Raw genomic sequence first — 271,115 nt, forward strand, 5'->3', positions numbered from 1 at the left:
ACAGAATCTCTTACACCGGTAAATCGTTAATGAGATCTGGATCGAATGGGGTTAAAGTGAAAGGGACAACAAAGAAAGAGAGAAAAGAATTTTTCTTTCTCGAGATGTAATTTCGTTTTCCAGAGACAGGACGAGAGCATGGCATGTGCTCTCGCTTGATACAAGCAACTGCCCAGTACGGGCCGTCTAGAGTAAGCTTCCCATAAGCCCTATGATATTTCCAGGGTGGTGCCGCCAATAAGATGATGTGTCTCGCTCGGTCTAGCTCGGCATGTTGTAGGTAAGACTACCTGAGGTCACAACTGGGGTTAGTAGTGGCCTCTAACGTTAAACTACTAGGGCAGCGGAAGCTGCCAACGCCGACGGACGGCAAGAAATAAAGGATGATGATGAATGCGGCTCTGTCTGTCTGTCTGTCTGTCTATCATATGTAGCATACACATGTCTATCTGCAGAGCATTTATTGTCACGAGGCGGCGTAGTAGGGCATTGAAGATCTATCTGATTCTGATTCTGATTCATTAAGAGGCAGTTTGTTGTCTCCTTAAGACTACATGGCATTGTAGAGTACCTCATACCTCGAGACCCCTGTTACTCTAGAGTCGGTACTAGACCTACTCTAGATCGATACAGTTACATGCATGAGTACATGTACCTACAAAGCTACTTGCTTGCTGGCCACCAAAGAGAGAAAGAGAGAGTCATACCTACATCGTTCTTTCCCTCGACTTCCCTTCTATGTATGCTGTCTAAGGTACATGTGGGCACTCTAGCTCCCTCTAGGCCCCCAAGATAATTAGCCGCGTTCTCTCAGTACACACCTCAGACTCGACCTCCCAACGTCCAGGCACCAACCTACATACATACATGTAGTGAGCACATGTACTTCTACCTAACACCCACTGAGCTGCCCTGTAATTTCCTCCCGATCCACGCAGCAAGTCGGTCTGCCGCAATGAACATACATCTCTAGATTCTTGGAATGTAACTAAGTACGCATAAGTACGCATAAGTACCGGTAGTTCAACCAAACCGAAGCTCCAGCTAACCGCGGTAGTTTTCACTACCCCCTTCCTTCCTTCCTCCACTCCTGATTCCCGCAGACGCCTCTCTCTATTCATTCCCCTATGTATCTGCTCTACATACGTAGCCGATCCCGTCCCATCGGAAAAAGTGATCTGTTGCCATATTTGCTTTTCAGGGCGCTTGCTAGCTAGCTAAGCCGGCACAACCGCGCCTGGAACGCATCCACATACATTGTATCTGTGCCGCACCTGAAACAGTGGATTGGGACCAGAAAAAAAATTAATATGTAGAGAGAGAAATCTGGCCCTTGCGCCAGAAGAAAGAGATCAGCAGTACATGGCGGGAAAATTTAAAGAGTCTAGACGTGCTCGAACTTCTCAGGCCGCCAAGATCCGATCTGCTCCATGAACCATCGCGGTTGTGGCTGCGGCGAGACCGCTCGGCCCGACGGACGGTGTATCGATGCGATCGCGGTTGTGTGTGTTATTTTCCTTCGGAGGTTATATGATGCCGTGGGGGAATGAGGGGGAAGATTAAATTAAAACAGGACTCTCGCTCCTCCTCCTATGCATGCATGTAAGTCAGCATGAATTTTGAGCTTAATCCAGAATATCACTTTTGTCGGAGAGGGGCCCGAGAGTTTTCTTTTTTTAAAAGCTGCTAGTATTTATCTAGATAGTGTTTGTCCCATTTCCATATACATGACAGTTGTAGAATTTGGAATAAACCAGCGTACAAATCTGCCTCCTCCAAAATTGAGATAGAACGCCCGCATAGTAAGAGAGAAAAAAAACAGATGACACAGATTCGCCCAGCTTAGCCAATAAGCGAGCGAGAAGTGAAGTGACAAAAAACCGACCCACCCGGCCCCCGTATCCTGATTTTTTTTCCAACAAAAAAAACTAGACAAAAGAAAAAACCAGATCTTGTAAGAAAGATAACTATAAACAAAAAAGATATTGTAAAAAAAGGTCTTTGCACCTACTTGTCAAGCAAGCAGGTTGGCAGATAGAAGAAGAAGTTAGTCGTAGAAGCGAACGTGTAAAAACAATGATGCCGGCCATATATAAACAAAATCAGATCCCAAACCCAGTTAAAGGAAACAAACACAAGAAAAATGCACCAGGCCCTCTATGATACGATACTCCCTGTAATCGCCCAGCAGAAAGAAAGACAAAAAACACCCAATGGTATATATAAAACAGTAAATGGAATCAAGCCAAAAACAAAAGAAATTAGACACTAAGAAAAGAAGGGAAAATGTGGAGAGCAGAAGCTCTGCATCACCACATGGTAGTTGCAGCTTTCTGAATAGGAACGATATCAGAAAGCGGCGGGAGGTGTGAAGACATGCCGTTGTCGTAGTGAGCTGTTCGCAACTGTGAGTCGTAGCCCATGTTGGAGAAGACGTCTTCCCGCTGCTGTTGCTGCATTGAGGTGTAGAAGCTGAGAGCTTGCGAGTTCCATACGATTGGCTTGTTCTTGTTTGCTCTGGACGCGATGTCGACTCTCTTTGGGCAGCCATCATCCTCGTGTCTAATAGGAAAATGTTAGAAAATTTAATTCTAGAGGCTATAGAGTTGCTGCGCGTTCTTACCTTCTGAGAGTGTCCTTGCGGGCAAACATGTTGTTGCAGAGCTCGCAGCGGAATTTCTTCTCCTTTGCGTGGACCTAAGAAATCACTATTAGCTGATGCAGCTCGACCTCAGACTAGTAATAGAGAAACTTACACAAGCCTGATGTCTAGTCAAGTCCGTCCTTCTTACGAATGCCTTCTTGCACTCCTCAACTCTGCAGACATGGGGTCTTGGCCTATCCGGGTCGTGGGTCTCCAAGTGCGCGTTGTAGTTCCATATCCTTGAAAAGTATTTTCCACACTTGTTGCAATGGAAGTTTGCCTCGCTGGGGTCCGTCAAGCGCCTCTTCTTCCTGTCCCTCGGCGCACCTGATGGAGCTGGAGAGCCCTCATAATGGCTGTGCATGTCCACTACTGACGAGATATCCGCGCTCCTGGCCCTCTTCATGGCGCGGATGCCCAAGCCATGGTCCTGAAACTCGTGGTCGTCCATAAACCCGCTTCCCATCACTGGCATGTTGTGGGGGTCCTCGGCGCGGAGAATATCCTCCAAAAAGAGCGGTGGAGGAGATGCAGCGCCGGCATGGCCTTGAAGCATGTTGGTGTCGTTTGACATCCAGATGCCGGGAAGGCTGGGGTCCATTGGAAGCTTGTCTTGCGGGTCCTGCTGGTACTGATGGTTCATGGGAGACATGAGGCCTTCTGAAGCTGGAGGTGATAGAGGAGAGTTTGAGCGGTGGTGATGGTGTTGGTGATGGGTGTGGTAGTTATCGGATTGCATGTGTGTGAAGGAGTGCTCCTGTTGGGGAGGAGATGGCAATGAGTGGTGAGGTCGGAGGTGGTCGTGTAGTGAGCGCTGGGGGAGAGATGGAGAAACTGAGTGCATGCTTCTAGGATGAGACTGGTCTCTTGTACCTCTTGACCAAGAGTCCTGAGACATTGGAGGAGTGTGGTATCCCAGTGGTGATGAATGCTGAGTCGGTGTGTATGAATGGGGTGAAAGGTGAGAAGCCATATGTAATGTATGATATTTGTTCCTTTTTTCTTTTCTTGAGGGGGGTGGAGGCTTGTTATGTAACTTTAGTTGGTTCCTTGGCTCGTACAGTTATATATTGCTTTTTGGTAGCCAAAAAAAATAAATGGATGTGGTAGGTTGTAACCAGCTGCTGCACTGTTCACCGGATATTGAGGAGGAAGAGGGAGGTTGTAGGTAGATATCTATACTGGAGAAAGCTCTGAATATATCCCTTATTGCAGGAATAGCTATTGAAGTGGGAAATATCGTCGAGTTTTAAAGTTCGAGGCTCAACGGGATGATTGTGCGTGTGCTTCTTGTCACTTGCTTGCGAAAAAAAAAGAATGCGGGGAGATTCCATGGAGTCATTTTGTAGTTGAGCACCTACATACTGCAGACCCATAAGGCAGAGGGCAGAGGGGGGGTGGTAGCTAGACATGGTGGGCTGGGTAGGTACCTTCACCGGAATTCCCATGATGGATGGGGTGGTATCGAGCCAGTCGGTAGTGAGTGGTCGTGCGGCGGGGTCCGCGAGCTAAGTTACCTTCCTTACCAACCCTACATACCTTCCCTGCCCTACCTGCTCTACTCAACCTACTCTACAAACCACCCCCCCCCCCCCCTTCCTCCCCTGCCATTACCCGTACACATCCACTAATTTTTCCCATAAGAACAGGATTAGAGACAAGTCCGGGTCAGGCACATTTTAGGAGCCAGTGCTGCGACCTGGACCTGGCCCCCAAAATTCCTGGAACCAGTGTGAGTGTGAGTGAATCTCAGTGAGTGCTTTGGACCAAACAGCGCGGTGAATGTTTCGCGCCGGGCGTCAATGCAACCCCCACCAGGCGAGACCCACATGCACGCGTTAGACTAAAATGCGGACGATTCAAACCCGCACACCCCCCACCCCCCAAAATCCATTTGTTAGAGTAGCGAAGTTCACTGCAACACTCTAATTCAAGTTTTCGCTCACTCACTCACTTCGACTCTAATTGTAGGTTATACATGCTCGATTCATAAGTCATAATATTCTGTTCTCTTGGTATTTCACTACAATCTTATGCCCTCCCACACACACACACACATACACACATACACACATACACACACGCACGCACGCACATCGCCCAAATCGTACACTATATACTTACATCCCTTTTAAAGCCAAAAGCTCATCTAACTTGCGGCTCATATCCTCAATCGCAACTCTCAGTTGCCGAATCTCGTCGTCCCTAGCGCTATAAATCCCGTCGTGACGATTATGCGCATATGGTGCCCTAGTCTCCCCCAAGGTCGACCCACCTTCATATTGATCTTCAAGTCTAAGACTGCTGGCAGAGCTCTTAAGCGCAGCCCCCGCTTGAAATCCGGCCCCGCCACCGAGCCCTAGACGTCCTCCCGCTAAGCGCCCAGACCACTCTGGGTATCGGTCTGGTCTCCGATTAAGCGGCCTCAGTCCATGACCGAATGGACTCTTCTTGGTGGGGCTAGGCCCCCATGCAGTGTGACGAGTCTCATTTTCTGGCCACAAGCTTTCATAAAGCATAATTGCCGCGACCTGCAAATCACTTGATTTAAGCAACTCATTCAAGGATCCCGTAAAAGGCTAGAAGAATAGATGGGGACATGGGGACATAAGACATCACATACAAACGGGAAATGCGAAAATTTCAAAAGCGCTATTCTGACCCTCCGCAGACGGCCAGCAGAGACAAACAGACGCAGTGGTCGTAAAAGGATTAGTGGCAGCAAGTTCTAAAAATAAGGTTATTATTAGTCTTTTAGCCGAACGAAACAACCACAACCACGCTACATCCTGTCGGCAGTCTTTAGTACTTACTAGCGGCGGGTAATAAACAACCAAACGATTGCTAGTTGAGGCTTCCATAACCATAATAGAAAACCTAACCGCCGAAACGTTAGCTGTTAGAGCAGGGCCAGAAAGTAAGGAGTCGCGGCAACGCGGCTACTCTACATACATGAACAAATATTCTTCCCTATCGAATCAAGTTAGTTCCGGAGATGAGCCTCGAATGGGGAACTGAAAAACAAGCGCGGTATCTACCTAGCATTATTCATCATCTACGAAAAGAGAAAAAATTGTAATTAGCCGCCAAGAATAATCGATATTACCAGGACTATGTAATTAACAGAGATTGACTGTATCTTACGTTTGTCAACCCATTTGATAGTATACTAATTAACGATGTGATCAGAAGTATATTCGTCAACGTAACGAAAATTAGCTTTTGGCACGGGTTAGCTCATGATCATTGCCAGCTAAACGAGTGAACACCCTAAATAATTTTTACTAGTACTCACCATGAGTGGTGGTCCCAAGACAGGTGAAATCTACCGCGACCGCGTCTAATGTGAGTTGTGACTAATTTAACCAAAGCAAACGCGGATCTATGCAACTGACCTCTCTCATTGCATCCTGGAACGTGCGTGTTAGTAGACCGAATCTGTATCCCTGTGCTACTTAGTAGTGAGGCTGAATGCACTTACAAAGCCAACAGTATTCTACAAGGTACCAGATATGATCAGCAACAGCGCATTAATTACGGATGCTGGCCCTGTCGGGGCAGCGCTTACCGAACCAAAGAAAACTACCCCAAAACCAAACCGGTCAGCACATAAAATTCTATTTTTATTTCCATCCAGTCTTGCTTAGACCAGCGGGTCCAAACCTTTAATGAGCATCCATGACATTTGCGATAGGGTAAACGTTTCGCGTGCAAGCAGCGAAAATGTTGTCAAAAATCCTACCCACCCCCCCATATTTAGCGAGGCGATCACAGGTGGGCGAAGTCGCTGCCTGTAAATTATAACCTACCAAGATAAAGAATCACGATCTATACCTATTAGCATGTGTAATTAAACCCGGAGGCCTTCTACCTAGGGAATAGGGTTTTCCCCAAGCGACTGCATCTACCCGATCTGATACTGGAAGGCGAAGCAAGAGCCGCAATAACTCACCAGGATTAGAAACTTCAAAAAGTCTTTTGTCATTTGTTTCAAACAAGGTATCAAGACTCCTGGATCACGGCCGTCAACGTCAGATGCAGTGTTCACGCAGATGTTTCATCATTAAGACCAGTACCAAAATAAGGGTTTAAAGATAGCAAAGAGCAGACACTAAAATCCAGTTGTTATCAGTATCCGTAACGGGTCTAATAAAGTCAAGGCGTTCTCGTTGTATCGTTACCGTGGTATCAATAATAACGCCTCGAGCGATAGTATATCAAAGGCGATATCAACGATTGCATCACTATCCTTAACCAAGCCAATTATTCCTGCAGGGATTGGTGAGCGCAGGCTTAAGATTTCCTTGGCCCGGTAATACATACTAACAACCAAAAATCCAACTGCTATCAAAATAATACACAGGTCCCATATACTCCAAAAATCGGCGGTATAGAAAGCCGTCCCTGCATCTCTGAGGGATGATATTTCGTCAACGGCAAATGCGATGAAGAAAACTATCAATGCGCCTTCCATGTATGTAAAATGGAATGGGTCTCTTTCAATCAGGACACCGTAATACAATGCAAGCAAGCTTGCGAAGAAAAATGCTTCAAAAGCCTTCTGATATTTTGGGACCCTCAGCCGGCAGAATGGATCCGCTTTTCTGGGAAGTCATGTATGTAAGCCAGGATTCATTGCAGCCTTCTAGAATATCGAACAGGACTCCTTGCCTTTTGTTGTAGAAGTGGGGCTTCTTAGACCCATCCACATCTAGCGATTTCCAAAAAGAGATTCTTCCGTCCCAGCTACAATTCTTCATTAGTATCTAAAAGCCTCATCGAGTGATAAAAAGCCTTGGCACATACATAGCATTAATCATACGTTGTACCTGCGTTAGCTCTTGTCAGCTTTTAATCTTGGCTAATATAATGTATGTCTGTAAGACTTACTGGTCGATGCGATAGAAACTTCTTTGCGTCTGCGAGGATCGCAATTTCTAGAGTATTGAGGCCGGCAAATGTCCCTATACTAACACACTCCATCTCATTTGAGCAATTCCTTCTTGTTTGGGTACCTCCCTCCAAAAGCCCTGTCGATTCTGTCGCTTCCTCTTCTGACTCGTCATGGGGTTCCAATGGAGGTAGCTCATAGCAGAGATACTCCAGTGCATCATTAGCAGAAAGGTACGACATCAGATCTAATGCTACAAACTCGGCAGCTAGAGCTCTGCTTGCCCCTAATCCGTGGCCATCATCTGCAAGCTCTTCAGCAGAGAAATGTGCTTTGCACCAACTATTGTCATGGTGCACAGCATCAGTCTCAATCAATCATTGATATCTCAGATAACTAATATATTAATGTCCAAAAGGGGAAAGAGTTTATGTAATAGAATCAATTTGTGGAACTTACAGTAAAGCCGCGACCGTAGCTGGGTTATGGCCTGCAAGAATAGTCATTTACCCGTAAGTATATAAACTACTAAAATAACTGGCAGGAAATTTAAATGTGTAAGCAAGCTGCTCTTTCCCTTACCCTTGTCTGTAAGTTGGCTGCAGAGCCGCGTCGTCACAGGGGAAATCTTGATGGTGTTGAGGTTCTGTGGTGTGTCGATGTTTTCGATAACTGCAGTTGTGTAACACCTCAGTCAGCGGTTGCACCGCTCCTCCGCTTAGAGAAACAACAAGAAGCGAGAAGAAAAAAAAACGGCCCTACAATAGTCTTTTAGGTTTTCACAAAGCTCGGCAAAGTTCATATCGTCTTTCACGACTGTTGGCGACATCAACGCTGGGGTGGACTCTCCTTCCTCTCCCATATGTTGCATGGAAAGAAATGAAAGCGGTCTTTTGGACGGCATGAAGCAACGCTGGACGGAATAGTTTCTGGGCGTGGAGGATTCTGCAGGGAAATTTGGGAGATGGTGGTTGCTTGATGACGATGATGATGCCGACTGGAGATATGAGGTTGAGTGAGCACACACAAATCAGGATAACGGCGAGGGGGTCAGTCCACATCTGGGAGGAAAGCCGTTTGTTGAGTGAGCTGTCGCAGTGCTGCGCGTATGTCTAGGATGTTTGTCTGAGGGGGTTTGCACGGTCATGTTATTGGCCTGATAGAGAAGCTTTATCAGCGCGTCAACCCCAAACAGGCGCATCAGTAAGCCCTAATCATACATATGCGTCTACGTTGGAACACTTCCTAAGATCTTGAAATTACTGGTCTATTGAGGCTCTAGTGTAACCCATGTATGATCATCGGCAAATAATTCCCCAGGGCCCAGGCAATGGAGAAAGAAGTTGAAGCTGCAACTGAGTAGAGATAAAGTGAAGTTGTCCGGAACGAAGAACCCGAGCTTATTTCTGGGCCCTGAGGCTCAACCAATCAGGGTTCATGTGCATTTACATGTACATACCACTAATGCTGTGCTAGGATCGGTTGATAACTAGCCCACAGAAAGCCAAGACTTCGATTTACAGTAAGCACATCTACATGTAGTGCAGTCTATCGGGTGAGATCGCATGACACCAAAGTCTTTTCTTTTGTGAAGAATTACATACTTACACACTTTGGAATTCCGCAGGAATCAGAAACAATGAATCAAATCCACCAGGGAATTATTTTCCTAACGAAATCTCGGGCTAGAGCATACAACTTGTGGGTTCAGAAACATATGAGGTGGATCGCTTAAATCTGGCCAATATATTACGCATCTGTAAAGTACACTTCAAGAATCCCATCCACTCACAATGTGCATCAGAAGAAAGCGCGATTAAAAGGCCCCACAAGCGCGAGCAGAAGACTACTCTATGCGTTCATCAAAGACAAGGTGGTGTGCCGCGAACGCACTGCATGCATTTAACCACATGCGTAAAGTAGACGCCAGCTAGGCTGGGTCACAGGCCGATCTACAATCACCACGCCCAATGTTTACACATTGTACCCATATGTGCATGTAGGTACATGTAGTTTACTCTGGAGCATGTGTAGGTACTCTAATTCAAGGCGGTGTTGTATTATGACTACATGTACTTATGACATGTAGCTTGTAATAAACACATGTAGAAGACACGACAGAGTAGATAACATAGTTAAACTCAAAGTAAAGGCACGACCTCTAGAATTGTGACTGACGTATGACTTCCCGCTATTCTTTTCACAATTCTGCATTTATGCGTGTGAAAAGGGCTGGGGAATTTGAAAGCGTGGCTCTCCCCTGTTAAAAGTGACATAAGAATAAAAATATCTCGAGTGATCGGCTGTGACCAGATCTCGCTTCAGCTTAGTAGAATTAAGCGTGCCAAGACAATCTGTTAATTACATCTACCCCCACTGCCGAAAGTAGCCCGAAAGTCCCTCCTCCCTCCCCTTCGCCAGGACCACATTTGGGCCAGAGCCAAAAGCATTGCCCCTGTCCCGAGCGATTTTTCCGTTCGGCTATTTGAGGACAAGCTCTGAGCCTCTGAGCCTCACTCTGACTCAACGGCTGTGCTCTAGTTTGAGAGTCACATCACAGCTGCCTGCCAGGAAGCACTACGTCGGGCACAACTAGGAACCGTTAGATGGACAGTTGACCCACTTCCTACTCCGACTCACCAAGAGTATAACTGTAAATAGTGATTCTTCTTTCGCCAACACACGAGCACGGGCGCTTAAGGGCGTATCTTTTCCTTGTACCGGCTCCTTTGCATTGAGAACCAAATTTTCGTGCTCTGAGACTTGAGGGACCGTTACTTCAAAGGGTAATGTTTCCAAAAACAATAATTAAAGCCAAAAGCAAATTGGTACGTACTCACGACCTTCCTCAATTGATACCTGGACTTGTTTAATCCCTTGTCTGACCTACACAATGTACCTACTCTAATACCTTATTTAATATTGCAGATAAATATCTACCACGATCAGATGCCGAGAAAAAGACCCGTAGGGCTATAACCATATTGGTACATTCTGCATACATGTACTCCAAGAACACATTAAACGCTATTTCCCGAGAGAGAAACATCTGCAAAAAAACACAATAATGTAGCACAAAGGCAAGAAGTTAAAAATGGTTCAATAATCATCTTGAATTGTTTATCCGAAACACATTGACCATATCGGTCTGTCTGTCGGTCACAGCCTTACGCGGTCTTCCCCGATTCTGCCGTCCCTACCTGGGCTTATGATCAGGTCAGATACGAATTGGGTAGCCATTGAATCTCACGGTTACATCCAAATTGGAATGATGAGCATGAGCATGAACCTCGTCAATCGGGGCACTGCGGCGAGTACGCATCGAAGGAAACAATATTCTTTCTAGAACGCTAGTTTGGAGGGCAGCAAGTGACAGCTTCTAACTGTTTGACACACAGCATCTTGGTAGTATAAAGCGGCACATGAACCCAATACCGACCGGAGGGAAACAGGAATCCTTAACCCTACCCGATCTTGCAGGTGCACACGCAATCGGAATGTCGATGTGAAAATAGATGGCACAAATACATATTCAAATGGACACACTAAAGAGGAAATATGTCGGAGGGTTTCCCAGACTGTCATTTCCATTAAGAGAAGAGATATAAGACCAATCCGGAATGTTCAATAATCAGATGCGGGGTAGTGTCTTATGCTGCTCTTATTGTTTCTCGCTAAGTTTAGTCGATGCCTCTCATAGGCTCTAGATCCACGAGAGACTTTTGTTGGTGTCTCAAAAAGAGATTTTGTTTAACTCCCGACTCCCCTTTGGGTAGCGCATGAACGCCACTGTTCCTCTTTGGTCCGTTCTTCCTTAAAATTATTACTATATCGATAATGACATATATGTACCCACTCTGGACCTACAGGGAAGTTCCCTTCTGGGTATTCGGTATGGCTAACTACATTGTGCTTCGTCATATCATTATGTGTTGGTAGATAATATCTTCTAGGGCGAGGCAGATATCACAGTACTCGCGGTCGCGCGACAAGAAGTTTCAAAAAAAAAGATAAGAATAGCGGTTTATTTTATTGAATTTGCACTTAATTTTTTTTCACAGCCTTCCATTAGGCAGATGTAACAAGACTCCTAGTAAATATCAGGAAAGTCGTGCGGCTCTAGTGTTTCGAAATTGACGATACCTCTATCTATATCTATTATCGTGGGAAGTATAGTTAGAGGTGGGGCCAGCCACGCGGCTCTTTTGGATTTCTGTTTAAAGAACAAACGACATATTCATGTCGTGCATCATATTAATGTGCGAACGATAGATTATAAGCGTGATGATGCATGCTGCATCTTGATTTGATATCTCCTTTCTTCCGAATCCTGGTGTTACCCCTCCCGATTGTTCCCCTCGCTGACCGGCGGGCGCGCGACGATAAAGCGATTAGATATGGTATGATCAGACGTTTTCCTCTATGAAACAGATATAGACTTTTTCTCATGCACGCATGTGCTCAGAGCACAGTTTCATGCGATAAAACCGGGGAATATCCACTTTCTGGAAAGAAGTTGAAGCCCAAAATAGTTGCACTTTACCCCTTGTTTCAGATTGTGTGGGGGAGGCTGAGTGTCAAGTGTCGGCAACCTCCAAATAGCATCTCTCAGTTGATTTTTGGCACCTAACCCTAACTTAAGCATCAACGAGGCGCAATGGGTTTCTTGGTGTGCTTTTCATAGCATCTAGTGCGTGCTGCTGTTGCATGACGTCGTAGATTTCACACACTAATTGGTAACCATTACTTCTGTGATTGAGCCCCACTCACTCAAGCCCTTGCAATTGTCTGAGAACTTTGGGCATTCTGTGAACGTACTACGGGGATGTGATCGATCGGCATTCGGCAGATATAATTTCCACAGTATGCTGCTAGCTGTGTCGGCCCCGGCCACTTGCCTTGTCAGGTTTTAAGCCGCTGTAATTTCCTTTTCCTCTCTCCCTCTAGCCTAACAACTATCTCCCGTATGTAGGCAAAAGTCAAGAAATGGGCCGAAATTGCATTCCTGTGCAGAATGGCTGGCGCATGGCCGACGTATTGGTAGTTTTCGTACCTCCCCGCGAACGCCCGACATGTAAAATACTCCACACCAGAGTATCTCTCGGCCCGGTACGTACCTACAGGGTCAAGGATCCAAAGTGAGACATTTTTGGCGAAGTCCATGCATAAAGGTTGTTCCTAATTTCTCCACACATGATCGATCTCACATTCGCGCAATAGGTTCTGAATCTGGAATGATGATTTGCAGCCCTCTCCGATTCCCGAATATATCCGGAGACAAAAAAGGGCTGTCCAGGCCGGCGACGCGCGCGTACAAGATCGGCCTTGCGGGTGAGAGCTAGACGAACGTTATGGCATAACGGCGAACCAAAACAGGCCACGGTGTAAGCACATCGGGTCACTTGATCTAATGTTCCAGGGGCCGAAGGAGGTGGGGAAGGGGACTTGGCTTCCGCTCTGGGTGCGGTAGCTGTTGCCTGGTATAGGATCTGCGCCGAGTGATACTTTGTGAGGATTTTTTTTTTGCCACCATGCGATTTTCACAAATTGGGTTTGCTAGGATGATCGGGTGTGAGATATGGTGGGGAGGCAGATCGATGTGTTGTCTGAGTCAGAAGTCGGGGAGGTTTAGGCAGGTCTAAAAATTGAGACCCGTGTAGGCTAGCCATTAATGGAGGTGGGTAGAAATTCTCCAGGAGTAGATGTGAAGACATCTACGCCTTTATACGCGCCTATGCACTTAGATTAAAAAAATCATGTTACTGGTAAACGTATTATACGGGCCGCAACAGAACGCACCGAACTTCTAGAGTCGAGACTCCATGAGCGCAGCGGAGAGGATAAGTTATGTGCCTTAATGCTACTATATGAACGAGTCTAGGCCTCGACATTTGGAGTAGTTGTTGAATACCGTTGTATCTAGCTACGTCCAATAGTGTCGCACTAGAAAAGTTGCTGCTCTGACAGAAGCTGCGGCCAAGCGCTTGTAAGGCGCAGAGACATTGATTGCCGCACGTGCCACCTTGATCTGCTTTTCTGCACCTAAATTTGCACAAGAACCGCACTGAGCTCTCCTGCGCCTTGCTATTGAGAACTCTTGTTCGACGTTTTTGTGTCTAGGTATCTATGTGTTTTAGATTTCACGGCCCTACTATCGCCACAACCGTAAGCGCGGTCGATCAAGGGGCGGTGTGTATAATAATCCAAACCGTGCTGGTCACGAAGATACTCAGACCGGCGGGTTCTGGGACCGGAAAACACGCCGAACGGGTAATTTACTACCTGAAAACTACAAAGTCATCACTCGGGTGGTGTGAGATATTTTACAAACTTAATTAAATTCCATGGGGTCCGAAATAAGCACGAATGGGTCAAGTGCTCCATATAGATCTAGAGAATTGGATACCCAGAAATATTTACTTTGCGATTATCAATTGAGCTTTCTCAACCTAGTACTCACGCGTTAATTAATTTCTGAGAATTCTTGGTAGCAACGACCTCACAAAATTTCTCAGGACTTAATTAACGCGCGAGTATACGGGGGTTGTAATAATCCCTGGACCGTATCATAATCTCGGGAAGCGGCGGATAATATTCTCAAGAGAGATTTGGCTAGTTAAAGAAGTTAGTTGATATTATCTTCCTATATGCAGGAACCATAACCATGTAGTAACTAAACGCGATTTCGAAAATGTCAACAATGCAAATAACTAATTAACAATTAGAAGTCAAACTCGAAAGGAATTCCTGATCTCAATATTCAAAGTCACAAGTAGTCAACCGATCCGACTCTCAACAGTTTGAATAAAGTTCCAGATCTCACCTGCAGTAACAAGGGCCCGTCAAGTTCCTCGCCGTGAATAATTCTTTATACTTAGATATCGATCTCGGGAAACGTGCTCGGTGTTACGATACACGTACACATGCATCGATCCGTGTAGACATGCCGCGATACACCCATGTGGCTCTACGGCCAGCGGAGTTTGGTAGGAGTTTCAGTATACCTCGACATCCTCACCGTCGCTGGCGGTACAGGTACATGTCGCCCCCTGGCCAGCTAGACAACCCACCACATCTAGATATTGAGGTCATATCATGGGTAATACCACTAGGATCAAAGTCCTCGCAATCCATCTCCTCTTGCTATGTTACAGACGGTCTGGAGTATACGCCGGGTCATCCGCCATGCCCTATGGCCTTCAGCGGCGAGATGGAAACATGCCTATATTAATTAAAAATAATACAGTACTAAATACGTAGAATGTGAATCCAAATTCAAGGCTTTCAACTTTTGACCCATGTCCCACCTAGCGAACCGAAGATATTTCTTCGACGTGTGACCTATGATACCTCAAAGCCGGCGGCGTGTTCTATTCTCGCGAATATGAAAAGCTTGTATTAGAAGGTTGAACAAAAAGAGTAGGTGAGTGATATTCCATGAGTCTTGGCAGACGATCATTGGCATCAGCTGAGATACAGTCAGCGATCTCAGCACCGGTCAAATACTTCATTGGTAGCGATACCAACGTCTCTTTTGGGGCTGAAAACAATTAAGAATCGGTTGCATGATCTTATCGAGTCCCAAAAGAGATAATGTCGTTTATTAATGATATTACGAGATACATCGACCCGGACGCCGAGCTTGAGACCGATGACCAAGACTTTCATTCCAAGATTCCGGAGCTAGGCAGCTATGTAGCTGTAGATTTGAAAGCAAAATCTAGATTATGTCAAGGATCCCATGCCCAGCTGGCTTTCTGTGAGTAATTTGGGTTGTACTTGATGCAGTGAATAAGCGGGCGAAGAGCTCCGACGCCCCGGTAATGTAGCTCATGACCACATCTAGCTCGAGATTTCATGATCTTATTGAGAGCGAGCCTTATCATTCATGCGGTGAGTCCGGGCCGGCTTGAACCTTCCTAAGGCTTGAGATAAACCATGAACCTTGACCTGGATTCAAGGAACTATGAGGAATATGAGGGCAATGAGGACGTCGTCTCAGCCGACAAAGACCTTTTAGTTTTACCCTTTCGAATTCTCATTCCAACTAGCATTGATTTCATCTGTCTATCTAATTTCCCCATGAAAATGCGCATATCATGTCATTTTACTACACTAGGCAGAAGTATATCTTGCTTCTTGGTCATTGACCACCGGCTCGAGTCATTTCACGAGCTTTTATCAAAGGTTCAAGCTTTATGAGCCTCGGCCTTGAAGAGCTTGAGCCAATTCGAGCTTATGAGCTAGCTTATGGGCCACATCGCATGAGAGACAAGCTAGGTCCGTCTTATCGGTATGGTATAGCACCATGGACCTGGTAGCTACATGTTAATAATTCCTGGGCCTGGTGTCTTATCATAACCCATGAATTGGCATTTGTCCTTGAAATATTTTTACTCCGTATGCGGATGTGCAGATGTAGATTAGTGTATCTAATTCAATTATCACTAAGCAAGTAACAACCTCCTTGTTATTTATTGGTGATTGATAATCCATTCGTGTATGAACCTCCTTGTTAGATAGTAGGCGATTTGATATGATAATACGTGTTTGATAGGTTACATACCAAACAAATGAGGGATCAGAGGTCGGGTAGTGAAAGTGGTCGTGAAGGTCAGAAAAACCAAGAAACCTCGAAAGCAAAGGGTAAAAAAACCCATCATGTGCGAGTCTCTAGACAGTGCGCGTTCTCACTAGCTATAGGCTGTGGAATCAATATTTCTTAAACACAGCTACTGTACTTCTCCGCTGGCCCGTTCCAAGGGCCATTTATGCCTCACTTTCCTCAGATGAAGAGAGGCAATGTTTCGAGAGGTGGTAGCTCGTTACCCACGCTACTTGTTGTCAAGCACGATTCATTATCACCCTGTGAGAGCATAATTGTAGTTGCTACAAATTGTGGTACTCAGGGCCGCTGTGAAGAGTAACGTCCACACCCTCCATGAGCCATTACTTATCGTGAGCAGGAACAGTTTCTGTCAGCTAACTCTAGCTCTAGCTCTAGCTTGGGATGGGTATTCACCAGTAGGTGGAGCGTTACCCTCCTGTTGAACCTGGTGGGAGGACACCAACGAGAAGCTGCCCGAATCCGACAGCGACGAGCATTGCATCTAGATTTCAGCATCAATTGAGCGCATTGATCTGCCACTAGTAGCGGATGATGCACAGAAGATGAAGCCTCACCTACTCGAGGTAGGCTTCCAGTGTGGTTTGACGCTTGGGGATTCGAGAGCCGGAGGCAGCAAGGCTGAGGCTGGTGAGAAGATTGAAGACTGCAAAAGTAAGGACCTCGCTAACTTTAACACTCACCATCTCAACCTTGCCCCTGGATAAATGCCAAAATCAGGATGGATGAAGAAGATGGAGGAAGAAGGAAAGCTCGAGGCGGGTGGTGTGGTGTGTGGTATGTGGTGGATAGAGGTTCGTGCTAAGGACCGGATGGGACTGTTTTTTTTTTAAATTTTTTTTTTTGGGGGAGCTTGGGCTGTGGTCGGGCGGGTTTAAGAGAAACGTTCTGGGTGGACTCGGCTAGCCGTTACCGTGAAACTCGAATAGATGTAGACTGCCCGTTAACTTCTGGTAGTCATTAATTCGCCAATTGTGAGGTCACGATTTTGTGCCCATATAAAGACGATGGAGAGGCGGCCGAAAGGGAAATGCATGAGATGTTGGGGATATCAGATCGGGGGGTGGGTCATTTTTCTTTCTTTTCTTCCTTTTGCATTCCCTTTTTTTCGGGATCTGGCTTTATCCCATCTTCCCCATCTACTAAAGATACCAGCACCACATCAGCTCGTCTCAATCTCCATGGAAATGACATTATACCACCAGCCCCTGTATCCAAGCTCCTCTAGAAATACATACATAAATCTAGCTCCCACGATACACCATCCCCAACCAGGCCGCCAAATGGCTGAAACAAGACCATAATTCCCCCAAATACACATCAGCAACCAGTCAGTAGGTTCTCAAAGGGTTGTGTTGGAGACCGCTTTCCACAGGCTGAGAGGAACGGTATTTAGAGATCCAGCTAGACAGATCTGAATGAGAAGTATTGAGGTATAGCGGCGGGGAAGGGGCAGCCGGAGGTCATCGTAATAAACCCCAACTATACTACTAAACACTAAACAACCCTTACAATCCGCGCAGAAGAGGGCTCATCTTGTGTCTCTCTTTTACCCAGAGCTGTGTTAGAGTCTATTTCTGGGCTGAGCTGTAATCATGATATATGTGGGAAAATTTTCGAAGCCCATAACATCAGCGAGTGATATTCCATGATTTACACACTGTCTACAAGCCAGAACTGTAGTCTTGACTACTGCGGCGGAATGCACACCACAGTACCAACCAGACATGCACCAAAAATCTTCTAATTACCAAAGAACAGCCTATCCTACACTACATCCGGTGCCGACTTTACTCCCCCATTTACTCGTTTGACATCGCCGCTGCGGGAATGCTTTGATGCTGTACAGCCGGAAGATAGGGCACTTTCCTACTATTATTTAAAAATTATATTTAAGATTTTGTTTTTTAGATTACATACAGACAGCTAGAACAAACCACATCGCACGTTTTGGGACAGTGAAATCTTCACAGATTATCACTCGTCCTAGTACACCCGGGAGAAAAAACAAGGGAAAAATGGATTGAAACGCCAACTATATTCAAGCCAGATATCCTGATCACCAAGCAAAACAAACCAACCACTATAACCGGCCTGCATAAATGGTGTTGCAAAAAACAAAAAACGAGAAAAAGACAGTGCCCACCAGAATAGCAAACAAAAATAGAAATAGTTTTTTAAAAAAGGGCTTAAATAAAGTCATTACCGCCCCCAAACCCTCCAAACCCGCCTCCAAACCCACCTCCAAACCCACCACCAAACGGCGGCCCGCCCCGACCAGGACCTCTCGGGCCCCTCAGCCCACCCATAGGCGCATCCCCCGGCCCAACCGGATCATACCTCGCTCCCGGCGGAAACCTCGGATCCGGGACCCCCTCACCACCCTGGCCCCCAAACATGGGGTGATCCCCCGTCGGGTGCATCCCGCCCATCGGTCCCATTCCGCCATCAAACCCACCTCCGCGCCCTTCGCCGAAGAACGGGCCTCGTAGCGGCGGGTTTGACCCTAGGCCAGGTGGGTTCAGGTCGTCGGCACCAATAGAGAGCGGATGGCGCCCACCGGCATTTCCATAGCCGCCACCGCCGCCGCGGGGCGGCTGTAGGATCTCGTACTCGTCGTCGAAGCCTGGCGGCCTCTCGCCACCGGCTGGAATGGGCGGGTTGGCCGGACGCGGGGGGTACCGCAGGGGGTCGGCCCTGTAGGGCGACTCGTCAAAGTCCTCTCTTGGCTGGTTGCGTGGTTGCTGCTGTTGCTGCTGTTGCTGCTGTCGTGATGCGGAGGCGGCGTTTTCTTCCGATTCCTGGAGGGCCTGCTTCCCGATGAGGTTCTGGACGATGTGGATCTTCACGAGGGCGGCGAGGTCGGAGATGTTTGATGCGCTGACGAAGGCGTTTTCGAGCGGCTGCGTGGGCTGCAGGGTGTACGGGAAGAAGTCGTCTTTGAGGTAGTCCTTGGTGGGGATGTCGAAGGTGGCTGTCTTATCATTGCCGTCGCCGAGGCCGAGGCCCATGATGATGGTCTTGTTGCCCAGACGGTTGACTTTGATTAGGTAGTTTAGTGGCGACTGGGCGTGGGCGTAGCGGAAGCCGTAGTTTCCGGGGCTGGCGTTCCAGGTCTCGGGGAGTGGCTGTGGGTTTGAGCCTTCGATTGCAGGTTCTGGGTATGGATGTTAGCGGGAGTGAATTGGTGAGTGGGAGAGGAGGAGAACGCTGTACGAACCAAGATGGTCGTCTTCGCTGAGACCAACGAGACGGAAGCCTACAGAGAGCATGCAGGCATGTACAAAGACCGCGATGGCATCGTGGGGGGTTTTGAGCTGTGGGGGGTTTGGCGGGAGCGAGGCATCGATGTTGCGAAGCACTATAGGAAGGCTGAACGGACGAGCTGCCATAGTGTGATAGTTTTTCTAGCTGTAGTTGTAGTGATTATATGTTGCTTATTGATTGTAGTTGTCCACAGGCAAGATGTGCTGATAGAGAGGTGCTGGTGGTAAATGACGATATGGTGTCTGGCAGGAAGCTTATAAAGCTACCAAAGCCTTGTGTGGGGTGAGTTTGTGAATTGTGGGGTTTGCGTCAGTGCCAAGACCGCACACCCGTGCAGGGGCCACAAGGCGACCCAGGCATCTACCCTACTAATTAATAAGACCCGAGTCTACTATCGGTGCGGGGCGAATAGAGTAGAGTAGAGCAGAGCAGGCAGCGTAGGATCGAACGTTATGCACAACGGACGCAGTCTACCATGGATCCAGCTGTACAGACTATCCTATGATTGGCTGCAGAGAACGTTGTTCACCTTATGTGAAACGCAGGCTGGGTCGTCTTCTGGAACGAACCAGGCGCGCATCCAGGCTGCATATATATATTATCCCCGAGGATTCCCCAGCTAACATTGCAAGGTGCTTTTTGACAGAAGTGCTACTACAACGTGTACATACATGTACGTACGTAAGTTCTGAGTCTATTTAAGCGATGACTCGACTGTGCTGCTGGGGCTGAGAGCTATGTCAATTTAGCCTCGAGACACCCGGCGGCCCCCAAGCTTTGTGGAAGCCTCGAGATATCCATAGCTTGATAGGAAGCTCTAACACAACTTCTGAAGCTTGAATACGCGCCCTGGATAATGTGGCTTTGCCCGGGCATATACGTATGAGCTGTGAGGCTGCATAAGCTTTTTGGGCGGTTGCTCTAGATCGAAGTACTTATTGACATTGTAGGCAACATAGGCTACGTGTATTCTCTCAACCTTGCTCAGAATATGAGGGCCACATGTAGTATTAGGAATCACTCTGCTAAATTTCAAGAGTACACGTATATTGTCTATCCCAACAGGAAAACAAAGTCCTTAGCGAAATAGTGGCCATATCCACGTCCTAGCTCTCAATAGCGTAAGAGGGCTAGGAGTCACTCTAAATTCCTTATCCACTTTCCCGTATCCAAATTGCAAAGTACAGTCTAGACCTTGTTCGTATTTCTACAGCCAAAGCCAAACTAACCACCTGTCCGCGAAAATCAAAGCTCTCCGGCGTGCTGCTCAGGTATGCAAGAAATCCGCCACCATCAACAGCTCCAGCGCCAGCTCCGGCGGGATCTCCATATCCGGCACGTCCTTCGCATCCCGATACTTCTCGTTGTAGTAAAAGTACTCGCAGATCTTCTCGAGAATCACGGCGCTACATGAACCCCCCATCAGTACCCGACACATCTCTCGATCCGCTCCTCTCACTCCTCTCGGAGACAAGAACATACCTCATGTTCTGGAAAACAATCTTGTTCTCCCTCGCCTCCGCAAAGTTACCTAACAGTCCACCCAGCAGCGCGTTAGCCAGCTACTTCTTCACTAGCAAGTAAAGTAGACAAGAGGATGTGGGGGGGGGGCAGGCATACTTCGCTTATCCAGCATGCTCTTAATCGCCGGGGACGCCATCGCCGCCGACTTCCTAACCACGAAGCGGAACCCGTCGTTGGAGATGAGGACAACGGAGTTTGTATCTTCCTCTGCCATCTCGCTTTTTCTTTTCTTTTTGGTTGTGGTTTTATGGTTGTTGATATTAGCGTACGTATCGTGTTGTTGGTTACACGCGAGAAGCTAAAGGTAAGATAAACGTTAAAGTGGGTTGGGTTGGTTATCGATAGCAACTGCTAAGCCCTTATCTGGAGCTAATCGGCATCCGCCCTGCAGCACGATGAGAGAGGGGGCGCGCACCAGGCCTAAGGAAAATAAAAAAAAACGTGTTTGAGGGGGACCCTAGTCGGTTTGGGGACGTTTATTTTTCGAAACTCGTGACGGCCAATCGGCCGTTTAGGAACCAATAGTTCGAATGATATATTGTAGTAGTTAATGATATTTCTTTCTTTCTTGATGGGTTCTCACGCCTACATCCAATATCGAGAAACCACTGCCACCACCACCATCACCACCACCACCACCACCATCACCACCACCACCACCAACTAACTGCCAATCATGGCTGTGCAATAACTTAGGAGAGCCACAATAAAAAGGAAACATACACGATCATAAAAAAAAGAAAAGGAAAGAAAAAGAAAGAAAGAACTCCTCAAGTTAGAAGCGGTAGTCTACGCATACTGCTGCTATTTCAGAAGTGATCCCAAAATCATGATTTGTGACCCGGCTCCCTCCCCTCCCAAATCAAACGCCCAAGAAAAAAAGAGAAAAGAAAAAAGGGGATAATAAGGACTGGGCCAAAAAATAGATACAGGGAAAAAAAGATCATCTCATATGATCAAAGGAAAGATAAAAAGGAAATAGAGGGGATAAATGATAGGGGATTGGTATATAACGGAGATGCACAAGTTAACTTCGCGATAATTCCCAGTGCCTGCCTCATTGCTACATCAATCAGAAAAAAAGGTTAGCTCATCCCGCAGCGCCCCCACTCTGACCACAGATTTTGAAAAAGTAAAAAATGAATAGAAAAATAAATAGTAAAAAAGTCCACAATAAATAGCGTTGTCATAAGTTATGACAAGAAAAAGGTACATAAAAGAAAATCCCACTGAAAGATATTATTCCCCAAATTATAAACTCCAGAGTAAAAACAAGTGGCCCCCAGGAAGAAATTAGATGAAAATCGGTTTCAAACTCTCTTTTCCTCGTCTTCAAGGCCATCGAAAATGTCGTAAATAGTAGGGAGAAGAAGAAAAAAAGCCGGCTTTATTGAATGATCAATTTGCGCTCATTCCCAACTTTCGTCATGTTTACACGTCTTAGCATTGCTGTATCACTAGGATATATAATAACCGGTGCAGGAAGCCGCGGCCCTTCTTGACCAATGCGGTACGCCACTTGTGCTGCTTCTTGAATTGCTGGCAGTTCGTCGTGGCAGGTTTTGTAGTCAAATGGAGAAACTACGATCTTTTGTCGTAGTGTGATATCCCTGCAGCTAGACATATGGGCCTACAATGATAGCAAGGTTAGTTGATTTAAGGTGTAGAGAAATGGGACTAATAAGTCTACCTTAACTGTCAGGAAATAATCAATTTTGTATAATGTTGCCGATGTAGTGAAACCGCTAACTTCATACAAAGGAAATGCCGGCTTCCCTGGTGGAAGGTACCCATCACTATCTCTCAACTCCTTTGCCGGAAATTTGATGTTAATCCTGGTTTCGTACCCAGATTCCGGTAGCTTTTGCCCCACAACCTCCTTCTTGCTGGTGAGCTGTTTAACTTTTGTCGATGGCTCGTCGCCCTGGGGATTATATGTGATGTGCTCCTCAATCGCTACCACAATTTTTGATATCGACACCTTCCTTGCCTTGACAATCCAATCCGGGTTTGGCGTCAGTCGTACCGAAACCTCCACAGGGTCATTCGGGCCAAAAGACCACCGCTCCAGAACCATACACAAAGTTACAAGGTGATCTGATACACGTTCTTGTGTTTCTGGCCTATTATACATCCCAAACGAAGATAAAGTGTCGTATCTCGTTATGGGCACCGGGAACGTATGTTTTGTCAACTCCGTATGGCCCTGCCTCACGCTGACCTCCAACTCATAATATGTCTCTGCAACTCGTGAAGGCAAAGTTAAGCTCGCCGGCGGCACATTTAATATATCTTCCGACCCACTTCCCGATACTGGTATCATCAACATAAACGGTAAATCCATAGCCATTACCATTTCGTAAGGCATTCCGGCTGGGCATTGGTATAGTCTTTGTTCTTTTGCAACTAGTTTCCGTAATTCTTTCCGCGGAGCAGCTAGGCGGCCGCTGATAACTCCATCTGCGTGGGGATGTATTGTTTCCTTTCGATAGAGACCAATGGAGACGAATGATATGGCGACCGGTGCTGTGTATCCCGAGCCAGGGCGGATTTCAACTTTGCCTTCTATACGAGGCTGGAAATAGAGCAGCAGAAACTCTGGTCAGCTCCCCTACGACTATAATCTCAACTTGCGTTCGCCCGGGAAGACCTGAGAGAACAAAAGGGCTATCTGGGGAGGGATCAGAGAACAGAAGAGGGGATGTGAGGGGAGGAGAGGTGTTTTTTACCATAGTGGCTGAAATCCCGGGGTATCCTACGAGAAAGTTACTGTTTGGCGGTCCACTTATACGGACGAATGCCGGAATCTTCTCTAATATCTCCATGATGGGTGATAGTAGCTGATGGAACCACCCCACTCCCGGCTATCGCAAAAAAGTAACCAGGACACCTTTCGCCAGTGGTAAACTAGGGGCCCAACGAGCCCTCCTGATTGGGGGGTAGTATTAGCGACAGTACTGGTGGTATTAATGGTAACGATAGTATTGGTTATTGTGGTAGTTGTTATGATAGCAAAGTGTAGTTCTGGTGATAGTTGTAGCGAAGGAGACTGTGTGGTGTCTTGATTTGTGGAAGTGGAATGTTGCAGGTTATTACTATTTGTTGCCTTTCCCCCCTTTGGCCTTTTCTTTTTCCGGGAGAGAATCCAGGGCTTCGTTTTTGACGCAAAGTGTCACCGGGGTTTTGGCGTGAGTGGGTGTGAGTGTGGGGGAGGGGGCAGCGACCGCAGCTGAGGAAGGATAAGTAACTCGAAATGGGTTTGGGTTGTATGTATGCGATGAGCGATGCTAAGTGTACCAGGGCTGAGAGCGTCGAGAACCGCAGTAGCAGAACCTCGTTTGATAGACTTGAACCACGTTTTTTTTTCTTTTCTCGGCTGCGTCTGCGGGGAGTGGCTCGCTGACCTTTGTTGGGCGGAAGAAAGGGGTCCTGTTGGTGAGACTCAAGGTGGTGGTGGTGGTGTTGTAATGGAAGAAGTTGTCTGAAGCGGCTCTTTCTGTGGTTTCTCGGGAATCGGAGCGCGAAACAAATTATGGTCAATCGGGCGTGGCGAGGCACTTTGCGGCGGAGTTTATGTACGGTATTTTAGGATCCCCAAACTAGCAACGATGAACAGGTGTAATGCATGGTGCGAGATGTGTGCCTGAGGCTAGGAAAGAGAACCACCGACAACAGGTGTCAACAGCAGAAACAGCAAATAACAGCAATAAGTAACAAAAATAAAATGGCATAAATCACATGTAGGGTATATCTATATCCTGTAGTGGTATATATGTATACCCTCCACGGTCATTGATGAGGTGGTAAAGATGGTAAAGAAAAATGAATGGCTAGAGATTGAAGGAAATGATGAGGCACACAGTTCCTCGAATGCAGTCTTTACCCCGAATTGTTATGTCAAAAATCTGCTTCTGGTATTGGTTAAAAGCTGTTGGGTTCAACGAAAAAGGTCGTAATATATTAAGAGCATGAATATTTACTGCAACTCGAGCTCTACAGTTCATAATACTATAGGAATAAAATATATGGGCAAATACTTAATACTATATGTCGTACCGGAGGGTTACAAATAATCGGTCATGGGTGAATACATGTACCCATCATGATCATAAGGTATAAGACGCACTACATGTAGTTTGCATTTACTACATGTGGTACATGTATGTACTTGTATCTGCTAGGCTTTATAGGCATGTTTCTTGCTGCCAGCCTAAAATGCAAGTACACGCATACCGGTGCTTTAGATACCTGCCTACCTAGAGTACGTGATATCGATATAGGTGAAACGATGTTGTGCATGTTTCTTTATGCAGTATCGCGCTAAACTTTGGGTGTAGCTTGTCTGCTGATATGAAAACGAGATACCTAGATCTAGGGTACCGAGGCAGTTACGCTTGTACCGTAGAGTGAGCGTACTCTATCCCCACACCACATGGAGGCATGAGTACATGGAGACAAGGCTCATAGTTGCAGAAATTTTAAACATTCTAGATCTGACAGGAGCGGAAGAAGGCTGATGGGATTTCTAGAAGCAATTGGTGGGGGAATTGCCCAAGTACATATGTACTGGTTTGCCCCGCCAAGCTACCTTAAAGCTCACTCCAATCTGATTACGTAAACCCTTGTCTGAACATTAGCAGTCGCAAGTTGCAACCGTTTTTTTCCACCTCGGTGCTTCAGTGGCATCCAGGTCACCCACCTTCATTCAACCGTGTATAATCCGTTCTCACATCTACTCGCGTTCTGCGCATCGTATCACCCCTTGGTTCCAGATTGCCCAACCTTCCCGTGAGCTAGACCAGAACCTCAGTTCCTCGACGACGTCCGCCTACCCCAAATCCCTTTCCTTTAGGTGCTGCAACTTACGAATATTGCCGCCATCAGCAGCTGTCACAACAATCTTGCTAGTAACACCCAATAGATCCCCCCCCACGGGCTTCCTCCCCTGTGGTCAGTAATCGCAAACAGAACACTTAGACTGCATTGGCAGCACGACTTCTACTTTCGCATGGCGTCTGCCGCCGCTCCCTGTCGCACTTGCTCTGCTTCTAGCTCGCCTTCATTCCACCCTTCACCTGCGCCCTCTTCCCCAACTCCATCGACGTCATCGGAATCGCGAAAGAGAAAACGCGACGAAGTTACCGCGAAACCAAGGCCATTTTTAATAACCCCCCCACATTCAGAAGACGGTGCTCCGGTAGGAGCTAGGCCTAGGCGCATGTTTACAATTCCGATGTTCACGAGCCTCTGGCAATCTTTGAAAAGCTTGGCCGGGGTTGGATCCGCACCTCCAGATTCATCGCCTGGCGGGGATGAAGATGTTGCTGGATCACCAAAACGTGTCCGCGTTGAGGGTACTGAGGACCCCTCAAAAGGCGATGGTAGGTGTTGTTTGTCACATATTATAAACTTAGATGTTGGCTCACTGTATCCCAGACTCAACGCCGAACGTTGACCCAAACAAAGAACCAATTGCTTCGACAGCACAACCCATACCATCCATACCACCCATACAATCGCAAAGTTCAAACAAAGAGTCTCCACCCCCCCAGACACAAAATAATCGCCCTAGTTTAAAAATCAAGGCCCCGGCCACTACAGACAAACAGACGCCACCAACTCAACTTCCCTCCCCTCTGGCTTCATCATCTGGAGATGAGCTAGCAACCGTCTTTAAGAAGACGACGACGGCCAGACCTGTACAATCATTACCACCGATAATGGCCGACCCCTTAGCCCCACCCTTTTTTACTAGACCTCTGCGCAAGAGGAGTAATCCGGAAGCGGTATTACTGAGGATCCTTGCGCGCAGAGCAGCATTCGGCCCAGCATATCCTCCAAGTAGGGAGGCTCGAGGAGGGTATCCACCGACTCAGATCCCTCGGCACCGTGCCCAAAAGATCATACCAGGGTTAAATGGGGAAATTAGGAGGGAGGGCCATCCATATTATCCTCTGCTGAGAAGACTTCCCACGGGAGCACCACCTGGCGTTCTCGATAAATTCAAGACCCATCTGAAATACCCGGATAATAAATCATCACTACCACTACCACGGCCAAATGAAAGACAGAGGTACACTGGGCGCGTGGAGAAGTATATGAGGAAAACGGTAATTTTGCTAATCTGATTTAAGCGGACTTTTTTTACTAACAAGTCATAGTATCAGAAAAATAGACATTTGGACCAGTTGAGCCAAATTGAACTAGCTGTAATACTTGAGCAGCTTAACAAGGAAAAGTATTCGGGTTTTCAAACCTTAGAACAAGTTGAGCAGGCGCGTAGAGAACGCAATATCGAGATAGCAAAATTAAGAGATGCAGCAAGAAAGGTAATTGCTGGACCCCCCCAAACCAATGCAAGCATAGTGAACCTGCTAATATTCTATCAAGGAATTAATACCCAATCTTGACCCCGAGTCGCTCGCAAGGTTCAACACAATAGTAAGGGACTTGCGCAATCCTGCGGTTCCCGGCGACAGGCTATATAACACCATGGATGGATTTTTAGCGAATAAGGCTGCTCTTGTTAGGATTCTTTGGCAAGAGGGTTCAATCAGTATGAACTGGCTTAACGATGAGGGCATGAACTTCTATGTCGCGATGATCGCAAAACGGGGCAATATCGAAGGCGAGCCTAAGAAGATATTGTCATTCAATAATGCTTTCTGGGTAAATCTAGTGAGGGGTGCAAGTGTGGCTAGATGGGCAACGAGGCAAAAGGTCGGGGGGCGTCTGATGTTTAATCTGGACTATATGATTTTCCCCTGCAATCATGGGGGCACACATTGGACTATGTGTGTGGTCAACTTCAAGAAGAAGAGGATTGAGAACTATGATTCAATGTACAGCAGGGCAACAGCGGATCAGGTATTCAGGGTATGCTTATCACTATTGGCTTTTTTCTTAAAAGTACAGGTCACTAACTTGTATTCAGCTCACGCGGGAATACCTTATTGCCGAAACCAAGTCGGATCTCGATGGATGGACAAATTACAACCATTGGAATACAGTGCAACAGGGGAACGCGGCAGATTGTGGAATGTTTTCGTTGAAGGCGGCAGAGGTGGCTACAAGGGGTGCGGTGTGCAACGTCACCCAGGAAGACATGCCAGTGTTGAGGCAGAGGATGATTGTGGAGATGGCAACAAGAACTCTTTTCCCCCCGCAATACGCACCATAATCAGTGTAATCGGCCGAATGGCAAGGGGGGGGATCATAGGATAGGACAGGTTAGGGGACAATCAATAATGGCTGAAAAAAGGAAAGCGGATTTCTACAGGGTGTTATTTCTTGCTCTTTTTTTTTTCTCTCTCTTTTTTCTGGGCGGGGTTTGTTTTTGACTGGTTATTTCCCCTTTACTTCCAGTGGAGTTTTACTTCTCTTTTTTTCGGTTTCATTTTAAAGAGATAACGGCACAGACTTTATCCATCTTTTTTTTTCTTTTTTCTTTTTTACTCTTGCAGCCTATTTATGCGGTGTTTTTTTCATGGGTTTTCTCCCTCCCTTCTCTCTCTCTCTACTTTAAAGTTGGCGTTCAAGTCTCGTACCCTCTTTTTGTCATGTTGGAGGTGTAGTTTTAGCATAGATATCTTGTGAGCGTTGGTGGTGTGGTGGGAAAGACAAAAAGAAAATTGAGGCGGTAGTTTAGTTATCGTTTTTTTCTTCTTCCTTTCTTTTCTTCATATTTCCCCCCTCCTTTCCTCTTTTTTTTTCTGTCGGGAGTCTGTTTTTGCGTGGACTGTAATATATTTATATTTTTCAAATATTTGGTATTTGATACGTAAGTTGCTTATTGTGGGCAATTCATACTGGAATGGAATAAATATGACACGACCAAACCTTTTATGGGTCTTTTATTAAGATTCCCTCGGCTGTTTTGTTCATTTTTGTTTTGCTATGAAAAGAGGACTGTAGTTTTGAAAGTGGCAATAGCAATCACAACCCCTCACTCGCAGCGGAACCCGGACCCTTGAACCGCCAAGACATGCATGACAGTACTCTACTAGTAGCTCGTCCCGTACCTGAACGCGCGATCATTGACATTCGCGCACACCGTCCCACACCAACCACCGCCGCCCGCTTTGTACAAATGTGTAGAGTTAGTCAGAACCCTGGGGGGCCACGGAATGTCACTTTCTCATGCATGTCCGCCGACATTCCGCGCCGGCCCGACTCGGACCCAGTTCACCGGACGGAGTAAGCTGAGTACCGCGCCGGGCAAGTCAACTACATGTACCCTCCGTGTGATCCCACTCACCCTCCGTGGCCACCACACCTAGCCAACCACCGACTTACACCGGAGGAGCCTCTTGGCTGCACCCGATGCAGCCGTATTAGTAGTAGCTAGCTGATATGATGCCGCGCGCACCCGGGTTATATAGAGGCGAGAGTGAGAAAGACTCGACGGGGCAAGTAAGTACATGTATTTGGGGGTACTTCTAGCTTGGAGAGGGAGGTGAGGGTGTGTGTTTGTATGGCGAGACTACATACATGTACCGAACCATCCTTACCCCACAGACCCTTCGTTACCCCTAGCCGGCTGGCCCGCTGTCGTCTCCCAGGCAAAATATAGAGACGATCCCAGCTACATAGCAGTGTGTACCACACCGCAACCTACTACAACAGAGCCTAGGTACATGTAGTGATAGCCCACTACTCGGCCCTCGCACGGTTAGTATGTACATACATCCAGGTTGTATGCATGTACAAAAATTTGTATGGGAGCACATACAAAATCAGAAACACCCAAACCATGGCTTTAAAAATTAGATCTCACACACCTGAGGAAATGGACTTGAAACTCTAGAATTCTTTGGGCTCCGTCTTCCAACTGTCCTGGAAGCTTTGAAATTTTTTGGGGTGGGGTTGGTTGCTTTGATCGGGTAAGTAGCCAAACACGGCTGCTTTGGCTGTAAAAAAAAAAAAAAAAGGGTATATCATAAAAAAACCTTCTGTCCTAGTATTATACAAGAGGATGCCCAGTGGGGTTCGTGGTAGATTATGATAGTAGGGCTTAGTAGGCGTCTCCCTAGCCCGCTCGGCCCTCACTCCCTCAAGTATTACTTCCCGGCCTTTGACAGGTGTGTGGGCGGGGTAGTCTAGTGGTAGACGCCTCGGTATATGACCACAGCATCACTTTTTGTAAAAAAAAAAATTATTTGCCAGCTTGATTTCACAGCTCGCCCATAATTTGGGTCTCCCTCTTCCCCCCATGGTTAGGGCTGGGTGGGATCTGCGTAGGATTCGGCTGGTTTAGCGCGCGGAACTTGTTAACGTTTAGACCATATTCTCTCGCAGTATAGTTAGATACCTACATGCAAGCAATAATGTACGTACATGTGCTCATCATCAAAGCTAGCTTAAGCAGTACGAAACCCAGACCACACCAATTAATCAATTACAAGCTCTGCTTTTTTTACAAAGAGATAGCTGTAGGCTTCGTTATCAATTAATGTGTCGATAAGCTACAATACATGTACGCAGCGCACAGTAGATGTACAGAGAGGGTCGTGGTTCGGTTTCAATTTGACAGAAAGATAGAGAGAGGTGGAATCTGCGAGCTCTCTAGTTAGCACCAACTTTGGCCTCGGTGGGTAACACCAGTTCCGTCTCTGAGACGCTCCTGTCCGTCCCCGCTAGCTCCAATCCTCATCATCATCATACAACCTCAACCACGGCAAGCCGTAGCTATCATAAGACACTACCCTATCACCATCCCAACACCCCAAATCACAGCGATAACGCAGCAGACCCACTACATATCTATAGTACCGCGCTGTTTCACCTACTGATTGTTTCACGATGTCACTTGTACTTGAATCACGAACCATCACTCGCCGCACCATTCTGTCCATCTAGCCAAGAAAAGTTCATTCTCTCTAGCTCTGCATGCTATCGATCTCTAGATTACTATTACGGCAATCCACTCCACCCCACTCCACTATCACCAGAAAAGAAAAAAGAAAGGAAAAAGAAAAGAAAAGGCAACATACAAGAAACCCTCATTCCACAGTTGGCATAGCACCATTATCTCACATAGCTCAAAAAAAAAGGAATAAAAAACAGAAATCAAAGGACCCCCCCTCTAGACAAAAGCCGCCATAACAGCTACAACCGCCGCCACCGCAAGCGCACCCGCGCCAACACTTCTGGAACTAGCCACACCCTCCGCATCATCCGCCGCAGCAGTCCCATTACCCGTGTTATTCCCCGCCCCCGAGGTGGTCTCGCCACTGGGCGTATTGCTCTGATCATCCGCCAGCGGCGTAATCGTCAGATTCGCAACCTCCGCGCCGCCCGACGTATACACCTTATGCGGGGTGGTGAACTCCGTCAACTCCACAATCTTGCCCTTATTCGCATTCTGCACCCCGTTCGTGAGCAGGTCCTCATCGGGGCACGCGGGGATGTCCATGCTGGTGTTAAACTTTGCGGCGTGGTCCTGGAGGATGAACTTGTCTGAGCACGTTGGTGGGGACGCCGAGGCTGACAGCGACGAGCGCGACGTGATGAGCGTGATGTCGATGCCGTTGTACTGCTTCTGCAGGTTGTCAAAGTCCTCGAGTAGGGTTGCGTCGCCGTCGCTCGAGATCTCGACGAGCCCGTAGTCGGACGGCTCCTGCGTGTACTCGTAGACGAGGCCGCCGGACCAAGAGTCGATCATGCGGTCGCCGTAGAGCGCCGCGATCTCGTTGAATGGGCGCGGACGCACGGTGTTGCAGCCGAACTCGCTGAAGAAGAGGGGCACGGAGGTGTTGGAGAAGGTGGTGACGAGGCCCTGGTAGCCGGACGTCTCCCAGGTGCTGTCGCCGCACCACTGGTAGCTGTTGAGTCCGTAGAAGTCGGCGCGTGAGTCGGCGTCGTCTCCGCAGGTGAGGTAGGCCCACATGGGGCGGCGGGTGTCGTCGTCGGCGGCGGAGTAGCCGACAGGGATGGTGCGGGAGGCGTGCGCGGCGATGTATTGCTTGAGGTCGCGCTGGATGGCGCGGATGTATTGGGGCACGGTTTGGGCGGATTTGACGCTGTTGACGACTTCGTTGCCGGCGAAGAAGCCGAGGAGGTTGGGGTAGTCCTTGAAGGCCTCGACGACGGAGAAGATGCGCGTGAGATAGCCGCTGTGGTAGCTGCTGGCTGGGTCATCGCGGTTGAGGGATTCGCCGCTGAGTGGCGAGTTGACGTCGAGGGCGAGGTAGATGCCGACGGCGTTGAAGATGGAGACGCATTCGTCGTGGTTGAGGGCTGGGTTGATGTTGTAGACGCGGATGGTGTTGACTCCGAGCTTCTGCATCACGGCGGCATCTGTGATATTACATGTCAGTACTTCCTGATGTATATTACACACACGCACACTGTATACATGTACTGGTAGCACAGAGAAAGGAGCAGCGGGAGGAGGTGAGACAAACCGCGAAGACATGCATCCGCATCACTGAGCGGGTCGACACCGGAGTTGGGGTCATAACCACTGGCTATTTCCCACACATTCCAATCAGCTTATATTCCATGATGCATAGAGTAGATAATAGCAGATAGCTAGGGAGGAAAAGAAAAAAGAAAGAAAACATACCCCCAGCAGGCTGATAGGCCAATCCCACCATGACGAAGCGATCCTCAGTGACGGAATTGACAAAGTCGCTGCCGTCGACGATCAGGGGGGATGCAGCAGATGCCAGATGAGCGGCTAGCACCGTGGTAAGAGCCGACTATCATTTTAAAATTTTGTTAGAGATGTGTTCTTTTTATTTTTCTTGTTTTATTTATTATCGATTGATTGGTTTGGTTTGGTTTGATTGATTGATGGCAGATAAAAATAAAATAAAAGGTAGATTAGAGGAGGATTCACTTACAAGTGCAATAGACTTCATGGTTACGTGAAGAACCGTAGTGTGTGTGGGTATGCAAACGAATGACAGAGAGCAGTGAACGAGAGTCTGAATGAACGAAGCGAGAGTGAGTGTTGTCTACTAGGTATTAAGATGATGATGGAAAGGAAAGAGAGAAAGGGAGAAAGGTGGAAGGAAGGAACGAAGGGCGGTAGTGGTAGCAAAGTCAAACAGGAAATGAGCAGGACCTCTTTAATCAACCTCCGTCGTCTACAGGAACCAAGGAACAGGCTGCATCATGTAATCCAATCACCCACTCCACTCCGTCATGCACGGACCAAGTTGGGGGGGGGAAAGGGGTTAGCTGATGAGAAACAGACGGATCGTGGACGGCCAGGGGTTAATTGGAGCGAGGGCTTTCCCGGGTTCCCTCTGTTCCCACACCACGAGAGGAAACACCGCACATCATCTCATAAATGGTAATATGTATACATGTAGGTATCTTCTCTGCAGTTCAATATGTAATAAGCAGGGCTCTACCTGTAGCAATCCCCAGCAATACCGTCAATTAAACATCTACCCAGCTGCAAATGAAAATACGCTGCCGCAGAGTAGCGCCAATACTCCGCGCAGAGGGTTAGGGTTACACACCCACCCCCAGCCGATCGCTAGCTCGGTCAAACTTTAATTTTCACCTAATTTCTGATCATTTCCCCCGCCAAACCTTAACGTCGTCACCAAACAAAAAGAGTCAGAGCCAACCTCAACCCAACCTCAACTCAACCTCAACCTCTCAACACCTCACCTCTCAACACAGCATCCACACAGCACACCAAAAAAAGCCCCAAATATCACGACATCTACAATAATAACTATCTAACCCCCAATGGCCGAGCCCGAAGCAGACAACCTGCGCATCCAGCACACAAACCCCCAAGATGTCGACCTCTCCGACGAGACCCAAGACTTCCGCTTCCTAAACCTCTTCAAAAAGTAACCCCCCCCCCCCCCCCCTCCATCTCCTCTCCCCTCTCCCCTTCCCCTCCACCCACAACTCACACCGCCCCACAACAGAGCAGACCCCGCCTCCCTCCCCCGCCGCGGCGAAAAGGACTTTGAACCCGACGGCACCACCCTGCAAGACACAATCCTGCACGAGTCGCGCCTCGCCATGCACGAAGCGCTCCTCGGCGAGCGCAAGCACTCCACAAAGGCGCACGTCGAGGCCACCTGGCGCCCCGCCAAAAGCCTCGCGCAGGTCAAGGTCGCCCGCGGCCCGCACTTCAAGACCGTCGGCCGCGCCGACAAGCACGGCGTGCTGTGGCTGCTGCCCGAGGAAACGATATACCTGGTTGAGCGCGGAAACCTCGAGTGCTGGTGGGAGGAGGGCATCCCCATGAGCCTGCAGGGCGCATATGCGAGCTGCCTGGACGGCTGCGGGGGGCTGGAGAGGTATCAGGTGTATGCGTACCTCAAGCGTGCGGGGTACATTGTTCAGCGCGCTGCCACGTTTGATGAGGAGCCGGAGGAGTCTGCATCGGCGGCAGTGGTAGCGGTGCAGACGGTGCAGCCGCGGAAGGGTACATCTGGCGGAGTGGGGCTGACGAGCATTGTGTCGCTGGCAAAGACGTTCTTTTCGCCGGCGCTGCCGGCCCACGGCCCCATCATCGGCCCGGGGACGTATCGGTCGTACGACGCAATCTACACGCGCCTGTCACTGATCCCGTCGCACCATCCGCCGCGGAGGCCCACGCACCCCGTGTCGGCAGCGGCGGGGCGGGCGCCGTTCCGCGTGGCGTATAATGTGTGGAAGCCGCGGCCGAGCTTCAAGAAGAGCGATCCGCCGGCGCCGGATTTCCGTGTTGCGGTTGTGTCGGCGCGCGAGACGAGCCTGCCGACGCTGCGGGAGCTGGCGGCGCTGTTTGATTCGGTGCCGGTGGATGCGGAGACGGCGGCGAAGGCGCAGTTTAGCAGGCTGAAGGATGGGTGGAGGAATGTGGTCCTGGCGGTGGTGGATAGTGGGGTCACGAGCTATTTGAAGATTGGGGATGTGGGTTTTGCGGGCGAGGAGATGTGGAAGTGGAAGCCGGGAGCGGGGCGTGGTGGGAAGAGGGGCGGAAGGGGTGGGAGAGGGGGCGCGAGGGGAGGTGCTCCTGGGAGAGGGAGGGGCAGATAGATATTGTAGGGGGGAAATTTTTCTTTTTTAATAGAGCCTTACATAGATCATTGATACCAGTTTAAGGGTGCCGAGTGATCGATGGTGATGCACCCGCTGGCCGAACGTGCAATTCCTACAAAGTGCAACAAATCCCTTTAGGCTCAAAGCAAGCGGCCAGTTCAGAACCTATACTCTCAACATATCTAAAAACCGCATGTTACGAACCCATACATAACTGCGCCCCAGCTGTAGCTACCCCAGGTCTTGTCTCTCTTAGGCCCCGCTATCTCCCCGCTCCAAACTGCTTCTTAAGCGTTAGCACCATTGGCGTGTAGTTAGACCCAAAGCCTCTCCGCCTCTAGCTCTCGCTCTGGTAATGATTCAGGGCTCGGGCCTTGCGGATGTAGTCATGGGCTAGCTAGGGTAAACATCCCCGTACTTCACCCCGCAACCTAGCTCACGCCCAGTGATGATTCTAGGCCCAAGCCTGTAGCGCACAGGCACTCGCTCGGGCCGGTTGGTTAGTCTCGGGGCATGTGGATCAAGTGGAGACTGGGTTAAGGTCTCATGGAGTGTGGCAAGATAGGTTAGCTAGTAGAGTGGTCGACCTGGGTCTAGCAGATGCTCAAGAGCGGGTTGGCTCGGGCGAGAGTGAAGAGGGCCGGTTGGTTGGTCTGGAGATCTGAGGAGGAGAAGGGAGTTGATCGATGGGCTCCGATAGGTAAACATATCGTTGATGGTTGTCCTGGCCTTCTCTTCTCTGCGCATCTCTGGTGTCGCAGGATCGAGTGGCCACTGTGACGTGCGTGTAGTAGCCAATCAGCGTTCGTGATTCAGTAGCACAACTGTTAGCGTTTGATATGGTGTAACTATTAGCTATTGGAGCAGATAGGAGTAAGAGTGCGAGTGGTGTTTGAGCTTGCCAAGCTAGATGATGAGCGGGCGTTTGTATATGCCAGAGTCCGTATGGACGACGTCACCGTAGCTGGTTGTAATCGAGAGGTTTCTGATTAGAGAGTTTGACCACGTCCTTATCTTGTTGCCCTTTCTGTTACAGCGAATCGTAGGAATACGGGAGGGATTCAGCTATCAATTCTTGTTCATAGATTCCTGTTTCTAGCTACCCTTCGCTGTCGTACTGTATGTGAGTCGATCCCTGTGGCTGAGATTGGTTCCGGAGTGTTGAAAGTAGGATTACAATACCACGTAGTCTAGAGCTTCAATTGATGTCATGTATAAACCCAATACAAGTTATGTATCTCATAGGAGCACTGGGCATGACACCATTTCTCTTGACAGAGAGCTCTTTATTATTCGCCACTGTGCGCGTGGCCTTGCTGCCTTGAACGACACATATGAAATTCGGAGCAGGTATAATTACAACGAGTGATAATTAGTGATTGAAAAGCACACATGGATGCGTCTAGAAGTCAGGCAAGATTAAGTGGGAATTTAGTTACTCTAGAGATTCCCCTTAGATTTTCTGCGCAATAGTATCGGAATTCTCTTAGCTTATTAAGCCTGGTGCTTTCAGTGCGCACTCCGATGAGAATCAGACATCCGGCTAGGATCACATTCTTTGTTCCCGGATCCCACCACACGACAAAACTTCAGCCTGGGACGTCGATACTATCATTGATACCAGATAAAAAGCAAGTTCTCCACGGGGCGCATCAGCTGACTGCGCGCGTGCCCCCGTGCCCCGTTGAACCCTGTCTCTCACAGAACACATCACACTCGGTCCGGGTAACGTAGCCCAGCCCAGCCTCTCCTCTGCATGGGGATATCTGATACCGGGAGCTATGAGACCCTTTATCAACAGCTACTAGAGCTATCTCCCCCCCCCAAACCAACAATAACAACAATAACAACCCACAGAAGCGTTTCACCATGGATTCAATCTTCACTACAGCCCGGGAGGCCGCGAGGGAGTGTACATCGCTCCTCAATCCCTCACTCGTCAACTTTGCCTTCTCGACATGCATCCTGCTGGGCATTCTCGGGTCCTACATCCCGCAGCATTACAAGATAATAGCGCGTGGCTCCAGTGAGGGAATCAGCCCTCTGTTTGTGCTCCTTGGGGCAACGGGTGGAACGTGTGGGTTTGTGAATATCCTCATCCTGTCGCAGGGAGTGTTGGGGTGCTGCCAGAAGGGTATTGGCGGGTTCAACTGCATCGCCGCCAGCCTGGGTGTCGTCCAGGTCGGGATGCAATGGACCTGTTTCGCTGTTATGTGAGTTCCCGCCCCCCCCCCCCCTACCTGCCCCCCAGGCAAAACTAACAGCAGTGCAACAGCCTGCTCCTGTTCCTGATCTACTTCCCGCGCGCCTCGCCTCTCGCCTCACCCGCCACCTCGCGCAACAGCCCCCCGAGCGCGCAGCGCTAACCGTCACCCTCCTCTCCGTCCTCCACTTTGTCATCGTCGTCGCGTGCACTTTCTACTTCTCCCTCCTGACCTCCGAGGACACCCCGCACACCCCCGAGACCATCCCGCAGCCGAGCCGGCAGCTCGTGGCATGGGCCAACTTCCTCGGCGTCCAGGCGATGGTGCTGGCGGGGCTGCAGTACATCCCGCAGCTGTACACGACGTGGACGTTGAAGCATGCGGGGAGCCTGAGTATTCCGATGATGTGCATTCAGACGCCCGGGTCGTTTGTGTGGGCGATTAGTTTGGCGACGAGGGAGGGGACGAAGTGGAGTAGTTGGGCGACGTTTGTGCTGACGGGGATGCTCCAGGGGGCGTTGTTGGTGATGTGTGTGGTCTGGGAAATGAAGAATAAGAATGAGGGCACGAAGGACTCTGCTACTGTCGATCAGGATGAGGCAGAGAGGAGGCCACTTATCGGGAATGAGACGTCGTAGTCGGGTTGGAAGAATTAGGGAATGTATTGTAGGATCTTTGATTATGGGTTTTAGCTTGGTTTTCTTTCCCTCTTTAATCTTGTTTTGACGTCGGTGTTTTAATGAGCGATGACAGTTGGCTCATACATATACATTTGCGGCGCGAAGTTTGGAAATGTAATTTAGGGCTGTATTATTACTACAGTATATATTTACTGTTTTTATCACTATAAATACCTTATTCCCATTCATCCATTCTCAAAGAAATATTTATGACTATTGATCTGAACCTACATGTACTAATCTAAAAACACATAAACCACCCATAAACCAGAAGCAGCACCAGGCCGCCCTACAACACCGCATCAACCCCCTCCCCAATCCCCTTCAACCTCCCTCTCCACCATCACCTCCCCAATCTCCCTCAACATGCCCCTCAGCCGTCCCTCCACCTCCTCGCGCCGCCGTACATTCTCGGCCACGGCCTCCACCTTGCGCTTCCACTCCTCCATGGCCTCCATCTCGGCCCACTTCTTCCGCCGCGCCTCCACGGCGGCAGCGCGCGATACGGCGTTGGGGTTCGACGGGTGCGCGAGCGGTTTGAGCGCTGCGAGGGTGCTGTTGGCGGAGGAAAAGTAGGCGGCGAGAAGGGAGAGCTCGGATTGCGTCTGTTTGTGCAGTGTGGTGAGCGATTGTGTGCTGTAGGTGATGTGGGTGAGGAGGGAGTGGAAGTGTGTTGTTGGGGCGTCCGGGGCGCGGGGGGTGGGAGCGGGAGTGGGGTTGCCCATGGTTTTTTTGGATGTTGGTGAGGATCTTTAATACTGGAGATATGTAAATGGTATTGTGAAAGTGGTTGTAGAAAAAAGATCTCTACTTAAGGATCTTCCTGGTAGGCAGGTCTAGAGTTGGTGATATTATGGAGGGTTGTAGACTCCGCAGAAGGTTATCCTACAATAAAGGGATTTAAACTCTGCTGGGAAACCTTATATTCTCCGCATTGCTACCGCCCCCCGAACCTCCCCCCGTATTGCTGTTGGGTTACTTGAAGCATACTCGAGACGTTTCGGTATTGCCTCGAATTGTGTTAAGACCCCCTGTTGGTGGCTACTGTCTTTTTGGGGCTAGCGCCGGTGGTACAAGGGGCGAGTGATGTTTTGTGAATGGGGCGTGGGGGGTGATTGGTGAGTGTGGATCTGTAGTAAGCGCGGCATTTGTTGCACTATGTTGGTGAAGTTTCTGGCGGTTTACGCAGGTACTTCTTACATGTGCTCATTCGGGAGTGGGTTAGCTACATGTAATATGTGCATGATACAAAATTGTCGATTAGTGGCCTACAACCAGATCTAAGGATAGATCTTGAGTGAGGCATAAGGCTAGGAGGGCCTTGAACTGTTTTCAGAGCTCTTGTGTAGATTCGCTCCTGCATTACCAGAAAAAAAATACAGATGAGGAAATGTCTCAATCATCTTACCCCGCCGATGAGATGCCATTACTCTACACATCGCACTATGCACTCTACATCTACTGCAGCGATGGTGATGCCTCCAGATCCGGGTGTCACCAGGACGGATAATACATATGCTTCTAGAAAGAAAGAAAAAAAAATCATTTCCACCCCTTTTCACGGCATGTGACACGTGTGACGTTCTGTTTCGATGTCTTGGCATAAGCTAAAGCAGGGATCAGAACAAGCTCCGCCGAACCCGATAGAAGGAATTTCTGAAATTTCGCCCCGTTGTCCTCCCCATCCAATTCATCTCTTCTTTTTGTTCTCTCTCTCTCCCCTTCTCATCCATTCCCTTCCGCTGTCATCCTATCTCCATCTTCTGTTATCACTGCCGCTGCAATCATGGACGACTCAACTGCTAGATCTGCCTTGGACTCGTTCGAGATCATTACTACCTCCGGCATCCTCCTTTGGTCAAAGAAGTATGCACCAGTCAACCCGAGCGTCGTCAACAGCTTTATCAGTGATGTCCTGATTGAGGAGCGCGTCCAGCCTGGCACGGACGGGAAATACTACAAGAAAGATTCGTATATGCTCAAGTGGACCACTGCGAACGATTTTGGCCTGATCTTCATTGTGCGCATATGCCCTCGTGACCTCTGTTTCTTATCGCAAAAAATAATACTAACATCTATTTTTTTCTTTTTTCAGGCTGTCTACCAATCGCTTTTGCAGCTCACCTGGATCGACGAGCTTCTGGACACTGTCAAGAAGTTGTTTACAACCCTTTACGGCGAACAGCTTAAGAAGCCGCATACAGCCACTATTGAATGTCACTTTGACGACTATTTCAATTCCAGGATCAGCGAGCTTGAGAGGAAAGCTGGAGGACCGCGACCTATCATTTCTGCCCCCGTCATTGAGCAAGCCAAGGATGACGGAAAGTGGGATGCACCACCGCCGCCCCCCATCCCGGGGATTCTCAAGGCGCCACCGAGACCAGGCTCTCCAGCCATTGCGAACAGCGCTCTTATGAGACCGGGAACTCCGGAATCTCGTTCAAAGTCACCTGCTCCGGCTAGTCATCTTCTTGCTGGGACTAGGCGCCCTGCCCGTGGTCGCCGGGGGGGAAACTCTGCGCATGCTTCGAGCGGCGAGGAGAAATCGCCTGCGCGTAATAGTAAGAAGGGGGGCAAGAAGTTGCGCAAGTGGGATGCGGACGGGAATGCAGATGAGGAGGATGGCGCCGTGTTGGATTACTCCGCTCCTGGTGTTTCTACAGACGAGGACACCGATCACGGGTCGCGAAAGATGGATTATATTGAGCAGAAGGAATGGGGTACCAAGACTTCAAAGGGAGAGTTCGTGTTGAAAGATCTAGATATGGAGGTAAACCAGATACTGAAAGAGGCGGAGGAAAAGGATCGGGCAAGCAACACTGCAAGCTCTGGTTATGGGGCTTTCGGCTTTTTCCGGAACATTGTGGGTGGTAAAACATTGACAAAAGCGGATCTCGAGAAGGCTATGACTGCCATGCAAGAACATCTTTCAAAGAAGAACGTTGCCCGAGAAGCTGCGGTCCAGGTTACTGAATCAGTAGAGAAATCCCTTATCGGCCAAAAGACTGGATCCTTCCAGTCGATTGAGGCAACTGTTAAGGCTGCTGTCGAGGCTTCACTCCGCAAGATTCTTACACCCACAAACTCACTCGATCTCCTTCGTGAGATCCAAACCAAACGCAGTGGGTCATCAAAGAGGCCATACGTTATCTCCATTGTCGGAGTAAATGGTGTCGGAAAGAGCACAAATCTCTCAAAGATTTGCTTTTTCCTCTTGCAGAACAAGTTCAAAGTTCTGATTGCCGCTTGTGATACCTTCCGTTCTGGCGCAGTTGAGCAACTCCGCGTCCATGCTAGAAACTTGAAGGAGCTGTCTGAGCGTGAGGGTGGTGTCGTAGAGCTCTATGAGAAGGGCTACGGAAAGGACGCCGCAAACATCGCGAAGGACGCCGTGGCCTTTGGTGAGGCTGAGGGCTTCGATGTTGTTCTCATCGACACTGCCGGAAGGAGGCACAACGACCAGAGGCTTATGAGCTCTTTGGAGAAGTTTGCGAAGTTTGCGGAGCCGGATAAGATTTTGATGGTTGGAGAGGCGCTTGTCGGGACCGATTCGGTGCAGCAGGCAAGGAACTTTAATGCTGCATTTGGGAATGCTAGGACGCTGGATGGGTTTATCATTAGTAAATGTGATACAGTTGGCGATATGGTAAGCCCCTCTCACCCACCATAAGTTCATATTTGGATATGTGTGCTAACAAAGAAAACAGATTGGGACACTCATCAGCATGGTCTTCGCTACAGGAATCCCGGTGGTGTTTTTGGGAACTGGTCAGAACTATCAAGATTTGAGGACGCTGAACATTGCCTGGGCCGTCAAGTTGCTCATGTCGTAAGGAGTCTGTGGGGGGTTTATGGAAATTTTGAATATTTTCGTTAGCATTATTAGTTAGGTTGGTTGGGGGACTGGGGCTAAGGTTGGGGGGAATATCAGATTGTTGCCAATTGGTTCTCAAAACTTGATCACAGTTTTTTTTTTTTTTTTGCGCGAAATAGTGATGCACCAGTAGCGGTATGGGGGGGATAATCGTAGTTACTGCGGCCTGAGAGCTAGCAGGTATCTAGCAAGTATCGCTATCGAGCGAAATTACTGAAGCCTCCCCTCTTTGGACGCCCGGATAGTCGCTCAACAGCACCCCCAGGTTAGGGTTACCACGTGGAGAGGCGGTGTCAAAACAGCTTCCTGGCAGGTGCTTGCATGGTGCACTGGAAAAGTGCAATGATGCAAGCAGGGGCACGGTTGACGCCCGGACACGCGAACCACGCGTCAAGGTCATACGGTACAGCCAGGCCTCAGTACTCCGCCCCACAATGTAGAAGGTTAACTAACCAGCCAGCTCACGCATTGAGGGGACTGGGACTGCTCCTCCGCCCCTTGGCGAAGCTTGTTAATGTTGTAAATGGGGGCCATTGTCGAACGACTAAGGCTGCGTAAAACTTTGGATGAGTCACGCATGCAAAGAACCATCTGATCAAGACCTATGTACACAGTCTGGTAGAATTATTGCTGAAGTCAGAACTAAAAGAGTGGGCTTCTTGGTCCGTGCTTACTGCAAAAATTCCTTGAAGGGCCAATAGGACTATCGGGTCACGGGAAAACCAACTTTCGCAATAATTCTACCGGCCATTGTACTGTCCAAGAGAGATTAAACGGGCAGCGGGGAATAGAATACCCCCTCCCATCCTTCCAAGGGATCTGTTAGAGGCCTTAGCATAAAAGCCTACTACCAACGAGCGTGTAAATTCTGCTCTGCTGACTACTGGCCGTGCTTAACGTTCCCGTCATGGGCTATCACTCGGTCGATTTACATCGGCGAAATTCGGGTCGGTAGGGCTGGTGTTCATGCTTGATCAGAGCTGAACCTCCCCGGAAGATGGACCGGGATTGGTGGGTACTGGAGGTCGGATATTGGGGTGCATAGCCACTGTGGAGTGGTGGTTATTGGGTTGGGGGGGGACGCGGGGAGCTAGGGGACGTATGGTAAACATGCCTTATAATTATAATCACCGTCTTTATACCGGTTTTGATACTTTGGTGCCTTTGATATCATTGTAAATCACTGCTCGCGTGATGGGAGGCCGGTTATTCGTAATAATTGGGAGTCTTGTTCCCTGTTTGGATAATCCTATGCAGCTTCATCACTAAGGGCTCCGCGGTAACGGGTCAGGCGAGATATGCCATCCTATGCTTGTGATGGTAGACTGTGCTATTGGTTTATATTGGGTAGATGCTAGACAGCGAGCTGCCTGCAGGGGGTGGGTATGAGACTCAGTTGGTAAACGCTCGCGTCCATGCATGATGCCAGCCTGATGAAAAAGCAGTCTGCATTGCCGTCGATGAATCCAGGAAGTAACTTTATTCAATTCGAGTTTCTCGCCTACTATCACGTTGGTGAACAGCCTCAGTAGGACAGGTTCTTAAGGTAAGTGACCAACTAAGGAACAGGACGAGCCGGTTGCTTTACGTACTTTATGGGTATTCCCGATTGAAACATGCTATGGTCTATATATATACAAGGCTAAAGCGATATTTTAAAGCGTACCAACAGCCAAGAGATAGAGGCAGAGAACACGTTAAAGAGCGGGGTCAAGTATATACGTGTAATGAAGTTAGAGGGCGGGTGTACTGGGGTAGCAACATTAACGAGCGACAGACCCGAGTATAGCAAAGGGGGATTTCAGCTATAGTACCAAGCAAGTGGATATTACCTCCACCAGCGTAGAATCTGAAGATGTGGGTAGCTATACCATGGCTGAAATATTTTGTTATTTCATTTTTGAGCATAAAATAGCCACATGGTTCAAATAAACCCCCTAATCATATTTCCATCCACGCAACCGTCATAATAAGCATTAACCTCTCATAATTTATCTCTCATGACCATGCCTCCTGAACTGCGCGAAAGCTTGATATACTCCGTATATCAATTTGGCTTTCAGCCGCAGAGCCTAGGTCTCTATCACCCTCCAATGCATTTGTCCATGAGCGTTTAGGCAGTGTGCCGACGTTCCCGCTTGGTAGCAAAGTCTTCGCCCTGCTCTTAAGTAATGGTGGTTTAAATCTCCTCCTTGTCGGGGTTGCAGTCTCAGCTCCAGCAGCCATAGTTACCCCACGTTTCAATTTCCCCACCGAACGCCGAACTTCCATTGTCTCTTTAGGCTCCAAGGGTCTCCCGAGCGGTGACACGTAGGGGCGGTGGACCTTGGTGCTTGTTCTTCTGCTTGCGTATACACTTAAAGGTCTTGATCCAATAGGAGAAGAAATTGGACTTGATGCTAATATCAAACCAGGGCCTGCTTTATGGCTCGATGGTAAACTGTCTGGATATGGGATGCATTTTTCAAATTGCTTAACGGAATCGACACCATTTTTGTGAAAAATTCCGGATATTGAAGTCCGCCGCCTCCCAGATCGATTGAGAAGCTCTTTGAGTGTTATTGGAGTTTTCGCTATGCTCCTTTGTCTTGAAAGCCCTACACGGGCTGGTGCAGGATTAGTATTTCTGATTATGATTTCCTCGACCTCGCCCTCGTCCTCCTCATCGTTGATCGATCGTTCATCTTCCTCATTGATGGCCTCGTTTACCGTTGCAAATTGAAGGGCTCTTCGTGTAGGACGGCGCAGATAGTCCAGTGAATTATAATCAATAGCACCACTAGAACTGTTTAAACACCGTTGGGCCATTGAAAAATAGCTACTCTCTGGTTTTTGAGTAAATAAACGTCGAGAAACTATAATTTATTTAGCTCCGAAAAGAAATATAGCAAGGGAGGATTGTTGAACCTGGAAGAGTGGGTTCCTCCTCTTCTGTGTCTTCTCCGTCAACGCTCCCCTGACTTAAAAAATCATTCCTCTTTGATCGTCCCCCTATATCGGAGTCAACTCGGCCGAGGCTAAAATGCGGCATCGGGGATGCCTCAGTCAGTTTTGGAACCCGATCTCCCGAGAATCCCCGTGGCTCGGGCCAGTGCAATTCAAGACAGGCACTGTGCATTTCTCAGAACTAGTGTTTATCTGGAGTTGCGGTAGTTCGTCTGAGTCCCGAAGTAGCAATCCCGCCTGTGCCAATCCACTTAGTTGTTCTTGATGAATACCCACAAGCCTTGTTGTCAAGGGCTTTTCATGGTAGGCTATGCTATCATTGGCCGCGTAATATTCAGCAGTAAATGTTGATTGAATGAGATTTAATGGAGGTTGGCTGTCAAGAGTTTCTACTTCTGATATCTCAATGCATAGTTGACCATATAAAGTTTCCGGTACTGACGGCAAGGGCACTGCCTACAAAAAAAAACATTATCAGAGTCTAGGTTACATAGATTTTCCATGCGGGTAGGTAATCACGCCTAAAGTAATACTGTGACAACTGGATAAGCGAAACATACCATATCTAACACCCCTCCTCCGGAGCTGCTGTCAATCTGTTCTGATCCTGCCAGCCAGTCAAAGCCACTGCCTGGCTTATTTCGCAACCTTCCTAAGGCAACATCCCTAGTAGGATTTATCTCCTCCTTCATAACCCTGCCAGGGACCGTCATTCTCGCTAACTTCGGTGTTTCTATCATGCCACCGAGAACACTTATTGGAAGGAGGGGTTTAGTACTGCGCGCACAAGCCTCTAAAACACACTTGTCACGTTCTTTATTACTATTTTCTTCTAGGATAGTAGATATCGGGTCAGCGTGCGGTCCACAGGGCTGTGCCTATAATTCCGCCTCAGAGTAACGTCAGCTAATAACGCCACTTCAAAGGGTAAAAGAGGAAATTATCTAGCCTTTTCATTAGAATCCTGAAACTCTTCAATATCAGTATCTCTTGAAAGAGGTAGAGAATTGTAGACCACATAATGTTTTCTTCGTTTCTGCTTCGTAATATCTACACCACCAATTAAAGTGTTCCACTCTATGTCATCAGTGTTCATTCTTTGTGTAGGTTTCTTTGTCTTAAAATTAGGCTTTTCTGTATGTTCTGCGTCCCTTTCAACAGCAGCAAGAGGATCAAGTAGAAATGTAGCCTCCCTCTGGTCTATGTCGGGCCAACTAGTTAACCCTGGGGTAACCAACGAAGCTTTTGAGGCTTTCCATGCAGAAGCATCCGCAATATGCCGGGGTCGTTTCCTGGAAGCCCTAGGGGCCCTGGGAGCTTTGGCCAACTGGGTAGTGAAGTTGCATTAGCCCTCATATGATTATTCTTTGGGATGATTCCGGAAGTTCTTACCACCCTTAGGAAATCGTCTACAGTCAATTCACGGCTTTCACTGCCAGTGTCAGCAGTGGGAGTGACTCGACTGCGGCGTCGGGACATGGCTATGTAGAGCAGCTAGGTAATCTATGCTGTTTAAACCGGGATAGGAGGGGGATCACACAGCGAATTTTACAAATAATTGCATGGATAGCTGCAAACTGTGATTAGTCGATGATTATGTTGTCCGGAAGAAGATTTCAATATGATTCGCGTTTTGCATACAAGGGAAGCTTTTTCACCACTAGCAGGGGTTAGACTTTAAATTTACGGCATAGCCCTGAAAGCTTGAGTCGAGTGCGGACGTATCGGCGGCCGGTTGTACGACACGAAATCGCAACTCGGGGGATTTTGGCCCCGGCTCCTGCAACTGGCCAACCACCAAGAAAACTCGCTACGGCCGAATGCCTCGTCGTTCCGTGATATCCGTTAGGTCCCCTTAAGCTTGGCACATGGGAGATATCTCGTACATAACTAGCCTGAACCCCAAGATTGATGGACCCTGAAGATTTCTGTCGATCAACAATTACTACTTTCGGTACTTATATATTACCCTCCCCGTCCTCTGCTCTTTAGTACGGACCAATATATCGAGGGAAGAGTAAAAACCTGAACCCCCAATTCAACCTAAATCGAACAAATATACCACCAGCAGAAAAAGCCCTCAATCTTGACTACACATGGATTCAAACTCAACAGCAATGGCAATGGCAATGGCGGTTGGTTTACCCTTATTTCCAGCGGAGATATAGACCGATATCCAAGTACTCGTCCTAATAATTTGTAGAGCAAAGGTCCGCCATACGCTCCAACAACAGCCGGTTTCGGGGGGCGTCCGGACACCAAAATTGATGTAGGCGTTTCGGCGCTCTTCATAGCTCTATTTGGACTTCTCGGGATCCTTCACATGAGAATATTCAGAATGAATAAAGCAGCTGGCCACTTCTTCATCTTCAATGGCGTGTGCTTCGGTTTCTGCATGTCTCGTATCACCACTTTTGTAATGCGGATTGGTAAGAAAACCCGACTGAGATCAATCATCGTTTTTTTCCTGTTTTGTTCTGTACTGATATTTTGTGGGTGTTTAGAATGGGCGCAGAATCCAACGAGCATCAGTATCGCAATCGCTGCCAACGTTTTCGTCTCCGCGGGTGTTATATTACTATATGTTATCAACATGAATTTCTGCCAGCGTACCGTACGAGGATATCACCCACGCTTTTATAACAGTAAACTATTCAAGAATGTTTTTCTTGCGTATTATATCTCGCTCATTGCAGTCCTCATAATGGGTAAGTTTGTTGTCTTAGGAGTAATGTGGTTGATGGCCGGTACTAACTTCTGCAGTGATTGTGACTACAGTGCAATCATTTTATACCCTCAACCCCTCGGTTTTGAAGGCAGATATGAGTACGTTATATCAGCATCATTATATTAATTTTAAGTTGCTGACAGACTCTGTATAGACGTCCGGAAATTCGGTGTCATGTGGTTCCTTATTTTTTGCTTTGCACCAATCCCGATAACTTTGACCGCAATTTTTATGCCCTCAACCACTGAACCGCAAAACTTCGGGAAGAAAGGAAGCTTGAAAACGAAAGCAATCATGGTTATAATCGTGTCGGCTGTTCTGAGTAGGCTCCCCTTGACATGTTTCGTTTCGTCGGATGTTTAAACTAATCCCATGATAGCTTTGAGTACCGGAGTTCGCGCTGCCGCAACATTAGGACCGTTACGTTCATCCAGCGACCCAGCTTGGTATAACAAGCGTGCAGCGTTCTATGTTTTTCTCGCTACACTCGAGATTTTGGTGGTTGGGTTTTTCGCTGTTATGAGGGTGGATCAGCGATTTTTTGTTCCTGGAAAGGCTGAAGCAGAACGTGAGACTGATGCCGAGTCGAAAACATCCGAGGGAACTGCGCGCCAAGTCTAAATTCCGTGGGGGCTCTCCTATGTTTCGGTTTATGGCGTATATTTTTGCCTTTTTATTCTTTTTAGCGTCATGTCGTTTATTTACCTACCCTAAGTTGATGTAAATTGATATATGTGATCTTATTTGTATGAAGTATATGTATTCGCAATAATTAGAAAATAGCATTTACTAGCTTTTTTGACCTTTACGAGTTTTGGTCAAGCCCGGTGCTTTTAGCTCGAAAATAAGCTTCCAGGGCTTGGATAGCGCCCTCTCGCTTGGACTTTCGCTGATCAAAGGTGGCGGTTATATACGATGAATGTTTAAAACGAACCAGGGTTGTGAGTCCTACTGGCTTGGGACGTCGTAGAGTATGTAATCTACATGTGGTATTCGATTCCCCGGCGCCAGAACGAGACACAAACTGATTGATCATGAAAATCTAGAACTACTAGCAATAGATCAGCAACAGAGAGGTAATTCGAACCAGACTCTCACGGTAATTGTCGTCTTGTAAAAGACGGTCACGTAGCCATGAAGCCTCCAAAAACCAATCTTATACTTGCGGTACTACCGATACTTTGTGTACCGATCATGAGCGTCTAATGTGCTGTTTTGATGTTGTTCTAATAAACTCGTCCCGATTGATTCAGAAACAATCGATTCTCGAATCGTTTTCGTCACGTCACAAGCAAAAGCGGCGTTAATGGATCACCAAAGCTAGGGAATTTAATCTAGAAAGGTGTGCCAAGGTGCAATTTGAGAGATTGGAAAAAGCAAAAAAATAACCGGTTGACATACAGGGGGCAGGTATTTTGTGTTTGCGATAGACCCACCCGCTTGACGCGTGCGGCGATTGCTTTCCGGATGCGATAAGAGAGATAGGTGCGGGTTGCTAGGGAAGACCAGACAACCGAAACACCACTGGCATGGTTGGCCAATGGTAAAGGAGATAAGGGCGATTTTCGCGTGGGACACGCAGGCTGAATATTTGGGAAGGGGGTGGCCAGCATTGGTTTGGTGGGTGGTGTAGGTGGTGGTGGGTATGGTTAGCGACGATAGAGAAGGTGGGTTGGTGGGAGTTGAGTGAAAGCAACAGACGGACAATCGCAATGGGGATTTGCTGGTGTGGGTGGGGACGTCAGGCAGGCAAGTCGGCATTCGCCCAGATGCACCACCAGTTTATCAATCAATGGAGACTCTTTCTGCCAGTGAGCACATACAAGACTCTATGTAGCAATACACACAATACATGTGCGTGTTCTAGAGTATCTGTTTTCTGGGTATAAAACGAGTTGCGTGTTCTAGATATAGAGCTCCATTAATTTGAATGCATAGCTACATGAGGTCTCAGGAACTTGACTTTATTTGAGTCAGCTCAGCAGCTTCTGGTCCAGACACAAGATTGTGTCGCAGTAGTACCTACGCAGCTCTGAAGTTGACCGTTTGACCTAATCCTAGTCCTTACAGCTAGTAAATACAGCCATACTTGTAGTGCCGCAGGCTGCGTTGCATCTCTGTGACTCTCAAACACACACCCGGTATCATTTGCTGTATATGTATGTAATGTATGTATTTTTACCTACCTGAAAGTATCTCCCGCCATGTATCTTACCCTATCCCTTGGACCACTGCCTTCTGTCTCTTAATCACTGTCCCCCTACCCTCCTTCCCCCCTCCTTCTCCAAACCGCTACATCATCTATCACTGAAGCTCCCTCTTCGCCCTACTATAATTAAATATCCTCGACTCTTTGTTGCAGTACACCCCACCGTCACCACTTCCTGTAATAATCTTATAACCGGTGCACCCCAATAGCCCGATATAGTGGTAACCCTCCGGCAGAGAAAGAGAGATCGCCGTGAAAACTTCAAGGTTTACACAATTAGCACACTTGGATTTCACAACTTTACTGATCTTCAGACTCTCATCACCAGTAGCAGCTACAATGGCTGCTGTGCTCATTCGACCACCAAGAGACACTCCCACCCCTCCACCGATGCCTTCAACCACTGCATCAACTCAGCCTCTCTCAGTGCCCGGGGTATCTTCAACTACCCCAATTTCAATCCCGAATAAACACATGCCAACCGTGGGACCAAACTATTCAAATCCTGTTACACCCCCGGCTTCTCCTCGTTCTGAGAACTCTGAAGAAGCGAATGGCTGCATGAGCTCATTGCTATACCCAGCAGACGACTACCCATCCGTTAATAGCTCTCCACCAGTTCGTGCTATTGATGCTGCTGGAGTTGCGGCCTCCCTGAACTTTACTTCAAGACAGCCGTTGCCCAACATCAATGATATATTTCCTTGGGCTCATGGACTTCATCAAGATAACAGCATACAATTAGCTTTCTTTTTTGCCCGGAAAAGGGCAATGCGAAGGGCCCCCACTTGCTACCGCGGTGTCGTTGTGGTAAAAGTTGGAGACCAGACACATTCAAGATTGAAGGGTTCAATTGCGCCAGAAGAGATACTTCACCCAAGCTTGACTGAGAATGCCTTTCTTAATATCGACCCAAAAGAAGGGTTCAGTGTTCGAAATTTCCATATACAGGTTGCAAAGTTCGCCTGTTTATCCGATATTATCGTCTATGGGGAAGAGGACGAGGCTGGTCAGGCGGAGGTTCTAAAAATTGCAAAGCGCATCTCAGCAGCTCAGCTCTATTACAGAGCACAGTTCCAAGGGAGCTCTAATCGCGAGTTCCCAATATACAGCACGTTCATTATCAAAAGTAAGACAATTGATGCCAGTCATTATTTTAAACAATCATATGTTGATATTATCAGGTCCATTCTCCATGTTTGAGAAATTCTTCCCAGAGATTGTTACTACCGATTCCAATGGTCGTTTGACAGGACAAGTTATCGATTTTTGTAAGCCAACCTTCTCTAAAGAACACAGTGAGCATATAATGACTTTTCAGGCCATTGGGAACGAGTGGAAATGTGCACGATGTCTAAAGCAACAGAGTTTTCCAAGAATGTTTGGCTAGGGCCAACAGCGGATGCTGGAGTGCCTTCTAGAGATGATACGCCCCGTTATAACCTTCTTATTGAGGCCAGTGATCAAGCAGCGATGCCTTCAGTAGAAACTCTCGGGGATTTGCATCAGGTTATGGAGAGCACAGAAACGACGCAGGTACTCGTATTTCCAGGATCTGGTACTATGCAATACGCACCGAGATATTCGACAGCTGAGATCGATGGTATAATTGACACCTGTCGCCTCATCCACTCTCTTGCAAACGGGAGTCAAGCAGATGAAGATCACGACGATGACGGTGACCATCCTATGACTACTCCACGAGAGCCTCGAAAAATACTTATTCATTGCACTGATGGATATACGGAGACCTCTCTATTAGCTTTGGCATATCTCATGTACGCTGAAGGACTTCCTGCGCACGCAGCATGGGTCACTATGCACACCACCAAAGGCCGCAACTTCTTTGCCTATGATAGGGATCTTCAATTTCTCAGACATATCGAGAACCGAATTCTTGAAGCTGCGGCCGAAACCAATGGGTACTGTCTGAACTATACAGCTTTGACACCCCCAGAATGGATTCATCGTCTAGATGGATCACTACCCAGCCGTGTTCTGCCCTACATGTACTTAGGAAACTTGCAACATGCCAATAACCCCCAGATGCTCGCTGCTCTGGGGATCAAGCGTGTCTTGAGTATTGGAGAGGAGCTCTCGTGGACTGACAAAGAGAGACATACCTTCAACAAAGAAAAAGCAATGGTTGTTAGGGACTTGCAGGATAACGGATGTGATCCTCTAGAATCACAATTTAGGAACTGTTTGGATTTTATTGGCAAGTCTATGCTGTTTGGCTTATTGGAGTGCTATGGCTAATATCTTATTCCAGACGAGGGGCGTCGTACGAATGAACCAATTCTTGTTCACTGCCGGGTCGGTGTTTCCCGCTCCGCAACTATCTGCATTGCTGAGGTTATGCGGGCACTTAAACTTTCACTTCCTCGGGCATAGTAAGTTCCTGTGGTTCTAAAGTACAGGATAATCACTAACATAATGGCAATAGTTGTTATGTACGGGCACGCCGTCTCAATGTTATCATCCAGCCACATCTACGTTTTATGTATGAGCTACTTAAATTCGAAGAGACGATGCCATTCAAAAACCGACACGGTTCTAAACGCGAGCTAGAATGGCACCATATTGCCCGAGAAGTTGCGACTATGAACCGACCATACACTCGACAAAACTGACTGCCGTTAGCGGATCCGGACTTGCCCTGCGTCTTAAATTTGGGCGATAAGACCGGGATTAACATAAATAATATAGTATCTTCCCTTTACTACCTTCTTCTTGTAATTCTTTTTTTCTTTTGTTTGATTCTATGACAGCTTGGCTTAGCTTCTGGGGGTTTCTTTCCTTTTCCCTTTTCTTCTCGGTTTCACGGCTTGGATTTGAAAATGGTCACACGATAGCATTTGTTTTTCTACGCAATCGTTTCTTTTTCTTCCTGTTTGTGCCTGTTTATTTCCTTTTATTTGCCCCGCACTTCCCTTTTTAAGGTATTTTTTTTTTACTGTCTGGACAATGGGCGTGGCGTCACTCGTTTCGGTTCTGAATAACGACGTGTATGGTCGAAGGAGTTTGTTTCTTTTTTTGTACTCTGATATTTTTTTTTCTTTTTTCCTGTTTCCCCCACCTTTATTTTTATGACACCATCTGCCTCGTGGCAGATATAGGTTGATATGGGACTTTCACTTGAGGCTTCGTACGAAATCTCCTTCCAATCTCAAGAAATACATTTTGATCAGTTTCGCAGGCATGCAATTTGGGCCTGAGTATTACTATATATCCTTGAACAAAGTGGGGATTTCTTTTCAGATGCTGAGCTCTCGATGTTATCTGCCGATTTTGAATTCAATATTTGCTTCTTCAATTGGTTGGCCCCGGTAGTTATGTAGTCCTTGTAAATTCTTTGTTTTTCGGAACAACAGGTTGTTCTACTTAATTTGTGATAAGTTCCCTACAATACTCACTTAGGTCCTTGCGGGAGAAAAACATCACTTGATTGATAGAACAGCTATTCATATCTATTGCCCCGCTGTGATGCGCCCGTCCGATGTTTCTACGATCAGTTCTCACAAAGCTCGGACACAATGCCAGTGTGCCCTTTGGTCCGATATTGTCCTACCAAACTAATTTCCAGTAACACGGTTCTTTACAGCGGCACCCCGGACACAAAAGAGAGGAACACAAGTCTTCTCCGGCACGCAGTCTCGTAGAGAATCCCCACAACTGACCCCTGTGTTTTGATCCAGTCACGATGGGACAAGGAAATCAGATCATAAACTAAGGAATATCATAACCAAGATCGGGGTAGATTGACGTCAAGTCCGTGCCCCAAAGGCATTGTACGCACTTTTACTGGCCAGGAAGGTGTGCGCAAGGAGGATTATTATGCACTGGAATCCTAGCCTCTGAACTATGCGGGTGTAGGGAAGATCGATATGTGGAGTTGATTAGTAGGAATGCTATGAATGCGGGTCCAATTGAAGTCGCGGGGGGTGTGTGACTCGCAGTTCTTTGCGCGCTTTTGCACGCACGGCCCTCGAGTCCTCCACAATATATCCGCATTCTTTGAGATCTACAGGTGATGTCGTACGTCGCGTCTTTTGGTGGGGTATGGTGGTGGGGGGACAAGTTCAGGGCATGGGAGTAGAGCAATAATAAGAAGGCTTGGTGCGAATTTTTATGTTTACTTGGACCTGTCTTGTCGCGTATATACGATCAGAATAGATTAATTTCAATCTCCATCGGTATTTCAATTTCGATGTTATTCGTGCAGGGTAGTGAAGTGCGAAGTGCGAAGTGCGCTGGGCCCAAGAATTTAGAGTAGTAGTAGTAGCAGCTAGAGTGAGGCGTTAATACCCGCTGCTCTAACAACATGCCGTTGATCCCACCGGGCGGATCCGAGATCGCTAGCGCCTTTAATTCTCAAAAGAACCGCCTCGATATTTCGATATTTTCCACAACTTCTGATCGTACCTCACGACATGAGGAGTTTCTAGTTGTTGGAGGTTTCACATCGATAAGGAAGCGCACGTACCACAAGTTATGTAACTATGTTTAGACCTGAGGGGTGCTTGGCATTTTAAGCTTAAACTACATGTAGTTGGAGAGGGCCGGGATTCTATGTATGTACCGAATAGGTTTATCCGAATGGATACCGGCATTTGTTTGGTTTTGAATTGATGGGCCCTTGATCTGTCGAACCGCTTTGGGGCCTGTCATTTGACTGCTTGGAATTGGAACTTAAGCATCATGCCGTCCTTCAGATTGCCCATTTAAGAGAGAGGGTCCGGGGTATTCAGAGACTGAGGGCCCGTATTCTTTCATGCCATTGAGTACATATTTAAAGCTCGTACTCCAAGAATATTCTAGACGCTTTTCAGGGCTCTGACCAGGTTTGAATCTGTGATTGCTGACATGATCTCAAGAGATCAAGCTTCGAGCTCAGCTGTTTTATTCCTGGGGTGGGATCGACTTATCTACATGTAGATCTCAAGTCTCACCAAATGTAAAATTTCTGTTAAGGCTACCTGCCTCTTACGCATGATGGGAACGCAATATAGATATCGAAGGCATATCAAAAATCGGTTTTTCCACGATCAAGTCCCTTGCCGGTGGCTTTACTGAATCAGGATCTTGATCCAATTACCACGTTGCTGCATGCGGCATAACGAATTAGCGAAGTGCAAACTCACGTCCCTTGCCTCTGAGGAAGGGGAAGCGTGTGCAGAAGATTCAACGTCATCGGATGAAATTATTCCACGAAAATGCAAAAGATATGGTACCTGAGGACTGTGGCACATACTTTTGGTACCATGCTTTTGGGCCCTAAGGAAGGTATGAATTGATTGTACAGGGTGCGTATCAAGTAATGGGAAGATAATGATTGTATCCTTATCGTGGCCTTATCTACCTCGTACATAACTGAGTGAGGAATCCAAGGTAGAGACCTTAGACATGTTGTGTATAGTCCTGAGCTGGACATTGTTGAAGTCTTGGTCCCGTGCCGGGCGGGGATTTCACAGTTACCAGCGGGATTAAATGCACCTAAAAGCGTTTTCTGGAGCACTAAGCTCGATATCCATGTTACTTTATTTTCGATTGGTGATGTCTGAATTTGTGGGGAAATGATATACTACGCCCAAAGGTCCTTGGAAAAGCGACGACGTTTGAGGTTGTGGCGCGTTCTGCGCTGCTCACTGCCACACCAGCAGGAGATCTCGCTTGCCCCTAGCTACATCTCCATCCGCCCTCACCCCCCAACGTCAACAATACCCCTCACCCCTCCACAGCTATCCTGCTTCCGATTACCTTTCCGTGCCCCCAACTACTACTGCTCCTATCCATAGTCTCTCACAAAAGTTCGTTCCTCCATTTTAAACCCCCCCCCTACTAAAAACACCCTGTTCCATAGAAAGTGTGGTGGGCTTCCTTTCATCGTTACAAGATCCTTGATTACCCCCCATTTACAACCACCAACCCCACGCGACCGACGAGACCTATCCTCCTCCATCAACTGCTCGTAAACAACGAACAGGACCAAACCTTCACAGCCCAACCCTTTGATACATACTCAAAATGGACACCAAAATGGAAGATGTCGGGAAATCCCCACCGGCCCCCGCCATACCTGTTGCCGAATCCTCCTCTTCGTTTGGACAGTTGGACGGATGGATCGAGACCTTGATGCAGTGTAAGCAACTGAGCGAGATGGATGTGCAAAGGCTTTGCGAAAAGGTACGTTATCAAAACTCGCTAAACGTTCGGTAGTGAATCAGAGTGGTGGGACCCTGGGGATGCACGTGGAAAAATGGGGAGGAGCTTATATTGCTGGTTGAGGCTCAGCTCGCTAACGTATTGAGCAGGCTAGAGAGATTCTTCAAGAGGAGTCGAACGTTCAGCCAGTGGTACGCTTTCTCTCCATACCCTGTAGGAACCCTTCTACATGCTAACCGAACCCATCAGAGGTGCCCTGTAACGGTGTGTGGTGATATCCACGGTCAATTCCATGACTTGATGGAGTTATTCCGGATCGGCGGGCCCAACCCCGACACCAACTACCTTTTCATGGGTGACTATGTTGATCGTGGATACTATTCAGTGGAGACAGTCACTCTACTTGTCGCCTTAAAGATTAGATACCCGCAGAGAATTACTATCTTGCGAGGTAATCACGAATCGAGGCAGATTACGCAGGTGTACGGTTTCTATGACGAGTGCTTGCGCAAATACGGAAACGCCAATGTCTGGAAGTAAGGCCCCTAAGCTTCCCGAGTTCTACATCCTACATCAAGCTTACATGAGGAACCAAGACTCTTCACAGATTTGTTTGATTTTCTCCCCCTGACCGCCTTGATTGATAATCAAATTTTCTGTCTCCACGGAGGTTTATCTCCTAGCATTGATACCCTTGACAATATTCGTGCGCTGGACCGCATTCAAGAAGTGCCCCACGAAGGGCCTATGTGCGACTTGCTTTGGTCTGACCCAGATGACCGCTGTGGTTGGGGAATATCCCCTAGAGGAGCTGGTTACACATTTGGGCAGGATATCTCTGAAGCGTTTAATCATAATAATGGCCTCACTTTGGTAGCGAGGGCGCATCAGTTGGTAATGGAGGGTTATAATTGGTCGCAAGATCGTAACGTTGTTACAATCTTCTCCGGTGAGACTGTTTTACCATAGCCCAAAGGTGATTTACTGACGGCATTACACTGTCTAGCGCCCAACTACTGTTATAGGTGTGGTAACCAGGCGGCGATCATGGAGATTGACGAGCATCTCAAATATACCTTGTTGGTTCCTCCTTGGCCAATCATCTTTGCAAAAAATTATGCTGACACTGGATATAGCCTACAGTTTGATCCTTGCCCAAGAGCAGGCGAACCAATGGTTTCGAGGCGTATGTCCCGAAATCCCTAAACAGAATGAACACAAGCTAATACCTAATGATACAGGCACACCGGATTATTTCCTTTAGACGCAGCCGACAGCCGAAAAACAAGGTGGAAAAGAAGAATATACAGCGCGGACGCAAAGAATTCCAAAAAATTAGCTCGAATAAAATCATGCTGTACATACCTTCTAATTGCCATTCGACGAACGACAAAGCAGCAACCCTTTTCAGCATAGCCCTTCATGTCTTTTTGTTTTTTGTTTCTTGCATCGGGAGTGCATCGTTTGAGAATGGTAATTTTGGTGGCTTTGATTCTGACGTCCTTATTTTACCCTGATTTGTGTCTAGATATATGTTGTGTGAGAGAGTCGCTGTACTTTTTTCCTGGCTTCTGCTTCTCATGTGTCGTGAATGTTCGTTGTATCCGTTCCCGTGATTGTTGTAGACGTAGAGGGGAAAGGCTCTTGATTACTATGGTTGAATCTGGTGTTTTCCGTAGAAGCTACAGTAGTCGACTCGTCGTAGGGATTGGCTTGGCTCGGGTGTTTTGTCCAGGTGACATAAGAGAAAAAAGATTGAATTGCTTTCTACAAGAAAAAACAAAAAAGGGACTCTACTGTGTTACCGCTTCTAGTATATCCCGCCGCAACCGCCCCAAACTAACCTACAGAAACCTCACAAACCGCATTGTTCTCGATTTACATCCGTCCGTTTTTCGTCCCTGACTCCCCGGTCGCCTTTTATCCGAATGGTATCCTTGGTACTAATTGTTTTAACCGATGACAAGCTTGCCCTCCTCAGGGAAGCTAATAAGAGAAAAAGAAATATTGATTAGCTTCGGTCCAGCATTGAAAGGGGTGAAAGAACATACTCGTATTCTGGAATCTCAAGGTTGAGTGGTGCAGGACCACGCCTTATACGGCCAGAGATATCGTAGTGGGAACCGTGGCAAGGGCAGAACCAACCACCAAAGTCACCAGCCTCACCAATGGGCACACAACCTACAAACCCGGATTATCAATAAACCGTCCATAGCTCACAGAGAGGTAAAGTGGGGAAGAAAAAGGCCGAGTGATAGGATAGATAAAACATACCCAAGTGGGTGCAGATTCCCAACATGACGAGCCACTCGGGCTGCTTGACACGTTCCGCATCGGTCTGGGGGTCTCGCAGAGACTCAATCTTGACGGCGTTGGCCTCCTCAATCTCGTCGGGTGTTCGGTGGCGGATAAAGATGGGCTTTCCTCGCCATTTAATAATGACCTGTAGTTTTTTTTTTTTTTTCATCGTTTAGCGCGGATTAACTCGAATTGAAATTAAGTGACATTGGTGGGGGTGAAAGTCGTACGTTCTTGCCCTCGGGAATAGCAGTGAGGTCAACTTCGACCTTAGCCATGGCCAAAACGTCGGCCGAGGCAGCCATGTTCACCAGGAAATCTACCGGTGCACAGCGTCAGTCAGTTATCAGACGATAATCATCAACATAGATACATCCTCCGGCAAATTGATCTCTTTTCCTTCCTTTCTTTCCTGGTCCCCAGTTTTCTTCCGCTTGCCGTTCCCCAATGCTTCTTTGCCGCCACACCAAACTTATCCCTCCCCAACTCGACAAGCTTAACTGGCAACCTACCTTGGATAGTAGCCTTCGCTCCCGCCGCCGACAACACTCCCATAGTACCAACCATGAAGTACCCAAACAACTTGTTGGAATTAGGGTTACCACCCTTGTATTTCGAGAAGTCGGGGATGCGGGTGGTGTCCTTCTTTCCGGAGGCCGCAAAGGGGGACTTGTAATCGCTGCTTTCGAAGGTTGAGATGCTCCTTGCCGACAGCGCCGCGGTGCGGGGCACAATTGAGCGCGTGGCTGCTCGCTGGGCGACGACCTTGAGGCAGTTCATTATGACTGGTTTTTCAGGTTTGGTGGTAGAGGGGGGGGGAGAGGTGAGTGGTGATGCTTGTGGTGTGCCGGAGAGGGGAGATTTTGCGTGAACTGGGTGTGAAAATGTTTGGAGGGGGAGAAAGCCGGGTTGACGTTCGGGTCGGTTTCGAGGCGTCTTAGTAATCCTGGGTTACGATTGGTTGGGGTCAGGGAGATCTTATCTTATCTGATGGGAATATATAGAGCTCATTCGGACGAAAGGCACCGGGGCGATAGTGGTACCTGACTCACTGTTTGTTTTGTAGGTACAATTAGAGGTGAGTTGAAAGATTCGGCTTGAAAATGGTATTGCGGAGTTTGCACGTCGTTAAAGATCATCGGGTACTTACCGGCGATACATGACGTTGTTCTGGGGGAAAGATCTGAATGCAAGCTGCAGATAGATACCGATTCAATCTTTCAAATGAAAATGATACTAGAAATAGATACTGTAGTGTAAAGTACCAGCTAATCGAATAATCTCTTCTCTGGGAAAACTCGAGAGAACAATTGTGCACAAAAATAGTCTCCTAAATGACCTAGCTATCCACTCGTAGTTTGGAGCCTCACCTACCCCAGAATTTTTGATCACAGATGCGACTAACTTTCTAGCCAAAAAAATTCTTGACGCATACGCCAACGGGTTAGTAATGTTGGTGTGAGTGATCATTCATGAGCCAAGCCCGCAGAGGTACGACAGGGCCCGAGAGAATCGAACCGACGGTGGGAAGTGCATCAGCTCCAGCATCCTGGACACGAAGAGTCGATTACATATGAAATTGCTTTTAAATGAGTTTTTAGTATCTAGATGTTTTCATAAAAATTTACACCGGAGCTCGGATGTAAAACAAGTGTAAGTACTGCACAAACAAAGAAACACCCACCCAACATCCACCGAAACCATAAAAAGGGCCTCTTCTCCCCAGTCCAAACCATTGATAAGAAGTACCTTTTGGCCAATTTTTTTTCCATAGTACTACTACAAGTTATGAACTTTCAAAAAAAACACAAACAAGAAAACAACCATGAAACTACTACCAGAAAAAAAGAAAAAAAGACAAGAACCAGCAGCAGCAGCAATGTCATAAATTCATCCCCGCCCCCGGCCTTCCCGCCCTTCCCATGCTGAAAACAAAAATGGATATGTTTTTTTTCTCTACCTCATGCTTCTATAGGAAGCATTGAGGAAAAAATCCTCGTCGCCAGTCATGTTCCCGCCCGCGGCGTCTCTTGTCTTTTTCTGTGCCTCCTGAATCTTCTCCGCCATGGTGGTCGTGTGACTGTCGATCCACTGCAGACTGCTGAGATGGTCGTTGAGGATCTTGACGATTTGCGACAACTATTTTTCACAATCTCGTTAGCTCCATTCATAATTCCAAAAGCAAAAGAGAAAACCTACTGGGTCGTCCGCATTCGTAGTCTTATTAATCGTTGTGCTAGCCTTATTAATATCCTTAATCATTCCCGAAAGCTCCTGGCCCATACTCTGTAGCTGGTCATCCAGCTTCTCCGCCAGATGGTATGCCTTCTCGCGCTCCTGGTCAGCCGGCTGCATGCCCTCAACACCACCCATCTGTGCTTCAAACAGATCCTTGATCTGCGCCTCGTAGTAATCGAGCGCCGTCCCCAGCTCCTCCTGGTCGCTCTCCAGCTGCTGCAGAACGGTGTCCATGCGACCCTGCGTCTTTTCCGCCTCTAGCGTCTCGGTGAAGAGCGTCATGATCTTATCACCATTCTCGATGAGAACACCATCCCACTTCTTGACTTCGGCGGCTTGAGTAGTGAATTCGGTTTTGTACTTTTCGAGGTCGGTGGTCCAGCGGGTTATTATCTCTTCCATGGACTTGTTCTTGAGGCGAGACTGTGGAGGTGGGGCGATGGAAGCGCTGAATGCGGCGGGGGCAGCAGCGGCCGGGGTCTGGGCGGCGCCGGCAGCAGCAGCTGGGGTCTGTGCAGCAGGAGTGGCAGCCTGAGTTGTGGCAGCGCTGGCGCCTCCAAAGAGGCCACCTGAGGGTGCACCAGAGGTTGTAGGAGTAGAAGCGGCGGGAGCTGGGGTGGAGGTAGTGGGCTTGGGACCAAAAAGTCCGCCTAGAGATGGAGCGGCAGAGGCAGCTGGCGTCTCAGCGGGCTTGTTGGCAGCAGTTCCACTGAAAAGACCACCGCCAGAAGGGGCAGCTGAGGCAGTTGTTCCACCGAAAAGACCACCGCTAGAAGGGGCAGCTGAGGCAGTTGTTCCACCGAAGAGACCGCCGCTGGCTGGTGCAGTAGACGCACCAGATGTGGCTGTAGGTGCGGAGCTGGCTGGTGCTGCGCTGCTAGTAGCGGTGTTGCCGAATAATCCACCTGAAGGGGCAGAAGTAGCTGGCGTCTCAGCGGGCTTGCTGGCAGCAGCTCCGCCAAAAAGAGCGCCCGCCGGCCTGGCTGCGGGGAACAAGGACGCGGTTTGGCCAGTTGTTGGCGCCGGAGCGGCAGGTGTGGTTGATGCGGCAGGAGTATTACCGAATAGACCACCGCCAGGGGGCTTGGTAGCTGGAGTCGTAGAGGCAGCTGCATTTCCAAAGAGTCCTCCGGAAGTGGTCTTCGTTTCTGTGGGCTTGGCGCCAAATAGACCTCCTGATGATGGGGGGGGTCCAGCAGGGGTAGAGCTCACATTGGATTGTGCATTGCCGAACAGTCCACCTGTGCTAGGAGCAGACGAAGTACCTCCAAAGAGACCTCCGGAAGCAGGAGCCGAAGTTGTAGCGGGGGCGCTTCCAAAGAGTCCACCTGAGGGCTTTGGAGCCGATTGCTGTTGACCGCCAAAAAGCCCACCTGAGCTGGGTGCCGCCGTCGTGTTAGACTGTGTAGCACCACCAAACAACCCCCCACCCCCACCCGCGGCAGTAGTAGGACCACCACCACCACCACCAAACAAGCCCGTTTTTACAGCTGTTGGTGGAGCACCGGCAGGCGTGGTGGAAGCCCCACCAAATAATCCACCACCAGAAGCAGGAGTCTGCGAGCCAAATGCGCCAGTACCCCCAAAGGAAGGCTTGGCCGCGCCCGCACCACCGCCAAATAATCCTCCAGATGGGGTAGCAGAGGCCCCTGAGGCGTTGTTTTGGGCGCCAAATAGACCGGAGCCGGTGCTCTGTGTACCACTAGCTGGTGTGGCTCCAAACAGACCGCCAGTAGCAGTCTTTGGGGGTGCGGGAGAACCGAAGGGGCTGTTGTTTGCCGCTCCCGCACCGGTGTTCGCGAACGAGAAACCGCCACTGCCACTGCCACCAGCACCGCTACTGTTGTTACTGCCGCCGCCGCCGAACATTCCTGTCATGGTGGAGTTGGGGTCGGGTTGCTTTTGTGTGGACCGGGCAATTCACGGGGTCGTCGTGCGACTGTTGGAGACCTAGAAATTTAACCCAAATGGTCAGAGAGCTGCTTATCGACGCCTTGAAAAGGATGATTTTTGTCTAGAGCTTACTCACGCGTCAGAAGAATATAGTGATAGGGGCTCTTGTGTAAGTGTAAAGCGACTCGGTATCTGATGTCTGTAGCTGAGTGGTGTCAATGTTTTCGTGATGGAAGACGTGTTGCAGTAACAAGGTCTTGGCGTGCACACTAGCCACTAGGTAGGGATAAATGTGAGCCGCGCGACAAACGCTTTCTCGCTTTCACACCCAGTTCAAAAAGTGGACTATCGAGATAATGGTTCTGGATACGATGGAATTTGCCAAATACGACACTCACGCAAATTGATGCATTGGTACTTTACAAAAGTCACATGTAGCCATTGACACTGAACCAAAATCAAGGTAAAAGGAAACCTTTTGCGTGCAGTTAAACGGTTGGGACGTGCTTTCGACGTCCACTATCGTATGGTAGCTACGCACACAGCTTTCTGCTCCTCTTTTCCGCTTTCATTTCCTTGGTCTTTTTATTCTAGTGCTTCCTATCAGTTTTCCAACGTAAGCTGAATAAACGACATTGATCCGCTAGCCTTGTCATGCAGCGGATTGTACTCGTAATTTCATATGTAGCGTTTGTGAACACAACTGGGTGCGCATACCCGCAAAATCCCGCATGAGGCTTCAGGTTTTGGCCTGTGTAGACCCAGCTGTTCACAAACGCTATGAAATTATGAGTACGCGTACGTCAAGGACCACCCCCCCCCCCCCCCCCGGATCTTACGAGAGCTGGGGTTATAAAAGCCCTGTACTCTAGTGGGATTCGAGAATTGCTAGCCCTCTCTCCTTCAGGTCAGGAGCGAGTAATATAATTACATGTATGGACTTTTATCGGGATTTATACACCATGATATCGAATGCTCAAGGCACAAGGCAACATGAAGTTACACGACAATCCAGCTTCCTAAAATGTGAGCTTTGAGTTCTCGCGGTGATCATCTCTTTTTGACCCGAATTCCCTCTGTGCCGTTCCAGGTCAACCTCCTTCCCATATATCTAAACGAGTCATTGACCGAAATCCATCAACCTCATATTTTATACCGATCACCTCACAGCCAGAGTCCCACAAGAGGCGGACCGCATCGAGTGATATATTGTGACTAAGAGTCTGTCCGAGCCTAAAGCTCCTGGAAAATTACAAACTCGAATCGCATCATGCCTTGGATTATTTTCTGAGTATTTTAGAGAAATAAGAAGTAAACCAACCTGGAATAAACTCAAACTGAGGATTTTCGCTGCAATAGTGAAACTATAGTTTAAGCACCTAATAGCGTTGGTGGTGATGATAAGACCTGAAATCTCTATATACGACCTGTAAACACATGTGAGGGAGTGATCCGATAGCCACACCACACACACCACAGCAACACACCACCACATCACCCTACATACCCGTCTCCCATCTCCCCGCGCCCCATCTCATATACGATTCCATCTCCACTTCTCGTCTCGAGCCATCAGCACCTCATGGATGCACCTATCCTGATGTGTGCGTATATCCTCTCCAGATCCAGTGTCTGCGGCGATTTAACCCATATCCGTCGCCATTAACTACATGAGTAGCACAAGACTGGCGCCTGGACTCCCGCGGAGCAAGGAATTAACGTGGATTTGGCTTGGTGAATTGGCCACGCTAAAGTCAATGACCCGGTCAGGATAGAGACTCATCCAACCCTCCCTTTTATATATATATAAAAAAAAAGGTGTCGATTGGTGGCCCCAGCAGTCTAGGCCCGTTCCCGTATCCGGCTAATCAAGTACTTGTGACTTGCCTCTAGAGACTGGACTGAATTGGCGCACTGATATTTGGGCGAACAGTGTGGCCCATAAAGCAGCTAAAGGTTTTGACTCGAGCCTTACAGACTTAGGTCACGGATCCAAGTTGACTCGAGTCCAATAGATGGACCTACAGCTATTTAGCACTTTCATATGGATTTTACCACCAAAGTTCTTCGAGAGCAACCCGGGCTGACTGCTCCCGAGCAACCGCTTTCGGCTGAGACCGACCGAGATTTCCCAGCTATTTAGCAGGTGAGCTTGTCTGATATGTGAAAAAATTGCCAGAAGATTCTAACGGAACAGATTACACAATTACCACTTACCTCTGCTCTTCATGACTCTTGGTTATATAAATGCACCGACGATTACATATATTCAATTTGGTCGATTCAGGTAACAACTCTTTCCAAAAGTCCTGCGAGTGATATTTCATGTTCCAAGCTAGTGCCCCCAAGAAGCGCACGCCGGTGTGCTTCTAGATTAATCCATACTATTCCTCCCGTTTAGATTACTTTAAAGTAAGTTGTTGTATGCATATAAACGTGCTTGCGGCGGTTTCATTGGTATTGTCTCCCTCCACCCGGGAGCTAAGTAGCGAGTGACGATCTGTGAGTATATGCTAACATAAGCTCACTACAATTCTTTTATTAATTGATATACCTAAGACGGGAAAGATATCGTTTGGGCCATCAGCCCGGATCCACATGAAGCTAATTTGTTGCATATGGTAGTTATGATACTATGAGAGATACGGGATTTATTACCAAATGTCGAGAACTTGAGGCAGGTCATGAGGAGCTCTTTGAATCTTCAATCAGATCATCTTTTGATATAGCGACTTTCTTATCTGGCTGTTTTACACCATTGGGATCCAAACTGATAGTCCAAGGGATAGTTCCGCGAAACTTTACGTGGCACGATGACGTGCCAAGAAGACACCCCAAAAGTTACCTGGGAAGGACATCGCGGAGCTAGTGGGTTGCCTTCATAAATAGCAGGAATACAAGTAAATCAATTATCCTCCTCCCCATATACCGCGATGGAGATATAAACTTGAATCACAAGTTCCCACCACCAAACCATCACTAGTATGATCGATTTCTCTTTCCACCAAATGCTATGCTTACAGTATAGTACTTTCGTATAATATACACGCCTAACTAGAGTGGGGTGTCAGCAGTACAGGAGAAGAAATTTATAAAGGAGAATTTTTGTGATATACACCCAGCCCGTAGGCCTACTCATCCAGGTCCTAGTCTCCGTTCTCCACCATGCAGAAAAACAATCCAACCAACCATGCCAACAAAACAAAACTCCCGTATTCCATCCCGCTCCGCCCGTACGTCCGTCCCTCATCAGACATTGATGCAAAGATTGAAGGTAGTAAAGAAACAAATAATAAAACAAAGTACAATTAGGAAAAAAGGAAACCTCTCTATCTCCTCAAAAATAGCCCCACTATAGCTGCCATGAAGGCCCCGAACGCCGTACTATCAAGAATCCTGCCCGTGAAATCAATCTGCCGCAACGAGATCGCTATAAACGCTCCAAATGCAGCACTCTCGAGCAGCGCAGTGGTAAACTCCACCTGTTTCAGTGCGATGGATTGGTCGCTAAACAGACCGTGCAGCTTTTCGTTCCAGTATTGCCATAGCTTTTTGACCTCAGTCATAAAGTCTCTCTCCCACAATGGTTTCTTCTCTTGCTCGTCCTGCAACAAGGCCGCAACCTCCTCTACTACTGCCTCACCCTCTCCCGTAGCTGTAGTAGAAGCGACAGCATCATGGACGATATCCTCCTCGAGTAGCACCGGCTCACCCTCTACCACGGCCGCTGTATCAGCTCCCATGGCCGTGTCAACCGCACCGACGCCACTCTCTCCGGCTATCTCCATGATTTGTTGCACAACCTCCTCGGGTTCAACATGTAGGTTCAACAATGCGTTTCTGAGCCCCTCCTCCTGGATCACATCCCTAACCTTATCCTCGAAGCTCCCAACCAACCGTTTTCTCTTCCACGGCTCCAACCATAGCTGAACAACCACAAATAATAACACGTTGAAGCCCATCAAACCCCATGTAACCCAGGTACTTGCCCGGCGGATCTTGTCGCTCCAGATTTGCTCCTCGTGGTACCGCGAGAGTATACTCCTGCTTAACTTCGCCTGCATATCGTCCACCACGCTCTCTGCTACAGCAAGCTGCTCCTGTGCTGCTACCTCAGCCTGTTCGTTCGCATGGTCGGAGCGGTATAGCTCGGTGAAGCGTTCGAGGTCCGACGGCGACCAGGCGTGCTTACGTTGGAGGAGCTCATTTACTTCACGTTGGCTGGCAGAACGGCGGGCGATGGCAGATTGGTATTCTTCCTTTGCATTGCGGACTGCTTGACGCGAAGATTTGACGGCTTCCTCTATTTGTGGGAAGAAAAAAGGGGGAGAGGAGGACGGGTTTAGCGAAGGAACTGTTTTTGGTGGCTTTTGGATGCGATGGGGGTGGTCTTTCTTGCGTGCCTAGTGTGGGAAGGGGAAGGGAGGAGGAGGGGGGAAGATACCTAGGGCTTCAATGGACTTTTTGAGAGCTTCGATTTCTGAGTAGCCGGTTAGGACATTGAGTTTTTGGCCGGCGGTGAAGACAGCGATTTGGAGGTCTTCCATGGCCTTTGTAAACTTCTTTGCCATCTCCGAGCGCCGAAGATCCTGCTGGGAGGGTAGGTTCTTGAACACCGGACTCAGCAGTGAGGATATTGGAGGCGTGTGTGGTTTTGAGGAAGGTGAAGGTGAAGGGGGAGAGCGATCATTGGCTCCACCTTCACTTCCAGCTGCCCCTCCTCCAGTAGCACTGCTGTTGCTGCTGTCGCCGGGGGTGTTTTTGTCGCCGGATGAGACCCATCTGATCTGCTGGCCCTTCAGTTGCAGTCGCCGAGGTTGTAGCAATGGGTTTCGCGTGCATGTCGGTTTTGTAAAAAGGCACGAATTGGAGTGCAATTGCCGGATGCTGCGGAGGTTGCACGGTGAGGCAGTTGGCCGGGCGAGTAGAATTGATCTCAAGAGCGGCCGCATGTCGCCGAGGCGGAGGTAAGAGATTGAGGGTGAGGGCGGGTTGACTGGCGGAGGGGGAGGCGGCGGTCTGCGGGGGGATCGGGGAGGTCCTCGTTCAATTGTTGGGCCGCACCGTATATCCGTTCGGTCAGTGTTGGGCAGAAGTGGGAACTGTCGGATGCGTTGCTTGGCAATCTAGCTGTTCCTGGGGGGTTGTGTGGTGGGGGAAAGTGAACCCCTCGTATGACGCACTCGGGAGAGGCAACTGCCTACGGGTGTAAACAGTAACAAAATAATAAGATTGTAACTGAAAATAGACACATTTATTAATTACTACTCTGCATCATTACGAGAAGAGTATCTACTGGCGACTGTATCACTTTAACATTTTTGCGTGAGAACAGAACTTGGAATATCCAAGATACCTGCCCGTGACGTTGCGGAAGAGAAGATATCATATCAGTGGCTGAAGTCAACGTCTTGGAACTCTCAACTTACCAGTAGAGAGGGTTTTCCCTGTAAATGATCGACAGATGCTGGACATCATGGATTATGCTTCTTCCCCTCTTGTACCGGTATTTATTCCGGGCCTGTTCCCCCTCTTCCTGGTTAGCATCCAGAAATCATACGGTGTCTGCTCATTTAGCCAGCTATCCTCATCATACTGCTATTAAAGAAAGCTATAGCCATCACTTCATCTCAGCACCATCATTACAGCCTCTTCTTCTACGATAACTATTAATTAGTTTAACCAACATTCAATCATTCAATATGGCACCTAAGCATAAGGCAATTGTCTTCTCCGACTTTGACGGTAGTCCTTCATCTCAGTACTCTCAGTAATGCATCAAAGATAGACCAACTAACTGACTTTATCGTACCTCCAGGAACCATCACTCTCAAAGACAGTACGTCCCACTTCGCCCCCCGTTTCAGGCCACCAACTAACATAATCACCCACAATCAGGCAATGACTACCTCGTAAGCAAACTCCCCTCCCCATACCCTCAACCCCAATCTCACCCACCTCCTAGACCGACAACGTCGGCTACGGGCACGAAAAGCGCCGCGCCGGTAATATCGAGATCCTCGAGCACCGCGTGACCTTCCGCGACGCCTTCCGCGAGATGCTCGAGTCTGTATCTGCCAACAAGCCCAACTTCCCGGAATGCATCGAGCTTCTCCGCGCCAACATCAAGCTCGACCCGGGCTTCAGTACCTTCTACGCGTGGTGTCTGTCGCAGGACATCCCCGTGATTGTGCTCTCGAGTGGGATGGAGCCCATCATCCGCGCGCTGCTGACGGACCTTGTCGGTCCTACGGCGGATAAGATCCCCATCATCAGCAACCAGGTCAAGATTCACGAGGACGGCAAGGGGTGGGAGATTGTCTACCATGATGATAGCGACTTTGGGCATGACAAGAGTTTGGCGATTAAGCCGTATAAGGATCTGCCAGATGAGGACCGGCCCGTGATGTTTTATTGTGGGGATGGAGTCAGTGATTTGAGTGCGGCCAGGGAGACGGATTTGTTGTTTGCGAAGGTTGGACATGGTTAGTCTGCATCCTCCCTCTCGCCACCCCCTCCTCCTTTCCTCTATATCTTTTTGTGGGTGGCTGATTTTGCGGGGATAGATTTGATCACATACTGCGAGCGGGAGAAGGTCCCATTCACGGTATTCCATGACTTCAAGGATATCCACGAGACTGTCCAGGAGATCATTGAGGGCAAGGCCACGGTCAAGGAAGTGGCCGAGAGACCGCAGAAGGAGAAGGACTTTGGGAAGAAGAAGGAAGTCTTGAACTAGATATAGTGCTTATTAAAGTAGAACCTAGACTAGAACTAAACTTGCTAGACTCAACTGCTAGACTAGAGGGCTAGATAAATAAATTATTTGCCAAAAACGTTTTATTTCTTCGTGGCTGCGATTTTTGTGAATAGTAGTAGTGAATTTGGGATTGGGATTGGTGGTGGATGGCTAGTAGATATTGGGGTATTGCCAAGGACGAGAACGGTAATGATAGTAGTAACAGCAACCCAGAATAGTCACAGCAATAGTAATAATAACAGCAAAGAACACTCAAAACCATAGGAATAGCTCAATAACTACATATCTACAAACCACAAACAAATAAACACACCCCCCCCAACCACTACCTCGTCCTCAACTCCACCTCCGCCTCCTCCCCCTCCCCTCCCACCCCCTCCACCAGCACCTCCCTATGCGCTCTCGCCCTCACTCTCGCCCTCCAAAAAAACACCCGCCTCTCAACCCACGCCGCAACCCGACACACAACCGCCCACAACCTCTCTTCCCGCTCCGCCTCCCCCGCATCATCCTTCGGATGCTCCCGATTCTCAACAGCGAACTGAAACCGCAACACATCCTTCCTCGTCACCACTCCGCACAACCTACCCCGGTGCTCAACCAGCACAACCCGCGGACCAACCTTCTTGAAGATCTCCATCACCGTCTCCAACGGCAGCCGCGGATGCACACACAGCGGCGTCGGGTCCACGAACTGCGAGAAGTCAAGCCCGCCTATTCCTCCCCCCGCTCCTCCACTCCCACCACCACCACCACCACCTCCACCGCCGCTGCTGGCAGAGCCAGTCGCATTCTCCGGCGGCGTAAACACGCACCTCCCCGCGCCGCTGCGCGGCGCGCGGTCCAGCGCGAACCGCAGCTCCGTGCGGTTGATGTAGCCCATCAGCAGCGGCTGCAGCGCGCCCTGCGGCGTGACGACGGGGAATCCCTGGAACTCTGTCGACGTCAGGATGGCCTCAACGTTTGCGCGCGTGAGGCCCGTGGCGGGGAGGGTTGTTAGGTCGGTGTTCATGACGTGTGAGACGGGGACGTTGAAGGTGTGTTCCTCCTTGTTGTCGAGGAAGGGGAAGCCGTTGAACCATATCATTCTGTCTGCGATTCCGCCTTTGCCGCAGCGGTCGGAGACGGCCTTGGTGATGCCGACGACGATCATGGTGGGGAGGATGTAGGTTAGGGCGCCCGTGAGCTCGAACATGATGACGACGACGGAGACGGTGATGTGCATTATCCCGCTGAGGGCGGCGGCGGCGCCGAGGAAGGCGTAGGTGCCGGGGGTTATGCACTGGGTAGGGTTAGAGAGCAATTCTGGAGGTTGGGGGGGGGGGGGTAGAGAGGCATACGGGAATGTCTGGTTGGCAGCTGGAGAAGAAGGCAGAGTTTGGCGCGGCCTCATGGAGCGCCTGGACGAGGATGCCGACGGTGCGGCCGAATGTGGCGCCGATGGCCATGGAGGGGACGAAGATGCCGGCGGGTACTTTGCACCCGTACGAGATGATGACCAGGAACACCCTGATGACCGTGGCGATCGTGAGCGAGACAATCATGTGCCATCTCCGGCCGCTCCTTCATTGCTATCAATCAGCACAAGAATCCCGGGATAACAAACACAGACAGACAGAGAGAGAGAATGAGGGGGGGGGGGGGGCGCAAGGACATACTCGCAAAGCCCGTTATAGTCGTGTCCGCCCTCACACTCACGAAACAATATCTCCATACTCTCCGTCATGTCGATGCGCAAGAACATATTCGCATAACAGATGACGGCCGTGACGCCAGCGAGGAACGTGACCTCGGCGATGGCATACTCCTTGAGGTATCTCTTGCGGAACGACTGCGCGCGCAGGTTCCACTTAATGACAAACTCGCCATAGAGCCCGCCAAACACGCCGATAATCACGAAAAAGACAACCTCGAAAAAGTGCCAGTCGCGGTCGTACGACACCTGGAACATGACCAGCTGGCCCGTCCGGAACGGGTTCATCGCCGCCAGCACCGCCGTCGCCACGAGCGCGCAAAAGTACGAGCGCCACATTGTCTTTAGCGGGAAGTTTGACGACATTTCCTACCCCCCCCCACATACATGTCAATGATCATTCTGCATGTTTTTCCACAACCTAGTGACGAACCTCAAGAGAGAACAGAACCCCGCCAATTGGCGACCCGAAAGCGACCGCGACGCCGGCGGCGGCACAGGCGGAGAGGATCTCGCGCATCTTTGCGGCGTTGCGGCGGTACTTTGCGAAGAACCTGCTGATGACGTTGCCAGTGCAGACGGCGTAGTGGACGCTGGGCCCTTCCTTGCCGACGCTGAGGCCCGAAGCGATGGCGAGCGGGAGGCCGATGGACTTTATGAGGAGCGTCCAGCCGCCGAGGAAGCCCTTCATGACGAAGCCGGCGAGGATGCACTTGATCTCGGAGATGCCGGAGCCGGCGGCGTAGGGCGCGAACGACTTTACGAGGATGGCGCTGGTGTAGGCGAAGAGGACCTGCGCGGGGGAAGTGGGGGGGTTAGTGGTGGTGCGGAGGTGGAGGTGGTGGAGGAGGAGGTGGGATAGCTACGGAGAAGAGAATGTAGAGGATGTGGTTGAAGGGCCATATCGTACTCCAGGGCTGCCATTCGGGGCATCCTGCACATCAGATCGCTGTCAGCTTCAGCTTCAAGAATCGGGAGGGGCAGCAATTCAAAGCGCCAGCAGCAAACCTTCGTCACTCCCCCAGCAGCAAAAGTTCTCGTTCAGATAGAAGGCCGTCGTGCACCTTCCCATGCGGATGTCCGACAGCCACTCGGTAATGATGTTCAAGAAGCTGGCGTTGAGGCCGATACAAACACCTATCCCCGCGCCCCGCGCGCACAATCAGCACACACACTTCCACTTCCACTTCCCCCCCCTCCTCCCAACCACGCAGTAAAACAGCAGCAGAAGCAGCACCACCCTACCAATCAGCGAGATGACAATCCACGCCTGCCCGGCCTCATAGCTCTGCCGCAGCTTCCACCGCCACCCCTCCGCACTCCCCCTCACAAAGAAGCCGCCGTCCTTCTGCCGCCGTCGGCGCAGTTGCGCCCGCGCTGCATCTTGCACCCAGTCTATCCAACAACAACCACCACCGCCGTCAGTCAGTCAGTCATTCAAAAACTACCCAGAGCGAGTAACCCAAATGCGCGCCAGCCAGCCAGCCAGCCTCAAGGCACTCTCCTACGTACCTATTGTCGTAAAATCCTACCCAGGCACACACACACCGTCCCGTCAGCTTTCCCCACTTTACCCACCACCGCCATTCCCACCACAAACAGCGCCTAACAAAAAAACTCACCTCATACCGGCGTATCTCGTCAATCTCCTCAAAGTGCTCCTGCTGCTGGTGGGGGTTTCTATGTGCGCCGCGCTCCTCGTCGGCAGAGCGGGTCGAGATGGCGATCGACAGGCGCGACGACAGCGAGGGCCGCAGCTGCGGGCGTAGGCGTGGTGATGGTGCGCTCATGGCATATGTGGTGGTGGTGGTGGTGGTGGTGTATGTGTGCTGCTGCTGTGTGCTATGTGTGTGTATGGGTGTTGGTTGGGAGCTATTCTAGGCACGACCCAGTTGAAACGAACGGGTTGAGGCTCTGGTAAGTAGCTGGTTGCCAAGTATTTCGGTGGAGGGGGGAGGGTGGGCAGGCACGTGATGAATGCGGTGTGATGTGATTACTCGACATGGCGGGTGGCTGATTTGGGGGGGGGGGGAGGTGGCTGATTGGGGGGGGAGGTGGATAATGTGCGGTGCGGCATGGGGCGTCACTCGGTCGGGCGTGGGGGTGAGGATGGGGGAGGTGGGGGAGGGAAGAGTGAATGGAGTGCAGTGTGGAGACCTCGGCGTGGAACTAGGTATCGTGGGCACACGGTATGTACCTGAGAGCTCTCAAGTAACTAACTACTAATTCCATTACCAGAGACTTGGGACAAAGTCACTACTTTACGTCCTACAGCTGCCAGTACGGGACCAATTTTCGTGTGGACCCCAACCCGAACAATTACTCGGGAAGACCCCACTACATATGTATGTACCGGCACCCAAAAGATGGGATATTCATCGCGTGATAATAGGCTTTCGCGGAAGGCTGCACATCATCTGCCTGTCCTACTCTACATACTGGCCAATCAGGGTGCTCCTGGTAGTAATATTTTCGGGGGTGTTACTGCAACAAGAGAGCGTCAGTCGGTGGTGACAGTTACGTTACGCTGCCTCACATTCGCAACGTCGGACGGGGGTGTCTCAGCTGCAGGGCCAGCTTCTCGCCAAGCATAGTTGGGGTAGTTATTCACATGAGGAATAGAGAATAGCAATTACTAGAGTAGTTATTCTTTAATTTAGAGAATCTCTACTGTGAAACTGATGAGAAAATATCGGTATCTGTTCTGAGTTCAATTGCAGCCAATTCCCCCTCACATTCGGTTCCTGCCTCGCTCGCCTTTAACCCAGCCAACCCAGGGAGCAGCCGCACGGGCCACACACTCTTTTTCTGCTGTGGTTTAGGCTTCTCACTTCTCACTGAACCCTGCACAACGCAACAGTGCAGACTTCCGTGCCTGCAGCGCCGAGTCGTCTCCCACTTTCCTTTCTCCCCAGCCAGCCCAGCACCCAACAGAACGAATCCCCGTTCACGTGAGTGAGGCGTCTACACTCACTCACTCACTCACTTACTCGCTCACCTCCTAATTTCCCTTTTATCACCAACTCCCTCTTCTCTTCTCTTCCTTCCTCTCCTCTCCCCTCTCCTTCCTTTCTACCTCACTATCTCCCTAACTACCTCCCTCCCCACTCACAATTCACCTATCACCAAACCCACCACAAGCAGCAATGTCCACCACCACCACAACCGCACCCCCGGCCATCACAGCCGAAAACATCCTCCGCCTCTTCCCCGACATCAACACCTCGCTCGCCACCGCCGCCCGCAACTCCTCCGAGCTCGACGGCTACGACGAGGAGCAGGTCCGCCTCATGGACGAGGTGTGCATCGTCCTCGACGAGAACGACGTGCCCATTGGCAGCGCCACAAAGAAAGTTTGTACGTACCTACCTACCTGCCCACCCCTCCTCCCACCCCCCCCCCCCCCAACCTCCCCGCCATGCACACAGACAGCTAACCCACAGACAGGCCACCTGATGAAAAACATCGAACAGGGCCTCCTCCACCGCGCCTTCAGCGTCTTCCTCTTCGACGACGAGAACCGCCTCCTCCTTCAGCAACGCGCCGACGAGAAGATCACCTTCCCTGGTACACTCCCCTCACCCCCCCCCCCCCCGGGGCCCCACCACCACCACCACCAGATGTGCAATTGAACTAACAGACTATGGGCTACTATGCTAGGCATGTGGACCAACACCTGCTGCTCCCACCCGCTCGGCATCCCCGGCGAGACCGGCGCCGACCTCGCCGCCGCAACAATGGGCGTCCGGCGCGCCGCGCAGCGCAAGCTCGGCCACGAGCTCGGCGTCCCCGCCGCGCAGGTCCTCCCGGAGCAGTTCCGCTTCCTCACCAGGATCCACTATATGGCGCCGAGTGATGGGCTGTGGGGGGAGCATGAGAGTGAGTTTCTTCTCCACTCTACGTAGAGGGGAAGGGTGTGCTAATGCAGATATGTGTGTGAAAAAAGTCGACTACATCCTCTTCATCAAAGCGCAGGTCTCGCTCGACATCAACCCGAACGAGGTGCAGGCGTACAAGTACGTGAGGGCCGACGAGCTCAAGGCCATGTTTAAGGACGAGAAGCTGAGCTTCACGCCGTGGTTTAAGCTCATCTGCAACACGATGCTGTTTGAGTGGTGGGAGAACATGGGCAGCTTGGAGAGGTATGAGAATGAGACGCAGATCAGGAGGATGTGAGGTCTGGTCTGGTCTGCTGCGCGGGGGAGGGGGGGGGGGGAGATGTTTTTTGTAGAGGTGCTGGTTTTTAGATAACTAATACAATAAATTGCTGCTTTGGGTTAGATGTATGTGGTGCTTTGGGTGTGTAGGGTGGGGTTGTGGGGTTGTGGGGGTTGCAGGATTCGTGATGGCGGATGTTGTGCTGTAGCGCAACTGTTTCCTTCTACCTTACGATTGGATTTTGGGGGTGGAGCTTATTCGGGCCCTCAATGTCCGCCTGCCAAATACCTTACGATCTAACACAACACTCCCCTCAATACATCCGATGAATCGAGCACATACATAACCACAACTAAACCCCCAAACAGGAATAACTACTTCCTCCCTCCCCTCTAGCTCCCAAATCCAGCTGCTAGTACACTTTACCTTGTATACTAGCTACCTTAACAGACCCTCCTCTCTCTTGGTGAAGACGCCAGCGGCTAATATATGCTACCTACTTCAACCCAGTACAATATCACTCACTCACGATATAGCGCACGGCAGGTGTCAGGTGTATCAGAGACATTTAGCCCCGTAGCCGTTGGACAAAACATATTATAGAGCACGAGAATACTTCACTATCGGAATGAGACATTATATACAGCAAGAAGGAAATTACTATATTACTTCACCTATCTACATCCCCCGTATGCAGAAAAAAAAAATCAAAAAATATTCCTTAGAAGAAATTCAACAGCGCCCCGGGGGGAGGGGGGGGGGGGTGTGATCGAACCCCCATCTCTTCCGGCAATTGTTTCTACGGCTACCCCGATGGAAGCGCATTATCCCCCTATGCTACCGGCCTGTTGCTCGTACAGTGGCTGGCTGCCAGAGCAGATTCTAAAGATCTCTCTCCCCGTCATTGATTGCAGATAAGATCTACTAAGAGAGATAAAGAGATTTTATGAGCCAAGGTGTAGTACTCCGTCTCATAGCTATGAGATTGATGCCTGCTGTATTCCACTCAATGGTGAGGGCGCCATTTAGTAGGTGCAGGGTTAGATTTTAACGAAACTTTTTTCAGTACATGTTCTTTTATAGTATAGTAGACGTCCGCACGCGCGGCAAGTGCTCTAGGAGGCCTACATGTACTGTTGGGTTTTTAGTGATAGGTACATGTAGGTACAGTAGCCGGACCATGGGCTTCGCTGTTAGGATATGGCTATTTTTTTTTTTTTTTGGGGGGGGGTTGCCAAGAACGAGTGATGGGCTATGATGGGCTATATTGGCTGCTCGGACCTAGGGGGGGTTGAGGTTTAGTGGAGCGGTTTATGCTAATGAGATGATGTGGTAGGGGCAGGGTGTATGCTGTAGCTTGGTACATGTAAGTTTGTAGCTGGCCCCGCCCGGGATAGCGGTCCCAGGGACAGAGGGTAAACCGTAAAGGGTAAAGGGTGTAGGTTGTTGGTGGCCGCTTGGAAAACGCAGAGCGGCTGTAGAATCTCGTCCAGTCTACAGGTAGGTACCTTTCGTTTCAAAGCCAGCTCCAAACGTACACTGCTAAGCTTCAGGTCCAACCAGCAATACCGATATTGATTCTACGCTTCTCAACTATTTTCCACTGTTATTGATAGTTGTGCATGTGCCAGAGGATGAAGGGTCTGGGTGCGGAGATATGGAGATAAATATGCTTCAATGGGAATAAACCACAGTGAGTCATATTCTTTTCCCAGCTTCTGAGTTTGGCTCAGAAACTACGAGTAGTAGTCTTTACCACTGGCACTGTTTAAAGGGGAGGGGGTTACACGATGTAATGTGGCTCAATTCACCAAACCAAAGATCCTTCAGGAGATTGGGGGTAGGGTATAAGTACTGGGCTTATGATTGGCTCTAAAGTGCTTATATAGCTATCACATCGGGGTTGAGGTGGTATCTCTACTATTATCGATGATGACAGTTTCTCAAAGAACAATGGCTAAGGTTATGACTTAGGTCTCGGTCACTATATTTATGTCTCGAGCTGACGAAAATTCAAGTAGCAGTCGGTGGCATATTCATTTATCTACAGTACGGTGGTGCTTCACTAGTGCTACAGCAACTACTAATCACCATCAATATACAGCACATGGTATTCTAGCTATCAATTGAATCAACCAAATTGGGCAAGGACGCATGGTGGTGAAAACTCCATTTCGCAAAAGCTAAAACCCTATTGTACAGAACGCCAAGAAGCAAAAGGAATCAATTAAACCCAGACGATGATGATGATGATGATGAGGAGGAGGAGGAGGAGGAGGAAAAATATGAAGAGATGATCAGGACGGAGGGGCAGCATATATAGCCTCAACACTCTCACCCCGAAAACGCAAACCTACCCAACCCACCACCGCCCCCACTACCACCGCCAGTGCCGCCACCACTACTCCCCGCCTCCTCCATCTCCACCTCCCTATCCACAATAGCCTCAATCTCCGGCGTCACCTTCTTGGACGCCGCCGTCGTCCCCGTCGTCTTCCTCCTGCCATTGGCGACGCCGCCAATAGGTAACACGGTCTGGCCCTTCTCCTTCTCCAAGGTCTTTGCCGCTTTCTTCTCCCGCACCTGCTTGTACGGCACTGTCTGCGGGATGGTATCGGAGAGGAACTCGAGGTTGTTGGTACGGGCCACTGCACTCGCTGTTCTAATTGTCAGTGACGGTAGCGCGGGGAGGTGATAGGACAGGAGGGGCTCATACCAAGGTCCTTATACTGCATCGTCTTCCTCTGCTTGCGGTCTCCTTGCGTCATCTTAAGCCCCTGCTCGGCTAGGTACTGCACGAACATCTCCTGTACATCCCCATCATTGTCAGTGCCTCTCCGTCGCATACACACAGGCACACAGGGACGAAAAATATACAGCAGCGATAGTGACCAGGAACGCGGCGCTGTTGGAGCACCCCGCGACATCGTCATCGAGGCGGATAATCTTCTTGACGCGCGAGACTGCGGCGGACACATGTCATGTTAGTTTAATTCCTGTGACCGACACTCTTAAGGGGGGTACAGTAGGCAGGCATAAGGGAGGGAGGGAGGGAGGGAAAGAAGCGGATTGCAGCATGCAATGAATACCTGGCAGAGCCGGATGACCTGTGATCTCCTCGGCGGGCGGAATGGCCGTGGTATTGTAAGGCATTTCTGCGGTTTCTGGGCACGTAGAGCTTTTGTATAGGGTGTGTAGGTATCCTCTGGCAAAGGCAATGTATGTAGGCAGCAGGTAAAGTAGAGTGAAGTAGGTAGATAGGTAGGTAGGGGTTCAATTGACCCTTGGGGAGCTCCGACTATAGATTTATGCCAGTTAGAGTAGCAGAGAAAAAAAGCGTGGAGGTCTATCAGTGGCTGCACGTGCTGTGCAGCTGTGGGTGGGGGGATTCTGCATACAGCGTCGGTGAAGGTTGGGTTAATGAAGAGCTCTCTCCTCTTCCACGCGGGTGTGGTGGTAGAGCTTGGTGGGCCCTATCTACTGGGTAATACACAGTCTCCGATTAGAAATTAGGCAAAGTATCTAACTCTCTATCTCGATACGGTAAGCTTTTTTTCTTTTTTCTGAAACATTTGTGGTAGGGTTAGGGTTTAGGCGTCAGCGATGCAGTTGAATGGGTGGATTACCCTGCCTATGGTGTAGTAGAACTTTGGATCACGTCACTGATTAGATCCAGAATCGATTCTAGGATATCGGTTTTCAGGATAGCCCACCTATAAGGATCCATAGACTAGATCATGAGGCATTTGATTGGAAAATTGGTATATACCTACCGTTAGAATCTAAAAAAAGTTTATATATGCAGGAATCCTACCGGGTACATTCTGGACATGAAATATCACTCACTTTTTCTATCACCGTAAGGTAGTCTCGTTCCCAGACTGTTTTGCTGTCGCCACTGCGTGCAGCTACAATCAAAGCAAACACAGGCTGGGCACAAGACTAGCCGTAAGGCTGAATTATGCCATTCGGCACGACTTGCAAACTGATTTTGGTATGTAACTTGAATTATTTGCTCACCTAATTGCAATCGTTCCTTATATAATTATATTAATGAGAAAAAAATACAAGATAAACGCCGTCATACTAGTACTAATACTGTTTGAATGTCTCTATATTTTTCTTAAGCTTCTTATAACGCCACTAGCTACAGTCGATGTGCTAAATTAGAAAACGATGTCCTTTTATGTCCGTATACTCAAGAATCTACAAAAGTCCTGGTTGGTTCTCCCTCGTAGTTCTGTGCCCGAGGAGGCAGTCAACGTACATTCTGTACCCGAACCTTAATTGTTAAATAACGTGATAGTTAGGGTGAAATCTCAAAAGCGTTGGCTGTGGTTATTCTGCTTCGCATGATTTGCAGCTACATGTGAAGTAGTGACATTATACAAGGAGTACAGTGCTATAAAAATATATACATAAAGTGGGTGGCTTTCTAAAGTCTTACTCTGAATATGTGTCTTATTCGGTTAAACTCACTATATGTATGTATACATGTATGTACATGTAGTCTCGAAGCACCGGTGCTATACATATGGAGCACGGGTTAACCCAGTCAGTACTTATATTACCTGGAGATCTAGGTAGCTGTTTTATGCTGCACTCCTCGTTGGGAGCATGCATATAGTGTCACACTAATTGCGTACTTCAAAATGGCACATTATACAGGAATTAGCTAACAAGCCATGAAATCTCGAATGAAACCTTTAATTGCATTAAGATCATGGACTTACATAAGCTTGCTGAAGTATGTATGACTTTGTGTATAGTAATGCATTACTTGAACACTCAGGTGCATATTCTCCCTTCCTAGCCAAGGTTCCACAAAAAAAAGTAAATATGATCATGAATGAAAACGTTATCTTGACTGCGTGTGAGTAACCCTGCCGAGTGATTTCCCGTGACCAAACAACAGAAGTCCACCATTACAATAAGATAGAAGCACAGCTACTCGGGCACGAAAGAAAAGAATATTCAGTAGCAAATGAGTCGCTAGATCGTATCTGTGACTCCATACTGAAATTTTACCCAGCCCTGATACTCATGAAAAAGAAAAATTAATACCCGTTACTAGCCACCTTTTTGTTCCTCCTCAACCCTAAGATATCTTCAATCCTGCTTTGTTTTGTTTGTTCGGCCATGTGTATCTTAGATAGCATGAATATGGCCTTGTTCCAGATCGACAGAACTCCTGAAGAGTTGTCCCAAATCAGACTCTGCAGTCATATCGTCCTGCATGGAGTGTCCTTCGCTTTCCTGACCGGTCTCAAGAGAATCGGGGTAATAGATACTTCCGTAGTCGATGGCAGTGTTAGGTGCTGAGCTCCCGCTACTATGCTGAGATGTTCCGTCGGCAGTACCAATTGATGTATCATCGGTGTCTTCAAAACTTTCTTCATTCCCAGTTTCGACTCCAGCACTGATAATGGTAACGCTTGTCAGGTCTTTAATGATATTGGCCTCAGTGATTGATGCGGTCTCTTCTTCGCTAGCGCTATCATTATACGGAAGACTGTGATCGGACAGCCTATGGTGACGACGGTAGGGAGACTCGAGGGTATTTGGGGGGGTTTGACCCATTTGATAAGGGTCGGCACTAGTGTGGGCGGCTTGAAAAAGCCTCCTCCGCGCAAAATCCTGTTTAAGCTGCTTTTTCCGTGATATATATTTGAATAGTGATGCAATCTGAGCTGATGTTAGTGATTTATAGGAAACAGGGCTGTGGGATAGGGGAAATACTCCAGGGGTGTTGACAATAACGAAAGCGCAGGTCGTTTCTGTGTTGATTTAATTTAATTAGAACTTGTGCAAATGTTTATCCTCACTTAACAACTTCTCATTCAAGGTGGTATTCAAACATACCAACAAGAGCCCAAAATGTGCTTGATCCAAGGCATCTCAACGACGTGACTTCCGCCATGCGGCCAAAGGCAGCACCAATCACAAGGAGTCCGAGCCCGAAGAGAAAGTACAATCCCGCTTTCCTGCGAATCGGAGCTCTCAGCTTCATGACGAATGGTATCGGGGTCACAAGCAGCGGAATATCTGATGCGATATTCAGAGAGCCAACGATCAACATCGTGCGGTATGTATCATGGCATTCGCCTTTTTTTTTAATAGTTAGTATATCTTCATGTGGAGAAAGGGATGGAAACGTACGAACAGCAGGCAGTGGATTGATCTGCCAATAATCCGTAAACGGAGTGCAAATAGCAGATATTGTGATCATGGCTGCGAGGAAGGTAACAAGAAGAAACCATCCAGCAAGGATGACGGCCAGACTTCTTTTACCATTTATGATAGCAAATTTCCTCATTACACACCACCAAGTGCACTTGCATCCCCAGATGCAGATGCAATATAGATACCATGAGGCCAAACTTGCCTTGCTGCCTATGACACGAAACCTTTCATCATGGTTGATCAACATGATAAAGTCTTCGGCAGTGTTCATCAGATTTGTCCCTTTCTCGAGGTAGACAGCCACACATAGCATGTAAGCAGTGTAGAAGAGCATGCAGCCTATCATTAGCACTTCCTCGAGATGAATCTTTCGATTGATGAAGCATCTTATTCCAACTCTGGCCAAGCCAGCAGTCATTGAGATGGCGTAAAAGATTCCCAGGTCTTTAACGAGATACTTTCCATAAGGAGATTCCTCTGGGAACCGCTGCACCTCAGTCCCCATTCTGGTTGACGAGAGATTGAGATTGGTTTTGAGAAGAGGTTCGATGTAAAGACAGTGTGTAGTAGTGAAAGAGGGTGTGGAGGTTACAGGACGAATTCAAAAGCATATTAATCTGGGCAAAGCCCCACGTACTTTCACCCAGCCCTTAAATCAAGTACCGGGCACCACATCTCAATTTTGCATAATTTATCCAACCTAAGGAAAAAAAAAAAAAAAAAAAAATCAGATAAGTAGAAAGTTGAAACTTACAGTCTAAGGATAAACATACTATTTTCTCTGCTTATTTTTGATCAGTTGAGTTTCCCGATTTTATTCATTCTACACGCCCAGCTGTATTGAGGAATTTTATCTTGATCATTACGGGGCAGAACATTAAGGTTCAAATACCCTTGCAATGAACGTTTAATGTACAATACGGGATATAATTCACACCGCTAGTGATGCGGCATTGTATTAGGATACCGGGTTAGCTCCATATAGCCTTGCGACTACATGATGTACATGTAGTCGTCTCAAGCGTGGCTCGAGCACCTCGAGCTGACGCTGCCCCTCTTTATACAAGCAAGAAAAGGCATGGACCATATGAGGTAGAAGCACCTGGAAGGAGTTGTCTTTGCTCGCCTTGAGCAGCCAGCTCGTGGACTACACTAGTCTTTTCTGAGCGATAGCAAACCTAGTTCGATGGTTGCGGATGGGACAACAAAACCAACAAGTATCAATAAAATCGTAGCGGCCTTTCGCCTTGATCGACTATTTATCAAATATATGGTTTGCTGAGAAGTTTCTATTTACTCCGACTACATGTAGGTTTCGCCATTGTCCCAAAAAAGACTGTACTATCAGAAACAAGAAGGTGGCCAGTGGGTAAGTTCGTGGTAGATTGTGATTACAGGGTTAGATTTCCCCTTAGCCTGCTTTACCCTCATGATCACCCCTTACCTGTAGCCCGTGAATGGACACAGCATTACCTTTTGTGTATTTACTGCCCGTTTTTTCTTTTCTTTTCTTTTCTTTTCTTTTCTTTTTTGAGGGGCCTAATGATATCGATTTGAGCTTTCTCTGGCCGGCCTACAATTGCGGGTTGAGCTATCTTAGCTTCTCGCGCATTATTTGGCTAATCGGTCTCGAGTAGGCCGGTTTACTTTCAGGCCATATTCTTTTATAGTATGATAGATACTGTAAAAGGGGAGGGGGGAGAAAGAAAAAGCCGAACCACTACCGTAAGACGAATCCCGCTGAATTTCACTTATCTTCCCAGCACTGTAGTATTCCTTACGAGGGTCTATCTTTCTAGAGTGAGCTCCATGTAGCTTAGCTCACTTTCGCACGAGTGATAAAACATGAAATAGGGTTAGGGTTAAATGTTACCCTACCTGTCATTCAATTCAGTCCACTAGAGATCTTCTGTTCTCGATAGATAGATATTGAAAGTCAAAACCCTTACGAGCTATTCCCTACGGCTGCAATGTTCGCACTCCGCTCTCTCCTCTATCGCCCGGTGGCGGCGCCCTTTCGTGCATTCTCCACAAGTGCTCCCGCCACTGCGACATTCAACCAAGTAATTCGAGGGGCGCGCAAGCCCCAGCCCGCGCGCAAACCGGTCTCCCCCGCCATGTCTACCACGGGGAATCCATGTATGAAGGGCGTATGTCTCAAGGTCACAGTCATGAACCCGAAAAAACCCAATTCGGCGGACCGGAAAGTCGCGAGGGTGAGGTTGAGTAATGATAAGGTGGTTACGGCATATATACCTGGTGAAGGTAGGTTTCTCTTGGATTTCCCCATTATTTATGGGAAGAGATATAGAAATGGCCAATTCTGAGAGAGGTTAGGTCACAATGTACAGCAGCACTCGGTGGTGCTGGTGCGCGGTGGAAGATCCCAGGATTGTCCAGGTGTGAAATACCACTTGATACGTGGAGCACTTGACTTGGTAAGTTCCTATTATATTCTCCTATAGTTGGCGATCAAGATATTGATGATGGGATAGGGAGGCGTGGGAAACCGCACAACATCAAGGTCAAAGTATGGTACAAAGAAGCCGAAGTCGGGTGCGGTATAGGTATAGCTTCCTACATAAAATAGATAAACCTCCATGACGGGCATGTACAGTACTTTTATCTAGTGAGAAGTGACACTACTATTAATCCAGTAGCTTTTCTCATTGAAGCTCCAACTATATGGTTAACTCATACTCAACTGTGGTTTCACTCTCCTATATAATGCCACTCCCGGCCAATTGCGCATAATACACATCCTTAAAAGGGAATTTGCTATTGATCAATATTTCATCAATGATGCTGCAAAATTGCTCTTACATTTGTGTGCTCCAGGCTATTCTCACGGATGTTCTAAGTAAAATTATGCTAATTGATCAGTCTATCAATAGGTAGAACCGTGAATTGAATGGAACCGGTTTTAGGGTTAATGTCCATGTGCAGAAAAGTAATAGATTTCATCCCACTAGTGTATATTTCCAAACGACCCCACCTCCAGTTAGCATAACCAGAAAAACCTAAACTCCCTTCTTTTTCATGTTTCATGCCTTGATAACTGCCCCACCTTGGCGGTCCCGCCTGCCTAAACAATTTTTTTTTTGCCTTGAGAACCAAATAAAAAAAACCCAGAAATTCGTTATAAAACCTAACACTGACTGCACTACTACCTCAAACGCGTCATATATTTAGTCCATTCCACCTTGGCGGTCCCGCCTGCCTAAACAATTTTTTTTTTGCCTTGAGAACCAAATAAAAAAAACCCAGAAATTCGTTATAAAACCTAACACTGACTGCACTACTACCTCAAACGCGTCATATATTTAGTCCATTTGGTTCTGATAGCCATCCGGCTTCTCCAAGCCCATGACATCAAAGTGACGGGATGTGCAGGAGTATCCTAGCATACAAGTCAGTATTGAAATTGGGCAAAATGAACAAACAGGATGATATACCCTTCCAGTCAAAGTTATCCTTCGGGTTGCAGGTGCATTTGAGTTTGATCCTGTCGCTCTCCGTGGTGGGGCAATGAGTAAACGGGACATGATAGTAACTACCCAGTTGTTAGTTTGACCTTATAGAACCACGCTTGATCTTTAAACATACGCAATATCGTTGAAAAAGTGGATTTCATCCTTCGACATCAACAACCCTGCCGCGATACTATGCACCGGGGCATCCCCCCATCTCTCATAAAAGAACCCTCCATCATGGTCCAATTTGTTAAAAAAATCCGTATATGCTTGCCCTCTCCAAAAGTCCAGCGATCCGACCTCAAAATTCGACCAGTAATGACAATGGTTGTACGTGTTGCCATCGTCGTCCGACAAGAAGGCCATTGCGTTGTCTTTGTGTATATGCTGAGGATACTCCTTCATAAAGGCTTTGACACTATCCCAGAGTGTGGGAATAGTCTCCACATACTCATACAGAGATAGCACAAACCCGTACTTTTTCTTGTTGTCGCGCATGAATCGGAATACATCGTAGTCAACATCACAGTAGAGCTCAATTGATGGCTCAACGCGCCAGTAGTATTCGTAGTCAAGCAGAAGGGGATGGTGAAAGAAGAAGCCGGATTCAAAACGGCACATGTGACGGTAACTGACACTATCACCATAGATGATTTTACGCTGCGCCTATTGATTCGAAAATGGTCAGCATTGTACCATCCCGCCCATAGGGATAATAACGTACCATATCCTCTCGGACTTTCTTCGCTTTGTCCTGGTCGATCCAATCGGGGAAGCTCCAGTGCTCCTTGGGAATCAATCCATACTTCGTATTGCCGGATACCAGGGCAGTAGTAATCTTTTTGAATTGAGCATCGAAGGGTTTGTCGTTCAGGAAGACCCAGTCGTAATTGAATTTTCGGTTGAAACGGTCCTCGACCTGCCGGATGGATTTGGCAATCTCCCAGATGTCGTTATTCCGCGCGAGAGTGATGAAAGTCGCATTTGCACGTTCGCCAGAATGTACTGCGGGAGGGAGAGAGTTGGATGTGTTGGGTGTCTGATCAGAGGAAACCGAGCCTGGGGAGGTTGCGCCATCGGCGGTGGAAGGCGAGCTAGGAGAGCCGTTTTGTTGTGAGATGATTTGCTCTACAGGAATAATAGAAGTTTTGGCGGTAGAGACATAGGTTGACGAGTAGACCTTGAAAAGTACGGCTATTGTCTATGTGGGAAGCGAGAGATTAGATCGGATGTTTGTTTGTGGATTGGAAATTCAAGATCAAACGGGACCTACGAAAAATGCCAGCAGAACGAACCGCAGGGTCCGTGTGTTGGATGCTGCCATGTTGTGGCCAGCTAAGGGTATGACCTGTTATCAAAAAGCCGTGACGTCTGAACTGTAGAGACGAAGGTATGCTAAGCTACGATGGCAAGTATCGCATCCAAATGGATTGAATGGAGGAAATAAAGATGGAGAACCAGGAGGAGAGCTGGCTTTATGTGAATGAAAGCAAGGGAGATGGGCAGTGGTTACGAAGCAGATGCGAATAGCTACAAGGATCTTCCACGAGTTTAGGGGGTGTTTGGGTCATTTGGAGACAGCGGCGAAATTGAAACAGCACAACTACATGTAGGGATAGAGCACTCCCCTGAGCTCAAGGGATTGGGATGGCAGATGAGTTGATGAGTACAAATGAGCCCTCGAGTAAGGTGCTCACAAAATTAGTTAGCCAATAGGTGTCCGATCTAGTTACTCCTTCTTAAACTTCTTTGGGGAAGTGTCTGGCTGGTGCTCGGGGCTGAGGATTCGACGATGGTGATAATAATGCCACAGGAGGATTTATATTCAGCCCTTCATAAAATTGGCGCCGGACCAGATCATCGTCTCGATTTGCCAAACTCACTGCTCCGACCGTTGTTGGTGCAGGTGGCGCCGTTCCACCATTCAATCTCAGGCGCACAACCTCAACCAACCCCACCCCACCTGCGATCCCCGCCTACGTATCAACTTAATTCTGCCCCACACTAACACTCTCATCACTTACAACCCACCATCCTTCATACCCTTTCCCCCTATTGTTTTAATACACCCCATACTCACCCTGCCGGTGCTCTACAATACCTTATATCAATCGACCTTCCCTCGGAATGTCGTTTTTTGGATTTGACACCGGTCCCCTACGGGATCGTGGGCAACATCCTGCGACAGCCCCAGGCTTTTCCCAGATCCCAGACCATTTTGCCTCTAGGCCGAACGACGACGACGATGACGACGGGTATGTTTATTCTGTAAAAGGTCGGCTAAGCTAAATGATAGATACTAACGTTATATTCTTTCAGAATTGACTTTGAAGACACATACGACGGTCTCGGCGACGCACTGGATGAGAAAGATGACGCTTTCAACGACGAAACCTTCGGTGGTGGGGATGATAAGATTGGTACATTCTAAATAGGTCATTCTGAGGCTTTGGCCATATATTAATCAGAATCATATATTCAGGCAAAGATTTCGACTTTCATGGCCAAACCGCAAAGGTCGCGGACGCAATGGACGAAGAACACGAAGTGTTTAATCGTTCCGCCCGGAAGCCATCGGTAGTTCACTCTGCTTCTACCCAGCAGCAGCAACCTTCCCGACAAGCCCTCCCACCCGCTCATGTCCCGGCTCTCCGCCCTGATATGTCCCTATGGGGCGGCACTACCATCTCCTCAACCCCCCCTCCACCTCCAGCGGCAGAAATCCACCGAGAGCAAACCCCCTCCGCCCGTGCTCCAACACAGAATGTCAAGAAATACATGTCCCTTGATGAAGTCGAGGCCGAGATTCTCATGAGTCAGAAACCCTTAGTTATGGCGCCGCAGCCAGTATTTCAGGGTCCTCCGCCACAGCAGGTACACCAGTATATTCACCAACAGCCCGATTTCCACCAAATCCCACAGCATGGAGGATTCAGTATGCAAATGCAGAATATGCTACGGGGGAGCCAGCAACAACAGCAACATATGCAGGCTCCTCAGATGATTCACCAGCAGCAACAGCATCCAGATCATTTGCGTGGAATTCCGACCCCTGTAGGTCCAGCGGGTGGGGCAAGATTGCCACCGCACGAACAATTACAGGAACCAAGGAATGTGTATGGCATGGCACCTCATGCCCCAGCTTCACAACTTCAAAATATGTCTGAAATCGAACGAACAAGGTTTCTGGAGGACGAGAGAAAGCGCTTAAAACGTAACCACAAGATCGCGCAGTTGGCTCGCTATAATGGACTGATGACACCGAATGATAAAAACTTCATTACAAGGATCCAGCTACAGCAACTTGTATCCATTAACAATGCCGATGACGCTGCAAACGAGGACTTTTATTATATCGTGCACAGTGCGATCCGTGCTAGAGCTAACCCTACCCAGCCATTAAATCAGTTTGCTCAAACATATCTATATCGACAGGGGAGAGGAAACCGGCGTCAGGATAATCATCTCCACCGTATGGAGCAGCAGGTTCAGCGTGCTGTTGCGGCAGCGAAGGCGAGGCCAAAGGCGTCTCAGTTAGTATTGGAAGGCAGCTTAGGGAAGATCAGCTTCAGCAATGTCAAGACGCCACGTCCAATGCTCAATATCAAGAAGAATGAAACTGGAGTGGGCGAACAGGTCCGGAAGGTATAACTGCTCCCTTTCCTACCCCACCGAGTGATAATCTATGCTAATAAAATATATTTAGACCCAACGCTCCACAATTTCTGGTGCAGGCAAAAAGACACTTCTTCTTACCATTGAAAATGTTTATAACGCCCTTCTCAACCTTGAATGCCACGAACGCGACCGCGGAAAGCTTCCACCACCCCCAGAGACAAATATCCACACTGAATGGGAAGCAAAGCGACAACTTCTCGTAAGCAAGCTCTGGCAAGAACTCAAGATTATGAGCCCTATCGATCCAAGCAGCAATCAAACACATCCTTTCATAGCAATTCTAAGCTACACAAAGATGAAGCGTGCGATTCAACGCATATTCAGACACCTGGACGAAGAACAACGAGTCACAGTGCTTACGATGATTGTGGTCCATCTTGACATCCTTGACGTTGTCAAAAACGGCGTGTATCAGCCTCATGAAACAACACTTCCGTCTGCAACACGCGAGGAAATCGATCTCTTTGCCTCGACAGTATTGCCATCCCTCATATCCTATGTGTACGAAGCGCCACTCAGAATCGTCATTGGCCTTCTTGGAATCCTTTTGGAGCGTGTTGATGTAGTTCTAGTCTCAAAGACAAAAATCGGGCTCGCATTTCTCACCATGTTTTCCTCCAGAGCCGAGATTGTCAAGCAATCTGGAAAGGCTAATGAGAACGAACTTGCTCAATGGCAAGCAATGTATGACCGCCTCTTTGAAACCTTACAAGGGCACTGGATGGGATGTTTCCCGCCAAATGGAATGGCCGTCGACGATGTGTATGTTTGGCAGTTTTTGGCAAGTGTGGCCGTAGGGGCCAGTATGCCACAGCAGCAGATGCTTGTGGGCGCTGTGAAGTAAGTTCTTTCTTCTCTTTCTTGCTTATTTGAATGTTGGGGGGCTAATGAGCGACTATAAATCACAGGGACCGTGTAATGGAAAACGTAATGGCGTCCAAAACACTTCCGGCGGAGATTGGGACGCAGAAGAGCGCCAATGTAAATTTGTTCATGAGAGCCATTGGTTTGGATGTTGAGTTACTTGGATAGTTGGAGGAACCAAGAAAAGTTCATTCGTCATTTTTTCCTTTTTTTTTTTTTTGGACTTGCCGTAGTTTCCCCCTTTTTTTTTGGCAGGGAGGGAGAGCACACACCAGTGAAATGGAGGGGCGGCATGTATCAGCGCGGTTTGTTTGAAGCGCTTAACTGACCATACTATGAAAACTGTGTTTGGGTTGTTGTTGGAGTTAGTTGTTTTCACTTTGGTTTTTTACGTTCAATATTGACGAGTTGAGATTAAGTAATAGATTCGGTGGTAGTGTGTGTGAGTAGGACCTCTTTTGTGTTTTCTCACATATTTTTCGGTGATATATGCATGCTCCTTAATCCATTGAGAATCTCACGATAGTAGAATCGTATGCTCACGGTTTCTGGCCTCGTGAAAAGGATGAGTGCGAGGGTAGATGATCTACCTACTCGCTGCTGTTACCTAAATTCAGGTTCCGGATCACGAAATATGACTCGATGTAACATAGGCACCTCTTGGACGTTCTTAATATTGATTACCCCCATCGATCTCCAGCTCCGTTGTGCTCCAACATGCCCGCCTGGGAGTGTAGAGCACACCCGAAGGTTTGTATCCCTAGTACTTTACTTTCGGGTACCATAACATGTGCCGCCCGCGGAATATCTTGTGTCATAGGCGCTCGTACGCCGTAAGCCGTGGGTGCGTATATAAGGGTCATTATGATAATCCAAGACCATAATCCTCTAATTGTAACCTCCTTGGTATATGCCTCGGAGGACAGTTTTTCCTATAACTATCTCATCATGTGGTCATAGTGGGAAGATTCAAGATTTTGGTTATCGATCTTCAAGATTGTTGATTATCGTTTTATGCGCCATGAATTATAGGAGACTTCTTCTCACGTTACAGCCAGCCCAGTCAAGCAACTACAAACGAACATGTATGGTCGAGTGATATTTCATGATTGAGCTAGATAGTCTAATATTGCTATTATCATGTTCGAACTGCAGGAGCCAGACCCTGGCCCATGAACCGTAACCATAAAATGCCACATCCACAGCTATCCAGCGCAAGTAAACAACCCAGTAGCTATTTCGCATCGCCCTCCTCATGCTCACTCTTTACACCCGCAATATCACCATCCTTCGCACCAGCACCCACAAACGCCGGCGACGTCGGCTCATCCACAGCCTTCAGCCACTCTTCATATCTCTCCACAAACCTCTGGCTCACTATCCACGTCAGCTCGGTGCTGCAGCACTTCTACTCACCCGCCGCCGCCGCTTCATTAGCCCACATGCGCCCTCACAACCCACCAGGGGGGTAATGTCACTGGTACTTACCGAAGACCACCGCAGCCGCACCTCACCCTCCTTCAGCGGGCGCTCATAGGGCTTCAGGGGCCACCAGCTGACGCCGTCCAGATTGCCACTAGTGTCGTGGTCAAACATGCTCCCGATTTTACCCTTGAGGTCGTTGAGGCAGCTCTCGGGGGTGGTGTACTCGACCTTGAGCGGGTGGGCGCGGGCGAAGAAGGAGGTGTAGTAGTTGTCCATTTTTGAGTCGGTGGTAGTGGGGGTGGGGGGATGGTCGGCAGTGGTCAGTGGTCGGTGAGTGGAGTTTTGGGGGGGGGGGGCGGGATAAGGTGAGACTACTTAGGGATAGTAAAGAATATTTTGTTATTGTAATGGGACGCTGGGGGTTGTGTGCGTAGTAGAACGCTGGGGAGTCTCTAGTGTGGCTGTATTATTAGTATGAGAACAGCTGTCAGTTTCTGTCAGTTGTAGTTGTTAGTTATACTTGTTGTTGTTTGTTACATCACCGCCGGATACCACAGCTATATAGCTAGCACAAGCACTAGAGAGGTAAGGGACGCACACTCTGTACACACCAACAAAACTACTTTCAATAATACTATTTTCAACAGCCAACTACAGCTCCAACCGCACAAATATCAAGAATCTTTTACCCCCTAGAATATACGATTTCAAGTGACAGCGCAACAATGGATGTGTCAACTGTTCTGAAAAGCCTAATCGTGCAAAAGCCAACCACGGCCGGCGCGGCCGCGTTGTGTAACAAAGAAGAAAGAGAACCAATAATGAATCGATGACAAAACGTGACTAGATATACACTCTAAAGCTACATGTACTCACGCATTAATGAAGTCCTGGGAATTCCTGGTAGCAGCGGCCTCACAAAATTCCTCACAGGACTTACATGCGAGTACCCCCTATGACAACGAACAGGCAATTAATTATACCGTGAAAATCTAATGTCCCAGAACCTATATGCACTATGCAGGGACATGTAGTATCGGAGAACCTTTTAAGTTCAAGGCCCGGGAATGAGATCAAGTTACACATTTCCCGCTATTCTTTGGTCACGACCTCTGTCTGGTATAGTAGAATAATAATAGTTGGTTGAATTTGAGTCCAAGGACAAAATGATTTTCAATGCTAGATAAACAATTAGGCAAGATATGGACAGCTCCATGAATTATCACTCGTCTCACCCCACCTATCCCCTCCACCCGCACGCAGCCTGGCAATCCCTCTCCCACAATAATACTGCAGTCAACTTAACCTTTCACACACAGACACCCTACGAACTACTGCATGCTCTCAAGAACAATCCATAACCCTCATCACAAAATATATTCCTGGTATCCCACAACTATTTCTACATTAACCCACCCCCGCCCCTCTACCTCCCCCCACTCCCCACCCCCCACTACCCCACCAAACTCGCCGTCGGCTCCGGAAAACTACTCACCACCAGCGGCTTCGGCGGCAGCCGTCCCGGCACCGGCGCCAGCACTTTCATATAATGCTTCTGATCGTCCACGCTCGCTCTATTTTCCCATTAGTTTAGTCCCCCATACCACCCCCAGTACCACACTATAGCCAGGGGGAACTTACATATACACAAACCCCATGACACTACTCTCAGCAAGCACCTCCACGGCATCCCCCATCTCCGCGTGCAGCACGGCCGCAACACTATGCTGCAGCAGCGACGTGGGCGTCGTCTTGACGAGCAGCGGCTGCGTGTCTTCGGTTCCGATGGGGAGCACGCCGGATATCAGTGGTGATGCTGTATACATTAGCTCACTTGTTGCTTCTCTTCTTAGATAACCAATTCGGGAGTAGGAACAGACCTTCGCCAACCCGCCATAGGTTCACTTCATTTAGCCCCACGGTAAGTGTGTAGGGACTCAGCGTCCGCTTCGGCTCGCCAAAGAAGTACTCGCGGATCGCGGTCTCACGCGCCTGTTTCAGGAACGCCTCTTCGCGGTCGACGCACCCGCCGGATTTAGCGAGCTTGACGACCGTGACGCCGCTGGCGGCCTCGCGGCCCTCGAAGCGTCTGACCATATCGCTGTAGAGTCGCTCGCTACCGACCACGACGAGCGTATCCACGCTGAACTCGGACACAGCATGGGAGATGACGTCGTAGCTTGCTATACCGGAGGTGTCAATGATGCATCCGCTAACCCTGCTACCGTCCTCCTCACTCAGCCGTGACGACACCGCCAGTGCCATCCGCGACACGAGCGCGCGGTACAGCGGCGCATTCGCCTCCGGCGACGCCAGCCCATAGTAGTACACGAGCGGCAGCTTCACCGGCACCGGCGACGGCCCCGACGTCGGCGAGCTCCCGAAATGCTCCTCCACGTCCATGATGGTCGAGAAGCTCGTGGCCGACAGTGTCCCCGGCAGCGACAGCATCCCCTCCTTCGGGTCGAGGTTGACCACGCACGGCATACGCCCCTGGCGCACTGCATACGCGGTCAGGATCTTGACGAGCGACGTCTTGCCGGCGTCCTCTGGGCCGATGATCATTACGCGGGGCCCTTGCTTGGACGGCAACTCGCTGGCGGCGCCGCGCAGTTTCTCGAGCGCGAAGTGCAGGTTGGTGTAGGAGGTCATGGGCGTCTCTTCAGAGGTGTATTCGACGGTGGGGGTGCCCGTGACGGAGAGCGTGCAGCCGGACCAGGTGTAGATTGCGGATTTGCAGCCTGTGAAGGTGAATTTGTGGCCGGTGGGGAGCTCGGTGCCGAAGATCTCGGCGGTGCCTTTGAGGAGCTGAGGTTGGCGGGTGTTAGCTTGCTAGGTGGGGGTTGTGGGGGGGTGTGGGGGGGTGTGGGGGGTGTGGGAGGGTGGTGGGCTACTTTGACTTCTACGGTGGTGTTGAAGGCCACCTCGAATCGCCATTCACGGCATTTGCCAATCTCGTGGATCTTTTCTGTGGGGGGCTCGGCAGACTGGGGATCTGTGGACTGTGAAGAGAAGTTTGGGAAGGATTGGCCGATGGAGAGATCTGCCAGCTGGAGGCCTGGGACTGCCATGGTGCTGCTGTGGATGCTGGGAATGCTGGGATGATGCAGACTGAGATGAAACTGGAGAGAAAGACTGAGTGGGGGGTGTTGGATGGGAGACACAGAATTGATGATGGTTGAATGGCGGAGAGGGAGGATGGCTGGATGGCAGAGACAGACTCTTCTTCTTCTTCTTCTTCGAGGTGTTGTTCTCCAATTCCGGGGAGACGCGACGTTGGTACAATCACGCTAGTCCTGAACGGGGCTGCGGCTTAAAACCTTAATTGGCCTTGGCAGCGACTGTGAGGGTTAGGGTTGTTCTCACCCCAACACACCACGCCGCAGATGTCATCATCATCAATTGCGGCCCTAGAAGTCTCGCTACATGCCCCCCTCCAGCGATGTAATATGCCCTGCGCCGTCTACACAGCGCCCTGTCCTCGTGAATAGTAAAAAAAAAAAAGGAGAAAAAACAGAAGAAAATGCTACGCAAAACTACAACATGCCCTCCTCCTCATGCCTACCCTCCTCCAGATCAAACTCATCGTCGTCGCTCTCCCGCTCGATGCGGTCCATCTCGACGTTCTCCCAGGCGCCGCTGGAGATGGAGTTGAGGTACGTGCGTCCGTATGACGGCCTCAAGAGCCCTCCACTTCTTCCACTACCACGCCGTAGAGGGTCGCCGAGGCAGGAGGAGAGTGCGAGGAAGACTGTTTCCGTAGAAGATCCGAGTAGTATTAGAGGGTGGTGGTGGAGAGGGTGTGGGGTGCAATGGGGAATGGAATACTCACAGGTGAGCAGGACGAGCGGTACTACGAATATGGGGATAAGGATCCAGATCATGGCTGCTTAATTGTTTGTGTGCCTAAGGCTCCTGTTGCTTGGGCAGTATCTCGCAGACGGTAACACTGTTGTAAGAGAGTTGAGGATGCTCCCTGAGTGCCCACATGTAATTGGGAGATAGCACCCGCATTGATTGGCTCACTCGAACCAGCTAGGTTCGCCATTGTCCCAGAAACGAGTGTAGCTGTTTAGGTTCCGTCTGAGATGACCATATGCAGGGGAGCATGAGCCTTGCCTGCACCCATTACCTGCACCCATTACCCCCAAATTTGATCCAAGGTTGGCATCTTATTCTCCTCCGTCCGGTATAAAGAGAGCGGTTCCTGAGATGTCTTTACGATGAATTAGCCATATCCTATTCTTTCCTCCAGGTTACTGATACGATCACTTATATAAAAAAAGCAAAAAGTCTCGTTGACGTTTCGCACCTAATTGGAAAGACAATTTCCTTTGATTGCTTTTTCTTACTACGCTATCTTCTTCTCGTTATAACCTTATCCACATCCTGATCTTTCAGAGAGCTAGCCCAACAAACCTCAACTTCATTCCACCACTCCCCTCCTTCTCCAAGCCTATTTATTTTATAATTACACATTTCCTACGCACCACACCATGCGTGCCAAAAGCACACAAAAAACTCAATCCTCACCATATATTTTCCTTATCTACCATTGATTGCTATAAACATTGACACTCGCACTCGCACTCCCTCTTTCCCTCATCATGAAATTATCATACTTCCAAACCACATTACCATTAACAGGATCCTTCTGAAGCTCACCTCCACTCTTTACCATGTAGTCAGCCACCAAATTCTCCTCCAGCCGTACATTCGGCAGATGCGGCGGGTAATAGAAAGTCTCCGACACAAACGCAGTATCGGCGCGGGTTTGCGGAATCGTTCGCTGTATCTTGTCGGTGCATAGGAGACTAAAAAAAAAATGAAAAATTAAAAAAAAAGAGGGGTAGCAATAATGTTGGTATACTGACAAAAAACAAAATCGATATTTACGCCGCGCGCGGGGGAGAGGGAGGGGGGGAAGGGGGACGGGGGAGGGGACGGGGACGGGGACTAGACATACATATCTCCACCGTTCAGAGTAACCATTTTGCGCTGCTGGCTGGCCGTATCGACGGTCAGATGGAACGTGACATGGCCGTTCTGCGGGCCGCCGAAGAGCGTCGCGACATATGCATTGTAGCTCCGCACCGCAGTGTCCTCGAACCGGGGGACCGGTATGAGCAGTTTTGAAGTCCCCATGTTATACTGGCCGTGGAGGAGGAAGAGGATTTTTGCAACGGCCTGCGCACGCCATGGGAAATGTTACTAGCTAGGTTAATTACGCTCCCCCAAGTACATACAGGGCGGGATATATGGGAGATTTTAAAAAAAAAAAAAAAAAAAAAAAGACATTACTAGGTGTTGTACCGTACCGAAGACATAAAGATCTCCTTATCCATGAACTCAAAGGTTGTGAATCCCAGATCCCCACGGGACTCCAGTGCCTGCACGCGGTTGAGTGAGTTCATGCGGACCGTGATGTTGGAGCGCTGGCAGATGATCACGACGCCGTCTTCGCCCATGACCCGCACCACTGCTTCGGGCTGCTCGTCGGCGTCGAGTATTCCGCCGTCAACAGTACGGATTTGCATTTTTTGGTGCGGGAGATAGCTGGTTGGCTGGCTGGCTGAAGAAAGGGATATATTAAAGGGGCGGAGGGAGAGAGAGGTCGCGCTGGGTTGGTAGGTCGTTGGAGAGCGACGGTAGGTATATATGTGCGTACTTGTAGCTATCGAGATATATGTAGGTACAGGTACGCTTCAATGCCGCCTGGCTGGGGCTCCCCGCTTCTGGTTCAGTAATAATATTATTATTGTGTTTACAATTAAGGCCCTCCCTTGTACTGGATAAAGGGATAAATTAAAGACAACAACCATCACACATCATCTAGTCGTTGGTAGAAACACCCTCGCGCTGCCAGATTAGAGCTATTTAGACCAAAAAACTAATTGATACAAAAACTGTACGCCTATTAGCTGCCATCCATAGTTCTTTGGCCGGCAGCTTCCAATTAACTAGCAGCTAGTGGTCTTCAAAGACCTAAATGAACCTCCGTTCTTTTCTATAGCTAGGTGATATATAGGATGCATATGATTCATAGTAAAAATATTTGTTTATCAATTATATAAACTAATCCATGTTAACTACATGTACTATACAGGCGCAAATATGTACCTACTCTAGTCAAGCGCATGAACAGGCTGTGCATAGGGATTAGCAATCAAGCCAGGAACATTGGCACAACGACCAAGAACATGGGCACAGAGCCAGTTAACCGGGCAAGGCCAGTAAAGCGGGCAGGGCCACTAAACCGGGCAAGACCACTAAACTGGCCCCAGAGCCAGGAAACTGGCCACAAAGACCAGGAATCTGGGCACAGAGAAATTACCCCTCACGATGCGTGAAGCCACACCGAGATGTAGTACAGGTGTCGAGGTACATTTGGAGTCTACATATGCTTAATTATGCCGATTCATTTCCCTCTTCGGGAAACCGCATATCATAGCTCTAATAAGCAACTGTTCCAAAGAATCGCCTAGGCCTCACATGTTACTTACCGTTCTACTCTTCACTGGCTGTTTTGCAAATGCCATTCAGGACATCAAAATGGCCTCGGCTCATATACACCTTTCTTGATCTTTGGCCTGGGTATATTATCATAATAGTTAATTGCAATCTGTGTCTTTGTTTAGTGGGGTTTTGTAGTACGCATTAAATTGGTTTGAGAGCGCTGGTACTGGCAGTGCTTTACTACATGTAGTATTATTTCAAACAAATGATTGAAAAGTAATATGATATGATATATTCAAACACACGAGCGAGCCCGCCCTCCCCCCCTCCCTCCCTCGGCGGTGGCCTCAAAATTCTGCTTCCACATATGTATATACGTAACTCTTGAGAGAGAAAGAAGGAAAGAACAAAAGAAAGAGCCTGCCTCGATCACAAATTACATAAGATCAGCTCTCGTAAAGTACGCCGCATAAGGCGACGGCGGCGCAAACATCATGATACGCGGAAGTTGAAGAGTAGCAGTAGTAGCAGCAGGGACAGGAGCAATAGGAGCAATAGGAGCAATAGGAGCAACAGCAATAGTAGTACCAGCCCGCCCCTCCTCCTCCCCTCCCTCCCCCTCCCCCTCCTCCATCTCCGTCCATGGCCTCTTCGTCCCCGCCAAAACCCCTCCCGCAGCCCTGCCTTATATCTCTCTGTTGGCTTTCACCCCACTCCTCAATTAAAAAACAACAAGAAAAAAACCACTCACCACAATTAGCCTCATGCTTCGTGACCTGCTCCCTCCTCGAGAACCGCCTGCCACAGCGCGCGCAGCACAGCGCCATGAGGGCATCCGCCAGCTCGCGATGGTAGCTGTCTGCCGCGCCCAGCACGTGCCGGCGCAGCCCCTTGGCGTCGCTGTACGCCTTTGCGCAGACGGAGCAGCAGTGGCCCTGGCGGCGCGCGTTGAGCTCGTCCAGCTTGTGCAGGAGGGTGCTCAGGCAGCTGCCCTCGCTGGTGGTGCTGCTGGCTCCGAGACTGTTGACGAGGTGACGGAGGAGCTGCTCGTGGACGAGGAGGTGCTCGCTGATGGTGGGGCTATCGAGGGCGGGCTTGGGGCCGGGGCGGGACATGGCTGGTCGGTGCGGTGATAGGTGGGTGGGTAGGTGCGGGGAGAGGAGGGGGAGTGAGATATTGGGGGGCAGGGAGGGAGCTTAATACTTATATCGGAGGGGAGGTGCTGGGGAGCTGCCTGAGCTGCAAGAATGGCTAGCCCAGCGCTAACCCTAACCTAACCACCCCATGCTCCATGGGCCACGCCAGGGTGTAGTAAGTCGGATGGCCGGCGATAGAAACGGTGATAGACTGAAGAGAGCGAGGTTTCTTATCTTGTAGTTGTAGATACATGAGATGAAGCATCTTAGACACTGGATGAACTTGGTCGCACCAAATTATTACTGCATGCATTGCGTGCACCCTTGGGGTGCAACCCGCGCGGGAACAACAACCGCACGGGAAGCTTGGTGTGCCAAGAGATGAAGAGCCTGTTCCATTCCTAACAAGGTAATAAACAGCTCTGATCACTTTCCTAATTAGATAATTGTTTAGGTCAGCGTTAACGGTGTATCACAGTGTTTGTTCCATCCAAATAATATAATTCAGATGAAGGACAGAACACGCAGATAGGGCCGTATTGCAGCGCAGTAACCGTCTCGGGCACGGTATTGGAGGAATAATGTCAATGAAATACCACTTGGGTATAGAGAGAAAAAGTATCGATACTACAGTGCAATCCCGATAATATGGTCCGGAATGGAAATTCCTATGCCACTATCGAGAATATGCTTGTATCGAGAGCAAATTTGCCTGTGCCGATCCGTTCAGGATTGGCCAACAACATGCTACTATCGAGAGTATGCTACTATCGGGGCTCCGCTGTATGTTGGTCCACCCGAATAACATTATTTAGGTGGACCATAATAGATACTCTATAAAACAATCGATATTCTGGGCCTCGCGCACTTCAAACCAAGAAATAATAGCCTCTCACCAAAAACCCAACTTTTGAAAATTATTATCCAACTCCACAACCACGACAGATATGTGAAATCAATTAATTGAGCTCTGTCTAGTAGAGCGTGAACAAGACTGGCCTTACATAAATTCAGTAGTCGCGCGCATGTCTATGCCCTAGCTTGCTACTTTTCTTTCCGGCCTCTGGTCTAAAACCTAACCCTTATTCCGCATGTCAATAGTGATAATCGATATCAGAATACCATTTTTCGGTCCAGACCGATCACTAGGCGACTGTATCTACAGAAATGTTGCAACTTATAAATCGAGCGGGATACATGTACGGTACATGTACGGTACATGTACTCACGGTACTACAAGTACTGTACTCAGTCAAACCCTCTTCCCTAAACTGTTACAGCAAGAGCTCCCCCGGCCAATGACGTAAGCCCCCACCAACGCCATCCCTGCATCCCCGCCCCGCACAAGCCACACCGCAACCCAGTTCCAGCCACTCCACCTCACAGAAGAAGACAGACAGAAGAAGACAGACAGACAGACAGACAGACAGACTTCCACTCCCACCTCCAACCCCCCCCACCAACCACAACCAACAATTCTCACGACACTCCTCCTCCACTTCCACACTCACTTGACTTCACCCCACTACTCCCCCCTCACTCACCACTCACTCCCCCCCCCCACCTAGAACCACACCATGGAATCCCTCTCCCGGATATCCACCCTCCTCGAGACCGCCCGCGACCTCACCCTCGAGGCCGCACAATCCGCCTCCATCTCCGCCTCCTCCCACCCGCCGCCCACGCCCTCCCCCACCGCGACCAAGAAACTGCTCAATTCCCGCATGGACCGCGAGGTCCTCGACGGGCTGCGGAAAGTCATCTCTGTACCTCTCCCTCTCCCCCATCTCATCCCCACCTCCCACACACACACACAGCTAACACACCCAGATGATGTCCCACGGCACCGACTGCAGCCCCTTCTTCGCCGACGTCGTCAAAAACGTCGCCTCCCCCAACCTCGAGATCAAAAAACTCGTCTACATCTACCTCCTCCGCTACGCCGAGTCCGAGCCCGACCTCGCCCTACTCTCCATCAACACCATCCAAAAGGCGCTCACCGACCAATCGCAGCTCGTGCGCTCCATGGCCATCCGCGTCATGGCCGGGATCCGCGTCCCCGTCATCTCCCAGATCGTCGCGCTGGGGATAAAGCGCTGCGCAGCCGACATGTCGCCCTACGTGCGCAAGGCCGCCGCCGTGGCGATTCCAAAGTGCTATCGCCTGGACACGGGCACGCTGCCGGCGCTGAAGGAGTGTCTGGGCGTGCTGCTGGGCGATCGTAGCTTTTATGTGGTCGGGGCGGCGGTGGTGGCGTGGGAGGGCGTGTGTCCGGGGAGGTGGGAGATGCTGCATGGGCATTATAGGGCGCTTGCCAGGATGCTGATTGATATGGATGAGTGGGGGCAGCTGGCGGTGCTGCGGGTGCTGACGGGGTATGCCAGGGCGAACTTTCCGGCGAGGGAGAAGAGGGTGAAGAAGGCCGCGGGGGTGGGAGCGGGGGCGAAGGCGGGGGGTGGGGATGGGGATGGGTTCTACTCGGATGAGAGTGGGGATGAGGATGTGCGTAGGGGGAGGAAGGGGAAGGTGTCGGCCGCAGCCACGGATGCGGACCTTGAGCTTCTCCTCCGCGGCTGCATCCCCTTGCTACAGAGTCGGAACAGTGCTGTATTTATCCCCCAATTGATCATTACCCCTACTCTACATACAATATCTCTAACACACCCCAGGTCATCGTCGCCGTCGCCCGCCTCTACACACACCTCGCCCCGGCCTCCTCCCTCCCCACCGTCGCCGGCCCGCTCATCTCCCTCCTCCGCGCCCCCACCGACATCCAGCACATCGCCCTCCTCAACATCGTCTCCATCGCGCTCAAATCCCCACACCCCTTCACCCCCTACGCCACCCACTTCCTCGTCCACGCCTCCGACCCCCCACACATCTGGAAACTCAAGCTCGAGCTCCTCACCCTAATCTTCCCACACACCCCCACCCGCACTAAAAACCTAATCCTCAGCGAACTCGAATACTTCGCGCACACCCACGACCCAGCCCTCGTCCGCGAGGCCGTCCGCGCTATTGGCCGCTGCGCGCAAAGCGAGACCCGCAACGCCGCACGCTGCCTCAAGCTGCTCATGCGCCAGGTCGAGAGCGGCACCGGCACGCTCGTCGCTGAGAGCCTCACCGTCATCCGCCACATCATCCTGCAGAACCCGGCCGCGCACGCGCGCACCGTTGTGCGCCTTGCAAAGGCGCTCGATACGGCCGTCAATCCCAGCGCCCGCGCGAGTATCATATGGCTCGTGGGCGAGTTTGCGGGCGTCAATGGCGGCGATAATGTCGCGGCGGATACGCTACGGCTGCTGGCGAAGACGTTTGTGCTCGAGGGGGAGGCGGCGAAGTTGCAGATTGTGTTGTTGGCCGCGAAGGTGTATGCGCATTACTTGGACCGTACGCAGTCGGGTGCCCCGGTGCAGGAGGGGACGGGGAGGGGGAGGGGAGGAGAAGCATCCGGTGGCGCTGCTGTTTGCGTATATCACGCTGCTAGCGCGCTACGATCTGAGCTACGACCTGCGCGACCGGGCACGGCTATACAAGTCCATCCTGTCGACGCCATCCTCAACACCGCTCGCAACACTACTGCTCCTGGCGCCAAAGCCGACGCCGCAGGCGCCGTCGCCGTCGACGGGGCGCGAAAAGTATATCGTGGGCTCGGCGGCGATGGTCGTGGGCGAGGGCGAGGACGTCAGCGGGTATGAGCCGCTCGAGGACTGGGTGAGCGAGAGCAGGGCGCCGAGTCCGAGTGTTAGGGACGTGGCGCCGGTGGAGGGCGAGGCGGAGAGGCGCGGGGTGGTCGCTATAAAGAAGAGTGCTGGCGGAGGCGTCAGTCCGGGGATGGCGGCGACGCCGGAGAAGAGTCCGGTGTGGAGGCCGGAGGGGGTGAAGGTGCAGGTTAAGGGGAAGCCGGAGACGTTGGAGGACTTTTTTAAGGAGAGTGAGGAGGAGGCGAGTGAGGAGGAGACTGAGGGGGGGAGGAGGAAAGCGAGGAGGAGGAAAGCGAGGAGGAGGATGAGGAGAGTGAGGAGGAAGAGGACGATGATGACGAAGAGGAGGAGGAGGAGGAAAGTGAGGACGAAGGCAATGAAGGGTCGAAATTACTGACTCAGGATAAATAAAATAGGACTATGTAGCTAATTAAGTAGGAGCGTCTCTTTCTTTTGTCTTTTTTCTGTTTTTAATCAGCGTACTTGATGGACAGTGGAGTTGGTAATGTGTATAGACCTGAACGTTGTGTTGTACATTTTTTTCTTCTTGTAGCTGGAGGGGGCTTTTATGGTAGTTATGGGCTTAGACTTTTATATATATATATATATATTCCTTTCTCAGAGCGCTGTAGTTTCCGCCCTTTTGGCTTTTGGTTTTTTATGTGTTCGAGTGTATTGTCAGAGTGGTGAGGGTTGGGCGTGGACGTGGATTTGGGGTGTTGGTATTGAAAAAGTAGTACGAGGTACATACATGTAGTTAAGTAATCTCGACAAAGAGTCCAACTACTTGCTATATAGTCACGGATCAGACAGGTGTCGACATGATAAGAACACCTCTCGATATGACAAGTTCGCACAGTTTACCTGTACGGGTTTTACATCATTTGAGAAGCTAAATGTATGCAATTAATGAATTAAACAAAAAGGAAAAAAAAAGAAAAGAAAAGCTAAATATCTAAAAAGAAAAAACGATTGGTGGTGCAGCGGGCCGAGTGATAGCCTGTGATTACTTCGATACCAGTCTCGGCGAGTCCCGAGAAAGGTACAGGGCTTGGCTTGATATGCTAAGATTTATAGATTCGAGAATTTTTTTTTTTTTTTAAATCATGTAACCCTTAACTTTAGGTACAAAATTGTGCATGCAGTCATAGATTCGAGCATGCAGGGTGCCTTCCGATATTACCAGGGGACTAAGGGATGCCCGATATTTGAGATCAACTACCCCACCGCCCTCCAACCCCGCCGCTTGACCTTCCATATATAAGATCTCTGAGCTATTAATACTATATAAAGATAACTATTGGCAAGTGTACTTTTCTTAAGGGTATATGTTTAGCTCGACTGCCTTGACGCTCCAGTCTATCCATCCAGCGATGAGCCCTTCCCCGGGGTCAAATATTTGAATTTGTAATGTTCTTCTCCCTTGACCTCCACGAGGCCTGAAGTAAGCTGACGCTTTTCCTCGCCACCCGGACCCCCCCCCCCCCCCTCACTCAGACGGTTAATGTAGGAAATTAGAGAAGATCAACGTTTTAAGTGGCTTTTTGTACCCCTCCCCCACCAGCCGCCACCGGCCGCCCAAGTGAGGGGGAGTCCGAGTGGTTATGGAAAGTCGTCTGGTGACATGTCTGTCGAGGAACATCTTTGTCATATTCTACCTCGTGATATATATAGTGGTATTGCATTGATGTGCTTTTCGAGATGTGCTTTTGGATCATAGGCAACATCCCGGCGAGGTCTTAAGTTCCACAAAAGAGCGTGCGAACCCCACCCCTGCAGGGATGTTGATTCTGGACTCCGTCCGATACTATCGTTATCTCGCGCTCATGCTTAATCAAGTCCAGGTGACACCGATAGAGTTCTCGGAGAACATACATACAGCCTCTCAACTGGCCATGACCGTAGCACTATCCAACATCGGGCGTCATGATCGTAATTAATCGCTTGGGATTTGATACCACTAGTTCGAAGACCTCACTATAAGGCAGCAATGCACCTCATCTCGTGGACCATACGAGGCCAGCCCTTGGACAAGTCAATCCCAGCTCTGACAGTTGGCGGGGTAAGTAAATCTGTAGGCCAAGATGTATTGTTGACCAAAATCATGTATAGTCCGTGATTCGGGGCACCCTACACCTTTGTAGCCAAGTACATGTAGATGCAGTGTGTTTGGAGACGAGGTGTGCTTCCCCTACTTGTCAAGCTAAAGAAAGCTTAAGCTCCGCGTGCTTGAATGATGACACGACACGGGGACATGGAGTCTTGGGCACAGTAAATGGAATCACGCTAGTAATAAGCTTTCTGAGATTCCAGATATAATAGCGATCTGGTCCTTTCTGGGGCTTGCTCCCAGAAAGCTATCTATAAGAAATAAATACAATACTAATCTTTCCTTCATCCCAAGAACAAATGCTACCAGCTTCATATAATCATAATCAATCACTCACAGTTGTGAGTAAGCAAAATCGACCCACGCCATCAATCGACGCAAGGTCTTTTAAGCAGCCAGTGAATCTACACAATTTACTAGGCCTGTTAAGAACATGTCGTCCGCCTACATTCTCTAGCAGGAAATATCCTCATATCACATCTGACGAATCAGGCTTCCCTAGGATGTCGATGGTGACATTATCCCGAAGATGCCCCTATCAGACTTCTTCGCTTATGCTCAAGTGTCCTCTCGGGTTAGCTGGCGGGATTGTCCGCTCTGTATGCAAGCACTCCAAGCTTATTTATTTTAGAGATTAAATCTTCGGAATCATTGGTGTGTACCTTGGCAACTGGGATAACTAATGTGTACCCATCTAAAAAAAAAAATTCTATCCGGAGATAGTTTGCTACTGATCCGGGGCCGGAGATCCGATCTTGCTGAGCTCAGGCTGAGTCCCCAAGTGGTCAGTTCGATCATGGTACCTCCATCGACAGATTAAAGCTTCCATACAATATCACGGGCCTTCGAGACCGTCATAACGTGCCAAGACATTTGTTCACTTAAGGGGCAGATGGTTACGACGTTTAGTTACCGTCCAGGCAGGCCAAGTTGCTCATCCCGGGCGGAAATTTGGCTTGAAGCCTTGGGTTTAGATGGTCCGGCGTTTGATCTCGACCTTGGCGGGCTCAACATGTATCCATGAGACAACTGGCGTCATCAAGGGGAGAAGTTAATTGAGTTTCTCCCTCGGTTCAGCTGAGCACCCCACCTGCTCCATTTATTGATGCTTGCTAGTGAGGTCGTTGTTTAATATTCTGGAAGAACCAGCTCCAGATGGATAAAAGCACGCAGAAAAGAACTGTCAGTGGTCCAAGTATGTGGTACCTAGTGAAACAGCAATTCGATGGTTTCCAATCCGTGGCTCCCCGACATCTTAACTCGTATCCCGCATCCCAGTTTGCCCAACAGCCAACTCGGTTGACTATGGAATTTTCGCATGGCCATACGGATTATTAAACTATATGTACCTACTCTACAACCGCAGCAGGCAGATTATGTGTTCATTAATTGGCATTGGCATTTGCACATACCCTTGCCCAGCAGTGTAACGAGACAGGAGTGGTACGTAATCCGGGACTCGGCAGTACCTCGTGAGTTTAACAATTGCAGGATTTAAAGCACTTATGCAGGTACTGGCGGAAGCATTGGGCTATCCCTGAATGGCCAAGCTCCACAAGCCCCCCTTGGCATTATCGCCGGCGGTAGGGTATCCTAAGTGGGTTTGCGAGATTCTTGATATCTACCAAGCTACCGCCTTAACCCACTTACCATCGAATTTTATGCAGCTATCACATTAGTGCTCTGTGCGTAAACTCAACTCTATTTCTAAGCCCCTTATCTTCTTTTAAATAACGAAGTTTCCCTCTCACCTACCTACACATCCATCAACTTACTTTCAGTTTACTTCTTTATCAGTCGATACTTGGTTATATTATTGCAGTCCGTCATGTATGTTCTCCCATCTTATGTTCTCCCATCTATCATTGCTTAATACTCTACATTATCTTGCGGGATAGCTAATCTCCAGCTAGTAGTTCTTTTCGCAAATCTCGTACATACTTATATATATCCTACTCGATTACTCAAATGAAGAACGCAGTCAATTATTCTGGGACTTCAACCTGTATTGGCAATACAGACGCTTCAATCGATACATCCAGAGGAAATTCCCCCTCAACTACTAGGACCTCTGAGGCTCTAGCAATTCCTCACATAAAAGTCAAAAAGATTTGCTGTATTGGTGCTGGATACGTAGGTAAGTGACCAAACTCGGCCGGGAATGCGAATGCTCCGAAAACTTGTACTTATTCGATTTCCGCATTAGGAGGTCCTACATGTACAATAATTGCAGCAAAAAATCCAGATATCATTGTCACGATTGTCGATATCAATCAAGCCCGTATCGATGCGTGGAATTCCGATAATCTTCCCATTTCTGAGCCAGGACTGGATGAGGTTGTGAAAAGCTGCCGTGGACGAAACCTGTTTTTTTCCACTGATGTCGACAAAGCGATTCACGATGCAGACCTAATCTTCGTATCGGTGAACACTCCAACTAAGACTAAAGGAATGGGAGCTGGATATGCCGCCGACCTTGGCTATGTAGAGAGTGCGACAAGACGCATTGCCCAGATCGCCCGGAGCGACAAGATCGTCGTTGAAAAGAGCACAGTGCCTTGCCGAACAGCGCAAAACATGCGGTACATCCTCGAGGCAAACTCCAAAGCCGGGATTCGATTTGATATTCTTTCCAATCCTGAGTTTCTCGCTGAAGGGACCGCTGTCTCGGATTTAATGAACCCTGACAGAGTGCTCATTGGATCCTTGAAAACAGAATCCGGACGCGCGGCTGCAGCTTCCTTGGCAGATGTCTATGCATCTTGGGTTGCACGCGATCAGATCATCACGATGAACCTCTGGTCCTCAGAACTCTCAAAGTTAGCGGCAAATGCTCTGCTCGCCCAGAGAATCTCGTCAATCAATGCGCTCTCGGCGATCTGCGAGGCTACCGGGGCAGACATTGAAGAAGTCAGTTATGCATGCGGACTAGATACCAGAATTGGACCAAAATTTCTCAAAGCTAGTGTCGGTTTCGGAGGAAGTTGCTTCCAGAAAGATATCCTTAACTTGGTGTATCTGAGTGAGAGCTTGCATCTTCCGGAGGTCGCTGCTTACTGGAAACAGGTATGCCTACTCATCCCTGTTACTACAGCAACATGGATTAGTAGTCTTGCATACTAACGACTGACTGGGATTATGATAGGTCGTTGATATGAACGAGTACCAGAAACGGCGATTCTCAAATCGAGTGATATCTAGTTTTTTCAACACCATCTACGGGAAGAAGATAGCGATCCTAGGGTTTGCATTCAAGAAAGATACCAGTGACACCCGCGAGTCTCCTGCAATCACACTAGTAAACCACTTCCGTACGGAGGGTGCTCAGATCGCCATTTACGACCCCAAAGTTCAGGAATCACAGATTTGGATTGACCTTACCGAACCAGGTGTCATGGACGACCTTACAGAAGTACAGAAGCAGGTCTCAATCGCCAAAGACGCCTATGCTGCCTGCGACGATGCCGATGCTGTCATTATTTGCACAGAATGGGATGAGTTTAGAGATACTGTGTTAGATTATAAGCTGATTTATGACCACATGAAGAAACCTGCGTTTGTGTTTGATGGAAGGTTAATTCTGAACAAGACAAGGCTTGAGGATATGGGATTTCAGGTGGGAACTATTGGAAGGGCGACGAGTGGCTTTACAGTTCCTAAAGATTGGGAGTAAGAGAGATTCCTTCGTCTTATTCAGGGCTCGTGGCTCACCACAAGAACTATGAGGCCAGTGAAAGCCGCCCACGGGCGGCGCAAAGTCAACCCACCTACCACACAAAACTATCCCGCGAAGCAGCGCTGAATTCCACTCTTTGTCGCCATGGCCTAATGTGTTGTGATGACGGGAACGGGTGGTGGGATATTTTGGGTTTGTATTTCGTTTATTTATTATTTATCTCTGCTTTTGTAGTAACGTTAAGGGCTTAATTTTCTATACAGGATGGGTTTTGGTGGGTAACGGCGGGTGTATTCTCTTGTTTCTTATTTCTATATATTCGTCTGGAAAGCTATGGTCCTGGAGTAACTTTGTTCAAATAAGTGCGGTCGTCAGTAAAAGCATCGTATTTGATATGTAGATTCGAATGACAAAATCTGAAACAAATTTATTCTCGGCGCTACTGATCCCCAACAATTTCGATATTCAAATCCGGACTTTTGACGTCCTGTTTATGTAATTGATAGGGCTCACCGTTAAATTTAGCTTATCTGCTTTAATCCGCAGTGCATTTTCCCGCCGGCAGCTCGTAATCACATCTAAGTCAATACGACTGACAGGCTCTAGGGACTCCTTCAGTCTGTGGAATATGTGCACTTATGATAACATGCAGCTGGGATCAGGTTTCGATTATAAACACGGCCGGCAGAAGGTGCAGGGTCTTTCAGCTGGAAAACTCAACTACCTACATATTATGTGACCATCGCAGTAGGCAAAATTGTAGCCAATCAAATACACAGACTACTATTTCGATAACCATTCGATGTAGAACGACGTGGGGCCGTGACTGGAGATAATATATTCTACTACCTCGTATCTATCGAAGACAGAACTTTATTCCTTTGATTCGTAGACTTACTAACATATTGATGTATTGGTGGGGGATATCACCAATAAACCGATCAACACTAGTTCCACCCAATATTCCCCGCAGCATGCACCTCTTCTAACCGGGAATCATAGAAAACTCGCCCAATTAGAGGCTATGGTCTTCAAATTCAAATTGTGCATGCAAGACTTAAATTCAACATCATAGCCTGAATGTCTAGCTCGACTTTCTACATATTTACCTCATGTATACTTAGTTAGAAGAAGAAAAGTTCCGGTAGTACAAAGTCGGTCATGAGGTCTTTGTCTAACCCGACGGGAAGGCAGTTCTGTCGAATATCACAATCTCAACCTCATACAATGTCAATAGCAACGTGCTTGGCTTTACTATCTGTACTAGCTGCATGTATCTTAAGCTGCCAAATTTTGTATCTCCATAGAGCTGTGTATTGTAATTTCATTAAGAGCGAGGACATCTTGCAGCATGCACTTAACAGCTTCAGGGATAGTTAGACAAAGTCTCGAAAGTTTGTGGCAAGTGATTCAGTTCAGTTTTTTCTGCAGGGAGCTTAAACAGATTGCTATGAGGGTTAGGGGAACGAGTGACAATGTCTCACAGGATCCAATGTTCCCCAAGGCGTATTTCTGAGTCTCTACGATAAGTGTGAGGTCGTTCGGCTAATGACGTAATGTCACTGATCATTATCCTAAGCTTCCGTCCTCATATAGAACCCAACCAAACACATCAACCATGTCGAACCCTCCCCAAAATAACCCCTCTGAAGAGACCCGGGCATTTCTCGCAAGACAGCCCCCGGGGGCCGTTTTTCAATGCATGCTAGACATCTTCAGATTTTACGACATCGGTGATAGGATGCCCCGAGGCAAACTCAATTTCTCAACATTAACGGATGAGGAATACGTGCATTTTACACGATTCACTTCCGGTAACATTCGTACCGTATGTTCCAACAGAATAAATAATATGTCTTTCTTGCAGCTGATAGCATCAAATAGATTACTATCCTTCTTGAAATGCCAGAGAAAATCATAGGCCCTACGGGTCTAGAATTTACAAGGGAGGAGGCGTTCTTCTTTCTCTGTGCTAGGCTTGCCTGGCCTACGAGAATGAAAACATTGGAGTTTACATTTGGTTATGATATCGTCCTTATCTCTGAGGCTATGAACTGGGCGTTGCAGCATATCGTGGACCATTGGGATTTTCTTCTTGATGACTTTGAATCTGGACACCTGAGCGAAGACCGCCTGGCTCTGTTCGCGAGTAAGATTCATGCCAAAGGCTCACCTCTCGACAAGTGCTGGGGCTTCATAGATTTCACCATACGAAGAGCTTGCCCACAGGCTGAATGGGAAAGGGAAGAGTATCGGAGGAACATGCATTTGAAAAACTACAAGTACCAAGCTGTAAAGTCTCCTGATGGCTTGATTTATCATCTATTTGGACCAGAGGATGGATCACCCCGCACGCTACTGCGTGAAAGTCATCTACTTGATCACTGCGAGGATAATGCACCAAGCTATTACATGTATGGAAACTCAGACTACTCGATAACTGAAAACCTCATCACGGCCTACGGCAGTCTAAACATCACTGAAGATCAAAAAATGTTCAATAGGGCCATGAGATCTTGCCATGAATGCGTTGAATGGGGATTTGCTGATGTTCTACGCTTATGGACGGCTTTGGACTTCAAGACGACTCAGCAGCTGTTTGGGGATGTCGATGTTGGGTCACACTACAGGGTAGCTGTTCTTCTCACAAATTTTCATATCTGCTTATATGGGTCAAGTACTTCCACATTTTTTGATTGTGATCCTCCAACATTAGAAGAATATTTGGGTTAAGCTGTAGCTCATGATTTTTCTGGGCTTTCGAGGAGGTATTTGTTGCGGTATGGGAAATTGTAGGTAATTGTGTTTGGGTTTGCTGGAAAGGAACTAGCTTTAGTCAAAGTAATATCTCAGTCCCGGCGTGCTAATAGCACGGGACGAATCGGCGTATAATTTCATTGCTCATATGAGTGTAATACCGACAATGTTACAGTAGAAGGGATCCACTGAAGAAAGGAAAGAGAAATAAATACTCAATAGTTCTAATCTTAGCATGAGGGTGAGGAAAATACATGCCACAACTAATTTAGCACCATTGAATCCAAACGCCTTGCAACTTTTGAAGAAAAGTAAAAAAGATACCGCCCGCACTCAAAGATTAAACCGATTGATGGACGCACCTATCAATCCTCCTCCATCTCGTCATCCTCAACCACAATATCCTCCACGTCAACTAGTGACCCACCCACTCTCTTCACCTCCTTCCTCGCTCTTCGTATTGCCTCTTGCTCCGCCTTCTTGATGGTGCCACTCACCCTCACTACCCTTATCACCACCGGGACGCCCTTGAGCTCGTTCATAAACGACAGCGCCGTCCACACGAGTCTATAGTGATCTCTGGACACCCTGACTATTCCTGTCGACGTCGCTGGCGAAAAGTACTTCACGCTAAGGTTCCCCGCCACACCCGCCCCATAGTCGCCAAATTGGTGAGCGAGACCATCGCGCAGCAGTCCCGATAGGTATGACGATGTTATAGAGGGGTCGCTGGGTGAGGAAAATTCGATATGTGTACTGGCAGCACCTAGAGTCTTTGGCGCATTCGGGTACAGAACGTCGAAGAGGATGTAGCGGGCTTTGTAGCGGACCATGGTGCGCGCGCGGTGGAGTGAGGTTGGATTTGTATGTGGTGGGATTTAGTTAGTAGGTGTGTAGATCAGGGTTCCACAGAGCCGCTGGAAGCTTGGCGGTGGGCGAGTGATAGGATGAGATCGAACTACCCCACTACGAATCTGTGGGTATCGACTTCAATCCCAATCTTGTGCACGGTCGTTGAAATAGATCCTTAGTATTTGAAGCTTATGGATGGTTGCTAGAATCAAAATAGGATTCATATGTATGTACCTCTACTAGTCGCACCAAACCACATCTGTTACTAAATATTTGGCAATCTCCTTGTAGTGCAAAGGCTGGAGATAAAGAGCTCCAAGAGGTCATTTGGAAGCTTCAAATGAGACAAAGATAAGTTTTTGCTACGCAGACCTGGCTGCACTCGCATTTCTGCTTCTTAGCTATAAACTGATTGGTTGAAATATGTAGAGAAAAACAACGAAGAATGGCAGTTTCATGGGCGATTCAAGCTACGAAATTATTCACTGACCAATTTTTCACGTGAGGCCCATATCCACTCTATGCTGTTAGGCCCCTAGATTTTCGCTATTCAGTCATATGTTATGACTCGGCTTTAACTGCACTTGGTTGGTCAGTGATATATATTCAATATTTCTTTGTTTACATATGAATAGAGGGAGAAAGGACACACATGCTAGTGTCCATCGTTATAGGAGGGACATTTATTCTGCTTCCAAAATTGCCCCCAGTTTTGTGTAGTTATCCGTGTTGTAGGACGAGCTTGAGTACCCAAAGCTCACCAAAAAACTATAACTTAAGTGTAACTCAGAACCAAGAAACAAGCGTACATAGTTACATCCATGACAATTCAAATCAAGCCATGACCAAAAACAAATCAATACCATGGTTTACACTTATCAGCACTTCAAGCTCCTAAAATAGAAATCGTTTCGATTGGTGGTTTGAATTTGAAATTTTATGTTCGGAGGTGCGTCGATCTAAATCAACAGATCTACTATTCATACATGTCCCTGTACTTATTACATTCAGTATATTGGTATCATTCCATGGGTTTGTAATGATCATCGATGGCTATGCAGCCTCCCGTATACTTGTTTGACTCCCTTTCAGTGAACATAATAGTCCTCCTTGTTCATGAGATCGTTAATCAAGATGAAGTGTCCTCTGTATACCCTAGCACTCGGCGCAGTTGATCATAAACAATCTTGGCAGAAACGCCTGCGTAGTCATCCAGCAGATCTATGATTGTCTCTGACTAAGACATTGACGCCCTTCATCTGCAATACATAATTCACCATCGATAGGTGTTCCTCATTTCTTGTAGTGTGATTATTTAATCATGGTCATGGCCAGCGGTATAGTGCTATCCCTATCACCTGCCCTGGTACACGGAAATATCTTCCACTCCAGTCAGCAGCATCAACAAATTTGAGTACCCATTGGGTGCTGTTGTTGGAAAGCCTTCGTTACACAATATGTGTATGAGATCGTCCCTATACTTCTGGATTTTTGTGATGTATTCGAAAATATTATTGGAAGAGTCTATAAAATCGCCACCAAGCTCCTTCAGTAAATCGCCGCATTTGATAATTGAGAATCCAAGGTTTTGTGGCCCCAGGAATTTGGGGTTGTCCTTTTTTATATTTTGTATGATTAAGAATAATTCCTTGAGCAGGTCAAGCTCGTCAAAGAGTAGTTCGATGACTTCTGAAACCCAAGGTGTCGAAATGGCCTGCTTGATCCAACTAATTTTATCGTGAATGATTTCGATCGTGGTGACAATCATCTTTATAGTCCAAGAGTCGTTCGTATCTACCTCACAGGTGGTCTTGGCCATATTAAGTACGGGGGTCTTGATGTGACCGGACAATGTTGCTGTGGATCCGACGAGAGTTTTTGGAGAGAACATCCCCGAGAGCCGGGGCAAGATAAACTTTGCAAAGGTGTTAAAAATATGCCAAGGCCTTTCTCTTGGCATTAACTTTACGTTCGACCACTCCAACCGCATATGCATACATGTATATGGAATAGACGTACAACTACATGTAATGATTAAGTCCATAAGACCACTTCAATTAATTTCACATTTTCAGACGCCACCCCTGTTCAGGCGCATCTCATCTCTGTCTTTCTCAAACCCCTTGCCCATACGAAATGTCATGGGATATCACTCACCACCCAACTCGAGTGATTTCTCGTGAGTCATTCTAAAGAAATATGGCTCGACCAGGAAATCTTAGCTTACTACCCTTATTTATGTAACGGATGTATAAACCCATAGACCATTTTTTATATTGAAAGATTGTGTCTTTATATTTAAGATGAATTATAAGTCCACTTTAGTTATGACCACAATAATGAAGAAAGAAAAAATAGCCTACTAAGTTTAGTGGGGACAGATTCGACTTGATAACACTAAAAGAAACGATTGCTACAGCGTGACGAAAAAATAAAGTAAGGATAAGTGGAAAGTGGATGGGGGGTGGGGGGGTCGGGGGGTGGGGGGAAACAAAATGTGAAATAGAGTTATACCAGAAACTAACAGGCGGATAGAAAAGGGGTTAAAAGAAAACAAGTGCCTGCCCGCACACCCACATACCCACACATCATTCATACCCTCCGTTGATCATGCTCCGTTACTTTCATCACACATGATCCTCATTCCCTCCCCTAGCACTTATACCGCCCAACTGCCCAATAATACAGCCCTACAGCAATATCCGAACTAGCGGCCCATGCAGAAGGTCTTTGCCCCGCGTAGCAAACAACGCCTTAAATGCGAAGAAAAAGAATCAAAAATCACATGCAAATGAACTCTCCCCTTGCTTTTAAAGAATATCGGGTTTGCAGTCCTATCCCCATTGACGCTTTTTACTCGCTATATTAAACAAAATCATGCACGTAAGAAAACCCGCGGAACTCCTCTTGCATAGCTTGAGTGAGAACTAAACAAATACGTTAGTAACATAACACCCCGCCAAAGAAGTTGAATGGCTTACCAGAATGCACAGGTGTCAAAACAGGGGTAACACTAGTAAACTCCTGGTCGAAATTGGATGTGTCGGTGGCAGAAGTGATCTGAGGTTTGAATGGTGGCGGTATTCTCTTATGGTAAATATCCTCCCAATTCACAGAGTTGAAGAATGCGTGAGACATAATTTCCTGTGCATCTGTGGGGCCAGAACCCAGACGCAACTCGGGTTCCCTTGTCAACAGTTTCTGCAGGATTGATACTGAGTCACGCGGCATGTGAATCGGATATAGCGGCTCATCAGCAAGAATGGCATCGTAGATCTCATCTTCATCCTCGCCTCGGAATGGCGATTGCTGGAGCAACATCTGGTAGATCAAAACCCCAAATGCCCACCAATCAACTGCACGACCGTAGCGCTTGTCCATAAGAATCTCGGGAGCCATAAACTCAGGAGTACCACAAAATGTGCTTGTGGTAGAACCGTACCACATATTCTCCTTGCATAGCCCATAATCTGCAATCTTGATGTGCCCATCAAGTGTAAGAAGAATATTATCGAGCTTCAAATCACGGTATATAACTCCGTTCTCATGGAAGTACTTCAACGCCAAGCAAACCTCAGCTGCGTAAAACCTGGAAAAGAAAAAAAATGTCAGTGACCCTAACATAGCATAAGGGAAAATACACGTACTGCGCCCTCTTTGCTCCAAATTGCTCTCTCTGGATATGCAGCATCAGATCTCCTCCACTGATATATTCCATGACGAAGTATACGCGTGTTTCGGTCTGAAAGCAGGCATGTAAATTGAGTAGAAAAGGATGGCGCTCCTTATTGGCCACCAAGAAAACCCGCTTTTCGGATCTCGTACTTTCGACTTCGTCATTTTCAATGATAAACTCCTTCTTCAAAACCTTGATGGCATACAGCTTCTTTGTTCCTTTGGTTTCCGCCAACATCACTTTACCGAAATTACCTTTCCCGAGAACAGCAAGGAAGTTGAAATGATCCAGCCCTATCTTTTGCGGCCGCGATGCAGCACTAGGAGGTGCACCTTTTGGTGGAAATGTAGCGATCTGCGTTTGTGGTGGCTGTTGTACCTGTTGTGGTTGTTGCGGCTGTTGTTGCTGTTGCTGTTGCTGTTGCTTCGGCTGTTGTTGCTGCTGCTGCTGCTGCTGCTGCTGCTGCTGCTGCTGGGCTGGTACGGGCTCGGGGTAGGATTGTTGATGCGGAATAGGAGGTTCCTGGTGCTCATACGGAGATTGTGATGGAGGCGGTGACGATTTTTGGGGCGCCTGTGGCTGCTGGGCCTGTTGGGCATAAGGATTTGGATAGTCTGAGCTTTGTCCATACGAGCCTTGCAATTCACTCATGGGTGGCTTTTGGGCAACCGGCGACGCTGGAGCCCCTGACATGCGAGACGCTTGTGGATTATAATAGTCTGCAGATTGCCTTCCATATGTACCAGGGGATGACGGAACTGACGGTGGGCGCTGGGCAGCCAGCGCTGCAGCTGCCGCAGTTGTAGAATCTGTCCTTTGTTGCGGGGGACGCTGTTGTTGCTGCTGCGGGTAAGCTTGCTGTTGCTGTGATAAACGGGTTGGTGATTGAGAAGCACCGTATGCAGCAGTTGCTGCTGATACGGCCGATGGTGAAGATGGCGCACCATATGCAGGTTGACTCTGACGCTGTGGTTCTTTCTGGATTGAATTTCTTGAGTCCAATCCAGCACCATATGGGTCGCTTTGTGGTCTCTGGGCCAATGGCGATGATGGGGGCTTGGTATTGTCCATCAAAGTTGACTTCTTTCTCATTTTTTTCATCTCATAGAGGATTTGATTCGCGACTTCCATGGACATACCACAGAAATCAGGAACCAGATGCGCACACTGAGCGTGACAAGTGAGAGCGCATTCTTTTCGGCATTAGCGTTTGATAAATTTATGGGATTGGAAAGTAGACTACCTGAGCATTTGCGCGAATTCTTTTTCCCAACAGGTAGCATGTAACCACAGTGACAGCACCAATTGGCGCCCATGTTAGTCATAGGCTCGAATCTGTGTGGGATACGATGATTGAGTTTCTCTTCCTCTGGGTCGGACTCGGTATTTGACTTTGATATGCACTTTGTGACGACCTTTGGATAGCACTTTTTGTGGCAAGTGTACTTGCAATCCGAACATTGCATACCTGTCGAATACTTGAGAAAATCGCTGCAAAGCGCACAACGCATGATGTTGTAGAACTGCTGTTGCACAAACTTATGGCCATACATTTCGTGAACCTCTTCTTTGCGCGCACGAACAGCACCTTTTCTTCCAAGTCCAAGATCCAGCGGACGCTTGTTCTGGTTAAATTTGGCTATGAAAGTTAGCAATTATAAAGAAAATCGATTACTTTAGGGTATTTTACCAAAGCTTAATGAGAGGTGAACTTGTCCAACAGGTTCCAATGCAAACCATGCATCAATACACACTTCTCCGGGTTGCTGAGTTGGTTGAGGACGCCCTGTAGTGTTGGCATATAATCCGGCTCCCCCAGCTCCTGCAGCTGCAGGGCCAGGAAGTCCTCCGGTGTTGGACGCGTATTGACTCTCGTTCGGCCTGGGTCCGCTGTTTTCCATCGTTTCCGCACTCACCCACCCAGAGCCGGAGATTTCTTGCTCTACTTTTTTTCTTCTCAAGTCCTCAGCAATATCGGATATCCGGATCCACAACAGACCAATCGGCATCGGATGATCTGCTGGCTTGTCGTAAATTGTCATCTCGACCTCATTGGCTTTGTCCACATCAATATCATGGTTTTCGTCAAGCCACTTGTCGTTCCTGGTCGACTTTGTTCTAACACGTACAACATCTTCAACTTTAATTATCACAAAGGTTTCAGGTCCTCTGGCGAATCGTGAAGTGGTCGCATGGTCAACGTCCTTCACAGCGAGAACACGGATTCTCAGGCGACCAGTAAGAGGGCGGCGGATATTAGGAGCATTTATACTGTCATCTGCACCAATCAGCATTCCGTTGTTCCGATATGCATCGGCATCGATACATACCATCTGCCTCGTCGCCAAAATCCATATCAACGTGAAGATCTTCGTATCGCTTCAACGCCTGTTTCAACAACTGGATTTTCTGGGCACTTTCTATCCGTTTGCTCTCGGCATCTTGTCTGCTTTTACGATCTCCTTCAAGCTGATAAAGCTTTACCATTTTTTCAATTCCTTCTTTATACTGTTTCTCCACGCTTAGTTTGAATTCTAATTGCGATAACATCAATTGAATGCGGGGCCCAAGATGTGGAGTATCATATTTGATGAGATCTGTCAAGAAAATCAGAAAATGATCTAGGTACATAGCTTCCAGTAAAGGTCATACCAAGTTTCGAGTAGTTTGTTTTAGTTCTCGGTTGTTGGCTAGCAAACGGTGGATTCGGGGGAGCCAGAGGTTGTTGGTACCCCCCATAATTTCCTTTTCAACATAAGTACTTGCCCTGTGCGAGAGAAAAAAGAATATTGCGCACCTCCATCATTCATACTCATCCCTTCCATACCCGTCTGCATAACCCGGTTCTGCAGCTCAGTATAACGATCCTCTAGATAACTCAAGTTCCTTTGTGATTCACGGATCTGACTATCGAGTCGCTGTTGAACGGCTGCATTGTCGGTAGAGCTACGCATAGCGCGAGCACCGTTCATCAGGACCTTCTCACGCTCTATCTTGCGATAGACATCCTGCAGAAGCTTATCCGCCATAGCTGTGATAAGACAAAACCAAATCTAGCAGAATTCGAACTTGACCTAACGATCGCTGTATCTGTCTTCTGACTGTTGTCGGGGGGTGGTGTGAAGTTCCCCTGTCAAAGGTTCAGGCTATGACGAGGTTCCCACTCCTTAGCTGAGCGCGTGTCGGGTTCCGCCTCAACGAAACAAAGAAAAAAGTAGCAGGGAAAAACACCACCAAAGGAGACCCGCCCTGAATAAGTTTACTAACAAACTGAGAGCTCGCGAGATGAGTAGACAAAATCACGGGTGAAACTATTCTGTTGAGGTCGGTAAAGGAGGGGTATCAACAGGCTGCGGCACTTCTGGTGGGGGGCCTCTCTGGGATTGGAGCAGGGTGGAGGTGGCTGATATGCCAGCTTCAGATGGCCAGCTTACTCATTTTCTCTGGTTCAGTTTTCTATCACGTGATGTGTTTGGTTTCACGTGATCGTCTCAAATATAACTGTTTTGAGATCTTCTAGATACATCACGACAAGTGAGAGTACACGCAATTTGTTGATAATTGAAAAAGATATCCCATGAACCACTCATTCCAAGTAAATTTCTACAGAGGACTATCAGGACATACTCCCTTCCAAATCAATATCTGGGGAAACCAAGAACAACACATGAGACCATACAAGCCTGCTGGCCTGGGATCTGGGGAGCTCCTACTTAGCGCCTCTTAATATTATCGTGCGTAGCAAGCAACTGTAAAAACTTAGGCTAAACTCTTCGTGAATTAGGCTCCCGAGGAGGAACGACCGTTACAAGGTGAGTTTTGTTCCTGATATTTGCGAGTCTACAGAACCTATAACCAATATCCCTTGATTAAGCGGTCAGGCTTGATCTCAATCATGTTACTCAATCTGATGAGGAAGTTCTGATATTAAAAAAAACTATAGGAACGTATAGTCCCTCACGATTTCACCCTACATGTACTTGCTATGGAATAGGTCTCCGCCATCTTGCAACCGCACCTTCACGTACAAGCTTGGCGGAAACTTATTCTCGCCGCAAGTCGTTCTTCTCTAATCCAATATATCACCTTGCCATTTCACTTCTCTACAATGTTTGTATCACAACTTCCCTATTAAGTTTAAGTAACACGATTGAGATCAGGTCTGACGGCTTAAGCCTTAAGGGATGGTATACCCTTTCCTAGTCTCGTACCCAGCCCATTACTTACCCTTTCCTAGCTGATAGCAAGATCAGTCAAAGCCATTACGCATGGCTAGCCCTAGAATGATCTTAGGAGTGCCATTAAGCTCGTCCCCAACCTCCTGCTTACATACTTCCAGCGGGAAGCTTACTGCTAAGTACAGTAGGGGATCGATACGAGAATAGAGCACCACAGATCTTTAAGGCACATGAGGTTCATAACGTTGGACATGATGTGTTTTTGCTCCCAGAACCGTAGAACATCCGAGTCCTAAACCAAGTGACAGTAGAATTGATGGACGTCTAACAGATTTGGGATTGGCGGAGCCACGTGTACTCTAATATTTACTTTTGCACTAAGATTTTTCGGGCCTGGCGTGGGGAAAAGCACAGCATCCTAGTTGTTGAATTCAACCAGTGGGTAATCCGTGGTATTCCACGACTTTCATTACTTACATGTACACAAATGTACATACAGCACTACAAGCACCGCACTCTATTACAATTCCAGCACCACTGGCTAGCTGATCACCTAATAAATGGTTATAGATTCTTGATCATGTGTGAATCATACGTTATCACTCGTAGATGGTCCACTCACGCCTTTGTTCTTGGGCTGTTTATCTGACAAGCATCCAGAATATACCAGCTCACGTCTGCGTATAGCCGTCATTTGGAGATGACGACCCGTATCTATTTGTAAGCACATGGAAGTACAGTAAGTGTACATGTAGTCTTTCCAGCCCCAAAGGGCCCCTAAACCCTCCCATATATAAGTACTAATATAAAAAATTAGAAGACCTTTAAATAATCGTCTTTACACTCGAACTACATCACAAAAGAAAAGTCCCCATCACATTTCATCATAGGTTATCACTCGGAATCACTCATCCCGGGCCATCCTATGACTGGGATCAGCGACAGCACACCACATCTGTAGATTGCAAATCAAGTCTATTCCTGATGTTAAACCTGAAATAATATAAAATAATTGCATGTACTTGGCATAGTATGTAAAAGCCTTATCAAAATGTTTAGGAGAGTCAAAGGCTCGATCACCAGACTGATCCTAAAACTTCAATGCCCCTAGATCGTGTTATGTCGATAAATTTTCAAGATATCACATAGAGCGAATCAAAAGCTTTTTTGCTTTTAAATCTCTGTTGCCAACGCGAGGGAGACGACGAGTAACATCATCACCAGAGCTATTCTCTTATCTATATCATGTATTGGATGAGACTGCTCGACTACCCACAGTTCAGACGATGCGGAAACAGCTTCCGACGTGATACTATTTCGAAGGTGGTTATCCCCGCGACCGGCGATTGTAGAAAGGCTGTCATAGACGCGTTTAAAACCCCTCGATATTGAGTCTGCGTCATGAGACATCACTCGGAGCCAGATGTCTTGTCAGCAAGTCCAAGTTAGAGTTTAAAAGAAGGCTACATTCACAAAGAATTTGCACCCCCGCTTATACGTACACGGATCATGTCAGAATCAAAGCTTTGGCACTCCATCTAGAGAACTATGCAATGCCTGCAAATTCATTAATCCACGGAAAACACATTGTCCGCTCGTTGGTCTGTGTTTTTGGGAGCACGGAGCCCCCTTAAACTGTGCGGCCTGACACCCAATTAATCATGGGGATGGGTAATCAACCAGGGAGCACTGCTATCTCTTGTCTCCTGCAAGATCTAGGCGTCTCCGAAATTTCTTATGTTAAACCCTGGTCTCCCGATCCACGGAACGAATATCTGTTCCGCGTGCTCTAGTGTCTTGGCGAGCACAAGCGCGGGTGGTCGCGTCTTCCCCTCCGGATCCCATCTGACATGAACTCCAACGGCGCTCTGGAACTCTTGAATATCTCGAAAAAAACAAAGAAAGGCTCGAAAAACACAAAAAAAGAAACCAACCCCCACGATGTCGCTGCAACAAGAAGATGGATCATCTACTTTCACCCGCAAAGAAAAAGAGTCACTGGCGACCTTTGAGAACTTCACTTATACGCTCTGCCATTTCCTCGAGGTCGCGATTCACCAGATCATTTACAACCGTGGAATATACCCAAAAGAGCTCTTCCACGTTACAAACAATTATAATATAGGAACTCATACTTGTAGGCATCCGCAAGTCATCAAATGGATACGCGATGCCATCATGGCACTTTCAGAAGAACTACTGAAGGTAATTACTATTACTCTGTGACTTTACTCGGTGCCATATCTTTCCCTTGGTGTGCAACCATGATTACAAACTGACTTAATTCTTAGAACTGCGTAAGACGAGTTGCACTAGTAATTCTCTCCCCAAACGACATATCGCTGGAAAGATTTATATTCGACATGTCTAGATTTCCCTTAACCTCCGATATTGATGTTAAATACAACGCACCTATGCTGCAACCCGGTGCCGAAGTGCCCCCTTCTAGGCAAGCGCTTGCAAATCTGGAGAGAGAATTTCAGACATGCCTGGTTAAATTGAAATACTCGAACATAAGCCTTGGGAAAATTCCCGAGGACTCAACCTTCGGCCTGGCAATTGAACTGAACGACGACCAGGCGGCCCCAAATAATGTAAATGTTATCCCAGTCTCTAAATATCAAAGAATTACTTTGCTGACTTTCAACATAGTATACGGATACTTGGATGCCTTGTGAAAGGCAGCCGGTCTCGAATAATTCCAAAAAGTCCGTAGTTTCCGCTCCCGATTGCGAGAAAATCACTGGAATACGAACTATCAGAGAAGGCGCTTTTACCTTCAATATTTGGATTGAAGAAAGTAAAGCAAAGTCAAAACTGGTAGTTTGACGATAGAAGCTCCCTTAGATGATCAATTCCATAGTTGAATATTCGTAAAATCAAAGAAATGAGAAAATTGTGTAAGGATTGCGCATGACAACTATGTCATAATCGTTCTGTGAAATGCCGTGTAGTAAAAGATAATCATCATAGTCTTCATATAGATCTAATGTATACGCTGAACACAAACAAAAAACAAGAGGTACATGCTTAAACGTCTCAGCTCAAGCCTAGCGCCGTTTTGGAGTTTTCATATACAAGGTATGACTGCGTACAAGGTTAGACGTGTTATTATGCAAGATATCATATGACGAAGAAATATGGAACTTACAATCGACACTGCCGGTATCACCTTCAGAAGATTCGGCGTCAAGCCCCTGAACATTCCCCGAAAGCCTTCGGCATTGTATGTTTTCATCCCAACATCCCACATACCAGTGTAAGTCTGGGGATGCTGCGCTGTTCCCTGTGCCTGCAGTCTCGTTCTCAACACATTGATTGGATATACACTCGTCGCCCCCACACTCCCGCTTGTGGCTCCGATTCCAAGAACCAACCAATTCGGTACCTCCACGTCCTTTTCATTGCATTTTAACTTTTTTGCCTTGCGCTTAATGTAGGTACGCTTCATGTACTCAAATGTACCGAGGTCGATGGCCGAGTATGGAAAAATCCCGACCAGAGCTAGAGTTAAACCTCTGTAGAAGGCACTGGGTCCGCCGGCTTTCCAGGTTTTTTGAAAGGTTTCTGCTATTAGCTTGTTGCCCATGGAGCCATTCTGCACAGTTTCACATTGCATGCGACTATACAGCATATACGTTAGTTTCATATTGTACGTCGCATATGTACGTCTGAGGCAAAGGAGAGCTAGACTTACAATTTCAATGTATCTATGGGGTATATAGAAAATCTGCACGATATATTAGAAATGATGCTTCCTATTCAAATGGGATGATGCTAACGCACTGAGAAACAACCCCTCCAATACCTCCAGCAAGAAATCGAGCCATTGGTGATATTTGACTGGCATCTTCTGCGCCCTCCAATCTCGCAAGAGTCCTTTTTGCTGCCTTTTTCTCTTGTCAGGATTTAGATATAAACCGGAGGAATTGATGGTCGTTCGCACCTCAAACGAGCCAAACTTGATTGCAGACTCAGGCAACACCTTTACAACATTTAATCCATTCCCTATTCCTATTGTTAGGATTTTGAATACCCGGGAACGTTTCAGATACTAACCTGCAAAGAATGATCTCACGCCACCGGCTCTCCACAATGTCCTGATAGATTCCCTGAGTGGTCCTGATACTTTTTTTGCCGCCTGTAATGGTTCACCGCCTTTCACTGCTTCAACTGCTGCATGCTTTACTTTAGGAGCGGTCTGGGCTATTAAGTATACTCTTATACGATCAAATGGCGCTGTTGCAGTTCTAGATATTACCCCAGCGACACCTCCGGCAAGAAAGTAACCTATTTGATCAATTGAGGTTAGAATACAGTTATCGATAACTCGTAACGAATATGGGACACGCAGGGATAACATGCAGAGCGGCGGGCTTGGATTTAATGATGAAACCGATTTACCTAAGCCTTTGAGATTGATCTCATCACTCAGATTGACATCACCCTCCGGATTAACGCTAACAGTTGAAAGATAATACGAATAGATCGTGTGCAATGTGGCTTCCTTCGGCATAAACATTAAGAAATCTCTTTTGATATGTCAGCGACCACCTCAGGTGCAAAACCCAAAGTGCACATCGGAGTTCCCCTTCCCCGGGCAGAGGTTTGAGGATGCCAGCGATCATACCTCCACTCTTCAAAAGATATTACGCCGTCGTTATTCCTATCCATTGACTCGAAAAATTCTTCCAGTCGATTAGGATCGACTGCAATTCCAGCGCGAATCAACGCGGCTTTTAGTTCTCCTTTGTCTATATTTCCATTCTTATCCACATCCACCGAATGAAATATTCTCCACAACTCTCTGTCGGCGCCTTCAAAGAAATGCTTGAATTCGGAATATTGAATGAGGCCATCCTTGGAGGTATCGACTGCTGCAAGAATATCGTGTAGTAAATGTTCGGCGTCTTTCAGAGCTGCAGAGAAAATGGGTTTAGAGGAACTTTCGCGATTGATTTACCTTCGTTGTTGTGATAATAGACCTTGGGAGTATCGGGAGGAACGCAGGGGGGAGGTGTTCGACATACGGTGATTGATTCTCTGCAGTCCTCGTCTCAGCCCCTCAAGATCCAGATGCCCCTCATTGCGTGTATCCAAGTTCTTGAAGAGTTGTAGCAATCGTTTGTCGCGAGCCTTTTGGCTCTCCCGCTCCTCCATCTGAGGAAGCCGTCTTCAAAAGTTGACAAAGGGGTTTGTTGGTATGTTTTTGCTGTCTATCATGACATAGATGTAACTAGGGAAAGGGCCGTGAATACAGAATCTGAAATCGCAATCAGGATAAAAGTTTGTGTCCAGGGTTTATCTAAGGGGGTCAACTGTTAAGTGAAAAGTCCACAGGTCAAGAGGGGTATGTCTAAAGACGTCACATACGCATGATGGGTCACACACGATAAAGCCTTAAACAGAAGTACGGGTGTTGAGGGTAAGTGATCAGAATCTGATAAGTGAATGTTACGGTGAATCGGTGTATTTGTCTTATCAGATTCTGATCACTTTTCACTACACCCTAGTACAGGTTCTCGACGGGTCATCTTGGCAGCGGTCTTGATAACATCCGGGACTCCGGCAACCAGAACCATGTTTTAACTCAGCAGAGCACAGAAAAGCGGCGGGACTGGTGCTTTAAGCTTTCACCCCAAATTTCTCCTCTTTGCTGCCTTACAGTCCCTTACTCTGCCTAGCTCAGCTTGATTGAGCCTCATCCAATAGGTACCTGGTCTTATTGTTATCCTTACTACGTGCAACCCCCGGCTCAGCTGGTCCACAACAGCTCTTCAGAGATTCACTACAACCGATTCATCGTCGTCATCTTCCTCGAGTCACCGCTAATTCCATCCTCAATCGAGAGAAACTCGTCTTTACAATCCTTATTCAAAAAAAGAAAAGACAAATATCATTTCTCTGCCATATTGTGAGAAATAGCATCAGCAATGGCTGCAAATTATTGGACTTCATCACAGCGCCTGCACTGGCAAATGTCGCGCCCGAAACTGGCTGAGATACGCAGTGCACTTGATGCCCAGGATGGGGAGAGTGTTCGACTGTTTCCCTTACCCGACTTGAAGCATCTGAGCATCTACTTCAATTCACGTACGTAGAACGTTCACGCGACCCTCGGTTTTGCTCATCTTGCTTCATGCTCTGTTTCCTAATCCCGTTGCTTGTACGAAACAGAGATAGTTCGCCTTGGACGGCGCATGCAGACGAGACAGCAGGCGCTCGCGACTGCCCAATTATATATTCGTCGATTTTACACCAAGGTACCAATAAGGGATACCAATCCATATCTGGTTATGGCGACATGCTTGTACCTCGCCTTGAAGATGGAAGAATGTCCTCAACACATCAGAATCGTTGTCAGTGAAGCAAGAACATGTTGGCCAGGTGAGCTTCATCCATCCCTTCCCTTCGCTTCCCCATGAGCTTTGATCGGCAAGAAACCCCCTCTTCCAAATCCCTGTACCCCGCTGAACGAATAGACGTTATGCCCTCTGATACAGCAAAACTCGCCGAATGCGAGTTCTATCTCATATCCGAGATGAACTCGTATCTTATAGTCCATCACCCATATCGTACGCTACAGGACCTTACACCTGTCATGAATTTGACGACTGAGGAAAACAATATGTCCTGGCAGGTTATTAATGATTCCTGCTTGACCGATTTGCCGCTGTTATATCCCCCGCACATCATTGCACTTACTGCAATATTCCTGTCTGTGGTACTGAAGCCCTCGCTGTCTCAAGCCAGTCTACATGCTGCCGCAACGTCTGCAGCCGCTGCTGCGGTTGTGGCGGCAAATTCTGGTAACGGCAGTGGGAGTAATGGCAACGGCAGCCTTGGGGCGAGCGGTCAGGGACCACAGAGTCGCATCGGAAAAATAATAGAATGGTATGCTGAATCGAAGGTGGACATGGAGGCCATTATAGATTGCACCCAGGAGATCATATCTCTTTATGAGGCCTGGGAGTCGTTTACTGCAACTGCGGAGAAGAACTGCAAAGACCAGCTTACTCGGATGATTAAGGCAAGAGGAATGTCGTAGTCTGTCTTAATCAACATATCAGGCGGTAGAAAATCAACCCCACATTTTACATGTTCCAACGCTGGTGGTGGTTCCATTCTTTCTAGACGTTTTTCGATAGATTTTCCGATCGGGGAGAGGAGGGGAGTGAGGGGGTGGGGGACTCTGTCGATAGGGTCTCTGAAGAAGATCTCTAAAGACTAGAAGAACCCCCCAGGGTGGTCCGGGACCAACCCCTCCATCTGCCCTAGGCCCTGTGACGTTTATTTCCTTTCCTTTCTCTTTTTGTTCCTGGTGATGAGCGGACAACACGTCAAACAGGGCTAAACGCCAGCCTAGGTAACTTCTGGCCAATAGTAAATTCGAGAATTCTCAAAGAAAATTACCCGATCGGTACCACAGAATCCGTTCGAGGCTGAAGGAGCACAAACCCATGCAGAAGCTGACCGGGACAGCAAAAATCTAACCAGATAAGCACCAGTGCGACCACGCGAGGCACAGCAAGCGCGAAGACCGAAATTAAAATGATGCATGCGAATGCGACACGGCACCTGCAGCAGGTCGATGGCGAGACCGTCCCGCCTCTAACTGCCTCTGTTCTGAGTGGTCCGTGGATCAACATTCCCCTGCTGACCCGAAGCAGCAACCAGAGGAGGAAAACAAAAACGGCTGGGGTATTGGGAATGATGTGTGATTGGTGGATTTGGATGAAGGGGGGGCAGGTGGGTTATCGACTGGGTTAACGGTGGTGGTGGGGCTTAACTACCCTTCAGGCGCAGTTGAACCAACCAAGCCCCAATTACCCATGTTCCTAGAGGTTGGATCTTCCTTTTTTTCTTCACCATCCATGATTAAATTTAATTGGTTAAATATTCCTGGTCTGGGCAGTCGGTTTCTTCTTATTTGTATTTTTATGATGGAGGATCTTTCCTTTTTTTTTAGGCTGTGTGAGAGAGTGAGAGCAGTTGAGGGTCTCTTCATGAAGAGTACGACCAGCGCTTCGCCGGACTATTCCCAGAGCGGGAGTGACCCACTCGCTTTGCTCGCACACATGTCGCCACCCCTTTTTTTATTCCATGGCCCTTTACCTCCTGGTCTGGCCGTTCCCCCAGTCCCAGTGTCTTTGCTCTTCTTGCCCCCCTTCCCTTGTTCACTTTCGGTGCTGCAGTCTGCCCACCCGTCTCCCTCCCCTCTCACACCCACCATCCACCCGCCACAACCCTCCCTCCTTCTGCTTCTTATTTCTCCTCCATCCCGCACCCCTCTTCTTCTTTAAGCACACGAGCTATCTATCCACCAGGCATTTAAATCGATACACAAGTATCCGTGCGATACAGCATTGTTGTTATAATCTAATCATCGCCACCCTCCTTCATCTTCTACCCCATCCACAATCGTCTTTCCCATCTCTCTGACTCGTTGCCTTGCATCCATACCACCTCCTGTACCGCCTCTTCAGATAACATTATCCTCATATCTACTGCTACCACAGTACTACTACTACCATCTCGCTTTGTTTACATAGTCCTGCTCAGCCGCTTTCTCTTGTTCCGATAATCTCTTCTACTTCTACTATTACTATTACTACTACTACTTCTTCCAAAATACTCAAACCGTAATAAACCTACAAAAACCTTTATCTTTTAACAATGTCTTCTTTCGGTTACCACTTTCAACACCATCCTTCTACAGCTTCCTCGGGCAACCGCTCGCGTAGGAACCCCCACCGTCCTTCTTCTACCAAGTCTTTTCAGATGATGAGGCCGAAGGAGGAGCTGACAGACATCCCCGCAGTCCCAACTTTCATTGAGAAGTTCGAGGCAGGGAGATCCTTCGAGATGGAGGATGATTTTGCATTCATCCCAGAGCTGTGTACTGAAGAAGAAGTATGAGGCCTTTTGTCTGGAGCTCTTATTTACGCATACTTATTTCATTTACTTGCAGCGTCAAATGATGGACTTCTCGGGTTCAGATCGTTCATCAAACTCGAGCGGATCACCTCAGTCATCCCCACTACAACACCAAGTACAGCCTTCGACTGCTTACCCTCACGCTGCCACATATGCGAACATGTTCAACCCCAATATGCATATGAAATATCAAGCTCCCGCTGCGCTGCCTCCAAGACAGCGCAACGCCATCCCCATTGTCAACCCCAACACTGGTCTGCGAGTCGCATCTCCCCCTCTTGCATCACCTAGCAGGATGCCTCATCCTACCTCTAATCTGGCAAGGAGGGTATGGTAAACCCCACCATCCTCGATCCTTGGCCCCACCACCGTAATAAAACCTACATCGAGCGAATACAATACAATAAATCAATCATCTCAACATCCTCAATACGCGAATCTCAAACCTCCTCCTCCTCTTTTATTAGCGATCACATTCTCGCTATGTCTATAGAATGTTGGTGTTTAACATTGTACTTTTTGGGTGTCAAAATAACTCTGGGATGGTGTTATTGTGTGAGTTTCTTTTTATGTGGGTTTTATATTAACGGTGCGGTGGGTTGTGTTTTTATTTGGGTTTCCAGCTTAAGGATCATTAAAGGAGAAAGGGGAAAAAAAAGTGAAAATATTGGACGGCCTTATAAATATCTCACCTATACATAGTTTTTGTGTGCGGCTTTCTGTTTTTTTTTTCTTGGGGTCTATGTTCGCATATCTCTTAAGTCTTGGGAGTTCTTTTGTCTAACGGTTGGCGGACTTGGGCGGTCACCGGTGCGGGGATTTTTGGGTTGTTTAACGATATGGGGCTCTTTCTGGGGGTGCTTGTCAGGTTTTTTGTTATTTGTTACGGTGTCAAAGTTTGGGCTTGTACTTGACTTTGCTGCAATAAGCGGTGTATATCTTTGTTGAACTACTTGGTATGGCGGGTGCTTTGTGTTTTTAGGTTCTTTGCATCTTCTTTCTCATCTTTCTTTTCTCTTGTCAATTTTCTTCAAATTCTTTTTTTCTTGTTTAAAGATCTTTGAAAAAAATCATTTTGGGGTTGGTTTTCTGCTACTTCTACTACTAACTAGTTTCTTCTTTCCTTACTGTTTTTATTAGTTCTACTCTTTTATACACCACGATATCTTGTGTATTAGCTCATTGAATGGATATGTACTGATTCTTGAGTGTAAATCATTGTTGCATTCCGCTTGATCCATTCCTATTGCTTGCCTACTTGCTTTGCCTTTTGGGTGTTGTAATTTGTAAATTGTTGGGAGGAGAGCTGTCTCGGGAAGAAAGGGAAGCAAGGTCTCAGTCGAGGGGTGATTACCGGTATTTGAGAAGCGCCACGGGCGCAAGTGGGGAAATGGCTAATATCGTCACAGCAGACAGTCATTTCCTCTCCAAAGCATTCATCATTCGTCTCTGTGTTTTTTCCCGACCGATTGGTTTTCAAAATGGTGATTATGATGATGAATTGATGGTCTACTTAGCTACATAGAGCACATAACTCAACCCATTTCTGGTATGGTAGTTAGGGGGATATGAGGAGGAGATTTGTTGGTTGGGTTAATTAGTGGAACTGATTCGAGTTGGATTGGTTTACCTAAGAAGCTCAGTTGGGTCTTTGTCTTATTACATTCCTTCTTTACGTTTGGTCTGTCGGTCTGTCGGTCTGTCGGTCTGTAGGTCGGTTCTCACGATGATCTTGATCTTGTGGTACTCTGTTACCCTCTACAGTCCTGTCTGTGCACGGACGACAGCTGCCCATCTATCCATACATCCATCCCTCAATCCATCGGCTCGCATACTTGATCCTCGAGACAGGAGGGGACTGAGAGTAAGGACTGAGCGCTTTCACTTAAAGCATGTGGATCTTTTTTGTGGTTGTTATTGTGGGTTGTTCCTGTTCCTGCGGTCACACAGAAGAAAAGAGATCACCTGTTCTATCCTCTCTCGTCCTTCTTGTCAAACGAAATGTAGGTAGCTAGGTTGGAAGGGCTTGAGCTCAGTTCAGTTCAGTAATGTTGTGTGTTGAAACCATTCATGTGTGGAGTTGAGACAAGAGAGACACACAGAGACACAGAGACACAAACACCACCACCTTCCACACCGAGTCCCGACTACACCCTACTAGCTATCTACATGTACCTTTAGCGAGAGCTGGATATCACCGACGATTATCACCGCACATATCAGACAGGGCAGGGGCGGAGAAGCGTTTTTCCCGTTGAGGATTGTGTTTGTTTGGCACCCTTTTTTCCCACCTCGTTTTTTCCCTTTCTTTTTCCTGTTGCTCTATTTTCGGTCCGGTGCAGTGGACATCCACCATTAACTCAGCAAAGTATTAATGTATGCAAATAAGGCGTGGGCGTCCCGGCCCACCTAGGTAGGTACTGTGTTACGGTGGAGAGACCCATCGTGAGAATTGGCAGATTTCCGATCACCATCACCATCACCATCAATCATCACCGACCGCCGCGCGCGCACGCAAGCTGAGTCGGTCGGCCGTATGTAAGTAACCCTTGCGCAAAACAGCTCGCTCAAGGGTCGCTCTACTACTACTGTAGCTACCCTTACTTACCGATTCCGAACTGAACCTCGAGGGAAGGTACACCTCAAGCTTCTTTCTTCTCAACCGTTTGGACAGACAGACAGGACTGTGCAGGCTGTCTACCGCCGGTAGGTACGTACTACACTGGACGGTACACCCCATCAATTTTTATTACTTTCGGAGATATACGTAGGTACATAGTACAGGAAGTTATTATTACTGCTTCTATATCGGTTGTTTCGAAGCCCTGCTGAGTTTTGGTTTTTCGAACGTTTCATCCCTCCCCTCTTCTCTATTCGCTCCCCTCCCTCCACTATTTCTGTTACCCCCATGATGGTGTTACTCTAGGTAGAATTAGGTAGGGGGTGTGAGAGAGGCATTCATCCGTCTAGCTATTGTTCTCTTCACGATCTTCCTTAACGACCGATAGCACACCACCACCCTCTCTCTCTGGGCGGATTTATCACCAGCATCATCGTACAGACTGAACACAGAAAGAGGAAAAAAAATAGATGGATGCAGAAAAGCGCCAGCCAAGTTCCCAGTTCCCAGTCCCGGCTGCAATCTTTTGCCTACTTTACATGATCCCACCCCCATCCACATTCCATTCACTTTAATTCACTCCACTAAAGCCCCCCACGCATCGGCTGCTTGCTCGCGCGCGCGCGCGCTGAGTTAAGTGAAGAACTGAGCTTGGGGAAGACGCGCGAGAAGAGAAAAGAAAAGAAACATCTACTTTAAACACCCCCAGCACCATGCAAGTCTTAATAAGTCAATGTCTAAATGTGCAATTAAAAAAAACGAACAAAAAAGTAAAAAACACTCCCCCCCAGGCCTGACTGAGCCCGGAATTAATTCCTTCCACACCCTATTCCACACAGCTTCTTTCTTTGGCCCCCAACCCCAATTCTGCGGGGGTGGAGAGGGAGAGGTAGGTGGTGAGTTGGGTTGAGTGAGGCGTTATGTTATGGCTCGTCTCGTCCCGGCGCCCGCACTGACAGTCTGAGCTGCTAGCTGCTTAGTCTCTCCACATTTCGATCGCTTCCCTTCCCTCAACAACTTTCCCTTCTCCCCACTCTAGAGTACTTACCCCATCCTGACCGCAGCGGGGAAGCAGAGTAAAATAAAGTGAAGGAAGAGGAGAGATGCACCACCTACGTATCTCTACCTAACTACACCTATGCTACATCTCAATTTCTACACTGCTTACGCCGCAGTACATAGAGTACATAATGTATGTACCGACGCAGCGCAACGCACGCTGCGGCGAAGATGAGGGAGGGGGGGCAGAGCAGGCAGCTACCGATACCAATTAAGTTAATAACGTGGGAGGGTTAACTTAATATGTTACCACCAACCATGCAGATCCCTTCCCTAATTCCCCGATAGGGCCCAGTGATGATGCTTGGATCGAAATGAAGTCCCGTTTTGTTTTTTTAGGTGGTGGTGGACGCAGGTAAGTAAGCAGGAGGTAGGCTGCAAGGGTTTAAAGAAACCAAGCCTCCTACTCTACCTCAACTGAGGGCTCTGGACTGAGTCCGGAGTGAAGAGGGAAGTGGGCGTCCCTCAACGTAGCTCAGCCAGCCAAGAACAAGAGCTGGTTGGTTGGTTGGTTGGTTGGTTGGTTGGTCAATGATTGCTTAGTAACCGAAAGCTGCAAGCAAGCAAGCAAAGCTCCAAAAAACAAGATTGGCCCAAAACGGATAAGCTCACACCCATCAATGATCAATCCATCCATCCAGGTTGTTGTTGCTGCCCGCTCACGTCAGGACCAAGACCAAGACCAAGACCAAGGTCTAGCAACTTCTTGACATCAAAGGAGTTGAGTAAGAATGAAGTATCTACCCGCCTAAAGAACAAAGGAACAGCACGCACTCGCCCGCCCTGAAAAACCCGTAACCTCGGTCTCCTCCCCCCCCTTTCCTCGGACATAAGGTTAAGCTAGCTAGAATGAACAAGTGAATGAATGAAAGCGAAAATAGCGGGCCGTTGAGAAACGGGGGAATGAGAAACGGGGGAAGGAGAGACTTCAATGACGACGGTGCAACTGTGACGTAATGCATCTTGCGATCCAAATATCAACAGCTTCATCTTCAATTTCCCCCCTCTAGTCTCTCTTCTTTATTTTCCGCTGAACTGAACCCTCTCCCTCTTCTCCTCATTCTCGTCTATTTTTTTATATTATTGCCAGCAAAAACAATTAAAACAAACAACAACGCAATTGAAACATCGGACCCCCCCCAGCTGCTTTATCGATCAATTAAAACTCGATCTCTATCTTCAATCAATCAACTCACCAAACAACTCACCCCAAACAACTCACCAAAAAACAAATAACAAATAACAAATAACAAAAAAATGTCAGCATCACTCCTCCTCCTCCGAAGCTCAATCGCCGCACGCAGCAGCGCAGCTCTCCTCCCACGCACAACCTCCGTGGCTGCACTCCGCGCCATGAGCGACCACAGCACATCCACCCGTCACGGTAACGATCCAGAGGTACTTTCCACCCCTCCTCCTCTCCTCTTCTTCTCATCATCATCATCATCATCATCATGTTGTTGTTGTCTCCCCTAGCTAGTGAGCTAGTTCAATGGAGTCCCGTGGGGTTGTTGTTGTCCCTTGTCTGTCGTAGCTAGAGATACCCAACGCAACCACGCCCAATTTAAAACCCCACCAAAGTATTTATCGCTCGATAGCACGATAAGGGGCTTTTGGGGGGGGGTGTTGAGGCGGGCATTGCGCCATATATGTCACTGTCAATGTCACGTTTTCCACCCCATCATGTACCTGCCAAACAACGATCATGGGCAGCAACTCATGATGATGATGATGACGATGACGATGACGATGTAGCGAAGCAATTAAGTAGCAGTAAGTAGCAGTAAGAAGTGCTAACGCACCACCGCAACAACCCAACAGGTCCTCCAAAAGGGAAAAGACTCGGTGCTCCGCAAGCACTCCAAGAACTCCACCGAGGAACCTCGCTGGCACGAGGAGCTAGCGTCGGATGCTGAGGCTTTTGTATGTCGTCCCCTCCTCCCCTCCTCCCCCCCCTCTTCTCTTGTGCGGAGGTGACAAGAGAACAACCACGAGTGGCTAACAGTGTGTGTGTGGCTGTAGGTCAAGGCCCAGCGCGACGAGATCAACGGTGTCCACGAAGAAATCTCCGAGCTGCAGAAGCGCACCACGCCGAAGCCCAAGCGCGACTCGTAGATTTAAAGTAATTTGCATAATGTGACATTTTTCCTTTTTCCTTTTTTCGTATGGTTGTATTATTTGCATATGTCAAGTAGGATGTATTTACTCTAGTGGTGGTGGTTTGTATCGAAAAGTAAGGTTCATTGATTTGGTTGGGCTCCCTTTTTTGTGTGTGTCCTTTTTGGGACCAGACTGGACTGGATGCGACTGGATGGATGGATGGGGGACCTGGTTGGGTGTATTTGTATTTTGTATATGGAAATTGAATCGTTGGCAAACATTCCAAATTCCGCATATAGAGTAGATATATATCAAAGTAAAAAAATTATCATAGCTTACGGGGGCTGCATACAATTAATGAATTATCAAATCAATCATATCAAAGTAAAAAAAAACTCACTTGTGCTTTTTTTTTTTTTTTTTTTTTTTTTTTTTGCTTTCAACATATAAGCTACCTACTCTCGAGCGTTAACTTAAATGTCGAAGAGTCTCAATCAATCAATACGTGAGTAGAAGTGATAGCGAAGGAGGGAAATGATTTCTAGTGACTGAAAAGAGAGAGAGGGCCAATCTGCGCGAATATATAATATATATCAAAAAGAAAAGAAAAACTCCCGATTTAAAGCTTAAAGTAACTCAAAGTCCGCACCTATGATTTTTATTCAAAAAGCAAGAAGAAAAAAAAGTAGAAGAAGTAAGAAGAGAGAAAAAAAGAGGACCCTGTACCCAAAACTCCAGGAGAGAAAAGGAAAAAAAATAAAAAATAAAAACCCCAGGTAAAAGTATCTACATCCACTCTAAAGTCAGCAATCCATCCATGAATCCATCCAAACCCACTCCCCCTCCAACCCCCCAGGAAAAGAGCCACCTACCACTTCAACACAGCAATCAACACCACCAACACCACAATCAACACCACAATCACCACCAAGCTCCCATTCTCCTTCACCCCCCTCTCCACCACGCCGCCCAGCCGCCTCCTCGCGCCGCCCAGTCGCTCCGTGTGGCGCTCCACCAGCTCATCCACCCCGTCCAGCAGCTGCACATGGCCCTCCAGCTCATCGCCAATCTGGATACTCAGCTCGCGCTGGTTCCTGATGCTCGCCGACAGCCGGTCGAGGTCCTCGTCCTGCTCCTCGAGCACCCGCTGGTGCAGCTGCAGCACCTGCGTGTTGTCGTCGAGGTCGCTGAAGCGCACCGTCTTGCGCAGCGAGGAGGGCGTCTCGCGCGCGCCCATGAGCGCTTCGCGCGCGGCCGTGTCGGCGCTGGGGGAGCGCCGGAGGGGCGCGATGGAGGTGGTGGGGGCGGGGGCGGGGGCGGGGGCGGGGGACGGCGGGGAGGGGGAGGGCGGGTGTGTGAAGAGGGAGTGAAGGTCGTGGTGTTGCGTGCGGAGCTTGATTAGGATGTCTTCGCGCTCGCGGAGCACTTGGGAGGTTCTGTGTGCATGGCGTCAGTATGTTTTCCCCCCTGTAGTGACGTAGGATGGTAGCTTGGAGGGGAAGGGGGCGCGGGGAGGGGAGGGGAGAGGGCGGGGGAGAGGGAGAGACGAACGAGTCCCCATGTTCCTCGAGCTGCTGCTGCTCCTTCTCGAGCTGCTCGATGCCCGCGTGGAGCGTGCTGAGGCTGCGGGCGATGTCGGCGTCGGACTCGGGGGTGCGGGCAGCGCCGGCGCGGGAGTGTAGTGTCTGCCGGATGTGGTCTTGGAGGAGCGTGAGGCGATCGGCGGTGGTGCTTGCCATGCTTGCTGCTGCTGGTGGGTGAGTGAGTGTGAGTGTATGATAGTGATAGTGTGGTGATAGTAGTGGGTGGTGAGTGAGTGGTGGTGGTGGTGGTGGTGGTGGTGGTGGTGGGTGATGAGTGGTGAGTGGTAAGTGGTAAGTGGTTGGTTGGCGGGAGATGGTTGCAGCGGTGGAGGTCGGAGGTTGTGGTCGGGGATGCGTACGTGGGTAGGGGTGTTGATGGTAGAGTATGCATGGGTATGCCGGTGTCTGTGCTGCAGCGGAGGTCTGAACAGAGCAGAGCAGAACCAGTTAGATGCGAGAGGTGCGAGTGCGAGTGAGAGTGAGATGGCTGGATGAGGTAAAGTCTACATGGCTAATATAATATTTGCACTCTCTCTCTCTCATTCTCACCCTGCACTCTGCCCGCCCTAATCTATATTTCCATTCGTAAATTGATATTGGTATTGGTGCTTGATTGATTGCATTAACCTTGGGGAAACATAGCATGGCCGGGGTAAATAGAATATGTATTGCATTGCAGAGAGTCCTAGCTCCAGGCCTTGATCTATCTGGAGATTGCCAGCCGGGCATGGCAGGAAACAAGAAAAAGAGATTCACGAATCCCAAATGTCTCATAAAATTCCCCATTGGATAAATTATTCATTGCGAAACATGTGAGTGAGAGTGAGTGATCTACATTGCACTTCACTTCACTGCACTGCACTGCATTGCGATGACCGCGGGGGAGGGAGAGGGGACCAAGCAGATACAATTTCATGTAATTTGACCATTGGCCTATCTGCTCTACTCTACGTCTGGGGGAGTTTCACACCCTACTCTGCGTACGTACTCTATTAGTATTATTGTCCCAGAAGAACACTTGCACCGTATTCTAGCCCCGGTCGTCGGTCGGCATCTGACGTGTGTGGTGCATGCATTGCATTAAAGTAATATTATTGTATGTCCTGTCCTGTCTTGTCGGCCACGAGCTGTCATTATTTAAATTGTCGAGTCAATGCTTTATGAAACGTTGGTTTTGTGGTTTAATTGGGCTGTTGTGAAATCTGGGGTTGTGGGTGTCTGTGGCCCGGGGCTACATTGCTAGCTGTCTATCAATTGGCGATGTAGGCACTAGCATAAATATGAAATCAGTTCGCGGCATCATATCATCGTGAGTACTGAGTGAGTGAGTGAGTGAGTGAGTGATTTTCTTTTCAGAACCAATGTCATCATGTAGAGTAGCTACATAGCTAGTCTAGTCTAGTCTACGATAAATACAAATGCTCTACATACATACTCTGCAGCCGTATATTGGTAGAGGATAATCTTATTTTTTCCTGGTTTATGCACGAGGAGCCACATGATATGATCCCGCACCCCGCAAAGGATTATTCCGGCTTCAATGGATGGATGGAAGAAAGGAGGGAGGGAGGGAGGGAGGGGCGTGCATGGAAGAGCTAGAGGTTCCCGAGTCCCTGTTTTTGGTCTTGTTTGATCAGCGTCCGGTGTCTATCTACATAATCTATCTGCTATCTCTATCGCGAGTGTGGATGTGTGTGGCTACTGAGCATGGACTGGACTGGACTGGACTGGACTGGACTGGATTGGAACGCATGCATTGCATACCCTATGATTGAGTTATGTATGCGGGCCCGTGGCCCACTACTGGCAGCTTGTGCTGGAGAGAAGAGCGAATGGGGATGTCTTGTGGGGAAGAGTGAGGGCGGGTGAGAGAAGAGCTAGAGCTAGAGAGAAGTGCTTGACACCTCACAGCCTCTCTCGCACACACACACACACACACACACACACCCCTCACATCACCTCACCCTCACCCTCACCGACAGACACACAACAGACATACCCGAGTAGTACCGCACCCGCACCTATAGCCAAACCCGCTATACTTTCACCCGCCCTCGCCCTCGCCCTCGCCCTCGCCCGCCACACTACTCCACTGATCACCGCCCGCCCCCAATGACAACCCCCACCAACACCACCAACACCACATCCTCCACCTCCACCACCACCACCACCACCACATCAACAACAACTTCCCCCTCCACATCATCACATCCTCCATCCTCAACCTCCGTCTCAACCCTCGACCTCCACAACCTCACCTACCTCACCCCCACAGACGACAACCTCCAATGCCCCATCTGCCACTCGCCCCTCCTCGACCCCGTCACCACAAACTGCCGCCACACCTTCTGTGCGCCCTGCATCGCCTCCTCACTCGAGCACTCGGCCTCATGCCCCGTCGACCGCAAGCCATTGACGCCCGACGGCGTCTCGCCCGCCCCAATCATGGTTGCCAGTCTCGTCAACGACCTGCTCGTCCTCTGCCCCAACGCCGAGCTCGGCTGCCCGACAACCTGCGCGCGCTACCTCCTCGCCGGTCACCTCCGCGACGCTTGCGGCTTCGTCGAGGTCAAGTGTAGCGGCTGTGATGACCTTGTGCTGAGGAAAGACGCCGCCGAGGAGGACTGCATGCACCAGGTGCTCGAGTGTGCGTACTGCTTTGAGAGCTTCAGGAGGATCGATATGGAGGTTCCTCCCCCTCCCCCTCCCCCTCCCCCCACCCCCGCTCTAAGACAGAAAAAGCTAACCCCGCAATCCCCCCCCCCCCCCCCCCCACACAGGTGCACGAATCTCACTGCCCTCAGATCCTCGCCGAATGCCCCTACTGCACCACCGAACAAACGCGCGCCACCATCACCGCCCACACCGCCGCCTGCCCCTCCGCACCCACGCTCTGCCCCGCCAGCACCATCGGCTGCCCATGGGCCGGCGCGCGCCGCGACCTCCCCGCCCACACCTCCCTCTGCGCATTCACGCTGCTCCGCCCCGTGCTCGCCGCCCACACGGCGCGCCTCGAGACGCTGGAGCTCGAGAACCGTGCGCTGCGCAAAAAGATCGACATCCTGCTGCCGCCCGGGCGCGACGACGACGGCCCCGTGTACGACGACCAGACGATACAGCTGCTGACGGAGCAGGAGCATCTGCGCGGCGATGTCGAGAGGCTGAGCGCCAGTCTGGGCGAGATGGAGATTAAGCAGAGTATGCTGCTGATGAATGAGACGCTGAGGACGAAGGAGGAGATGGCGGGGATGAGGGCGGCGATTAATGGCATGAGGATGCAGATTCATTGGTTGTTGACGGCGAGGCTGCAGAGGGCGGGGCCGGGGCCTGGGGAGAGGGCCGAGGCGGGCGCGGGGAGTGTGAGGAGGGTGACGGAAGGGGGGGCGGCGGGGTCGCAGGGGGTGCAGGGGGATAGGGTTAAGCTTTAGAGTGGCCGGGGGTGTTCTTTGGGTTTGGTGCGGCGTTTGTTTCACTTTTTTTTTCCCTTCTTTTTTTCCTTCTTTTTGTGGTGTGTGGTTCTTTGCTTCTTATTCTTTTTGATGTGGTTCTCTTTTGTACTTCTTCATGGTCCTTCCTTTGCCCGTGGGTTAGAGGGCCGCTTTGTATTTACAATTATAGCATGGCATTATTAGTGGTTTTTTTCTCTCTCTCTTGTTTCTCTCTCTCTCTCTTCCGTAGTCTTTTTTATAGTTTTTATTTATAACCACATGCATATATAGGTTCTGAATGCATTACATCAGCTATATGTTGCTTTTTTTTATCCGTTTGTTGGCGGTTACATTACAATAGTTGTTCCGTTATTGGTGGTGGGGAATGGCCGATTTCGTCCCGAGTGAGACCCCATGACCCTGCCTCTAGGAGGCTAAGATGACCTCCGGTGCAGATATATTAGGCACTGTAGAGTATATCCCGACGGCTTATTCTAGCTGCTCCATCGACTAGAACCAGGCCGGACTAGAACAGCGGGATATATTCAAACACCCAGCCTGAGAGCGCCCACAGTATGTACAGCATTGGTATATAATGTGTACATGTAGTGATTGAGTGTATATAGCCTCCCTAGCTGGGGTTGATGACGATGGTTGTGGCATGCGCTGGACACTGGCTACTGGAGTACATGTATGTACTTAGCACCTGGCCAGCTAGCTGGATGGGCCGTGGTTGGTGGTAATGATCAAAAAACATGCCCTTTAATAAATAGACAGGGGTGCTTATCGATAAGTACAGTAACCGCAATTAACTGAGATCAGTGGGCGGGCAAGGTTCGAAGGCAGAACGGCGAGGGAAAAGAAAGAAAAAACGCGTTACATGGGGTGATCATGAAGGAATAATTTCTCAAACCCCCCCCCGATATAGATTTAAAATACACTATCTAGAAACACGAACTGCCCGGCCCGCAAATGATAAAGGAACTACATGTTATATTACCGTCTGATCTAGCTACAAAAGAGAAGGTATTCCGGCCCCCCCCCCCCCCCTTAGCTCCCTCTTCTAACCCCCCGGAAAGTCTAGCCCACCACACGGCCCTGGAACTGTAGCTTTGCGGTACCCACTGCCCAGAAAATGGAATGGGGGAAAACCGTTGGAGAGACAGAGAGAGGAGGGGGGGGGGGGGGTTCAACTCAGGTCCTGCCCTCCCGCTGAAGGAGAGGAAAGACAGAAAGTTAGACGATGAGATGGGAAGAGGTGGGAATATATAACAGGTGGCAGGATTTTCCAAGCCTAGAATGTGACCGCTAGTGGAAGGGAAGGGTGAGGTGGGCGGTTCGAGTGGACTGTGGACAGGCCGAGCCCGCACATAGCTCCACTCGAGGAGTTCCGGGTCCGCTGTGTTTCGGGAATAACGGAACACTAGACTATGTAGTTGTCTGTCTAGAATGTGGGCTTGAATCTGTTCTAAACTTATGCGCGGAAAATATGTTTTGAGAAAACTGTGTTTCACATATTCACTGTTATAATAGCGCAGGAATTACATTAACAAATTCAGCCGATACCTGGAGGATTTATAGGAGACGTCGGGAGGGGTCCATATCAAATAATAATGTGTAAACTCTTTCGTAGTTTATATTAAACTAAATGTATGGAGTTTTTCACGAAATTTCCAGTTTAATTGAAACTACATTTAAACCATTTTGTAGTCTAGTCGACTAGTACATATAGTTTAAATTAAACGAGCTTAACCTTCGCGAAAACCTCGAGAAACGCCGTTTACTATAAAACTAATCTGTAGTTTATTATAAACATTTATCAAACTATAAGGTAGTGTCGCTTAAACTCAGCTGTAGTCTCAATCAAACATAGGTGTAGTTTCAAATAAACTACGGTTAAACTCCATCTTAGTTTCAACATAGTTTCGTTTAAACTACGCCTTACTAAGTAATTTTCTACGCTGGTGTAGTTTATTCTGGGCCAAGCCTTGTGGTTTATTCTAAACTAAGGTTATTTGTACATACTACGGGGGTGGGGACATTCTTGTGAGATAGCTTAGAAGTAAGATTATTCTACCATTCTGTAAAGTACTATTATAGGGAATTATTATTCTTTCCCTCTAAATTTATATAAATCTCCCCATTTGTAGAGATATACTGATCATGATAAGGACCCCCGGGATCCGAGTCGGTTGCAAGCTGTGAATAACATCCGAGAATGTCCTAATACGTCCTACTTGGCTAGTTAGGCTATGTTGTTTGAACCCCGGCCGGCCAACTTAGCCTTAGATATTTTGTGCGTTGGGGGTTTTTGACTTTAGGGTCATGATGGGGCACTGGGGAGTGTACCAGTGGCCGGTATGGGAGCGGGATGGCGGCGATAGGACGGTAAGAGTACTAGTAGTAGACCTTGGGGCCAAGACGAGTGTTTGGGTCAAGTGAGGTCTAGTGAAGGAGGGGCGAGTGATGGAGGGGCGAGTGATGGATGGTGTTGGTGGAGACGAGTGATGTTGTGTGATTCGTGCAGCCATAGCTAGCTGGCTGGATACTTGGGTCTTCTTTCCTATGGCCCTGAGTTGTGATGCCATTTCCTCAGAAGTAAAACGCAGAAACACACAGTTTCTGCAGAAGCAGCTAGAAACAAAGGGCTATATCCAGAAACGAAACCCACTGCACTGTCGATGTTGTAGTTGCTGCAGGACGGAGGTTCAACCAGACACCCCATTTTGTCGCCTGAGCGATCATTGGCACCACCAACCATCCAGATAGGTCCCCACATACATGATGGCCCGCTCCTGCAGTGATAAAAAAAAATTGTACCTTACTTCTTGTACCTACCTTATTGTACAGCACAGTAACCACATGACTGCACAGTCCCGCGAGTCATTCTGCCCTCTTGATTGGACCCGTTCTTCCGGCAGCTGCTCTATCAATCTATTTCAACCTGGTTGCGGAAGATTCCGAGGTGCCCTGCGTCTCTGAAAATGACACTTGGAGAGCAGTGTTAGGAAGCCGACTATTTCCGGCGACAGCGACGGCGACGACAGCATCTAAGGGGGTGTTTTGTTTGCATATGTATCCGCGGAAGGGCCATTTTTTATTTTTTTCTTTGATTATCTTTATTTGTTTTTTGATGGTTGATATGAGAGCTCAGGTTACAATTGTTGTCGTTGTGCGGAGAGCTAGGTAGAGTAACAGCAGAGAAGGTTAACAACGCGAGGCACGTTACATTTTGGGTAGGTCTTGGCGGAGGGGTCCCGCACCCCCGCACACCCGTTTGGTTACGGACTCTGAGCGCTCATTCTTTTGCGTGCGCGGAATGCGTTAGATTTATTTCTGGACACGGCAGCCACCACCCAACTTACCGTCTTCTTGTCACAATCTTGGCCCTGACCTGCGTCCTGGTTCTTCTTCCTTCCTTTTTATACCCTCGTCGCCTTACCTTACCCTGCCCCACCACCAACCTTGAATCAGCAGAGATCACAGGAACGAAAGGAAAACAAAAAGAAATAAAAAAAGTGCTTAGGAAGAAAGTATTAACTAATACCAAATATGGAGCAGGAGTGAGTTTTCTTTCTCCTTTGCATCTGAATATCCATAGTCTGATGTAACTGCTGACCCACGAAACACCAGGATTCTTCGTCTTCTGGGCGAACTCCAGTCTACCGCCGAGGGCCCTCGGCGGAATGCGGAAACCCAGATTACCGCGTTGTACGCCAATGATGGTTCGTTTTCGACCTCAATTTCCCTTTGGGATGCTGTGCACCTTTGCGGATACTGATGTAGTGGCTAGCCTTGCCTGTTGCCCTCATGAACATTGCGTCTGCGCAGCAGCTCGATATGACTGCTCGCCAGGCGGCCCTATTGATTCTGAAGCGCTATGTCCAGCACTGCTGGAGCCCAAGCTTTGAGGAGTTCAAGGGACAGCTGGTCAGGGACGATGTCAAGGCCCAGATGAGGGTCGCACTGCTGGGTCTTGTTACGGACGAGCAGAGGAAGATTAGAGCGGCTGCTTCATACGTCGTCAGCAAGATCGCGAGTCAAGGTTCGTGATCAGTAGTGGAATTGGTGCATTGGGACGAAGTGTGTGTGTGTGTGTGTGCGTCTGGTGGTTAATCGATCAATTGAGGACAGATTTTCCGGAGGAGTGGCCGACATTGGTGCAGGACCTATTGAAACTGATCTCTGAGGGGAGTGAATCACAGGTTCATGGAGCTTTGCGTGTGCTCAGTGGTGAGTTTTTCCAGTGCGACGAATTCCACGCGGGTAGTTTGGAAGCTTACACATAGCTTTGTAGATCTTATCAACGATGGATTCTCGGATGAACAGTTCTTCTCAACCGCCAAAGCCCTTATCTCGGTCGTCTACGGCGTTGCTACACATCAGTCAAGGAACTACTCTATCCGTGCATTGGCCGTGCATGTGTTCTTTGCCTGCATTGAGATGCTAGAGATGGTGAAAGAGGACCACCCAAACGCCGTTAATGATTTCGCAAAGGAGATTCTCGATCTCTGGGTCCCATTCTTTGTCAATACTCTTTCTGGCTCTTTCCCGGAGACCGACGATATTACTTTCGACGGTGTTGTGACTCTCCGCATCCAGATTATCCGGACCATCATGCAGATCCGCAAAGTGTTTGGCTCACTCCTTGCTCCATTCTTGGGTCAAATATTTGCGGTTACTTGGCAGGAGCTTAATATTGTCAAGGATCGCTATGTCCGTGACTTTGTGATAAATGAGACCGAAGGGAAACTTGTTGATCTAGACAGCTTGCCGTATAGTTTGGATCTTTTGGTTCTGGAACAACTGGATTTCATTCAGACTTGCTTAAAAAACAAGGCTGTGAGGGATGAGCTGGCACGTGTGAGTGCTGGGGGTGGAACGGGTTCGCCATTGGTCCAAATGGTGAATGCTACTGTTGCACTGAGTCAGGTTGCGAGCGAGGATGAGGGCATGTGGGAGGTTGATTTGAACGTTTTCCTGTGCGAGGAGACTTCAATTTCGGCGAATTACACCCCTAGGAGTGCGTCAGGTGATTTAATACTCAAGCTTGGAGAATCATTCCAGCAACAGACAGAAGCCGCATTGTGGGAGTATACACAGCAGATATTCAAATCTGGGGAGAGGTTTGTCATGCAATCAGCTCGATTGATTATATAGCTTTACTAACGAAGTCTGTCATAAGTACCCGTCAAATCAAAGAGGCAGCTTTGTTCATCTGGGATGAGCTTCTCAGTGAGTTTGCTGAAATTAATCGAAAGATCAACCCCAGCATCGCCTCAAATCTGTTGGAATACGTAGTATCTGCCATTGGCAGCAACCTTGAGGAGGAGCAGTTCCTCAGAGCTCGAGGTTACTATCTTGCTGGAACATTAACCAAGGCAGCCCCCGAAACCGTCGGGCCCCGGGTGACCGAATTAATTGATCAAACTATCCGGGCATCAACCACCGACCCATCAGATATCGTAAAAATCTCATGCATAAAAGTCCTTCAGAAGTAGGTTATTGTGATTATTTATTGCTTTACTCGCTCTAACGGAAATAGATACTGCGAGATTGTTGATCTCGAGATAATTCGACCATACCAAGCTAGTATTATTGGCTCAGTCCGGTCTTTCCTCGCCCACAAACCACATGATGAAGCCGAAGACAGCCAAGATGTACTGGCAGAGTTAATGGAGGCCTTACGCGGTGCAGTTGGCCTTAATTATTCCATTGCCATTGATCCTAACGTCCGGGTCGTTGAGTTAATCTTTGCTATTGCTCACAATGGCCCAACGAGCATGCACTTGCAGAGTTTGGTCCAGGACTTGTTTCAAGATATTGCTGAGGAGCTATATGAGAGCTTCGTACCGCTCTGTGAAATGATGCTCCCATTCATATCAGCAGCACTAGATGTGGGGATGGATGGGAAGAACCATCCCTTGATGGATCTCGCAGCTGACGTCTTGGCTGTGCTCGCGCGGAGCGGATCTGAGCCTCTACCGAATGGTTTTGTTGCAACGGTAGTACCGAGGCTTCAAAGAATTTTAATTCAGTGTGAGGAAAGTGACGTTTTGCAGAGTGGATGCGAGGCTCTGGGAAGCATTGTCAAGCATGATCTGAATCAATTGATCCAGTGGCACGATGCTGATGGAAAGAGTGGTTTGGAGGTGACACTGGTCATTATTGATAGATTGCTGAGGCCAGACATCCCAGACAATTCTGCGCTAGAAGTGGGTGGGTTGGCTGCAGAAGTTGTCGAGAAAGCCAGTGAGCACCTTGGACCATTCCTAGCGAGCTTGCTCAGGGCCGTTGCGGAACGTTTGGCTACTGCGCAGTCACCACCCTTTATCCAGGTTTGATACACCGTTTATTATTCTCTCCTGGTTGTGAAGATGCTGACTACTCTAAAGAGTCTTATCCTCGTCTTTGCTCGTCTTGTGCTTAAACAAGCAAAGGACGTCGTAGACTTCCTAGCTGGGTTGACTATTGGTGATGTAAACGGACTACAGATCGTGCTCGGAGCATGGTTGGAGAACTCTAGCAGTTTCTCAGGCTACGAAGAGATTCGACAAAAGTATGCTCTTTCTATATTCGATATATAAGCAGGTACTAATATTAAAATTCTAGTGTCATCGCACTATCATTTCTATACCGCCTACAGGATCCTAGGCTCTCGCAGATTATGGTTAAGGGTGATTTGATCGTCCCCGAAAGCAACCGAATAATGACGAGATCCAAAGCGAAACAAAGTTCATTAGGCTCTCCAGTCATGTCTTGACTCGCTGCATTTCATTGAACAATTTGGCTAACTTTCACTTTTCTTGCGCGCAGATCCTGACCGATTTACAATGATCCCGGTACCTCTCAAAATCGTGAAGCTCTTGGTCCTAGAGCTTGGGTCGACAATGGGCGATGCAGCCAAGTCATACTATAACAATAGCCAATTGGCGGCCGAGTCAGATAGCGAGGACGAGGGCGAGGGCTGGGAAGATATGCCAGCTAGCTTAAACATACCAGGCATCTCCACCGAAGAACTCATGGCTCTCGGAGGAAGCGGATCCGGCCGCGTCTCAAGACAGGCAAATGACGAAACATACGTGAGTCGCCATACACCAGAAGTACTCCTGTGCTGTTAGCTAACATAGCATACACAGGCCTACTTGACAAGTTTCTTCCGTGAGCTGTCCACCACCAACCTCGGTGATTTCCAGAGCATCTACACAACGCTTAAGAAGGAAGAGCAGTTGCCACTTAACCAGCTGTTGGGTTTGCAGTCATAGAGAGAGGGGTGGAGAGAGAGAGAAAGAGTAACATCAGTATATCTAACTAGGGTTTGGGTTTAATCGTGCGTTGGGGGCGTTTGTGGTAAAGACAAAACAGCGGAGTTGGGAAAGGGGCAGTGAAAGATATCCTCTATACTTTACTTAGAAATGAGTACCTGTAAGTATCAATAAGCTGCTATTGTGGAGAGTAAGGGGCGCATATGTAGTTTTTTTTCGCAGCTTCTTATGGCGATTTGCTTGTTTTTCTATCATCACGGCGGCGGTAACTAGAGTGCAATTATCAGGAACTAGTGAAATGATTTGTCATGTGTGGTTATGAGATGTGCCGGAGAGTGGAGTGGAGGGGAGAGGATGAGGATGGGATGCTACTAACAGGTCAGTATTGGGAACTTAGGACCGTACCCCGGCGCGGTGGTAACTGCATCCGTCCTCAGATCAGAGACCAGGGTCTCTCAGTTACCACTCTGGTGGTGGCACGAACAGACTTTCCTTCACAAGTGAAATGCAGCCTTCAGCTACCAATGAGGTGGGCAGTGTTCCAAAACGCTACTCAGGACGAGGCAGAAAGGCTATTCACTCCTGGACTGAGATATCAAGAATGCTATTACTATAATAGGCATTGAATAATGGCACAAGAGATAGTAAAAGTTGAGGTGTTGGGTTATAATTATTCACTGGCTTTCAGATATCTTAGCCACTGTAGACCAGTGGCGTGCTTGGCCTTGAGGCCAGGAGACAGGCGAAAAGCTATAGGGCTTGTTGAGCCATGCATACTGCCAGTGATCAGAGGGCTGAGACAAGTTTTATTAGCTTTGGTACCGATCACGACGGTTTGCAAGTTGGTGAGCTGTGGATGAAAGGAGACCGCGTTAGTTCAATTTCAATACATGTGTGTGGTAAAAAAAAACCAATATCTATCCTTTCATTCCGATCAACCACCACTAGCCACCACCACCATCCCATCTATCGTCTCCTAATGTAGAACACACTCCTGTGGTCAATCCTTCGCTATATTAATCTTTTAACCGCCATCACACGTCTCCAACTACTGTATAAGTGCCAAGATTCATCGAGTGATAATTTATGACTCGATTCTATCTAGCACGCCCTAGCAAGATCATTCTCGAAGAGTGAACACTCCAGGTATAGGTGTCCCCAACTGCACCTCAACGTATTAACAACTTTAACGGGCCTACACAACAAAAGGAGTAAAGTCTCAAGACCTAGAGGCTTTGGGGCCGATGAGCTACCTACAGAGCTAGTAGCTAGGAAATGATCTTATGTCATATAGATACTATGGTTTTATGTCTCAGCATGCGGGGGAACATTACCGCCTGGGATATAATAGCAAGAAGAATTTCCTATCTGTATCCTTGATAGGCACCGCACTACGATGTGGGAGAGGCGGATGGGGTAGACGTTCAGTGCTGTTCGGAAGTAAATACATAGCTCTAACCTGTTTTTAAGTCATGGCCAAGGATTACTTATAAAACAGAATGAGATATGAAGAGATTGTCGTAACATATTTTGGCGCTCAAAATCAATTTTAGTACTGTAGCCAAGGGGGTCCTAATTAACATAGCTTCAGGCGTCTAGAATTTCAGTCTTGGCACCGGGACCGATTCATACATTATCACTCGCCAGGAAACAATCATCGGTGAACATGAAGCCTACAGGAGGGATTAAAGTTTTTAAATCAGCTGGCTCTTTGAGTTTGAATTTGTCTGGGCTGTAATATATCAGTACCATTTGACTTCATTTTTCTTAGATATGGTACATTTAAGGACTATTTTTCATCGAGGAATGATATGTCTAGCCACGTCATTTAGATGAAGAGGATAATAAGGAAGGGGTGTGGAGAGTGCTAACTAGCTAGCTACAGTTGCAGCTCAGCTCATGAGCGTTAGCCCGCAGTGCCCAGTCATATTACATAGAGTGTGTTAGTTTCTACGCCTGAGGCACCTGCAAGGTTACGGGGCGCCACTATAACTTTGCAAAACTACTTTAACTTCAACTTTTTCTTGGATAGTTGTCGTCAACGTTCGCTTTTTTCTCCTGGAGTTTAGCATCAGGTCGGATGGGGGGGATTGGGATTAGAGGGGAAGGTGGAGTAAATGCCGAAGGTAGTAAGCAAGGGACTGTGTTAGGTAGGGATTGACTTATATCATCGAGATATCGATCGGCATGATGTGAGGTGTAGGTCGGGATATCAGAGATACTGAAACAGGGTGTGTGTGTGGGAATCAAAAATGTCAAAAGATAAAGGGAGAATTTAGTATGAGAGGTGTTTAATACGAGGTGGAAAGTACAATATGAGACAGAAACCTAGATAACAGTGGAAAAATGGATGGCAGGAAGAGAAGAATATAAACAAAAATGAGATAGATAACCAGAACCAGAGAGAAAAAAGATTAAAGACTGCTGCAGGAATGTAACCTCAAAAATATCAAAGCAGGCAGGGAGAGTTGATTACAGTGATACTAGTGCCGGACTAATGGGAATGTTTATAAGAAATAATAATTGTAACACCTACCGTTTTTCACCGATCTAATCATGAGCCGACACCATCCGGTAACGCAAGGAAATATAAACAATTAACGGAAAAACTACGTCTGAAACTGTCATTTCCATACTTAGCTTTACGCCTAAATGCATACCTCTCAATTGTCCAACGATTCTCGGAATAATTCGCCAATATATGCATCATCTAAGTATTCGGAACGCCCTGCTGTTTTCGGTTCCCCCCGCCCCTATAACCACCTCTCTGTTGACTTTGTGTATCCACCAAGAAATGTCGGACCGGACTGGCACTTCTTCTCGCATATGGGTGAGCACGTTGCGATTTGTGTCCACCGCGGCGATTGACCATTGTATTCTGTGGACGGCTCTGGTTGAAGTGTTGTGCTGGCGGTGGAGCAGTAACAGGTTTAGGCGGCAATGGGTGATGGGAAGGTTGTGGAAGAGGCTTAGCTGTTGTATCGCGAACGCGCTGTTTTTGAGGTCGGCTATACATTTCGTTAGAGAAGTCCTGGAATAAGTCCAACCTTGTGGGTTAAACAGTAAGATAACAACGAACCTATTATCCAGCGGACTTCGACTTTTGCGTTTTCCTCCTTGATTTATGCCATTTGTTCTACCACGAACCCCGCTGTTGCCAAGATTATTGATCCCTTCATGACGGCCTGTGTGGCTTGTGTTGTTCGCCAACGAGGTCGTAATCGGTTGTCGGGTCCGAGGATTTTTCGAGTCAGAAGCATCTCCGGCAGTATGTGTTTTCTTTTCGACTGCGTCTTCACTTTCAACGGGCTCATCTGTGTCCTCGAATCGCACCTCGATTGGCTTTTCTTCTTGTGCATTCTCGGCCTCAGTTTCCACCTTAACCTCCTCCTCTGGTTCATCTGGTAGCTCCCATTCTAATGGTTGTGCAAGCATGCTTCCTCCAGTTCTAACGCTCTCCCAGATGGGATCTTTCATGATCTCGCTGCCCTCCCCATAAAAGTCCCTATTGATTCTCCTACCCTTGGGATCAAAGTATTTCGTGAGGGCACTCTCTTTAGTTTTTTTATCATTACCTTGCTCTTCAGTTTCTTGAAAGATTGGGTCTAGTGGTGTTTCGGTTGGCTGTGCAGGTCTCCAAACTTAAAGTACAGAAGATGTTAGAGATTGTTATCTTGATAAACAAAGATGATGGGGGCATACTTATAACACCATTTTTTGAAGACGTAGCCGCATTTTTATCCAGGCTTGGGAAGCAAGGAGGTGGTTTCGGGGGTGGAGGTTGCTGCTGTGCGGGTGCAACACCATTTGCTGCAGGTGTTTGCGGAAATTGATTCTGCGGTCCATGGCCGTGATGTTGGGTCTGCGAGAAAGATGCGGTGGCGGGTGTATATGGTGGCTGAACTGGCGGTTGCTGCGGATATTGCTGGTAATTTTGATGCGGAGGGTAGGGGCCTGGAGGATGTGCCTGGTGTGGGGGGTTATAGTGGGGATGCGCCGGCTGGGGTGCTTGCACTTGTGCCGTATAGTTACTCTGTGGAGTATAACCACCATATGGTGGTTGATTATGCTGTCGAGGGTAAGCTGGCTGCGCTGGTTGCGTTGGTTGGTTGTAGCCATAGTTAGAGACAGGCTGGTGTGGGCCATAAGCGGGGGCCTGTGGCGGCGGAACAACTGGAGCAGCACCGTAAGGCTGTTGCCATGGTTGCGTTGGAGGATACCCCTGGGGAGTTGCTTGCTGATGCCATTGCTGTACCGGCTGCTGCTGCTGCTGCTGCTGTTGAAGATGCGGCGGCTGGTAAGGACCTATTTGTGCTGGAGGTTGATAAGGCCCGGTTTGTGGATAGGAAGGCTGCTGTGGGTAACCGTTGGCATAATTTGGCGGAGGAGCGAAACGCGTAACGACAGGTTTATTATTTCTTTTTTGAATAGCGCCTCGTTGAGGACGCGGAGCTTGATTAAGCGACCCACTGAAAAAAAATTTGATCAGCAAAGAAAGCTCCACGGTGGTCAGTTAAGGGTTGGTACGAACGCAGGAACGGCCCTTCTAGCTTCGCGACAGTGTTGAGCAACATGCTGAGGGGAACCACAATTATAGCAAGGCTCTGGCGCAGGTTGTGTCTGAGGGTTTTGCAGATGTTGTTGCTGTTGAGGGTAAGCTGGGCCCGTATACTGGTGCGCGAACTGCCTTTGATGAGGTTGTGAGTTCATCGCAGGAGCTTGATTGAATATTCGATATTTTGTAGAAGGAATGTGAGTCTAAGGGAACTAGGAGTCGTAGGCCTAAACGAGAATGGGGGGTCGAGCAGTTGTTCGAGGAACACGATTGTCGATGGAAATGGAATGTGGACTGGTTGGACCAGGGGAGATGAGTAAAAAACAAATGACCGCCCCACAGCCCACCTTCAATAAGCTTTGGCCAAGCTATGAGCACGGGAGAAACGAAAAAATCGGCGATATTCGATAGGACTTAAAAAGGTGCACTGTTCATATTCAAGGAGTGGGAACGGTCGGTGAGTGGGAGCTACTAGAAAGAACGGGATGGTAAAGAAATTATGGGTGAGGCGAGGGAGGCAAAAATATGGAGGGACACAGAGAAGGAAGGAGGTGACGAGTGAGAGTCTTGGGAAACTGATAACTGGTGAGATGGGGTTTTTTCGGTTGCCGAATTGAACTATTCCTGTCAGATTGAGGTCGCGTTAAGGTTCTGCCAAGACAATTGAATACCAGACATCAAGATGAACTATGTCAAGTGGGGTACAGAGTGATGGACTTTTTCACGAGCGTTATTGACAGGGGCATTTGTAATTTGACCAGTTCAGAGAAAACAAAGAAAACCTTATTAAGAGGGAATAGTGCACTGAAGCAGGTATCATGTTTCATGGGGGGAAGAGACCATCAAGAGGTATGTTTTTTTAGTGGATTTGTCTGTGCTCATCTATCTGAACCCCGCGATGTTTGTCTCAAGTGAGGATTATAATGAAACGATAATAGAAAAAGGAAAATGGGAACAGGTATGGAACGGATACAACGAATGGACAGAGAGTTGAATAGATGAGATTGAATTTACAACCACGCTGACAAAAGAGACAAGAAATTTGGATATTAGGAAACCTATTAGCAGGGATTGTTTAGTTGGCGGGGAGGCAAACATAAAGCTCTCTTGAGCTGTGATGACTGTTTTTACTGCCTGAACACAGTTTTAGCAGTGGCATCGACGGAGTAATTCCGTCAGATCTCTCCAGAGAGAATATAGTAGGAATGGGTGATGATAAAAGTTTGGCTGAAATGGCTGAAATGGAATGGTGCTTCTTATTTCATATGTTCGATGTTTGATGGAGGGTTGGTGTTGAGAGCTGAGGAGGAGTTTGAGAGAGCCGCTCTGCCCTTGGCTATGTAATTGCGGGGCCGATTCCCAACGCAGCCAAACCAATGCCCAAAATGGCAACTCTCAACGTCCATCATATCGTGGGGGCAAGAGAGAGTGCGATTATCACGAGCCACTGTAATTAGAAAGGTTCCCAGGGCTTAGAAATCATCACAACCCTCGAATAATCTCCTTCATCACATTAGACACGTGCTCCTTCGCGTCTTTGGTTTTCATATGCGTTGACCTAGATGAACATGAACCATTTGCTGCCTGTCTTCTCTTCCCCTTGTTCCCATCACACAAGCTCGCAACCTTGACCAACACCACCATAAAATCCATCTTACCATAGCTGCAGCTGCACAAGCAAATGCCTGGACTACCCGGTACATATGCACTCCGATCGACTTGCCCCAAAGCTTAGCACGACTGACAGCAACACTAGTCTCAGTCGACCTCGATGAGTGCATCGAGCGCCTCTACAAAAAAGAGCTCCTCGCGGAATCTGTAATAGAGGCGATATGTAACAAACTCAAGGAGCAGCTCATGCGCGAATCCAATGTCGTGCACATACTCGCCCCAGTCACTGTCGTTGGCGATATTCACGGGCAGTTCTTCGACATGCTCGAGATATTCAAGATTGGTGGCTTCTGTCCAGATACGAACTACCTGTTCTTGGGTGACTATGTCGATCGTGGGCTGTTCTCAGTCGAGACCATATCGCTACTAGTGTGTTTAAAACTGCGGTGGCCAACACGGGTACACCTTATTCGCGGAAACCATGAAAGTCGAGGTGTCACGCAGAGCTATGGGTTCTACACCGAGTGTTCAAGAAAGTACGGGAATGCTAGCGTGTGGCATCACTTTACGGACATGTTTGATTTCCTGACGCTGAGTGTCGTTATAAACGACGACATCTTCTGTGTCCACGGAGGTCCGCCTTCCAAGACCCCCTTGACTACACTCCCTTCTACCGGCGCTGACACTCCCCACTAGGATTATCCCCCTCCATCCACTCAATCGATCAAATCAAAGTAATAGACCGGTTCCGCGAGATCCCCCACGAGGGTCCCATGGCCGACCTCGTCTGGTCCGACCCCGACCCAGAACGCGACGAGTTCTCGCTCTCCCCGCGCGGAGCCGGGTACACCTTCGGCGCCCAGGTGGTCAAAAAGTTCTTAGAAGTCAACAATCAATCGCACATCCTCCGAGCACACCAACTGTGTCAAGAAGGATACCAAGTACTGTACGAAGATCGATTATCTACCGTATGGAGTGCACCCAACTACTGCTACCGGTGCGGGAATATGGCTAGTGTCTTGGAGGTTAATGACAAGGGAGAGAGATTCTTTAATGTGTTTGAAGCAGCGCCAGAGAACAGTGAGCAAAGAGACGCGGCAGCGCAACAGGACAAGGGGGCCGTTGTGGAGTATTTCTTGTAGACGTTTCTTGGGCGGTGGGGTATTTGGGATGCTTTTTATTTTTATGTTTTTTTGTTTGGTTTTTTTCTTCCATGTGTTGGATATGACTTAGGCTGCATCGATCTGTACACTTTCGGGGTCCCGCGATTATATACCTATACAGTAGACTCTCATTCATAACGGTTTGCATTGTCAGGGGTACTAATTCTCAGTCTGTACTTTAGCATATATGGTGCATGTATTTCTTTCATGTTTTTATGCGGTCTAGACCATGTTTTGATGATACCATCTGCGAGCGTTACTACTGATTATCATGTCAAATTAAGCCCAGCTACAAGCTAGCTACATACGTATACCAATAGAAGTATTCTGGATATCCGAGCTAGATCTGTAGATGACATAGATTTGGCGCCCTGGTTACTACTACCCTCTGCATCTTGACAGAATGTCTTTAAGGGCAATCCCTCAGGAATAGCCTATCCTAACCTGGGTCATGCTTAAGAAGTCAGGTCTACCTCCGGAGCTGAGCACACCATGCCCATGTTCCATCCGTGTATTATGCAATTCCGCCCTCAGGCTTTTAACGAGTAAGCATCCCATTCCTAGAGAGTATCCAGCATTCGAGGCAACAACAAAATATCAAACATCCCTAGTGATCACCGAGGAATGCGCAAACGGTCTATTGAAAAGAGGCAAAGGTGTTCCTTTCCGACTTTCGCCCCAGTTATGTGTAGCAGCATTATCATTAAGCTAACTTCCGAATTAGTCCTTGGCCAGCCAACCAGCAGCCACTCAGGCAACCATTATATATTAAAGCTGTGGGTCTAAATACCTCCCGCCTATTCCGCCATTTTGCTACAACGCAGCCTGGAACGAAACTTGCAAAAGTGGCTAGCTAGCTTTCCACAGGATCGATCAATGGTATATATGGTAGGGGGTTTTACAGCTTGGGTTTAAGATTTCACTTACTGTTTTCCCTTGCCCCCTTGATCTTAATCTTACCGATAACCAGTAGCTGGACCTCGGGTAAAAGCTTCTTAACATCGGCACCAAAATTTCGAGGCACTACGATATGTTGCGCACCATACTATTTGGGGGGGGGGGGGTACGGTGGGTTGCGTTTTATAGGTAGAGATAAACCGCATCCTGTTTCTTTCAGCGCTGAAGCAGAAGAATAAGGTGGTAATGAGATGAGATCGGGGTATGTCCACGGCCATGATACACTATTACCCCGACTCCGTTCCCTAGAAATATGTTCTGGAATACGGAGAACAGCTTCCCGGATAAAGATCCAGACCCCAGCAACTGCAACGCATAAAACAGGACATCTCCCTCCATCCACTCGAGCCAGAAAGTAAGCACGCACAGTCCCACGCTGATAGGTTACATTACTTGTGTGTTCTCTAGCCAATAAACTAGAACATGCGCACACAACAGCTATTCCTCAACTCGAGTGATACCTTATGATCTCACACGAAACAGACCTTGGCTTCCGCCCCGGAGTAGGTCACAGCTACATGCACGGAATCCCACCCTCCGAAGCTTCTATGCCAAACACTCCTCTTGCACAGAATCTACATACACAGCCGGCTCGCCACGACGAAGCTAAAGGGCAAGTCGAAAATGCCAGTATCTCGGCATCATGAAATATCACTCGCAACTCGAGACTCATCCTCGATCAGTTCGCCTTGAGATGGACACTTAGTTAATTGTAGTCCGGATATACTCACGGTCCCTTTCCCTTTTTCCTTTCGTCATCCCCGCATTAATTAAGTCCTAAGAAGTCGTGGTAGCAACAACCTCACAAAGTTTCTCAGGAATTAGTTAACGCACGAGTAGTCTACCTAAAATTCGCAAAACCAGCACTCAACCGGCACACCTTCTCTACCCGCCCCGCCCCCAACCCTCCCACCTACTTCGTCTTCCTCCCCTCCGCACCCGCACCCTCATCCTCACTCCCACTCTCCTCATCCTCCTCCAGCTGATCCACCCCTTCCTCCACCTCCCCCCTGCTCCCCCACCAACTCCCCACCACCATCAGCGCCAGCACCCCCACCACCGCCCCCGAGCTCTCATTCGTGCTCGGATACACATTCCACGCCCACTCCTGCGCCGCCCACAGCCCGGCGACCCAGAGCGGGCCCAGCCCGCTCCTCCACAGCAGATACGGCGCCCCCCAGGCGAGCCAGCTGTAGAACTGGTAGTGCAGCGAGCGCGCACACAGCATGCCGATCGCGTTGGCCGTGAGCACGGAGGTGAGTATGTACCGCGGGCTGACGCGCTGCGAGATTTGGTGGTCTTCGAGGCCCGTGGCGGGGTCGAGGAGGAGGGATAGGAAGGAGGTGAAGCTACGCTGCGAGGGTCTAGGACGAGGTTAGTTTCCGTCTAGACAGTGGGGTGTGGGAGCGGAGGTCCGCGGGGGGGGGGGGGGTATTACTTCTTCCAGCGGGTGACGATGAAGCCGAACAAGAGCACTGCGTGCACCGCCAACAGGCCGAGCGAGAATTCCCGCGATAGGAATGTCTTCTCGCCAACGAAGCGCCAATTCACAGTCCACTTGAACATGAACTGTCTCGAGAACTCGAAAGCCTTAGTGATGTAGCTCTTCGGCGCGGAGCCCAGGAACGGTGTTCCGAGGAGGAATTGGATCTGCGCCATGATCACAGCCTGCTTGATGGCCTTGTCCCTGCCGCAGGCGAGCAGATATATGACGGCGACGGCCGGGAGCGCGAGGAGGGTGTTCATCTTGACGCCGACGCTGAGCGAGTAGGCCACGGACCCGAGGGTCCACTGGCGCTTCTGCCAGCAGTATATGGCGGCGAAGAGGAGGAAGATGGAGAACGGGTCGTTGAAGAGGCGGAGGAGGTAGATGCTGTGCAGGCGCTTTGAGAGTGCTAGCAGCGGGAGGATGTAGACGGGCGCCTGGAAGTTTTTTCACACAAGAATTGCTTGCTCTCTGGTTATTATTGTGTTTTTTATTAATGCGGGTTTCTTAGGTACAGATGACATTACTCTAGCTTCGCGGTACACCATGAACACCATTGCCAGCGTCGCGAGGTACAGGCCCATGAACAGGTACTGCGCCGCCACGATGTCCGCCCCCTGGTGGGTGAGGTCGGACAAGAACGAGTATATGTAGACGTGGCCCGCTGGGTAGACGAGGGGGCCAGTGCCGCCCTTGATGAGGGCGTAGTCGCGCTCGCCGGCCTGGTACTGCGCGACTTGCTCCATGTAGGCCTTCCAGTCAATTTCGGTGTCTGGTGGGGCGAGGAAGTGTTAGTGGAGGCCAGGTTTCACTTGCTTCTGTCGCCGGTTGATTGCTTACATGGGACCTTTTTGATTATGAGGGTGCAGAGGAAGGCCTCTGCGAATAGTAGTGGGCAGAGAAGCCATCGGGATAGTCGTGAGTGCGAGGAGAATGCGAATGAGTATGTGGATCTGATAATGTCCATGATGGCGGTGGATTGGAGATGAGAGAAGCTGAGTGAGAGCTTCTCGGAGCTATTGTCGACTGTCAGGCCTTAGGCTACATGTAAAGTACGAGGCCCCAAGAAAGACATTAAGTAAGCGCAGATTAGTAGCAGGCATCCCTGTCCACTCCCACCCCGGAGATTCACGACAGGATGGAAATATGTAGAAGTCATGACAAGCATTTGCATCGTGCTCTGTGGATGCCTCTTGATAGCCTGGATCTTGGAGTAGACGCTGGCAGTTGACATCAGCGCTGATTGGGATTGCTCAATCAATCTCACGCAGGGCCTGGTGCCGGTGTCGGTGTCTCTAACTCAGTCAGTCCGTCAACCGTCAATTGCCCCCATCCACCCATCCATCCATCCTGGGGCCCATCTTGCTGGCATCTTGGCAGGGACCTGGGCCACGTCGACTGTGTATCTGCACGCCGAGAATCGGTTCGATCTGGTGCTGGTTTTTTCGTGCAGAAGAGGGGAGAGTGAAAGAGGAGGAGAGCGACTTGGGATACTCTCTCTCTAGAATGATACCCTGTTACATTCCCACTGCAACAGCTTCTATGGCAATGGGGACAGCTATTAATCAAAAACAATCATTTAATATTAGAGCCGGTTGGTTCTTGTGGACATTGATGTGATGTAGATCCACAGATCGAGTGCTGTTTGCGGTCCAGATCCATTTTTCTTTTACCCTTCCCTTTGTTTCCCGAGCAGACAGACCAACAACAGCCAGCCAGTGGTAGATGGTTTGATCTGCATGTTCCGAAGCCTCAGCGGCTATGAGGAGCAGAGAGGGTAGATAGATAAATTGCTTCGTTTCCTCGAATTTCCGCTCTTGATCCCGTGCTTGCTTGGTTTCTAGGAAAAGAGAAAGTCCTGGGAGAGAGAGCCTCATTCCATATCCATATCCATAATCCATATCCATACCCATTCAAAGCACCAATCTCCACAAACCGACCCCGAGTGAGTGTGAATGCAGCAGCAGCAGAGGCAGCAGCAGCAGAGGCAGCAGCAGAGCATTGTATCACACATATGTGGGCGGTATCACAGCAACTAAGCTAGGAATAATATCAGTCACCCAGGAAGAAGCCATTCCCCACATCATCACAGCCCTCTACATCACACCCACATCCACATCCACATCCATATCCATATCCTATTCGTCAACACCACCACCCACAACCACATTCATCCACAACCACGACGGAGACTGACTGACGGACTGTCTACATCCCCCCATCCCTCCTCATCTATCCATACTTACCAGCAGCATCCACGGCATCTACATCCTCTACTTCTCCTCCGCTACCACTTCCCTTACACACGCGCATTGCAGCATCACGACTGAACACCCCCCCCCAAAAAAAAAAAAAAACTGCATCACACCTGCTGCAAGCACCCCCCTCCCTCACAGGCAAACAGGCAAACACGATGTGGGCTGCAATGTTCTCCCGGAAAAAGCCCACCGCGGCTCCCGTAGAGGTGCGTGCTATCGAGGTGACAGCGACAACGACAACCACCACCGCCGGGTCAGACCGAGCGGCGCCCGTGGGCGAGAAGCCGGCACAGGACAAAACCACAACCACTGCTACTACTACTAGCAAGTCGAAGGAGTCTACTGTTGCTGCAACTAAATCTACATCTACATCTACACCTACACATACACCCACTACAACAACAACATCATCATCTCCATCAGACAAGGACCCCAAAGTCCACATCAAAAGTGAGCCTACTAGCCGTGCCAGCACCCCCGCCACAACCACTACACGCCCCAAGCGTCCCCGCACCTCCGATAGCTATACCTCCACCACCCCCCACCTCCGCAAACGCACCCGACACTCCCTCGGGCCCCCCGCTAACACTCGTTCCCCGCTTGTCCGCGCCCCCCGCAACCCCTCCACCACTACACCGCCAGCCGTCAAGTCCGAATCCCGCACCCCCCCCAAGCAGCAGCTCCCCACGCCCGCAACATCAATCACCGAGTCCATTACAACACTCACCCTTCTTTCCCCCGCACCTGCAAAGCCAAAGCGCCGCTCGCGGCTCTCCCTCCCTGTCGAAGACGACTCCTCGGTCGTCAGCACAACGTCCGAGCAGGAAACGGATGAGCTCCGCCGTGAGGGCTTCAGCAATGACGAGGCGACACTGTTCCAGCGCATCCGGCGGCGCGGGCTCGAGCCGCTGATGCCCGCTCACTGGCAGGTGGATTTCGCAACTATGCCCGATAATCTATTTCAGGAGGAGCCGGATGCTTCGGCCGTCATTGAGGGATTGTCGCCGGAGGGCACGTTTGCGGCGACGGCGGCGTTCCAGGCGATGGTTAATCTGGGTGCGGGAGTGAGGGGCAAGTTGGAGACGAGACGGGAGGTTGAAGGGCGCATTTTGAGTGTGCTGAGGAGATATATTTGTTGGGCAGTGGAGGATGCGGCTTTGGGTATGTTTTGAGAGGTTATTTCTGTATTTTGGGGGTAGGAGGGCTAATGGGTGGTTGTGGCAGATAATAAACATATAGAGCCGATGATCGCGATCTCGTCGTCGCAAGAGCGGGGCGCTGAACATTGCGAGCAGAGGATGGATAAGGTAGCTTCTTTTCTCCTGCGGGGACTGGGATATATATCGCTAACACTATATAACAGAAACTTCATGACCTTGCCGCCGAATACCGCGCCGAAGAAGCCCGTCTAATCGCCGCCGGTCATGACGTTGAGTCCGGACTCCCCTCCACCGTGTACGGCATGGCCGTTGCTGGGTGCGTCGTTGCGCTCATCACCCTCGACGCCCGCAACCGCCAGGCGCCAACGCGAACGCTGCTTGTTGTGGACTTTTCGGACGTCACGCTAGATTTCTGGAATGCTGTCGGGGTATGTGTCTTTTATTCTGAAGGGAAGGTGGGAGATTGTTAACAGTGTTTGGTGGTGCAGGTTGCGATTTTTGTGATTGCGGCACGAGACGATGAAGTGCTGCGGCTGCGCTGGTATAAAGAGGCGGGGGTGGAAAAGCCTAAGAAGAAAGATGGTGCCATGGCGTGGATGGGCAGGATAAAGATTAAGAAGTTGAGTGATGACGATGATGAGGATAAGTAGAGTTTTTCCCCCTGGTTTTTACTTTGACTACTTTCTTTTCTTTTCTTTTTTTTTATTCACTAGTTGGGGTTTTTAACTACTACTGCTATCGCGGCAATTGTAGCATTTTTGTGTTTGTGTTTGTGTTTGTGTTTGTGTCTAAACACATGTGTATTCCCTCCTTTTTGTTCTTCTATAGTTCTTGTTTTCGAGTGGTTGGTTGGTCTTTTTTTTTGAGTATGGGTTATGTTGTCTATATTGCATCTGGCATATGCCTCCCCCCTTCCCCCCAAACCTCCTGTGCGGGTATTTCTTTTGTTTTATTCTATTCCTTTTTTTCTATATCCTGGGCTTGGAGTTGTTTTTACTTTATTTTATGACGTTTCCTTCACTATCTTCTCTATATTCATCACCCTTCTTCTTCTTTCTGGTCAATTGGTTTTTTTTATTACGTACGTAGTGATAGTGGATAGTGCTTGTCTTGTCTTGTTTCACGGCGGCGGCGGCGGCGGCGGCGGTTTGTTTGATATCTACTAGCCAGCTACTGCTATAGCTGTAGTGCCCAGGTGGTTTTGGTTTTGGTTTTTGGTTCTGTTTCTTTTTTTTCCGTTTTTTTGGATTCTTTCTCCTTTTTTCCTTCCTTCTTCTTTGGATGGGGTGGATGGATGGATATTAATCGCACGCGCATGTTCGGGGCGGTAGGAGGGAAGGATGGGAAGGAAGGACGGGTGGATGGATGGAAGGGAAGGAGGCATGGGAAGGAAAGGATGTGTTTATGTATTTACGATATCATGAAATCGGGATATTCATTGCTGGGGGCTGTTGTCGCTTGTCCGTTGCCGGTGGGGTCTAACGGGAGAGGATATATAATAACTGCATGTATCTATCTGGAGAGCAGATGAGCTAGGGGAGCGGTGGAGGGTAATTCCAGACCTATGTATCCTATATCTCATTCTATACCGGGGATGTGCCGGGGGAGAAAGTTCAGAAATGATATGAGATGGCCTGCTTCAAGCTTAGTTAAATTCGACTTTCTCAGAGCCTTTTCCGGTTTCTATGGTTGAACCGGCCGGCTCAGAGGGTCAATGATGGAGTGTGCATGTGTCCCTGCCAAGCAAACCTCACCATGATCAATGATCATATTTCAATCTTGGCACCGCCAGGATCCTACCTCCAACTTAACCATCAACCCCGACACCAGCTCCAACCCCAACACTACCCTACCCGCCAACCAACCAACCCACCCACCTACAATGCCGCGCGCCGCCGCCTCCCGCCGCGCCCTCACCGCCATCGACGCACTCACCACCACGCCACCCGACACCCTCCCACCCGGGCACATCATCTGCCGCATCATCACCTCCGCCGGCAACAACATCTACCGCCTTCTCACGCCCACCGATGCCAAGACCGAGATTCTCGCCGAGCTGCCGACCATGTTCCGCGGAAAGGTGTGGCTCAAGCGCGGGGGCTATGTGGTGGTGGATACGGGCGCGTTTGGGGAGCGGGAGAATAAGCTCGGTGGAGAGATTGTGAATGTGGTGAGGGGTGAGAGGGAGTGGAGGAAGGAGGGGTATTGGTAAGTTTTTTGCTCTTCTTTGTGGGGAGTGGGGGATGGGGTGCTGATTGTGGTGGTGGGGTGGGCAGGCCGAAGCAGTTCCCGAAGGAGGAGGAGCTCGAGGATAGTGAGGAGAGTGAGGAGGAGTCGACGGTGGGGAAGATGCCGCCGGGATCGGATGATGAGGAGTGAGTGGGTGGGGTGGTAAGTTAGGGAATGTGGAGAATGCAAAAAAAGGCATTTTTTATAGACGTTATCAGTACCATCCATGCACGAGAATCAGGTCCTGGAAAACGCAAAAGCTAGGCATAGTGACTACGTACTAGCTGGGCATTGGGTATTCGGGACTGGGCTAGCTTGGGAATATCGGCCCGAGACTCTTTTAGAACTAGGGATGTATGGGGAGGGGGGGCTAGCTATGATTAACGGTAGAATTTAGGAGGTTAGATGGCGAGAATTCACTGGGCTGTTTTGCTAGCTTAGATCTTTCGTTAGCACTCCCGGGGCACGATTACGGAGTAACGGCCAGCTATATCTGCTCGGGGGACTATTTATCACTTTTCTAAATCGGATAGGATAACCAATATATTCACTCCTCCATCCCCCTCCCCGGGCCCATCACCAGCACCCCCAGCAACAGTGCAAGGCTCATGTTAATTCTTTGATGCCTATACATTCCCGCCACTATTCTCTCCAACCCGATACTGTCGATAATTGTTCTCTGGACGAGTTATTTCTCCTTCTCAAGATCTATGCCTCCATTCACGCGAATCTCTCATGGGCCATCACTCATCATTATCCGAGTGATTTCTCGTGAGTCAAATTGGAAAAACTCATGATTCTAACTCTGATATAGACAGAGCTTGAGTCTTGAAGATTCATGTGGATGCAAGCCTAAGTTGTCCCGCCCCTCATGCTGGACCCAAGTTCATCGAACCAGAACGACCGCTTTGAGGGAACGGGTGTACTGTAGCGAGCAATGAGGAAGGAATGTCCGTGCATGTGGCCGGGGAGAGTATATTAGCCTAAAATACGGCTTCTGTTCTTTTCTTGGGGCTCTGTGTACTATAGTGTACCATACCCTAGAAATTTGCCCCAACTGTACTACAACATTTCTTTAGAAATCGTCCAAGCCTGGATTTAAAAGTCAAAATCATAATGGACTCAGTATTTTTTCCAAAAAGCCCCAACCTATGCAACTAATAAAGAATAGAGAAAAAAACTGCATCTGTAGAATTCAGACATTTTAACTACTTGGTATTTTATTTGGATGCGGCACCCTAGATATGTATATACGTACAAAAAGATCTGTGGCATCGTAATGTTTTACCATTCTTTGTAGACTATTAATTCCCATATAACTGACCAAAATTAGAATGAGAAAATAAGGCCTTTGGTACGGAATAGAAGTCGAATCCTTTCGAGCAGATATTAAGTAGGAGCCATTCAACGGATCGACTGAGTACCTTAATTAATTAAAAAAATATGAGCAGCCCAAAACTCCCACTAGAGCCTCCCGAGTAAAGCCTACCTCTTCTCGCTAAATTTCGAGAATATTTTTTTTCTTTCTGTTCAGGTTGTGAGACTATTTGCTTGTGTTTTGATTTGATGTGCTGAGCGCCAATTGAGCCGGTTGCGATCCTAGCTGCAGAAATGCAGGCACGTAATATCACTCGATGCCCGAACCATCATAACCCTGACCCTGAATGCCAAGAACCCTAAACCTAACAATGTATTCCTTTTTGATACTGAAACCTCGTAAATCACAACTGGGACCTTCTGATTGGACCTTGGACATGCCCTACTGTCCGTCGAGATATGTTGGTTGTTTTCCGTAGAGCTCAAAGAAGGGCTGCTGTTAATAAATCCGCTATCAACATAGAGTTTGAGCTTTCCTGTGGCGAGGAATACACCCAAAAACTCCAGTATCAAATGGACGATGAGATAATCGTTTAGAAATATTCGAATAATACCGTAGAAAGACAAAAAATATTGGACCAATAAGAATCGAAACAAGTCTGGAGACTTGGCAGCTTGGACTGTTTCCCGGATATCATAGTTGTAGCCCCTGTTCGTAATCTTCGACTGCCCGTAAACGACTCTAGCTTCCTAGATGATTATCAGTGATGGCTTGTCGCTAACACTGCAGGTACACTGCGTGCTCATCAACAAAGTCTGACTTCAGGTGATAAAGGGAGGCAGAGATAGAGCAGGCATGATGATGTAGGTACATGGACTGGTGTCGTAGCCTGGTACTCTAACCTGGTTGGGTTGATGGCCAAGTCAAAAGCTTGAGCCGGCTCTGTCCCGTTGATGCATTAGCGTCTATGAGGCCGGCCGATAAGAAGCATGCATAGATATCCGGCCAATCCCGCCGATTTGGTTCTGAGCAGTTGGACAGCTGTAAGGAACCGGGATCCTCTGTTTTCTCAGACTCGGGTTGTTTTGCCTTCCACGAGTGAATTGGTCCCCATTACGCCTAGCCTGTGGGCTCATAAAACAGCAAAATTGGTCTGATAACACAGTAAACTGTCCCTGGTAAGTGCCTTTTTCACGTGAAGATTTCTCATTGGAGGATGCAAAATGGAACTAATTTCCCACCGTTGAAACTGTGTTCTTATGAAATTACGTATAATTTCAACACACGAAGCCTTCGTATTATGCGTTAAGTACTTCATGTACTGTATGTACATGTATGCTTGGACCTTAATATTGTAGATGAATGGCTTGATAGTGAGACTCAGTATACGCCTGCCCAGCGAAGCTTGGTCTGGTACTTAGAACTCCACCGAATCAAACATCACTCCTCTTGTGGTTCCCATCACTAGATTACTAAATGTATCTCCACCATCTCCCAACCACCGTTTCTCTCTCCCTACCTTCCCTCCCGAGCGCAGAACTAATATCCTCGTCTATCGTCCCCTGTTACCGCTGCCACATGGTCTACTTTTCTGCACTTGCCTCGAGTGCTCCTAGAGGCCCCATCAACCGCCGGTCCCAGAAAGGCTAACCCATCCCACAAATCTCTAACCAAGCCACCGGGACTTCCCTCCGACCCCCAGAAAGACAGCGAGGACTATCGTCAGTCATCAAGCCACGAATCGCAGGGATCTAGCACCATCTTGACACCACCCCGGTGTAAACAACACGATTGGCCCAGAGAGAGAGAGGGCAGAATTCGCATGGAGGTCAGCGTCGGTTCGATGCTAATGTTTACGATGGTGAGAATAGTCTCTCCATGGCTTGGCTCCAGTGGGCCTCACCAGCGTGGGTGCGTGGGACTCGAACATGGCCTACGGCAGCACTGGGTTGGGGGAAGATGGATCTGCAATATCCCTCTCTCTCTCGATCTTCGGCAGGTTTGAAGCTAGCGTGTGGACGAGTCAATTGGTGAAACGGTTCAGTGGGTGGGTGAAGGGGCAGGGGTGAGTGAGAGGGGTGGAGAGAAAATTTCAAAACTGAACATGTTCGTAGTTTCTAGTTGAGGCCAATAGGAGCTCTCCGTTCGACCCTCCATAATATGAGTTTGATAAGACTTAGCGGCTCAAAGAACTTTAGAGAGAAATGCCGACGGCTTGAGATAGAGGATACTTGGGGACCTGGAGATGGTGAATGCCTACGAGGGTTCAGCAATCGGTGTAATGATCCCGTGCGAGTGATATGTTGTGATCGTTTCTTCTATACACAGGCGCGACACTTGTAAAGGCACTTGTGTTACGATGGGTCATATTATTTTATTTCTTATGAGCACAAACAAGGTTCTAGCCTACTCCCATTTATTTTGCGAAATCCAGTGTAAAAAGAAAGCCAGCCTATGAAAGAAAACCGAGAAGTCCACCCAGAAACTAACAGGTAAAAAAAAACACGGAGAAATTCGGATTAAACACAGGTACCTTGCCAAAGTTAAAAGAGGAAAGAAAGAGGAAAGAAGTTGATATTTAACAGTTGAAAAAGAATAAAATAAAGCTTTCCCAAGAATAAATAACAGAATAGTAATAGTAGTAGTAATAATAATAGAAGTAGTAGAATAATAAGACAAACCCCCACCAAAAACTCATAAGAAATGCTCCGTAGCCCCCCCCTCGACCTTTTAGTGATGCTGACCATGATGAAAGAGGGGAAAAAAAACAAGAAACAGACCCAGCTATAAAAATATGAAGGAAAAAAGAGCAAAAAAAATGAATAAGAAAAAAAAACCCGGTGCCCAGCTAGCCAGCCCAAACCATCCCATTTGACCCCACACACTCGCACGCCCTAACAGACAGAAATCAATCACCACCGTCAATAATGGTGATATAACCCGCCTATACATAAGAAGTAAAAAAATTCATACAGTAGACAAAAGAAATCGAGCACACACAGCACACAACTCTTAAAAAGCAATCCTATTTAAGGGACGGATATCCACCCTGACCTGACAAAAGAAAGACACACAGTTCTACCACAAAAGAAATAATACTTGAGGGGGTTGCGTAGGCAGTAAGTAGTTAGTAAACTTCGACACACATCTGGCTCTCAAAGACAAAAGGAAAAGAGAATGAGCGGACAGATATTTTCTTAAAAACATCCAAAAACAATAAATATAAGAGGCCCTTTTACGGCCTTCCCGGACCCACAATCTCGGCTACGGTACTCTTCCTAGCGGCCGGATGTTCCATGGGCGTCGAAAAGACTGTTCTCTCGTGTGGGTGCTCCAGCGGCGTCATGAACACTTCTTCGCCGTCGGTACTGCTAACCATTCTCACTGGGCCAGGCCGTCCCTGGCCCTTCAATGCACCGACCCGTGGCAGCACTGGGATCTCCTGAGGGACGACCTTCTTCGCGGGGCCTTCTCTCCACATCTTCTGCTCTGCTTCGCTATTGATAGATGCATTGTCGTCGTCCTCGCTCTCGTCGCTCAGCTCCATTCGTGGTGCATAAACATACTCCTCCGCATTCTGACCCTTTGGTCGGCGTGGTTCCACGCCACTGAAGTAGTCGTCACCCTCAAAGCTAGCCCCGTCGTCGAATTCCTTGTAACGGCGGCGGAGCGATGTTGCGCTTGTACGCAACGGGCTAATCTGGTGGATTGACTGGCGGGGGTTCGTCATCTTGCCAGAAAGCCACGACCCCTCTGAGTCGATTGATGCGAGTGAAGTGGACACGAATGAACGTGGGCCGTTTTCCGGGGACGCAGCACCAGAGGAGTAACGCATGGAGGGTGAATATCTGTGAGATGATGGCCGGAAGTGGGATTGCTGGGATGATGTGCGACCCTGGGGAGGTATCGTGGGGGAGTCTTCGTTCAGTTCTGGAGTGGCCGAGTGGGAAGAGTTCCTTGGGTTAGCGGGAGAACGGAGAGGGGCGGCCACGAGTGAGCTCTTGGAGCTGGAGGGGCGACCGTAGTTCGGGTATGAGGGAGGCGTGGGCGAGAAGTGGTCTCGTTGTTCATCCTCTATCTCATCCTTTCCTCGGACATGTCCTGTCTCCAATGCAGTCATCGCAAAGGCAATCTCATCCTGTATGTGTCTCCCAGGTGTCTGGCCTTCGCGGCGCCTTAGTTGTTCCACTTCGTAGAAATCCCGCCTTACAGGCTCTGATACACTACCAAGTCCTTCTGCCTCTTCGTCAGAACCATGTACCATCGTTGATTGACCAACCCGAATGTCCTGCTCCTTCTGTATTCTAGCAGCCGTCGCTTTTTTGATGAAAGATGTCCATGCTGACTTTTTTCCACGTATTTCGTCTTCCTCGGTCAATTGATCGTTGGGTGTTGTTGGGGAATCGACCTGAATCTTGGGGTTTCTCTCTGCCTTTGAGTTATTCCGTGAGGGGATCGGCGAAATCTGTGCATGACTGTGTGACGTAACATTGATCTGCTTAGCAGTGTCAAATGTAGGAGACTCAGATGTGTACTCTGCGGAGTCCATCGACACTGGCGTTATCATATCAGTTCTTCCAGATAGACGAACACCCTTATTGATATCCTCAGCCGATGCGTCATTCAACCAAGAGATGGGAGTAGTGGATTCTATCGTTGTCCTAGAGTCTCTCGGCTGACGAGCAACAACGCCTTCAGTTTCGGGAAACGGATATGGGTTGTGCACAGGACTGAAACCTCCATAGGCTTCAGCAGCCCGAGAACTCTCTCCCATCTGCCTCTCAGGCTGTGCTACAAACATCCCCTGATTCCGCTCGAGATTGTATTGGTAATCCCTATCCATATCTTGGTCCACGTCCATCTCCATGCCCATACCGATGTTGCCCTGTTCCAGTTGCCTCTGCTTCTGCTTCCTTTCCAACTTCTTTTGCAGCCTTTCCTGCTCTTGCAATCTCCTCCTTTCCCTCCGCCTCCTATCCCTATCCATAGCCTCCCTAAGTTCCTTCGCATCCATGTCATCGGCCAATTCATCCACCCTAGCCCTAACATTTCCACGGCTGTCGGTCCCAGTCCTGTGTCTATATTCGTGATTTGATCGAGAGTTCGATCGATTTGGTATCGTGGTTGGGGAGTGTTCCTGTTGCTTGCCATCTGGTGAAGTTCCAAACCCGCTCTCGTAACGGAGGCGGGGCCTGGGCGTGAATAACTCAAAACTACGGATCCTGTAGGCCCTCATTGAAGAAACTGAAGAAAGAGAAGAACTGAGCGATTGACGAGGTAATGAGGATTGCGACATAGGCCGGTCATATTCAAAACTGTTGAAACTTCTCATGCGCTTACCGTCACGCTTCGAAGCGGTTCGGGCCAACTGTTGGATGTACGCGGAAGGAGGTGGCTGTGTATGCGCTTGTTTCGACTCGCGGCCTCGCTTGCTAAATCTGCGAACAATGCTGGTCTGTTTGTGGGGACGGGCCGAAGACGTTGATGAGCTAGTCATGGGGCGATCGATCTCCACAAAGTACGACGAGAATCCTCCCTCGTGGGTCCGTTTCTGTGGCTGAAAGTTAGGATCCAACTGGAAGTTGGTGTCCATGGGGTCCGAGGAATTGCGATTCGGAAGCAAGAGATGGTCAAGCACGGGGGGTGCCGCAGAGACATAGGACTGCAACTCCCGAGCATCTGCGGGAGAAGCAACGGCGGCGGCGACGACCCTACGACGACTAGCTGAACGACGGGGATTCTGACGAGCTGAAGCTTTCCTCACCAGCGAGAGCTTGCGCTCCACGGTGGGTGGTTCCTGGTGCTGCTGTGCGACTGAGTTCTTTCCCTCCGCCGTCTTCGTCTTTCGACGTTTCCTAAATGGCCAGAGAGCCATGTCTTTACCACACCAGAGCCTCCACCACTGCTTGCGGCCGTTTACGCGCGAAATTTTGGGGGATTGAGGGGGTGCTGATGAATGTGATTGTTAATATCTTTTTTCTGGGGGGGGGAGAAGGTGATGGGGGATGACGAGGCTGAAGTAAGAGGTGGGTTCAGGTCGGCAGGTTGAATAGGTACGAGTGTGATGGTGGTTCTGCTGCTGCTGTTGTAGGAGAGCGATAGGTAGGACTCGCTGGAGGATGGTTACCGGGGAGCATGGAAGGAGAAGCGAGGAGCGATGGTACAGCTGTCGTCGCGGAGACAACAAGTCATAAATTGATACGATTGCAGGCAGGAATGATTGGTTCAGTGGTAATTGCAAGGGGTATGGTAGTGAAGCGGAAATGGGTTGGGGGGGGGGGGGGTGTAGGTAGTGGAAAGTGGAGAGTTTGAGGGGAGAAAGAGAGATTGAGAGAAATTGTTGGCCGAGAGGGAATAAACCAATTGTGGGTGGGCGGACTGTGGTCTACGGTTCTACGGGTTTACGAGACTACGGGTAGGAGGGTGGATTGGACTAAAGAGTGCACATAAGGTACATGTACATATTCCAGAGACTCGCGCACAAAAATACGAGGGGTGTGTGTGCTCGATGTGGTTGGTGACTGGGACAGGCAACTGGGGTGAGGGATCATTCACTCAAAGGAAGGGAAGTGGAAGGAAGTGCGGAACAAAATTATCTCATACCTACCTACCTGGGTCAGCAGCGTGATGGGGAGACACGGGAAAACCAAGGCCCAAGACGCAGAAACTGGAGAGAAAATAGTAAGGGAAAAAACGAAAGAAAACGGGAGTAAGAAAAAGACTTGAGGGCAAAGTAAGAGTTACAAAAAGTAACTACATGTAATTGCTACATACTATTGCAGTACTATATCAAAAGAAGAAAAAAAGAAGCGTGAGACGAGAATTAGAAACATTTCCCGAACTGTGACGCCCTCTGCTGACGGGCTCAATAAATACATGTAAAGAGCAGGTTCCAGAATCGAATCAATCAATCGAATGCACGCAATTCTATTTATCTAGTACAGCGATGATGATGATGGCTGCCCAGTGTCCCATAGATGATGGCGTTAAACGTCCCAGGAACAAGCCTGAAATGTAGATTCGTCCCCCCGTTTTGCAGCCCACATGTTGCGTAACGTGAGGGAACAGACAGGGGAGGGGGTTAAGGAGGATTTCTGAAGTGCGACTTGCTGAACGGAGTAAGGGAAGGGTGGAAGGCAGGCATGTAGTATGTACATGTAGGTAACGTAGAGTACGGTATGTAGAGTTAGGAGGTACTCTACATGTATGTACTCTACCAGGCAGGTGAAAGTACCTCCACTGTCCACCTGCTCGTCATCATCACCAGTACAGTGCTATCATCGTCGTCCGTTCGACGACGTCCTAATGTTGGAACAACGAACGCTGCCTTGCCTTGCTTGCTTTGCTGGTTGGACCCCCTTGATGATGTGTTTACTCCTCTCTTGTTGTTACTGCTGCTGCTGCTCCTTCCCCTCCTCTGTCTAGAGTACTCCTACACCTCATCCACAACTATAAATTTCCCTGCTTGAAACAATCCCTGGAATTGATAGGCAGGCCTTGTTACCGCATCGGTCCCTCGTCAAAGTCCTGCCGTGCATAGTGCTGCTCGCTTGTGGCTGGCCGTTGTGGCGGCCCCATTCAGCTGGGACCTTTCCCAAGTGCGAATAAATACCCTCCTACGTAGCTACTTGGTAGGTTACTCTATGTATGATAGTCGCAGCCTGCATCCGAATCGATTCCGATCCCGTAGAACGAACATCTTCGGCGCGAGAGGAAGGAGAGGCTGCATGTCTGTCTGTCTGACGGCCCGTCATGTTGCTTGCTCGGTGCGACGTGGATACCACATACCCGCAGTGTTTGTGCCGGAGAAACCAGTTTCCAGAAAAACCTCTCTTTCTTTGTGCGACTGTGGAATAAAAAGGTGTGAGAAAAAAATTTTGTTGCCTGCTCTGCCAGACAGTTCCAGTGGATGCTCTCCTCTGATTGAACACCACAGCTTGCCAAGGCCCACAAACCCATGTCTGGCCCCCACACCCAACAACACGCGAGCTGCAACGGGTTCTATGAACGCTATTTCAGGGTCCGAGCTCAAATAAATCCGCTGACCCAGTCAACCTCTTCTCCCTTGAGTCAACCGCTCCCAATCTGGCGGGCGGCCGACAGCCGCAACAACCAGATTGATTTTCCCATCTGCAAGAGCGTTCCAAGTGAAAGAGCCATCCTTTCCTCAGATCCTGACACTTGCCTTAGGGGCGCGTCTAACTAGGAAAATTTTACCAACTGCCGAGATGAGGATTTGTGTTAGTACGAGTTCTTCGGCCCTCAAGAGCGACCCTGATCACGGAGATTAGAGCGAGCCTGGGTTAGCAAGTACCAACTAAAGGTTACATGTGGTAGAGCATCATACTCTAGCAACTCTGTGTACCCGGTTACTGAGAATACCGAGAAGAAAAGACCGCCTTGTCAACTTACTGTACTTGCTGAAAACGGCCTCAAAGGGTAGAGTAGAGTGCGACACTGTAGAGTGCGTTTGGAAAGATTGCTATGTACTATTTTCGGACACGCGCGACTGCTGTTTCTGCCAAGAGCACGCGAGACACAACGCTTACCGACTGACCAAACCTCACCAACAGCAGCAATCGCAACACTGTCAGAAGGTACTTTGTTAACCTACAGTGGTAGCAGAGGCTTTACAGGTCATTCGGCCAGCCAGCTAGCCAGCCACCGCGTTCCTGACTTCGGAGACCGACACACATCTCACATTAGTGTCCGAGTGGCTTTGTGAGGCTTGATGCGAAGTGTTTCAAAACACCAGTGGAGGGCATGGCCTGGCAGGCATGGTTTGATCACAGGCCAGTGAGACACTGCACACCGCGGCAGAAGTAGGGTAACAGGTGCCTCTGCAGCGGTGCTCACTATCAAAATTAACTGCTGCTGCACAGAGGACCCTTTCTTATCCAACCATCGAAACCTCCTGTGGGTTGACGTGTTCCTGAGCGGGCGAGTGTGGGGTGTGTGGGGTAGGTTTTACTCTGGGCAAGTAATAGATAGATAAAGACCCTGGTGCAATCATGTGATGATGCCCCTCGCAAGTAGGTATAGTTAAAGAAGTTACTCCTTCCTTGTACTACTGGTTTAGGGGAAAGCGGTCCAAACCTCCCTCCTTGACGGAAGCATAAGTATCGGTCTCCGAAGCCATGTACCTGTGAACACGGTGGCTGACCCAGTCGGCCGGCGGTGGATAATAACCTGGGAGCTTTCTGGATACCCTTCCTGTTTGTTACGCCGATGAATGGACGAACCAAGCTCGGTGATAGGCCCAGTTCATGTGCGCATACCGGTGGTAAGTGTTCTACCCTACCTACCTACATACCTGTGGGCCAAATACCTGGGCAGGTAGGCCAGCCCAAACGCCAGGCCCGGGAATTTTGTTTCAGACAGGCTGTGGTTCGCGCGGTAAACATCTCGGCGAAGTGATTGGAGGGAACCCGGCCCGCTAGCAGTATCCGTCCGAGTGAGAGCCAATGACTCGCACCAAAAAAGCCAAATAGAATAAGAAAAATCGATCGAAAGGAAAGGAAACCCCCGCACGCACACAGAGCACCAATAGATCTCATACAGATAAGAGAAAAGGGCAGAGAATCGATATATTTAGGTCTCTACTGTACTCTGCTTACCTACAGCTAGCCCGACCAATCCCATAATCGAGCCTTGAATCTTAAGTTTTAACCGAACCGGGACGGGTATCGTTTTATTATTCGCTTGGATCTAGCCGTGCCTCCCTCGATCACTCCCTTCTCGAGTGCATTCGGTTCCAGAGCTGTCTTGCCCCTAAATACCACACGCCGAGCCAACAGGTGGGAAGTGGGTATTTGCCTTGGCACGGGATCGGTACCGATCTGACACGAGCAGGTACATGTAGTTCTTACTCTACCACCTTAGAAGTGTGTACCTGCCCCCTTCTGCTGTTGTCGGAGCCGAATTGCACTCGGGATAGCTGAAAAAATACTTTCAGTATCCACAGCCTGCCAGTGTCTATTGATAAAGTACATAGTACATACATGTCCTGGTCACGCACACTTATCGGTTTGGTTTTGGTTCGAGCCAGCCCAGCCAGAGTCTAAATCCGTGCAACTGTCTCTGCGCGTGATCAATCGATAATTTAAAATTAACGAGAGACAGGAAACAGCACTCTCCGGGACGCCCAAACTGGAAGTGACAGATATGTAGGTACAAGATACGTATATACAGCCGTAGCCGTGCTCTATCTTTAATTGCGATCACAGAGTGTAAGGCGGGCTTAGTCAAGGTGTCAACATACTGCATGCCTAACTAAAGCACATAGAGTAGTAATATGTGTCGTCATTACATGTATAAGTAAGTGAAGAGGCTCCAAACCTCTTCATCATACTGACTCTTCCCCACGCAGCGAACCGTCCCGATCAGCGAGTACGGATGGCGTCCAACTTCAGCTCGACTCTACTCGCGACCAGCAACAAGAACCCGAAAATGCACGTCATAATCTGCAGTTTCCATTGGAGTAGAAGTCGAAAATACACCAAAGACTTGCAGCTGCATATTCGGGTTCTTGTTGCTGGCCGCGAGTACAACTCCCCCTGCTTTTGTGGCTGAAAAGTATCATGGCAGTTACTCTACATATGTAGGTACAAGCATTCAGGTGTCACCTGGGCAGTCATCGGGAAAGAGTCAATACGCATCATGTAGGTACCTCCCGTGAGCTCAATTCGAATGGTGGATGGCCTACGACATGAGGCTGGTGAGGACGACAACTACAGAAAGAGTCTGGGCTTCGATCCCTTTTGGACCAATCATTCTAGACCAAGTCGGTCTGGAAGCTACATACACCTGTTCTCCACGAGAACAGCCACCGGCTGGCCGCCCCGGTATCAAGACAACAGAATAGACCGTAGGGCTGAGATCGGCTACGTATTCTGGCTTCGTACATATTGTACATAATACAGGAACAACTCTGATATAAAGCTTGGTACACAGGCCCTGGCTTACAGTACGGGATGCTTAACCTTCGTCAAGACCTTGTTGGCTAATCATACGTTATCACTCGCTCAACCAACAACAGATCTCGGCACAACCGCATTTGGATGAATTTTTCTTATTATAACCCTCAATTTTAAACTCCCAAATGGTATCTACTACGCATGTTCCGCATACAGAGCTATGCCCTCTCTCCGTGTACACTTTCATAATCCCACCCTATATCATAAGCCAAACAAAACAAACAAAACCAAACAAACAAAAGAAGCCTTGCACAGCATGAGTGAATCCCCCAAACCCTCAGAAAAAAAGAAAAGAAAGACTCATAAAACAAAAGGAAAATAACCCTACTACTCTGACCGTTTTCTAACTGTCGGTAACGTCCACCAAATACCCTCCATAAAGACAAACAGCCCAATACTGACCGGATGGAGCACCCACGCCCCAAAGCGACTCGCCAACAGTCCCGTCGTGAATGGCGCAACCGCACCGCCGGATGATCCAATAGCAGATATGAGCGATAGGGAGGTGACAAGTAAGTGGCTATCGATCAGCCGTGTGACGATCGTCATGGTGCACGGATATATGGGTCCCAAAAGGATCCCGACGATGGTGACAAACACGGCATTGGATATGATGCTGGGAACCGTCCAGACGAGGACCTGGAAGAGCGCCGAGCCAAGGATAAGGCAGTAGACTGATCGCTTTTCGCCAAAGCGGTGGCACACGGGGGAGAGGGCGAAGCGGCCGAGTGTGATACCTTTTCGAAAAAGAGCGTTAATTTCCCCCCAATATATCTGAAAGGGGTAGAGGGTGGTAGTACCTGCCCAAAAACCAGAGACGACATAACCCACTTCAGCAGGATCTCCGTTTCTTGATGCGATCAGGAAGGACACGGTCCAGCCCCCAATTGCAACTTCAGCTCCCTATTCCATTCATTCATCATTCACTAGTCAGCTCCGACTGTTCAATTGATCAGCTGATCTGAGGTATTATAATATTTACCTGGTACGCAAAAATAAACAGCGACGTTAATAAGGCATATTTATTCTTCATACTCTTCTTTAAAACCTCTCTCTTCGACATAGCACTACCTCCAATCTGGGCCGCCACGGGGATGGGGCTGTCCTTCTCACTCCCCCTGAAAACCGAAGGGACGAAGATAGCGTTTACCACCGAGAGGCCGAGAAGGATCAAGTAGAAGTGTGACCACTTGACCCCTCTCGACGCCATTGCGGTGGCCATCAGCGGTGATATCGTTCCGCCGACGCCATATGAGCCTATATATATAAAGCGAATTTAGTTTCTTCGCCGGAGCACGCATACAAAAGTGGGTCGGTGCGGCAGATCACCATACCATGGACATATCCAAATAGTGTCGTACTGTTCTGCAGACTCGAGCAGAAAACATTGCATTGCGCCAGCATCTATCAAGCCCGCCGGCCACCGCCGGAGATTAGCTTCTTGAACCATTCCACCACATTCCCCACCACCTCCAACCGGATAGGGATTCTTACAAACGCCATACCCGCACCTATCAAGAAGTAGCTAGCCACGACCACGCCCCAAGGCGGGGCACAAGAGATAGCCAAGAAGGCGACGGCAAGCAGCAGCACCCCAATAAGCAGCGTCCGCGCCCTCCCGATCCTGGAGTAAATTGCTTGCGAGATGAAGGCTGCCGTGACGAAGCCAACTGCGTTCGCCAGGAAAATAAGAGACACAACTGCATAGCCGATGCTGTAGTGCTTCTCCATATAGGGGATTAAGGCTCCGGGTGCAGCGTCGCTGACCCCGTTGGTGAAGATGAGCATGCAAGCTGCGAGGAGACGCCAGCGGTTTATCGAAGGACTATTTTTGTTTACATATTGGTTAGATACATGCATCTGAATAATAGGGAAAGCTTCAATGCCACGTCGCACGGAGGGGTTTGCAATTGGCATGGGCATTCAATTGCAATTATTGAAGCTGTATATCAGAATGGCTCACCTGTTCACACTAGGCATCAAACCCACAGCTTGCACCCCATCCGTAGTTGCAGTCGTTTCATTCTGCTGTGGACTCGGGGGTCTACTGTTCTCCAAAGCGCTTGGGGTCGTTGGCTCCGTCTTTGGAGTCTGAAAACCACTTGTACTGGGACCGCACAATTTCCTCAATTCGTCCGGGTCCGTCTCGGTGTATCCTGGGGTTGTGGCATGGCACACTGGCTGCTTGTGGTAGACCGGCGGTATGCTTTCAAGTTCAATATGGAGCGTTGGGCCTCGGCCGCCAAACAAACTCATTTTGGTTTGGAAATATTGTCCTGGTCCGTCGTGTGGATATCTTTTCAGCTTCGAATTCGTCGACGATAAGATTGGATCCTTTCGGCCGCTGCTGTTACAGTCAATGCTGGGAAGAGGGATTAATATTTTTTTTATCTCTTTCGAATTCCCTCTGCCTTGAGTTCCACAAGAGGGTTTTTCTATATATTAAGAAAAGCCTCTCATGATAAGACAAAGCTTGCCGCTTCTTGTATCTGACAGCCCAATTGATCCAATCTAACCAGATGTGATTTCAAAGCAGCTGCATCTCTGTGGTTCAGTCTCGGTTAATTGCAGCTAGCTAACCCAACAGTGCAGTTCTATGAAAAAGCAGAGTAACTGCGGAGCACTATGCTCCGATCACTCATCTCTCTTTTTCTCTTTTCAGGGGGGGCACTATACATATGCATACTCCGCTCTTGGCACACTCGGAAGAATCTCTGAGTGGCCAGTAAAATTCCCGTACCTTCGGTAATCCAGTAACGGGTTGCTTAAAACAGGGGTGGAAAGATGAGGTGGAAAGAGATAAAAAATATTTTTTCACGATAAGAAAACCGCCTCAATCAACCTACGTACTTACTCTAGTCTCTACATAATTTTACTCACCTACGTTACAGCACCTGCTGACCTGGGTTTTGCACGATGGTACCTGTCTAGGTTGGTTGAACCTTGCCGGTTGTGGAAAGGAAACCACGGGCCCAGGGTTCTCTTAGAATTTCTACTCTAATGTCGACGCCAGCGAGGTAGGGCAGGACGGACCGGCTCGGAATTTTCACCAACTGACGGCGGTATATTCAGATGGTCATTGATGCCCAGAAATTTGGTGCTTTTATGTACTCAATGGACTCGTGACTGATATCTAGAGACTGCTTCTAAAGAGTCTTAATTAGCAGAATTCAGATAAGACTGTGGCCTCTGATGTGTTGTCGGACCGTGATCACTCCTTTGCCTAGAGCATCGTTACTCTAGACTTGATCAACCTGTGGATTAAGCACACGGGCATAATCGAGTCACTTAAAATGGCTTTTTTTTTTTCAACCAGGAAAAAGTATATATAAAAATAAAATATAAATACAGTCGCCAAAAAAAGACTGCCTTGCCGTCCTGAACTAGAACTACATAGTCGAGGTGGGGAGTCTCCGGAGTCATTGCCCCCTTACCCGGCGCCTCTTGACTCGCGTAAAGGATCCGAAAAAGCTTAAGTAAAACACTCAGTAAATCCTCTGCCCTGAACTAGTCGCTTTCCAGCTGGTCTGTTGCAAGCCCCAAAAACGCCGTGAGAGAAGGATCATCGAAACAGAGCAGAACCGAGGAGAGTACAGCTAAAAACAATTTTACTGCTTTCTTTTGTAGTTCCGTCTCTCTCTTTCTGTATATTTGTATGCTGTTGAGTAATCCGGCCAGCTGAAGTTAATTTATTGACACATACATTCCTTTTCGCATCCTCTACCCCGCAGTAGGCAGTGATTACGATGAGAAGCCTGTGAGATAGGAAATCATACCTATAGCTGTAAGTTTAGCGAGAAGGATGTTTGCGGCGTGGTATCTAGGTTTCTTGTCGTTCCTGTGGGAGTCACTGCCCAGCCAGCCTGATACGGCCCGGTACGTATGTACGTATGTATGGGCTCAAGTAGAATACCGGCCGGAACGGATAAGGATTGGCGGGGTATCTGTGGTACGGCTTGTGAGTTGGACCCTGTTAGTGTGCCGGACCGCTATCCCGGAGCTGTGGATGATCTTCTGCGGGTGTAAAGTGGTTTCGGGTGGTGGCGGTGGAGGCGAGACATGATGTTCGTTTTCTCCAGGGTGTTATTGGTGATGTAGTGGTGATATGGTGTAGTTGTGGTGGGGTGGGGTCAATGATCGGTGCGATTTAATTTCGTCCTTCTGCAGATTCCGGATTCTGGAAATCCGGACGCGACGGGGGAATAGTGGGTATGTAGGGAGGCACGGCCAGATGTCAAAACAAATGCATAAGTGAGCTAGCTGGTCTTGATAGGAAAACATACACCTCCATATGTAGCCGTAAGTTGTAGCTACATGTAACTACTTGCTTACAAGCATATGAACCAGAAAATGCAAATGTCTATTTTGTATGGCAGATCGGCGCCACTCCATACAAATAATCCTTGACTCTCGAACTCGCATTTTCTGGTTCATATGCTGGTAAGCAAGTACATGTAATACATAGCTTCCAAGCAGCGAGTGACCGCCCATGACTGCAATAAGTGCAACAACCCACCCAATTCTGCCAGCGACGATATCTACTCCAGAGCCGAGTGTAACTATTCAACCACCCTATCAAAGCCCAGTTGTACTATATACACCGCTCTGAGTCGGTGTGGCCAATGGAGATGGTAGATCGCTACGCGTGCCAAGATGGTGCGCAGGGGTAGATACGTCTCTTATTGGAGGGAGTGCACATACCACCTAGACAAAACTTTTGGAGCTGCGCTGGGTCGCTGAGGAAGTTTCTGCGCATCCACTTCATAGATACCATGATCTGAGGTCCAGCACCTGAAGCGTTTAGCTCGGGAATGATACCGATATATACATACCAAGCATAAGTGGGATTTTACCTAGAGAGGTGCGCATGCTCTTGTGGAAGAATGGATGAGATACATCTCGTACCTGAGCCTGTAGACTACATGTAGTAGTAACCCTCTTTGATCCATACGGGAGCGCAGCCTACACTCTCCGTAATGCATGGCAAATTACTACAGACGGGGACCATCATATATGCATAGTGGATCCAAGGGCACAGGAGGATCAAGCAGCGGAGTTAGAGTAGTGGACGTGATGGGCACGCTGTGTCTTAATCGGGATTTCAATGCTAAACCTAACAGGAATCAAGACTAAGAGCCTAGCCAATAGATGATGTAATAAACAATCAGCCAGGAGCCTAGCTAGTATCTGGGCGTCGAGTGATGGAACATGATTAAGTGCGCGAACCAGCGGTCCGGTTTTTGATTGTTTTCTGTGGCAGCGGGTGCGATATGTATGTTACTGTACTTATGGAATACTACATATACTGTACATGTGTAGATCTGAGAATACATGTGTGATGGAGAAGACAATTTTTACAAACTCTACGAGAACATGAGAAGTAAAAGAGAAAGAAAAGAATAAGAAAAGATCATCTAGATAGAGTAGAAAAACCCCTTTATTCATTGCAATCCCAAGTCCTAACTAACTGCCTAATGATATCCCGAAGCGTCAAATCATGTCCAGAAGAAAAAATAGCACGTATATCCCCTTCCCAGCAAACAAACAAAGAGAACCCCCAAAGAAACGAAACAAGAAAAAAAAGAGAGAAAAAAACCCAAACTTTTACCTCCCCCCTCCGAGTCCCCTCCAAGTTCCCCTCCCCCCTCCCCCAAGCCCCAGTACAACTCACAATCTACACAACCCCCTCAAACTCAACGCCTCCTCCAGCCACGCCTTCCCGCCATCCTCCAACCCCTCACAAACAACCTTCACCAACACCGGCGGCCGTAACCCCATCCTCTCGGCCCTCTTCCACCTCTCCAGCCGACTAATACCCATGCACGGCCCATATTGGCTACTCATGTCCCAGTGCCTCAGCACCTTATCCTGCAGGCTCATGTCCTCCTGATGGAGGGGCTGCGAGCGGCGGGTACCGAGGATGTGGGTCTTGTAGTACTCCGCGAGGGCCTCGTTGGTGACTACTTCTCTAGTGGTAGTAGGAGAAAGAGTGGCTTCGTCAACGAGGGGTGAGGAGGTGGGGGAGGTGGAGGCGGCGGGGATAGAGATGGAGGTGGATGCCCGCTTCTTGGGGCTTGCTGCGGCGTCTTTCTTCGCTACTGGGAGGTGGGTGGTGCTTTTTACAATCTTGGAGGGGGTCTTGAATGATAAGACTGCCTGGTGGCCGCCTGATGAGGACCGTGATGCTCGTCGTGGCGGCATCTTGGCGGGGGTATTTTGTTATTTGTATTTGTACTGGTGTTGGTGTTGGTATTGTATTGTTACTGCTTAGTGCTCTCAGCTGAGTGAGTAGGTGCACAGCGGTAGGTACATGTATTAAAACGAACTAGCGAGGTAGAGTCATGCCGAGAAGCTAGGCGACCACAAAGAATGCGGGGACTATTTATTCGCTTAGATAACGGTCCAGAGTAGCCTGATACAGACATGAATGTATGCACGCCTTAAGTGGTTGCTTGGTATGACGTCACGCGTTTGTATGTCCGTTCACGACGGGTCTACACGAGGCTAGTGGCCACTAAAACACCCGCGCCCTCCACCCCGCCTCCCCTATCAAAACAAAAAAGACACCCAGCCCAAATCCAAGTCCAAATAAATTCATCTTCGTGGCAAGGGAATAAGATCCCGTATAGAGAAGGTTGAATGAACAAACTATCCAAATGATACCTACAGACAAAAACACCATCACCCGAGCCCATAAAACCAATAGAAAAATGAAAATGAAAAATGAAAAAGACCAAGTCGTTCCCGAAAGAAACTGAAAGAAAAAGTACAAAAGACAACCAACGCAAATATTGAACAAGAAATTAGTAGTAAAGTGATGAAGTAAGCCTTTCATGAAACTATAATACGGTAAGAGGAATTGATGAAGTGATTTAAATTGTATGGTGATTTTATTCTCAAGCTTTGCTGTAGTTTCTACAGGCAAAAATCGTCAGAAGGAAACTACACTTTTAGTAGTAATAAGTAATGGTGTTAATAGTGTGATGGAGGTAGTGTGATGGTGCTAGGAGATTCTCGTTATTGCGTAAATATGAGCTTTATTGGGCGGTATGATTGTATCATCTCCTCGGCGGCCGTGCACCCCGCCCATTAACTGCCTGTCCATTTACTGCCTGTGGTGCATTAATCGCATATTGCATATATTGATCAGCCCGATTCAACCTTCCACCCATCCCTATTATGGCCGCCGCCGCGGCCGGATTCGGGGCCTGAGGCCGTCGATGAAGTACACTGCGGTATTGGGCTTGTTGTTGTTGTGCTTCTAATTGCTGCGCTCGTTCCTGCGCTTGTTGCTGCACTTGTTGCTGTTGTAGAAGATCTGGTTTCGGAAACCCGCGATATTGCGCTTGCGGCTGTGCCTGGCCGTAGATGTGAGGGTCGTAATAAGCCACGGGATTCTGGTTCGCAGGTGGAATAGCCCCGGCCGCAGCACGTGCCGCTAGTTGGGCATGCTGGGCTCGCTGTAGTAGTAATTGCTGAGCTTGAGGCCCCTGTTGGGCTTGTAATGCTTGTTGCTGCTGGACTTGTAGTGCCTGTTGCTGCTGGACTTGTAGTGCCTGTTGCTGCTGGGCTTGCTGCTGGGCTTGCTGCTGGGCTTGCTGCTGCTGCTGCTGCTGCTGGGCTTGTAACACCTGTTGCTGGGCCAAAAGTACCTGTTGAGCCTGGTGTGCCGCTACACCAAGTCCGTTACGCATATGTTCTCGGATCCTTTGAGCCAGTGGGCCTCGGCGATGAGCTACATCTGGAACGTAGGCAGCAAGGCCGGCTGCTTGTGCAGGTCGTGCAGGCTGCGCAGGTTGCCGGTATGCAACACCAGGGTTTGCGGCCTGAAACTGGGCAACCCGAGCTTGTTCAGCCTTCTTTACGGAATCCGATACTTCTATCTGGAGATCTTCTTCATTGAGATCAGGATCGGTTTCTTTGAGCTTTTCGACCGCTTTTTTGGCGGCTGCCTGGACTTCTTGCTCGTGACGCTGGTCGGTATTGTCAAAAAGAGGACAGTTGCCAGGCTTTCCACCACGAGCCGGATCGTTGAAGTGATCATAGTTTTTGATGGTCTCAGAGCAGATGTAGCTAAATACGGGGACTGGCTTTAGTAGTGAACTCCCCCAAATGTCGGAATAAGCATATACATACCACTGTAAGGTGTTGCAGCGGTTGCAATGGATTTTGTTGCATCCGTACTCTTTGATGTATGGATAAGAGCATTTGCTATTTCTATCAGCACTAAACCCGCTTGTTTCAGCTCTCAAGGTACTCACTTGCACTTTCTGACCATCGCCTCGGTCATTGCCTCTTCAACGGTGTGTCTGACAGAAAGCTTATTTTCCTTTGCGAACTCCTCACACGTTTTCGGTATGTGGGAGATTTGCTTGCAAAATCTACAGCTGCTCTTCTCGCCTTTTCCGCTGAATTAGCAAAGGAATCCAGACAAAAAATGAAAGAATCAATTTTCTTACATCCTTCTTTCTGACACGTGAACACCCTATCAACCTCCGCTGGCGCACAAATTGCTCCCCAATCGCAAAATGGACAGGAAACAAATCCATCAATCTCAGCAATCCTCAATGCGTCTTCTTGCTCAATCTTAGCCAACGCCTCTAAAGTCTTCTCGTCGAGGAACCGTAATATCTCCGACCTCGAAAACTCAGTCTTACAACCGGAACCGTCCATACACAATAGCTTATATCGCCCATTCCCAATCTCGTTCTCGGCATTTTTTCTGGCGCAGTCCAGACAGAAGAAGTGCAATTCATTGCAGTGCGTCATTCTGTCAAAAGGGTAATCCCCAAAGCAACAGGCACACTCCATGAGCATATTATTTGCTTCATATTCTTTCTCATTCATCTCGGCAGCAATTTTCGCGTCGTTCTCCGTCTGCTTCTTTACTAATCGGTAATCAGCTCCACTGTAACGGTTATGGGGAAGGGCAAGGGAGAAGAAAACATACGCTTCGCTTGTCTAGCTTTGTCCCTCGACCACTCTAACTCATCCGTGACCTTTGTCCACATTTTCCCCATCTTCTCCCGCCCATCCAAGTTATCCACTTTTCTAGGCTGGTTCAACTTCTTATAAGGTTTTGGATTGGTTGAATCGTATGTGCGCTCAGTTTCCAACAACGCCGCATAAGCCGCCGCCAAAAAATTACGCTTCTGGGTGACGATTTTATTGATATACGCAACTGGCATCGTGGGAAACTCCTGCCTTAATAGTAGCCTACTGCAGAGAAGCTCAAGTTAATACGATCATAATTTCAGCCTTACCAGTAGTCACGTGAGTAGGCGGGGTAGATAGGTAGATAGAAAGGCAGTGCTTACACCAAATCTGAGTACTCGTTTGTCTCTCTCTCTCTATCTTCAGCTTCGTAGTTTTTCTCAATCTCCTCCTCTGCTACTGAGCGTTTCCTTTTAAGCCCCGGCTTTGGCTCCTGCTCAATACGCGGATATCCGTCTTCGGCTAACTTATTTGCTATAAAATCCGTAATTCTTGGGCCCTGTAAAGCGACGTTCTCTTTATAGAGCTTATGTATATGTTCCGGGCATGCGTCGGGAAATATTGTGAGCACACCAGCTAGATACTCATCGACTTGATGGTTGAGTGGCAGAGGATTCTCCTCAGGTTGATGTTGTAGTTGGGGCTGGTGACGGCGGTGCTGCTCAATGGGCATATCAGGCACATCTTCTCCATCAGTATCGTCATCGTCGACCCAATCGTTGTATACTACATCATCATCATGATCTGATATTGTTAGTGCACCGAATGAATCAGCCGATGAGGAGGGCGAGAGGAGCTGCGGACGTAATATAGGGGGGTTCGCCGCTTGAGCACCCGGTTTGAGGACAAGGGGAGCGGGAATCCGGTCATGGTGTTGCTGCTGTCGTCGTTGTCGTTGTCGTTGTTCTACTTCCTGTTGCTGTTGCTCGAGTAATCGCACTGATTCCTCTTCGTCCATTTCAGCAAGAATCATATCGGTAGCTGCCTCGACGTCTCCTTGTGCTCGTAGTAAGGCTCGTGCTATGCTCTCAGCATCGCGCCCTGCGAACATTTCTCGTAATCGCCCTAATGGGGTATCCATATCTGTCCTGTGCCGGTAGCGTCGAGTGGGAGAGTCGATGATGATGATGTGTTGTATGTAGAGGGGGTGGTGACATATAGTGACAGAGGATCTGTATCTCGGGGGAAACGAAGCAGTTGATGATAAAGGCTCAGTCAACGGCTTTCGGAGGGAGGCTCTCGGATGGTGGGAGACGGTGAAAATACAAAGTCACGGATCGCGAAAATAGCGGCTCTTCACTATTTTTATTTATATTTTCCTGTGGGCGGGACGGCCCCCTCTAACGTTACTTTAGCAAGCTTGCTAAGCTGGGTACAACTGGCTGCTAGGACGGTAGATTAGAGGAGCAGATAATACAGTTGAATATCCACTGCTGAACGCCTGATTTGAAGGAAGTGGAGCAAGCAAGCAGATCGCATTCTATCTAGCCGCAGTACATGTACATATTTACCTGTTGCTCGCCAAATCTCGTGACGGGATAAATTGTTACAGATGGTGAGTCTTAAGATAGTAGTACCACAATCAAAATGCGGCTAGGCTGGTAAAGTGGGCAAAGGAAGATTATTGATGTGACTGGGGGTTACTTAAAGTGAGCGCTTGGGGGAGAAGCTTAAGGTGAAGAGGAGCCAGGGTTACAGGACAACAACAACAGCAGCGATATGAACCTCTTTCTCCATTCCCACGATCCTTTCTTCCACGCGCCCATGCTGGCTGGCCGTTTGGTACTAGCTACATGCAATTTGTAACCCCCCTAAACACCCGGAATAACGGCTTTCTCCCTCAACTCAACTCTATCGTTCTGCAGGAAATTGACGCCCAGTAAGGAGAGGAAGAAAACTTTATTTGTTTACCGATCTGTTAAGTTTCAAACGAAGCCTTAGGCCATATTGAAACCGAATTGGGTAATTAGCGTAGGTGGCAGAATTTCGATTGGACTACAAGAGCTGACCCTTGCTCGGGGATTGTCTCATGAGAGAGTGCTTGGTCATTTTCCCACTTGATTGCTCTAAATTTACGCACGTATGTATATGTATGTACCCCACACTCACTTTGCTTGGACTCCTCTTCAATTCGTACATACTCTAGATAGGATAGACATTAAAGGAATACAATGCCGCAGTAATTTAAGAGTTCACAAGTCCCCCACGAGAATTATAACGCTGTATCAATCCAATCCTCCGTACAATGCCGTAGATCAAGATATTTGGAGGGACATTTAGAAAGATGGTGCTCGGCATACCACATGTAGCCTATCATGTAAGTTGACTCACTAACAACCCATTGACTCACCTTGATTAAGCACAGATGTTTCTCCCATCGTGAATACTAAAGCCAACACTTAAGCGAATAAATTAGGTTATCTGCTTTGCATGTACTGACTCTTCTTTCATGAGTTTTCGCACTGTTTCAAATATCAAAGTGTAGCATGAATTATCACTCGCCCAGTGCCCCAATGATATTCAACCAGATGATACACCCTATATACCGGTATCATTGATGCCTATAATAATGAGCTGTTGCGCGGAGCTTCCATTCCTCGCTGTGGCCCCTTACTTCCGGGGGAGAGGTTTAAAAGGGCACCCGCGCGTGGTTATGAACTCTTTAGTGACACGTCCACGTCTCTATATTATTATTAATAATATGCCTTGCTACATGGTAAAATCACAGTCGACTCCTTTGGCCGAAAAGCTAGATAGCCAAGCCGTCAAACCGTCAGTTTAAAACCTGATTCTTATTGCATGTATGTAGTCTTAACTCTGTTCGCCAACGGAAAGGGAACCTCTTGTAAACAACCGTGCTAAACTTTTAATACCTACACCGTGACGGCCGGGTATATTATGTTAACTTTGCAATTTGATGGGTATGGGTTTGATGATTTTGCATCCCGCCAAGGTCTACCTATATATGTATCTAGCTTACACTAGGCAACTACATGTAGCTGCCCTAACCTCATGTATCAATATCAGATATCAATAATTATCGATCCAGTCCGCCAACTCAGTCTTATCTCACTCGCGACCAAGAGAAATGTATCAATTACCATCAGCACTCCTCCACTCAGTTCGGGGGTTGGGACTTCTTTACTGGACCCCGCAGTTCCACCGGACATTTTCCCATGGCATCCATCAGGTAGCAGATTCAGCACTACCACTCCTTAACCAGCGCGCACTAATAACCGGCGGCACTCGCGGCATCGGACTTTCTATCGCAAAAGCACTTGCTAGTGCTGGTTGTTCTTGCATACTCGTTGGCCGTGATTCTGCCACACTCTCAAAAGTCCAGCATGAACTTGCGATGCCGGGGGGTGCTGAGAAACATGGAGTTCTTGCCGGTGATGTCAAGGAACGTAGTTTCTGGGATGAAGTTAAGAAGGGTTATGTTGGTTCACCTCCAATTTTCTAAGATGGTATTGAATTAAGGGTAATTTAGTGTAGACAGACCTAGATATCCTCGTAAACGCCGCTGGAATTACGCATAACTCGTTGCTGATAGCAATGAAGTATGATACGATTGACGAAGTGGTCAATACGAACCTATTGGGTAGCATATACGGCTGCAGGGCTGTATTGAAGAATATGGTGCGGCGGAAGGGAGGTAGTGGCCTCTTTTTCTACCAATCCTGATAGACATTGGTTTTATTGATGTCCGATAGGTAAAATTATCAACATATCCTCGGTTCTAGGCTCCCATAAGGGTGGTAAGGGGTCCGCTGCATACGCTGCCAGCAAAGCCGGTGTTCTTGGTACATATGCCCATACCTTTCCCACACCCACGCACATACCAGAAAATTAATGAACTTCCTGAAGGCCTCACAAAAGCTCTCGCAGATGAGTACGGCGCCCACAAAATCCGCGTCAATGCTATTCTTCCTGGATATATAAAAACGGACATGACGGATGGTTCTCTACCCTTATGTTCCTCCTGTTCCTTTCTCATCAGATTGGTTGGTAATGAACTGCTAATGGTACCCAACAGCAATGTCAAAGGAAGCTTCAGAAATAGCATGGAGTCAGATACCCATGAAGCGTTTTGGGGCTTCGGAAGATGTGGCACATGCGGCACTGTTTCTGCTGACAAATGAGTACTCAAATGGCAGTGAGGTAGTTGTCGATGGAGGACTTTCAACCTTCTAGATGCTGGCAATGAGTGTGAATGACAAAAACACTAGCGTAATGAATAAGAATGGTTCAGGGGCGATTTGGGAGAGATTTTCCCGGGATGAAATACACTACATGTATGTAACATACATGTATGAACAGAGATGCGCCGAAAAATGCTGGAGTTTAGAATTGTACGAACTTATATATCTCTAGTTTTTTCAGCTATCCGATAACCGCGTCTATAATTACAGCATCAACGGCGATATATAGCTTAGTACTATAGCGGTGGCGAATTTAATTTACAGGGCCTACTTACTTAATAGAGTTTCTCGTTAAGTTAGTTTTACTTCACGATAGCGTATTTCGAAATATAGGCTGAGCCTCTTGGAGAACGAAATTCTTAAGTCCACCCGGGTCTCATTCAAGACAAGAGTAGATAGTGAGGAGGGTATGAGGAAATGGGGTTAGGATATTGGAGGTGAGATACAATCGGATAGATGTGATGCCAGTAGTTGAGCGTGGAAAGCCTTTGTTATTCTCGAAGCGTGTTCATTATCATCTGTCCATGGCTTTTGATAAATGCTAGGTGATTATTGTACACTTTGTTCCTGCTTTTATAAATGAATCCGCGCCCCTTCTCCCACTCGCCACAATCCAAAGCCACAATTGATGCGTATTTTCCCGGCGCATTCATTCCTGCCCGTTGCTAAAATATATGAAGAAAAAAAACCTTTAAAATTATTCCAGTTGGTCGGAAGAGAAAAAAAAAAAGGTTGACAAAGATAAGAAAACAAAACAGATTTCATAACCAAGGGTCCCTATGCTACTCCAGTGGGTAAAAAAGCAACCCACACATGATCGTCCCCCAAAGCATTTCCCAATAGCTAAAGAAGAAAAATAGTCATAAAAAAGAATGAATAAAACTTACTTTGGTAGTATAGTGCCAGTGAGATTTACCAACAAAGGAAACGATACAGTTCAAAGGAAAGATATCGAGTCTAATCAGCTCTAATCAATAGTGATGAACCCATCATCATCCAAAACGATAATATCATCATCCTTTTTCTCCTCGAAAACCTTAGCACGCTTCACATTGACGTCCCTGTTCTCCACGATGACATCTACCTTTCTCTTCTTTTGTTCGGGTTCGTTCCCATTCCCATTTGCCCCTTCACCGCCAGCAGCGAGAATAAGATCTTCGTGGCTCCGTTTGAGACCATTGGCGAGACCATTTGTTCCACCCCCGTTTCCTGCCGGTATAGCCTTTAGCTTTCTCGGGATTTCGAATTTTTCCGGAACCGTGATGGGTTCACCGTCAGCTGGAAGGGCGGTGTTGGTCACAACAATTACTAGGTTAATCCTTGGCTCCTCCTCATCATCGTCAACAATAGTAACGAAAGTTTCCTCTCCAAAACCAATCTCTGACAAAGGTGTGTCTTTGTTATCGTCATAATCGGCATCGTAGAGAAGCTCCTTAGTTAGTAGAGATAGCTCCTCACCGTAGCCAAGCTGTTCACGGAGAACCTTGTCGACAAGATCACCGATTGTAGCGCGGGAAACGTCTGCTTCAATGGTAATCCTGGTCACACTACAGACTTCGCAATTGGGGTTTGGGGGGGAAAGTTTCTCGCTACTGAATGCACGGTCGGCAGAGCGGGAGAGAAATACCATTCTTGCTGTTTTGTAGTCCTCGCGAAGCACTTTAAAAGCCTGTAGTACACATAGACCAGCAGTTATAGCGTTTGTTGTTGCAATAGCCGGGATGATATTTCCCGCCATTTCTGTTACCCGTTAGCACACGTACCATCTGAGGTTTACTATCTTCCTTCTCGTTTAAAACAAACGGCAAAACAACACATACGTTTAATATCAAATTTCGATTTTGAATCAATCCCAAAGATCAAACTCCTTAAATTTGCGCTTGCAGCGACAAAGTCCAGTGTGTCTTCATCATCCTTGTCAAATGCTAAAATTGGAGCTGCCTCGCCATCCTTCACAGATGCCTTCAGTTCTAGCATCCTCTTAGCTAATCTCTGAAGACTATTCTAGCTGTGTCAGATACCATTCAACACTAGAAAGAGTCCCCTTCCTTGCCAATAAAAGAATGATCAACAGGCTAAACCCTACCTATCTGCAAAGACTACGTAGTTTTCAGCTAGCGTCCAGACTTTTTGGTCATTTTTCGCAACACTATTATCGATCTTCTCGGCCTCCTCAGATATTTGTGCATAGTCGAGAGCCTTGGGAAGCTTGCGAGATTTCCACATATCTTCCATCGATCGGAGACGATCAATGTCGGCTGCAAAGACCTTGCCGAAGATAGTGGCAGCAAAATCAGGAGAGGCCATTTTTTCTCGGATATTCTTCAATTCCTCAGCTTCACGTTTGAGGTTGGCTATTTCACCGGCTATAACAGTACCAGGATCAGCTGACAAGGTTTTGAAGAAACAGAATGATAATGGTTTTCATATGAAAAGAAAGATACGACTTGGTCCGATGGCCGTGGAACTTTACTATGCTTATAGATCTTCAAAGTTGATTGTAATGGTATAAGGCTCCTTGCCATAGCAAGAGTTTAGGGGCAAAAAAATAAGTAAAAATACCATTCTCGTCATTCTCACTTGGATCGACCTCTGGTGAGCTTTCTTCAGAAGTTCCAAAAATTTCACTTTTCAAAAGTTAGCTTTATGGGGATACCAACTCTGGGGAAGCTTGCACATACACAAAAAGATAACTTTTAGCCCAAACGATGCAGTGAATGGGCTGGCTAGGCGTGCTTCGGATTGTGCAAACTGGGAAGCTCTTGGGAATTGGTTTATGGGTGCAGTCGTAGCACTCGGTTGTTCTTTGTTTGATAACCTGTACCTGGCCATTAAAGCCTGTGGTTCCGCTCTCGATGAGCGGAACATCAGCTGCGAGACACATTTTGTTAACATGCCTTCTTGCATCCAGATTATCTAGCGCATTGAAAACGACATCGAAAGTTTTGAACCACTTGACGTTAAAATTGTGATCCTTGATGTTCGCATGGTGTGCTTCTAGCTTGACATTGGGATTGAATTTCCCAGCCGTCTCTTTTGCGACCTATTTGTACCGTTAGCTAGGCGTTACACTAGTACCCTGGAAATGCACGTACCATTGCTTTCGACTTTTTTATGTGCTGCATCCCAAAGAGGAACTGCCTGTTGAGATTGCTAAGATCTATCGTATCCAGATCGACAATGTGGATCTCTCCAAATCCCGTAAGAACCAAGTTTTTGAGGAGCTCACATCCAATACCCCCAGCACCGACCATAAGGACCCGTGCCTGCCTCCCGTATTTTGCGTTAGTAGCGGTTCTACTCTACAGACTGTTCACTCGAAAGCAAGCAAGAAACAATTCGCCGTTTGCCCCCATGTTCTGTGCGTACCTCTTTGATCCTTCCGTGCAGCGAGCCGAGTGACTTCCGTGGGTTCGTATCGCGTCCCATAACTGCTTGGATAGATGGGACGAGAACAGGGTTGTTTCTTTCCCACCCCTTCCGTGATGAATAGTGGTGTTGCGGCGTTCGAGGTGGAGGTGGAGGTGGTGTAGATAGATCCGGACAGGATAGCACACCCAGCTAGGAAAGGAGAGTTTATAGCGATAAATTTTGAGTTCGGTTGGTTGAGAGATCGAGAGTGAATGACTGAGCAGGGACTAAAACTCAAGGGAGCGCGGCGCGACTAGGATCGAGGAGGCTCTGTAGATGTAACCAGGATACCTAGAGAGACGTGACGAGTGTTCGGAAAACCGGAGAAGTCCGCTTGAACTCGTTTTGCGGGGATAATACAGCTGTAGACTGTAGTAGGTATGTAGTGCACCTTCCGTATTTAACGAAGAGGGTACTGTGGATAAAGCAGACTAGTGATCCCAGAAATTCTACTATTTCAAACAAAAAGAGAGCTCGAAAGAAAGAAATGCATGTGGAAATTGTAGGTGCACAACAATGTAACTACAGTTGAGTGTGTTATATAAAAAAAAGTCTTTACTGTCCTGAGACTCATACCCTCAACTCCCATCGTGCAGTTTCTTTCCTTTTCCCCACTGAAATCGTTTGTGCATTAGCTTTGAGCTTGGCGTGCATGGCAAATTCCAAGTCAGGTTGATCTTTTGGTACCTGCCTTGTCCTCCCCTTTAAAAACGAGTAATTGATAGCAACAAAGAGTCTCACTTCAACTACTTATTTACACCCCTGAAAAATTTTCAACAATGGGCGACGATGATGTTGACCAGGACCTTCTCGCCTTCATGCGCAAAGCTTTGGGTTTGGACCCGTCGGAAACAAAAGCTCATCCTACCACAAAAGTTCTTGAAAGCGCCCTATACATCTTCGATAACTCAATCGATGTTGCACTAGACCGAGACTGCGTCATGCAAGCAGCGGAGACAATTTACAATGCAATGCAAAAAAAGGCATACGGAACCTCAACGTGGTCTGAACAGGAATTACACCCCCAGGAGAAAAATGAGGATACGTTGAACTTCATCTTCACCATGGATGTGTTAAACTTTAGCTTCTGGAGTGGGCTGGAGGATGAAAAAAGATTCTCAGTCGACTATGGGGGGAAGAGGTACACTGGTTATTGGAGTCTGGTCGCCTTATTGCGAAGAGCTTTGGACGAAGGTTTGTCTTCGATTTTTCGTTACCGAGAGCTTAGAACCTCGATTCGCCCCCTCGACAGCTCGCGGTCGGAGATTGTAGCTCTATCTTTTGGTTTGTATATATTATCTACATGTAGTTGTTTACGAGCACTTGTAGTATGATGTGAACACTTGTCCACATGTTTAACATTTTGGCTGATATGATAAACACCCGCAATTCCAGGAATTCCGATAACATGTCCATACTTCTGGGTCGATCCTACTATCTGCTCCGACGATCTTCTCGCTCATGTCTTTCGATCTGCCACAGACGAACAAATCCCTCTGCTTCAAGAGCGAATAGAGTGCCTTCGAGAGGCTGGCGAGGTGCTTTGTGAAGTAGCTCCTCCTCTTCTAATCTAGAACATAAGGTCTATACTGACCTGACAGAGATATGATGGAAGATTTTCCAACTGTGTTAAAGAAGCGAATGGCTCTGCCGCCGCCCTCGTAGTCCTTCTCAGCGATGAGTTTACGTGCTTCCGAGATGAGCACAAGTTTGAAGGGCGTCGAGTGAACATTTACAAACGAGCACAGATTCTAGCAGCAGGTATGACTCAGCGAAAAATATAGTGTATCGAGTTTATCATAACCAATGAGTCACAGATATTTGGGCCTGTTTCAACAAAAAATCCTACGGCCATTTCACTGACATTGACTCGATCACCATGTTTGCTGATTACCGTGTTCCCGTAATCCTTCACGCCCTCGGTTGCCTTCTCTACTCACCCCCTCTTGAGGCTCATATCAAAGCCAAAAAGCTCTTGGATACAGGACATCCATGGGAGGTTCAATTACGTGGTACCAGTATCTGGTGCGTGGAGTTGATTAGACGCCAGATACAGAAGATGCATCCGGAGGCAGGAAACCACATCAATGCCATCCTTATTGATTTCTATCTTTATGACACGGCCAAGGAGATGGAGAGAAATAAGGAAGAAATGATCCCACATCACAGGACAAGAAGTATCTGGTATTAGGGGTGTGTGGGAATCGAGGGGGCTGAATGGCGGGAGGCAAGTCGAATGACAAAATTCCGAGGATTAGATACCTATAGATTGATAGATGATACAATTACGGTTTGTTAATAGACTATAAAGTGTAACACAATTGTTTTCTTCCCTATCACTTCGTTACTTAAAAATAGAATAGAAGGATATCCCATCAACCGTAGCAACCGAGTTAAGGACCCGATTGGGTCCCACTTGAAATAAAGTGACCTTTCTTAAATTCACAGCAACACCAGCTTCGTGAGTACTATATTAGGAGCTCTTATTGGGATCGGTTGATAAACTTTCCCGCTTATTTGTTATTAGTGAACAGGGCTGGATTATATCGTTTTTGTGTTTTTATCGAGGTTAGAGTTGCAAAGTACCCAATTGGAACCCCAGGCTTCTACGGTTCATGGGATAGAGTAGATATATAAGTACATGTACTACACATACTAGTAACGTTTCATATATCATGTAGATAAGGGCTACTAAAAGTTCCAGCTCGGTCTACTCGAATTAATGTTTTTTTTATTGTGTCAATTCCTTTTGATGCAAACTAAACCTTAGTCTTGAACTGTGACTACCGCTCTCTTGAGCTTGTCCACGCATCATTGAGCGAGTTGCAGTAACGATCGAAAGTATCAGGTTCTTAGAGTGGGCTCTTACTGCAAGTCCCCTGTCGTCCATCTTACATGTGTATGATTGGGTCGAGGCGCTAGTTAAATCCTATTGACCACACGCTGGAGTTGCACTCGAGCAGGATTTAACGCTCATAAGTCTTATCAATGTGAGAGCTAGTGGCTTACAGGGCTTCATGGCAATTAACCAATTGCACAGGAACAAGTCAAGCACGGCCGGGTGTTTTGAGTGTTTTATGGCCGTGGCCAGAGATGATCTAGACTATTTATAATAACAAATATGTACGGGGAAACGACTTTATATAAACTACATAACTACATGGATTTAATTACTACTATATTCTATTCTAACAGAAATGAGATATATATGTGTAAGTGATCGTTGTAGGTGCGTGTATGTGGGTACATGTACCTACACTTGCCATTAACGTACGTATCGCTATATTAGTATGTACATAATAAATTACTTTGTTCTTCACTCTATCTAGATTCTTCACTTCATCTGGATTTTTTGTTCCGTCTGGATTCTTCCCTGTTTTATACCTAGAAGGAATGGGAACGACGATAGGGTATTACGAATACAAAAATGCACCGCTCTAGCCATGTGCCATTAGGGCAGCCTTCGCTCAGTTGACATCAACTAACATGTATCCAATCCAGAAACACCTACTAAAATCGATTGTCTTAGACATGTTTCATAATTAGCTAGTCTGCCATGCATGGCCAATAGATGCTGGTCATTTTCATGGGGGCCAAAAAGCGTGCCTCTGTGAATAAATTACTTATTAGTTAAAGACTATTCGCCTCGACTTACTGTGGCTTTTAGAATTAAAAGAATTTGATATATATATGTATACAATTAGCGTTGACATAAATCTACATACTTGAACTAAAATGACGGGGAGGCGTTGATTGGTCTAAACCCAAAAGCATAATTAAGCTTCATCCAGACAGAATATGTCCTGTATATGGTGATATATTACATGTAGTCCATGCCATAATTTTCTAGGACTCGGTGTATGTACATGTAATTAAGTACATGTATTTATACCTGGCCATAAGTCGGACATGTACAATCCCTTTAGTTGAATCGATATCCCTAACTCTAAAAAACTGCAATAGATTTTCCACAATCAAAACTCGCACGGCCGATTAAAGAGAGTATCTGATAGATAAAATACTCTTACATGTATATATAAGTACGCTACTGATATGTACAGCCACTCTGCAAAAGTGTTCGTGATTCCGATTTCGGAGTGAGACATTTCTCCATATGTAACCGCGGCGGACCATCAAGAACCCCCAAAGAGAAGACTTTCCCAGTGACCAATGGCGCCCAAATTAATGAAGAATAAGATCAATGGCCTATCTTTTTATATATATTCACAAACTATATTATATATTTTTCGTTATTTTGAATCTCAACTTTAATAACATCAGTATTACGGGTGCGCCACACTGCGCACTGACATTAAAACTATATCACGAACACTTTTGCTGAGTGGCTGTACATGTTCTTACTCGTGTTAGATACTACCACTTAATGTTCCGTGAAAGCCACGTATAGTTGATAATGACTTAAGCTTGACTGATGAGACGGAAAGAGTCCCGTCTCTGAGAAGGATATACCAGTTAATCTGGTTTCCATATGTTACTTATACAATGCCGAGTGTCCTCTCGAGATCTCATACTTAAGGATAAAGTGTCCTAATATATTAATACTACATATCCTTACATTCCACCTTAATTCGACGGATGATCATGAGCTGGTGAAGATATTACAATTAATCAGAGTCCATTTGCAATTGGATCGAGAAGTAGTACATATATGTGCATGTATGTACCTTACAAATTGAGTTAAGCAACAATCCCGGCCCGTTAGTAACCTGCAGAGTACTGAAAATCTTTAAACTACAAGTTTAGTAAAACTAGCTACAACTAGTATACGTACTGAAAAGTCGCATACCAAACATTTCAACTTTTCTCAAAGCGGCGTTTTCGGGTTTCAATTGTAACGGCCGTCCCCAATTAACGCGGCCTAAAACTAAAACGTGCATACCGCGCAATTATACCTGATGTCTTAATACTACGTACTACTTACCGTCAATGTGCTAGTAATGAAGCAATGAAAGGTATTTGTGCGGTATTCTGTTTATAATGCCGGTTTAAATCCGTATCATTCACTAAATTTTGCAATAATACATGTACTTACATATACATATAGTGATTTTTACCCTGTTTTTTTCTTCGTAGTACTGTGCTCTACATATATATTGCCAGGTTACAAAAAATAACTACGCACCCTGCATAGCAACCAGACACGATTCTCAATCCATTTCATTCCGGCCATGGACAAGAGTACTATATATAGTTCTCTAACTCTCTAGATTCATAGATATAGAATCATCTTTCTCATATCTATTGTGACTGTCGAAATATACCTACTTTGATGGTTGGTGGTTGTCGTTGGTGCGTAACCCGACAATATTATTGTAGTTCAAGGTAGTCTAATAGAAAAGTTAGTCAAAAATATATACCAAGGTACATGAGAATATGATAGTCCGGTTCCCCGCGCGCCTGAATCAATTTACTACCACGTACCGGTTGTAGCCATGTACCGGGTGTTGAGGGTAAGTGATCAGAATCTGATAAGTGAATGTTATGGTGAATAGGTGTATTTGTCTTATCAGATTCTGATCACTTTTCGCTACACCCTAGTACGTCGTGGTCATGGGCGGGGCGATTTATATCCCCGGGCCCCAGAGAGAATTAACTTTACTATGTATTTACGACGACCAACTATCTAAGGAACAAAGCGTGATGTGAATGGCGCTTTAATTGTGCTACCAATATTTACCTTTATATGCCTGTAAATATAATATAAGTAGAGGGCTCTTGAATTATATGTCGGTAGCTAGGATGGATTATTGTTCAGATGTAACAACCCCAGCCTCGAGCTCCAGTGCGAGACGGGCGATCGACCCTGCTTAATGTATGATTGGGGCTTTCGAGTGATACAATGTGACCAAGACTAAGAACCTATTACTAGTAGGCATGACCTTCTGATACGATTTTTGAACAGAGAGTGGAAGATGTAGAGTAACGTTTTAGACCGGGTACCGTGTCAGACCTAGAAGAGTGTCAATCCCATACAAATTTGTCTGGGGATTTCTGTTGCCAAAGCTATCTCCACCATCTCTTGAGATATTTACTGCCAGATTTTTAACCACGGATTAGGATGGTTTCCAGATGGACATGTGGTTGTGCTGCTGTCTCGGCAGGCGGGGAAGGTCCAAGCGAGTATTTGCGCTTCTCCATGTATGATCGACATTGACATGCATAGGCACAGAACATTGAGGCGTAGCTCAAATCGAACCACATACCGCCATAACTCGAAAAATTGGCTAGCTTCCAGAGATCAAAATTACTTGTATGGGAAACTTCCGATGCAGATCAATGCCATTCAACCAATCACTCGAGTGATAATCCCTGGCCGGAGATAGCCAATTTTTCGAGTTTTGGCGGTAGATAACTCTACTCAGTTCATTGGAACCTCACGGATGGCTAGATGAATCTAGACACCATCAAATGCGGGGTTTCCCCTCTCCAGAAACTCTAGGTGCAGCTCCAACAGACACATTCAAGTTGCACGTCTCAGTATACTCGCGCGTCTTCGCCAAGAATTTTCACCTGACTCGGTGAAGAAAGGGATTTTGGTATTCCAATTGGTCAAATGCCTTGATCTCTCAGTCACGTTAAAATCCTTGGCGAAGACGCACGAGTAGACCAGCTTGCCCATCAGCGAGCGTCCACCAAACTTTGGTGGGTGGCAACCGTTGCATCCTGGGGGTAGCGGGCAAAATAGCGGGCAACACTCACTGATAGGCAAGCTGGTCTATATGTATGGATTCTACCCCTAGCTATCTCGAAGATAACCAACAGGTGTAGAGCATATATGGAATGCGTTGGGGTTGTACTCTATGTAGAGTAGGCCTGTGTACATATACTTACATGTACTAGCGGTGCCGGAAACATTATTGATCATGTGATTGGTTGCCTTCACAAATCCAAAGCTTCACACCAATACGAGGGTCACATGATCAATAATGTTTCTGGCATCGCTAGTATGTGGGCCGGGTATGCCGAGAACTCATGATCAAAAGGGTACTGTACCTAGAGTACATACCGTAAAATCTCTGGGGGTTGCCAAGGCCACCTGCTAAACCACATTTAGTTTAGATCCTGCAGAAGAGCGCTGTTTTCTTGAGGATCGTTGCCTCTAAAGGTGAAGATCCTCAGCTTTTTGCCTTGGCAACCCCCCGAATAACTCGAGATCCTACGGTATATGTAGTTGTAGATCTCGCGGTTGGTAGATACAGCATGTACTTACATGTATTTTACACTCCTCTATCTTGGATTATACTTGGTAGGTATCAATAAAATGAGATCAATCATCAGATATCACTCGCTCAGATGTGCATGCATGTATCTCACAACAGATTTCAGCACAGTATGGGTTTGTATGTAGGAACCGCTGAATCTGGGAACAAATCAGACACGTGACTTGTGCGCCTCACACATATATCTGTTACTCTCGCAGAGTAGCGCGCACGCACGAAAATAAGGAAATAGAATTAGATTGAGTATATCAAAAGATTTCAGCCTGGGAACCTTTGCGCAGGAAAATCCGACTCGATTTTCCAGTCCCGTGCGGTAATTAGACAATCGGAATTTGAAGCTCGAGTCTTTGTAAATACAAAGGCTCCCGGGCCGAACTGAGTCGACTGGAAAGCTGTAACCTCTGTACCGGTCAAGGCAATTGAGGATTACGCACTGGGACGGTGCGATTGAGGCTCAACGCGCGTTCGGTCCGGTTTTAAAATGGTATGGTTTTGCGGTGCATACAGCGAAAGGCATCATAACACAGCATGTGCAGGTGATGCCTGTGAGACTCGCCATCTGGGTAGAACGACTACCTACTCGTAAATTCATGACACGACTGCTATTGCATACCATACAAAAAAGCGCCAAATCCACCTTTTTGTTATCCAATATTGGTCATGTTCGGAAACGCTATGAAATTACGAGTACATTATCAATAAAGAGACCATGGGGATAGTGAAAGCTCCGATCCACGTCTGTATTGGTCCCCATTTACATCCTTAACCAGGGCCGTCGCTTATGTTCCTATGTTAGTCTACTCTAGGACTCATTGATGTGAATATTCGTAGTAGGGAAGCTGTCTGCATGCATGTGCCGTTTTGAAGGAAACCGATAAGCAGCTCAAGCAATGCACCCATCATTAACACGCAGTAAGCTGAAAACATGGCGTTTTGCCTCAAAAAGCAGCATAATCGGCGCTTAATTGAGTTGGTCCCAGGCATCTACCTGTGCAGCTGCAGAGATCTGGTAAGAGGCTTGGCGGTATCGCTTGGTCGCCGAGGCTGATGGCGTCATCGCTGACATATTATCGGAGCCCAGCCTTAGGTGTAGCAAACCGCAGTGTGACTTGCAAAGTGTACAATTCTAGTTACGGGCTGAGTCCGAGACATCGTGGTCACATACTCGTAGATTCATGACGTTTCCGAACACGACTGCTCTTGCATACCATACAAAAAAGCGCCAAATCTACCTTTTTGTATGTCATGCAATATTGGTCGTGTTCGGAAACGCTATGAAGCTACGAGTAGGTACATACATGCAGTTAATTCTTTTAAAATCTTTCCGCCTTTGAACCTCAAATTGTTAATCAGTGTTCTTGGTGATTTCTAATTCTCAGGGCAGCCATCTATTGCGGAATTTACCTGCTCCTTCTATCTATCTCTGCCCATCCCTCAATGCACTTGTAAGTACACATAGCCTCTCGTAAAGTAAAACCAAGCCAAGGATTCCGAGTCAAAACCCATCCTTGTGTAGAAGGAACAAACCACGTTTCGGCGCACGCCTTTACTGACAGACCCTCGTGTTAAATAAATAGCCACCGTTCTCTTCTTCGTGGTCCTACTCACCACCCCATTAAAGTGGTACTAGCAAATCAACAAAAGTTGCTTCATCTCTTACCTTCCTCCACCAGAATATCAAGGCCCCTGGTTTCCCCTTCAACCCCGCTCTCCCGTCTATCCATCACAACCACAGCCCCACTTCAATCCCAACGATTCTTTCAGTCATCATCTGTCAAAATGGTCAAAGAACTCAGCTCGTAAGTTCCTAAATCTCTTCAAACAGCTTCCCCACATGGGAGATGCTCCTACTTTACCCTAGTTTGATGTCCACTTCGGTATGCTGACTCCGATGGATGGATGAAGTCACGAAGAATTCAAGAGTGCCATCGATTGTGACAAACTCGTCGTTCTTGACTGTTATGCCACATGGTGCGGTGAGTACTCACTCCCACCGTCAATGTTCTACTATTTTCTGTAGTATGCTGATATATCCTTTGGTCCAGGCCCTTGCAGGATGATTGCCCCGAAAATCGTCGCCTTCTCTCAGGACTACCCCGAGGTAGATTTCTGTAAAGTTGACGTCGATCAAGTACCGTCGGTCGCGTCGGAGCTCGGCGTTCGTGCTATGCCTACTTTCTTCCTTTTCATGAAGGGCGAGAAGGTTGCAGAAGTTGTCGGTGCCAACCCATCTGCAATTAAGGTGATAAACATCCCAGAATACTACTTACACACGCAATAAAGTCTAATTTGTTTTTACAAATATAGTCCGCTATCGAAAAACACAGGGCTTAAAAGAAGGTGTGGGGCTGGTTGCTTCTTCGCGGAGCATTAGGGATGAGGGGCTTTCAAGAGGCCTCGTTTGAAGTGCTTTTTGTTTTGAGAATTCGTTAAATAATTTCATCAATGAACGAGATTCCATCAAACAAAAGTTTGCGTTAAAGTGTTTATTGGTATTTATTATATCATAGGCTACCTCATTGTCTGCATGCCCTTAAATCAAACATGCAGCTCCTTGATTCCAACAGTAATAGTGGTTGTAGCCCCCTCGGTTTCTTTATTTTTATTAGCAGCCCTCTCCCTATCCCTAAGCTTCTTGGCTTCTTTCTGTTTTAGCTTCTTTTCACGTTTGGTATCGCGCCTTGGCTTTTGGGTGGGGGGTTGCGTTTGTGGTTCGTTTGCTGAGATCGGGTCATTTGGAATATCATTTTTGAGCGTCTTCTTCTCCTCATCGCCGTTTAAACGAATAGGAGATCTTTTTGGGCGGATAGCCTCCTTCTTTGTTAACCTTTTTACGCCCGGTTCGTCCTTGAGCCCCTCGACATTTTCCACAGCTTCTTTTTCTCCCAACACTACTATCCCATCCTCTATATCTTCCTCCGTAGACTTTGGAGAAATTGGCCTTGAGACATCCTCCCTTCTAAACGTTGATTTAGGCTTCTCTGCTTCGTTCTCATCCAACAACTGGGAAACCGCTTCGTCGACATTCCCCTTGCATTTCTCTAACACATGACGTATCTTTCCTGGGTCGACAATATACGGTAGACTCGAAGCAACCACCCCTTCCATCCACGGGAGCACATACGACGTTTCTCCAAGCTTCCGTTCCTGTTCTCTTCTACCCTCTTCAGTTAAAGGCACTGGAGTGACATTTGGAGGGCCCGTGCGAGGGCCGTCACGGTTTCGAATCGACGAGTAATGTTCCCATGTCTAGTAATCAAAATGGCAACGGAAGATGAATCTTTTTTTGTAAAAGTTTAAGTATATGGGGACAAAAGCTTACATGATACGCTATGTGCGCCGTTTTCTTGGACCCGTCGCCGCCGCCCGATACGACGTATGCAAACTCTCGTTGGTAGATTTTGACATCGCAGTTGTACTCTCGTGCGAAAGCACTAATCTCCATATTGTCCCCGTAGACACCTGGCTGAGACATGGTTTTGAGATGTTGGGCGAAAGCCTTGTCTATGGCATCCTCGGTGGGCCCAACGGTGGACCCTGCGGTATGGGCCTTTCTTTTGGGTGCTCTGCGGGCTGTATCGACATCAAGGAATAATTTGAAGTATTCTGCATGTGTCCTCATATCTAGAGTAATGGAAACCGAATTATTACGTTAGTTCAAGAAAGTTGAACTGGGGCTCACTTGCGTTCCACCACCCTCTCGCGGATCTCTACATGGTTACTCTCATGACCGTATATCTATGGAAAAAGTTAGAATATGACGTCTCAAAGTGATAGGTCTATATATATTGATCAATTGACCCCAGAGGGGTGTGTACGAACCTGGTCGCTGAGCGCGTGGAATAAACAGTTTCCGTCGCCAGATATATCAGAGGCATATAGGCCGACCCCGGCCAATAGTGGGAATTCTTCTGAGTAATGTGCGCCCCCCATCTCACAAAATAAAGTACTGCGACTAAGAGAAGGGAAGGAAGGGTACAATATGTTGGTATTAAGTAGGTATTGAAGCCGGCGCCGTTCCTGGCGCCTACATGCTTCGTATGCGTGTGCTATACCGTCATCGCGTATTATTCTTGGCGGGGCAAAAAATGTGTGACGATCTTAAGACTAAGGATCCTAATTATGGTCTTGTCCGTTTAATAAACTGATAAACAGGGTAAATAAATTGATTTAACGATGCATTTCATTTAGGGTATGCGGGGCCCTTCGAGCCAAGGCAGGTACCTAACAAGCTCATAGAGAATCACTCGGCTGTACCTACGTAAGGTTCTCTTCTCTAGTAAATGAGTGGAGTGAGGGATCCCAATACCTACATGTACTTGTGCGAATTGGTTTCCAGGAGACTACTATCATATTGTCTAAGGAGCTCAGTCAGATCTGGAGTAATAGTGAATTACGTAGTAATTAAAAACCGCATTTTTGATTACATGTAGGTACTGATGACTGACATGACACAGAGGAGAGCTATGAATGCTTGGCGCGGATTTGCTTGGCACAGCTGTCCCAGCTCGCTGACTTCTTTCCTTCCTTCTTAAGCCCCTCGTTTGTGCATAAATACAACATCTTCACCCCAAACAACTGAGCCGCCATGAACAACCAAACATATTATGAGCTCTACCGACGTTCCAGGTTGATAGTCTTTCAGTCCCCGGCCCGGGATGTCACTTCATGAGGGCTTTACTAACACTATTCGGGTAGCATCGGCATGTCACTCACCGATGCTCTGGACGACCTCATTAGTGAGGGTCGCATCGCGCCCCAGCTTGCTATGAAGATCTTATCTAACTTTGATCGCACCATTACTGAGGTTTTGGCTGATAAAGTCAAGGCAAATTTGACATTTAAGGTTTGTTTATGGCCCTCGAAAGTGCGGAGACAAGGGAGCTAAATAGTGTCTGCGAACCCAGGGCCACTTGGACACGTACCGCTTCTGTGACGAAGTTTGGACCTTTTTGATAAAGGATGTCACATTCAAATTTCAGCAGCAAGGGACAAACCCCAGCGTTACGGCAGAAAAAGTCAAGATCGTCTCTTGTAATTCGAAGCGACCTGGGGAACAGTAGTCGCGTTGCACCTTAAAGAATGGGAGTGATAGGTTTGGCTTTTGAGCCGCCTATGCATATTTTTATAGATGAGTTGATTGATATCAACCTTGTTTTCTGCGTGGGAACACCGGTGCGTACGCTGGCGTCTGTATTTTAATTGGGATTTCTTCTTTGGCCATGTTCGCCATGGATGGCGTTGTGTAATTTTCTTGTTAGTGTTTTCCTGCTTAATAACACAAAAATTGAAATCTTGAAACATTTGATCGTGACCGAAAAAAAGAAAAAGGCCTGCGGATTTAGGCACCCACTCATGCATAGCAAGCTTTCTGGTACCGATCCACACTTTGTGGTTTCGGGCATGTATAATTGGTGGGCACGCGTCTTCTCTGTCTCAGGTTCAAGAATGAGTATTTCAATGTGAATGTTCACCCCGAGCTTCCTTGCGTCGCTGACTACATGAGTTTACACGTCCATGGCTGGAGTAATAGAGTCTCAAACTACAGCTCTGCATTATGGGAATCCACCTTTACCTTTAATATCGTTCATCCTAGGCTCGTTGGGATGGGCACGAGACTATGCATAACCTAATTCTATTTGCTGTGAAGCCTCACAGGCCATAAGTATGTTCAGTTTGATCCAAGACAAAATGCCAATGATAAAGGGACCACCAATACCCCATTATGTAGACATCCTGACCCTTTGAGAGTTTCCCGCGCAATTAAAGACTCCAATTCACCCCCTAGGAAACTATAACAGAAACAAAAACAAAACAAGCTAATCCCTCGCAACATCAGCCAACTCCTCAACCAGCCTTTCCATATAGAACCTTCTGGCCGTCTCGGGAAGCCCCTCAAATTCCCTTGCAATCCTTCCGACTAACCCTCTGCCCTTTTCATATGCCGCTAAGTCTCTGTTCCCATACACATCTTTCCCAATGCCATACCCACTCTTCAAGCCCCTAAAGAACACATTGATAGCTATGCATGGCTCCAGCGGTAGTGCTGCATGGGGCCATAACTCTGGGAGGTATAGCACGTCACCAGGTTGTAGCACTGCTTCCTGAGGGTAGGTATCATCTATATCACCCTCGGTGAAAGGGTTGATAGTGGAGGAAGATGCCCCTGGGGGAAAGGAGAGACGCGTTACATCTGTAGGCGGATAGACACGAAATCTCTTCGTCCCTCGAATGTGACAGAGAACGTTGGCCATGACATCGAAGTGAAGCCACATACCCACTTCCTTGCTTGAGATACGGAACGGTGAGCTGTGTTCATTGGCTTTGACGAAACCAAGCTCTGAAGGTATTGAGAAGTCGGCAGCTATCTCCGGGAAGTCTTTGGATATGTTTGCGGGTTCCGATGTTGGGTTGGTGGCAGAGAGGGACCGAAGGTAGAGATATTCATGGGCATTGGGGTCGAAAGCAATGTCTATGAATTCTTCAAATGGCATGGTTTTGTAACTGAAGTTTTTGGATTGGAAAGACATGAATTGGGATTGAGCGGAGTGCACGATGACCTAGTATCTGTGAGTAGAATTCTTAAGAGAATTAGAACCTTCACTAACCTCGCGTTCGTTTCCAAGTTTCTCCTTAAGATACGCAGGGCACCAATTCTTGACACATTCTCCAATGTTCAATCCTTCCATAATCACGGGCTCTCCCGCTTCTCTAATCCTCTCAAAATCTTCAGCTGTTTTAACTTTCATTCTTTTTATGTCCATCGCCTGCGAGGTCTTGGGCCTAGGTGTTATGACACTCCTCTCCTCAAAGGGAAAGGTTTGTCTCCGTTTCTTCTTTTCTAGTAGTTCACCTTCTTCTAGGATCTTCCAATCGCTTTCTACTTCCCCGTCTTTGAATGCGTGTAGAGTCCACATTCCCTCATTGAAGCACCCACCAAAACTGAAGCAGACACCTCCACCACCGATGACGCAAACCTTGTCTTTACCAGCAAGCACAACATCATGGCCGATCAACAGCGGTAGCCTGCCATCTTCATGGGTGTATTCAACGTCAATGGCCCTAACTGTAACCTTCTCACAGTGAATCTCGACCATCTCATCCTCGCTTTTTATTAGTGCACCTCCCGACACACCTCCGATAACCAGAACCCTCCCAGCACCCAAGTACACAGCACGTGCCCCAAACCGCCTCAGCAAGCTCCTTGTCGAAAGTAGGTTGACGAAGCTCCACGATACCACAAGCGTATATGTATCACTGCCTTTGGTAATCTCCAGTCTCCACATGTCACCCAGAACCTGTCCTTTGGAATCCATTCCTCCGCTCAATATGCCATATGATTTGTCGGTCCAGCATAGCACAGCCCCAAATCTGGGAGAAGGCTTTCTGTCTGCCTCGACTTTGGCCCTCTTCCATCCATCGCACTCGCTCCATATCAACCACTCGTCTATAATTTCGTTGTCCCGCTTACCGCCACAGATAAGGACTTTACCATTACCAATTGCAGTGGCAGAGTGTCTGAATCTTCCACTTGGTAGGCTCTGTACTTTTTTCCAAGACCCTGCCTCAAGTAACCATACGTCGCTTAGTGATTGACCTGGTGATGTCCTCCCTCCGACCAGCAATAGCTTTCCGGGAGAAACCTGGGTCAACGTATGACACATGCGTGCGCCGGGTCCTGGGCTTGCGCTGATTGAGCATTTATGGTTCTTCTCATGCTCCTCCGCAATAAGCAAAGAAGATCCCATCCTGGTTTTTGTCCCAAGTCCTCCATGGTAAACCAGCTTGCCCCCTCCCCACTCTGCAGCCGCACCAAACCACCGTTTCAATAACGGAGACCCAGTATATTCCGCATCAAGCCCTTCCTCAACCCGCGATTCTTCCGAGCTTTGGGAGCGCATGTATTGGGGCCTATGGTCAGGGAAATAGCAATATTCCCCCCCTATCCATCTCATTCCTTCTTTTCTAAGTGGGCCGTATGGGTTCTCCCCTGTCCAGGCGTAGAGAATGAAGTAATGCTGGCAAAATAGGAAAAACTCTTCCCACTCGTCGAATAGTTCTATAGATTCTAGGTACTTTCTTTCCTCCTCCGTGACCATGCTGCTCCAGAATGCAAGGAGGTCGACTGCATCGACTGAACCCCATCCACGATCTGAATATCTAGCTACTTGGTTGGCAAGGGTTGGATATGAAAGAATCGATTTGAGAGGCGTGGGTAGAGAGTTGAAATGCCTCTGCATAGTGCGTGCAAATGGGTGGGTATCTCCAGAGGGAAGAAATTGCTCCAGTATGGAGAAGCGTGCTGTAAATGATATAAGTAACCACAAATCTACGAGACTCCACACGCATAAATTCAGGGGAAGTAGAGTTACCATCTGGAAGGGTAGCAATCCAAGCTACGAGTGCATCCACGGATTCTCTGTCCATATAGGCTAAAGAAACCTCCGCAGTGAAGAAAAGTGCACTCTTAGTGATTCCCTGACCGTCAAAGATGGCTTGAAGTGTCTTCAAATCTCGGAGGTCACAGCCAATGGCGAGATATTCTGAGCTGGAATAGTGCACATGGTTCACTGGTGGGTCATGGACCTTGGGTTCTGTAAGGAGGGCTACTAGCTGCGGGGTTTCGCAAAGTGTTTGCACTTTCTTTCCAATCAAGTCTGGGTAGTCGATATCGATGTATAGGATATCGCCACAGACATTCTTTGCTTCTGAAATACACTGGAAAGGTAACGGGTCACTGCCAGTTGTAAAGAAGGTTAATGTATTGGGCGACGAGGCAGTTCAATACTGATAAAATGGGGGAAATAAAAACTTACTATCCGCATCCTAGATTTATAACGACCTTCTTTGTCCTGCGGTCAAAAGGTTCCTCGGAAAGGAAAGAATGCACCACATATTCTACAGCACGCATACGTAGCCAGTAACCCCTATTTATTAGAGGGGATCTCCTCTGCGGCTTTTTGACAAAATAACGCAGAAATTGGTGTTCATCCGGCTTTGAGTAAAGTCTCTCGACACTTCTTTTGCTGACGATGGAACTGTTATTTGTCTATCTCATGGTGTTCAGCAACAGAAATCACTGTGGTACGAAAGCAGAGGTTGATTCTGGCTCCAGGGGGTGAAGTGGGGAAATTATAAACTGGAAATGAAGGGAAAAAATATTCATACACCCATAATTGCGCCGTCTCTCTTCTCCTTCTCTGATTTTGGGCCATCTTTCTTCTTCGTAGGAGGTTCCATGTCGACTACTGATGGGGATGTGAAAGGTTCGTGGTGTAGAGGAGCTTGTGGTGGTTATAAATCGACATTTTCAACGGTATCGTGACTTTTGGTCTGTGTTTAAGTTCTTGTGCGGGTGGTGGCTTTCGCTGAGGGGTCCCATGCATGGGCGGCTGCCGGGACTTTCCCTGGGGTGGCTAGCCTCACCGTTCAGCCTCCTTGCACACTTATTCAGGGCCCAGATGCCAGATGCTTCGATCCTTATCTTCACCTCCATGGCCATCGCTGACCTCGAGTACCCGCCCCATGCATGTCTACAACAACCACAGCTAATCGTCTCGTCTTCTCGGCATGGGCCTTCTGTCAAGAGGTAAGCAGTATGGTAAAATACATATGTACCTATACGTAGAGTAGAAGTAGAGCCCATCAACTCTACCCACGCTCTCTATCCTCGGATATACACTACTAAGTCTGTACCTTATGCCCAAAAATCTCTAAAAATTGTGCATATACCACAAAACTCTGTAGTTCCCGTCCTAACTGCATAGACGTACCCGAGCCGAGCAACATCTAACTTTCCGGCTCAGATCACAAGGCCTTAACTCCCGGCAGATGAAACCTGAAGTGTCAACGGCTTTCTAGTGGCTGCTGTGAAGGTAAAGGCAATGGAAGTTACCGGGTCGTACATACATGTACATGTATCTGGAGACGAAAGCGCCCCAGAAGATCGTTCGTAGGCGTTCTTTAGAGTACTCTACATGTAGGTACCGGTACGCTAAGTGACAAGAGACACGTATGCACTCTACTCGCAATTACTGTCGTAAAGACTTAACGTTTTAAAAACAGACTATTATTGCATATCATACAAAACCGCGCCAAGTGTAGTAAAAGGGATTACTGCATGTAGCCATGCTTTCTCGAAGATACATTGTAGGCCGAAATCTAGACTCCATGGGCCGAGATATGTAGGGTATCGACTACTAAGTACTTCATGTGCATACTTACAGGAATACATGTAATTCTTTGCTAGATACATGTTGAACTTATGTATATATCTACATACTGTGCTCTTCTTAACCTTGAATGATTTCAGTAACCAGGCCATCTTCACACGCCACAGGACGATTGTGTGAATTCGCATTACAATTTCGCCATGTACAAAACCCAGCTAAAATTGAAGAGTCCCTACTGGATTACTGAGCTACTACCGTAGCAGTCCCTCTATTATACATGTACCTACATGTATGTACTACATGCATCTCCAGCTAGGGCGCCTAGTCTGCATTCCGCTACATGTAGTTATAGGCTCTAGGTGTTTTGTAATTTGTATTTCGAATGGAAACTGTGTAGATTCGAGTGATTTGTGTTTAATAGAACAAATCCGAACCCAGCAGGTATCGTGGTTTTCAAATAGACGAAGTCAATAAGACCAACGTCTGGATGGTAACGAGGAGTCGGGCGTGTGCAGATCATTGCCCGGACGCCTTTCCTCTTCGAGTTAGATCTACATAGAATACACTGTCAGCCTCCCCTCCATGCGAGACACCCATCATCATCACCTCCAACTTCCTACCACCATCCCTCACTACCGTCACCGATCGACATCATCAACAGTTCAAATAAACCACATCCCAGCTATTATCAATCTTCTAAAGAGTCTTATTCTCCTGTGGATCCACATATTTGGACTACTATCACTACACTGTAATAGCACTGGCTTCTTCGCTTCCTAATACCATGAACTTCGTCACTTTCAACCAAGACTTCTCATGTCTTGCTGTTGGTACTCGAACCGGATACCGGATATACAACTGTGAGCCGTTTGGTAAAGTCTATGAGCAAAAGGAAGGTGACATCTCTATTATAGAGATGCTTTTCGCAACCTCTTTGGTAGCTCTTATCTTGTCGCCTCGCCGGCTGGTCATCACCAATACCAAGGTTGGTTCTGGGGTTTCTCTTCACAACTCCCAGTTTCTACCAATGCATATCTGACACGCTCCCAGAGGCAATCGACAATCTGCGAACTGACGTTCCCGACTTCCATATTGGCCGTCAAACTGAACCGGAAGCGTTTGATTGTGGTTCTTGAAGAGCAGATTTATGTCTATGACATCAGTAATATGAAGCTTCTACACACCATAGAGACTTCGTCTAATCCCAATGGTAGGACTAGTATCCTGTTTTTTTTGGGGGAAGCTTTGTTATTAATACGTTGTGCTCCTTATTAGCCATCTGTGCACTCTCGCCCTCATCTGATAGGTGCTATATCGCCTACCCCCGCCCCACTTCTACTTCAACACCATTCGCACCACCTTCCCATGCTCCCACAAATTCTAATGCAGCTCCTCCACCCTCTGGGGATGTCCTTCTTTTTGATGCCCTTAAACTCGAAGCTGTGAACGTGATCGAAGCTCACAAATCCCCGCTCTCTGCCGTAGCTCTTAATAGTGAAGGTACGTTATTAGCTACTGCCTCCGATAAAGGCACTATTATCCGAGTATTCGCGGTTCCTGCGGCACAGAAAGTATTTCAATTCCGGCGTGGGACATATCCATCGCGGATCTACTCCATGTCATTCAATCTTATGTCTACACTACTCTGTGTTTCATCGGCGACAGAAACAGTACACATATTCCGTCTTGGGGGTATGATTTCTGAAGGTGCATCCTCAAGTCGTAGCATTGACTCTGGAGGAGGTATCTCGCCAACAGGCTCAGTAGGCTCTTCTCCTTCAAACCATGCAGGGGCTGCTGGAGCTGGTTTTGAACATTATATGGAGTCAAGACGCCGGAATGGGTCAGGAACATTTGGATCAATGATCCGAAGGTCGTCACAGCACATTGGTCGCACGATTGCCGGTGCAGCGGGCGGCTACCTGCCACATGCTGTGACAGAGATGTGGGAACCAAGCCGAGATTTTGCGTTTGTGAAGTTACCAAATGCTGGTGTGAGAAGCGTCGTGGCTTTGAGCAGCACTAGTCCGCAGATTATGGTCGTCACTAGTGATGGATATTTTTATGTTTATAACGTAGACATGGAGAAAGGTGGAGAGTGTGTATTGACAAAGCAATACTCGTATGTTTCCCGTATTTAGGATCTTTGGGTCGGCTTTACAGATGCGTAGGGACTGACCTTTGTTATGGGACACTATAGGTTGTTAGATTCCAGTGAAAAGATGGGTCAGAGCCTTATGTATGAATGAGACTGTCTAGTCAATATTCGCACATACATAACTCAGCTTATGGCCAGCTTTATGAAGGTTAAACTTGGTGATATGTTGAAGCTTTTTCTTTGCTTTTTTTGTGTAATACTCTGACAGGCGTTGGTATTTTATCTATATTTACGTTTTAAGTACGTTTCTTCTGCTTTTTTTCTTTCTCCCCCTTTCACCACTTTATAGTTCTTTCCTCCCCCCTCCCCCTTTTTTCCCCTTTCTTCCTCCTCCTCCTCCTCCTCCTCCTCCTCTTCTTTTTTTTTTTGCCATTTCACCGGTTTTAGAACCGAGAGGGTGGTGGTTTCTGGATATATATAAGTGTGGGCGATCTGTTGGCAGTGCTGGTGCGTATCAAACTGCATAAATCTAGGAAGAATCAAGCATTGTTTTTAAACCCACCTATATGAGCTACTAGATACGTATGTAGTTGTTGTGGTGGTAACTGACACATACTACTATCAATTCAAGATTGCTTTTTTATTTACTTTAGATGTCACATTGGGACTGGTTGAGTTTCGATTAGGAATGTTCGTCACCTGTGGATTCCATGCACCCGTGCCGAAGTCACCGTCAACAAGGAAACATAACATACAAATCATGGCTCGTAGGATCGAGTGAGTAGCAAGGGAATGGGATCGGGATCAGGAAAGAATAAGATTAGACAAGGAGTCACTGGGTTTTCGATTACAATGCGCTGATAAGAATGGGGGGAACAGCGACCTTGGTACTCAATACATCTATGCACCGTTGGTGCCAGGATACCATAGACTCTACAGAAGCCACAGGCGGGTGTGTAGCGTAGAAAAAGTTCCACGAGCTATCTACCCCACTTGTTGGTGTACGTAATCTAAGTACCCCGGGCGCCCCCCCCCCCCCCATGTTGCAACACACATCGATAATCCCCACGCAAACTTCTACTAAAATTTCTCTGTTTGTGAGACGTTGCTGACGGCCTGCCGCAACCGATGTTCGAAAATCTCGGATAGTATGTTTCGTATCTACATGTAGCTTCACAAGATAGCGAAGTTAGACATGTCATGTAGCTAAATGCTTCATCATATTACCTCTATCCTTCTAATATCCATCAGTCTCGTCTTTTTGAACTATTTTTCGTAGGTACAAGGTATGTGAGATTTTGTTGCATGAGTGACAACTATACGATACACAGAGGGGCCTTTACACACCCGGCCGTGTAACTCTTGGCATAGAGGAACATCCATCCATTACTGGTACTGTAGTTATATTTACCAGTGACGAACACATGTGAACCTAGATGTCGACTCAGAGGCCATATAGAATTCACATCAACTAGGATTACTGTAACCGAGTGATAATTCATGAACTACTGAATTTGAAACAATAAAATAAGGCTATACATGTCTAATTAAAGCCAACCTGACGGATTGGTGTTTGATTTAGATAAGATTTCTCTGGGTGGGACTTTATCTAACTGGCTAATTAAATCTTTCTCGTTAACCCCACCTACTGAGTTAGTCGGGCGCGCAGCAAAGAATATAATAACAGCTACTGGTATACTTGCGGAAATGTATACGGCTACAGTGTCCGGGCTACTAGAGCTATAGAGAGTAAGGTCATGATCATAGGGGATGGAGAGTAGCCACGACTTGGAGCTCGGCGTGGGGTAGAATAGGAGTTTCTCGCGGGTGATGTATTGGAGGAAATCGTTTAGCTCTTTCATAGGATGCTCCAAAGCTCGTAAACTGGCTCGTATTTGGGGTCTGGGGCTTTAATATAATACATTGCTACAGATGCACTGGTTTTGGCTTTGGTTCTAGTTCTTGGGAGCTGGGAATAGCGCCGTAGAGTGTATAAAGACCTTGGATCCTTGAAGCGCGTAAAGATCAGTTATTCCCGCATCTATTCGGGCCATGGGGCTATTTATAGTTTGGTATGACTTTTGGTAGTGTGGCCGACCGGCGCACTAGGCCGAGCTTTAGACGTTCTAAGATCTATAAGCTGCAACTCAAGTCGGTGATGAAGGCAGATAGATAAGTGTATAGTTGGAAAGCGAGATGAATTGAGTACCAATTCAAGACTTGATAATACTGGTACAGTGCCCCTAGCTATATGAATGGGAGCAGCGAGCGTCAACAAGTATAACTAAAATCCGCGGACGCGACAAGAACTAATATAGACCTATCAACTGGACCTAGGTAGATAAAACGAAGAAATTTAGACAAGAGACAACGAAAAAATTCCTAGCCTCCCGGGAACGAACCAGGCGGCGGTTGGCGACACACAAAGGGTATTATAATCATGAAATATCACTCGATATTCGATTTACAAACCCTCTACAAACTCTACTAAACAACTAGCTCCTGAACTTAGATTAGTTGGTTTATGCTTTTATAACTAGAGACAGCTGACTATAATATATACAGCAAAAGGAGGGCTTTGTGCTGGGGTATTCCTATATGCTCTATGCGTTTAAGCTGGGTACGGTCACTCTAGCTATTGGAACTTAATTTACTAATACTAATTGGATGTGTAACTTGATATCTGTAAAACGGGAGCCATACGTCAGCTACACCATAAGCACGACAGGAAAACAATACTTAAAAGGGGGGCATGAAGCTCCCATCAGGTTTTTTGTCCCACAGAGACAAACCCCTATATAAAATTAGTTGTATTAGTGGGCAGGGGATGTATTTAAACTATTACGCGTCTAGAGAGCTCCACCGTGAGAGTAATCGTATTAGGAAATGGCCCTTGTTATATAATGTATATAGCACTACATGTAGAACGTCCCTATGGTTTACGAACCGCCACCGTGCCAGAGTGGTTCAACTAAAATAAATGCCATTTGTGGTTTGATTGACCACTATATGTGGCTTAACCAATGCTATATATGTGGTTTAACTAAATTGAACTCGTCGTTTAGATTAAGGGTGAAGGTCTTATATACTACGGGTTTTGATAAAATGGACTCGGATACCATCCACCGGCCTCAACACTTTTAAATGTTCATATAGAAATGACAAATATACCATTGCAGTAAATGACAGATGCTGTAGTCTTGAGACCAATAAATATCCTGTGAGTGCCGTGAACTAAACCAACAGCCATGACCAGTCTCGTTAATAATCCCTTTGGCAGCGCTCCCACAGAAGGGCAGCTGTTCTCTACTTTTGACATTTTTAAAATAAGGAAATAGGATCGTACTGGTAGAGAAGCTATAGCTATTGTTGTAGCGGCAAGAGCGACCGGATCCATGGAGGAGAATTAATTAGTACAATAGCCTAATCAACAACAAGCACAATCATGTTCAACCCGGGCACAAAAAACCACTTGCCGTCAAGTACATGATTAAGTAAACTGCAGAGATCAATCGCAGTCATATACAGCTAGATTTAAAAGAGCGTTCATGTAAAGTAATATCAATAGTGGTACATGGTATCTGAGTCCGTTAAAAAAAAAAGGTTGATGGTATTCGAGTCCTAAAATACTAAGATCCGTGGTATATAAGACCTTCGCCCTTAGATTAAACTACGGGGGTATGTAGTACCGTAGGGGGAAAGACATAAGGTGACGCCTCCCACGTGTCCTCTTTGGAAGTATCCCGTTGATACCTTTACCATCGGTCTATGATGGCTACACCGGTGTCTTTCCGCTCCACGATACATCCTTTCCAATAACAAAGCTAACTCTCAACGTCCCCACACACATTTGAGTTCTTTCCAACGCCTATGACGTCTTTCACGACGAAGCCCTCAGGCAAAACTAGGCGGGATGATATCTATCCTTGATCCCTTTCATACCACTGTAGGGTGGGGTTTCTACCATATATTTCCCAGGCACATGTTCCTGTGCACTCTAGACGACACATGGATAAAAAATCGCGTCTATTTAGTGGATTCACCCCATCTTCTGGGCTGTTTTTGATACATATGAAGAGATAAATTTACTGGTTTTTGATTTGACTCTGCTCTCAAAGCTAACGATGTATATTGACTACCATGTAGGTGTATTTACTGGAGGGTGCTCTTTTTTACTTATATTGAACCAGGAGTGGCTAATCGTTAACGATATTAATGCGGCCAAAAAAAAAGAAGAAAAAAAGAAAAAAAGCCGGGGATGAATACAGGTAGTCGTTGATTAGAGAAAGCTACAAATCTAGAGGTTGGATCGTTCTTCTCTCACTGAGTGCGCTTTAATAAGTCCCTCAGGGCGGGATCTTGGAGCACAGCTAAAGCCAAACACTAGACCCGCACTGCTACCATTCTTTTATATCTTGCCAAGCCTTCATTGGCTTTACGAAACCTTCTTCTCACAAACCACTAAAGGCATATCAATGATCGTACTTCTGCATGCAATTAATGAATTAAACAAAAAAAAAAGATCGTACTTCACCAGGCATCACTCGCCCACCACCTCCCCAAAAGAGGAAACGATTATCCCGCGTCTTCAGGGTTCGAGAACACCTTCCCTCTTTAACCCTAGCCCCCCTCATTACGTACCTAGCAACCCCAGCTTGATGATCAGTAAGCAATTTGCCGAACGGCTGCAACGCCAAAGAAAAAAGCACCCACGGGCAAAGCCCCGGACTCACAAAAAAAAAACAGGACATGGATAACTCCAGCCGAGGGGCACTAGCCGATATCTAGATCTCCATGCAGGTGATGTTTCCAGGAGTTTGGGCCGCCCCGAGCGCTCGAAGGTTTTGCCGTGACAGGAACCTGTTGCTGCATACATGTAGGTTAAAGGAACCCCTGCAGCCAGAGTAGCAACAGAACCTACCCTACCCTAAATACTCGACCTAAGTACCTACCTACCTTGGTCAAAGAAAAAAAGGGTAACGTTTCGGAAACATCTGTTTCACGGGGGTGGGTATTATTGAGGTTTGTAGTAGGTGTTGTAAAGTAGGTAGTAGATATGTAGGTGGTATGCAGTAGGTACTCTATTCTAGAATTCTTTTCTCGGCGGTCCTCATCTGCTCATTGTTCTCCTTATTATTGTTATTTCACCCGAAACTTGGTCCCCCCCTCCCAATCCTCCTTCTCCTCCGCCGCCCCCGAGGTTGTTACATGTATCGATCGATTGCTACCCGCATCGAGATATCACTGGGAAGAGTGCTGTGTCAGATTTTCCGACCAGTGTTTTGGATCACGGGTGTCTGCAAGCGAACAATTAAATTCTTATGCAGTGAGTAGTGATCAGTGAGCGAGAGGAATGCTGAAGGGATGGATGCAATATCTAAACTATGTGAAATATGTCGTGCAACACAGAACCGCTGTAGAGAAAAATAAGATAGTGATGATGCAAAAAAAAAAAAAAAAAAAAAAATAGATATAAAGGAAAAATTCCCTCACAAGAAAGGTTCATCAAGCCATCAATGTCACCCAGCCGCCCTCCATAGTCGCCCCGTTGCTAATACCTTTGGATAGTTGACTTCTGTTCGGCCGGTGCGATTGGCACCATGATAGTAAATATATTCGTGTGAAATAACCCATTAAACAAATTTAGTCTAGACAATATGCCCACATGTACCGTTTTTCCTCGCTCAGAAATCAGATATGAAAGAAGAAAAACCCTCCCCAAAAAGTGACAAAGGAAAGTAAACTTTATTTTTAATAACACAACCAAAATAAAAATAAAAAGAACAAGACATCGATCTGAAGAAGGAAAAAAAAATAATGATTGAATAAAAAGACAACCAAGAAACATCAAAGACCCATGAAGACGTCATTTATCAAGCGCCACCGCAAACCCACAAATTGATGTAGAAATACCAAGAATGAAAAACGAATAAGGAAATAAAAAAAGCAAGTAGAGTACCTAGATCCACGGAACCACATTCCTAATCAACAAAAGACCTCCCGATTATGCCTCCCAGAGAAGAATTGAAGGAGGATATGATACAATTTGTGAATTGACGTTCCACAACTCCACGTTTTGAGTGTGCTTCTAGCTAGCGTACCTGGAGTTGAAGAGACTCCAGTCACATATAATGGCCATGATGACGATCAACCTGTTGCGGGGGTGCCGAAACATAATGCGGATGGTACGGATGCGAGTCCGACGAAAAGTGCGTTGCAGAAATCAACGGATTCACTAAGTGCGGCAACTTCCTTGGGGGTGGGGCTTGCTGCTGCTGCTGCTGCTGCTGCTGCTGCTGCCGCTGGTACTGGTTATACTGCGTAGATGGGGGAGGATTTTGATGGAGCATAGCCGATTGCAGCAGAGATGTTGGCTGTGGTGGAGGATCAGGGGCTTCCCAGCCCCACTTGATCTTCAGTTCTTTGTACACGAAACCAACCCTCCATCCCGTCTCTTTCGTAATTTTCTGGAAGATCACAAGGATCTCTTCCTGCTCCCGACGAACTGTGAGGCACTCTGCGGCAATGGCCAATGATCGCAGGGCAACACTTGCAACACCTCGGTCCTTCACGTGCGCTGCAATGCCGCAGATCTGGTGAGAGTGCGACATCACGGTGTCATGCATTTCCTCAGACATCCTGGTCATCCACGGGTTGAGCTGGGCTAATAAAACCATAGCTGTATGGTAGAAGAGACGTGCTACTATGGCTGATCTCTTGATGAGCCAGACCTCTGGGAAGGCGGACTTTGCGGAGGTCTGGTAAGAGTGAAGGTACGCCAGTGGGTGCATATTGCGCGGGCAACGATCATTCCAAGCATCGCATAAGTCTCTCAGGCGCTTCCATTCTTGATATCGCTTTTGCGTCGTCTCACCAAGATACATATCCGAGTAATTGACCTCCTGTTGGTTCGCAGTATTGGCAGCAGCCCTGAAGTTTGCAATCTTGGCCAGAATGTAGGTGATTCGATACGCCCATATTTCTTCCTTCCCAGGCTCGGAATCCCGGCTGAAGTCCATATCAACACCCCATTCATCAGGCTCCCATGCGACTGCCCAGTTGAAGTGCAAGCAACTGAGTAACTCCATAGACACATTCAGCCAAAAACAAGCACCACCAATGCCCTTTGTCCTAGCATTCCATCCACATTCTTTCAAGAGAGCACGCGCTCCTGCAATGTGGTTCATTCGTTGAGTGGCTCTTTCAGACATGATCTCATAGACATTAAGGATGACTGCTGTTGTTGCGCACATTTCTGTATCGCGATTGGGATTCTGTAGGGAATTAAGAAGAAGGCGGGTAGCCGTATCGTAATAATTAAGTGCCTTGTCTTCGTGATACGCAGGATTGACTAATGTGAGATGACGAGCCCCACATGCTAGGAAAGCGTTAAGAAGCATGGGTTCACTGAGTGATGAAAATGGTAAAAGGCGGGAAAACTGATTCCGGATATCATCAGCAAAGAAGAAAAAAAATAACACTAAGGTCATTGGAGTTTTACATGTTTATGTGGATCAAGACTATCCATCCATATGCCCACTTCTTCTACGAATACCTGCATGAATAATGTCTCTTCCTTATCGTTCAAATGGCTTCGAACCTCCTTCTGTGGTGGTGGTGGACTCAGATTGTGTTCTGAACTCATGGTTGCAGATGATGGCGGCGGCGGCGGTGGTGGGGGCGGCGGTGGGGGCGGCGCATAATTATTTGGATTATATGATTGCCGGTGAGCATGATTATTTACCTCTTCACGATTGTTGTTGCTTTCCCCCATATGCATTGGAGTAGGTAACAATGGTAGAATCGGAGGTAAAGTATTATGTACCGCGGATGGAGCAGAGCTGATCTTTGCCGTAGACCGCGGTGTGGGCGGTGAATTCCTAGTAGTCTTTGGGGCAGGAGCATGAGAAACAGCAGCATATCGAGAAATACCACCAGCATACTCCGACGCAATATCTCTGGACTCATCTTGGAAATGGACTAAGAAAACCTCCGGGTCAGTCACAACTCCCGACCTATCAATGAAAGAATCATTTCTTACCCTTCCACTCATGTGAGATGGGCACTACCGGGGGTTGCTCCGTTTGAATATCGATGAAGTTGAGCCGCACACCACGCTTGCATATCCGACTTGACTTTCGGCAATTCTAGAGTAATTGCATCAGTGATAATCCTATCACCATATCGGAATAATTTACTTACCTGACAGTCTGGAGTTGCTTCATCACCTATGAAGATGGGAAATGAATATTAGTAACCAACTAAAGGGAGACTAAAATAAAGGGGGATCTCAAACATTTCAGATGACGTTCTCTAATTTTTGTATTATTTGTTAGCTATATATCATCCTACTAAAAGGAAAATTACGTAAAAATTGCAAAGGAATGGATTTGGAGAAATACGGACCTGCAAGTGAGGCTAAATGCGCGTAATAAAAACGTCTCATCAGTAAGATCTTCCAAGGTGAATATTTGTTTTAAAAATCAGTAGGATTTAAGATTGCAGATCATACCATCCTGCACGTAAAACAATGGTCGGTTAGTTCGTTGTTCAAAGTAGCCGGTAGGGCAACAATCTTCAACCAAGGGCCAAAAAAAAAAAAAAAAAAAGAAGGAAACATTAGGATGGATGAGATGAGGTAAATTACCTGTCCGCACACGCTTCGGCCGATTGACCACCGCCGTCTCATCTGCAGCCATCAATCCTGCCTCTCTCTTCACACCTGCCACCGCCGCACCACGGCCGAGTTGCCTTTGACGATTCGTCTTCTTTGTGCTTAGTCGGCGCGAGGATGAATCGGCGCCGAATGGAAGAAGACCTGGTTGAGAAAGCGTAGCGACCGACGTGATGGCGGTTTTTTCTTCTTTCTTTATTGCGAGAGTAGCTGGGCCGGAGGAGCGTAACCAGCTGGGGAAAAAAAAGAGAATCGATGAGTGGTTTTGCTTTCTTTCTAGGGTGAATGGGGGTCGACTGGGACTCTTCTGCTTGCAAAGGGCACAGAGCTCGCGTGTGTATGTATGTATGGGATGTATGTATGTATGGTAGTTATGCTTTTCCTGTCTTGTGCAGCAGCAAGCACGATGCAAGGGAGAGAGTTGCTTTGCCCACACGCGATCAGTAGTGTCGTCCTTGCTTCTACTCGATCTTCGGCTTTATCTAGACCAGAAGTATGATTGACACCCACCGCCGCGAAGACAAGAGAAGAGATATGGGGAAATATGAATATGATACTGTCGAACCCGTTCAATAACGTGGCGTCATACGGCCGTGTCCTGGGTTCTTTTCCTTGGTCCTTGGAATTTTGTCAAATCTGTGGAATGTCAAGTTCTTAATCCAACACACACCCACACACAATCTTTCCTCGTACGCAGTTCTCTCCGTTTTCTCTCTCTATGCTGGTACTCGGGCCGCTGTCACTTCCAATTATAACACAAGCACAGACCCTGGGTCTCGACTCAGAGACAACTGAAGATATTCCTTTCTGAGAAAGACAATGAGCGAGCTTGGAGCTGGAAATGGATTGAGCTTTTTTTTTTTTTCTTTGGCAAAATGACGGATGATAAAGTAGTTGGGGGGGGTTTTCGGATTTTGCTTTGGAGGTTGGGGGTTGGAGGTTGTATATGTATTGTATGTATGGTATGCAGTATCAAAAAATGGTTGAACTGTTTTGTCTAGCCTCGGAAGTTTTTTTGGGATGCTAGTGAGGGTGTTATCTAGGTAGAATTTTACACTGCAGAAGCGAACACGGATTTGCAAGGAAAAGCCAAAAGTTGCCGGGAAGAATGGTCCAGAAGTATTGGTCCAGTGAGTGCAAGTTCTCCAACAGAAGCGAAAGAGCAGCTGAGAAAATGAAATCCCAGGTAGGGTAGTAGGGGTGGAGGCAGGAGGAGTATGGAGTATGTATGTAGGAGGTGGATATCCTAGGTAGATATGGGGTTCCAGTTGAGTGACAGAATCCACCGGGACGTTCTGTCTAGCTTGCTGCTACTTACTACATACCCCTACCTTCCCCCCTCCCCCATGGCCATCCCATCCCATCCCTCTCTTCTACTCGTAGGGGTGCCTTGCAAACTCACCATGAAAGGATGATTCTTTTAGAAGAGACGAAAGTTGTGCCGTGCTTGGGCATTACGCTTTTGTCTTTCTTTTCTTTTCCTCAATGGTGGTAGTGGTGGTAGCGGTCATAGGCTCTCAAGAGCCAGCCCAACGTCTTTGTGACCCCAGGTTTCGAACAATTATAAAAGTTATGAAAAATTAAAACTCTTGGAAATCAAACGTTGTTTGGCAAAGTCATGTAACAGTTAGGTACTACAAGCCTCTCCCTAAAACGCAATATTCTAGATTGAGGGGGTCGCGCGTCTATGCAGAGAACAATTCTCTAACGAAAGCCTTGTTCCTCTAAGCGCTTTCGATCTCCACTACTAGACTGGATGATCCCGAATTGCAAAAAAGAATTGCTGACCGTAAAAGCAAATAATCGCTATTACCAGGAGTCCAATGGCATGTCTGCTGTTGCTCCAACTTAGTAGGGTATTGACTAGAGTAGAGTAGTGCTGCGAGGGTTCGAGAGGTGGTGACAGCTGTACTTACCCGATGAACTAAATTATGTAGATATGATGATGTCTCTAGACCATCATTACTGTTACCCTAAAGTACAGTACTGGGTACGTCAAGAGAGCTTATCCCAACCCAACTCATCCCAACATTCTTTTTTAGATCTGCGCCCTGAACTCAAGCACAACTTGTTGAATTGGTTGCTTGCAAGTGAGGCTTGATGCGGAGAACCGCTATGTCGGGATTAGGAGCAAATGGCTGTGCGAAACATGATTTGTCTGTGCTCCCCATGCCGTGACGGGTGTGGGGGGATGAATGGACGTGAGGCGGTGCCTAGATGGCTGCCAGATTAGATGGCACCCCAGACCAACCACGAGAGCAAGTATTGCCGGGTAAGGGTTGGGCGTATGACGGTAGGGTACCAGGCCAGGTCCCTCCTGCCAGGCCTACATATACCTGCCTGTAAAAACGTCGTATTATGTGTGAAGGAGATTTAATACCGAAATAACGTGGACCTCACTAAGATAGAAACATCCGTACTTTATATAAATGACCTACAGAAAAGGGCTGAATGCAAGTAGGCACCTGCTGATGTAAGGTGAAAGGAACACCGGGCGTTCAACAAACTTAATCAGTTGTCAGTTTTTTAATTTTTCTACTCTTCTCCCGTAGAAGCTGACTGGAAGGAGGGATGGAAGGAAGAAGATCTGAGATCATGTTGAAGGAAAGAATGGAAAGGGGTTTGGGGGGGGGGGGGTGCACGGTAAATCGATCCCAACCCGCACCAGTGCCGCTGATGTTATTGCAGGGTTGATTGAGTTAACGGTCGACAAATGTTTCCCTATCAATAGCAATACGTATGTGCATTCCACATCCAACGGTGAACTTTCTTTATGACCTGTATTCCTTCCCATCTCATCACGTTTTTTGATGAGCATCTCTTCTAGCTAGATGCCGACTTTACACAGAGAACTCTCTGCTATAGATCGATCTACCGTGGAATGCTGGAGCCTCACGTGTTGTCTTTAACCTATCATCACTGATCTTAGGTTTGAAACTCGATGGAGAATCAACTAGACCACAAGCACGCGCTGAATCCCCCATCCCTCCCTTTTTCTCCTCCAACCCCGGTTTCATCCCATCGCTCAATTATCGTTGTAGATGAGATTAGCAGCAACATCCTCTCCCTCTCCCAAGCAGCGAGGAGCCAGGGGAGGCTTGGATAGATAATTCTCCGAAGAACCACGCATGTCTCGGCGGTGCTGCTGAGGCGCGGACACCCTATTTTCAATGGTGGGTTTCTATTCTCAACTGCCGCAGTAAATTAATGTTTCCCATCGCAAAAAAACTCGTTTTCCTTTTTGCCTACATTAACTTACAAGCGCTCTAGTATAACTACATGAAGTTAAAGCACACTGAGGGTTGTCGATGTGTGTGAAGTATTTTCGAGACCATAGCGCTTCTGGCGGTATAGGTAGGAGGTTGTGCATGAACGTGAGCGTTGAGATGGGGCCCAGCACGGCGACAAAACACAGACACTTGTTTGCGCTGGTAGAGCAACAAACATGCTTGTCGCCCGAGGATACGGTTATGGAGTCTGGAAGGATCTGGGCCGATGCGACCCCCACGATTTTCTACTTTGACGTTGATGGATGCGCGCAGTCACCTGACTACATGTAGTGACATCTAACTACATCTATTAACCTTTACAATAATTACTTGCGGCCAGAGTAAAAAAAAAGGGTAGATCCTAAGGTTTGCCCTAGGCCCAGCCACCAAGGTTAAGTGGTACCAACTTTTGGGAGCTTAATCTGCGATAATACACTATCTTCTATATATATACACGCGCTATAGAGAATATCAGCATGGCTATTATTATGGAACTGTCTCTCCCTCCCAAGAGCAATGCTTTTTTCTCTCGCCAATATTTCACATGTCTAGGAACTTATTTACCCGTGGGGCCAAAGTGCGAGCCACACAAAACTTTCCCACTAGGCAGGTAGGCAGGTTTACTCGAAATCTATTGAGATCCGATCTGTCACGTAAAGTAGAGTGCATAGAGTACTAACCTACACCATACAGTAGAGTAGTACATAGTTCTAGGTAGTCGTCACGGGCCCGAAACTCCCCTACCCTACGTAACGTACCCCCCTACCCTTGCCCTGGTCTCGGGTTTATAAAGAAGCGAAACAGGCTACTGCGTTCGACCCTAACTCGATCCAGCAGTAATATAAACCATTAGTTAAAAGGAGGCAGCAAAAATACTTTTCTAGAGAGCTGCCTAGCTACTACTAGTAGACGAAAGATATATTTATATTATAGAAAAGGAAGAAGGAAGTCTGATCGCAACCGCAGGAAGGAGATCACGGACTAAAGTACGAGCTGAAAAAAAAAAAAAAAAAAAACACGCAATACGAAGCTAGAGTATGTTACTTGGCTCTTTATTAACAATAAATTTATACTCTAGGCCCGATATGGCACTGATCAGCGCGCATACCATCTCCCCAGCCCTCCCGGGTGAGATGCCATGATCCTAATATAGAGAGTGGCCAACTGGATTAACAATGTTTTAATAACACAAAGGTAAGCCTCCCTTTTAGATATTGCTGCATGTACCTGTAGCTGCGCATGCCTGCCTACCCGCCTGCCTAGGCTCTGGGGTAGATTGGGGACATGTGTGATAGTAATTAATAGGGGAAACCTCCCCCATGGGGATTGACCAATTGGGGGGTGGGGTTATAGTATCTAGGCTTTCCCGGAAGTTTCCATCTACAATTTTATGTATGCCCTTCACGTGCACAGACTCGGCGACTACATGTATTCTATCACTCCATCGTAGGGTGGGGGAGATACATGTAGATAAATGTCTGTACTTTTATGAAGTACATTTACAGCTACATAACCGGCCTAGACAGTACAGCTAGTACCCGCAGTAAGGGTCTCGATAGTAGCATTTTCCTACTTTAATCGAGAATATGGCCACTATATCGAGTACTGTAGTAGCTATAGAGTAAACGTAAAAAAAATTGCATCCATGCCATCCATTACCAACCTCTGTCAGTCTGAATAAACTCTATCCACCACCGCCACCTCTACCGGGGGGTTTATCTTGCATGTTCCCTCCACCTCCCGTCCCGGGGAATAATCCAAAGTGCGAATCGCGACATGCATTACAATTGGGCACCTCCCGCCCCGGCCCCTCTCCCCAAACCGGAGAAAGCATCCCTTCCATCCTTCCATCCCATCTGCGGCCGGCATAACTCCCGGGAATCCAGACGGAAAGAAAAGGAAAATGCCGGCCGCGGCGGTGCCCCCCTTTCTCGCACGGGTACCTACCTGCCGATTGGCGGGTGTGGCGAGATCGGGAAGGTGCGTTGCATTTGGTACATGATGGTGGTGGTGGTGGTGGTGGTGATGGATTAGAGTAGGGAGGGACGAAGAGTGGGGAGAGGGAGGGAGAGATATATTTAGAAACGGCATGTACCTTTGGGGTGGAGGTTTTTGGGGTTTTGATAGTGAGATCCTCGGCCGACAGAGGTTGTGGACTTGCTTACAATACACATGTAGTAACTACAAGACCGTACAGGCCAGGCCAGAGCAGGGTTGAGCTTGTAATTAACGGGGGAGTCGAGGCAACATCATCACCATAATCATCAGAAGGGAACAAAAACAAACCCTCCATCTAAAGTAGTGATCCAGTTACATAGCTAGCTACATGCAACTCCCCCTCCCGGCCGCAAAACGGGAAAAAAAAAAGAAGAAAGAAACGTAAACTTTTGGATAAACCCCCCCGTCCCATCTACAGCTCCACCATTCCATCTCTACTACTCCTCCCGCTCCGGCCTCCCCGTCCCCTTCCTCAGCAGTCCAACCGCATACAGCAGCCCTTCATTCAGCACCTTCTCATCGCCCGCGAACCCAACCTTCGCCGTCTCGGCCGCAATGGACGCCAGTGCCTCGGAGGAGCTTGTGCTGACCCACTGTTGCGAGCCCGCATGCATGAACTGCTCGATCCCCGGTCCTTCGGCGGTCGCCAGGACCACAGAAACCCAGAACGCGGGACCAGCAGGATCGACCGCGAGGTCAAGTGGGTTGCCTGTGAGTGCGATGGTGATGGGGTGTGCGAGGTTGCTGGTGGCCTCGTCGTGCGTGAAGACGAAGATGGCCGGTACACTTTTTTGGGGTCCCCGTTAGCCACATTGTGCGGGTTTTGTGAACGGGCGTGGGGAAACTTACCTCTCGAATGCGACCAGCACCTGCCGCAGCGATGGAACCTCCCAGAGGCCCACGACGGTCACTTTAAACACCCTATCGGCCTCGGCCTCGGCCTGGTCTAGTTTACCGCCCGCGACCTTGCGGCCGATAACGCCGGCGACCAAGTCCCCGACTTCGATCCGCTGCAGCACTTTCCTAGAGCACCAGTCCCATACCAGGAGGAAGTCGTCGCCGCCGCCCGACACGAGTGTGTGTGTGTCCCAGGTGGGGATCAGCAGCTTGCTCACGAAGCTCTCGTGGCCGAGACAGAAGCCCTCGATAACATGACCCTGCGGGTACCGCGAGACACGGATGTGCTCGTCCCTGTCTGCGGTAAGGACATAGGTGCGTGGCTTGGTGTCTTGTGGGCCTGGAACAGTCACAGAGGCGATGTCGACAAGCATGGAGACGTGGCCGAGGAGGAGCGTGTGCGTGAAGGGGAGGTCGAGCGAGATCTCGGTGCGCTTGCGCTTCTCGGCGGCGAGGCGGTCGCGCTCTGCTTTTGCGAGCTGCGCAGCAGTGGGGGCGACGGTGGAGACGGCGGCGGTGGGGGTGAGGGCTGCGAGCTCTTCGGGCGCTGGGAGAAGTGGAACGGAGTAGACGTCGCCAAACTTGTCGGCGAGGAGAATTGTGTTCTCAGAGTCGGCCGTGGCGATTGCGCAGAGGCGCTTGGGCATTGCGCTGGCGGCGGTATATTAATCAGTATTCCTCTCTCTTTCTCTCTCTCCGTAGTGGGTAGGGATATATCATGTATATCATATACATGTGCATACCGCTCACTCAGAACCTTCAACTCCGCGCCGCCCGCCGCAATCTCAAATACCCGCAGCGTCTTGTCCTCGTTCGTCACGACAACAAGATACCTCCCTTCCTGCACCGTCAACATCCTCGTGATGCTATTGCCCGTACCCTCGCCATCCCCACGTGGCGCACCCACGCCCAGCATCGATGTCCGCACCCAGGCTGGCTCCTCCTCCGCCGTGTCGACTTTGCGCTTCTTGCTCGGCGAGCTCTCCTTCTCCTTCTTCTCCTCGTCCTTCTTCTCGTCGTCCTTCTTCCCCTCCTCCTCCTGTGCCTTCTTCTCTCCCCCCTCCTCTTGCGCCTTCTTCTCCTGCTCCTCCTGCGCACGCTTCTCCTTCTTCGTGGTGCGTACCGCGAGCTGCGGCGCGCTCCACGACGTCATCAGGGCGCCGGTAGTACCGGAGAAGCACTGCAAGATGCCGCCGAGCGCAACGAGGAGCGTGTTAGTGCTCGGACAGAAGTGGAGACGTTGCGCGGGGTGTCGCATTGTTAATTGAGTTAGTTGGGGGTTGTGCGGTGGTGAGATGTCTGTCCGTGGTGGGGGTAAGTTTGTCGCCGTTGTTGCGGTGTGAGTAAAATTTCCCCGAGCCTCACTCAGCCAGCAGCCAAGACTTTGCAGAGGGTCAATGATCGTGGTTACAGGAATATCGGAAAAGTCGGGTTTTAGGACGCGAGGGGCATTGGGACTTGAATAAGGGGACAGATATGAATGTGGGATTGCTGCATGTTTCTGACGGGCTGATTGCCGGTTTGTAGATTATCGGTGACGCGATTGATCGCAGCTATATATAGCCAGCTGGCTAGCTATATATCATCCGCTCCGAGGAATAGCTCAGAACAAGCTCCAGAACCCCTGTTTATATATGGCCATATATATTTTTCTCTAATAGCGTAATTAAATCAAATGGCATGTGCTCATGGCGAATACTACATCCAGCGGAAAAGTGGTATTCGTTTGATCCTCATCCGTAAGTATCCAGGCCAGACCATGCCGGTCTCGCCAAAATACAGGGATATTGAACCTCCGAGTCAAGATTTTCTCGGTCCCGGACATCGCCCCCACATCATATAAGCTCCGCTCTTACGATATAATGATGATCATTGAGGTCTAGTTGATCTCAATCGTAGCTGGCCGGTACACGTAGTTCTTGACTTTTTAGGAAGCACCCTCGCCAGCTCAGTGACCAAGATATATTCAATGGCCTGTTTCATCCCTCCTGTTAATATCACGGCATGGACAAATTCTTCCGATAGCCATGGATGGATAGGTTACGTACCTCACTACCCTCAATATTAACAATATCCAAAGAAGTATACACTCAATCTTCTTATTCCGCCCCAGAGGTGTAGCCCAATCTATCACTTACAATATTGCAACAGCCAGCCCACTACCCAGTCTATTAATGAAAACGCCACCAGTGTCGTGTCGAGGAGTTCTGTTGCTTTTTTTTTCTTTCTAGACCGCTCGACCTGTGCGTGGGTACACTATAACAAAGCCCATCTAATTTGTAGCAGCTTGGGACCAGTATTCTAAGGTACCGAGGAGGGCAGTATAGAGCTAAGGGCGTATGTTAGGGAGAATTATGATGTGGTTCTGGAAGTGGAGTTGGGTTGGATTATGAAGTGGCTAGGTAGCATATCAATTACTGGAGCTCTACTCAACCGACAAGCTAGGGGGACATCGCTTCCACTTCGCCCCTTCGGGGCTTTAGGAGCCACATGTAAGCAATGGCTGCAATAACACTAGTGTGGTTGGGGCTTTATAAATGAGGTATATTGTGCGGCGAAAAACTGGATCCAGGTGGTCTACCAACTACGAGAGCATACCCCACAGTGACGAAGACCACTGGGAAAGGGAGATGATCCTGTCATGTTGCAGGTAGGTATTAAGTTTCTTTCCTACACTGGGGTGGATGTAGTGCGGACGGGTTTCTGGGCAGGAGGATCAGGTACGGTGGGCTCTGACTATCCATACAGCTGAGCGCAGCGCCTCGGCTCACGATATATATATATGATTATCATAAAAATATACTCTAAATATTCTAGATCCTACCCTACGTTTGACCTTAAACACCTAGCTGCGATACCGACGACTTGTTTGCCAACGTCATGAGAACTGACGATCAATACTTCCCTTGAGTCTTTCGATACCAGACTTGGGTAGGGGTTGAGTGAAATATCGATCATATAATATCACTCGGCTAGTTAGGTTATAAAACTGTTCATGAACCTAGGAATTGTGCCCTGGTTGATATTGTGCGAATTGATGTTGTGGGCTCCTGTACTTGCTTGTGGGCAGTGGTAATCAAGTCAGCATGGCGTGCCTTTGCAATTAATCGGGTGTTTGTGAAGACTGTACGAGAGGCCGTTGATGATAACAGCACCACTCTATAGACAGTACTTCCAACAGCCATCTTTGAAATACAAGGTGAGAACTATCAAAACCTGCCACATTTCTTCAACCCTAGCTCCCCTTCAGTCTTCAGCTCAGGGTTAATAGGACGAGTATGTTCATAGAGTATCACTCGGCCAGAACGATGCATCCTTCCTATCGACACGCGCCTGAGCAACTATTGATATATTGATTGATAATTCCTTAATTGTATGTAGCCCGGCGCCTGAGCAACTATGAGATTTACGTCAACCCCGTAAAGTAGTCTTAGGGGCGCCAACATTGGCGCGGCTTGTTGTCTTTATTTTCTTGTTTCCCAACTTCCAACTCTTCTTCCAACTCTTCTTCCAACTCGATTTTCTTCCTCCAGATACCCAACTGCCCGAGCTCCTAAGATATCGACTCCATAAACATCCTGAACTCCCTCAACCCCCTAATCCCCACTTTCTTCATCTAACTTGAGGTTTCTCCCCCCCTTAGCCTCTCAATATTAATACTTCCGGCTCGCTCGGGGGTTCTTCCCGCTTCGCCAAGCTCCCGAAGACTTCTCAACCCGCAATTACCAACCGCCCCATGACCTCACAGCCCTCCAAGGTTTCTCCCTCTCTAGATCCCCTACTCTCCTAACTTCCTAAAAACCACAAGCCTAGCAAGCTCATCTAGATAGAGACCTGCGATTGAAACTGTGTTTATTTATGAAATTTTGACGCCTTTTCTCGACACCTTTCAATGATGATTTTGCCCGATACTTTCTATCCGCCTTGTCAGTTTTTTGTGTTCCATTTGAGACAATATGTTGCCGAATCATAAAGACACTACATGTAGTATCATGTCTAAATACATGTAGTGTCCCTTTAATCTATTGCTTAGGTGCTGCTAACATAAGACATGGTAACATCAGGCGAGCCTCGCACGCAAGCCACAGGATACTTGGCAAAGTTGGCAGCTGTAACAACATAAGGGCTATCATAGTCTCCCTCGCTCAGCACCCCCGAACAAACACACCGCGGTCAGTCGCTTTTCATTCTTTTTTGATTATTTGTATCTGGTGGAGAATAATTATGCGGAAACGAAAAGATTGTGGTTTTGCCCCTTATGGTATGTGCTTTTCTATTTCTAATTTCAGTTTTAACAAATTAATCATATGAACGTATTGATATACGAGGTATTTTGAGAGCTTTATTTCCTTATCATGGGGGACCAGGAATATTGAGATGAGTTCACCATTGCATTACACAGTCACAAGTATTCATACTATTAAATAGCAGTTCGGATCTCTTCCACCTTATTTAAAAACTCTCTGGTCGTCTGGTAAATGGAACGAAGAGAATTATCACAAGATGGGCTTATTCTTGCAAACTTGGCAACTTGCCAAGCATTGGGTTTTATTACTGATCATAAGGTATCACTCGCTAATAATTACTAGCGAGAAAACTTAGATCTTAAGAATCAACTTACCCGTCGTCTTCCTGCTCTCGATGTCTTCCTGGGCTTTCCTCACATCCCTCAAAGGGTACACCTTGTGGATTCTAACATCTACCTTACCCTCTTTAATCCACCCGAAAATCTCCTGTGTGTATGTATCAAACTCCTCTCTCGTTGCTGTTTCATTGGAGTCAGTCCAGTCCGATCTCACACATTACCGCCGGCGGAAGGAAGGAAACATACCGATATATCCAAATAGCTGTGGCCTCAAAACTTTCAAGTTCTTCGCCGACAACCTCGCAATTGCAAATGGCGGTACCGCACCACTCGCATTACCAAACGACACTAATGATCCTTTCCTGGCAAGCACCTGAAGATCGCCTTCAAAAGTGCTTTTTCCAACGCCATCAAATACCGCGGCAACTCCCTTCCCCTCGGTGATCTTCAATGTCTGCGCGACCCAGTCCTCGCTGCTGTAGTTGATCAAGTGTTCCGCGCCATTCTCCTTGGCAAGCTCCAACTTCTCAGTCGTAGATGCTGTCGCAATCGTGTGTGCGCCAATGATACGGAGGATTTGGCAGAGCCAGAGTCCAACACCGCCGGCCGCAGCATGGACAAGGATGTAGTCGCCCTGAGAATTACCGTTAGCATCCTACTGCGAGCGAGGTCTAGGCAATCGAAGGAAGCATATACCTTCTTGACCTCGTAACTCTCACGTACGAGCGTTAGCGCTGTAAGGCCTTGAATCATCGAGGCTGCGGCAAGACCCGGAGCAAGGCTTTCGGGGATGTGCGTGGCATGTAGAGGCGCAGCGACAGTATATTCGGCCTGTGTATCAGCGGCAAGGTAGGCGATGCGGTCGCCGACCTTGAAGTCTTTTACTTCGGCGCCGACGGAAACGATGGTGCCTTCGGCTTCACGGCCGAGAGTGTAAGGGAACTTGGGAACGGGGTAAAGGCCGCTGCGGAAGTACTGCTACTGGGTTAGTTATGGTATGGGATTCGTGGAGGTAGAGAAGGGACGCACCGTGTCAATGTAATTAATGCCAGCGAATTCATTCTTGATGAGGAGCTCAGTGGGAGACGGGGTGGGGACTGGGGCGGATGTGTTGATTTCGACGACCTCGGGGCCGCCGTGGGAGTTGATTTGAACAGCAGTCTGAGTTGTTGGGATGGAGGTAGACATTGTGCGGATTTGTATAGGTATCTGGGAGAGCTGGTGAGGTTTTGGAGAGATGCGAAGGAGCGGTAGTAGTACTGATGATGTCCGTGATATATGGGAAACTGATGAGGAGCGGAGTATAATAGGGAGTGCAAAACGAAGAGACATTGGAAGGTTTAAGTACCAGAGACGTGTTCTTATATTCGCTGAGATTTATGCTGATTGACAGCTTTCCTGATTGATTGGCTAGCCAACAAAGCTTTACAAATAGCCGTTCTCGTTTGTAAGAGGGATGGAGTTAGGTCTGTATGACATTCGTATTTGTAACCCTGCTATATACGGCCGACATATCGGCCGAGTTTACCCCCATCTATAGGCATCTATCCATACGGGATGATTGTATTCGGATGGATGAGTGGTGTTTTGGCGGGTGCAGCTAATGGGTGGGGATGATGACGGAATTCGGTACTAGGATTAATTGTCGTGTAGGGGCTAGTGTTCGGAGTTGGCTTGGTGGGGGTTGCGCAGGCACGATAACTAATACAAGTAAAGCAGTATGTGAGCCTCGGTCTTGGAATACACGCACTTATCACTATTACACAGCTACAGCACTCTACAGCTCTAGTGGTATATACATGTATCGAGGGCCAGCAGCTAGCTCCCTCAATCCAATCCAATCCAACCCAACAGACACCAAAGCTAAATACTCAAGACTCAAGAAGTGTTAAGAGTCAAGATTATTTAAGACTTTCACAATCGATAACATAACGGCAGTTCCCGCAGCCACATCTGGGCGATCCACCACCAGTCGGAGAGCACGCCGATCGTACACAAAATAATACATAATACCTACTTTACAACACCCACCTGTTTCACCTTTCAAAGCAATGTCTCATCTTATCCCAGGCACTAAAGTCACATTTTGTTTGGCTCTCTTTTCAAAAGGCGGAACTGCCTAAGAATGTTTAAAAATCACGGCCAAGTCTATTGATGCTCGCCAGCTCACAAGAAAACTACATGTAACTCAAACCCCAGGCCCTAGCTTAATTTTGTTTCTTCAATGCGTCCAGCAGTTCCTGTGGCGGCGGCTGGCGGTATCCCTGTGGGTTATTTGACACCCTGCGGTTCGTCAGTATTCAATCTACACAAATCAATTAGGCAGGATAACGTACCAGCGCCATAGGTCCACACACGCCTGCTCCAGCGTTATCTCTGCCTTCCAACCGAGCTCCTCATTCGCCCTCTTCGGCACCGCTGTCAGATCCAGCACATCGCCCTTTCTTCTCTCCGCCGTCTCATACTTGAGGTCCCGCCCAACAGCTGCTGAGAAGGCCTTGATCATATCAAAGACCGTTGAGCCCTTTCCGGTGCCCAAGTTCCATGCACGGCAGCCAGGGTTGTCTTTCTTCAACTTTGCCAATGCCGCAATGTGGCCCTTGGCCAGGTCGATGACATGGATATAGTCGCGGATGGCGGTGCCATCATGAGAGCCGTAGTCTGGCCGTTATTAGTTGGAAAATTTCGGTCACCGTTTTAGAGGTAAACCTACCAGTTCCGTAGACCATAAGCTTCTCACGGCGCCCGACCGCAACCTGTCCCAACAGCGGAAGAAGGTTGTACGGGTCGCCCAATGGGTCCTCTCCCATGATACCAGATGGATGCGCGCCAGCAGGGTTAAAATATCTCAAAAGCGCAGCATTCCACCCAGGATGCGCCTCAACGTGGTCCTCAATTACTATGTTGTAGTGTTAGGATTAGGGTAGTGGGTGTAGAACAAAGAGGTTACATACTCATTTCCGCCATCATCTTTGTGCGGCCATACGGGTTCGTGGGGCCGATAGGGCAGTGCTCGGGAATCGGAATCATGCCCTCGTGCAGTGTGGCGTCGCCATAGACAGTGGCCGAAGAGGAGAAGACAATGGATTTGACGCCGTTGGCCTGCATGGCGCCGAGGAGGGCCACGGCACCGCCGACGTTTATGCGGTAGTACTCTACTGGTTTCTGAGTGGATTCACCAACTGCCTTTAGGTGTGTCAGCATCAACAATATTGTATACAATATAGCACAAGAGGCAGGTGTCCGGGGCAAAAACCAGGGGAATAGTAAAGGTAGAACATGCCTTCAGTGCCGCAAAATGGATCACCGAGTCGATCTCGGGGTGTTTCTTGAACACGGCATCCAGCGCCTGCTGGTCCGTGACATCGACATTGTAGAAGACGGGCTTGCGACCACAGATGAGCTGGATGCGGTTCAGGACCTCCTCAGACGAGTTGTAGAGGTTGTCGACGATAATGACGTTGTAGCCCGCGATGAGGAGCTCCAGGCTGGTAAAGGAGCCGATGTAGCCCGTTCCTCTTCAAGAAAAAATATACATTGTTAGCTAGGATGCTCTAAACAGTTCGGATGACATGACAGAAAAAACGATTACCCCGTGATCAGGATGGTTCCAGTCATGTTGCCCGGTAACGGAGAGTTTGTAGGGTGGGTGGTAGGAGTGGATGGACGCCGACTAAAGACAAAGGCGAGCTAATAGATCAATGAAGCAGTTGAGGGGATGGAACGTTAGTCTACAAGTGACAGCAGACAAGACAATGGGATAGGAGATTGTGTGTGTCTACGGAATACAAAGGGTTGTAGTAGATTATATGGCGGGGTTTTCCAGAGAGGGGAAATGGGATGAGTTATGGATGAATTGGATGGAGGAGGGGTAGAGGGGTGGATGATCAAGATGACTAGTTTTTGTAGATATAGCCTCCATAGAGTAGTGGGGGAGGGGCTAAAACGGGATCTCGTTTTTACGGACGGGCCCGGGAGTATTGGGTTAAACAAAAATAGCTCTCTCTCGCTCTTGCTGGATATATAGGACTACGACGGGCAAGCAGGGACGAAATAAACCTATATGGTATGTTTTCTTTTCTTTTTTTTCTGGCTAGCTCTGGGGCATTGTAGTAGGGCACATGTGGTAGGTACATGTAGCATTAGGGGTAGAGAGGGGGGGGGGAGCTGGATAATCATCTTGTAGTATAGGGCACGTTTGGTTTGATAGGCCTGGGAACGGGTAGGACGGAGAGGTGTCGGGTACGGGTGGGCCTGTGGGGAACTACTCACTATCACTATTCCAACAGCGCCCAGGGACCACAAGGCCCTTTGACTGGCCGAGAAAATAGATGGCATTGTTTTTCTTGAGGGCGAATGGTTGTTTTGTGAGGGGTGTGTAAGGATGGGGATATATGTAAGAAGGACCCTTTGTTTACCAGAAAGGTTGACTTGACCATCAAGAAGGTCGAACAGCACACACTACGATGCCCAGTTGGTATTTGGTCTGGGGGAGTGCCAAGACTGGCGCCTGTCCAGATAGGGCGGGCGGTTGCGAAAGGCTTGGCCTTGACAACCACGTCTCCTCGTGATTTAGGGTCCTCGTTTTCTGTTCGTGCCTTTACCCTTCATCGCCCCAAAGGAAATTCCACAAAATTGTAGAAAAGTAATTCGAGGACAAAACGCCAACAATAAGCAGCGTCAGAATATAGCTTTCTTTGGAAGCTCATCCCACACATCGAATACAACACTCCCATCCATCTCCGTCCGTTGATCAAGCCACGCTACCCCCAACCACCCCATTCATCGATTCGGGCCCATCTATCACCTATAAGGAACTCCCAATTGGTCAATAACCCACCCATCTCTTTCTCTACCGCACCACAATCAATCCTGGGGGTAATCGTTCTCGCTCCCTTCTCATCCTTCTCCACCACCCCGTTAGCTGGACACGGCAGACAATGCCCCGATAGTTTGCTGCTGCCCCCCGCCTGTTTTCTACCAGACAAAGAAAACAACCCCCCCCCCCCCAAACCTCAAATACTATAACCGCAAACTCTCCTACCTACAGCCACCACCCCGCCATCATCTTCCTGCAGCTCTATTGCTTGTCTGGTACGCGTTACATCACATACTCCTCTTTATATCTACACTCTATCCTGCCAGCATCCTCTAGAAACCCTTCAACACTTTTTATTTCCAGTTAGTTACAGGCCCCTATCCTATCCGTTAAAGGCCTGCCAACATTAGTGTACATCCGCTTGTTTGCGCCGGCGCATTTGCCCCGCCTTTTCTACCGTGCTAACTAGCTCGCTCGCTCGTCGTATCAAGCATGTTTACCGCAACACCACCCTCCGTCAACCGGCGACGGTCAACGGGTCGGAAATCGCTCGGACTCGGGGAGAAAGAGCAGCTCCCGTTCGTCGCAACCAGGAATAACTATTCCTATGGGTCGCAATTCAGCAATATGCCCAAACCGCCGCAGTTGGCGGAAACAAAAGTTCCCTTGTCTGTTGCGCTGAAACAGCAGCAGGATGCATCACAGGCTAGAATGAGAGCGGAGGAAATAGAGAGGGAGAGAGCTGCGAGAGAGCCAGGCACTGTGGAGCCAGAGGACTGTAGAAGGTTTGACCCTGACAAGACTGTAGTGGATAAAGGATCGCAGAAAGCGACGGAGATTGCACGAGTGCAGCAAGAAACAAGGTCACTAAGAAATGGTCATTGTAGTGCCGCGAGCGAGGAACGAACAGCTCCGACTGCAGTGTCTACTGCCATGCCGCCGCCGCCACGCAGAAGAAGTCCGAGGCAGCAATCTGGTATGTTCCTGCAGTTCCCCTCCAGTTTGCGTAAGAGGGTTTACCATCCCAATATTCATTTATCTTTCTATGGGCCATATTTCTATCATCTTTTGTAGTCACTGATATAGTTGGCTACACAGAAATCTCTGATCATTCGTATTCTATCGGTTTCGATACTACTCAGGGAATGAGTCGCTCCTATGCCTCCGAAGATGACGTTGGCCTTGCTCTTGGTCGAAAGTTCACCCAAAATTTGGCCGACCTCCCGTCAGATGGGTCCGCAACTGATGAGGACGACGAACCGGTTGATCACTGGCTTGCTACACCAGCAAAAGGGAGTACACGACAGAGCGATGCTGGTTCTGCAGCTGGCTCCAAACGTTCAGGAAAATTCAGCCAAGAACCTACATCCAAACACAAAACGCCAAGCGAACAGGGTCTCCCGGAGGAAATGGATCAAGAGTACTACGACGATTACTCTCAGAATGATCCATCAGAGATTTATGGGTCGGGTAGTGAGGGCGAGAGCGATAAGGAGGAGGAGGAGGAGGAGGAGGAGGACGACGACGACGACGAAGAGAGATATGCAAGGAATGAATACCTGAATGAGAGAATGTCGAAACAACTCGAACTTGCAGAACAGTTACTTCCCATTCTTGTAGAGGGGGTGGTAGCCGCTGGTGCGCCCCTGGAAGACCTGACACTTGGGGTTTAGGCTTATTCTTCTATCACTGGGATTGGTGGTTGTACCGACGTACGATGGCTATTCTTTCGACAGTATTCGTCTCGGTAATACTTGTCTCGGTATATTTATGGGGTGTTTATCATCTTTTTGATATTGACTTTCGAAATTTACGTGGAACACATTTCACTTATCAGCGCCCCTTGGCCCCACCAACAAATTGGGAAGACGTTCAGGTTCGGATGTACGCAATTGAAAAGGTAATCCAAGAGTTCGGGTACCATGCATCTAGGGAGCAGCTCGAATTCCAGGACACAATGCGAAAGGAAGTCGAAGTTCTCGAGGGGAAGGTTAATAGCCTTGAAGAAGATGGGCAAGAAAGTGGAAAGGCCGTTGCGGATGCGCGAAAAAGGTTGGAGGAACTGGATGACAGCATCAAAGCTTTTGAAGGGTTCCGAGCGCAGATCGAAAGTGATTTCGAGAATCAAAAAAGAATGCTCAGATTACTCAGAAACCAGCAGGATTCTTCAATGGGCTCGATCAAAGATGCTCTTCCAGACAAAATGGTATTTGATGTGAAGGGCGACGGAACTTATACGTTTCCACCCGACTTTGAGAAAGCCTTGCAGAAGTTGATTAAGCAGACATATCCATCAGACGGACCTACGGGGTTCGCCGAGACCGACAGGGAAACTCTTCAGCGAGACCCTGATTGGAATGACTTCCTAGAAAAGAATGAGAAAAGACTAAGAGGTCTTATTGATGAACACACAGGTCTCACATATGACCAGTACAAAGATCAAGTGTTGTTGAGTAAGGGGACTGTCACCCAATTGATCGATCAGAAAGTCAGAGAGAATGGAGATTGGGCCGTCAACGTGTTTTGGCCAAAGATTGAGAAAGAATTCATGGAGAGGCTTAACCAAGACTCTGTCCTTCCAACTCTTGTCGAAGATGCAATCAAAAAGTCGCCACTTGTTGTTGATAGTGCTGTTCGAAAGTATATCAACCAAAGCCCACACTTCGCGCCTAAGGAGGGTTCCGCTTCCCCTACCTCAGGTTTCAGTTCCGATGCCGAGGTCCCTTCACTTAGCGTACCAGACTATGCCTCCCTTCTTACTGGGGGAAAAATTTCCCCTTGGGCAACATCACCAACATTTGAATGGTCAAGTAACAAAAACCGTTGGTTCTACGCTGTTTTTGGTAAACGACGCGGTGTTATCGCACAGCCTACAGTTGCAATCACTCCTACGAGCGACGTCGGCCAGTGCTGGCCCTTCCCTGGTGACCAAGGTAATATTGGCGTCAGGCTTGCGTTACCTATTTTTGCTACTCAGATCTCAGTCGAACATATCCCGAAATCCCATGCGGTTGATATCTCATCTGCGCCTCGAAAAATCGAGTTTTGGGCTCAGTTTGAGGATGCTGAGACCAGAGAGAGAGCAGAGAAAGCTGCGGCAAGGGCGTTGAATGAAATTGAGTGGTCAAAAGACAGGCTATGGGACCGCGACAGCACATCATCGCCTCCAGGACCTAGTGGGACCTTGTACGACAAGTTCGTCAAGCTGGGTGTGTTCAAGTACGATATCAACTCGGGAAATCCGAGGATCCAAACCTGGGATCTTCCTGTTGATTTGGTCAACTTGAACATTACTACTCAGCTCGTTGTCTTCAAGGTTATCAATAATTGGGGTCACCCGGATTACACATGTTTATACCGTGTGAGAGTCCATGGAAAACCACAGATGGTACCTAAAGTGATGGATGAGCAGGACCTCGACGCGGGTAAAAGGGCCATTCCTATTCATCCCTATCAGTATTAGAGTGTGGGAATTGTAGTTGGCGTATAAAAAAATATACCTGTATGTGGGGGAGGGGGGAGTTTATCTTTGAGCTTTTTAAGCATTTTCACTTTCTTATTTATAACTTTAACCTGTGTATCTCCTAATTCCCGTTCGTTATTATATCCTTTGGGGGCAGAAACCCCCCACTTTGTGAATTCGGTCATTGGATCATTGACATCGCGCTTTTAGGTGACGTGCAGCTTGCAGCTTACAGCTTTTTCATTTCTTGTTTCTGTTTATTCTTTTGTCAGTGTGTTTGGAATTTTATTTGTTTGTTTAGGGCATGTAACAGGAGAATAGGTGTTTTTGCTTTGCGTTTGCTGTTTTTAGTTTTACGGGCCTTTAAAGTTCAATACCACTTACTGTTGACTGCGGTCTTAAGTCTTGGTTTTGTATACATTCCTTAGTATTCTGCGGGGATTTTTTTTTGGGGGGGGTTGGCTTGAGGACGGAGTTGGAGACGGGCTTGGAGTCGGAGACGGTGGTTTTTTTTCTTTTTTCCCTTCCTTTTTGTAATCCATTTCTTCCCCTTCAAAACTTGCTGTGTTGGATCACTCCTACTGCTGAACATCATTAATTAATTAACCATCTTTTTCTTTTTGTTTTTCTTTATAGAGGATATGTAGAGAGAAGGGGCGAGTGTAGCCAAAGATCGTTTACTTTGAGCTCTGAGGGGAGGATTTGTTAGCTACGTGTCATCGATGCCTCAAGGGATTGAATATATTCTGGAGTGTGGTGGAATATCCCATGGCCATGGACAGATCTTTCTTAATCATTATTTGCGTATTGATTTTCTTGCAGCCACTGGAGCTAGCTAGTTTATATGCGGACTAATTTTATCAACCCTCGATCTCTGTAAGCTTGTTCGATTTGATTTTTAAAAAGAGATAATTGAGTTCGTTACCCAGGATTCCCACATGGTCACCCACTGCAGTACTAACTAGGCGATATGTTGATTATGTATGGCAGAGCGGACGGGATGCCCAGTTTTCAACATTCTATGAACGAACACGGCAGTAGAGCCATGATTGAGAAATTTAAAAGCATAAATGTGTGGGCGATTGATGGCGTGAATATTTTTTTGGCTTAATTCATTAATTTTGATGGCGTGAGTAGTCTACAATGGTTGATGAGAAGTACAGTGACTCACATTTCAGCTTTAGCAGGAGAGCGTTGTGGTGGCAGTCCTCCATACATGCACCTGTTCATGTCGAGTGATAATCCGTGAATTAATTGATTGTGGTTCTCGTAATAGTGCGCAGTCCTAATTACAGCTACGGTAATGTTTAACATTCACCTAGTACCACGAGACGCAGGAGGCCGGAGAGTTACGATGTATCATAAACTGAACAGATCTATCATAGTTTAAGAACTAGAGGACTGTAGTCCCGCAGTAAGGGGAGGATATATGTCACCGCAACTCGACAGGATCAATCTTTTTTGGCGTGCCCCCCCACCTACCACCGCAAATAACGACAGACACAAGAGGAACGATATGATGTCTGACAAGTCCCCCGAGAAAGGCAAAAGGAGACCGACGAACAGGTAAGAAAACCATTGAAACCCATCGAAGGGGATTTCGAATATAGGAGGTTATCTTCAACGCTAGAAAGGTTTCTGCAAGAACCTATCTCTATAAATACATGTACGCTCATGATATAGTGGACGACCCGCACCCCAGGGCTGCGAGTTGTACTCACTCTCTACTAGATTTAAATTATGTATAACTACTTACTAATAGTGCCGTGATAGACGGCCTAAGAGAAGGGGGCGGCCCAAAAGCATGACAAAAGGTCCGGCCTACCTACGCACTACCTGGATTTCAAATCACAACATGTGCTATTATTAGTGATGATAAATCCGAAGCAAAGACGCCTAGATTCTAAATCATACATTCACTACCGCAATTTGACAAAGCTATAAAACACCTGATAAATAGAATAAACCAAGCGAATGTAATTGAAGACGTATCTTCAACGACCAGTTAAAGGTGTCAAAAACGCGTGAATTTATTTCTCCGCAAGTTCTCCCAACAACTTAACGACACTCCGGACTCCCTGCAGGGCATTCTCGTCGGGCCCTTCACCAGGAGTCCAGGTCGCATGAGCGAAATCAATCAATTTCAAAACTTCGATCTTCTTTTCCTTGGTTTCCACTTCATCCTCCTCTTCCTGATCCAGCTCTTCCTGGGTCTTTGGTGGTTTTTTCGCGTTTTCCTCCTCTTCCTTCAACGCCTCATCCAAAGCCGCCCCATCACCTTCATACACAAAGAGCAACGATGCAGAGTACATCCTACTCTCTATACCTTCCAACACAGCTTGGATCTCCGCTACCTTTTCTTTAAATCTCTTCGCGAGAAGCCGCATCTGGGATTTTGAGATGTCGCTATCAAAGTACTCCTGGATAGCTTCGATGACGGTCTCGGCCGTGTAGGTCCTGCCGTATTGTTTATCGTAAACTCTGTAGTATCTCTTGACTTCAGATCCCTCGGTGGCCTTCTTCCACACCTTCATACCTGCAATCCTCATGCCTAGGCTCTTTGAGGTTGTTTTCTCGCTCACAGCGTCTAGACGGACCCGCTTGTCCTGGGGAGCGTCATTGTCCCAGAGCTGAGCACCGAGTTTGATATCCAGCACGCAAGGCTTAATGAAGCCGTGGGTAGTGTTCTGGAGGACGATGGACTTGCTACGGTTGTTGGATGGGGTTATGCCGTCAGGGTCAGGGATAGAGTCGGAGAGTTCGAGAGTGCCGAAGAAGGTAGGCATCCATATGGCGAGCTCAGGGTGTGTGGCAGCGGACTCGTAGAAAGAGACTTCACGGGCGGTACATGGCTTGATAACCAGAGCACCGGATTCATCTGAAAGAACACCATCGCTGTTGTCCATGTTAGCTGTTATAGACGAGAAAAGTTGGGAGTTTCATAGTTTTGAGGTGGATATGATTCCAGAGTGGAGAAGGGTATAAATGACGTCCTGTGAGCTAAGGCTTAGTGTTCAGGTATGGTTGATACCCAGAGCGCGTGGAAAAACAGAGAACTTGGGAAGTAAAATACGCTGACAGAAATTATCATCACTTACTGTCCGGCAGCCGCCAGGTCAAACGCCTTAAGGTCTGAAGCTTTGAGTCCCTCAACAGAAGTAGCCATATTGAAAGATTCTAGTGTCTGGTATCTGGTATCTTGTAGATGTAGTTGTATGAACTGATGTATATGTCATGTAAGTACAAGAAAAAGCCGGGAAATTTGGGTATTTATGGGAGTTCTACCCCAGACCGGACTGCCCAGAAATTCGGAATTCGGAATGTGGGCGAGGGGTTTAACAGCTACCCCTCCACTAGCGCAGCAACGTGCATGAAGCGCTATCCCACTACAAAATCACGAGCAAACACACCTATCGGCGGCCTTCATCCAGGCATCCCACATAAAAAGTGTCGCTGGCCTGAGCTTCATATCCACGGGCAAGTAATAAAGCATTTAGAGCAGGATTGGCAGTTAACGCTGTCACGGTGTAACATGGTAGGTGGGGCGTAAACGAAGAAATGCGTCTTGGCAGGGCATCCAACATTATCTTTCCTGCACTGCGTAACATCATGTTTGTGGGGAAAAAAAATATCCTTGGTGTTGAAGTTAGGCATCCCGTGGGAATAGTGTGAATAAATATCGTAGCGTGAACCGGATAATGGTGTTCACTTTTCTGGTTCTCCAGCTGCTTAGATTTGTTTACCTCCTCGCCCAACCCTCACTTGCTACTTAAAGTACCACAAACCTACTAAACCCACCAACAGAGAGCAACATCCCATTCTTCTTTCTCGAAACCACAATCATGCCTCTCGAGGATACTGCAGCGTCAGCTCTAAACGCTTCAACTAAAAATGGGAATCTAACTGCTATAGCTGAAGAATTGGCTGATGGTGTCAACATAGCCGCCAACGGTCCCAAGCCAACAGTTGAAGAGCAATGGCAGGGCCCTGAGGGCCACGACGACAAAGAGAATGGAGTTGTTGATGTAGGAGAAGATGATGATGCAAACAATGCTACACAGGTTCTAGAGGAGGATGCCCCCAAGAAAAAGAAGAAGAAGAAGAGAAAGCCAAAAAGTGCTAGGAAAAATGTAAGTTTGTATGATGAATTGCGTGGAGCTTTTGCACCTATGCTAATTACTATATAGCCTCCTCCAACCGGGTTTGAAGGTTTGTGTCATTCTATCATTGAAACCTTCATCTAAATACAGGCACTGACCCTCATAGACAATATTGTCGATGGGCCTTTCCCACCTGAGATTGTGTCTCTTGAAAATGATCTTTACAGCCCGTAAGTATCTCCACACAAAATCTCAAGTACTCGACTAACATCCCATAGCTCTAAGTCTTTCGCTGAGCGTATTGAGACTTGTATTCAACGATACCGCGCCAAGCGCAAATTTGACCCCGTCCGCCTCCAAATCTTCACTTCATACCTCAATCTTGGTGGTGTCTCTACTGGTCCCAAAGCTTACTCTGGGGGTGTCGATCCTAAAAATGTCGATGGCCTTGACGCAGAGACCATACAAGCCATGGCAGCGACTGAATTTGTGGACAAAGATGACGAGGACTCGGAATGGGAGATTGACTTTGAATATGTTGTTAAGGGTTTTCTTAGCCATAGGGTTCCTTATGTGCTAGGGTACATGAGATTCGAGGATTTGGAGCTGAGTGCGAAAGTGGTCAGAAACTTTCTCAACTACGTGAGTAGCATTAGTAGCCCCATTGCCTATTATATAGCTTGCAAGCAAGTAAGTACTAATAAACTCTAGATCATCTACCACAACGTAGCTCCAGAGCACAATGAATCCATCCGTTCTGCGATTGCAATCACCGAACTTGGTGAGAAAGAGCTAATTCTCTGCCGTCAAGTTTCCGCGCGTTTGCCAGGAAAATTCAACATGGCTTGCTCCACCCTTTATGATGGATACTATTCAGGCATTAAGGATGAATCGCTCACCTGGAGTGGCGGTGCCCACTCCGATATCGGACTCACAGATTTCGAGGCCGTTCAGATCGTCAAAGCTTGCCTCGAGAAACGTGGCGCTGCGTTGCAGATAGAGACGGGGCCCAGGATGAAGCTTCTCAAAGCGGAATATCTCTCCTTGGAGGTCATTGGGATTGTGTTTGCGGGGACGAGTGGTGTAAAGAAACCACTCCCAGAACATATTCAGAAGGACATCGATGAGGGTGTCATCAAACCAAGGCCCGATATTGATGAGCCGATCGCCGTGGATATATCTAAAAAGAAATATGAACCTGTGGGGCTCAATGCGCTCGGGAAGCTTCTGGTAAAGGTGTGGTGCCCTGAGGGCCCGGAGGAAACTGAATGGCCAGACACCGATTTGGATGAGTTTGAGATCTGGCTGGAGATGGAGGTTTTACAGTATTGCTTTGTTGGGATGCATCTAGAGGCAAAGGTACACACCATGAGTAATGGGATCATCTGGATCGATAGCGTTACTGTGAGTGCCCCTAATTCTGATGGAATAAAGACTGGATTGCTGATTTTAAGTAGGGTGTTCAATGCTCTTTCTATCTCCAGTTGGATTCTCCGGATAAGGAGAGTGAGGATGAGTTTGATTAGAGCTTGGGTGTTATTTTCTATTTAGTGGCTTTTCTTTACTGGTTTCCTATCTTTTTTAGTTTGAAATGTTTTTTTTTTTTTACTTTCGACAATGAGCGTAGGGTATGGGTAGTTATTTCAGTGGTAGTCTCCTTTTTTATTTCCTCGGGAATAACAAAGTGTACAAAAACAAAAACAAAAAAAGAATACCTGAATCCACAATTAAATGGGGTGCCTAAAACGAGCGAGTGACCACCCATGCAACGGGCTATCCCGCTCCTCTGCCAAGGCACATTACCCGGCACAAAACCATATCTAAAAATTTCACGCACAAGTCGTCCATCCCCCAATTTCCAACCAACCAACCAACCCCAACCAAACCAAAGTACATCTACCAATCCTCCACCGCCACCATCAATCAAGATGCATTTGATGTACACCCTCGACGCCGCGGGAAACCGCATCTACACCCTCAAGAAGATCACCCCCTCAGGTGCTGTCACAAAGAGCGCACACCCCGCGAGGTTCTCGCCGGACGATAAGTACTCTCGGTATGCTACCCCCCCTCTTTACGTTTTTTGTGTTGTGTTGGAGAGAGAGAGAAAGGCTTTATATGATGAGACCTTGTGAAGCGTTCGGAGCGGCCATAATAGTGGTCGTGATGACGACGCAAAACATAAAAAATATATCCAATTGTTCCTTCTGATACCTGTGCTTTTTTTTTTCTCTCTCTCTCTCAATTCCCTTTTTTGTGTGTCTTGCTTCGATGCAGGGTTTAATGCAAGGGGGCAATTGGCTAACGGCGTGGGTGGGAAATAAAGACACAGAGTCACGTTGAAGAAGAGGTTTGGCATCTTGATGACGCAGCAGTGTATGTTCTCCCCTCTTCTCTCTCTTCTTTTTAACTCATGAAATGCAATTGCGATTGCTGACGGGGGTCATGGTAATAGCGGAGCAGAAGCCGTGGTAGAGAAAACAGGACCCTGAGGGAGTCGACTCGGTTGGCCGCATGGCATTTCTTGCCATGCGCACCGCGCTGGACTGGACTGTGTTCATATAAAAAGCGGGCTCGGAAAATCAAGAGCTGCTGCCCCCCGCGGGGGTATATAATTCATCTGTTGTTGTTTTTTTCTTGGGGAAAAATTTGGGAGGCGTTTTTTGGGCGTGTAACTTTTTTTTTTCTTTCTTTTTTTTTTTCACTTTGACTTGCAATTGGGAGTAGGAGTGACTTCAATGGGAGTGAATGGATGGATGGATGGATGGATGGGTGGGCCATGATTTGATATATGTGACCAATTGGTGTGCTCTGGTAAAGATTTTACTTTCCGTAAAGTTTTGCTTTCGTAGAGTGAGGCTTTGGGTTGCAATTGGGCCTTTAGGGACGGAAATCATCGTAGATGCCCGTTCACGTTTCTCGCTCGGAGTTTCGACGAGATGGACGTCGACGGGTGTTCACGTGAGGTCGTGCAGAGATTTTTTTTTTTTTTTTTTTTTTTTTTACTTTAAAAAAAGGTTTACATGGATGGCGAGGATCTGAATCTCACGCTCATGCTTCTCATGCAAAAAAAAAAAAAGAGCAAAAAAAGCGGGCAGTCTCTAGTTTACCGTCCCATGGACTCTCTCTCTCTCTCTGTTTCTACCACTCTCGCTCTCTACAGCAAGAACAACCAAAAGAGCCCCCAAAACCGATATGTATGTCGGTCACCTCTGACACTGATTCCAGGCCACCAAAAGGCCCGGCCAGTTCTTAAAAGTGACCCTGTAGTTCCTCTACGGGTTCTCAAGATCACATCGCCGGCAACTGGCCCCGCCTTGCAGCAGAAGAAACCTGTGCGAGGCGGGTATTGCAATGGCTTTGCACTGTCTAGATTGGACCCAATGATTTCTGAGGAAAGAAGTTGGGAGATGGGGGGTTGTGGGTGGTATTTATACTGCTGAGGAGAGCGCGGCTTGGCGGGGTGGAGGGAGGGTGTGGACGGGTTACCCGGACGGGAGAGAGAGAGAGGCGCGAATCCCTGGATCTGTTGGTGCACTCACTCGCTGTATGTATATATTTATATGCGCCCACTCACAGCTCCCCCCCCCAGCTGCAGCGGCACCACCCACAACCACAAAAACAACAATTAACAATGGAAGACACAATCTACACGACCTCGACGCAGTACCGTCTCTTCACGTACACGCCCCAGCAGCTCTCGGACCTGCGCCATGCCACGAACCGCGCCGCCGCAGAGAAGATCACGGCCTCCATCAGGGCCGCGCGCGCCGCCACCGGCAGTGACGCTGACCGCGACGACAATGACGCAGAGGAGGAGGAGATTGATTGCCCGACGGCGGAGGAGGAGTTGAAGCTTGTGGCGTACTATTGTGTCAAGTGCATGCAGCTATCGGATCATTTTAAGTTTCCGAGCGCGGTCAAGGTGGGTCTCCTTCTCCCTCCCTCCCCCTCCAGCTCTCCCCTCCGGCTCTCCCGGGCGGGCTGAGCTGTCGGTCATAGAGGGGATAGGTCCATAGTGAGCCAACACAAAAACAGGCGACCGCACTCACCTTCCTCCACCGCCTCTACCTCACCACCAGCACACTCACCCTACACCCCAAGAAGCTCCTCCTCCCCATCCTCTACCTCGCCACCAAGACCGAAAACTACTACACGCCCATCGACCGCTTCATCGCCACGGCACTCACCGCCGGCACAACAATCACAAAAGACGACCTGCTCTCGCCCGAGTTCAAGATCGCAATGGGCCTCCGCTGGGCATTCCAGATCTGGCACCCCTTCCGCGGCCTCGAGGGCATCTTCCTCGAGCTCAACGCAATGCACCAGGGCACCTACGCCTCGCCCGCGCGCCTGCCCGGCGAAGCCGAGGACGCCAAGCGCCGGCTGGAGGAGTTGGTCGGCGGGGCGGGCGCCAATGAGGTGGTTGCGCGGATTGGAAGGGCGCATGGGGAGGCGAGGGCGATATTGACGAGTACGGCGCTGCTGACGGATGTGTATTTCCTGTACACGCCGCCGCAGATCAGCTTTGCGGCGTTCCTGGCTGCGGATAGAGCGTTGGCGGAGATGTATCTGGATGTCAAGTTTCCCGAGGGGAATGCGGCGGCAGAGGCGACGAAGAGGAAGCTGTTGAAGGTGGTGGGAGAGTGTGCGGAGCGGCATCTGTCCGGGAGCATCACGAGGGACACGCCGAATCCGTATCCGGGGTTGTGTCTGCAGTTGCCGCAGAATGGGGTGGCGACGTCGGTGTTGGCAAGTCTGGATAAGGGGCTGGTGAAGGAGGTGACGAGGGTGGATAAGAAGTTGTACCATGTGACGAATCGGGACAGGAAGGCGAATGGGAATGGGAATGGGAATGGGAATGGGAGTGGGAGTGGGAGTGGGAGTGGGGCGGGGAGGAAGGGAGAGAGGGAGAGGGAGGGGAATTATGAGGCGGGCGCGGCGGAGGAGGAGCGGAAGGCGAAGAAGAGGAGGTTGGAGAGGGAGAAGCTGGCGAGGGATGGGGACGTGTTTGGCGGCGCGCTGCATCCGCCGCAGGAGTAGATGACCGGGTTAATTAGAAAATTGTGTATTTTATATAGAGGAGCGTTACTGGGGTTGGCGAAATGATTCCCTTTTTTTGTTTTCTTCTTTTCTCTTTTCCTCCCCCTTCCTTTCTTTTCTTTTTTCTTTCCTTTTTGTGCGTTGGCCTGGCCTTCTCTTTGTATGTATATAAGATAAACATATTGCTAATTGTTGCCATTATCTTTTTCTGTCTTGGGGGTTTACGGGTTTGGGTTGTTGTGGTAAGTGAGTTGGGGGGGGGGGGGAAGGGATTGGATTGGTACGGACCGTTGAAAGAAGCAGATGTCGAGTCGAGTCATGAGATATCACTCATGCAGCGGAAAGTTTGATGTTTACGTAAAAACAGCACAGCTAGCTTCGGCCCGCCCAGGTAACGGAATGCGGGCCCGCCACATCTCTAGCAAACGAGTCCCATACATGTACTCCTCTTGACCTTTTATTTCGAACCTACTACTTATATGTACCTGCATCATATTATAGGTACGAACTACATGTACACATACAGCGTAAATCAATAAGCTACCAAAGCCCGTTTATTCGCGGTAAAGTAACGAAAAAAATGTAAAGATGGAATATGGTCTGATTCGGATAGGACTAGATAGTATGTAGGGTATGGTATGGTAGAAATCAAGAAGTATTATATAGAGAAACCTCTCCCAGCAATAGTAGAAGCCTCAAAAAGAGGCATCCTCTGGCTACGTTGGGTATGAGCCTTTGAGCACTGTTAATTGGAACTTGGCTTGGGGTAGAGTATAGAGGCTAACGCAGAGATGGCCATTCTCAAAGAACGGAGAAGCACCCCAGAGGGAATAGAAAGTGGTCTTAGTAGCGGTGTCCTCAGTCTAGCCTAACTAGACGTGTCACCTTTATGTGTATAAGTAGACGGGCTTTTGTCCTCCTTCGTAAAAGAACCATACGTCCTAATATTATCTATTGAGCCTCCGTCACAGTGAGCATCAAATCTGACCATCCAGCACGATTACCGGAGGCACAACTACAGACAGCTATCAGATTAGCTCCTACCACTCTCTCGAATCTTTTACACTACGCAATCCTACCTCATCCTCATTCTCTCAAGTCCAGCTAGCCCTCAACACCCAAACAGCCACGAAACAAGGCACTCAAAGCTCCCAAGACACCATTCACCCAACGGCTCCTGATTCTCTGTTTCGTCGCTGATGGTGTCGATAACTGTTTAGAAGTACTACACCTCACTACGGAAGTGTCAAGATGAAAGACGAATACATACATTTAGTGGTACGACCCTGGCGGTGTCTGCAATCACACGATATCTGCATCATGTGCTCTCACTCGCACATCTCAAGCGACAAGAACGTCACAGCACTAAGCAGGAGGGAAGATAAACACACCGGGCACCATTACTCACTATTGGAGCTTCAGAGACACCCTTTTACCCAGCCAGTTGAGCATACCTACCGAACTGGTAAAGTGCTCCATCTTTAAGTAGCCACACAGCATCACTCACCATCACTCGCTGGATAGTCGCACGTCAGTAGTCAACAGACGCCGAGGCAACAACCCCTAGATGCATGGTGCCCGATATAAACCAAATATCTACCCCACTGGAATATCCTTAGAGACCAGAGAAAGACTCACCTGTGTCTCTCTACACCTCGGCTCCACCTTCCCTCCGGCGGTCCTCAGCCTCGGTTCGGCTTGACATGTCGCACGGTATGACCCGCACATCGGACGATTAGTGATCTGTGTCATATGTACTGCAGCCCGCCATATCGAGAGATCCTCATCTCGTCTTCTTCTTCTCCTTCTTCTCATCCTTCTGTCTGTAGAAAGAATTCGTTCTTTGCTTGTCCACTCCTTCACTTTCTCTCTTGCAGGCCAGCAGACTGCAATTGTGCGGTTCTTACCTAGCAGTTGCTTGTTTCCTCCGGACCTTACGTAAACCCTCACAGCTTTTTACTCTACAAAACCACCCCTCTCTCCCACTTCTCGCACCTAGACAGACATGAGCATGCTCACGCTCCGCCGTCTAGTACGAAGTACCTCAACCCATTCCCTCCTCCCCCACTAAATCCAATCCAATCCGATCCCACCCCTCCCTTTTCTCTCCCTCTCCCTCTCCCTCTCCCCCTCTTCCTCTTCTCCACCAAACACCTACTCACCCCCCACTCACTCACAGCCATGGCCACCGCCCCGCATCCCACCAGCTCCCTCCCCCCCACCACCCCCCCGCTCCAAATCCACACCACAATCACCTCACTCCGCGCCTGGCGCCACACCCAACTCCTAGCCTCCCGCACCGTCGGCTTCGTCCCCACCATGGGCGCCCTACACGCCGGCCACCTCTCCCTCATCCGCGCCGCCGCAACCGCCCACCCCGCCGTCTGCGTCTCCATCTTCATCAACCCAGCCCAATTCGCGCCGCACGAGGACCTCGCCCAGTACCCGCGCACCCTCAGCACCGACATCGCGCAACTCGAAGCCCTCAACGCCAGCCTCCCTGAGGGCGCCGGCCGAATCGAGGCCCTCTTCCTCCCCGCCGTGGCAGAGCTCTACCCCGGCGGCATCCCGCTCGAGCAGGACAAGCAGCGCGGCGCCTTCGTGACGGTCGTCGGCCTCGGCGAGCAGCTTGAGGGCGTCACCCGCCCGCACTTCTTCCGCGGCGTGGCGACAGTGTGCACAAAGCTGTTCAACGCGGTGCAGCCCGACGCGGCATATTTTGGCCAGAAGGACGTGCAGCAGACGGTCGTGCTGAAGCGCCTGGTGAGGGACCTGTGCATGCCCGTGGAGATCCGCGTGTGCGAGACGGTGCGCGAGGGGGAAGACGGGCTCGCGATGAGTAGTCGCAATGTGTATCTGGGCGAGAAGCGGCGGGCCGTGGCGGGCGGGCTGTATAGAGCGCTGAGGGCGGCGGAGGGGGCGTATATGGGTGGTGCGACGGAGCGGGCGGTGGTGCTGGGCGCGGCGGAGGAGGTGTTGCGGGGGGTGGGCAGGGAGGAGGGCGTGGAGGTGAGGATCGAGTATGTTAGCTTGACGGATGGCGAGGAGCTGCAGGAGCTGCAGACGCTGGATGGGAGGGGGGGCGCCATACTGAGTGGGGCCGTGAGGATGATGCCGACGGGGGAGGGAGAGGCGCCGGTGAGGATTATTGATAATATCATCTTTAAGGCTAGATAGAGAGCTAGAGGTTCTTCACTGGGGGACGGTGTGTGTATGTAGGTAGTGGAAAGTTATGCTTAGAGTGATACCTAATGGGATTTAGTGAGTGTGAGAGGTGTTGAGTGTAAGAGTATTGAGGAGAGTGGAGTAGAGTTGGCCCTGTCTGTCCTGTCCTGTCCTGTCCTGTCCTGTGGTGTGCTGGACGTTGGCCATGGGTCTGGGTCATGTGTGGCTGTTGATGGCATATGTACAGACAGGTCCCCGTCCGGAGTGCATGAGTGTAGGCAAGCAATCAAGCAAGCAAGCAAGCAAGATCTGACTGAAAGAGCGGAGTAGAGTAGTCCAAGAGTAGGAGCAATGAAAGAAAGAGAAAGAAATAATAAACTCCAAAAAAGATCCGACCCATAAGAGAATGTGAGAAGAGAAAGAAAGAAATGAGAGAGAGAAAATATAGCCTATGAGGAACAATCCACAGCCGAGTGACACTTCATGATGCACACCCCCCAGCTTCCACAACCATGACCACCATAGCCTCCAGCTCCTCCATCAGAGCTTCACAACCCACAATCCCTCTACCACACCAAATCCACATATCCACCCACCTACATCCATCAAACCCCACCACCAAAAATCAAAAAAAAAGAGAAAAGAAACAAAACGCCCTACTATCTTTTTTTTATCTCTCCCTACCTCCCTCCCTACCTGCCTACCTACAACACTTCATACATGCACAGCTAAGTAAAAGAAAAACATACATAACCTATCCCACCCTATCCACCATCAGACAAAGTCCCCAAACGCATCATCGTCAAATCCCAGCTTCCCGTCAAACCCAATCTTGCTAAAGTCCTCCAGCCCATGCTGGCTCATGCGGTTGCGCTTCACATCCTCCGCGCTCGGCGGCGGCGGCAGGAACGGCAGCGCCCCACCACTGCCGCCGCCGCCGCTGTCGGAAGACGTTTTCGGCGATGAGGGTGCTCGGCGGCGACCTTTGTTCTGTTCGCACCCCAACCAACTAGATCAGCACAACACATTCCTCCCTCAATTGACCTCTCAGACACTTGTATAGACATACCCCAATGGTGATATTGATCGTCTCGCCCTCCTTCAGACTATAGTCCTTCTTCTTCTCCGCCGCGGCCGCCGCCTCATCCGTCTTCTTCCCGCGCTTTCCAGCACCAGCACCGCCGCTGGCAGCGCTCTCGGCGTGCCGCCGTATCTCCTGCAGGCTGACGCCGAAATCGAAGGCCTCGCTGCGCTCCTCGAAGCCGATGCCGAGCATGGCTTTGCGGCCGCTGTCGACGACGCGGACGGCAAAGAAGCGGGAGCTGTCGGTGACTTGCTCGACGCAGTGGGCGCCCTGGTTGCTGCGTCAGCAGCTGCGGTGTGGGGGCGGTGGGGGGGAAAGGGAGAGGGTTGGGGGGGGGGGGGGAGGTTACTTCGTAGGGGCAGTTAGCAAAGAGGTCGCCTGTTTTGGGGTCCTCGAGGCGCACGTCGGTGCGGACGTTTTCGTTCTCGGCGCCGTCGGCGGAGAGTGTGGCCGTCTCGATGATGCGGATGCGGGCGGTGAAGATGAGGCTGTTGGGCTGGTCGACGTTCCATGTTGCGGCTTTGTGGCCGGTGTTGGAGGTGAGCGGTGGGACGGCGTAGATGTGCACTTTGGGCGCGAGGAAGAGGATTCGCTGGATTTCTTCCGACATTGTGGGGGATGTAGTGGAATGGGGGATTGGATTGGGGGAGTGGTATGGAGGAGTGGTGGATGTGTGGATGTGTGGATGTGTGGATGTGTGGATGTGTGGTGGGATGGGATGGGATGGGATGGGATGGGATGGGGGAGAGAGCTGTGTGGTGAGGGTGTGGTTTGTGTACGACGGGTGGATGTAGCTCTGGCTGGGTGGTGGATGCTGCTGTGTGGAGTGCTGTGTGGAGTGCTGTGTGTGCTCGTGTAGCTGTGCTCTCCGTGGTGATACTCACAGCTGTGTGACGGCACTGACAAAGACGGGCAGACACGCGGTTGGCTGTGGAGCAAGAGCTTAGTAGCAGCAGCGAATAGCAGTAACAATCTCAGTCAACACTGATAGGCAGTCAACTATTGTACCTAGTCGCAGCAGTAGCAGTATCAATCTCAATAGCAGAGAGCTAGGTACTCTACAAATCATCTCCTCTCCCCGTACTTTCCCTCCCGCCCGTGATGCGCTGGCACACACACACACACAACACCCCAAAAAAAAACAAAAGTGCGGCGGTCGGTCGCAAATGCTTGTGTCGTGTTTGTTGCCCCGCGCTAGCACGCTTTGGGGAGAGGGGCAACTTTTTATTAATATGGCGCGGCAGAGGGGAGACCACTGACTGCAACATCGTCACCGACACCGACACTCACTCGCTCGCTCGCTCGCTCACATATACCTCGTTTATTCGCAGCAGCCACAGCGGTTGTGATAGTGCTGTCTTGTCCTGTAATAGGTTGTTATATACTGTCTTTTGCTGGTTTATGGATGACGGGCTGGGTGCGGGATGGGATGGATGAGTGGGATGGGGGTGGTAATGATCGAATGCTAACTTCCTCTGCAAAGCTTGCGACGCGAGCCCCCAGTGCCATTCTATTCTGCTAGACATCCGGCCACAGTAGCTGTAGCCCGCCCGTACCCGCCAGATAGCTCCAGCTGTCCTTCTATCCCGCCCGTCATGCCGGAACCCTTTCCTTGTAAGTTCTCATCGTCATCGTCATCATCATCATCATCAACATCACAGCATCTCACTCTGTCATCTTCGTTTCTGTCTCTCATTCTATCTGTGCATGTTTCTCTGCTTGCATTGTGTTCCATCTGCATCCCATCTGTCCACATCCCCATCTCTCTCTACATCTACGACCTCATCTATCCATCTCCATAAACCCCCCAATCTCATAAATTCCCCATCTCCATAAACTCTCCATTTATACATCCACATCTCTATATTTCCATCCCCTCAATACCCAACTACCCACCATGTTCAACGTCCATCCAGCCCACGACCGCCGTGCCCGCAACTCCTCGCTCACTCACCCCTCCACAGACACCTCCCCCGCCCCGGGGATCGTCTACAGCACCGCCATGGGACAATTCGACATCCGTAGCTACTACTCCCGCCTTCTCTCAGAGGACAGCACCAAATCCATGCCCATCGCCGCCATGGAGTCCCTCTCTGCGCTCTGCGACGCCTCCAAGGCCACCACCATCCACGAGCTCCTCTCCTCCATCGAGATTGGCAGCAAGGCGCTCATCGCCTCCGTGCCCAACAGCATCTCCCTCACGGCCGGTTGTGCCATGTTCACCAAGTTCATCTCCGCCCACACCCACGACGACCCCCGCGATTTCGGTGCCTTCAAGAAGAAGCTCCAGGAGAACGGACATCTGTTTGCTCAGAGTGCGAGGGAGGCGAGGTTTAAGATTGCAGCGCTGGGCGTGGGAATGCTGAGGGATGGGGAGGTGGTCATGGTCCATGGGTATTCAAGGTGTGCGGTGGGCATTTTGAAGTTGGCGGCGCAGAGGAACGTGAGGTTTAAGGTCATTGTGACGGAGACGAGGCCGAGCTGTCAGGGGACGAAGCTGGCGGTGGAGCTTAGGGCGCTTGGTGTTCCTGTAGCTGTCATTGATGATAATGCCGTGGCTTATGCTATGAAGAAGTGCCGCTCTGTGCTGATTGGGGCAGAGAGTATCTTTGCGGATGCTTCTATTATCAATGTTGTAAGTTGCTTTTCCCATTCTTCCGCTTGCCTGAAAGTGAATCTCAAAACTTCTGCACGTACTCTCTCCATCCCACGCATACTCATATCCCAACCCCCCCACACATGCTCACATACCCGTATCTCACTCGCACATACGCTCGTTCTCAATTGTACACATACTCCTAATTGCACACACCTGTTCCCAGTTGCACATATATTCGTTCCCACTTGCACACATACTTGTTCCCAATTGCACATATACCTGTTCTCAATTACACATATTTATTCCCAATCACACACACACACGCACTCATTCTCAATTACACATCCTCGTTCCTGACTACACATGTGCATACTCGTGCCCAATTACACACATATCCACATACCCACATCCCAATCCCAACCCCCGTACTCCCTCTATTCCCATACCCACTCTCAATCTTATATACATACTAACCCCCCCCCCCCCCTCTCTCTGTAGATGGGCACGCACCAAATCGCACTCGCCGCCAAAAAGTACCACAGAAAAGTCTACGTGGCCACCGAGACACACAAGTTCGTTGACAACTTCCCGCTCGACCAGTTTGACATCCCGATCGAGCAGGACGTCATCAACTTTGATCCGCCGGCGGGCTTTGACGGGCCCATGCCGCAGACGGAGCTGGGGTTTGTGGATTATACGGAGCCGCAGTTTATCGATGCGTTTATTACGGAGGTGGGACTGTTGACGCCGGATCAGGTGGCGGAGAGGATTGTGGCTATGAGGTTCCAGTAGTGGGATGGGGGGTGGGGGAAGAGGGGGGGAGGGGAGGGGTAGGGGTAGGGGGGTAAAGGGGGTATTGGAGGCCAGAGGGGGATTGGCGTTATGGGCTTTTTTTTTACGTTGATTCTTTTTTCTCTCTTTCTTTTCTTGCTTCTATGGTTTTTTAGAAGGTGGGGTGGGTGGGGGGTTGGTTCTGTGGTGCTCTTTTATTTTTACGCTTTCTTTCGATTGCCGCTTTACTACTACTATATCTGTGTTTTTCTTCTGTGCTTTTCCAAAAGTAAACAAAAAGTTCATGGGGACTTGTTGAGACTGGGGCGTGGACGCGGTTGGGTTGTGTAGATGGACCTAGCTGAGATGCCAAGGGGGCAGTAGTTACAGGTGGTGTGGTTAGGTAGTAGTGGAATGGGATGAGACGTATATTCACAAGCTTTGGTGGTACGAGTGAGTGGTGTTTGGTGCGAGTGAGAGATTGTGATGCCAATGTCCCCTTTCACCCGTGACTTGACCTGATTGTGGAATGTATAGGTGTATGAGCTATGGTAGCTCTATGTCTACATATAGGGACGGTGTAGATGCGGGGTTTGTTGGTGGGTTTATAGAGCTCTTGCTGCGAGAGCAGAGGAAGGATACGGACTTGGAACGAATGTAGTAGCTGGCGAGAATAGGTAAGGCTCGATTGCTGGCCTGGATGACTTGACCAAGCTACTCATGTACATAGCATGCCCCATACACCACGTCCTGTCGTGGCATATCAGAGGAGCTGGCGGTGGGCGGGCCTCTATAGACCTTAATTTGTGGCGGTACTGATAAGTTGTACATATGCATAAGAATAAGAGGTAAAAGATAAGAAGTAAGAGGAAGAGAGAGGTATGGGGGTTCGCCCGCACCGAGCATTTTAAAGTTGTGCTGGGTCTTTATAGAGCTTTTGGTACGTACAGCTCTTGGAGTTGTAAGAGAGGGGTACCTGTACGTATGGGTTTGGGGGGGGGGGGGGTGTCTGCTGGTATAAGTGGGGTGCATCTAGGTACATGTATGGGAATATTTCTAGTTAGCTTAAGCTCGAATTTCCCACCACCGGTTGGCTAGGCATACGCGGGGAATGTGTTGAAATTTCATTAGCTCTTCGTAAACAGCTCTATACTCACGGAATGATTTTAGTTTTAGATCCTAAAGTCTTATGGGGTATACAAGTCTAACTCCCACACCTAACTAAACCCTAGGAACAGTACACCAGGAACAGGACTATCACAAGTGGCAGTGGCTTTCGCCGTTTTCACCCTGGAAAGTGGTATATTGGCGAGCCGGAGATGGAAACTAGGTATCCTTAAGGTACGAGATAGGACGATAGTAACTAGGGAGTTCATCCAAAAACATAGCTCTTTGCAATAAGACGAGCTCGTAGCTAGTGCCCCTACAGAGGCAGCCAACGCTAATGCCGAAAGAAAAGATCAAAGCCTGGCCACAGAACTTGTAGGTTCCGGTGCAATCCTATTAAGCTGGCTGCGCTTAACTGTCACTAATCTTCAAAACACCAAGGTCATGTCGGGGAGCGTAGGCTTCATCCAGATACGTATATACTCATATCAAACCATTCTTTACATATCCAGCACTACAAGGACCTCCTACCAGTGATCGGCTTAATCGAGTTAGCTGCAAGAATATTTGATATCGGCCTTCGTAGGAACTTTTTATAAATGCAGCTTAGAATGGTTACTAGTGCCGTAATTTGGATAAGTGTTGTTCTTTTCCTGGTTCGACTGTATCGACCGATCTGTCAAGGGTCGAGCCAAGTATAGTAACGTTAAAAGCTTGTTTTTATTCATGAGTTTTAGGGCTGATCCATAGTCAGTGTAAACACAGACTCGAATCTCGCATTGGGTTAAAGATGGGACGCTGGTTGAAGTAAATAAGGGGTGCAAGTGTTAAGCTCTTGAGAAGGGTGATAGTTAGTCTCGTGTCCAGCCTGTGTTTGCTTTGGTTATTTGGCTTGCTCTGACACCCACAATATATGTATTTGCGCATGCAATTAATGAATTAATAAAATAAAAATATATGTATTTGCCCAGAAACTAGTCGGCCGAGTGATATTCCATGATATCACGTGATATGCTACTGGCAACCCGTGTGTGTACCTGCATGGAATGTGGATGACTTTAGACAAACACAACCTAATATTACACGGGAGAAGAAAACCCTCAAACATTTCAATTATTTTTAACGGAATATATATACATGGCAGCTTCTTGAAAGCGATCATCATCATCGGTCTTGAGCTCCAGGGGCAGCGATTAGGGCACTAGGCCCTCGGTAATCGGATGAGACACTAAATAGAGTAGGTAGCATGACGCATTTTGCGATGGCTGCTCCGCCTCGATTTTGAGCCAGTTGTGTGACGCGGGGCAACATCAAGGCTAGGATGGGCTGACGACAACTTCTCCCTTGCGTTACCATTCTCTGTGGCCCTTAAGCCCTTTAACTGAACACAGTTTTGGTCTCGTATCTCCCCCTCCACACCCTTTATTGACACTTACAACCATCGTCTTTAAGCTTCCGTGAACTCGCCCCCTTTATCTCTTTAGAACGAGCCATCACCAAACATTGCACTTTGAAATGTGTTCCTCGGACTTCTTTCTCGGACTTCTGGCCATCTTGTTCCCACCTCTACCTGGTAAGCCGTTATACCTCTTTCCTCCCAGCTCTGATCACTAATGTACGGGAATCAACAGTATGGGTTAAACGGGGCATCTGTTCTGCAGACAGTATTATCAATATCACTCTTTGTATCTTTGGATTTGTACGTCATGGCTTCTCACTTGTCCCTAACGTTCCTAGGAACCCAAGCTAAACGTAGGAATAGATTCCTGGCCTCATTCACGCGTGGTACATCATCATGAAATATCCCGAGCAGTATGACTCCTTTGCCGTCGCACAAGAAGGGCACTCCACGCACGGTGGTCACTACTATCCAGCACAACCACAGGGCCAACACCACCCATCTTACGTACAGCAGCAGCCGCACCACTATTCTCAGCCACAGTACAATACCTTCCAGCATGCGCAGCCAAATCGCACTGGTGGAGCTCTAGTGAATGCTGGAGCTAGACAGCCCCAGAAATACTCACAACATGAGCAACAGACTCCCCCAGAGACCCCGGCATTTGGACCGGGTGAGGGAAGCAGTGGCATGCAGCATGGCGAGCCACCAAGCTATGCCAGTGTTGTGAAGGGAGACCATAAAGTTCAAACGTTAGACTAAATGCGTACAAAAGGTATTAATCACATCGTTGGTACGAAGACCAGGCATACAAGCCTTGTTGGGGTATTAGCTTTTCTGGCTCTCCACCTTTCTCTGATCTCTGTATATCAACTATCCAGTAGCGGGGGAGGGGTTTTAAATAATGAATGAGGGCGTTCTCACGATTGTAATGATATGATATCAAGGAGGTTTCTGGCTTTAGTTAATTTTCTTTTCTTTTCTGGCTTGCGGATCCGAACCTTATTAATATTTTTTTGCCTATTTTTGCTAGGATTATGGGGGTTTTACATGTGGTAACTAAGATCTGATTCTACCTAGTTTATTATTTGTCTTTCCCGTTATTTTTGATATGATGTAGTTCTGTGATAATGATAATTTTCTTTCGTTGATTGATTCTGAGTCAAGTATTATTCGCGTGTCCAATGATCCCACGCCAAATTTATTAGGGCCACGAGTCTTGTAAGTTAAGTACAGTTGTGTTTGTAATGATGTCCATTTATTTGTTTTGTTACCGTTGTTACGTATAGGCTCAAGATACTAAGGTGGGCTACATGTACCTAGGCAGGATAGCCCCGCCTCGTCGTGACGATCCTGTCCCTACCACCTAAGGCTACCTCTTCCACAAGCAACCCTTCTCCGCCATTCTTCGCCTATCCACCTTGCTCTTACAAATATACGGCTGGTATCTATCCTTTCATCTTCCGCCCTCTCTACTCATCAACTCCATCAACCACAACCCATCCTACGCATAACGCTTCGAACTTCATTCCCGGAAGAGCACCAGGTATCCACTGACCTCCGTCCAAACTGTCGAAAAGAAAGCCCTCAACCGAACTATCAGTTCGTCCTGATAAACTAGTCATGACGGTAAGCTTCTTTGAATCATATCCACAGCATTAATGGGTGTTTGGTGAGAAACAAATAGCTAATCGGTCATCTCCATCAACTGTAGGACTCCTCAAAGATGCAGATAGATCCCCCTGCAGATTCTGCAGTTGGGACCATCGATGAGGGCCTATACAGTCGTCAACTGTAGGTATTCCTTGTGCTCTTCCTGGAGTTGACGGTCTTTTGAAAAGGTTCCGTCTAACATTCGATAGCTACGTTCTCGGCCATGAGGCTATGAAGCGCATGAGCCAGTCGGATGTTCTCATCATTGGGATGAAGGGGCTAGGTGTCGAGATTGGTGAGCTTCTTCGTCATTTTTAGAGTCCATGATTTTCAGCTACTACCCCGCAGCTGTTTTATTGGGCTCCCCCCCCCCCCCCCCTCTTTCGATTGCATACTGACTTGAGATCCTCCATAGCCAAGAACATTTGCTTGGCCGGTGTTAAATCACTAACCCTATACGATCCTAACCCTGTTGAAATCGCAGACCTCTCGTCCCAGTATTTCCTCCAAGAGATCGACGTTGGTAAACGGCGTGATGAAGTCACTTCCCCACGCCTAGGCGAGCTCAATGCATACACACCTGTCTCGGTTCACCAGAAGAACCTTTTCGAAGATGTCGAGTCGCTCTCTAGATTTAAGACTGTGGTTATCACCGAGGCTCCACTTGAAATTCAATTAAAGGTCAATGAATTCTGTCATAAGAACAAGATTCCGTACATCTCAGCTGAAGTTAGAGGGTTGTTTGGTAATATCTTTTGCGATTTTGGAGAAGGCTTTGTGGTTGTCGATCCGAATGGTGAAAATCCGCTGAGCGGAATTGTGGCGGGAATTGATAGCTCAGGACTTGTTACTGCACTAGATGAGACTAGACATGGATTTGAGGATGGAGATCATGTTATGTTCAGCGAAGTCGAGGGAATGGAGGACTTGAATGGCGTTGAGTTCAAGGTTGAAGTAAAGGGTAGGTTTCATGATCTGTTAAAGCCCCCACACCAAGTTAAAATTGGGTCCCTAATCTCGCCAAAACTTCACAGGGCCTTATACATTTTCTATCGGTGATGTTTCGCAATATGGTACATATCTGCGTGGTGGACTCTTCACTCAAGTCAAAGCACCTAAAATCATCAATTTCCAGTCGCAGGCCGAGCAACTCAAAAAACCGGAGTTCCTTGTTTCAGACTACGCAAAGTTCGATCGACCTCTTCAGCTCCATGTTGGTTTCCAAGCTCTCCACGCATTTTCTACGGAACATAATACTCTTCCTAGACCTATGAACAAAGAGGATGCGGCGGAGGTGTTTAAATACGCAACCGCAATTGCGGAAACATATGGAGAGGAAAAACCCGAATTGAGCGAAGATCTCATCAACGAACTATCATTCCAAGCTCGTGGAGATCTTGCTCCAATGTGTTCAGTTTTCGGAGGCTGGGCAGCTCAAGAAGTTGTCAAAGGCCTGTCTGGAAAATTTGGTCCATTGGTACAGCATCTATACTTCGACTCTCTTGAAAGTTTGCCAAGTTCCACACAGCGTTCGGAAGAGCTCTGCAAACCTTTAGGCACACGTTATGACGGGCAGATTGCGGTCTTTGGAACGCAGTTCCAAGACAAGATTTCAAACATGAAGCAGTTCCTTGTTGGTGCTGGCGCCATCGGTTGTGAGATGCTTAAGAACTGGGCTATGCTCGGGCTTGCTACTGGCCCCAATGGCCAAATTTCAGTGACTGATATGGACTCAATCGAGAAGAGCAACCTAAATAGGCAGTTTCTCTTCAGACCTAAGGATGTTGGGAAGTTAAAGAGTGACTGTGCTGCCGAAGCCGTCCAGGCTATGAACCCTCAATTGAATGGAAAAATTACCACCTTGAAGGATCGCGTGGGGCCTGATACTGAAAACGTGTTTAACGAGGACTTTTGGGAAGCCCTCGACGGTGTAACCAACGCTCTTGATAACGTCGAGGCCCGAACATATGTCGACCGCAGATGTGTTTTCTTCAAGAAGCCACTCTTGGAGAGTGGTACTCTTGGAACCAAGGGTAACACTCAAGTTGTCATTCCGGGACTTACTGAGAGTTATTCCAACTCCCAAGACCCTCCAGAACAGTCTTTCCCCATGTGCACCCTCCGAAGTTTCCCTAACAAAATTGAGCACACCATTGCTTGGGCTCGTGAACTATTTGAATCCTACTTTGTTCAACCTGCAGAGAATGTCAATCTTTATCTTTCACAGCCCAACTTTCTGGAAGCTACTCTCAAACACTCAGGAAACCAGAAACAGATCTTGGAAACTATCCGAGATTACTTGGTGCTTTCCAAGCCCATCACATTCGAGGAATGTGTCGCATGGGCAAGACTTGAGTTTGAAAAGCAGTACAATAACAACATTCAGCAGTTACTTTTCAACTTCCCCAAGGATTCGGAAACATCCACAGGTACTCGTTTCTGGAGCGGGCCTAAAAGAGCTCCGGATGCTTTGACTTTTGACTGGGAGAATGAGACTCATGCAGTGTTCGTTAAGGCTGCAGCTAATCTGCATGCCTTTAATTATGGAATTAAGGGAAACCTTGATGACGAGTTTTACAAAAAGGTGATCGATCAAATGATGGTCCCCGACTTTACTCCCTCATCTGGGGTGAAAATCCAAGCCAGCGATGCTGAACCAGACCCGAATGCCACTGCCCAAAGGTTTGACGATGAGGATGAGATGCAGACACTTGTGCAGAGCTTGCCAGCTCCTAGTGCGATGGCAGGGTACAGGCTTACCAAAGTAGACTTTGAGAAAGATGACGACACAAATCATCATATGGATTTTATTACTGCTGCGTCCAACCTCAGAGCCCTTAATTATTCAATCACCCCTGCGGACAAGCACAAGACCAAAGGTATTGCAGGAAAGATCATCCCTGCTATTGGTGAGTACCTTCCCCACCCCGGACATTGAACGATTAAAACTAATAAGGAATAGCGACAACTACATCTCTTGTGACTGGTCTCGTCTGTCTTGAGCTATACAAGGTCATTGATGGCAAGAACAAGCTCGAAGACTATAAGAATGCCTTTATCAACTTGGCGCTGCCCTTCATCGGATTTGGTGAACCAGTTGCCAGTCCTAAGGGCTCGTACTTGGGACCCAAGGGTGAAGTAACTTTCGACAAGATTTGGGACAGATTCGACTTTGACCACGAAATCACGCTGCAGGAACTTCTTGACGGTATGAAAGAGAAAGGCCTGGTTTGCTCCATGGTTAGTTGTGGAGTTAGCTTGCTCTACGGAAGCTTCTTTCCGCAAAAGAAGCTTGCGGATAGGTTGCATTTAAAGTAATTCATTATCCCCCCTTCCTCCTCCATTATATCATTCCACAATTACTGACCGCTTCAAAACTTCACGTAGGATGAGAAAACTAGTTGAAGAGGTTTCTAAGAAGCCTGTACCACCGCATACCAAGAACCTTATTCTGGAGGTTTGCGTTGATGATGAGACAGGTGAAGATGTTGAAGTTCCATATATCTGTGTCCGTGTTAAATAGGTTGTTTTTTTTTTGTGAGGGAATGGCTCAAAATCCAAGAATAATTCGGATTTGGTTTCCCGTTCTTATTTCCGTATCAGCCAGTGCATACTAGGGGCTGGTTTCTTGTACGCTATCCACCTTTTTTTACACAAATACATGAGCCAAGAGATTTATGTTATATCCCGTTGCATCAACTTCGAATAATTTGGACGACGAATGAGTCTCCTCACCAACAACATTAAATTAGGTGACGGGAGGCTAATCGCACAGACTCACTCCGTGTAGTAGCTGCAAATAGGATGGTAAAATTTAATTCTTAAATGTATGACCACGATAAAACAACCTCGCTCATGCAACCGTAGTGACATTACTGGCAGGCAAAAAAAACAAAAGTGCAGGGAAAAAAACTTAGATACAGGGGATCATGTCCACGGACGCCCTTTTAGGGATATATGGTATAGGAAGACCCGTCTATTCATCAGCAACGCTAGCAAACTTCTCCATCATGTCGTTATAAAGCTTCTCATAGCGCTCAGTGATCGCCTTTTCACCATCATCTGGGATCTGAAAGGAACCAATCATTCAGCATCAGTGAACTGTATCGCCTCCCCGCTAACTAGGTATGGCGTGGCAGGAGTGTGGAAAAAGGCTTACCTCGAACTTCATTGATCTAAGCTGATGCTGCACATCTGCAGTGGCCTCACGGATCTTACTCCATTGGACACCAGCCTGAACAGCCTTCTGAGACTCATCATAAAACGCCATCATAGCTTTCATCATCCACAGAGTCTTCCATACAGGACAGTACTGGTCGTGCTTGGAGTACCCATTCTGTTGAAGGAAATCTTCTTTGATCAAAGAGCTAACATCCAGCGTAATCTTGTCGGGGTCTGACAGCGCAGATTTACCAACAAGCTGTACGACCTGGTCAAGGTCTTCGCTGTCGGAAAGACTGTGGGTGGGTGGTATTTGTTAGAATATCTATATTTCATTTTCAACTAAAGAGGGGGGGGGGGTAGCGACGTACAGTTGCTTGATGCGATCACGAAGCACAGGGAATTCAGGGTAGTTCTTTGAATAATATTTATCCAACACATTGGTGTACTTGCTGTAACTAAGAGATGTGTTGATACTGGGGAAATGCTTTCGTTGAGCCAATTTCTTGTCAAGACCCCAAAACACCTGTACTATAATCGCGAGAAAGGAATATCAGTGATGATCTCTACAAGTTTAGTAATTCAAAATATTTCGGTGAATTGATCCGTATATCGTGTGCCCAAAGCAACGCCTCTCCCACGCCGAAATGAAAATGGCAAGGGGTAACAATGAGAGGTTAACATACCAATACCCAAAGTAGAAGAAGTAACAGGATCAGCAAAATCACCACCAGGCGGCGACACAGCACCAACGATACTGACACTTCCAACTCGCCCGGGGCTACCAAGAGCTGTCACCTTACCCGCACGCTCGTAGAAACTGGCGAGCTTGGCACCAAGGTAGGCCGGAAATCCTTGATCGGCAGGCATCTCACCCAAACGCCCAGAGATTTCACGAAGAGCCTCAGCCCAACGGGAAGAGGAATCGGCCATCATAGCAACGTCTTTGCCTTGGTCACGGAAATACTCGGCAAGTGTGATACCAGTGTAGATAGAGGCTTCACGGGCTGCTACGGGCATATTGGAGGTGTTTGCGACTAGGGTAGTACGTTTCATGATAGGCTCTTTACGTCCGTTGATTTCGATAGAAAGCTATATTTATCAGTGCTGCACCCCTCATACTTTAGTTTGATCAAGAACATACCTCTGGGAAATCCATCAACACTTCGGCCATTTCGTTACCACGTTCACCGCATCCAACGTAAATGATACAGTCGGAATTAGAGAACTTAGACAATGCTTGAGAAATGACAGTCTTTCCACATCCGAAAGCGCCTGGTATAGCAGTGGTACCACCTTGCACACAAGGGAACAAGGCATCCAACACCCTCTGTCCAGTCAATAGCGGATAGTCCGCTGAAAGTCTCTCAGTAACAGGTCTAGGAACACGGACAGGCCATGTATGCATCATGGTGAAGCTTTGTGTTTTCCCCTCAAATTCAACCTCTAAAACCTTGTCTTCCAAAGTGTAGGATCCTTTCTCGGCAATGTGAGTGATAGTTCCCCTAGCACGAGGAGGTAACATAATTTTATGGTCATCTAAAAGCGAATTCTCATAAACGCTACCGAATATGTCTCCGCCGGTAATGTGATCTCCGACCTTAAGCTTCGCAGGGGTAAAATCCCAGCTTCTTCTTACATCAAGTGCGGGGGTCGCGATACCGCGGGGAATGTAAATACTGTTCGAAATCTCGTTGATGGTCTTGAGAGGGCGTTGGATTCCATCGTAAATAGTCTCCATCAACCCTGGGCCAAGCTCGACTGAAAGAGGCTTCCCGGTTCGCAAAACTGGATCACCCACAGTCACACCAGCTAAAGTAGAGTTAGTAAGCTTCCCCCGTCGCCTCCTTTCTACAGTATTTGGTACCTGTTTCTTCATAAACCTGAATAGTAGCTTTGTCTGCCTCAATTCGAATGACTTCTCCAACCAACGAATCGTGACCGACTCGGACCTATTGCAACCAAATTAGCCACAGATAGAGCTTGTACGATAACTTCTAATACACACCAGCTCATACATGGCACATCCTATCATGTTTTCAGCCACCACGACAGGTCTGTTCGCCAGTCCATCAGCCACTGCACTGCGGGGTTACTTCTTCAAAACAGATGCATTGCTTTCACATACCCAGAGACCGAGAAAATGGAGCCTATTAAGCATTTTTTTAGTATGTAGCCTTACAGATAGAAAGCTTGAAGAACAATTGACGGCAAAAGTTAAGCAAATTAGAATTCCGATGACGTACCATAATCCCCTTCCTTCGCGTACTCCTCCGCCTTCTGTGCATCTTTTTTCGCGTTTCTAAACTACAAAAAAATGAACTACTGTATCAGTATATACCACAGAGTGTGAGGTGTTATTAGGGGTTCAATAAATACCATGGTTGGATTATCTGTGTGTGAGTTGGAGTACTGCGGTAGAGCTGTTGGGGACGGTATTTCGAACTCAAGTTCGCGTGGGATGTTGAGATGAACAACGCCTTTGTTCTTGGTAACCCCTCACACTGACGCAGCGGCTCCCCCAGCCGGACCAGCCCCGATTCCGCGCTTAGTTACATACCTACATGTATGTACTAGTACCTACTCGTAGCTTTATAGCATTTCCGAACACGACCAATATTGCATGACATACAAAAAGGTGGATTTGGCGCTTTTTCGTATGTCATGCAATATTGGTCATGTTCGGAAACGCTATAAAGCTACGAGTACTGTAGGTACATTAGAGTACCACCACGATAGGGATACACACGTGTCTCAGTCCTCGAACGTCCAATCTAATAATCCTCGGTGCTGGCGTTTTAAAATCCAAGACCTTCCCTATTAATAGGCAAATCTCCATCCTCAAATATCACGGTGAGTTATGTAGTATCCTTCCATCCATGAACACTTGCGTGATTTCAACTAGATACATCTTATTCAAGAATAGGCCTTCAGATCAACTAATTCCCCACTAACCAGTTCCAGCAGGACTGGATTATTACCATATGTGCCACACCCGGCTCTTCGAACAACATGAGGCCTAGCCATGTATCTTAAACTTTGATATAAGGAAGCAACGACAAAGAACATTCTTCGAAGCACGCAAAGATTCTTCGAGAAGGCCGGGATCTCGGAATGAGGTAAAATGGCGTTTTTAATATTCGGGTAATTCCTAATTCGAAATCACTGGCCATGTGCTTTGGCAGCTCGCCTCTTGGACGAAGCCAATGAGGAGTGTTGATAGTGTCTTTCTAGAGTACCGCAAAAGTTGGGGCGTTGCACCCGGGTGTTAAATAAGATCCTGGTAAGTTTCTCTCACCAAAAACTGAAGGATTCGCCACAGTTCGAGCAATAATTGGTGCTTTTTACATACTAGGATCTTCTCTAACGCCCGGGCTTTACGCTCCAAATCTTGCGGTAGATGGTTGCAACTTATGCATGCCTGTCTCGATTGAGGGTAAAAGTTGATTTCGTCAGCTCGACAGCAGGTATCATGAGAAAATGCATTTCCCATGTTTTCGCGCCTCCAATGTTGAGACCCACATCCCAGAAAGCGCACAACTGTGGGACAAACTCGCTTTTAGCACAGCAATAGCATGTCTATCTTTGAAACCCCTCATGACGGGGCTCTTTCTATCTCCCGACTCATTTCTGAAGTCGAGTGTACACTACATACATGGCCTTGGTCGTTTTTGGTTTCGCTGGAATGTTTTCTTACCTTTTACCGAAAGCACCAGCGGGGCGAGCCAATAGCAACCTTTTCTCCCCTGCAGGCGTAGATCCTACCAGCCTAGCTAAGCTGCCATCATTGAGCTGCGCCAAAAGCTAGAGTTAACTAGAGAAGGTGCAGAGCAGGTACCTGGAGACTAAAGTAGGTACGGTAGCAGTGTAGCTGAGGTAGAGTAGCAATCAAGCAATTTTTGGTGATGTCTATCTTCAGAGGAGAAGGCACTTTATCCCAAATTACAAATAAGTAAATTATTATGTAGAGTTTGAATTTGTTCATCTCCGCTGCCCTCGCTCTAACCCTCTTGAGGGGCCGTTTTCCGAGCCACTACGTCTTTCTCCACCACTCACCTGCCTCTGTTTCTTGTTCGTCCATCCAGCCCAGCCTCCTTTTCACGTCTAGATTACTTGTACCTCCCCTAACCCCACTCCCCCATCTCACGCCTATTCTTGGTATTCGGTGAATTCAACGGACTCGCTCAGCTTGACAATAGGATAATTATTTGTTTGTTCCTTTTAGACGCCTTACTTGACTTGTGTAAGCCATCTATCTATTTTATACATGCCCTTCAGTAAAACCTTCCTTTAACTCCCTCCCCCACAACGCTTCTCAAGAGACCCTTTCCACGACTTTCCAGCCTCTTGCCTCGTCTCGTCTCGCCTCTCCCTACACTCCCCTTCTTCCCTATCCCGCACCCGCAGGAGCTGCCCGTGCCGTTGGTTATTCGCTGCTATTGTTTGTCCTAGGGTCGGCCGGCTCTTACATCGTCGTCCCGTGCTTTCTTTCTATACTAAAAACAAAATAAGAAAAAGAAAGGCTACCGAGACGCCCAATCCCTGCCATCGCCTTCCACCTTAAGCGCACCCCTTCTTATTCCCTTCATACGGAGAACCCGAGTTGTTCCCCCCCATCACTCACCCTCTTCTCCTCGACTGTTGCTGCTCCCTCCCGCCCGCTTCGCTTCAACCACCTTCTTCTCTGTTTCGATAGATAGTGGACTTTCCGTCTTCTAAAGGATTAAACGTGAGTCTTTCTTTATTTTCGGATAGCATTGTAAAGTCGGATCTTTCCCGAAGCGAACCTCCGTCGCATCACACGCGAGCCAACGGGCTGAAAGTAAGTTCTTGTCCCACGATTGAGGCGCGTGGTTTTACCTTGCATTCAAAAATGCCGTGCTGATGGAATCCTTCCTCACCCTTTCTAGAGCCGCCGTCACATCCATTCTGAACACAACTCGGACTTCTTCTGCTTCATTCCTAAGCTTCTCATCCTCAACAAGCCTCACTCATCATAGTCCGATACACTCTCACCAAGAAGGACAAAAATTAATTCAGCTTTATTTATCCCATCATTGTTGTTGATTTTAGTCTAACCATGTCGCCCGTGAGTTCGCCCCTTTCCAATACCGAATCACACATTATCGTCCACTGCCTCTCACATGTCACGTCACCACACCCGTAATGCCTTGATTGTACGCACATATGTTCTATCATGCTAACCATAGTTTTAGACCGCACAGTTTTTACGTGAATATAAGTTGGTGGTTGTAGGTGGAGGAGGTGTAGGAAAGTCATGCTTAACTATCCAGCTGATTCAGAGTCACTTCGTGGATGAGTATGATCCTACAATCGAAGGTAAACACAAGTGGCCCCGTTGCCTGGGGCAACATGTTATTCCCCAACCTCAACTATAAGTACTGACTTTGGTAATAGATTCCTACCGTAAACAGTGCGTAATCGACGATGAAGTTGCCTTACTCGATGTTCTGGATACGGCTGGTCAGGAGGAATACTCAGCTATGCGCGAACAGTACATGCGCACGGGAGAAGGATTTCTTTTAGTTTACTCTATCACAAGCCGAACCAGTTTCGAGGAGATTGCCACATTCCAACAACAGATTCTACGAGTGAAGGATAAAGACTACTTCCCAGTGATTGTTGTCGGAAACAAGTGCGATCTTGATAATGAGCGTGCTGTTAGTCAGCAAGGTATGTCAAAGTCAATATCATACGATCTTATTTCGAGGGTTTTCAATTCGCTGACTTGATCTTCAGAGGGACGAGACCTCGCTCGCCATTTCTCATGCCGTTTCATCGAGACATCGGCGAAATCGCGGATCAATGTTGATGAAGCATTTTACAATCTTGTCCGTGAGATCCGCCGCTACAACAAGGAGCAAGCTGGTGGTTCAAACTCACCCGGTGGTGGGCAAGGTATGAACAGTAGCGGTGGCGGTGGAATGGGTGGCGGCGGAAACTACAACAGCGAAAAAGACGACAAAGGTGCAGGATGCTGTGGGAGTTGTGTCATCTTGTGATCTGATCAACGGATGTCCGTTGTCGAGTGATTCTGTGGGATTTTAGACTGGAAATCGGTGTCCAGGAATGCAAGTGCTAGGAGAATACATTCCTTTGGCATTTCAATAGATGGAAGATGAGTGGGATGGTATCGGAATACCTCTTACAAAACTTGGTACTCCCTTGGATAAGACCCCTCCAGAGTATGTCATTTCTCCTTTGTGGTTTCTATATTACTTATTCTTTCTTTCTTTCTTTTCTCTATTCTGGATGACAAGGCGCGAACAAGGATATTTGCGTATCGCGATTAATGTTTTTTTTTTTTTTCAATATTATTTTTGCTATCACTTTAAGTTTATACTTGTACGCATTTCAACCACTCCTTTTCTTCGCCTGTGTCATTTTTTTTTTTTTTTCCTATGATGGGTGGTATCTGGGCTTTGCTTGGGGTTTTGTTTTTATTGCTTTCGATGTTGGTCGCTGCATGGTATCGCGGAAGGGGAAAATGTTGAAAGGCGTCGAGGTAGATGTTGAGGGAAAAACGGAAAAGGCAAAGATGTGGAAAATAATCTTTACATCTTCGACGACGTCCATCGTTCAGTAATTCATTGTTTTTATCTTCTACCTTCCCCCCCTCTTTCAAGTTTTTCTTCTTTCCTTGTTACAATACCACTCTATCGGTCACTCATCTCCTATGCGTTACGGGACTCCACTTCTACTGCATATCGCAAATGTATCCTCATCCCCCATACTACCCATGGTCTATGGCTTTACGTCTCCTTACCCTTTTTCTTTTTTCTTTCTTTTTACCCTCTCTTCCTCTTCCTCTTCCTCTTTCGTTTCCCTTTTCCTACTCCTCCTTTCTTGATGTTTTATAATTAATAAGCCCCAAGAATATACCATCCCTCGACGCCAATAAAAAATCTTCCAACGGACTTGATCGTCTTGACCTCTAACACTTTTTTTTCGCTACCGTAATAAGAACCTTCTTGGTTAGCTGTGTCATCTAAATAACCTCAACTCCGATACTTTTATGTGTATAAACATATGTATGTAGTTAGTGAGTTAGGACTGTTGAATATACTTTCGGATGTTGGCCATCTAATCTTGGAAACGTGGTGAGTGATATCTTGTGAACGAAACTTCACTCATGCATATAGGTTGCTGGGCGCCTGTATGTAATCAATCGCGAGATATTCCGCCCGGTCTGCCAAGCTTTGCTCCACAGAACTCTTCCTACCCAATCCCGTCCCGACGGCCAAGAGGTGCATACATGCATATAATGTCGTTCCGCCATTACACTCAAGTACCAACACCTTACTCCTCTAAGAAAATAAGATCGCGGGTAAAAAGCAAGTGACTAAAAGTATTAGATTTTGCGCTTTGGGCCGAGCCTTTGAAGTTTGCAAGGTTATTGTTGTAGATTCCCCGCGGACGGCACTCAAACACTGTACCGGAAACGTGGGTGGGATGACTGCCGTGATGCCATCGAGCTGCAGTAATGCTGGCTGTAACTTTAGTGCGACGAGTGGGTTTCCCTCAGTCCCGCACCTGGTTTCTGGTACGATAGTTGACTTGGTGTACCGCTAGAAGGGGGTAGATTCTGTGGGCCGGTACCTCTTAGAAGCTGGTTCTGTTTTCGCCCACCATAGTTGTTTAGGGTGTGCATCATGGACGGGACAAGATAATACATCACTTTAAATCTAAAGTATAAGTATTAAACTATTGGAATTAGGTTCATCACTTGAGCTAGCTCAAGACCATGCCGCAGAGTAGATGGCAATGTGTGGGTTTAAATTAGGAACGTGGGAGATTCCTCTTATAACTCGATCCCAATTAGAATGGCGCTGTACAGCCGCATTTGAAAAGTATTGGCACCTCCGAGCCAAACTCACGAGGCAGTCCTTTCTGCTTTTCAACCCTCATATTCGAGACAATTGCCAGAGAGAGCTGCCATGACTCTATTGCGGTCATACCTATCAATAAGTTGAGTATGCGCGAGTGCCATGGATTTTGGTGGGCTATAATTCATGAACGACTCAATATAGTAGGGTGCCAGTACTTTTCGAATGCGGCTGTACATGTCTACATGTACATCTATATACTTACACTTGTTAGTACAGGGAGGAATCGGAGTGCGGAGCGCCTCTCAGCACGGATTCTAGAAACCCAAATCTGTTGCTTCCCAAGGTTCGAAAACCAGATATTGAAGTCACAATTACAGCTAGGCTAGACTCATTGGTGACCATTTAGTTGGCCAGAACGCCTTAAATTGTTTACCCTCGTGGCATGGCTTGGGGTCTAACGTTGGCTAATTATGATTTTGAGGGGAGGGGTAGGGAATAGCGGCACAGTTGAATGTAGAATCTATAGGTACATACAAGTTGTAACTTGGTAAAGTATCTTACCTACATGCACTTCTATTTATGGTGATATGTAGAGTAGTACATAACTATCCTTATTAGATTCACTGGATAAGCCATACTGTGGTTCAGACGCAGAGTGATTTTATGTATCCCACTCCGATAAAAG

General features: G+C 48.1%; 83 protein-coding genes across 83 annotated transcripts; 41 read left to right on the forward strand and 42 right to left on the reverse strand.

Annotated features, from left to right (window-relative positions):
* Positions 1–2,309: 2,309 nt before the first annotated feature.
* Positions 2,310–3,287, reverse strand: LAJ45_01351 (uncharacterized protein; the record flags this gene model as incomplete). The annotated part of the gene is made up of 3 exons (XM_046110946.1): positions 2,310–2,562; positions 2,624–2,697; positions 2,757–3,287. 3 exons carry the CDS (start codon positions 3,285–3,287, stop codon positions 2,310–2,312), a joined length of 858 nt encoding a protein of 285 aa, XP_045976124.1.
* Positions 3,288–4,764: 1,477 nt separating this feature from the next.
* Positions 4,765–8,406, reverse strand: LAJ45_01352 (uncharacterized protein; the record flags this gene model as incomplete). Its single annotated transcript, XM_046110947.1, has 22 exons — positions 4,765–5,175; positions 5,268–5,372; positions 5,458–5,521; positions 5,597–5,614; positions 5,683–5,699; positions 5,789–5,863; positions 5,940–5,969; positions 6,040–6,054; positions 6,126–6,140; positions 6,213–6,226; positions 6,308–6,382; positions 6,454–6,472; positions 6,597–6,655; positions 6,721–6,755; positions 6,826–6,913; positions 6,968–7,248; positions 7,316–7,390; positions 7,451–7,473; positions 7,535–7,877; positions 7,995–8,025; positions 8,118–8,207; positions 8,298–8,406. 22 exons carry the CDS (start codon positions 8,404–8,406, stop codon positions 4,765–4,767), a joined length of 1,992 nt encoding a protein of 663 aa, XP_045976125.1.
* A 9,944-nt stretch (positions 8,407–18,350) lies between these two features.
* Positions 18,351–19,553, reverse strand: LAJ45_01353 (uncharacterized protein; the record flags this gene model as incomplete). Its single annotated transcript, XM_046110948.1, has 2 exons — positions 18,351–19,318; positions 19,382–19,553. 2 exons carry the CDS (start codon positions 19,551–19,553, stop codon positions 18,351–18,353), a joined length of 1,140 nt encoding a protein of 379 aa, XP_045976126.1.
* Positions 19,554–20,695: 1,142 nt separating this feature from the next.
* Positions 20,696–21,166, reverse strand: LAJ45_01354 (uncharacterized protein; the record flags this gene model as incomplete). The annotated part of the gene is made up of 3 exons (XM_046110949.1): positions 20,696–20,834; positions 20,911–20,959; positions 21,049–21,166. 3 exons carry the CDS (start codon positions 21,164–21,166, stop codon positions 20,696–20,698), a joined length of 306 nt encoding a protein of 101 aa, XP_045976127.1.
* A 1,173-nt stretch (positions 21,167–22,339) lies between these two features.
* Positions 22,340–23,777, reverse strand: LAJ45_01355 (uncharacterized protein; the record flags this gene model as incomplete). Its single annotated transcript, XM_046110950.1, has 3 exons — positions 22,340–22,582; positions 22,643–23,527; positions 23,682–23,777. 3 exons carry the CDS (start codon positions 23,775–23,777, stop codon positions 22,340–22,342), a joined length of 1,224 nt encoding a protein of 407 aa, XP_045976128.1.
* Positions 23,778–25,960: 2,183 nt separating this feature from the next.
* LAJ45_01356 (uncharacterized protein) lies at positions 25,961–28,132 on the forward strand (the record flags this gene model as incomplete). Its single annotated transcript, XM_046110951.1, has 5 exons — positions 25,961–26,333; positions 26,389–27,062; positions 27,114–27,281; positions 27,343–27,828; positions 27,887–28,132. The coding sequence occupies 5 exons, from the start codon at positions 25,961–25,963 to the stop codon at positions 28,130–28,132; spliced, it is 1,947 nt and encodes a 648-aa protein (XP_045976129.1).
* Positions 28,133–31,036: 2,904 nt separating this feature from the next.
* LAJ45_01357 (uncharacterized protein) lies at positions 31,037–32,816 on the reverse strand (the record flags this gene model as incomplete). Its single annotated transcript, XM_046110952.1, has 4 exons — positions 31,037–32,250; positions 32,358–32,420; positions 32,519–32,654; positions 32,799–32,816. 4 exons carry the CDS (start codon positions 32,814–32,816, stop codon positions 31,037–31,039), a joined length of 1,431 nt encoding a protein of 476 aa, XP_045976130.1.
* Positions 32,817–33,660: 844 nt separating this feature from the next.
* LAJ45_01358 (uncharacterized protein) lies at positions 33,661–34,950 on the forward strand (the record flags this gene model as incomplete). Its single annotated transcript, XM_046110953.1, has 2 exons — positions 33,661–33,767; positions 33,849–34,950. The coding sequence occupies 2 exons, from the start codon at positions 33,661–33,663 to the stop codon at positions 34,948–34,950; spliced, it is 1,209 nt and encodes a 402-aa protein (XP_045976131.1).
* Positions 34,951–36,822: 1,872 nt separating this feature from the next.
* Positions 36,823–37,795, forward strand: LAJ45_01359 (uncharacterized protein; the record flags this gene model as incomplete). Its single annotated transcript, XM_046110954.1, has 3 exons — positions 36,823–37,087; positions 37,135–37,166; positions 37,229–37,795. 3 exons carry the CDS (start codon positions 36,823–36,825, stop codon positions 37,793–37,795), a joined length of 864 nt encoding a protein of 287 aa, XP_045976132.1.
* A 344-nt stretch (positions 37,796–38,139) lies between these two features.
* On the reverse strand, positions 38,140–38,562 carry LAJ45_01360 (uncharacterized protein; the record flags this gene model as incomplete). Its single annotated transcript, XM_046110955.1, has 1 exon — positions 38,140–38,562. One exon carries the CDS (start codon positions 38,560–38,562, stop codon positions 38,140–38,142), a length of 423 nt encoding a protein of 140 aa, XP_045976133.1.
* Positions 38,563–39,623: 1,061 nt separating this feature from the next.
* LAJ45_01361 (uncharacterized protein) lies at positions 39,624–41,673 on the forward strand (the record flags this gene model as incomplete). Its single annotated transcript, XM_046110956.1, has 3 exons — positions 39,624–39,857; positions 39,933–41,486; positions 41,548–41,673. 3 exons carry the CDS (start codon positions 39,624–39,626, stop codon positions 41,671–41,673), a joined length of 1,914 nt encoding a protein of 637 aa, XP_045976134.1.
* Positions 41,674–43,712: 2,039 nt separating this feature from the next.
* On the reverse strand, positions 43,713–46,139 carry LAJ45_01362 (uncharacterized protein; the record flags this gene model as incomplete). The annotated part of the gene is made up of 6 exons (XM_046110957.1): positions 43,713–44,569; positions 44,622–44,705; positions 44,843–45,116; positions 45,221–45,538; positions 45,610–45,987; positions 46,053–46,139. 6 exons carry the CDS (start codon positions 46,137–46,139, stop codon positions 43,713–43,715), a joined length of 1,998 nt encoding a protein of 665 aa, XP_045976135.1.
* A 638-nt stretch (positions 46,140–46,777) lies between these two features.
* LAJ45_01363 (uncharacterized protein) lies at positions 46,778–48,009 on the forward strand (the record flags this gene model as incomplete). Its single annotated transcript, XM_046110958.1, has 6 exons — positions 46,778–46,795; positions 46,864–47,089; positions 47,165–47,368; positions 47,424–47,486; positions 47,543–47,710; positions 47,768–48,009. 6 exons carry the CDS (start codon positions 46,778–46,780, stop codon positions 48,007–48,009), a joined length of 921 nt encoding a protein of 306 aa, XP_045976136.1.
* A 1,536-nt stretch (positions 48,010–49,545) lies between these two features.
* Positions 49,546–52,280, forward strand: LAJ45_01364 (uncharacterized protein; the record flags this gene model as incomplete). The annotated part of the gene is made up of 8 exons (XM_046110959.1): positions 49,546–49,556; positions 49,834–49,863; positions 49,912–50,726; positions 50,782–50,868; positions 50,919–51,815; positions 51,870–51,990; positions 52,044–52,100; positions 52,169–52,280. The coding sequence occupies 8 exons, from the start codon at positions 49,546–49,548 to the stop codon at positions 52,278–52,280; spliced, it is 2,130 nt and encodes a 709-aa protein (XP_045976137.1).
* Positions 52,281–55,624: 3,344 nt separating this feature from the next.
* LAJ45_01365 (uncharacterized protein) lies at positions 55,625–57,026 on the forward strand (the record flags this gene model as incomplete). The annotated part of the gene is made up of 7 exons (XM_046110960.1): positions 55,625–55,783; positions 55,912–55,953; positions 56,012–56,298; positions 56,359–56,711; positions 56,769–56,841; positions 56,899–56,948; positions 57,004–57,026. The coding sequence occupies 7 exons, from the start codon at positions 55,625–55,627 to the stop codon at positions 57,024–57,026; spliced, it is 987 nt and encodes a 328-aa protein (XP_045976138.1).
* Positions 57,027–57,714: 688 nt separating this feature from the next.
* Positions 57,715–58,840, reverse strand: LAJ45_01366 (uncharacterized protein; the record flags this gene model as incomplete). Its single annotated transcript, XM_046110961.1, has 5 exons — positions 57,715–57,748; positions 57,814–57,943; positions 58,037–58,205; positions 58,291–58,379; positions 58,573–58,840. The coding sequence occupies 5 exons, from the start codon at positions 58,838–58,840 to the stop codon at positions 57,715–57,717; spliced, it is 690 nt and encodes a 229-aa protein (XP_045976139.1).
* A 1,176-nt stretch (positions 58,841–60,016) lies between these two features.
* Positions 60,017–62,603, reverse strand: LAJ45_01367 (uncharacterized protein; the record flags this gene model as incomplete). Its single annotated transcript, XM_046110962.1, has 5 exons — positions 60,017–60,199; positions 60,260–62,169; positions 62,223–62,248; positions 62,328–62,396; positions 62,590–62,603. The coding sequence occupies 5 exons, from the start codon at positions 62,601–62,603 to the stop codon at positions 60,017–60,019; spliced, it is 2,202 nt and encodes a 733-aa protein (XP_045976140.1).
* Positions 62,604–65,520: 2,917 nt separating this feature from the next.
* On the reverse strand, positions 65,521–67,143 carry LAJ45_01368 (uncharacterized protein; the record flags this gene model as incomplete). The annotated part of the gene is made up of 2 exons (XM_046110963.1): positions 65,521–66,494; positions 66,636–67,143. The coding sequence occupies 2 exons, from the start codon at positions 67,141–67,143 to the stop codon at positions 65,521–65,523; spliced, it is 1,482 nt and encodes a 493-aa protein (XP_045976141.1).
* A 750-nt stretch (positions 67,144–67,893) lies between these two features.
* On the forward strand, positions 67,894–68,930 carry LAJ45_01369 (uncharacterized protein; the record flags this gene model as incomplete). Its single annotated transcript, XM_046110964.1, has 5 exons — positions 67,894–67,936; positions 68,010–68,030; positions 68,090–68,103; positions 68,157–68,676; positions 68,758–68,930. The coding sequence occupies 5 exons, from the start codon at positions 67,894–67,896 to the stop codon at positions 68,928–68,930; spliced, it is 771 nt and encodes a 256-aa protein (XP_045976142.1).
* A 346-nt stretch (positions 68,931–69,276) lies between these two features.
* On the reverse strand, positions 69,277–72,434 carry LAJ45_01370 (uncharacterized protein; the record flags this gene model as incomplete). Its single annotated transcript, XM_046110965.1, has 9 exons — positions 69,277–70,233; positions 70,292–70,514; positions 70,610–71,013; positions 71,078–71,437; positions 71,511–71,578; positions 71,653–71,781; positions 71,890–72,039; positions 72,157–72,172; positions 72,267–72,434. 9 exons carry the CDS (start codon positions 72,432–72,434, stop codon positions 69,277–69,279), a joined length of 2,475 nt encoding a protein of 824 aa, XP_045976143.1.
* Positions 72,435–72,705: 271 nt separating this feature from the next.
* LAJ45_01371 (uncharacterized protein) lies at positions 72,706–73,238 on the forward strand (the record flags this gene model as incomplete). Its single annotated transcript, XM_046110966.1, has 3 exons — positions 72,706–72,833; positions 72,883–72,924; positions 73,037–73,238. The coding sequence occupies 3 exons, from the start codon at positions 72,706–72,708 to the stop codon at positions 73,236–73,238; spliced, it is 372 nt and encodes a 123-aa protein (XP_045976144.1).
* A 552-nt stretch (positions 73,239–73,790) lies between these two features.
* Positions 73,791–74,820, forward strand: LAJ45_01372 (uncharacterized protein; the record flags this gene model as incomplete). The annotated part of the gene is made up of 4 exons (XM_046110967.1): positions 73,791–74,001; positions 74,092–74,211; positions 74,305–74,523; positions 74,591–74,820. 4 exons carry the CDS (start codon positions 73,791–73,793, stop codon positions 74,818–74,820), a joined length of 780 nt encoding a protein of 259 aa, XP_045976145.1.
* A 2,316-nt stretch (positions 74,821–77,136) lies between these two features.
* LAJ45_01373 (uncharacterized protein) lies at positions 77,137–78,625 on the reverse strand (the record flags this gene model as incomplete). The annotated part of the gene is made up of 7 exons (XM_046110968.1): positions 77,137–77,459; positions 77,519–77,609; positions 77,680–77,765; positions 77,892–77,966; positions 78,085–78,100; positions 78,201–78,275; positions 78,617–78,625. 7 exons carry the CDS (start codon positions 78,623–78,625, stop codon positions 77,137–77,139), a joined length of 675 nt encoding a protein of 224 aa, XP_045976146.1.
* A 1,325-nt stretch (positions 78,626–79,950) lies between these two features.
* On the reverse strand, positions 79,951–81,490 carry LAJ45_01374 (uncharacterized protein; the record flags this gene model as incomplete). Its single annotated transcript, XM_046110969.1, has 3 exons — positions 79,951–80,579; positions 80,665–80,907; positions 80,962–81,490. The coding sequence occupies 3 exons, from the start codon at positions 81,488–81,490 to the stop codon at positions 79,951–79,953; spliced, it is 1,401 nt and encodes a 466-aa protein (XP_045976147.1).
* Positions 81,491–82,955: 1,465 nt separating this feature from the next.
* LAJ45_01375 (uncharacterized protein) lies at positions 82,956–83,552 on the forward strand (the record flags this gene model as incomplete). The annotated part of the gene is made up of 3 exons (XM_046110970.1): positions 82,956–83,250; positions 83,323–83,423; positions 83,481–83,552. The coding sequence occupies 3 exons, from the start codon at positions 82,956–82,958 to the stop codon at positions 83,550–83,552; spliced, it is 468 nt and encodes a 155-aa protein (XP_045976148.1).
* A 756-nt stretch (positions 83,553–84,308) lies between these two features.
* On the reverse strand, positions 84,309–85,782 carry LAJ45_01376 (uncharacterized protein; the record flags this gene model as incomplete). The annotated part of the gene is made up of 5 exons (XM_046110971.1): positions 84,309–84,385; positions 84,441–84,538; positions 84,592–85,124; positions 85,183–85,659; positions 85,732–85,782. The coding sequence occupies 5 exons, from the start codon at positions 85,780–85,782 to the stop codon at positions 84,309–84,311; spliced, it is 1,236 nt and encodes a 411-aa protein (XP_045976149.1).
* Positions 85,783–86,585: 803 nt separating this feature from the next.
* On the forward strand, positions 86,586–89,168 carry LAJ45_01377 (uncharacterized protein; the record flags this gene model as incomplete). Its single annotated transcript, XM_046110972.1, has 5 exons — positions 86,586–86,713; positions 86,778–86,878; positions 86,941–88,103; positions 88,165–88,976; positions 89,045–89,168. The coding sequence occupies 5 exons, from the start codon at positions 86,586–86,588 to the stop codon at positions 89,166–89,168; spliced, it is 2,328 nt and encodes a 775-aa protein (XP_045976150.1).
* A 1,066-nt stretch (positions 89,169–90,234) lies between these two features.
* LAJ45_01378 (uncharacterized protein) lies at positions 90,235–90,701 on the reverse strand (the record flags this gene model as incomplete). Its single annotated transcript, XM_046110973.1, has 2 exons — positions 90,235–90,408; positions 90,489–90,701. The coding sequence occupies 2 exons, from the start codon at positions 90,699–90,701 to the stop codon at positions 90,235–90,237; spliced, it is 387 nt and encodes a 128-aa protein (XP_045976151.1).
* A 1,177-nt stretch (positions 90,702–91,878) lies between these two features.
* On the reverse strand, positions 91,879–93,496 carry LAJ45_01379 (uncharacterized protein; the record flags this gene model as incomplete). The annotated part of the gene is made up of 4 exons (XM_046110974.1): positions 91,879–91,999; positions 92,067–92,241; positions 92,306–93,233; positions 93,320–93,496. The coding sequence occupies 4 exons, from the start codon at positions 93,494–93,496 to the stop codon at positions 91,879–91,881; spliced, it is 1,401 nt and encodes a 466-aa protein (XP_045976152.1).
* Positions 93,497–93,961: 465 nt separating this feature from the next.
* Positions 93,962–94,309, reverse strand: LAJ45_01380 (uncharacterized protein; the record flags this gene model as incomplete). Its single annotated transcript, XM_046110975.1, has 2 exons — positions 93,962–94,176; positions 94,258–94,309. 2 exons carry the CDS (start codon positions 94,307–94,309, stop codon positions 93,962–93,964), a joined length of 267 nt encoding a protein of 88 aa, XP_045976153.1.
* A 665-nt stretch (positions 94,310–94,974) lies between these two features.
* Positions 94,975–95,962, reverse strand: LAJ45_01381 (uncharacterized protein; the record flags this gene model as incomplete). The annotated part of the gene is made up of 3 exons (XM_046110976.1): positions 94,975–95,239; positions 95,392–95,612; positions 95,744–95,962. The coding sequence occupies 3 exons, from the start codon at positions 95,960–95,962 to the stop codon at positions 94,975–94,977; spliced, it is 705 nt and encodes a 234-aa protein (XP_045976154.1).
* Positions 95,963–97,317: 1,355 nt separating this feature from the next.
* LAJ45_01382 (uncharacterized protein) lies at positions 97,318–97,996 on the reverse strand (the record flags this gene model as incomplete). Its single annotated transcript, XM_046110977.1, has 2 exons — positions 97,318–97,565; positions 97,633–97,996. The coding sequence occupies 2 exons, from the start codon at positions 97,994–97,996 to the stop codon at positions 97,318–97,320; spliced, it is 612 nt and encodes a 203-aa protein (XP_045976155.1).
* A 1,598-nt stretch (positions 97,997–99,594) lies between these two features.
* Positions 99,595–102,118, forward strand: LAJ45_01383 (uncharacterized protein; the record flags this gene model as incomplete). The annotated part of the gene is made up of 4 exons (XM_046110978.1): positions 99,595–99,783; positions 99,848–100,624; positions 100,687–101,387; positions 101,434–102,118. The coding sequence occupies 4 exons, from the start codon at positions 99,595–99,597 to the stop codon at positions 102,116–102,118; spliced, it is 2,352 nt and encodes a 783-aa protein (XP_045976156.1).
* Positions 102,119–105,799: 3,681 nt separating this feature from the next.
* LAJ45_01384 (uncharacterized protein) lies at positions 105,800–107,633 on the forward strand (the record flags this gene model as incomplete). The annotated part of the gene is made up of 4 exons (XM_046110979.1): positions 105,800–105,968; positions 106,038–106,897; positions 106,977–107,500; positions 107,558–107,633. The coding sequence occupies 4 exons, from the start codon at positions 105,800–105,802 to the stop codon at positions 107,631–107,633; spliced, it is 1,629 nt and encodes a 542-aa protein (XP_045976157.1).
* A 1,492-nt stretch (positions 107,634–109,125) lies between these two features.
* LAJ45_01385 (uncharacterized protein) lies at positions 109,126–110,240 on the forward strand (the record flags this gene model as incomplete). Its single annotated transcript, XM_046110980.1, has 2 exons — positions 109,126–109,335; positions 109,392–110,240. The coding sequence occupies 2 exons, from the start codon at positions 109,126–109,128 to the stop codon at positions 110,238–110,240; spliced, it is 1,059 nt and encodes a 352-aa protein (XP_045976158.1).
* A 389-nt stretch (positions 110,241–110,629) lies between these two features.
* Positions 110,630–111,097, reverse strand: LAJ45_01386 (uncharacterized protein; the record flags this gene model as incomplete). Its single annotated transcript, XM_046110981.1, has 1 exon — positions 110,630–111,097. One exon carries the CDS (start codon positions 111,095–111,097, stop codon positions 110,630–110,632), a length of 468 nt encoding a protein of 155 aa, XP_045976159.1.
* Positions 111,098–112,470: 1,373 nt separating this feature from the next.
* Positions 112,471–113,007, reverse strand: LAJ45_01387 (uncharacterized protein; the record flags this gene model as incomplete). Its single annotated transcript, XM_046110982.1, has 1 exon — positions 112,471–113,007. One exon carries the CDS (start codon positions 113,005–113,007, stop codon positions 112,471–112,473), a length of 537 nt encoding a protein of 178 aa, XP_045976160.1.
* Positions 113,008–113,981: 974 nt separating this feature from the next.
* Positions 113,982–117,821, reverse strand: LAJ45_01388 (uncharacterized protein; the record flags this gene model as incomplete). The annotated part of the gene is made up of 8 exons (XM_046110983.1): positions 113,982–114,043; positions 114,098–114,705; positions 114,764–115,985; positions 116,036–116,431; positions 116,483–117,070; positions 117,123–117,389; positions 117,445–117,537; positions 117,590–117,821. 8 exons carry the CDS (start codon positions 117,819–117,821, stop codon positions 113,982–113,984), a joined length of 3,468 nt encoding a protein of 1,155 aa, XP_045976161.1.
* A 3,090-nt stretch (positions 117,822–120,911) lies between these two features.
* On the forward strand, positions 120,912–121,799 carry LAJ45_01389 (uncharacterized protein; the record flags this gene model as incomplete). Its single annotated transcript, XM_046110984.1, has 3 exons — positions 120,912–121,175; positions 121,262–121,564; positions 121,623–121,799. 3 exons carry the CDS (start codon positions 120,912–120,914, stop codon positions 121,797–121,799), a joined length of 744 nt encoding a protein of 247 aa, XP_045976162.1.
* A 210-nt stretch (positions 121,800–122,009) lies between these two features.
* On the reverse strand, positions 122,010–124,347 carry LAJ45_01390 (uncharacterized protein; the record flags this gene model as incomplete). The annotated part of the gene is made up of 12 exons (XM_046110985.1): positions 122,010–122,057; positions 122,122–122,593; positions 122,668–122,700; positions 122,757–122,860; positions 122,917–122,978; positions 123,030–123,171; positions 123,232–123,260; positions 123,375–123,502; positions 123,601–123,889; positions 124,001–124,130; positions 124,229–124,275; positions 124,344–124,347. The coding sequence occupies 12 exons, from the start codon at positions 124,345–124,347 to the stop codon at positions 122,010–122,012; spliced, it is 1,488 nt and encodes a 495-aa protein (XP_045976163.1).
* A 556-nt stretch (positions 124,348–124,903) lies between these two features.
* Positions 124,904–126,018, forward strand: LAJ45_01391 (uncharacterized protein; the record flags this gene model as incomplete). The annotated part of the gene is made up of 3 exons (XM_046110986.1): positions 124,904–125,063; positions 125,148–125,357; positions 125,453–126,018. The coding sequence occupies 3 exons, from the start codon at positions 124,904–124,906 to the stop codon at positions 126,016–126,018; spliced, it is 936 nt and encodes a 311-aa protein (XP_045976164.1).
* Positions 126,019–127,646: 1,628 nt separating this feature from the next.
* LAJ45_01392 (uncharacterized protein) lies at positions 127,647–128,244 on the forward strand (the record flags this gene model as incomplete). The annotated part of the gene is made up of 3 exons (XM_046110987.1): positions 127,647–127,710; positions 127,792–127,883; positions 127,942–128,244. The coding sequence occupies 3 exons, from the start codon at positions 127,647–127,649 to the stop codon at positions 128,242–128,244; spliced, it is 459 nt and encodes a 152-aa protein (XP_045976165.1).
* Positions 128,245–132,843: 4,599 nt separating this feature from the next.
* Positions 132,844–133,701, forward strand: LAJ45_01393 (uncharacterized protein; the record flags this gene model as incomplete). Its single annotated transcript, XM_046110988.1, has 3 exons — positions 132,844–132,984; positions 133,408–133,509; positions 133,609–133,701. The coding sequence occupies 3 exons, from the start codon at positions 132,844–132,846 to the stop codon at positions 133,699–133,701; spliced, it is 336 nt and encodes a 111-aa protein (XP_045976166.1).
* Positions 133,702–134,554: 853 nt separating this feature from the next.
* On the reverse strand, positions 134,555–135,425 carry LAJ45_01394 (uncharacterized protein; the record flags this gene model as incomplete). The annotated part of the gene is made up of 2 exons (XM_046110989.1): positions 134,555–135,122; positions 135,238–135,425. The coding sequence occupies 2 exons, from the start codon at positions 135,423–135,425 to the stop codon at positions 134,555–134,557; spliced, it is 756 nt and encodes a 251-aa protein (XP_045976167.1).
* Positions 135,426–137,381: 1,956 nt separating this feature from the next.
* Positions 137,382–138,697, forward strand: LAJ45_01395 (uncharacterized protein; the record flags this gene model as incomplete). The annotated part of the gene is made up of 2 exons (XM_046110990.1): positions 137,382–137,957; positions 138,050–138,697. 2 exons carry the CDS (start codon positions 137,382–137,384, stop codon positions 138,695–138,697), a joined length of 1,224 nt encoding a protein of 407 aa, XP_045976168.1.
* A 3,552-nt stretch (positions 138,698–142,249) lies between these two features.
* LAJ45_01396 (uncharacterized protein) lies at positions 142,250–146,588 on the forward strand (the record flags this gene model as incomplete). Its single annotated transcript, XM_046110991.1, has 13 exons — positions 142,250–142,260; positions 142,331–142,422; positions 142,491–142,742; positions 142,832–142,930; positions 142,995–143,823; positions 143,883–144,194; positions 144,243–145,035; positions 145,093–145,256; positions 145,310–145,431; positions 145,514–145,779; positions 145,837–145,948; positions 146,083–146,122; positions 146,360–146,588. 13 exons carry the CDS (start codon positions 142,250–142,252, stop codon positions 146,586–146,588), a joined length of 3,321 nt encoding a protein of 1,106 aa, XP_045976169.1.
* A 2,084-nt stretch (positions 146,589–148,672) lies between these two features.
* LAJ45_01397 (uncharacterized protein) lies at positions 148,673–150,672 on the reverse strand (the record flags this gene model as incomplete). Its single annotated transcript, XM_046110992.1, has 4 exons — positions 148,673–148,970; positions 149,042–149,603; positions 149,665–150,431; positions 150,494–150,672. 4 exons carry the CDS (start codon positions 150,670–150,672, stop codon positions 148,673–148,675), a joined length of 1,806 nt encoding a protein of 601 aa, XP_045976170.1.
* Positions 150,673–152,198: 1,526 nt separating this feature from the next.
* Positions 152,199–153,270, forward strand: LAJ45_01398 (uncharacterized protein; the record flags this gene model as incomplete). Its single annotated transcript, XM_046110993.1, has 3 exons — positions 152,199–152,214; positions 152,274–152,762; positions 152,825–153,270. 3 exons carry the CDS (start codon positions 152,199–152,201, stop codon positions 153,268–153,270), a joined length of 951 nt encoding a protein of 316 aa, XP_045976171.1.
* Positions 153,271–153,888: 618 nt separating this feature from the next.
* LAJ45_01399 (uncharacterized protein) lies at positions 153,889–154,293 on the reverse strand (the record flags this gene model as incomplete). Its single annotated transcript, XM_046110994.1, has 3 exons — positions 153,889–153,999; positions 154,082–154,144; positions 154,219–154,293. 3 exons carry the CDS (start codon positions 154,291–154,293, stop codon positions 153,889–153,891), a joined length of 249 nt encoding a protein of 82 aa, XP_045976172.1.
* An 868-nt stretch (positions 154,294–155,161) lies between these two features.
* LAJ45_01400 (uncharacterized protein) lies at positions 155,162–156,701 on the reverse strand (the record flags this gene model as incomplete). The annotated part of the gene is made up of 4 exons (XM_046110995.1): positions 155,162–155,612; positions 155,687–156,171; positions 156,262–156,506; positions 156,575–156,701. The coding sequence occupies 4 exons, from the start codon at positions 156,699–156,701 to the stop codon at positions 155,162–155,164; spliced, it is 1,308 nt and encodes a 435-aa protein (XP_045976173.1).
* Positions 156,702–158,147: 1,446 nt separating this feature from the next.
* On the forward strand, positions 158,148–159,802 carry LAJ45_01401 (uncharacterized protein; the record flags this gene model as incomplete). Its single annotated transcript, XM_046110996.1, has 4 exons — positions 158,148–159,153; positions 159,217–159,299; positions 159,356–159,580; positions 159,641–159,802. 4 exons carry the CDS (start codon positions 158,148–158,150, stop codon positions 159,800–159,802), a joined length of 1,476 nt encoding a protein of 491 aa, XP_045976174.1.
* A 1,232-nt stretch (positions 159,803–161,034) lies between these two features.
* On the forward strand, positions 161,035–161,531 carry LAJ45_01402 (uncharacterized protein; the record flags this gene model as incomplete). Its single annotated transcript, XM_046110997.1, has 2 exons — positions 161,035–161,360; positions 161,429–161,531. 2 exons carry the CDS (start codon positions 161,035–161,037, stop codon positions 161,529–161,531), a joined length of 429 nt encoding a protein of 142 aa, XP_045976175.1.
* Positions 161,532–165,934: 4,403 nt separating this feature from the next.
* Positions 165,935–168,574, reverse strand: LAJ45_01403 (uncharacterized protein; the record flags this gene model as incomplete). The annotated part of the gene is made up of 1 exon (XM_046110998.1): positions 165,935–168,574. The coding sequence occupies one exon, from the start codon at positions 168,572–168,574 to the stop codon at positions 165,935–165,937; it is 2,640 nt and encodes an 879-aa protein (XP_045976176.1).
* Positions 168,575–174,002: 5,428 nt separating this feature from the next.
* On the reverse strand, positions 174,003–175,931 carry LAJ45_01404 (uncharacterized protein; the record flags this gene model as incomplete). The annotated part of the gene is made up of 6 exons (XM_046110999.1): positions 174,003–174,412; positions 174,476–174,578; positions 174,658–174,932; positions 175,010–175,079; positions 175,170–175,500; positions 175,639–175,931. 6 exons carry the CDS (start codon positions 175,929–175,931, stop codon positions 174,003–174,005), a joined length of 1,482 nt encoding a protein of 493 aa, XP_045976177.1.
* A 3,411-nt stretch (positions 175,932–179,342) lies between these two features.
* On the reverse strand, positions 179,343–179,876 carry LAJ45_01405 (uncharacterized protein; the record flags this gene model as incomplete). Its single annotated transcript, XM_046111000.1, has 1 exon — positions 179,343–179,876. One exon carries the CDS (start codon positions 179,874–179,876, stop codon positions 179,343–179,345), a length of 534 nt encoding a protein of 177 aa, XP_045976178.1.
* Positions 179,877–180,733: 857 nt separating this feature from the next.
* On the reverse strand, positions 180,734–183,750 carry LAJ45_01406 (uncharacterized protein; the record flags this gene model as incomplete). The annotated part of the gene is made up of 7 exons (XM_046111001.1): positions 180,734–181,748; positions 181,812–181,886; positions 181,937–182,075; positions 182,135–182,563; positions 182,626–182,894; positions 182,993–183,413; positions 183,474–183,750. The coding sequence occupies 7 exons, from the start codon at positions 183,748–183,750 to the stop codon at positions 180,734–180,736; spliced, it is 2,625 nt and encodes an 874-aa protein (XP_045976179.1).
* Positions 183,751–185,757: 2,007 nt separating this feature from the next.
* On the forward strand, positions 185,758–186,863 carry LAJ45_01407 (uncharacterized protein; the record flags this gene model as incomplete). Its single annotated transcript, XM_046111002.1, has 5 exons — positions 185,758–186,108; positions 186,165–186,324; positions 186,383–186,472; positions 186,537–186,629; positions 186,706–186,863. The coding sequence occupies 5 exons, from the start codon at positions 185,758–185,760 to the stop codon at positions 186,861–186,863; spliced, it is 852 nt and encodes a 283-aa protein (XP_045976180.1).
* A 975-nt stretch (positions 186,864–187,838) lies between these two features.
* Positions 187,839–190,300, reverse strand: LAJ45_01408 (uncharacterized protein; the record flags this gene model as incomplete). The annotated part of the gene is made up of 8 exons (XM_046111003.1): positions 187,839–187,889; positions 187,956–188,611; positions 188,692–188,870; positions 188,958–189,237; positions 189,434–189,498; positions 189,553–189,914; positions 189,967–190,137; positions 190,241–190,300. 8 exons carry the CDS (start codon positions 190,298–190,300, stop codon positions 187,839–187,841), a joined length of 1,824 nt encoding a protein of 607 aa, XP_045976181.1.
* A 761-nt stretch (positions 190,301–191,061) lies between these two features.
* Positions 191,062–192,473, forward strand: LAJ45_01409 (uncharacterized protein; the record flags this gene model as incomplete). Its single annotated transcript, XM_046111004.1, has 4 exons — positions 191,062–191,476; positions 191,678–191,832; positions 191,884–192,043; positions 192,100–192,473. The coding sequence occupies 4 exons, from the start codon at positions 191,062–191,064 to the stop codon at positions 192,471–192,473; spliced, it is 1,104 nt and encodes a 367-aa protein (XP_045976182.1).
* A 6,487-nt stretch (positions 192,474–198,960) lies between these two features.
* LAJ45_01410 (uncharacterized protein) lies at positions 198,961–199,857 on the forward strand (the record flags this gene model as incomplete). The annotated part of the gene is made up of 5 exons (XM_046111005.1): positions 198,961–198,968; positions 199,101–199,322; positions 199,429–199,499; positions 199,569–199,765; positions 199,831–199,857. 5 exons carry the CDS (start codon positions 198,961–198,963, stop codon positions 199,855–199,857), a joined length of 525 nt encoding a protein of 174 aa, XP_045976183.1.
* A 204-nt stretch (positions 199,858–200,061) lies between these two features.
* LAJ45_01411 (uncharacterized protein) lies at positions 200,062–201,456 on the reverse strand (the record flags this gene model as incomplete). Its single annotated transcript, XM_046111006.1, has 4 exons — positions 200,062–200,772; positions 200,846–201,147; positions 201,210–201,261; positions 201,346–201,456. 4 exons carry the CDS (start codon positions 201,454–201,456, stop codon positions 200,062–200,064), a joined length of 1,176 nt encoding a protein of 391 aa, XP_045976184.1.
* Positions 201,457–202,111: 655 nt separating this feature from the next.
* Positions 202,112–202,586, forward strand: LAJ45_01412 (uncharacterized protein; the record flags this gene model as incomplete). The annotated part of the gene is made up of 3 exons (XM_046111007.1): positions 202,112–202,152; positions 202,222–202,369; positions 202,431–202,586. 3 exons carry the CDS (start codon positions 202,112–202,114, stop codon positions 202,584–202,586), a joined length of 345 nt encoding a protein of 114 aa, XP_045976185.1.
* A 756-nt stretch (positions 202,587–203,342) lies between these two features.
* LAJ45_01413 (uncharacterized protein) lies at positions 203,343–206,763 on the reverse strand (the record flags this gene model as incomplete). Its single annotated transcript, XM_046111008.1, has 5 exons — positions 203,343–204,083; positions 204,132–205,825; positions 205,896–206,260; positions 206,340–206,572; positions 206,692–206,763. The coding sequence occupies 5 exons, from the start codon at positions 206,761–206,763 to the stop codon at positions 203,343–203,345; spliced, it is 3,105 nt and encodes a 1,034-aa protein (XP_045976186.1).
* Positions 206,764–206,984: 221 nt separating this feature from the next.
* On the forward strand, positions 206,985–207,384 carry LAJ45_01414 (uncharacterized protein; the record flags this gene model as incomplete). Its single annotated transcript, XM_046111009.1, has 2 exons — positions 206,985–207,112; positions 207,291–207,384. 2 exons carry the CDS (start codon positions 206,985–206,987, stop codon positions 207,382–207,384), a joined length of 222 nt encoding a protein of 73 aa, XP_045976187.1.
* Positions 207,385–208,479: 1,095 nt separating this feature from the next.
* LAJ45_01415 (uncharacterized protein) lies at positions 208,480–209,944 on the forward strand (the record flags this gene model as incomplete). Its single annotated transcript, XM_046111010.1, has 4 exons — positions 208,480–208,680; positions 208,746–208,905; positions 208,971–209,817; positions 209,896–209,944. 4 exons carry the CDS (start codon positions 208,480–208,482, stop codon positions 209,942–209,944), a joined length of 1,257 nt encoding a protein of 418 aa, XP_045976188.1.
* An 11,693-nt stretch (positions 209,945–221,637) lies between these two features.
* LAJ45_01417 (uncharacterized protein) lies at positions 221,638–222,027 on the forward strand (the record flags this gene model as incomplete). The annotated part of the gene is made up of 3 exons (XM_046111011.1): positions 221,638–221,640; positions 221,738–221,768; positions 221,822–222,027. The coding sequence occupies 3 exons, from the start codon at positions 221,638–221,640 to the stop codon at positions 222,025–222,027; spliced, it is 240 nt and encodes a 79-aa protein (XP_045976189.1).
* Positions 222,028–224,171: 2,144 nt separating this feature from the next.
* LAJ45_01418 (uncharacterized protein) lies at positions 224,172–225,889 on the reverse strand (the record flags this gene model as incomplete). The annotated part of the gene is made up of 3 exons (XM_046111012.1): positions 224,172–224,520; positions 224,584–225,282; positions 225,375–225,889. 3 exons carry the CDS (start codon positions 225,887–225,889, stop codon positions 224,172–224,174), a joined length of 1,563 nt encoding a protein of 520 aa, XP_045976190.1.
* A 3,340-nt stretch (positions 225,890–229,229) lies between these two features.
* LAJ45_01419 (uncharacterized protein) lies at positions 229,230–230,404 on the reverse strand (the record flags this gene model as incomplete). Its single annotated transcript, XM_046111013.1, has 4 exons — positions 229,230–229,396; positions 229,463–229,850; positions 229,913–230,191; positions 230,246–230,404. The coding sequence occupies 4 exons, from the start codon at positions 230,402–230,404 to the stop codon at positions 229,230–229,232; spliced, it is 993 nt and encodes a 330-aa protein (XP_045976191.1).
* Positions 230,405–231,423: 1,019 nt separating this feature from the next.
* Positions 231,424–233,554, reverse strand: LAJ45_01420 (uncharacterized protein; the record flags this gene model as incomplete). Its single annotated transcript, XM_046111014.1, has 7 exons — positions 231,424–231,499; positions 231,553–231,877; positions 231,930–232,115; positions 232,171–232,398; positions 232,496–232,734; positions 232,809–232,906; positions 233,489–233,554. The coding sequence occupies 7 exons, from the start codon at positions 233,552–233,554 to the stop codon at positions 231,424–231,426; spliced, it is 1,218 nt and encodes a 405-aa protein (XP_045976192.1).
* Positions 233,555–234,527: 973 nt separating this feature from the next.
* On the forward strand, positions 234,528–235,708 carry LAJ45_01421 (uncharacterized protein; the record flags this gene model as incomplete). The annotated part of the gene is made up of 2 exons (XM_046111015.1): positions 234,528–235,011; positions 235,134–235,708. The coding sequence occupies 2 exons, from the start codon at positions 234,528–234,530 to the stop codon at positions 235,706–235,708; spliced, it is 1,059 nt and encodes a 352-aa protein (XP_045976193.1).
* Positions 235,709–235,992: 284 nt separating this feature from the next.
* Positions 235,993–237,498, forward strand: LAJ45_01422 (uncharacterized protein; the record flags this gene model as incomplete). Its single annotated transcript, XM_046111016.1, has 2 exons — positions 235,993–236,968; positions 237,091–237,095. 2 exons carry the CDS (start codon positions 235,993–235,995, stop codon positions 237,093–237,095), a joined length of 981 nt encoding a protein of 326 aa, XP_045976194.1.
* A 2,030-nt stretch (positions 237,499–239,528) lies between these two features.
* On the reverse strand, positions 239,529–240,664 carry LAJ45_01423 (uncharacterized protein; the record flags this gene model as incomplete). Its single annotated transcript, XM_046111017.1, has 2 exons — positions 239,529–240,393; positions 240,597–240,664. The coding sequence occupies 2 exons, from the start codon at positions 240,662–240,664 to the stop codon at positions 239,529–239,531; spliced, it is 933 nt and encodes a 310-aa protein (XP_045976195.1).
* A 676-nt stretch (positions 240,665–241,340) lies between these two features.
* On the forward strand, positions 241,341–243,124 carry LAJ45_01424 (uncharacterized protein; the record flags this gene model as incomplete). Its single annotated transcript, XM_046111018.1, has 6 exons — positions 241,341–241,628; positions 241,686–241,707; positions 241,765–241,828; positions 241,877–242,240; positions 242,310–243,002; positions 243,056–243,124. The coding sequence occupies 6 exons, from the start codon at positions 241,341–241,343 to the stop codon at positions 243,122–243,124; spliced, it is 1,500 nt and encodes a 499-aa protein (XP_045976196.1).
* Positions 243,125–245,232: 2,108 nt separating this feature from the next.
* LAJ45_01425 (uncharacterized protein) lies at positions 245,233–246,641 on the forward strand (the record flags this gene model as incomplete). The annotated part of the gene is made up of 2 exons (XM_046111019.1): positions 245,233–245,523; positions 245,610–246,641. 2 exons carry the CDS (start codon positions 245,233–245,235, stop codon positions 246,639–246,641), a joined length of 1,323 nt encoding a protein of 440 aa, XP_045976197.1.
* Positions 246,642–247,592: 951 nt separating this feature from the next.
* Positions 247,593–248,369, reverse strand: LAJ45_01426 (uncharacterized protein; the record flags this gene model as incomplete). Its single annotated transcript, XM_046111020.1, has 6 exons — positions 247,593–247,656; positions 247,721–247,745; positions 247,802–247,837; positions 247,912–247,937; positions 248,203–248,204; positions 248,280–248,369. The coding sequence occupies 6 exons, from the start codon at positions 248,367–248,369 to the stop codon at positions 247,593–247,595; spliced, it is 243 nt and encodes an 80-aa protein (XP_045976198.1).
* Positions 248,370–248,646: 277 nt separating this feature from the next.
* On the forward strand, positions 248,647–249,818 carry LAJ45_01427 (uncharacterized protein; the record flags this gene model as incomplete). The annotated part of the gene is made up of 2 exons (XM_046111021.1): positions 248,647–248,680; positions 248,821–249,818. 2 exons carry the CDS (start codon positions 248,647–248,649, stop codon positions 249,816–249,818), a joined length of 1,032 nt encoding a protein of 343 aa, XP_045976199.1.
* A 762-nt stretch (positions 249,819–250,580) lies between these two features.
* On the reverse strand, positions 250,581–251,500 carry LAJ45_01428 (uncharacterized protein; the record flags this gene model as incomplete). Its single annotated transcript, XM_046111022.1, has 3 exons — positions 250,581–250,796; positions 250,876–251,160; positions 251,240–251,500. The coding sequence occupies 3 exons, from the start codon at positions 251,498–251,500 to the stop codon at positions 250,581–250,583; spliced, it is 762 nt and encodes a 253-aa protein (XP_045976200.1).
* A 985-nt stretch (positions 251,501–252,485) lies between these two features.
* Positions 252,486–254,281, forward strand: LAJ45_01429 (uncharacterized protein; the record flags this gene model as incomplete). Its single annotated transcript, XM_046111023.1, has 3 exons — positions 252,486–252,504; positions 252,855–253,525; positions 253,988–254,281. 3 exons carry the CDS (start codon positions 252,486–252,488, stop codon positions 254,279–254,281), a joined length of 984 nt encoding a protein of 327 aa, XP_045976201.1.
* A 2,601-nt stretch (positions 254,282–256,882) lies between these two features.
* Positions 256,883–257,528, forward strand: LAJ45_01430 (uncharacterized protein; the record flags this gene model as incomplete). Its single annotated transcript, XM_046111024.1, has 3 exons — positions 256,883–256,940; positions 256,999–257,066; positions 257,130–257,528. 3 exons carry the CDS (start codon positions 256,883–256,885, stop codon positions 257,526–257,528), a joined length of 525 nt encoding a protein of 174 aa, XP_045976202.1.
* Positions 257,529–258,389: 861 nt separating this feature from the next.
* Positions 258,390–261,942, forward strand: LAJ45_01431 (uncharacterized protein; the record flags this gene model as incomplete). Its single annotated transcript, XM_046111025.1, has 7 exons — positions 258,390–258,395; positions 258,481–258,560; positions 258,629–258,714; positions 258,835–259,380; positions 259,454–261,328; positions 261,382–261,733; positions 261,807–261,942. The coding sequence occupies 7 exons, from the start codon at positions 258,390–258,392 to the stop codon at positions 261,940–261,942; spliced, it is 3,081 nt and encodes a 1,026-aa protein (XP_045976203.1).
* A 453-nt stretch (positions 261,943–262,395) lies between these two features.
* LAJ45_01432 (uncharacterized protein) lies at positions 262,396–264,962 on the reverse strand (the record flags this gene model as incomplete). Its single annotated transcript, XM_046111026.1, has 10 exons — positions 262,396–262,488; positions 262,579–262,876; positions 262,952–263,111; positions 263,267–263,672; positions 263,725–264,392; positions 264,448–264,532; positions 264,589–264,637; positions 264,709–264,730; positions 264,827–264,887; positions 264,960–264,962. 10 exons carry the CDS (start codon positions 264,960–264,962, stop codon positions 262,396–262,398), a joined length of 1,845 nt encoding a protein of 614 aa, XP_045976204.1.
* Positions 264,963–266,177: 1,215 nt separating this feature from the next.
* LAJ45_01433 (uncharacterized protein) lies at positions 266,178–267,580 on the forward strand (the record flags this gene model as incomplete). The annotated part of the gene is made up of 5 exons (XM_046111027.1): positions 266,178–266,222; positions 266,806–266,823; positions 267,093–267,182; positions 267,346–267,402; positions 267,491–267,580. 5 exons carry the CDS (start codon positions 266,178–266,180, stop codon positions 267,578–267,580), a joined length of 300 nt encoding a protein of 99 aa, XP_045976205.1.
* An 80-nt stretch (positions 267,581–267,660) lies between these two features.
* On the forward strand, positions 267,661–268,603 carry LAJ45_01434 (uncharacterized protein; the record flags this gene model as incomplete). The annotated part of the gene is made up of 4 exons (XM_046111028.1): positions 267,661–267,669; positions 267,797–267,920; positions 267,999–268,274; positions 268,341–268,603. 4 exons carry the CDS (start codon positions 267,661–267,663, stop codon positions 268,601–268,603), a joined length of 672 nt encoding a protein of 223 aa, XP_045976206.1.
* Between the last annotated feature and the right edge of the window lie 2,512 nt (positions 268,604–271,115).

Source organism: Morchella importuna (assembly GCF_003444635.1).
Source record: "Morchella importuna strain M04M26 chromosome Unknown Morimp01GS002, whole genome shotgun sequence".
In the NCBI taxonomy this organism is placed as follows: Eukaryota; Fungi; Ascomycota; class Pezizomycetes; order Pezizales; family Morchellaceae; genus Morchella; species Morchella importuna.